At 39.0% G+C, this 288,358-nt stretch overlaps 1 protein-coding gene across 1 annotated transcript; it reads right to left on the bottom strand.

The window, feature by feature from the left end:
• Nucleotides 1–138,004: 138,004 nt before the first annotated feature.
• Nucleotides 138,005–285,960, bottom strand: ARHGAP20 (Rho GTPase activating protein 20; the record flags this gene model as incomplete). The annotated part of the gene is made up of 15 exons (XM_082660470.1): nt 138,005–139,857; nt 140,920–141,034; nt 142,226–142,415; nt 144,819–144,928; nt 149,645–149,806; nt 151,197–151,375; nt 163,677–163,865; nt 166,217–166,283; nt 171,085–171,162; nt 174,216–174,300; nt 175,205–175,246; nt 188,023–188,172; nt 195,971–196,135; nt 268,405–268,487; nt 285,856–285,960. The coding sequence occupies 15 exons, from the start codon at nt 285,958–285,960 to the stop codon at nt 138,005–138,007; spliced, it is 3,573 nt and encodes a 1,190-aa protein (XP_082516596.1).
• Between the last annotated feature and the right edge of the window lie 2,398 nt (nt 285,961–288,358).

The following is a 288,358-nucleotide window of genomic DNA, read 5'->3' as shown; positions in this document are numbered from 1 at the left end:
GCAGCTCTCAGCCAGCCGGCTGGTTACCTTTGTGTAGTCATCATGCGCAGTCTTGGAGCTCTTCCATAGCCCCAGTGAAACCCCATCCCCTGCAGGTGAGAGCCTCATCTTGATGTGGTTAATGTGCACACCTCAAAACATCCATCCTCAAGCTCAGAATTCATGCCAAGCAGCAGGATAACAGAATTTATCACAACGCATTAGATTGTGAAACCACCTGTTGGCACTCATGTGTCTCCATTATTACACAACATTTTTTTTTTTTTTGGCTGCACCTTGCGGCACGTGGGATCTTAGTTCCCCAACTAGGGATTGAACCTGTGCCCCATGCTTTGGGAGAACAGAGTCTTAATCACTGGACCACCAGGGAAGTGCCACACAGGTTATATATATATATATATATATATATATATATATATATATATATATATATATATATACACACACATATATATATATTTATTTAATTTTTGGCTGCCTTGGGTCTTCGTTTCTGCACGTGGACTTTCTCTAGTTGCGGCGAGAAGGGGCTACTCTTCTTTGCGGTGCGCGGGCTTCTCTTTGGGGTGGCTTCTCTTGTTGTGGAGCACGGGCTCTAGGCACGTGGGCTTCCGTAGTTGTGGGGTGCGGGCTCAGTAGTTGTGGCGCACGGGCTTAGTTGCTCTGCAGCATGTGGGATCTTCCAGGACCAGGGCTCGAACCCATGTCCCCTGCATTGGCAGGCGGATTCTTAACCACTGCGCCACCAGGGAAGTCCCCACACAAGATTTTATGCCACAAGTCCAATTTTGTGGACTGACTACAGCCTTCCAAACTAAAAGTTGTTTGGGGAGAGAGCAAAGGAAAAACTGAACAGGAAATAAGAAAGTCAGCAGTCATCAACTAATGCAACTGCACAGAAAAGTTGAAAAATATTTTACGTGTTTTCAAGATGTTTGTAGATATTAAAGAGCCAAACCATCTGGGTGAAACATTCCATTACTCTCATTTTTTGTAGGGGCATTAATTTTGAACTGGAAAAATCTCACCCCTGCCCAAGTTAACATACTTTGTACTTATCACCTCATCCCAAACTCCCAAGCATGTTAAATTCTAATTCATAATAAAACTTAGAAGTACATGGCTATTAATGCTTTTCTTTTAAACATTTGACCATGAGGTTTGAGAAGGAGGGGAATCCCTCCCCATCCCACTCCCACCTCCTGCCAAGATATTAATTCCACACTAGCTCCTTCTCTCCAGCCCGTCCTGCCCCTCCCCACTTCATGTCTTTTTTTTTTTTTTTTTAAATCAGCTCCTTAAAGCCCTCTGATCTGATTCTTTGGGGTGCTCTGCCTACCCCGACTCCTACCTGACCCTACCTTGTCTCTTTCCTCCTCTTTGTTAGTGCCCATTATGTTCTCCTTTACTAAGGTAACTTCCATGTCTAACCCAATATTAGCACCGAGTACTTGGCTGGAGAGAGCTTATTGGTAGGACTCACTAGTCTTGAAAGAATTTTTCAGTTTGATCACCTGATAAACCCAGACTGCAGATGAGGGTCTATGATTTTGACTAAGGTGGAGACATTTAAGAATGTTTAGGGTCAGTTTCTGAAGTCTCAGAAGTTACCTGTAGGCTCCCCTACACATGAGGGCACATGAGGTCATGGCCTGTCTAGGGAGGATGAGGACAGGAGGGTGGCAGCAGCTGCTATTTCACTCCAGCCAGTTGTTGCCCCGTCGGAAGGCAGGCCAGTATTTTCAGATTTCTTTTCTCCAAGAGAAGCTGGGACCCAGATTTTCACGTGAATTCTCCTGACTGTGACATGTTTGCAAGGATTTTAAGTTGTTTTAGCCTTTGTTTTTAATATTATGTGGGATAAATAAAACAGCAATGAGCAGATAAAGTGGGCTGCCACCTTGCAACCTCTGGTGTAAGAATCCCTGGGAAGTGAGTCAGTTGGGTCCTAACTATTAGTACTTACATTATACTCAAAAAGGTCTGAAATGTCAACGTGGGTCTCTTTCAGTGAATCTGATTTTCGAGGAGCCTCAAAGTTGATTCGCTTGCTAAGGGATCTCCAGTGTTAGGAGACTTGCCAGACCTCGGGTGAGCCTGCAGACTGACCGTGGGCTGGAGTGGATCACCCAGCCTCTCTAGGTATTCTGCCTGATTCTAAGAAGGCCTCCAGGCTACGGGGGCTTCTGAAGGGTCTGTATCCTCTCCTGTCATCATATGGAAAGGGCTAGATGTGTCATCCAAGATCTCACCAAGTCTTGCTTTCATAGACCTAAGAAACCTTCCACAAGCCTGGATTAAAACTATCCTCCATTACGATGATCAGTCTGCAAGCAAATCGGATCGTTTCATGTTCCACAGGTGAAGTCCATGCCCCTGCATATAGCATGTAAGAGACTCTGAGCCTCATAGCTTGTGCTCTAGTAGCACAAACTCCCTGGTAGTTCCCTGAATACATCATGCAGTTTCATAACTGCATTTAGACTGATCCCTGGAGCACCCTCCTGCCCCTTCCTGTCCTGGCTAACTCTTGATCCTCTTGTAGATGTCTCTGGGAAGTCTTTTCTGGATTCCCAGCTGGGGTTAAATTCCCCCTTTCTGGGCCCCCCCAGGGTATTTGCCATATTAGAATGTGCTGAGGCCGGCTGTTAGTGTTTGTCTGCCACTAAGCCCCATCCTGTGTATCATAGTGCCCAGAACATGGTGCCTGACTCACACTCATCTGTCAATAGATGCTTTTTCTGAAGTGTTGGACGGCAGGGAGTGGGTGCCTTCATGCTAGGGGGATAAGCCATGTGAACACTAAAGACAAAACCAAAAAGCCATAAAGTCCTAAACATCCCAAACTCAGCAAGGAGTTATAGTATGAATAAAGAAGCCCTGGTAACATGGCTTGTTCCTGGTTTGGACATGTTCTTTGTCTTGGAGCCCTTTAAACGTGTTTCATAGTTACTTATGGTTAAGTTTTGTTCTTGTCTTTTTCATGTTTTGGAAGGGCAGAGACTTTTGATCTAACAAGGTGTGTGACCTTGAAAGAGAAAGGAAGGGAAGGAGAAAGGAAGATAATATCCATTTATTCATTTAGCAAATATTTATTGAGCATCTACTAGGTGCTGGGGATTCAGCAAGGACAAAAACCAAGCAAACGAAAAAAACCAAATTCCTGTCCTCACAGCTTACTTTCCAGGGCAGGGGTAGGATAGAAAATAAGTGAAAATATAGGATATTTTAGATGGCAGTAAGTGCTTTGGGGAACAGCAAAGCAGAGGAGAGATAAAGGCATTGAGGTGGGGAGAGTGAAGAGCTGAATTTTAAGTGAGGTGGTCCCTGAGGTGGAGAGCATGCCAGCGAGGTGGACGGGCCCGAGAGCGGCAGGGGCCGGGGAGGACCAGGATGGGTTAAAAGGTCAGTGAGTGAAGGTGCCTTTCCAGAGGGAGCAGGCCCTGGAGGCTGGCATGGACTCGGCTTTATTGCTGTGGGATGGAAGCCGCAGGAGGGATTTGAGAAAAGAAGTGTGATGTTCTGACTCATCATATGCCCAGCTTTCTGTGCTAGGTGTTCACATAAACGACCCCATTTAATCTTGTAAAGCACCCTGCAAGGTACGTGGTAGTGTCATCATTTTGTAGGCAAGAGCTTGTAGGACATTTTTCAAAGTCAAACATGCAGTAAGTGGGCGAGTCAGGGAGACCTGACCTCTGTGTAAGCCCTGGATTCATCCTCTGCAAATTAGGAATGATTTCTGTAAACCCTATGCAGTTATTGTGAAAATCAAATGCTAATGTATATAAAGGGCCTAGCAAAGTTCTTGAGGAACACAATGAATGCTAATTTCCTTCTTTGTCCCAAGGTCGCACTCAAAATTAAGGACAAAGTCATGCTAGATAAAAGGCCTCCACATTCAGAGAGCCTGAAGCGGGCACATGCATGCACTTCATAGATCTTAGTTTCCTTCTCTCTCCTTTTCCCCTCCTGTCTATGGGTTCAGTTTCCATATCTATCTATGACGCCTGTTGGACTGCTCTCTAAGGCATTTCCAGTTAGAAAGTTCTTTATTGGTTCTACATTGTCTGAGAGGATTATTACACCCCCTCAGCAACCAGTGGAGGCGTGTGCACACTGTGGGAGCTCCATCCGTCTCCATGGGTGATTGGAGATGGGCGATGATGGGATGGGCAGGCTAAATGCCAATGTTGCCCTCAAGTTTGATTGGGTCAGTGGTCTTCCCAGCGGGGCATGTCTGAGTGCCCCCAAGGAAGATCTTAGAGTTTCTGAAAATGAATGCAAAATACAAAATGTCACTGCTTCTCAAACGATGCTGGGGTGATTCTGCCTCTCGTATGTCATCCTTATTACTTTATAATTACCTTCTGCCCTTTACTGACTCTGACAGTTGTGAGTCTTTAAAAAAGATTCCAGAATATTACTGTTATGCAGTTGCTTAGAAACAGGGCCTAAAATACATCTGGCTTTAATAGAAGAGCTAAAATGAGTTTTCATTTTTTGGCATTGTCTCTCTTTTCTCTGTTCTCTCCTCCCCCCACCCTTATTTGGTATCAACCATGAATTGCAGTAGAATTTCTCACTAATCCTTTCTGAACTGTCTGAAGCCAAGATATTTAACATCGAGAGCATTTTTCCATCATGGGAAGCTTTAGCAACACTAACTTGGTATTAGGAAACCTAATCCCGAACCCACTTACGCGCAGCATGTATAAAATCTGTATTGTCAAATCTCTCACCACTCTCTCTCTGAGGAAGCTTTTGCCAGCACTCCTTGAGAATGCTAGAAGGAGGAGGTATTTGTCTCTTCATCAAGGCTTGTTCTATTATAGTTTGCCAGATGGCTACAAACATAGTTTTCTGACCCATAGAAATTTCTATTCACCGCTCCAACCCCTCTTCCAGGATTCATCCTCTCTCCCTTCTACTCCTTTTATGATTGCAATATTCAGTCAGGCTATAGCTAGTGCACATTGCAAACACAAACCCTAATAAAAAGAAAAGAAAAAAACAACAGTGAAAACAAGGAACAATATATTCTATTGCTTCTATATCGGCTGTTTGATTTCTGCCTGTGGGAATATACTGCTCTGCAGTGATGCTGCTGGTGGCAAAGGTCACACACAGCCTCATCAGGTCATGAGGTCTAGAAGTCTGCAGACAGGGTCAGTGTACCAACCCCTGCTTGCCCTGCAGACACTTAGGAAGATTCAAGGGTGTGCACTTCTGCAAGGGGGAGGGGCGGAGGTAGGGAGATGAGGATTCATTTCGTTAAGAACTGGTCTAGAATTAGCTCTCATTGACCAATATCACCTCCAGGCTGTTTCCAAATTTGTCTGGTCATAAGAACCACCTGAGGGCTTGTTAGAAGGCCTCAGTCAGAGCCTCTCCTCTAAGACTCTGATGCAGCAGACCTGTTGTAGAACTTGAAAGGCAGCTTTCAACAAGCACCTGGGTGATTCTTACCGGCACATTTAGGAAACACAGGGGCCAACAAGGTAGAGTCCAGGCACCCTTGACCTGCAGACAAGGCTTTCTGTGGCCTGGCTGCAGATTCCACCGTTTCTCGCACACCCTTTTGACTCCAGCCATACCACCCACGTGTGCCACCCTGTGGCACGACTCCACACCTTTTCTCGTGGCTCTGAATGCTGCCCTGGGGATCGTACACATTCTTCACCAAGCCTCCCGGCATTAGGACTCCTTGCAGGTATCACTTCCTTGTGTTTCTGGAGCATCTAGCTCTCGCTTCTAACACAGGAACAGCACCTACCAACGTTTATTACAGTTGGTGGTTTTCCTGCCACTACCCCATGTCCTGCTTGCTTTAGTTCACCTCTACCTCAGGCTCCTCATTTTGAACACAAGGGACTCAGCATGTTTTATGTTCCCGTGTGCTCCATCCCACACGTCTGCAAGAGGGCCTGGCACATGGTAGACCCTCGATAACTCTGTCCATTAACTTCCATCTGCAGCTCTAGACTGTGAGCTCCCTGAGAGCTGGGCCTTTATCTCTGTTACACCAGCACCTCCTGTAGTGCCAGTTGCTCAAATGTGAGTTGAATGAATCATTGAGAAATTTGACTTTACAACCAGGCTTTGTCCACTCAGGGCTCTGAGTGGAGCGGGGTTTAAGCAACTGTAACTTTGAAAGGGAAGAAAGGAGCCAAACGATGGGAAACGACAGAAACCTGGAGAAGGGTAGAGGAAAGAGACACAGAGGAGAGTGCCTAAGAGCCCAGGATTTCGGATGCAATAGGTGTGGTTTAGAGACCTCGCTCCACTGCCTCCCAGATTTGTGACCTCAGGCAAATTACTTAATTTCTCTGAGCCTCACATCTTCATGTATAAAGTGGGGATAATAGTTACTATTTATTGAGCATTTACTATATGCTGAGCACTTTGCATCCATTAACTTGTATGAGCCAAACAACCATACTATAAGAATACTACCCCCATATACCCATCACCCAGTTTCAACAAGTATCAGCTCTCAGTGATGACTGTTCCATCTATAACCTCACCCCCTCAAACCCCCACCCTCCACGCCCCTGTCAACTGAAATAAAAATGCATAATGTGAGAGCCGTGAGTTTCAGTTTCATTTGGGGACTTACTGAGGACTATAGCCCAGGAGACGCCTCTCAGATAGCTCTGAGGAACTGCTCCAGAGAGACTGGGGGTGGGGAGGTCAGTAGATAGATACGGGGTTTTGGAGAAGGGGTATGTGCAGTCAAGCACACATCTTGGTAGAAGGTTACTGTTAGTCATGAGGAACGGGTCTCTCAGTTAATGATTTTAGTGTTTTTCTAAGTATGGGAAGATGCAAGAATCTGGGTTCCTGGAATTTTCTCCTGAAAATATCTATCTGAGGGCCTGTTCTGCCAGTTTTCCCAGAGCACAGAGGGCCTCATCGCTGATCTTCACCCTGAATTCTTTCCAGGGTGTGTTGTAGGTCAGTGGGTGCAGTGGCTAATGACTTGATTCTTGTAGAACTGGGTGGTGAGTGACATTCCTTAATTGACACCCCTACTCCCAGTCCCATCCCCTAGTTAGTTTCAAGCAGACCCCAGATATAGAATATTGATATGTTTTATAATGTTTTGATAGCTTCACCACATCTGAAGTTATTCTAATCTAAGTAAACAAACTGGGTTCTGGATAAGAAACACATGTCGAACACCTTTCCTGTTTTTGTTGCCATTCTTGTCTTTCAACTTCTGAACCATCCTTCTCAGCCCGCTGATGAGCTGATACCAGTCAGGCTGCAGGTGGCCCTGGAGTTAGAGAAAGAATGAGGCTTAGCACCGCTGCTCACCAAGTGAGAAGGCCGGCTGATGGAGAGCGTAATGGAAAACCATCTCTTTTGCCTTGGCCTTGTGCAGATTAGTTGGATAGGATGGCTGGGATGACTGGTCCAGGCCACAGCTAAGCCAGACTCTCCCTCTATAAACCTGCCTCCAGACCTAAAACTCTGTCCACATGGCACACTGCCATGATTGTCTCAAAGAAACCAGGGTGCTCGCCTGGGGATGGTTCAGAGGCCACTGAGACCTCATGAGAACTGGTCTCCTTTAGGTAGCAGCAATGAGCTGTAGCAGCTCTATAGGCAGACAGCAAAAAGAAAATCTCATTTTGACTAAATTGTCACTTGGTCCTGTCACATCAGCCTATCATTTTGGCTAATTTTTCAAAGCTCTTCGTCCCCAAATCTGAAAGAATTCTAAAGTACCTGAGCTCTATGGTGAGCAGAAAACTGTCTTGAGTATTTTTTCTTCTTTTAGATGTGGAGGTCTTTGCCATTTTGAGACTAATGTGCTGTTTAAAAGTTCCCTTTCTTCTTTTCTCCCAGAGCTCACTTTGCTACTTAAGCAATTAGCTCTAAATAGACTGGTTCACCAGCACTACAAAAAAAAAAAAAGCAATCGTTATATAAAGGACACTACGATCAAGCTGCCACTTCCTAATTCTCTCTGTAGATTAATACCAGTTCCCCTTGAATGAGACTCTAACCCCGATGGAATCTCCTAATGTATTCTTTGTGATCACTATAAGGCAAATCTAAGGTAAGCTTGGAGCCAGAGAGAGAACTTTATTTACTTATTTTTGGTAGTGCTGCCAATATTCCTATTACAATTTAATTTCTGAGGGAGACAGCATTATGTAACCACTGCATCAGATAAAAACCACCCCCAGTCCTTCCAGTGAGGGAGGACTTCTCTTTCCTCTTAATAATGAGCTGGAGATTGTCAGTGGTGAGGAGGCAAGTACCACACTACTTTCCTTTTTTTTTTTTTTTAACATCTTTATTAGAGTATAACTGCTTTACAATGCTGTGTTAGTTTCTGCTTTATAACAAAGTGAATCAGTTATACATATACATATATCGCCGTATCTCTTCCCTCTTGTGTCTCCCTCCCTCCCACCCTCCCTATCCCACCCCTCTAGGTGGTCACAAACCACCGAGCTGATCTCCCTGTGCTACGCAGCTGCTTCCCACTAGCTAGCTACCTTACGTTTGGTAGTGTATATATGTCCATGCCTCTCTCTCACTTTGTCCCATCTTACCCTTCCCCCTCCCCATATCCTCAAGTCCATTCTCTAGTAGGTCTGTGTCTTTATTTCCATCTTACCCCTAGGTTCTTCATGACCTTTTTTTTTTTTCTTAGATTCCATATACATGTGTTAGCATACGGTATTTGTTTTTCTCTTTCTGACTTACTTCACTCTGTATGACAGACTCTAGGTCCATCCACCTCACTACAAATAACTCAATTTCTTTTCTTTTTGTTGCAAGAAAGTTTTGATGTCAGCCCTTGGCATGAATGAGAAACCAGAGGGTCTCTGGAAGGAAGGCCTGCTTATGTGGGTTCTGCCTAAGGGCTAGCAGAGGTTTCTGCACCTCCATGCCTGCAATTCAAAACACAGTAAACAGTAGGTGATGAAGTTCTCATCTAGGGGTTACTGAAATTCCTGTTTCAAGACATCATTAAATATATCCACCAAAAGGCTGCTTCCACCACCTTTGGTCATAGTTCTCTGAACGGTGTCTCTGAGTTAACTTACCCTGCTAGTTCAGAAACCTCTAAGGCAAAAAGGAGGCTCTAGTGACTCCCTCCATTTTAGCTAATAGCACCTGATACCTGAAAGCTCTACTCATCCTGATTCAGAATTAGGCCAAGAGACTGTTTCTCAACCGCATTAATAAGTTTGGCTATATTCACTGACATAATAACAGTAGCTGCCCTAACAGACAAAACGGCAAACCTCAGTGACTTATACAGAAAGGTTTATTTCTCATTTACATGAGGTCCAATGTGGGTCTGGCTGCCTCCCTCTATCTTGAGGCAGGGCCATCTGGAGCACAGGTACCCCAGGGCCTCTGCTGCAGGGGAAGGAAAAGATGGAGGAGGTGCCTGACTCATAGCCCATTGGCCAGAATTAGTCACATGACCCCATCCTACCTTCAAGGGAGGCTGGGAAACATGAAATATCTGGTGAGCACTGATTTTCTGTATTACGTTCACTATCATAATTCCATAATTTTCTGTGTTTTCCAGCAAGTCACTGACAAAAATGTCAAATAAATTAAAGTCAGGACAAGAGCCCTGAACGCACCATGAAGTGCTCTCCCTCATGTGTTTTGGTTCAGAGAGAGCCACTCTTCGCACTCCAAATATCCAGCTCCATTGTGGGGTTCAGGATAGGTTATGGGTCCTGGCAGGAGGACTTTCAGGGAACACCAGGGCCCTAGTCCTGAAGGAATGTTATTCTGCACAAGGCTCAAGGCAAGAAGAATACTGTTCTTTTGTAAGAAACAAAAATCATTCCTAGAAGGAAGGAACTATGAAAATAACACAGTTCTCTGTCTGGTGGCTGAAGTTTACATTCTCATTTAGCTCCTCTGTTGAGGTAGGATTCCAACTCATGCCAGCAGGAGGATGCATTTTATCATCCTGTTGCTCAGTTCCTAATGAACACAAAGAAGGTAGTAGCTTCAGAAAGTGTTTCAGGTAGCAAAGACGCTACTGAAAAATAAAATAGAATCCTTGTCCTATCAGCAATTCCAAACTGTACCCTGGCAGATCCAGAGACTGTGAGAGTGACACTGGCCACATAAAAAAGTACAGACAGGGAAAAATTTAGCACCGGTTAGAAGTCAAAAGTCTTCTACAGCTGGGGAAGCAAGTAGAGATAGGTGAACTTTCCACCTGGTGCATCAACTTCTTGTGAATGATAAATGAGAAGTTAAGTGAGAGGGATGCACCCTTCAAGGGCATATTAGAATCTTGGAGGGAGAATGGTTAGGGACATGTAAGACTTTTTATTTATTAATTTATCAAAAGAGAACTTAAATTTAAGAAGAAGGAAAGAAAAATGAGGGGAGAAAGAAAGGAAAGAAGGAAGAGAGAGAAAGAAAGAGAGACTTCTTTAACTTCTAGTTAGCAACTTTCCAAACCTGAGTAGGATTATAAGGTGGTTGAGTGCACATATATAATTACAATGCTATAGAGCCTCATGTCATATGGAGTAGAGGTGAATAGATTTTCTGAAGTGCTATGGTTGGACTTTTTCTTTTGTCACCCTGGAAAGAGGGGTTGGATCTGAGGTGGCATGGTGAGGGGCGTTTCTTTCTCTTGCAAGCGGTTTTCAGTCTATGACCCAGATGTCACCAGAAGCACTCTGGATCCTAAGATCTAGGTAATATCTTTCCATAACATGTTAACATAACATAATCACATCAGTTTTACTGCCTGTGGAGGTCCACTGCCAAATTTTTATCAATTCTTAGGGACTCACCCTCCTATAGTGCTATGCTCTTGGCTCCACACATGCTGCTTTGGCCCCTACTGTGTTAACAAAACATGAAACTTAGCTCTTTCAACAGTTTTCAAACACACACACGTGCACCCCACAAAATATTTATGAGCATATATTTATAACTTTATGACTTTACTGAAGTCAACAGATAACATTTAAAAAATACATTTTATGGAGAGATATTCCACTTTTGTGAATTGGAAGACTCAATACTATTAAAATGCCAATTCTCCCTAAGTTGATCTATAGATTCAACACACTCCCAGTCAAAATTCCAAGAGGCTTTTATATAGAAATTGACAAGCTGATTCTATCATGCATATGGAAATACAGAGGACCTAGAATAGCCAAAATAATTTGAAGAAGAATAAAGTTTGAGGACTTATGTTACCTTAGTTTAAGATGTATTATAAACCTACAGTAATTAAGATAATGTGATATTAGTGTAAAGATAGATATATATGGATCAATGGAACAGAATAGAGAGTTCAGAGATAGATTCACACATAAATGGTCAATTGATTTTGACAAAGGTACGAAGGCAATTCAGTGGAAGAAGTATAGTTCTTCAATAAATGGTGCTGGAATAATTAATGTCCATATGCAAAATATGATCTGTGATCCATAATTGCTCCATGTCAAAAAATGAACTCAAAATGGATCATGGATCTAAATGTAAAACCTAGAAGTATAAAACTTGTAGAAGAAAAAATAAGAGAATATCTTTGTGACCGTGAGTTAGGCAAAGATTTTTTAGCTATCACACCAAAAGCATGATCCAGGAAAGAAAAAAAATGAACTAATTGGACTTCATTAAAATTGGGAACTTCTGCTTCAAAAGACACTGTTAATAGAATGAAAAGTCAAGACACAGACTGGAAAAAAATATTTGCAAACTACATATCTGATAAAGAACTTGTATCCAAAAATATAAATAACTCTCAAAACTCAATAAAACAGGGCTTCCCTGGTGGTGCAGTGGTTGAGAGTCCGCCTGTCAATGCAGGGGACACGGGTTCGTGCCCTGGTCCGGGAAGATCCCACATGCCGCGGAGCGGCTGGTCCCGTGAGCCATGGCCGCTGAGCCTGCGCGTCCGGAGCCTGTGCTCTGCAACGCGAGAGGCCACAACAGTAAGAGGCCCATGCACCGCAAAAAAAAAAAAAAAAAAAATGGGGAGAGGATATGAATAGATATTCTTCCAAAGCAGCCATACAGATGGCCAATAGGTAGCTGAAAAGATGCTCAATATCATTGATCAAATCAGGAAATGCACAATGAGCTTTCAACTCACACCTCTTAGAGTGGCTATTATCAAAAAGACAAGAAATAACAAGTGTTGGCAAGGATGTGGAGAAGAGAGATGCCTCATACCCTGTTGGTGGGAATGTAAATTGGAGCATCTATTCTGGAAAGTAGTAGTTTTATCTTAATTCAAAAAATTAAAAATAAAACTACCAGATGATCCAGCAATTCCACTTTTGGGTATTTATCTGAGGAAAAGGAAAATAGTAACTCAAAAGGATATATACTCCCACCCCAAAGCTAAATGTCCATTGATGGGTGAATGGTTAGAGATTGTGGTATATATACACAATGGAATACTATTCAGCCATAAAAAAGAAGAAATCTTGCTGTTTGTAACAACATGGATGGACCTGCTAGGTGAAACAATTCAGACAGAGAAAGACAAATAACATATGATCTCACTTACATGTGGAATATAACAATAAACAAAGAAACCAAGCTTATAGATAGAGGACAGATTGGTAGTTGCTAGAGGCAGTGGGTGGGGAGTGGGGGAAGTGTGTAAAGGGGGTCAAAGGTACAAACTTCTAGTTATAAAATAAATAATTCATGGGAATGTAATGTACAGCATGGTTACTATAGTTAATATACTATAATGAATACTTGAAATTTGCTAAAAGAGTGAAACAAACTTTCTCTTAAAATTGTTTTTGAAAACTATGTACAGTGATGGATATTAAATAGACTTATTATGGTAATCATTCCACAATATATACAAATATCAAAAAATTATGTTGAACACCTGAAACTAATAGGTTATATGTCAATTTACCTCAATAATTTTTTTAATGTAAAAAAAGGAATTATGACAATAGAAAAGGAATTAAGTGATTTCTGGCCTATCCACTCAGTGGGATATTTATAAGCACCTGAAAAAAATGATTCTTCCTATGAGTCTATAATAAATGGGGGGAAAACGCTTGTTAAATGAAAATAAAGTAGGCTTCATAATCATCTCAGCTGTACTCAAAAGTCCAAATTAAAATTATGCACAGGGTAAAGAAGGAAGGGAATTATAACAAAATGTTGAGTGTTATCTTTCATAATGGAAAAAAAAGGTTTTTTTTCCACAAAGAATCATCTAATTACTGGTGAATCTCTGTAGGAGCTCTGTGGCCACTATACACTCTTACTAGTTAACCTCTTATCTAGACAAGCCCTTAGCAGGAAACAGCACGATGAAACCCAAGGTGGTGGAATATGTTAGAACGGGAGGGGGGAGGATAAAAGAAGATGTGTGAAAGAGGAAGAGGATACTGTGAGGAAGGTGGGAAATGCTTTCCTGTTGCACCTGGAGCCAGAAGCATTCACTCTCCTGCCTACCCTCACGCGGCAGCCAGCCTATTCCTGAAAATCACTCTGGTGCCATCTTATGCCGAAACCCGTAAGGTAGAGTTAGGGGTGCCGACTTTAAAAAAATGAGCAATGTGAGAGTTGTGAGTTGTGTTTTATTTGGGGCAAAATGAGGACTGTAGCCCTGGAGACAGCATTTCAGATAGCTCTGAGAAACTGCTCCAAAGTGGCAGGGGGGAAGGTCAGGATGTATGTGATTTTGGTGAAAGGGGAGTACATGCAATCAAGCACATATTCTTTTGCTAAAGGTTTTTTCTAGTCTCATGAGGGTTACTGCTAGTCACAAGGAGCAGACGTCACCATGAAGGATTTTAGTGCTTTTCTAGGTATGAGGAGATATAAGAATTGGGCTCACAAAATTGGCTCCTGAAAATATCTAACTATCAATATCTGAAGACCTGTTCTGCCAGTTTTTTTTCCAGAGCACAGAGTGCTTCATTTCTGCTCTCCACCCTGAACTCCTTTCAGGGAGTGTTGAAAGTCGGCTGCTGCAGCAGCACCTGATTTAATCTTTGTAGAGGTAGATGGCAAGTGCCCATGGAAAATGCCAATTTGTAGTTGACATGGGTTATGCTGTGGTGTCCACTCACACATTTCTCTTTGTCTTGAGGCCTTGCCTGTGAGAAAGGGCATTGCTCATTCATGATGATAATTGCAGAGACCATGATTAAATTATTAATATGACACACAAATCATTTCCTGACTTTCCATCCCCAGCAGAAATTCAGTTTTGGTCACACTGACAGAATGTTGATCCTAGTTTATGCTTTAGTTATATGTATTTAGCTGCAGAGAGAAGAAAACCTTCCTCTTTTCTCCTTTCCTGCTCTTCTCTTACCTTGTGATTTCTGCAGTGAGTAATTTGTTTTCCTGGTCACATGAGCTCATGAGGTGAAGCAATGCAAGGCATTTTCTCAGTTCTTGGGTTCTGGGTTTCTGGTCAGCCAACTCTTTGTTGCCTGAAGGAGTTGGTAATTTCAGCTGGACATAAGCCATAAGCACATGAGTTCTGCCCAGGACTCTGGGTATGGAAATTTATCTGCTAACTGCACCTTCAGTGTTAGGAGACTGGAGTCAGCCCTAATGCCTATGGGCACCTTTGCACTTTTTCTCAAGAAATTAAGAAAATGGAACTACTACTATATCGCCTGCAGAGTCAGAAATGTGGCTTTACTCTTCAAGAAAGCCAGCTAATGAAAAAATATTTGGAGAATTTCCATGGGGCAGCTTGGCTGTAAACCATCCAAGGAACCTGGCAGCCAGCCTGGGATGTTCCTACCTGCCCATGGACAGCTCAAGCCCAGCTCAAAGGAGAAGGTCCAGGCTAGGGAGAAGGTGTTCTTGGTCACCACTCTGCCACTACACCAAAGAGAGTTCATCACAGAAGGCAATCTAAAGCTATTACTTTAATTTTGCTTAATTATTAAAACATGAAAGCTCATTGTTGAATTAGAAAATAAAGAAGAAATCACTAATATTTGGATAATTAATAACTAATATTTCACTGTCCTTTTTTACATAGTTAAGCACATAAAATGTATATGAATTTTGTTTCCTGCTTTTTTTACTTTATATGACATGAGTATTTTCCTGTAGTGTAGAAGATACTTTGCATTCATCAGTTTTAATGGCTGCTTAATATTCTTTCCTACTGTAGTTTCTTTAACCATTCTTCAATGGGTGGACATTTAGGTTATTTCCTATTTCCTATTTTTTCAGTATTATAACTAGTACAGCAATAAACATCTTTGATGATAAAACTTTTTCATATATCAGGTTATTTCTTTTAGTATAGAGTACCAAAAGAGGAATCTATGAGTAAAGGTAATAAAAATGTCTACCATTTATTAGGTATTTACTATATGCTAGGCACTCTATATTAATTGCATAATTTAATTCTCATAATCCTGCAGGATTTGTATTATTATTTATATTTTACAGATAAAGGAAGGCTCAGAGAGTCACACACCTATTAAGTGGCAAAACTGGGATTCAAATGCTGGTTGGTCTAATTCTAAAATACATCTGTGATGGTTAATTTAATGACTTAACTTGGCTGGGCCACAGTGCCCAGATATTTGGTCAAACATTATTCTGGATGTTTCTGTGAGGGTGTTTTTGCATGAGATTTAAATTGGTAGACTTTGAGTAAAGCAGATTGTCCTTCATAATGTGGGTAGGACTTATCCAATCAGTTGAAGGCCTGGGGTGGGGGGAAGACTGATCCTCCCCCAAGCAAGAGGTAATTTTGCAACAGATGTCTTCAGACTTGAACTGCAATCCCTGGCTTTTTCCTGAGTCTCCAGCTTAATGACCTTTGAACTTGAACTACAGCATTGGCTCTTTTCTGTGTCTCCAGCCTGCCAGCTCACCCTATAGATTTTGGACTTTTCAGCCTCCATAATTGCATGAGCCAAGTCCTTAAAATATATCTCTTTCTATATATAGATAGATTTGCACATTCTATCAATTGTGTTTCTCTGGAAAACCCTAACTCTCACTAGAATATTTTCAAAGTTTTTGATAGCTATTTTCAAATTGCTTCTCAGAAGATTTAACAATGAATATTCCTCCCAGCAATGTGTGAGAGGACACAAGCTGACATTCAGAAAAGAAGAGAAATACAGTGTGTGGCTGCCTCACCCACACCATTCAGCATTCATCTTTTAAAAATCCTATTTATATACTATATGGAAAAGGACATTTCAGTGTTGCTTGAATTTACATTTCTTTTACTAACTAAAGAAGTTGAGCATTTCTTTATAATTTTTCTAGCAGATAAATATGCACATATATTTTTTCTACTTTTCTTTTTTAAGGATTGAGTTTTTTACATTTAACTTTCTGGAATTAATTTTGCTGTGTTGTGCATGATGAGGATTTCATTTGATTTCTTCCAAAATGGCTCCTATACTGGCCTAATGCCTTTTATTGTCTAATCCACTGGGCCCGTGATTTTCTCATTTACAAAATGAGTGTGTTGGATTAGAAGTGGTTCTCAACCCTTACTGCACATTAGAATCACCTGGGGCACTTTTAAAAAACATAATTGTTTGGGCTTCATTCCAGAGTGTTTGTTTCAGTTGGTCTGGAGTGGGAACTGGGAATTTTTTCCCCTCTTTTCTGTTCTTTTACATTTTACTGTGCAGCCAGGTTTGAGAATGACTGAGCTGTCTGACCTGAGGGCATTCTACCTCTAAGCTCCAGATCTGAAGGGAAACCACCTGTGACATCTGTGAGCCTGCGGCTCTCCAGGTTAAAACGCCCATCCAGGAATTCCCTGGGAGTGCAGTGGTTAAGAATCCACCTGCCAATGCAGGGGACATGGGTTTGAGCCCTGGTCCAGGAAGATCCCACATGCCGTGGAGCAACTAAGCCCGTGCGCCACAACTACTGAGCTCACGTGCTGCAACTACTGAAGTCCTCGTGCCTAGAGCCCGTGCTCCGCAACCTGAGAAGCCACCGCAATGAGAAGCCTGCGGCCACAACAAAAAGTAGCACCCACTCGCCACAACTAGAAAAATCCTGCGTGCAGCGACAAAGACCCAACACAGCCAAAAAAACAAAACAAAACAAAAAAACCCATCCAGCTGGTGGAGTTTGAGGACTGTGGGGGAGGGATGGAGAGATTCCCTTTCCCTCTTCCCTGCTCCTATGGACACCTTCTGGAGCTTCCTGTCTCGCAGGAACACTGGTCCAGCTCTGCTCCCTGTGAGGACTTCAAGGTGTAGAAATCAATCATCCCTCATCAGACCTGGATCTCTACAAAAATGATGCCGAAAGTTCAGCTTCTCTGTACACTGGTGCTGAATCAAATCATGGAGACAGAGTTTTGGATGAGGTAGAAAAGAATATTGCTTTTCCAGGCAAAGGGGGCCACAGTGGGCTAATGCACTCAAAACTGTGTGTCAACGGGCTCCTGCCTTGAAAAACTGTGTTCCCCCTTGGAGACGGTAGTGAGAAGTTTTATAGTAATGTTTCAAAGAGGGCGTGATCAGCTCGTGGGAGATGGTGGTTGGATTCAAGTTGCATTTAGAGAGAGAAATATTCTTGGGAATGAAAATCCTAGTCAAGATATTTTTTTTATTTTTATTTTTTTTGGATGACCAAAGGAAAAGGAAAATGAAATAGATGGTCCAGTCTTGATAAAGCATATTCAAGCGCCAGAACTATTTTAATGTAAGCTCAAGCAGGCAGCATCCTGGGGCGTGAACTTCATCATAGCTCCAGAGAAAATGGTGGGATGGACGTGGGAGACACTGGCTTAGTTCACACAGCAAGCAGGGAGCCAAGGGGCTTGGAATCTTCGAAGAGAATCCGGCTAGTATTGGCACTCAGGGAGGCACAGTGAATGGAGAGGCTGGAGGCGAGTGATACAGGCAGTGTTCAGGCACTTGAGGATCAGGTTACCACACCCACAAAGTCAGTCAGAGAAGAGTATTATGTGGTGGCGCCGTGTGCGGGAGGAGCGGGGTTGAGGAGAGGTGTGGGTGTAAGATCATTCATTCCTGGGGAACTTTTTCTTCTCCCGTCCCTCTTCTGGAATGCAAGCTCCATGAGAGCAGACACGCATAATTTTGTCAACCGCTCTATCTCAGCACATAGCACAAAATCTGTTGCATAAAAATAGGTTCTCTGAGACTTCTCTGGTGGCGCAGTGGATAAAACTCCGCACTTTCAATGCAGGGGACCCGGGTTCGATCCCTGGTTAAGGAACTAGATCCCACATGCATACCACAACTAAGAGTTCACGTGCCCCAGCTAAGGAGCCGGTGAGCCGCAACTAAGACCCCACACAACCAAATAAATAAATAAATATTTTAAAAAAAATAGGTTCTGTGGTGCTGGTCTGTTTTAGCACATCCTAAGTCTACAAACCATGAGGCTCCTGTCCCCTGTTGATGGTAAGGGCCATCTTATCTGTTTTGGGATACAGTGGGTAGGGCCAGGCTGACAGGTAGGGCCTGTTGATCCATATATACGTACATGGGAGGGAGTAGGGTCTGGAAGTGGAAGATGGCAGGACTATTTCGGCCAGGTTCCTGCTGCCCCTAATCCTTGGGGTGGTCAGACTGCTTCCTTCGCTTCTCACTCCCCTCAGCCCCCGAGTGTCTGTCCGTTAGGGAGGCCTCAGAATAGAGTTAAAAAAAAATCAGCAAATCTTCAAAGGGGCAGGTTTTTCCTTCAAACACACATTAAAAGCTTTCCCAGGGCCTTGGTAATAGCCTGCAGTTTAGCCAAACACTTCAAGGATTGCTTTTCCAACTTGGAAGAAGATTTCCTCCACTTCGAGAAAAATGGAATGAGCCAAGGCAACCGATAGGACCCCTAATATTTGGCCTCACCGACATCTACTGTGCCCACATCCACTGGAGGGGTCGCAGGGAGCAGGGAATAAGCCCTTAAGAAGCTAATCTCTGCTTCCATCCAGCCACTTCCTTTGTGCTCTTCAGGTAAATGCAATGTATTCCATCTGACACCAGGCTCTGCAGCTGTGGTGCACACAGGCCATTTCTTCTTTCATCTCATGTTCTGCGACGGCTCTCTTATTAAATACACGTACTGATTCAGAGAAATGGAGTTTTAAAACAGGCTTTCAGGGAAGTTCAGAGAAATCAGTCTTTCCCATCAGCTCTTCCTGGATTAAGGCAGTAGCCTCTTAACCTGCTTCCATTTTTACTCTCCTACAAGCCAGGCTCTTCACAGCTCAGCCAGATTGATCTTTTAGACAATAATCATGTCATGTCACTCCCCTGCTTAATTTCCATTAGTGGGTTTAAAAATCTTGATCAGAATAAAATCCAGGCTCCTTCTAAGGGAGGCCCAGGGCCCCTGTTGACATCAGGCCTTGTTGGCCCCCAGCCCCAGATCGCAGCATCCCCTCACCAGCCCACCCCTGCGTTCTTCTCTGTTCCTGTGTGCTCTGGGTTTGACAATTTCACCCAGTCCTTCCCAGCTCCATCAGTCTGAGTTCTGGTGATGCTGCTACAAGCTCATACTTTTCTCTAAAGAGATAAATTCTTGAGCAAATTCTCAGTTACTTCATGAAAAAAACCCAACATTAATCGATATGCTCAAGTCTGTAAGATGCGTCTAAAGTCTGTCCTTACTGTTAGATCATTGGGTTCTGGGAAAGGTGGGAAAAGAGAATGGGGAGAGAAAATGGGAGGCTTGGTGGAAAGAAAACTGCAGAAACTGGCTACACAAAAGATGAGAGGGGAGTTCCTGAAGCAGCAGTGCTGTAAGCTTCATTCATTATATGTGAAAAGGTATAATATTAATTATGTGATAAGAAGCCATAGAGCAACCACTTAAATATACATACACAACCAAGAAATATAGATAAAAAACCAACAGGGGAAATAAAATGGAATACTGAATATTACTAAATTACTATTTTAATTAAAAATAAAAAAGATAGGAAAGAAAGAAAAAGAAAGAAAAGATGGGAAATATAAAAACCAAAAAGAAGATAGTAGGTACAAACTCAACCATGTCAATAACTACCATAAATGTTGTATTAGTTTCCTAGGACTGCCGTTAACAAATTACCACAAATTAGGTGGTTTAAAACAAGAGAAAGTTATTCTCTCACAGTTCAGGTGACCAGAAATACAAAATCAAAGTGCCATGCAGCACTGGTTTCTTCTAGGGGCCCTGAGGTAGAATCTGTTCCATACCTCTCTCCTAGCTTCTAGTGATTGCTAGCAATTCTTTCTTCCTTGGCTTGTAACTGCATCAGATTTAGGCTCTTTCCTAATTCAGAATAACCTCTGCAAATTACCATCTGTAAAGACCCAATTTCCAGATAATGTCACATTCTGAAGTTTTGGGTGGACATGAATTTTGTGGGTATACTATCATATTAAAATATTAAATAATAAAATATTAATAGATGAAACTGATTAAAAGGCAGACATTATCAGGATTTTTAAAAAATCAAGAATCTGTTATATGCTGTTTATGAGAGAGACACTTTTTGTCCCAGTTTTATTGAAATATAATTACACACAGCACTGTATGATTTTACGATGTACAGCATAATGACTTAATCTACATATATTGTGAAATGATTACAACAGTAAGTTTAGTTAACATTCATCATCTCATATAGATACAAAAAAAAAGAGAGAAAAGCTTTTTTTTCCTTGTGATGAGAACTCTTAGGATTTTCTTAACTTTCAAATATACCATACAGCAGTGTTAACTGTAGTCATTATGTTGTACATTACATTCCCACTACTTACTTCTCTTATAACTGGAAGTTTGTGCCTTTTGGACACCTTCATCCAATTCCCCACCCTCACACCTCTGGTAACAACAAATCTGATCTCTTTTCTATGCATTTGGTTCCCTTCCTTCCTTCCTTCCTTCCTTCCTTCCTCCCTCCCTTCCTTCCTTCTTTCCCTCTTTCCTCCCTCTCTTTCTCTCTTTCTTTCTGATTCTACATACAAATGAAATCATACAATATTTGCCTTTCTCTTTCTGACTTATTCCACTTAGCATAAGGTCCTCAAGGGCCTGCCATAAGGCCCTCAAGGGCCTGACAACCATGTTGTCACAAATGGCAGGATTTTCTTCTTTTTTATGGCTGAATAATATTCCATTGTATATAAAACCACAACTTCTTTAACCATTCATCCATTAATAGACACGTAGGATGCTTCCATGTCTTAGCTATTGTAGATAATCCTTCTATGAACATGTGGGTGCAGATCTCTTCAACACAGTGGGCACCTTTTTAGTGATTTTTTTAAAAAATTGAGGTATAGTTGATGTACAATATTATGTGTTTCAGGTGTACGACAATAGTGATTGACAATTTTTAAAATTATATTCTAGGGTCTTCCCTGGTGGCACAGTGGATAAGACTCTGCACTCCCAATGCAGAGGGCCCGAGTTTGATCCCTGGTCAGGGAACTAGATCCCACACGCATACTGCAACTAAGAGTTCGCATGCCACAACTAAGGAGCCCTCAGACCACAACTAAGGCTCAGCGCAACCAAATAAATATTTTTTTAAAAAGTTATATTCTATTTATAGTTATTAAAAATTGGCTATATTTCCTGTTATACTACATATCCTTGTAGCTTATTTATTTTATACATAATAGTTTGTATCTCTTAATCCCCTACACTATCTTGCCCCTCCCCCTTCCCTTTCTCCACTGGTAACCACTAGTTTGTTCTCTGTATCTGTGAATCTGTTTCTTTTTTGTTATATTCACTAGTTTGTTGTATTTTTTTAGATTCCACATATACATGATATCATACAGTGTTTAACTCCAAGTCCATCCATGTTGTTACAAATGGCAAAATTGCATTCTTTTTTTAATGGCTGAGTAGTATCTTATTGTATATATATACGCTGCATCTTCTCTATCCATTCATCTGTTGATGGGCACTTGGTTTGCTTTCATATCTTGGCAATTGTTAATAATGCTGCTATGAATGTTAAGGTACCTATATCTTTTCAAATTAGTGTTTTCAGACTTTTTGGGTAAATACGCAGGAGTGGAATTGCTGGGTTATATGGTAGTACTTTTTAAATTTTTTGAGGAACCTCTATACTGTTTTCCATAGTGGCTGCACCAATTTACATTCCTACCAACAGTGTACAAGGGTTCCCTTTTCTCTACAACCTCTCCAACATTTGTTATTTGTGATCTTTTTTGATAACCATTCTGACAGGTGTGAGATGATATCTCATTGTGGTTTTAATTTGCCTTTCTCTGATAATTAATGATATTGAGCATCTTTTCATGTGCCTGTTGGACATCTGTATGTCTTCTTTGGAAAAGTGTCCATTCAGGTCTTCTGCCCATTTCTTGATTGGGTCGTTTGGTATTTTTTGATGTTGATCAACATAGTGTTTTGATTTCCTTCAGATATAGTCCCAAAAGTAGAATTGCTGGATCATATGTAGTTCTATTTTTAATTTTTTGAGAAACCTTTATACTGTTTTCCATAGTGGCTGCACCAATTTACAATCTCACCAACTGTGCACAAAGGTTCCCTTTAGATATATACTTTTAACAAAAAGACACAGACAGATTGAAAGTGAAAGAGTGGAAAAAATGTCTACCATGAAATTGGTGTGACTATAAAAAAGTAGACTTCAAGATAAGGAATATAACTAGAGATAAAAAGGGACATTCCATAATGATAAAAGGGTCAATTCATCAAGAAGACATAAAAATACTAAACGTGTATGCATCTACCAAAATATGTAATATAAAAACATATGGAACTGGAGAAAACAAAAACATCCATAATTATAGTTGCAGACTTCTTAGTAAATAATAGAGGTAGATTTTAAAAATTAGTAATGAAATGGAAGATTTGGACAACAGTATCAATCAACTTGTCCCAACTGTTATTTACAGAACACTATTTCAACAGAAAAACACAAATTATTTTCAACTGCACATGAAACGTTTACCAAAATAGACCTGAGTCATAAAATGTCTCTGTTTTTAATATGAATTTTCTGATGACTAATACTGCTGACTGTATTCTCTGGAAAATTGTATTTTTGTGTACTTTTCCAAGATTTTTCCTGGGTTCTAATTGTATTAGCCTTTTGACTTTGAACTCATCACTTTGTGATGAGTCTGAACCTCAATTTTATTTTTATAAAATTTATGATCATTCATTCATTCATTCATTCCTGCAACTGGCAAATATTCAATGAGTATCAGTATGTGTCAAGCACTGTCTAGATGCTGGAAATACAACAGTGAGCAAAATGTAAAATTCCTTTTCTCCTGGAGCTGACATTCTGATGGGAAGTATAACTACCTACCTCACAAGGTGATGTCATGTATTTGAAAGCACTTTTACACTGTTGAGCAAGAACATGAGTGGTTATAATTGTTATTATTTTACCTTTTCAACAATGGTGTGATTAGGAGAACACTAAAATATTCTCTCTGTCTCTAAATAGCAAACCCCATGTCCCTGCCTTGGACTTTATAATACTGATTGCTTTGGGCTAAATAATTTTTTCTAAGAAGAATGACAAGCAAAATTTAGTAAAATTTTGAGTTTACCAATTGAGCCAGCCACCTAACAGGGAACTGAAGGTACTAGGTTCTTGTCATGTTTAATTTTTATGTCATGAGAAGGGACAAAAAAGACAAGAGTATGGGGGAATTGCCATTAAGGACCAAGATGAGCATTGTGGCAACACCAAGCTCCTGTTCTGGGAACTGAATAGAGAAGAGAAGACAGCAGTCTTTATCCTCAAAACCAGAAAACCTCCACTGGGAGTCTCCAATTAGGCAGCAAGCTTGATGAAGGTGGGGAACGAGACATTATCAAGTATGTCACTATATTCCTAGCACCAGCCACACAGAGCAGTCACTCAATAAATATTTGAGGCATGACGTGAAATCCTCCATTTCAGATTTAGCAGAAATCCTCATGGGACATTTATGAGGGTACATCAGATAGGATTTTTTTTTTTTAATTAGGCTAAAGAAACTGCACATCTGAACCAGATAACATTCTTTCTGGAAAATTCAGAACCTACAAACTATCTTTAAAAGGTCATTCTTTTTTATGGTCAAGGCTTTGAAGAGGAAATAAATTCCCAGTCACATCAAAGATAGAATTAATTAGGTCCTCAAGACACAGGAATTAAGTTTAAGGGGGGGGATGTCAGAGGATTATAGTTTTGTTTTGTTTTTTGGTTCAATTTAGTTAGGTTCCTTCACCATTATAACACATGCATCAAGAATACTCAGGATTTTAATTTTAGAATACTTTTGATATCCCACAAAGAAACTCATGCCCGTTAGCAATCACTCCTCATTCTCCCTTGCCCGAGCACCAGGCAACCACTCATCTATTTTCTGTCTCTATAGATTTGCCTATTCTGAACATTTCATATAAAAGGAATCATACAAGTATGACCTTTTGTTTTACAGCTTTTTTCAATTAGTTTTGTTTCAAGTTTCATTCATGTGGTAGCATGAATCAGAACTTCATTTCTTTTTTTAAATAATAATAATTTCTTTAATTCATAGTTTTATCAACTAAGTATGATAGGGACTAAGTTTTCTCATTGATATTGTTTTACCTTGCCTATTTTTAAAAAACTGTGGTAAAATATACATAACATACAATTTACAACCTTAACCATTTTAAGTGTATAGTTCAGTGGCATTAGGTACGTTCACATTATTATGTAAACCATCACCACTATTCTTTTCCAGAACTTGTTCATCATCCCATGCTGAAACTCTGTGCCCATTTAGTATATTTAACTATTCTAGGTAATTTGTATAATTGGAATCATACAATATTTGTCCTTTCATGTTTGGCTTACTTAATTTAGCATAGTGTCTTCAAGGTTCATCCATGTTGCAGCATATATCAGAACTTCCTTCCTTTTTAAAGCAGAATAATATTCCATTACATAAATATATCACATTTTGTTTATCTATTCACCTGTTGATGGGTATTTGGATTGCACCCACCTTTTGCCTATTGTGTATAATGTTTCTATGAATGTTGGTGTACTAGTATCTGTTTGAGTACTTGCTTTCAATTCTTTGGGGTATATATCTATGAGTGGAATTGCTGGATAGTATGGCAATTTTATGCTTATTTTTTCGAGGAGCCATCATACTGTTTTCCACAACTGCTGTACCATTTTACATTTCCACCAGCAATGCACCAGTGTTCCAATTTCTCCACATCCTAACCAACACTTATTATTTTCTGATTTTTTGATATATAGCCATCCTAATGCGTATGAAGTGGTATCTCAAAATTACTCATGTAATTTTGATTTGTATTTTCCTAATGCTTATTGATGTTGAGCATATTTTCATGTGCTTATTGGCCATTTGCATATCTTCTTTGGAGAAATGTCTATTCAAGTCCTTAGCCTATTTTTGAATGAGTTGGTTTTTTTGTTGTTGAATTGTGGGAGTTCTTTATATATTCTGGATAGTAATCCCTTATCAGATATGTGATTTACAAATATTTTCTTTCTTAACCTACATTCTGTAGGTTACCTGTTTGCTCTGTTGATAGTGTCCTTTGATGCACAAAAGTTTTTAATTTTGTTGAAATCCAAATTGTCAATTTTTTCTTTTGTTATATAATGCCTTTGATGTCATATTCACGAAACCTTTGCCAAATCCAGTGTCATGAAGATTTCCTCTATGTTTTCTTCTAGGAGTTTTATAATTTTAGCTCTTACTTTTAGGTCTTTGATCTGTTTTGAATTAATTTTTGTATATGGTACTAGGTAAAGGTCTATTGGACAAGAAAATTTTTTCCTCTACCATTCTTGGGTTCTTCAGCTGGTCTAATAATTAGATTGACATAAGAGATTAATAGGAGAAAACGACAAGCTTAATTAGACATGTATGGGGGTCACACAAGGACAGTGAGACCTAAGGACAAGTCGGGCAGTTGAGATTTACAGGCTATTTTGAGTTAAGGAATGAGATAGGGGCCTAGGGCTTCAGTGGGAAGGTGGGTAATTCACAGGATGATAAGAAGAGCAGATGTTTAGTAGTCAGGTGTTCTGCCATACAGATAGGTCATTCAGATAAAAAGTTATCTCTCTTTCTGGACCAGACTCCCTATCTAAATTCTTTTAGGTAATTAAGGGAGGAGTAAAAGTTTTTCTTGAGCTTCTGGGTCTTGATTGCCCTCAGCTCAAAATAATCTATATGCCAAGTGACACATTTTGGGGAGGCTTGTTCTGAACACCTTCAGGTCCATTTTTATTATTTTGAATGTGGATGTCCAGTTTTTCTATTACCATTTGTTGAAAAGACCGTTCTTTCTTCATTTAATGATCTTGGTGCTCCTGTCAAAACTAATTTTACCATATATGTGAAGATTTATTTCTGTGCATTTAGTTCTATTCCATTGGTCTATATGTTTGCCCTGATCCGCACTGAGTCCAGTACCACACTGTTTTGATTACTGTACATTTGTAGTAAAATTTGAAATCAGGAAGTGTGAGTCCTTCAACTTTGTTCTTCTTTTTCAAGACTGTTTTGACTCTTTGAGGTCCCTCGAGATTCCGTATAGGTTTTAGGATGGAGTTTTCTTTTCTATTTCTGCAAAAAAAAAAAAAAAAAGAAAGAAAGAAAAAAAGAAAAAGAAGACCTAATTTTGGTAGGGATTGCACTGAATTGTAGATCACTTTGGATTGTGTTGACTCAACAATATTAAGTCATGAACATGGATAGCTTTTCATTTATTTATGTCTTCTTTAATTTCTTTCAGCAGTATTTTATAGTTTTCAGTGTTCAAGTTTTTCACCTCCTTGGTTATGTGAATTCCTACATATTGTCTTCTTTTTAATGTTACTATAAGTGGAATTAGTTTTATAATTTGTTTTCCAGATTGTTCATTATTAGTGTGTAGAAATGAAACCGCCCTTTGTGTGTTGAATTTTTTATCCTGCAACTTTGCTGAATTTGTTTATTAGTAATAATGTAACCAAAAGTGGGGGTCTGGCTGCTTGTGCTCAAAAGCCAATAAAGAGGCAAGGTTGGTAGAAAGGAAAGTTTGCTTTGTTTTGGATGCTGGCAATGGGGGTGGGGAGTGGGATATGGGCAGACTCTTGTCCAAAGGCCAACTCCCCACCACTGACAATCAGTGGGCAAGAGCTTTTATAGACGGTAGGAGGGGGTTATATGTAGAAACAGCACAATCAACTCTGATAGTCATCTTGAAACAGGTCACGCAGTGGTCTGACCAGCGTCATCTTGTTTGTTTTAAGTACAGTTAATCTTCAGTTCCAGGGTCAGCTTGTTCTCCTTTCCATGAGGCCAATTCTCAGAATTGTGGCAGCTTATGTCATGGCTACAGTCTGGTCATCATGCAGTTCACTTCTTCCACCTGGTGGGGGTTTCAGTATATACAAGACAGCTCACAGGATATGGCTCAGAATATTATCTATAGCCCTTGAGAAGGAACTAAAGGTCCTTGACTATGCTTAGTGACTAAAGTATTATTATTTAGTCTTTTTGGACTGTTTTCCTTTGTTTCTGCATTTTCTCACTTCTCTAATTAAACTTATTCTTTGGCTAAGGTTTTTTCACAGACAGAAGGCAGGCGGAGGACATGGGGAGGAAGGACAATAGGGTCCTGCTACCTTTCAATAACAGGGCTTCTTTTTTTTTTTTTTCGTTAAATTTTTAGGGTTTTCTACGTATAAGATCATATCATCTGTGAAAAGAGACAGTTTTATTTTTCCTTTTCATCATGGATATTTTTTATTTCTCTTTCTTGTGTAATTTCTCTATCTAGAACTTCCAATACTCTGTTAAATAGACCTGGTGAAAACAGCCATCCTTGTCCCATTCCTCATCTTAGAGGAAAACTTTCACTATTGAGTACTATGTTAGCTGTGGGTTATTCCCATGTGACCTTTATTATATTGAAGGCATCTCCTTCTATTGTTGAGTATTTTTTTAATCATAAACGTGTTGACTTTTGTCAAATGCTTTTGCTGCACAATTGAGATGATCATGTGATTTTTCCCCCTTAATACTGTTAATGTGGTGTATTATATCAATTAATTTTTGTATGTTGTAACTATATTTGCATCCCAGGAATAAATCCCATTTGGTCATGGTGTATAATCCTTTTAATATGCTGTTAAATCCAGTTTACTAGTATTTTTTGAGGATTTCTGTATCAATATTCATAGAGATATTGGCCCACGGTTTTCTTTTAATGTAATATCATGTCTGGCTTTGGTATCAGGCAATGCTGGGCCTCGCCTTGTAGAATGAGTTAGAAAGTATTCCCACCTCTTCAATTTTTTGTAAAAGTTTGAAAAGGATTGGTGTTAATTCTTCTTCAAATGTTTGGTAGAGTTTACTAGTGAAGCAATTTGGTCCAGGGCTTTTCTGTGTTGGGATATTTTTATATTAATTAAATCTCCTTACTGGTTACAGGTCTATTAGATTTTTCTATTTCTTCATGATTCATCACAGAGCACAACCAGGTATGTATGTGTTTAGTTATTTGTTGAAAGAGTGAATAAATAAATGAAGAAGTATGTTAGGGATGGAGGCAAGCTAAAGGGCCAGGCCTGGAGGTTGAGACACTGCTTACATAAGGAGAAACTACAGTAATGATAATGATGATGGTGACCGTTTATTGAGTCTTTACTATTTGTGATGTGTTATACACATCACATGCATTAATTCCTTTAATCCTTGTGACAACCTGTAAGGTGGATGTTGTATCTCTCATTTCCCCACTGAGGAAGCTGAAACTCAGAAAGAGCACGTAATTGCCCATGATTACACAGCCAGTAAGACACAGAGTAAGCACTTTTAAGGCAGATTTTCCAACTTCATATTCCAGCCTCTTGTAGTAGGAAGATGCAACCAACAGATTTTTCCTTTTACCACAGCTGCTCAGGGTCAGCTTTACTGCCTTAGGCACTATGTGCTCAAGTTCAAAGCATAGAATCCTGACTGTCCTCCCAGTGTAGGAGATGCGAAGGATTTGGGGGATGATCAAGAAAAAGATATGACCATGAGGTGGCAGTAGCACACACAGTCTTTATTTGGGTGATATTTTAACAGGTTTGCCTGTGGGGGAAATTTCGCACAATATGAGACCGTTCAGGGCTATAGTGTGGGGACCTCCACTCAGGCAGAGAAACCCCCAGGGGAGAGGGGGTCAGAGAAGAGGTTTACACATCGAGGTGATGTCACTCAGGGGTCTCTCGGTCAGAGAACTTGGAAGGACAGCAATAGCTTGGGGGCTTTATAGCCACAGGATCTATCTTATCCATGGCTGGTTAATGTTGGGCAAGTTTCACAGGCTATGCAAAGCAGACAGGTTCTAAATGGCTAAAAATCTGCTTATTTGAGCTATGTTTAAGACAATTGGAAGTGTACAAATTTGAGTTATGAGTTATTAAGATTTTGAGTTAATGGGTCCCAGCCTTCTTTACAGAAATAAACAACCTAAGGGCCAATATACAGAGGTCATCTTTGGCTCATTTACATATCCTTCACAGAGCTTTTAAGCACTAAGAGAGAATCAAGCCAACATAATAGGCCCTTAGAAACCCACCCATAGCTGAATCAGCCCTGTTATCCAGGGATCCTCAGGAAAGAAAATGAATCTCTTAAGAAGACTACTAAAAATGTAGAAATTAAATACACAATTCTAAACAAAAAGTCCAATAAATTTAAACAACAAATTTTAGTCAGAGCCCTCCCAGCAAAAAATAAATAAATAAACAAATAATAATCTTACTTAGAAGACAATTTTTCTCTCTCCCAGTGCATTTGCTTGATGAGACTGTACAAATTCCAGAAGTCTCTCTAGAGTTGACCAGCGCTGTGTGTGTGCAATGGTGGACCTGAGCCTTGGGCATGTAGGAGGGGACTCACAATCATAGCAGCTAACACTTGCTCACCCTTACTCTGTGCCAGACTCTGCTTTTCAGAGTATGATCTGTGGATTAGTGTTCGTCCATGATCCTTTTGTTAATGGTTTACGACAATGAGTATAGAAATGGAAAATTAGCTTTTAAACATTTTTACAGCAATTGGACATTGCTGCAACTTCTAACCATGTGATCGTTGTTCTAGCATTTTATTGTCCTTGTATTTTACAAAAGCATCAGTCCAAGTTTGAAAAAAAACCCAGAAACAAAAAACGGGTCCTTTACTTCAGGTAGTTTGAGAGATGAATTACTTGCCCCAGGTTATACAATTAGCAAGTAGGTGCTGGGATTTGAATTCAGGTGACCTGACTTCAAGTCTAAGCTCTCAGGGACTGTGCTGTGAGCCCTAAGATGCTGCACCTCACCCCATCGACAATCATTTGGACTCTGGTTGTGGCTGCAGCAACTTTGGGCAGAGTCCTTCCATTTAATGACTACAAAGCCCATTGTAGAACTTGAGCTGAATTGTTACTGGGCAGAAGGTGGGCAGAGAGCTGCTGGTGGGGCTTGGCCACTAAGGTTTGGAAGTCTGGGGCAGAGAGAGGTATTTGTGGTATTAATCACTTGTGGCCAGGAAGCCAGGGGTTCCAGCCTCAGAAACGAGGGTTTCAGCACTTCACACTAATTAGCATGGTTTCACAGCTGTGATCAATTCATGTTTTCTCACTTTGTGCTCAAGCCTGGTCTATAGGGACTGATGTGAAGAGGTGTAAAAATAAGTTCTGTTTCCAGCCAGATTAATTACGGGATCTGCCGAGGCCCCCGTGAGACAGCCTGGACTGCAAGATTGATTGGCTCAGGCCGCAGGTCCAGCTGCAGGAAGCCCACACTGACCAGCACAGGGCTGCCCGAGGGGGCCCAACTGAAGCTGAGAAGCGGCCGGCCCCGCCTAGTGCCCCGTCTCGGCTCTATCTGCAACCCTCACTTGAAGGCCCTTCCTCCCTCCTTTCTCAGTGATGTGCCGGAAAAATGAGAATGAGACAATGTCTGTAAAATGCCCAGGACAGGAAGCAGGATGTCGGGGATGCCCAACAAAGGTAGTCGTTATTATCATTAGTGTTATTTATTTTTATTATTAATTTTTGTAAACATCTCTCTCCTCCTACTAAACTCTGAGCTCCTTGGAGGTGGGGACTGTTTCCTATTTTTTTTTGTCCCTGGGACCTAGTGTGGTCCAGGGCACACTGTGGATGCTCTGTAAATGTTTGTTGAGCCAACAAATCAGATGATTCAATTGACTCCAATTCCCATTATTTCGTCCTTATAACTCATTCATTTCACTTCACTGGCTTCCTTCCCCATAATATCCATCGCCTGTCAATAACTAATTAATTCCTAGGTGGGCTTGCCTCACTATTCCAGAGAAACTGGCCTCGAAGTCCTTTTGTTAAACAAGACAGCTTTCAGTTGAGTGATGCCCCCTGACCCTTTGTATTCATTCACACACACTAATTCAATCCATCATTATTGAGAGCCTATTTGGATCAGGCACTGAGTTAACAGCTGGAGGAACAGCTAAGAAGGACACAGTCCCTGAGCAGAGGATGGCGTGGCTGAGTGCTGCTGGGTGCACTGGAGGAGGCGAGAGAGGGTCTGGGGAGGTGAGCAGGACCAGATAGCAAAGCCGTTTGTAAGGCCTGACGGGGAAGCTGAACTTCATTCTGGGACAATGTGGAAGCTGGGGTGTGTGGGGGGGAAGGGTGGGGTGGGGGTAACATATATGGGAAAGAGTTGGGAGGTTGACACTACTGGATTTGCAGTGTAGACAGCTGACTTTTACTGCAAAATGGGGGAATGGACCGGAAGAGAGAAAGTCTGGAGGACAGAGACAAGTTTTGTGGGTCAGATTTTGGTAGACCGGGTTTGCTTATATGGAGAGCCTGAAAATCCAGCTCCTTCTTTGCTGCCGTGGCCAGAATCCTAACAGGCTTTTTAAAATTTTAACTGAACAAACAGCTGCACAAATCTGATCTAATCCACAAACTGCTTAAATAAATTATGTATGTCAATACTCCAAAGGCAAGCAATCTGGCACTGCATATTGCACTGGGAGGTGAGTGAGGGGGACCGTGGGTGTCACACATTGTGTACATGTATGTGCGTGTGTGTCGGGGCAGAGCACAAGTCAATCTGTACTCCTCGGATGAATGATTTTCAAGCTGCTGAGTTATGAAGTTAAGAAACAACACCTCTGAGGAACAGCTAAGAAGATTTGTTCACTCTGACTAGGATCAGCAGAAGCCACAGGTGGTGGGGCAGAGGTGAGGTTGGGGGACACTTGCAATCTCATGTGTGAGAAGAGACAGATTGTGGGTGACAGATGTAAATCATGTTTTTTATTCCAGCTGACAACAGGGGATCAATACACTTATAATTCAGTTATTGAGGTGAAATGTTTTTGCAGACAGAAAGTTTTCCTAGGAATTTGTGAGGTGTCCTTTGGGGTGTCCTGAGGGAAAGGACAGGGATGGTGAGAGTGGCTTCCTGAGAGCAGGAGTCCCTGCCCCTGCTGGGAAGGCACCTGGTGGTATGGTGGTGGCCACAGGTCCTGAGAGTAGTCAGAATGATCCAGGTCACCTGGCAACAACCCCACCCTTTCAGAGCCTGCAGGGAAACAGCCACCCTGGCCGGACAAAGGAGGTGGCACCTTGGAACAAAGGTTTGGGTCATCCACGAATGACAGCTATGATGGCTGAGGCGTATTGAGTACCAATTACCTGCTAGGCACTGGCCAAATCATCTGTCCTCCCTGATTTTACTGATTCCTCAGAACTACCTCTTGTGGTAAAACTACTGGCATTCCCAGTTTACACACGAGCAAACTGAGGCTGAGATAAGGTAAGTAGCTATTCTATGTCACCAAAGTAAGTACGTTCTGGGATTTTGGAGCCCGAAGCCCCAGTCTCCTCTTCCTCACAGTGTCGCGAGAAACACACCGATGGGGGATGGGGGGACTGGATCCTCTCCAGCAGCAGCTCTGGGACAAGAGGGCATAGATGTCAGGGGCCATCCTTGCTCCTGTCCTGGTTCTCTAGCCACTATCCAACACCCATCTAATTCATTTCCTTTGGGCTAAAGTTAACAATTCTGTCATTTGTAGCTGTTGAGTGCTGGCTGATAACCACAGATTGGTCAGCAGAAGCACTGGGAATTTGGATCCAGGTGGCCTGGCTCCAGAGCTTGCCCTCTCGATGGCTCCAGACTGTGCCCAGGGACAGCACAGCACAGAGCTGCCTCTGTGCAAGCCTCACATGGAAAGGAGGGACTGTGCAAAAGCCAAGGAGGCCCACAGAGAGTTGACCAAGAGCCACTGCTGCTCTGCCCATCAGTGTGCATTGAGAGCTAAGATTCCAGGTTTCCAAGTTTTGTGCTCACCATCCCGTTTACATCTTCTGAGTGAAGCACAGAGGTGGTGACCTTGGTCCCATCTCCTGATGACCGTGGCCCTGCTCAGGCCAGGAGTTAGGCCCTTAGGTTGGCCCCCAGAAGCCACAGCCACAGTCCACCTTCTCCCCAACTCTCGACTCTGACTTGCCTTCCCTACAGCTTCTTTGCTCCCTCCCTCCAGCTGCTAAGGTGTGCTGTGGTGGTGCCCTCTGTGGTCAGCAATTTCCTCTCTGCACTTTGCCCTGGACGGAAGGCTTAGTTCCCAGGTAAAGGAATGTGAAGTTTCAGGAAGCAGGTGAGAGGAGACCCGCATGGTTGGTGCTGCACTTACACTTGTCCGTGAGAGGCTGGTCATGGTCCTCCCAGGATGGCGGCTGCCACGCAGTTGTTCTCCACTTGTGTTGGCTTCTCTGATTCCCCTAAATATTGTTCTGCCCAACTGGCTGGAACTGCTCACAGGCAAGCCTACTTGGTCAGGAAAATGCCAGACTGATCGTTTTCCAGTCTGGTGTGTTTTCTTGCCCAACCTGAGTTTCTCCCATCTAACTCTGGATTTTGTCCTATTTTTCCTGGCTTGTTACATGGTTCTCTGGCCCATCCCTTGGGTATTAGGCTTCCTGGAGTCCTGCATGCAGTGTCCTGGGAAGCCAGCAAAGAGGCCCAGTATAGAAAATGGGACTTTTAAAAAACCCTACTTACTTCAAGAGAAAAAAAGGCATAGGATTTGTGATTCAGCGAACTCATGCAGCAATGTGGAAGAGATTAGTTCTCAATTACTTTAAACTTGAAAAGGAAAATAAATACTAATAGGCTGAAGCAATCAATTCATTAATCTCATGATGCCATTTCTTTTCATTTGATACACTGTATAATTGATTATATTCATTTATTTTTATTTACTTTTTGAATATCCACGTGGTTTACAAACCTATAAGTATAAAAACTTATGCAGAGATGTTTCCCTCCCAAACTTGTTCCTCATCTGCCCTGCCCCATAAATAACGAATTTTAATGTTTTTAAATGACTAAAATCTGTCTTTCAAACCAATATTTTTTCTCCCTTAGGCTTAGTTTTAACTTAATTTTATCTGACAGATTAAAAAAAGAAACCGTTTTCTCACATTATCTTCTAAGATGATCATTGCTTTAAAAATAATAAAATGTGCGTGTTACATAACCGAGACTTGTGTTGCCATCTTTGAAATTCTTGTCTCTGGTGTTTTTACAAGTGAGAGTCTCCACTGACTTCAGATGACCTGATAGGAAGTTTTGTGTCTCAAAATCTCAGAAAGATTTGTTGAGTGTTGAATCTTAAGAACATGTAGTCAATGACCAATACCATGGAAAATTTATCCACAGTGGCACTCAAATGTTAAAAGCCCTAAGAAGAATCTCTGGCCAGTCATGCCCTTTGTCCACTCAGGGTCTCAAAGTGTGTGACCAGAGAGATGTCAGGGGCAATGGGCTCCTTGGGAAATGCCTTCAGTTGAGATCAATAAAAGTGGCCCGAGCACCACCACGTAGCAGGTGCTGTCTGGGTTCTGTGAAGGGGATAACAGTGGTTTCAAGGTAGTTCTAAAGTTGGATGTTTTGGCTGGAAGTGGGTGTGTTGTGAGGGTGAGGTGTGGAGATAGAGAGAGTGAGGGAGACAGAGAAAGTAAAAGACAGGAAAAGAAAGAGAGAAAGAGCAATAGGAAGGACAGTCTTCAACTCTGGCCACACACTAGGATCAGCCAGGGGAGCTTTGAAAAACTATCAGTCCCCAAGCATCACATCCTAGAATTCTGACTTAGTTGATTTGGAGTGGAGCCCAGGTATGACTGTGTTTTTAAAGCTTCATTCTCACAGTGATTCTACTGTGTAGCCAGGTGTCAAAGCACTACGCTGGGGCCATTAGAGACCAAAATATTTACCTTGAATCACACTGAGATACAAGTGTGTGATTACAACTTGTGTAGCGTAGGTCTCACATTATAGAGATTGATTTACTTTGCTATCAGAGAGTAAAGTGAAAAACAAAAATGTTTTTTCCCCTCATGTATCTCAATAAAGCCATCTACTATCTATTTGAATTTAACTACGTACCCTAGAGCCAAGGTCAAAACTAAAACACACAGTGAGAATCCACCCCCTAGCAGTTTGGCATAATGTGGATTGTCCCAACTTTCAAGACTTGGTGTCTTGCCATTCTCCTCTGGATTTCCCTCCCCGCCCTGCTCTGTAAAATGATCATTACCTTCTTCTCTTTCTACCTGAAAACAAATCTTCTGTTAAGAGCTCCCAGCTGCACAGGGGGGACATCACCTCCCAAACTGGTCTCAAGGTCCTATTACTCTACTCTTGGAGAATCACAGTTTACGGCTCTGAGGAGATAAATATAGCGTGTAACTTTATTAAATCTAGTGGTTCCCAAGCTTATTTGACCACAGAACACTGTTCTGTGTTCATGGGAGAGAAGTGAGGTGTTCCACAGACCCGAGCTTGCATCTTGAATGAAGCGCTTACTAGTATGTTACCCAGTCTCTAAGATGGCCCACAATGATTCTCACCCTTGGTGTTTATGCCCTTGTGTAGTCCCCTCCCAGTCCCAGGGCTGACCTGTGTGACCAGTGTAACACTGTATGAGCGATGGTGTGTGACTTCTGCCTTATCTTCTTGGGTAGCTCACTCTGGATGAAGCCAGCCACTATGATGTGAGGATACTCAAGCAGCTCTGTGAATAGGTCTACACTGGAGGGAACTGAGGCCTCCCATCAACAGCAGCACCAACTTGTGGGTGAGCCACTTTGGAAGTGGATCTTCCAGTCCCAGCCAAGCCTCCAGCACACTGTAGCCCTGACTGACATCTTAACTGCCACCTCATGAGGCACTCTGAGCCAGAAGTGCCAGCTAAGCTGACTCACAAAAACTGTGAGAGATAGTAAATGTTTATTGTTGTTCTAATCCATGATGTTTTGAAATAGTCTGTTATTCTGCAATATATATATATCCAGTATACAGGGAGGTTTTACCTTTGGGTCTCAGTTTCCTCACCTGCAAACTGGGCACTACAGTATCTTTTTCTTAAGGTTATTGTGCCAATTTTTAAAGGAGAAAATGATTGACCTATAGCGTATTATCAATAATTGGGAGCTGTTTTTATCAACTCTTTTCCATTCTGAACATTCTTTTTAGTTTCCATCTCCTTAAAACTTCTTGTATCATTTTCACTATTTATGATTATATTTGTTGTTCCAAGTAGATGGAAATCTCCTTGTGCTTCATTTCTTCTGTTTCATCTGACAACACCTAGAGAACAATCTTCTAGATTCATAGTATAGAGGATAATAGGTGGGTTCTCTAAAGGCTTGTTTTGTTGTGTCCTGGAAGAGTCTCCTTTGGGGAGCTTGATGATAGCCACTGCCCTGCTACATTCATCCTACAGCCACGTGTGGGCACTGGTCACCTTACATGGCCGTGCTTCAGAGTCACAGATGCCATCTTGTCAGGTAAGAGTAGGTGGAGATCACAGGTGACAGTGACGACCTAGAGTTTTAGGGGGCTTAATACTCAATTACTATAGCTCCCACTTCCTGAAAAACTCTCAGATCTCTCCACTGTGTCTGTGTCCTCACAGCTCCCACCACAGACCGGGCCATCATCATCTCTCAACTGAACTATCGCAATGCCTTCTTCCTCTCTTCCAGGATTGCTCCCACCTCCCTGCAAACATGCCTTACTATTGCAGTTAGAACAATATTTTTAAAGTTTAAATTTGATTATGTCACCTCCCTCCCTGCTCTTTAACATGATTTGTAAGACCCTGAAAGATCTGGTTCCTACCCATCCTTCTGGTCTCACCTCCCCACATGTATCTATTTGTAGCTCTGAATATGATAATTTTTTTCTAGTCTCCTGAGCTTTGCATACAATTTTCTCTCTGCTTTAGATTGTGTAACATACAAAATTCCAAAATGTCCTCCCAAAACACCACCACCATCAAAACCCCACAGCTCTCTCATCCCAGATTTGCTGTGGCTGCATAAAATCCTACCATTCACTGGAGGAGACTCTCCAAAGTTTAATAGGAATTTCCTTCAGTTAGATGACAAATAACTGACGTGGGGTGAGTGGGTGGGGATTGGAGAGTTACACACCAGTTTGATTTCTAGGTATTAAAGACCATATTGTCCCCATGAGTCCCAAAACCAATCCAACTGACTGAGAACTATGGCACATTGGAGTTGTTGGGTGAGAGAAGTTAGACGTGAACACAAAGAAGACCAGGGTAGAATTCTAGGACCAAGGGGCCCACACACAGACCACCACGTGGCCTATACCCTTCTTCTGAACTCCAGGCTGGAAAGCCAACTGCCAATTGGGCATTTCCACTTGCCTGTCCTCTAGGCACCTTAAACTCCACACGTCCATACCCGAATTCATCATGGGCTCTTCCAAACCTTCTCCTCCTCTAGCATTTCCTATCTCAGTGAATTAATGGGGTCATTAACCACCCAGTCCCTGAGCCAGAAACTTGGGTGTTACCCTGTAGCCAACCTCTAAACTTCAGTCATTTAAAACATCCAGTACATTCTATACATTAAATATCTCTTCTAGGTTGGTCTTCCCATTTCTACCCACACTCCTCCTGCCTTGGTTCTGAGTTTCTCTCCATATGTTCCCCATAAAAATCTTTGGAAAATGAAAATCTCTCCTGACTAAAATTCCTCAATGACTCCTTTAGTCTATAAGATTGAGTCCCAGATCCTTGCCATTGCACACAGGGAACTTGATGAGGGGCCCCAGCATTCCTCCGTAGCCTCATCTTTGACCTGCACCCAACTCACATCCTACAATTTGACCATGATGAACACCACACTATTCTACTGTTTCTGGATCAGGTTGTGAGATTTCATCCCCACCCAGGGCTTTTCGCCCACCATCGTCTCTGCCTAGAAAGTTCTTCCTTAATGTTCCACCCACCACACAAACGCTCCCTCAAAAGCACCTTAAAGTCTTAAAAGAAAGTTTTGGAAGATCTTTTAAGATGCAATGCAGGCACCAGAGGCTTTCTGAAGCTTTCCCCGACCACCACCCTGCCCTCTCCCTGTTGGATGAGTGTTTACATGGTGGGTGTTCCCCATTTCAGCAGCAACTGGCTGACTGGGGGAGGGTACATGGGGGATGGAGTTTGAGTCTGTTAGGCAATGGTATGAAAAATTTGCTCAGTGGAAACCATCAGTGGGAGGGAGGGTGGCCCAGGATTAACTCTTCTGGATTTGGCACTAGCACTTTGGCCCTCGGCCAACATGAAACTGGAGTGTGCTTGGAGGGGATGAGGCTGCTGGCTGGAAGAACTCAGTCTGTGGGACAGCAAAGGCTGGCAGACACCCTCTTTGGCCCCTGAGAACTTCCATGCTTCTGGCTTTGGAGTTCGTGGAAATCTCAATGAGAATGTGTGTGCCTGTGGGAGAAGCAGGGGGCAGCCAACAGAAAAGGAGGAAGGAGACAGATTCTTGAGCAAATGCAACCAGAGGCTGGAGCAGGCAGTCCTCAGGGGGTAGCGTAGGACCAGGTCTCTGGGTGGGAAAGGGGAGGGAAAGGGTCGCCCCATTTAAAAACTCTTTACCAGGCTACTCGACATTAAGATCTGCCCTCCTTGCACCACCAGTCCAGAAATCTACTCCAGTTTCCTCAGAAAACCAAAGATGTTCATGTGTGTGTGTGTGTGTGTGTGTATGTCGGGGGTGGGGGTGGCACACCCACCCTCTTTCCTCCAGCCACGTGCGCAAGACACCGACCACAGAGACCTATTTCTCTGCAGCAGACACACCTATCTTGCTAACGGGAGAAAACTGGGCATAAAAATAGAAACCTACAGCATGCACTCTGCTGCTGGCTTGGGGGAAATCCAGTGCAGGCCACTGGCCCGGCCTCCCTTGCTCCCCTGTGCTGGGACCCGCTCGTGCAGCGACCGAGGTGCTTCCCAAACACCGCAGTTTTATTTAACTAATTCAAGAAGTGAACTTCTCCCAGAGAGTTTCACATAATTGGAAACATGCATTCTGGCAAGGAGGGATGGAGAAATTCTTGGTACAACTCCAGCGAGAAGGCCAATCTATCAACCGCTGGGCCTGACAGAGGCTGGCCCACTGAAGCCTGGTGAGCTTGGAGGGAGATGAAGCACGGGCCTGGGGCCTGGGGCTGGGGCCTGGCCCGCCCCCCCCTCCCCCCTCCCCGGGCAGCCAAGGGGGTGGAACCACAGAGCCGCGCAGAAAAGGCAGCAGGGAGAGCTTTATAAAGAAAGAGGGGGAGGGTGGAATCGGTTTCCCTACAGCGATAATAAACTCTTTTCCTATGAGATGTGGAACTCAGATTGGTGACATGTCAACAACTAACAGAGCCCTTAATGTTATGTTCAGGCCCGAAGATGAGAAGTATTTTGTCCATATCGTGTGGTGTAGGGGAAAGCAGGCTGGTTCTCTGCTACTTACTAACAAGTGTCTCAGCTCTCCAAGCCTGTTTCCTCAGATACCATTGGGGCACTGATGGCCACCAAGATAGCTGCCACTGGGTTAAAAAAATTACTTATAAAATATCCTAGTACAGTTCCTGGCATTCCATATTAATGATAGTCTTGCAAGTTGATGACTTGACTTCCTGCTAGTTATAAGATCTCATCATCCAGCTAATTGGGGAGAGGACACACAGCACCAGACCAAGCCCTGAAGGCCCCTGGGCCATTTTGGTGCCTTGTGGCTCTCGGCTGCTCACGTGCTCTCCAGGCATCTGGGCTTCCTCCTGTGAGGCCCCTGAGATGCTCAGCTCTGCGCTGCCTCTGCCCTGTCTCAGAGCTCTGGCTCAGCCTCGCCCAGATTCTGATGGCCGCACCTCTGCCGTCTGTGCTTCTCACCCGACCCTCACCAGGCTGCTCCCACCTCCCAAAGACGTGGGTGTCTCCACTCACCTCTTCTCTGACTGCTTCCTTCTCACATTTTGTAAGCTTCTAGGAATGGTTACAATGACCAAATTCCTATCGAAATAGAAAACTCTCCTGTGGCAGCCTGCCATTTTCAAAGAGACCTTATTCCTGAATTTGAGTTTCTCGGTGGTGAAGAGCCAGTCTTGGGGACACGCAGGCCTGGATTGCAATTCTGCTCACTTACTGACCAGCTGTGTGACTTTGGGCAGGTCATGTCTCTGGACTTTGGTGCCTTCAATTGTAAAATAGGAATAATAACAACAAACTCTTGGTGCTATTGTGATGATTTAACTGGGATGGAGCAATTGAGAAATGTTCAGTCAATGGCAGTGGGTTCTCTGGGCGCCCCGTGAGGCCTAGGTGTGTAGCAGGCAGGGAACGGGGGTGCTGGGGCTGTGCACCATCCAGAAAGAGCTGTGGGAGAGGGTGGGGAGGGCCCCGTGCTCTGAGCTTAACTCCCCTCTGGCTTCTTCTCCAGGCCCTGCTTTGACCATGGCACCACATGGACGTTGGGAGAGGGGCCTCTGTGGCTGCCACAGCCTTCTCCTCTCTGAGCCCGAGGCTTCTGCCAAACCCAGGCTTCTTGTTTCCTCAGAGCCCCTGAGTTCCTGGTCATGTGGCAGCAACTTCCCTGGTAACAGCAGATCCTCTGAGGGCCTGGCGCCCACTGTGTGCTGGGAAGGAGCTTTTACCACTTGGATCGGGCCCTGGGGCCTGTGGTAACCCTGGTGTCTAAGTTAGATATTGGGACCCTAGTTCTGACACATGGACAGAATGCTTGGAAATCCAGGCCCTGGGAAACCAGCAGTAAGATAAAGTTGAGGTGCAGGGAGTGGATCCAGAAGAACATGGACTACGAGAGACGGAAAGGGCTCCTGTATATGAAATTGTATACAAATCCCAGTATCCCTGTCCTTTGAAGTAAAGGCTTTTGCTTTAGTCTCCCAGGCCTCCCCTGCGTCTCAAAAGGCTGGCTCAAGAGTTAATGATTAGGAAATTGAAGACACAGAAACAAAGATTAGCTGTTGGGCTGGGAAACTGGTAACAATTTATAAATCCTCCACACAGCAGAACCACTGAACTCCCAGTTCCCTGAAAGATATAGATAAAGGCCTGACACACGTTCCTAAGCTGTTTGTACAGGAAGCTGACCCCACCAGATGAAGACTGCTGACTGCAAGCATGTAGACCCTAGACTGGTTGAAACCAGAAGATTGATGATGCTTGAAACTTCACCTGGATCCAACCAATCCGGTAATTGTGCATGAGCTGATCATGCACCCTACAGCCCCCTCCCTCACACTGCCTTTAAAACCCCTTTGCTGAAAGCCATTGGGAAGTTCGAGTCTTTTGAGCATGAGCTGTATGTTCTCCTTGCTTGGTGCCTTGCAATAAACACTGTACTTTCCTTCACTACAACCCAGTGTCAGTAGATTGTCTTTATTGCACTCAGGTGAGTGGACCCAAGTTATGTTTGGTAACATATATAAGGCCTCCCATGTGCCTGGCATTGCTTTAGCATTTTACATGTATTTGCACCTCATTTATAACCCTATGAAGTAAGCGCTATTACTAGCCCATTTTAGAGATGAATTTAAGGCTGAGAGCTTGTGTGACTTGCCCAAGGTCCTCCAACCCAGAAGTCCTAGTGTCAGGATTTGAATCTAGGTCTTTCTAATTTCACAGCTTAAGCACAAAACCACTAAGCCATAAGAGTCGTCAGTTTTCTCAATAGCCTTGTGAGGTGTAGGCATCATCATCCAATTTTTACTCCTGTGAGACTAAGACCCAGACTTTCCCAACGATTTCCAGCAGGAATCTGAGCCCAGATCTCTCATGTCAGAGCCTGTGTGAAAGCAGTACCCTGCTCCTTCTCTGCAACAGACAAGGAGAGGACGGTCTTAGGTTCTCTCAGGACAGGCATGCACAAGTGGAATTTTATGGTCCCTGATTACTGAAGACTTTTAATCATTTTTAATAACACTGACAACTTCTGTCCATTTAGTAAAATAAATTTAAATCAAGCAGAAGCATAAAAATTATGAGGGATTTGTTTGATCTGGTACTGTATTACAAGAGCAATTTCAGCTCACTGAAGCTATGTAAAGCATTTTGCATTTAAGAAAATAAAAGTCTTATGAGTCCACTGATAATTATGCAACCCCAAATTTATGGTTCCTAAGTCTCATTGGATGAAATGTGAAGTAAACAACAAACTTGTAAGATCATGACACATTAAAAGAGGAATGTAAAATATTTATTAGAGCAACAAGCACTGATGAAATAGCTTGGGGCCTAATACTTGAGGATGAGAATGAAGATTTTGAGCAAACACGAGCATTACTTTTTGCATTTTTATTTTGCAATATTCTTTAACATCTGTCACAAAAGGTCAAGGGACGCAGAAAATTTGCATAAAAATATAATTAACGACCAGGAGGAGGTAAGCTGGGGAACCAGGCCCAGGAGAAGTGTGAAATACCTTCAGAATGTCGAGAAGTCTTCCTTTTCATATGTGTAGGCCAGGAGCTTGGAGTCAGTCTGGGCTATTTCTCAGGTAAATTTTACAATATGCCTCTAGAAAGCCCTGAAAAGAAGGGTTTTCACCTATGCTCCCTTTTGATGGTGGTGGTGAATGAAATCATTTACAACCTTGTATGGTTGCCACCATTGTATCCCCTTCCCATTTAAGACACACAATTTTGGATCTTTTCTTAAATGAATATGATCTTTCAATAGGTACATTTAAAATAAACTGGGACTCATCTAGACTAATCCTAGGAATGCAGATGATAGGATTACTTTGAGCAGCACCCCTCAGCTCTTCAAGTCACTCCAGCTGTTTGAGTTTTCCCTGTTGAGGTCTCAGACATCAGGGTTCAGAGCCCAGCCCCCACCCCCCACCCCCTGTCTTGAGCCGTGCCCTGTGCAAATTCCTGACTTGCATGATAATGACCAGTGGTTGTGTTTTATGCCACTAAGTTGGGTGGCTTGTTATGGAGCAATAGATAACCAGAACCTGGTAGAGTCTCCTAAATTTTAAATGTCACAGCTAACTAAAAACTTAAAAACAACAACAGCAATGCAACTCTGCTGGCCAGTACCATGCAGGCCAAATGCAATCGCTCATTCTGTCTCATAGGACACTAGTGTGAGACTGCAATGTAGAGGAATTATAAGTGGTAGGCAGTCGATGACAAATGAGACTGAAAGAGAACCAGCAGGGAATGCAGAGATGTCTTGCAGAGAGGTGGCAGTCACAGTGCTTAGTGGGGTACCCAGAATTACTGCAGGTTTTTAAAAAGTGAATGCTAAATAAATGAGGACTCTTATTGAGAGGCCAGAGAACCCTGACCAATCTGGAATACGTTGGCTTCTTGTGCACCACATACTTAGGCTGTTTGGAATCCACTCTAGCAAACCACTAATAGCTATTTTTAATTCACAAATACCAAGTAGTTGCTCCCTGCAGGAAACTTGTCTGGAGGGTCTAATTTGTGTCTCCTTTGCCTGGGAGCAGCCAACTGCTGAGTTTTCCCAGGTTTAGTTGTGCAAAAACAATAAGTTGAACAAGATAGAGGCCAAAGTCCTAAAGATACTGAGCCATCACAATAGAATCCACGTAAATAAGGCTGAGTGGACTCAGGGTGATATGTAACAAACTCCTGCCTGGGCAGGCCCAGTTCATCCTATGAATGGCTTGTTTCCAGTCATTCTTAGGATGGTGAAATCTGTTTATATGAAATTGCCCAACAGTTATAGATAACAAAGAGTGAGGGCCATTCATAAACACACTGTGAGGGTCATTCATAAACACACTAGGTCTTGGAACAAGGAGAGAGCTTATCATTCAGCCTCTTTGTTTTATAGGTTGGGAAATCAAGGTCCACCGAGGGAGAAGGACCTGCCCAAGGTCACATTGCCAGTCAGCGAACAATTGAGACTGGAGCTCAGCTTGCCTGACTACTATTGTGCAACCAATTCATTCTTCTATGCTATCAGCTTCCTGTTTGACTTCTCATAAAGGTCTTCAGAGTATAGTTTATATCCTTCTTCAAGATTTCAATAGTATGTGAAGATAGCATAGTTTTCTAAGAGTCCTGAATTTTTCTAAACCACAACTTTCTGCTCATTTTCTTATTATATTATCTGTGTAGGACTGTCATGGAAATATTTTACGTTGCCTTCCCAGCTCTGATGGCCACTGCTGAAGGGTATGGGCCTATGTGGCCACATTTGGGCCTGTTTCCTACTCCCCTCCGATTCATAATGTATTTGACCCAGGAGAGCTAGTCCATCAACTGAACAGAAACCAATGATTCTCTCCCTAAAAACATGTTACCCCCACTCAGAAACCATGGAGAGATGACAATGAGCACTTGAATGAAAAGGTTATATGGAGTAATATACACTTTTTTTTTTTTTTTTTTTTGGCCAACTGACAGCGGCAGGATAAGCAGTAAGAGCTACAAAAGTCTTCATTGAAAAGTAGAGTTGGGAGGGGTGACAAACCAAGATGGCAGAGTAGAAGGACGTGCTCTCACCCGCCCTTGCAAGAACACCAGAATCATAACTAGCTGCTAGACAATCATTGACAGGAAGACACTAGAACTCACCAAAAAAGATACCCCACATCCAAAGACAAAGGAGAAGCCACAATGAGATGGTAGGAGGGGCACAATCACAGTAAAAACAAATCCCATAACTGCTGGATGGGTGACTCAGAGACTGGAGAGCACTTATACCACAGAAGTCCACTCAATGGAGTGAAGGTTCTGAGCCCCACAACAGGTTTCCCAACCTGGGGGTCCGGCAATGGGAGGAGGAATTCCTAGAGAATCAGACTTTGAAGGCTAGTAGGAATGGATTGCAGGACTTCGACAGGACTGGGGGAAACAGAGACTCCACTCTTGGAGGGCACACACAAAGTAATGTGCACATTGGAACCAGGGGAAGGAGCAGTGACCAAGGGGAGACTGAACCAGACCTACCTGCTAGTGTTGGAGGGTCTCCTGCAGAGGCGGGGCGGGGGTGGCTATGGCTCACTGTGGGGACAAGGAAACTGGCACCAGAAGTTCTGGGAAGTACTCCTTGGCATGAGCCCTCCCAGAGTCTGTCATTAGCCCCACCAAAGAGCCCAGGTAGGCCCCAGTGTTGGGTTGCCTCAGGCCAAACAACCAACAAGGAGGGAACCCAGTCCCACCCATCAACAGTCAAGTGCATTAAAGTTTTACTGAGCTCTGCCCACCAGAGCAACAGTCAGCTTTACCCACCACCAGTCCCTCCAATCAGAAAACTTACAAAAGCCTCTTAGATAGCCTCATCCACCAGAGGGCAGACAGCAGAAGCAAGAAGAACTACAATCCTGCAGCCTGTGGAACAAAAACCACATTCACAGAAAGATAGACAAGATGAAAAGGCAGAAGGCTATGTACCAGATGAAGGAACAAGATAAAACCCCAGAAAAACAATTAAATGAAGTGGAGATAAGCAACCTTCCAGAAAAAGAATTCAGAATAATGATAGTGATGATGATCCAGGACCTCGGAAAAAGATTGGAGGCAAAGATCAAGAAGATGCAAGAAATGTTTAACAAGGACCTAGAAGAATTAAAGGACAAACAGAGATGACTAATACCTGAAAAGAAAACTACACTAGAAGGAATCAATAGCAGAATAACTGAGGCAGAAGAATGGATAAGTGACCTGGAAGACAGAATGGTGGAATTCACTGCTGTGGAAGAGAATAAAGAAAAAAGAATGAAAAGAAATGAAGACAGATGAAAGGATAAAGAAGATGTGGCACATATATACAATGGAATATTACTCAGCCATAAAAAGAAACGAAATTGAGTTATTTGTAATGAGGTGGATAGACCTAGAGTCTGTCATACAGAGTGAAGTAAGTCAGAAAGAGAGAGACAAATACCGTATTCTAATACATATATATGGAATTTAAGAAAAAAAATGTCCTGAATAACCTAGGGATAAAACAGGAATAAAGACACAGACCTACTAGAGAATGGACTTGAGGATATGAGGAGGGGGAAGGGTGAGCTGTGACAAAGTGAGAGAGAGGCATGGACATATATACACTACCAAACATAAGGTAGATAGCTAGTGGGAAGCAGTCGCATAGCACAGGGAGATCAGCTCGGTGCTTTGTGACCGCCTGGAAGGGTGGGATAGGGAGGGTGGGAGGGAGGGAGATGCAAGAGGGAAGAGATATGGGAACATATGTAAATGTATAACTGATTCATTTTGTTGTAAAGCAGAAACTAACACACGAATATAAAGCAGTTATACTCCAATAAAGATGTTAAAAAAAGGAAAAAAGAAAAAAAAAGAAATGAAGACAGCCTAAGAGACTTCTGGGACAACATTATATGCAACAACATTCACATTATAGGCATCCCAGAAGGAGAAGAGAGAGAGAAAGGACCAGAGAAAATATTTGAAGAGATTATACTAAAAACTTCCCTAACATAGGAAAGGAAATAGCCACCCAAGTCCAGGAAGTACAGTGAGTCCCATACAGGATAAACCAAAGGAGAAACATGCCGAGACACATAGTAATCAAATAGGCAAAAATTAAAGACAAAGAAAAATTATTGAAAGCAGCAAGGGAAAAATGACAAATAACATACAAGGGAACTCCCATAAGGTTAACAGCTGATTTCTCAGCAGAAACTCCACAAGCCAGAAGGGAGTGGCATGATATACTTAAAGTGATGAAAGGGAAGAACCTACAACCAATATTATTCTACCCGGCAAGGATCTCATTCAGATTCAAAGGAGAAATCAATAGCTTTACAGACAAGCAAAAGCTAAGAGAATTTAGAACCACCAAACCAGCTCTACAACAAATGCTAAAGGAAATTCTCTAAGTGGGAAATACAAGAGAAGGACCTACCAAAAAAACCCCAAAACAATTAAGAAAATGGTCATAGGAACACACATATTGATAATTACCTTAAATGTGAATGAATTAAATGCTCCAACCAAAAGACACAGGCTGCTGAATGGATACAGAAACAAGACCCATTTATATGCTGTCTATAAGAGACCCACTTCAGACCTAGGGACACATACAGACAGAAAGTGAGGGGATGGAAAAAGATATTCCATGCAAATGGAAATCAAAAGAAAGCTGGAGTAGCTATACTCATATCAGATAAAATAGACTTTAAAATAAAGAATGTTACAAGAGACAAGGAAGGCCACTACAAAATGATTAAGGTATCAATCCAAGAAGAAGAGAAAACAATTATAAATATATATGCACCCAACATAGGAGCACCTCAATACATAGGGCAACTGCTAACAGCTATAAAATAGGAAATCGACAGTAACACAATAATAGTGGGGGACTTTAACACCTCACTTACACCAATGGGCAGATGATTCAAAATGAAAATAAATAAGGAAACAGAAACTTTAAATGATACAATAGACCAGATAGATTTAACTGATATTTACTGGACATTCCATCCAAAAACAGCAGATTAAACTTTCTTCTCACGTGTACACGGAACATTCTCCAGGATAGATCACATCTTGGGTTACAAATCAAGCCTCAGTAAATTTAAGAAAATTGAAATCCTATCAAGCATCTTTTCTGACCACAACGCTATGAGATTAGAAATGAATTACAGGGAAAAAAACGTAAAAAACACAAACACATGGAGGATAAACAATATGTTACTAAATAACCAAGAGATCACTGAAGAAATCAAAGAGGAAATAAAAAAATACTTAGAAACAAATGACGATGAAAACATGATGATCCAAAACCTATGGGATACAGCAAAAGCTGTTCTAAGAGGGAAGTTTATAGCTATACAAGCCTACCTCAAAAAACAAGAAAAATCTCAAATAAACAATCTAACCTTACACCTAAAGGAACTAGAGAAAGAAGAACAAGCAAAATCGAAAGTTACTAGAAGGAAAGGAATCATAAATCTCAGAGCAGAAATAAATGAGATAGAAACAAAACAATAACAAAGATCAATAAAACTAAAAGCTGGTTCTTCGAGAAGATAAACAAAATTGATAAACCCTTAGCCAAATTCATCAAGAAAAAGAGGGAGAGGACTCAAATCAATAAAATTAGAAATGAAAAAGGAGAAGTTACAACAGACACCGCAGAAATACAAAACATCCTAAGAGACTACCACAAGCAACTCTATGTCAATAAAATGGACAAACTGGAAGAAATGGACAAATTCTTAGAAAGGTATAACCTTCCAAGACTGAACCAGGAAGAAATAGAAAATATGAACAGAGGAATCACAAATAATGAAATTGAAACTGTGATTAAAAATCTTCCAAGAAACAAAAGTCCAGGACCAGATGGCTTCACAGGTGAATTCTATCAAACATTCAGAGATGAGCTAACACCCATCCTTCTCAAACTCTTCCAAAAAATTGCAGAGGAAGGAACACTCCCAAAGTTATTCTATGAGGCCACCATCACCCTGATCCCCAAACCAGAAAAAGATACTACAAAAAAAGAAAATTACAGACCAATATCACTGATGAATATAGATGCAAAAATCCTCGAAAAAATACTAGCAAACAGAATCGAACAGCACATTAAAAGGATTATACACCATGATCAAGAGGGATTTATCTCAGGGATGCAAGGATTCTTCAATATACGCAACTCAATTAATGTGATACACCATATTAACAAATTGAAGAAGACAAAACATATGATCATCTCAATAGATGCAGAAAAAGCTTTTGACAAAATTCAACACCAATTTATGATAAAAACTCTCCAGAAAGTGGGCATAGAGGGAAACTACCTCAACATAATAAAGGCCATATACGACAAACACACAGCAAACATCATTCTGAATGGTGAAAAACTGAAAGCATTTCCTCTAAGATCAGGAACAAGACAAGGATATCCACTCTCACCACTATTATTCAACATAGTTTTGGAAGTCCTAGATGCAGCAATCAGAGAAGAAAAAGAAATACAAATTGGAAAAGAAGAAGTAAAACTGTCACTGTTTGCAGATGACATGACACTGTACATAGAGAATCCTAAAAATGCCACCAGAAAACTACTAAAGCTAATCAATGAATCTGGTAAATTTGCAGGATACAAAATTAATGCACAGCAATCTCTTGCCTTCTTATCCACTAATGATGAAAAATCTGAAAGAGAAATTAAGGAAACACTCCTATTTACCATTGCAACAAAAAAAATAAAATACCTAGGAATAAATCTACCAAGGGAGACAAAAGACCTGTATGCAGAAAACTATGACACTGATGAAAAAAATTAAAGATGATACCAACTGATGAAGAGAGTTACCATGATCTTGGATTCGTAAAATCAATATTGTGAAAATGACTATACTACCCAAAGCAATCTACAGATTCACTGCAATCCCTACCAACTTACCAATATCATTTTTTATGGAACTAGAATAAATCATCTTAAAGTTTGTATGGAGACACAAAAGACCCTGAATAGCCAAAGCAGTCTTGAGGGAAAGAAATGGAGCTGGAGGAATCAGAGTCCCTGACCTCAGACTATGCTACAAAGCTACAGTAATCAAGACAATATGGTACTGGCACAAAAACAGAAACATAGAACAATGGAACAAGATAGAAAGCCCAGAGATAAACCCATGCACCTATGGTCAACTAATCTATGACAAAGGAGGCAAGGATATACAATGGAGAAAAGACAGTCTCTTCAGTAAGTGGTGCTGGGAGAACTGGAAAGCTACATGTAAAAGAATGAAATTAGAACACTCCCTAACACCATACACAAAAATAAACTCCAAATGGATTCAAGATCTAAATGTAAGACTGGACACAATAAAACTCTTAGCAGAAAACATAGGAAGAACACTCTTTAACATAAATCACAGCAAGATCTTTTTTGATCCACCTCCTAGAGTGATGGAAATAAAAACAAAAATAAACAAATGGGACCTAATGAAACTTCAAAGCTTTTGCACAACAAAGGAAACCATAAAGAAGATGAAAAGACAACCCTCAGAATGGGAGAAAATATTTGCAAACCAATCAACAGACAAAGGATTAATCTCCAAAATATATAAACAGCTTATGCAGCTCAATATTAAAGAAACAAACAACCCAATCCAAAAATGGACAGAAGACCTAAGTAGACATTTCTCCAAAGAAGACATACAGATGGCCAAGAAGCACGTGAAAAGCTGCTCAACATCACTAATTATTAGAGAAATGCAAATCAAAACTACAATGAGGTATCACCTCACACCAGTTAGAACGGGCATCATCAGAAAATCTACAAACAATGGATGTTGGAGAGGGTGTGGAAAAAAGGGAACCCTCTTGCACTGTTGGTGGGAATGTAAATTGATACAGCCACTATGGAGAACAGTATGGAGGTTCCTTAAAAAACTAAAAATAGAATTACCATATGATCCAGCAATCCCACTACTGGGTATATACACAGAGAAAACCATAATTCAAAAAGACACATGCACCCCAATGTTCATTGCAGCACTATTTACAATAGCCAGGTCATGGAAGCAACCTAAATGCCCATCGACAGAGAAATGGATAAAGAAGAAGTAGTACATATATACAGTGGAATATTACTCAGCCATAAAAAGGAACGAAATTGAGTCATTTGTTGAGAGACATGGATGGATCTAGAGACTGTCATATAGAGTGAAGTAAGTCAGAAAGAAAAATAAATATCGTATATTAACGTATATATGTGGAACCTAGAAAAATGGTACAGATGAACCGGTTTGCAGGGCAGAAGTTGAGACACAGATGTAGAGAACAAACATATGGACACCAAGGGAGGAAAACCACGGTGGGAGGGGATGGTGGTGTGCTGAATTGGGTGATTGGGATTGACATGTATACACTGATGTGTATAAAATTGATGACTAATAAGAACCTGCAGTGTAAACAAACAAACAAACAAAAAAACAACGAATACTAAACTTTCTTTGGGTTATTTGTATGGAAATATGTTGATATAGATGTGTCAGACATTACATGAAATTTCTAAAAATCTTATATGTCCTTGTATAATGTTATAAGTCATAATTCTAGTTATTACTTTAAAATGTATATCTCAGAAATAACTAAAAAATAAAAGAAGAGTTGGGAAAGCAGGAGGGCCAACCTATAGAAGGAAGCAGCAGCAGAGATCTTATGGCTCAGATTACGTGAAGGAGAGCACAGCTGTCTGGGGCCTGGATGATCCCTCTCTACTTGAACCAGCTGTTTCTCATAACCAACTGACCCATCTGGCATAGCGCCTTCCCTGAATAGGCTCATAACCTAACAGTGGAGATAAAATATGTAATTGAATACCTGTGGATTCTAATTTGGCAAGTCTGGAAAGGAACTGAATGGTGTGGTGGTTTTTTTTGGCCATGCCACGTGGCTTGTGGGATCTTAGTTCACCAACCAGGGATCGAACCCAGGTCCCGACAATGAAAGCGCCGAGTCCTAACCACTGGACTGCCAGGGAATTTCCAGAATGATGTATTTTAAAAGACTCCCCTTCACAATTCTGAAGACCAGCCAAGAAAATTGTCCCAAGTTATAAAGTCCCAGCACCTTGCAGGTCCATATCACCTTCATTATCCTTCTCTTTCCCCAAGTCCTGCCTCAGAATTCATGGTTTTGAAACCCAGATATTGTTGTCAAAACTTTACCCTTTTAGAGAGAGACTGTCTCTGAAATACAGGGGTAGCAGCATGGTGTCCCCCCAGGGGTGTCCTCAGGGGAGACTCTATCTCTTGTTGCCAGCTACACATGCCCCCTCCCCTCCTGATACCACCACTCAGCACAGTTTCTCTTCCAGGCCACAGTCCCTCCACTTCCCATTGACAACTTGTCCTTTCTCTGCCCCAAGACTAACTCTGTTAGAATCAATATATACAGGAGTTTTTCTTGAGGAGCTGAGACAAAACAGAAGGCATCCTAGCACAGAGGGGGAAGAAGTAATGGTCTGGTTTTTACAACTTGGACTTTCCTTGGGACTCAAAGGGACAACAGGAAGAATTCAGCCTTTCTCAGGAGCCATGTCATGTCCTCCCCTGCCCCTGTCCCTGTGTTTCCTTCCTCGAGCTCTTTCCGTGAGAAGCTCCACCCACCCCTAAAGTCCAGTTTTTCCAGTAGGGAGGACCTCACTCCCCTCCTCTCCACCTGTCTCTCCCACTCTGAGTCATTTAGACTAGAAGAGCATCCTGGGCCTCTGCTGAAGGATGGAGGACTCTGTTGACAGGAGTTCCAGGGAAACTGGGGTTCCTGGATGCATTCATTTTGTCCAATTTTCCTTGTAGCTGTAGGCTCACTTTTTTTTTTTTTTTTGAGCCCAATAACTAATGAAAACACCTATTTCAAGAATGGGCACTTTTCAGGGAAGCTGGCTGGTATCATCTCAAGCCTAAATGAGAAAGAAAAGATTCCTTAATTAGCAAGACACCTCCTATTTCCTCAGAGCCGTGAGCACAGAAACCACTCAGCCTGTGATTTCTGTCTTATTAACCCGTGGCTTCTGTAACAAGGAGGAAGCTACAGTATCCTTTTGAGTTGCTCTCTGTGACACACATTTCTGATTCTTGGATTATTCCACTTTTTCCACTCACTTCGTGCTGCTGCTTCCTTCTGTCTTGCCTCTAGTCTAGTTGTCCCTGCTACCTGGAACGCCCTTGTCCTTGAAACTTTTTACTTTGCTGATTCCTGTCTATTCTCCTGGACGTGACTAAATGCTTTATTTTCCATACAGAACTCTGCTAGTCACTTAGTAAAAGAAAATTCTAATGTCTGAGCTAGCACCTCCCCCTGGAAGCATTCCCTGCCATCCCCCTCCTCCACGTGCTTCCCCTCTGCTCTCATAGACTCCACAGCCACCCCCATGGTACACTGATCAGAAGCAAGTTCAAGGGCTTGATAATAGAGGAGTCATGCCTTAGCAGAAGCGTAGAGTGAAAAGTATCAGGGCCTAGGGTATGATGCTGGGGAGATTACCGCCTGATTCTAGATGGCCTAGAAGGAGCATGTGGGAAGGGGTGGAGTGATGGAGAAGCAGAGGAATGAATGGAGTGAGAGCAGAGGGAAAGGACCTATAGCCTGCAGGGGGCCAGCCTGGGAAGGAAAAGTACTCCCTCTAGAGATGGAGCTGTACCCTGACACAAAAGCACTGAACAGAAGGGAAGGTGCAAGAGGGGTGCCAATGGATATCTTTGGTTCTATAGGATCATGAGTTGCATATGTTTTTGAACCATAACTCATAATAAGACAGACATTTTACTTTACAACCCAACAAACACACATCATGCCTCTCTGAAAACAAGTTTCACAAAATATGCATATGAAGCAATGATATTTTCCTTTGTAATCCAACCTACTCTTCTCCACTCCACTCCACTCCATTTTCATTCATTAAAAAGATGCTGACTGGGCTCTCTAAGTTGATCTTACCATTAATATGCCACCAGCCACAGTTTGTGTATATATGTTATTTTCCAACGTTTTTTGAAAAAGCTAAATCCACAGAAAAATAAAGGACTGTACTCTTCATCTAGATTCACCAGTTGTTAATATTTTACTGCATTAGTGCACACCCTCTGTGTGTGAATATAACACACGCATATATGTACACACACACATCATCCATTCCCATTAACCACAGTAGCTGTGTGCTATAAAGGTGCAGCGAACACTGAATTAACAAGTGCTAAACCATTGTTTCTAGGGGAAATACAGGGTTAGGTTCCTGTGAGCTTTTGATCACATTTTCATTAACCTTGTTTTATGCATGTTTCTGTCTAAAGATACCATATTTACTATATGTTGTTGATTTATTAACATTGAACTCACAGCCAACAGCACTGTAACTTATGCCTGAACAAAGCTTATCCAACACATGTATTTTCTCTGTAAGGCACATCACAGCCTTCTTGCACTTAGGAGCAATAGATAGCACTGTGCTTGGGGCCATTTTAAAAAGCAAAATTTCCAAAAAAACTGAAAAAAGTAGCAGTAAATAGACCATGAAAGGGACACTTGTTTACAGTCTGAAATAATGAAATAAGAAGGCAGAGTGTCGCCTTGTTTGACCTCAGCTGGGGATGTGCATGCAGAGTGATTCAAATTTTTCACCACTTCACATACGTCTGTAAGTAGCCATGAAAGCACCAGAAGTGTTGACTCTGGAGTTACAAATACATTTTAGCAAGTAGGCAAATACAGAATCTGCAAATATTGAGAATTGACTGTATACATTTTTGAAAATTGCCGACACTGTTATCTCTTCACCTCTGAATGCATCTCCTTAGAGTAAGGACATTCTCCAACAGAACTACATTACCATTATGCCACCTAGGAAACTAACTTTCATCCAATAATATCATCTGATATTCAAACTTCACTAATTTTCCTTGAGAATTTTAAGGCAATTTTAGGGGACCAGAATCCAATCGAGGTTTGTCCACACATTGCATTTAGTTATGTCTCTCTCTTCAGTTTCCTTTAATCTAAAATAGTCTCCCACCTTTTTTGAAAAAAATGACATTGATACCTTTGTAGATGCCAAGCCAATTGTCTCCTAGAAAGTTCCACATTCTAGGTTTGTCTAATTGCTTCCTTGTGATTTGAGCTGGTGAAATCTTTTTGCAGGATTGCCCCACAGGGTGATTTGAGTACTTCTTTTGCTTACCAAGAGAAGGCTCATGTCAGCTTGTCCCTCTACTGGTGAGGCTGAATTGGATTTCTTGGTTACGATGATGACCCACCATCTGAAAAGCACAGCTCTAGTTGAAGTAGAAGGTAGTGCCATCAGCTGCCAGAGGGGGTAGACTGAGGGCCTCAGGAGAGGAGGCAGGGCCCGGAGTTACTATTGTGATCAATGGGACAGGGAGGTGTTGTGGGGCCGGCATGCGGGGGGCCTGAGTCCCAGCCCTGAAGATCCACCGTCTCCCTCGAGGGCAGAGGGCCTGCATTTGTCATGGAGGCGTCTGCTTCTCAAGATCATGAAGAAACACATTGTCAGTGTCCGGGGGCTGAGTTTTAATTTCCAGTGAAACTGGGACAAAATTCCTTTAGGCTAGATATAATTTATTTTTAAGCCTTGGACTTGAAGTTGGAGCATTCTAAATGCTTAGGAAATTGTTATGGATAGTAACAAAAGACAGAATAGCTGACGCCTGACATAGTGCTTTTCTATGCCAGTGCCACTAGATGATTTAATATTTAATATGATTATGGTCAAACAAAGTCCGAACAGAGCAAGCCTGAAGCACTTCTAGCACTGCAGCCAAATGGCCAGAAGCCCAAAGTGATATAACAGTGGTTTACTCACCAGCCTTGAGAGTAACCTCTGGGGATGGTTGAACTCTCAGACACCGCCTGGTATTTCCCAGCAATAATCTATAATGCATTTGAGAAGCCCGTTGGAATCATCCAATTAGATCATGTTTTCCAAGGGGCCTTGATTCAGAAATACTGTCAAGAGCTTTGGCAGAGCTGAGCAGAGCCCCCTTCCCCCTCTACAAGGCAGTGTCATTCATCGGATTCTCACAACAGCTCTGTGCAGTATCCCAGGTCAGTGTCACTATTCCCACTGACAGATGAAGAAACTGAAGCTCACAGAGGTTAAGTGATTTGGGCAAAGTAACGAAAAGCATTGAATGGCTGCCACAAACCCAGCCTTAACTTTTCAGTCAGGTGCCCTCCCTCCTTTGGTTCTGGGTGCTGAGCAGGAGTGACAGGTCATTAACTGGTTGTGAGATGCCCCCACGAGCCACTGTCAGCTTTTGTCTCTGTGCTGGACTCCAGCAGTGCTCGTCTGACCAGAGAAGAGGGCTGTGCGGTCAGGACTTGTCAGAAGGTGCCCACTAATACTCTCTAATGACTGCACAAAAGTCACGTGGGCTCACTCCACTGCTCCCACCTAAAGTGATTCCAGCAGGTTATTTAACCTTTCCTAGCATTAAGTCTTCTCATCTGGAAAATGTGGCTCTAAGCCCTATTACTGATGAAGACTGAGTCATTTAGTGTAAAGTGCTTACATCAGTACTAAGCACTCTATAGTTATTAATTGCTATTATATCATGTGTTTAGTGAACACTCAGTAAAGAGCCATTGTGGGGATGCTGGGATATTTTCATAAACAGTGGGTGCTATTTGAGGGTGCTACTGAGCACTGCATGTACTTGTGACCATGCTTGAAGAGGCTAAAGAAGCTTCCCTAAGTATAGAAGCTGGTGATTTGTACTTACTTATGATGTGATCCATGAGATAATTTTCCATCTTGACACTGAAGTGCATTGAGGTAAGTGCTGGATGAACAGAGGTAAGAGACGTATTTCTTGCCTTCAGGGTACCTGCAATCTGGCTGGGGGTGGCAGGTGGGGAAGAATGCAAAAATCTATGCATAAAAGATAAAAACCAGATGAGATCATGTTGGCCACATGGGTACCCTTGGTGTATGAAGAATGGGGGAGACAAAAACCAGGGCAGCAGAGCAAGGCCTGACAGAGGAGATGGATGGAACAGTGATCCTGGGTTTGTATTAAGCCATTCCTAACCCTCCTTACCGACCAGGTATAAGAGGGTCAACTCTTAGTGGCAGGTGCCAAATTGATATGACTCCAGAGGACCTCCCAGGCCTCTCTGCCCTCAGGGTGATGTTCCTTGTGGTCAGCTGTCATTCTCAGAGAGCCCAGGCAGCTGGTGTGGGTGTCAGTCAGAGTCAGTCTATACATGGGTCAGGGCAGTTCTATTTCCCTGTTTGTCCATCTGTCTATTTTATTTGTTTATCTGTCCACTCAATTATCCATCTGCGTGTCCATCTGTCCACATGTTTGTTATTTATCTGTCCATCTCTTCATCCATCTATCTGTGTACATCCATCCACCCATCTATCGGTCCAGCCATCTGTCTCCCATCTATCTGTGCGTCCACCTGAACTTCTTTCCATTTTTCTATTTCCCATCTCATTCTACAAAAGATTTGCAGAAAACACCCACCATAATAAAAACAAGCAAACACACACAGGATTAGGAAAGTGTAGGAAGCCAAGAGGTTGAGAATGGGTGTAGGGAAATAAAACTCAGAATATGTTGGAAAAACATGGCTGGTTGCTGTTACAGTGGAGCCATAAATTTGTCTTCCAATTATTTTTAGAGTTCTCTTCACTGAAGTACAGGCAATCTACCATGTATTCAGAGAATAAATTTTTCTTGTTCTCATTTCAAAAAAGACTTTATCTCATGAGGTTTCCTTCAGTTTCTGGGGAGAGGCAGCACTCTGGTGGTTCCAAATAGTGGCTTCTAAATCAGGCCTGAGCTCAAATCCTGTGTCTGTCACTCAACAACTGTGTGACCTTGGGCAAGTCACTGAGTCTCTCTGAGCCTTACTTTCCTCATCTGCAAAATGGGATAAGCATGGTGCCCAGCATCAAAAGGCTGCAGGCAGTATTAAATAAGACTGTGTGTATAGGTTAACAAGGGACAGGACACAATAGCAGCAATTGTCACTATTGAACAATCTGGAGAATGTGGTTGGGTGCTGGCATTCACTCAGCTTCTGCAGGTAGAAACCATGGGGAGAGTCAAGGCCAGAGTACCTGTGCCCGGGACAGGGCCTGCTGGCCCTGGAAGGGCAGTCCCCACAGTCCCACCTGGCCGATGACAATCTGCTTTTTCCCTGTCCCCCAAGGTCCAGACCAGGCGGAGGTCTTGGTCAAACTGCTCTGATCGTGTGGCCCAGCTGGAGAGCAGAGATGAGCAAGCTGCAGAGTCTCACCTGATCCTCCCAGCGGCCATCCCTTTGCACTGACAGATGATTAACTGCATAGGAGAGCAAGTCTGCATCCCTCTCCTTGGCCAGGTTTCCCTCTATCCCTTGAGCCCCTTATAGCTGACAGTAATTCATTCTTAAACTTGCAATCTGCCTGGGCCTGATTTGCATCACAAAATCTCTCTATCCCAAATATGAGTTGAAACATCTCTCCTTAGATATCAAGGGATGGGAGGCAGGGGCAAACAGGAGGTGGTGGGCTTATTCTGTCTGAGAGCAAGAGCCCATGACTTGGTTTGTGTGTGAGGGAGGGCAGGGGGAGAGTAGAACCATTTCATTTTATTTTTACTTTAAGTATCATACACACGGTCTCTGGAATCCTCCGGCAGCTGGTGGACTTTGATTCAGCAAGCAATGAATTATATCCTCCAGTTGAGAGTAAAATTACAAATATCTTCAAGATGTTCAGTGCTCTGGGAAAGGGCAGCCAATTCATGTTGGCTATGTGGGCTGCTTCCTGTCCAGAGCAGAATGCAACACCTCTCTCTCCTAAGAGGGGAGATGGAAAGTGGGGAGCAGGCACCCACAACAGGGAGATGAGAGAAGCGTATGATTTAGGGACACAGTCTGGGCCAAATCTGAGGTAGGCAGGAAAGGGAAGGCAGAGTGAAGCACCATCTGCCCCTTTCAGGCTCTGCAGGTGAAATGCACAAAATTAGAGTCCAGGGAACAGCTGTGTGGTCACCAGCACTCGGTAGAATGGATGCTACTTGACAAAGCCACCTTCACTCAGGAGCAAATATTTACCAAGCCCCTCCATGTGGGAATAGATAGCCCAGAATTTGTAGTCACCTGAGCAAGACCAAGATGTATAGAGGCTCCCAAAGATCAATTATTTATTCAACAAAGATTTGCTTAAAAAAGGTACTTAATGATACATGCTGATATTGAACAATGCTTTCAAGTTCTATTATTTTTAAAACAAATACAGTCAAGGCATATGTCACCTGGGCCCCCAGAGCACCCCTTCATGCCCCTCTGTTGAGCACCCACTGTGTTATTTTGAGACTGTTTGTGGTCTTTCCTGCTAGCCTGTGAACAACACAAGGAAAAAGATTGGATTTTGTTCATTTGGCATCATAACGGTCTCTCCGCTCTTCAGTGCTTTTCCTGGCTTGGTAACTACTAACATTTAGTATAGTTTGCCAAATGAGTGAGATGAAGATAACCTTTCCTTGTCTTTGTTGATGGGGTCAAACAAAGGCAAAGATAAAGTGAATAAGGCCCAGGCATTTGTGATTGACTTTGTTACCTAGAGTTCTAATGAGCAACAGCCTCTGACCCCCAGTTAGCTGGACTCTACCTCTGGCCTCTTAGCACCTTCTTGGGCAGAGAGGAGAAGAGGTCATGAATATGCAGTTGATGATAAGGTAGATTCAGTGAGCATTTATTAAATGAAACCATGGGCCCAACACTGTGCTGGGCTGTTGGGGAATGGAAAGGAGAGGCTGATTTTTTATTTTTTATTTTTATTGAAGTATAGTTGATTTATAATGTGTTAGTTTCAGGTGTACAGCAAGGTGATTATACATATATAAATATATATATATTCTTTTTTACATTTTCTTCCATTATAGGTTATTATAATATAGTGAATATAGTTCCCTGTGCTATACAGTAGGTCCTTGTTGGTTATCTATTTTATATATAGTAGTGTGTATATTTTAATCTCAAACTCCTACTTTATCCCTCCCTACCCCCTTTCCCCTTTGGTAACCATAAATTTGTTTTCTATGTCTGTGAGGCTATTTCTGGTTTGTAAATAAGTTCATTTGTATCCTTTTTTTAGATTCCACATGTAAGTAAAATCATATGGTATTGGTCTTTGTCTGACTTATTTCACTTAGTATGATAATCTCTAGGTCCATCCATGTTGCTGCAAATGGCATTATTTCATTCTTTTTTATGGTTGAATAGTATTCCATCGTGTGTGTGTGTGCGTGTGTGTGTGTGTGTGTACGCACGCGCGCATGTGTGTGTATACTACATCTTCTTTATCCATTCATCTGTCGATGAACACTTAGGTTACTTGCCTCTCTGACTGTTGTAAATAGTGCTGCTATGAACACTGGGGTGCATGTATCTTTTCGAATTATGTTTTTCTCTGGATCTATGTCAGGAGTGGGATTGCAGGATCATATGGTAGCTCTATTTTTAGTTTTTTAAGGAACATCCATACTGTTCTCCATAGTGGCTGTACCAATTTACATTCCCACCAACAGTGCAAGAGGGTTCCCTTTTCTCCATGTTCTCTCCAGCATTTGTTATTTGTACGTTTTTGATGTTGGCCATTCTGACTGGTCCATTCTCAGGTGTTGAACTTGGGAGCTGGGCCTGGTATCCTGATAAGTGCTTTACATGTATCACCTCATTTGATCCTCTCAGTGGTTTTGAAGTACATTCATTCAGTATTTTCAAAAAGATTGCATCTTGGTACAATCAAGGGTATTGGAAAAGGGGGTTAAGGCAAAATGTTTGGTTGGGGAAGGCAAGCAAAGGGAAATGCTGGTGACGATGCATTCAGGTTTTATATGTTTCAAAATTCTCCTCTCTGTGGAGATGGAAACTTACTTTTATTAACAAAACAAATATAAACAAAATTGTCAGTTCTGTATAAACTAGCATTTTGCCCTCTCAGGGAACAGAGTGAAGATGAGTCATTTTTATTTTTGGCTATGCTAATTACTTTTATATCACCTTAGTATTGAGTAGCACCTTGTGTAGAGCAACGTTTCTTAAATGGGGGCCTTTAAGCTCACGGTCTTACTGGCTTTATTGTTTGATAGGAAATGTGGTAGGTTGGAATAATGGTTCCAGTTCTTCATTCCCTGGTAACAGGATTATACATTCACACCTGCTGTCCTGCAGCTCGGTGCCTCTGGCTCGGAGCAGTTTCCTTCCCTCCCCATCCCTGTTGAGCTTGGTCCCCTGACAGGACACAGCAAAGGCTTGAAAAGCGCTTGTGTCCTTTGGCTTGGCCTAATTTCCTTACCTGAAAATTATGTTCCAATTCTGTCCTGAGGAATAAAGGTGATGTTTGTAAAGCACCTAACACAGTGCCTGCTACATAATGAACTCTCAGGAAAATACGGTTTTAATCATCATTATTTTTGTCATCATAGGCCTACGTTAATTAAGAGCAGTATTTGGCAAGGCTTTTGCCTCGGGAACATCCATCCCTGGGACCACTGTGTTGTGCCTGGTTTGCCAGGTACCTCTTCCCATGTTGGCACCATTTCTAGGTCAGTTCTTGGGGTTCTCAGCTCCTCTTACCACCTTGCTTCATGGCATGAGCAAGGCTTTAAATGTACCCCTTAGATCTGATGATGGGAATTCCTCTTGTGCTGTGGTCATACCTTTTAGACTACTCTGTCGGAATGGAGATTTGGCCCCTTCCCAGCTCACCATTGTGGCCAGGGTCTCAGCTGCAAGGCCGCCGGTTCAGTGCCTGGGAGTCGACCACTGGGAGATGTCATCTTAAAAACTATAGCTGCTGAGTACCTATGAAGAACAGATATTAAGAGGTTTGTCAGAGGACTTCATAAAACAACCTTTTGACTAAATGATTTCCAAAAACAATGTAATTTCATCACATTTTTTAAACATCTTTATTGGAGTATAATTGCTTTACAATGGTGTGTTAGTTTCTGCTTTATAACAAAATGAATCAGTTATACATATACATATGTTCCCATATCTCTTTCCTCTTGCGTCTCCCTCCCTCCCACCCTCCCTATCCCACGCCTCTAGGTGGTCACAAAGCACCGAGCTGATCTCCCTGTGCTATGTGGCTGCTTCCCACTAACTATCTATTTTACGTTTGGTAGTGTATATATGCACATGCCACTATCTTGATTGGTCACAGCTTACCCTTACCCCTCCCCATACACTCAAGTCCATTCACTAGTAGGTTTGTGTCTTTATTCCGGTCTTACACATAGGTTCTTCATGACATTTTTTTTTCTTAGATGCCATATATATGTGTTAGCATACGGTATTTGTCTTTCTCTTTCTGAATTACTTAACTCTGTATAACAGACTGTAGGTCCATCCACCTCATTACAAATAGCTCAATTTCGTTTCTTTTTATGGCTGAGTAATATTCCATTGTATATATGTGCCACATCTTTTTTATTCATTCATCTGATGATGGACACATAGGTTGTTTCCATATGTGGGCTATTGTAAATAGAGCTGCAATGAACATTTTGGTACATGACTCTTTTTGAATTATGGTTTTCTCGGGGTATATGCCCAGTAGAGGGATTGCTGGGTCATATGGTAGTTCTATTTGTAGTTTTTTAAGGAACCTCCATACTGTTCCCCATAGTGGCTGTACCAATTCACATTCCCACCAGCAGTGCAAGAGTGTTCCCTTTTCTCCACACCCTCTCCAGCATTTATTGTTTCTAGATTTTTTGATGATGGCCATTCTGACTGGTGTGAGATGATATCTCATGGTAGTTTTGATTTGCATTTCTCTAATGATTTATGATGTTGAGCATTCTTTAATGTGTTTGTTGGCAGTCTGTATATCTTCTTTGGAGAAATGTCTATTTAGCTTTTCTGCCCATTTTTGGATTGGGTTGTTTGTTTTTTTCTTATTGAGCTGCATGAGCTGCTTGTAAATTTTGGAGATTAATCTTTTGTCAGTTGCTTCATTTGCAAATATTTTCTCCCATTCTGAGGGTTGTCTTTTGGTCTTGTTTATGGTTTCCTTTGCTGTGCAAAAGCTTTTAAGTTTCATTAGGTTCCATTTGTTTATTTTTGTTTTTATTTCTATTTCTCTAGGAGGTGGGTCAAAAAGGATCTTGCTCTGATTTATGTCATACAGTGTTCTGCCTATGTTTTCCTCTAAGAGTTTGATAGTTTCTGGCCTTACATTTAGATCTTTAATCCATTTTGAGCTTATTTTTGTGTATGGTGTTAGGGAGTGATCTAATCTCATACTTTTACATGTACCTGTCGGTGTTTTCCCAGCACCACTTATTGAAGAGGCTGTCCTTTCTCCACTGTACATTCCTGCCTCCTTTATCAAAGATAAGGTCACCATATGTGTGTGGGTTTATCTCTGGGTTTTCTATACTGTTCCATTGATCTATATTTCTGTTTTTGTGCCAGTACCATACTGTCTTGATTACTGTAGCTTTGTAGTATAGTCTGAAGTCAGGGAGCCTGATTCCTCCAGCTCCATTTCTCGTTCTCAAGATTGCTTTGGCTATTCGGGGTATTTTGTGTTTCCATACAAATTGTGAAATTTTTTCTTCTAGTTCTGTGAAAAATCCCGGTGGTAGTTTGATAGGGATTGCATTGAATCTGTAGATTGCTTTGGGTAGTAGAGTCATTTTCACAATGTTGATTCTTCCAATCCAAGAACATGGTATATCTCTCCATCTATTTGTATCATCTTTAATTTCTTTCATCAGTGTCTTATAATTTTCTGCATACAGGTCTTTTGGCTCCTTAGGTAGGTTTTTTCCTAGATATTTTATGCTTTTTGTTGCAATGGTAAATGGGAGTGTTTTCTTGATTTCACTTTCAGATTTTTCATCATTAGTGTATAGGAATGCCAGAAATTTCTGTGCATTAATTTTGTATCCTGCTACTTTACCAAATTCATCGATTAGCTCTAGTAGTTACCTGGTAGCATTTTTAGGATTCTCTATGTATAGTATCATGTCATCTACAAACAGTGACAGCTTTACTTATTCTTTTCTGATTTGGATTCCTTTTATTTCCTTTTCTTCTCTGTTTCCTGTGGCTAAAACTTCCAAAACTATGTTGAATAAGAGTGGTGAGAGTGGGTAACCTTATCTTGTTCCTGATCTTAGTGGAAATGCTTTCAGTTTTTCACCATTGAGGATGATGTTGGCTGTGTGTTTGTCATATATGGCCTTTATTATGTTGAGGAAAGTTCCCTCTATGCCTACTTTCTGCAGGGTTTTCATCATAAATGGGTGTTGAATTTTGTTGAAAGCTTTCTCTGCATCTATTGAGATGACCATATGTTTTTTCTCCTTCAATTTGTTAATATGGTGTATCACATTGATTGATTTGCATATATTGAAGAGTCCTTGCATTCCTGGAATAAACCCCACTTGATCATAGTGTATGATCCTTTTAATGTGCTGTTGGATTCTGTTTGCTAGTATTTTGTTGAGGATTTTTGCATCTATGTTCATCAGTGATATTGGCCTGCAGTTTCCTTTCTTTGTGACATCCTTGTCTGGTTTTGGTATCAGGGTCATGGTGGCCTCGTAGAATGAGTTTGGGAGTGTTCCTCCCTCTGCTATATTTTGGAAGAGTTTGAGAAGGGCAGGTGTTAGCTCTTCTCTAAATGTTTGATAGAATTCGCCTGTGAAGCCATCTGGTTCTCGGCTTTTGTTTGTTGGAAGATTTTTAATCACAGTTTCAATTGTGATTGGTCTGTTCATATTTTCTATTTCTTCCTGATTCAGTCTTGGCAGGTGGTGCAATTTTAAGAATTTGTCCATTTCTTCCAGGTTGTCCATTTTATTGGCATAGGGTTGGTTGTAGTAATCTCTCATGATCCTTTGTATTTCTGCAGTGTCAGTTGTTACTTTTACTTTTTCATTTCTAATTCTATTGATTTGATTCTTCTCCCTCTTTTTTCTTGATGAGTCTGGCTAATGGTTTATCAATTTTATTTATCTTCTCAAAGAACCAGCTTTTAGTTTTATGGATCTTTGCTATCGTTTCCTTCATTTCTTTTTCATTTATTTCTGATCTGATCTTTATGATTTCTTTCCTTCTGCTAACTTTGGGGGTTTTTTGTTCTTCTTTCTCTAATTGCTTTAGGTGCAAGGTTAGGTTTTTTATTTGAGATGTTTCCTGTTTCTTAAGGTAGGATTGTATTGCTATAAACTTCCCTCTTGGAGCTGCCTTTTCTGCATTCCATAGGTTTTGGGTCGTCGTGTCTCCATTGTCATTTGTTTCTTGGTATTTTTTGATTTCCTCTTTGATTTCTTCAGTGGTCACTTCATTATTAAGTAGTGTATTGTTTAGCCTTCACGTGTTTGTAATTTTTACAGATCTTTTCCTGTAATTGATATCTAGTCTCATAGTGTTGTGGTCAGAAAAGATACTTGATACAATTTCAATTTTCTTAAATTTAACAAGGCTTGATTTGTGACCCAAGATATGATCTATCCTGGAGAATGTTCCATGAACATTTGAGAAAAATGTGTATTCTGTTGTTTTTGGATGGAATGTCCCATAAATAGCAATTAAGTCCATCTTGTTTAAAGTATCATTTAAAGCTTGTGTTTCCTTATTTATTTTCCTTTTGGATGATCTTTCCATTGGTGAAAGTGGGGTGTTAAAGTCCCCTACTATGATTGTGTTACTGTTGATTTCCCCTTTTTTGGCTGTTAGTGTTGGCCTTATGTATTGAGGTGCTCCTATGTTGGGTGCATAAATATTTACAATTGTTATATCTTCTTCTTGGATCGATCCCTTGATCATTATGTAGTGTCCTTCCTTGTGTCTTCTAATAGTCTATTTTGTCTGATATGAGAATTTTAAAGTCTATTTTGTCTGATATGAGACAAAATTTTAAAGTCTATTTTGTCTGATATGAGAATTGCTAGTCCAGCTTTCTTTTGGTTCCCATTTGCATGGAATATCTTTTTCCATCCCCTCACTTTCAGTCTGTATGTTTCTCTAGGTCTGAAGTGAGTCTCTTGTAACTGCATATATATGGGTCTTGTTTTTGTATCCATTCAGCCAGTCTGTGTCTTTTGGTGGGAGCATTTAATCCATTTACATTTAAGGTAATTATCGATATGTATGTTCCTATTCCCGTTTTCTTAATTGTTTTGGGTTTGTTTTTGCAGGTCTTTTCCTTCTCTTATGTTTCTTGCCTAGAGAAGATCCTTTAGCATTTGTTGTAAAGATGGCTTTGTGGTGCTGAACTCTCTCAGCTTTTGCCTGTCTGTAAAGCTTTTAATTTCTCCATCAAATCTGAATGAGATCCTTGCTGGGTAGAGTAATCTTGGTTGTAAGTTTTTCTCCTTCATCACTTTAAATATGTCCTGCCAGTCTCTTCTGGCTTGCAGATTTTCTACTGAAAGATCAGCTGTTAACTTTATGGGATTTCCTTGTGCGTTATTTGTTGTTTTTCCCTTGCTGCTTTTAATATGTTTCCTTTGTATTTAATTTTTGACAGTTTGATCAATATGTGTCTTGGCATGCTTCTCCTTGGATTTATCCTGTATGGGACTCTCTGTGCTTCCTGGACTTGAATAACTATTTCCTTTCCCATATTAGGGAAGTTTTCAACTATAATCTCTTCAAATATTTTCTCAGTCCCTTTCTTTTTCTCTTCTTCTTCTGGAACCCCTATAATTCAAATGTTGGTGCGTTTAATATTGTCCCAGAGATCTCTGAGACTGTCCTCAGTTCTTTTCATTCTTTTTTCTTTATTCTGCTCTGCAGTAGTTATTTCCACTATTTTATCTCTCCAAGTCACTTATTCATTCTTCTGCCTCAGTTATTCTGCTATTGTTCCCTTCTAGAGTATTTTTAATTTCATTTATTGTGTTGTTCATCGTTGCTTGTTTCATCTTTAGTTCTTCAAGGTCCTTGTTAACTGTTTCTTGCATTTTGTCTATTCCATTTCCAAGATTTTGGATCATCTTTACCATCATTATTCTGAATTCTTTTTCAGGTAGACTGCCTATTGCATCTTCATTTGTTAGGTCTGGTGGGTTTTTATCTTGCTCCTTCATCTGCTGTGTTTTTCTGTCTTCTCATTTTTGTTATCTTACTGTGTTTGCGGTCCCCTTTTTTAGGCTGCAAGTTTGTAGTTCCCGTTGTTTTTGGTGTCTGTCCCCAGTGGCTAAAGTTGGTTAAGTGGGTTGTGTAGGCTTCCTGGTGGAGGGGACTAATGCCTGTGTTCTGGTGGATGAGGCTGGATCTTGTCTTTCTGGTGGGCAGGTCCACGTCTGGTGGTGTGTTTGGGGTGTCTGTGGACTTATTTTGATTTTAGGCAGCCTCTCTGCTAATGGGTGGGGTTGTGTTCCTGTCTTGCTAGTTGTTTGCCATAGGGTGTTCAGCACTAGCTTGCTGGTCATTGAGTGAAGCTGGGTGTTGGTGTTTAGGTGGAGATCTCTGGGAGATTTTCGCTGTTTGATATTACATGTAGCTGGGAGGTCCGTTGTGGACCAGGGTCCTTAAGTTGCGTCTCCCAACTCAGAGGCACAGCACTGACTCGTGGCTGCAGCACCAAGAGCCTTTCATCCACACAGCTCAGAATAAAAGGGAGCAAAGGTAGAAAGAAAGAAAGAAAGAGGATAAAATAAAATAAAGTTACTAAAATAAAAAATAATTATTAAGAAAAAAAAATTTTTTCTAAAAAGTAAAAAGAACCGGACGGACAGAACCCTGGGACAAATGGTGAAAGCAAAGTTATAGAGACAAAATCTCACACAGAAGCATAGACATACACACTCACAAAAAGAGGAAAAGGGGAAAAAATAATAAATCTTGCTCTCAAAGTCCACTTCCTCAGTTTGGGATGATTCATTGTGTATTCATGTATTCCATAGATGCAGGGTACATCAAGTTGATTGTGGAGATTTAATCCGCTGCTCCTGAGGCTGTTGGGAGAGATTTCCCTTTCTCTTCTTTGTTCACACAGCTTCCTGGTTTCAACTTTGGATTTGGCCCCACCTCTGCGTGTAGGTCACCGGAGGGTGTCTGTTCTTTGCTCAGACAGGACGGGGTTAAAGGAGCCGCTGATTGGGGGGCTCTGGGTCACTCAGGCTGGGGGGAGGGAGGGGTGCGGATGCAGGGTGAGCCTGAGGCGGCAGAGGCTGGCGGGACGTTGCATCAGCCTGAGGCGCGCCGTGCATTCTCCTGGGGAAGTTGTCCCTGGATCCCGGGTCCCTGGCAGTGGCAAGCTGCACAGATTCCCCAGAAGGGAGGTGTGGAGAGTGATCTTTGCTCGCACACAGGCTTCTTGGTGGCGGCAGCAGCAGCCTTAGCGTCTCCTGCCCGTCTCTGGGATCCGTGCTGTTAGCCGCGGCTCGCGCCCATCTCTGGAGCTCCTTTAAACGGTGCTCTTGATCCTCTTTCCTCCCGCACCAGGAAACAAAGAGGCAAGCAAAAGTCTCTTGCCTCTTCGGCACCTCCAGACTTTTTCCCGGACTCCCTCCCAGCTAGCCGTGGTGTACTAACCCCCTGCAGGCTGTGTTCACGCCGCCAACCCCAGTCCTCTCCCTGCGCTCCGACCGAAGCCCAAGCCTCAGCTCCCAGCCCTGCCCGCCCCGGCGGGTAAGCAGACAAGTGTCTCGGGCTGATGAGTGCTGGTCGGCACCGATCCTCTGTGCGGGAGTCTCCCCGCTTTGCCCTCTGCACCCCTGTTGCTGTGCTCTCCTCCGTGGCACCGAAGCTCCCCCCCTCCGTCACCCGCAGTTTCCGCCTGCGAAGGGGCTTCCTAGTGTGTGGAAACATTTTCTCCTTCACAGCTCCCTTCCACTGGTGCAGGTCCCGTCCCTATTCTTTTGTCTCTGTTTATTCTTTTCTTTTTTGCCCTACCTAGGTACTTGGGGCGTTTCTTGCCTTTTGGATGGTCTGAGGTCTTCTGTCAGCGTTCAATAGGTGTTCTGTAGGAGTTGTTCCACGTGTAGATATATTTCTGATGTATCAGTCAGGTGACTAAGCCATCTCAGCAGGGAATCCTCCAGCCGCAGTGGTGACTGCAGCCCTGGCCAACATGTTAACTGTGGTCTCATGAGGGAACCTTTATCTTACAGGCCAGAGATTTTCAAACTGTCCCCTGCAGAGCCCAAGGGCTTCACACTTGCCAGGCCACTCGATGCCTTCCAGCCTCCACTGTTTTACATAATGGGCTTCTGATTAGTCCTTCTTTTGAAGGCTTCAATTCCGCCACCAGACTTTGAAAACCATCTCTTTAGGAGTCCGCGCAGTCTGAGGGTCTAAGTTTTGATTATCAGTCCTTACTATATATTTGCGTTTCCTATACAGTCTTACTTTTTTTCCACTTAGGGAAGACCATTTAACATTTATTTTTAGGATAGGCTTGGTATTGATGAATTCTGTTAGTTTTTGCTTGTCTGAGAAATTTATTTCCTTCTATTCTAAATGATAATCTTGCTGGATAGACTAACCTATGTTGCAGGTTTTTCCCTTTCACCCACTTACTTCTGGCCTGCAAAGTTTCTGCAGAAAAATCAGCTGATAGTCTCATGGGAATTCCCTTGTATATGATTCTTTGTTTTTCTCTTGCTACCTTTAGAATTCTGTCTTTAAGTTTTGCCATTTTAATTATGGTATGACTTGGTGTGGGTCTGTTTGAGTTCATCTTGTTTGGGACCCTCTGAGCTTCCTGTACTTGGATATATATCCTTCTTCAGGTTTGAGACGTGTTCAGCCATAATTTCATCACATGCATTTTTGATCCCCTTCTCTGTCTTGCTTCCTCTTTGGGACCCCTATAATCTAATGTTGGTATGCTTAATATTATTCCAGAGATCTCTTAAATTGCTCTCACTTTTTAAAATTTTGTTTTTCTTTCTGCTGTTCTGATTGTTTGATTTCCATTACTTTATCTTATGAGTTCTTATCTTATGAGTTCTTCTGATCACTTAGTCTGCTATTCATTCCATCTTGTGTATTTTTTATTTCAGTTATTTGTTTCTGATTGGGTCTGTTTATATTTTCTAGTTCCTTGTTGAAATGTTCACTGTTTACATCAATTCTTTTCCCTAATTCAGTTAACATGTTTCTTACCAATATTTTGAATTCTTTATCTGGTAAATTGTTTATTTCTGTTCCATTATTTTTTCAGGGTTTTTCTCTTGCTCTTTCAATTGAAAGTGGTTCCTCTGTCTTTTCATTTTGCTTAAGTTTTTCTGCCTCTATGAATTTAGGTGAAACAATTACTTCCTACAGTCTTGAGGCAGTGTTCTTATGTGGGAGCATCCCTATACAGTCTGCATGTGCCCAGTGCCTTTGCTGGGAGAGCTGGATTTGACGTGGACACGTCATGTCTTTCCTCAGGGTGTACTAGCAGCTATCACCTTGGTAGGGGGTGTGGCTGGAGATGAATGGGCTAGAGCTGACCCAGGTGTGAGGTGAGACTTTCTCTCTGCTCAGTGGCTGTCATCACCTTATTGGTGGGAGAGTCTGCTCCCAAGTGGCTTGAGCAAAAGCCCTGAGGGTCAGGCCTAGCTGGCTCTGCTCCCTTTAAGTGTGTTTTTCCCCTCTCCCTACACCAGGCTCTTGTCCCAGAGAAGGGGGTTGCTGAAGAGTGTGGGGTTCATGCACAGACAGTGATCCAAAGCATTGACTGTGTAGGTGCCCATGTCTCCACTCAGATGCAACCTTGGGTGCAAGTCCCCTTTGTCCCTTACCCCTGATGACTGCCCTCAGTCTCAACCATCCCTATGCTGTGTGGAACATTCAGCAGGGCTGTCAGTGGATGCATGAACTCTTAGTGTTTACTGGGAGGCGAGCCATTGTTGAGTGACTGGTGTCAGAGATCTGGGCCACTTCTGTGGTGCCACATGAGTAAATACCAACAATGGCCACTGCTGCCCCACCTGGGCTCCTACCTGGGACCAGGTTGCATCTCTTTGCCTTACCTCAGGGGCAAGTCCTCTTTGTGTCTCACAGCTGATCACTGTCTCCAGCCTCTGCCACTCCTGCCGTCTTGTGGGACCACTGTGCAGGGCAGGTAGGGCCTATGTGGGCTCTCTGTGTGTATCAGAGCAATGGTGGAGGGGCCACCCTCAGAGAACTGGGTGGCTTCTGGGGAGCTGCCAACAGTGGCCAATTCCACCCACCTTGGGCTCCATCCCTGGACCAGTTCACCTCTGCATTCCACAGTAGAGTCCCCCAGCCCCACCCCCCATTGTGTCCACCCCAGATCCAGTGCTGTACTGTGGTATGGAGTGAGTGTTGAGCATTTACTCAGCGTGGACTAGGGCATGAGAAACCTGGTGGTGGCTAGAGCAGACCTCTCTCTGCCCTCCCTTGGGGACTAGCTGGCACGTGTGCACTTCTCATGAGTGGAGTCCATGCTTCCCACAACCCTCTGTCTGTCCCAGTGGTCCTCCAACCAGCTAAGGGAGCTTGTCTCCTTTGCATAGGATCCCAGGACTTGGGCGTACATTCTAGCTCAAACCAGTCTCTCCCCAGGGCAGGTGTCCACCTATGCAATCTCCCTTTTCCTCTGAGTCCAATCCCAGGGGCACAGGTCCAGACCCAGTTCTTCTTCTTCCCTTGTCACCTAACCACACATGTATCTTTCTTACTGCCTTAGTTGTGCAGGAATCCTTCTGCCAATTTCTAGTTAGTTTTCAGTGAAAATTATTCCACATCTAGATATAGTTTTGATGTGTTCATAGGGGGAGGAGAGCTCCATGTCCTCCTACTCTGCAATCTTCATCTCCTTCTCTAAGTTTAGCTTTAGATGCATATAACAGAAAAAGCAAGTAAGTGACTTAAACAAGAGTATCTCTTTCCAACCAAAAAAGTGTCCAGAGATAAAAGTGGTCCAGGGCTGGTGACTCCATGGCCATCAGGGACCCAGGCTCTGACTATCTTTTGGCTCTTACTGGCACACATTTCTAACTCAAGGTCACCTCAAGACCCAGGAGGACTACAAAAACATCTTAGAGTCCACATTCCAGGCAAGAAGAAGGAAGAAGAGAGGAAAGAGCAAAAAGGTGACCCTCCCAGCCAGGTAAATCCTCTAAAATGCTTTCCCTGCAGCCCCATTCAATGACTTTAGCTTATATATCACTGGACACAAGGAAGACTGGGAAATGTAATCCTTTAGATTAACATATTGTTACTCAGAATAAAATTAGGTTTCTATTAGCGTGGAAGGAGGGGAGAATAATTGTTGAGGAGGCAAATAGCCATCTCTGCCATGGTGAGTTTTTGCTTATGAGTTGACTTCAAAATTCAACCTCCATGTAAGGTAGATCTCCAAAGTTAACTCACAGCCCTTTAGGTCCTCCTGGGTGTTTCTGACTTGCTAATTCCTGGAGGGCATATGTGCTGACCTGGGCTAACCCAGATGGCACCAAGCCCCAGCCTGACATGGTGTGAGTTTTCTCTGCTCTTTGGATAGAGAGACAAACTGGACTTGAGGGCAGAAAGCAGGTTTCTTTATTCACATTTCACAGAAGAAAAAAGCATGTGTAACAGTGACAGGTTCTCAGAGGGAAGGAAGGGCTAGAAACAGGGTAGGGCAGGATTGAGGGAGGGAAAGGCAGAGCTTTGTTAGGGTTAGGGGTGGGAGGCGGGAATACCTCTAGCAGTCTGGACAACCAGTGGTGAGTTTTGTAAGTCTTCTGCTGGGACTATGTCAGAGAACATTTTATGGGTGGCTATTGTGCAGTCAGGGAACTGCTGTTTTTTTTGCCCATACACAAATGTACCCTTTTTACTTCTACTTCAGGAGATAGCCAGCTTTCTCTTATGCAGCTAACAACTTTAATCTGCCTTTGGTTTGTTATTCGCTTAGAATTGTTTGAAGAAAATATAGCCTAAGACAAGCAGACAAATACCTAGAGACAGATGTACAAGGGTGTTCAATGCAGTATTGTTCATAAGAGTAAAAATTGGATACAATCTAAATGTTCAAAATATCCATTAATAGGATATCAATTAAATTATGAAGCAGCCATATAAGGAATGTTATGTGGCCACTTAGAAGACAATATTTATATATTCACTGGCATAAGATGAGCTCTATAGCATAACACAGAGTGATATAGGGTCACAAAAACCCCCCTTTTATGGTAGGATCCCATTTATGTAAAATGTTAAATATGCATATTTATGCATAGGGCAATATCACAAAAGATGTGTTCCAAGATGTTCAACGTTTTAGATAATCTTTTACTTTCTTTTTTATACTTTTCCATATTAATTGAACATACCAACTGTGTCATCTTTACAATCAGAAGAAATTAACTATTTTCATTTTTGAATAATGCACATAAGTAAAAAATTGGAAGAAAACACACAAATGGGACTATAGATGCCTTTTTTCTCTTTTCTTTTTTTTTCCCCCAGAGTTTCTATGGTGTGATTATGCAATTTACAATAGGAAACATGAATAAAAAATTGTTCTAAGTGGATAATACTAATGATCATAGATGATTTTGCATCCATAATATTATGGGGAAGGGATGGGGAATGGCTATAAAGAATGTTCATTTCCAGCAAATAGCTGTAAAAGTCTAGTTTAAAATCACAAATCAAGCAGTTGAGAGGGATCCTAATCTATTTCCTATTAAGACAGGTTTCCCTTTCATATTCTGTCAGAGGGAATTCAGTCTTTCCTTGAAAAATTGCAGTGGCCAGCAAGCTCACCACCATGGAAGTCTGTTAAATCCATTGTTGAATAGCTCTGTTTATTAGAAAGTCCCTGGCCATACAGATCTCAACTCTGTCTCCTTGAAACATTTACTCATTGTTCCTAGTTCTAATCCGTGGGGCAAAAGGAGACAGGTCTACTTTATCACTACTGAGTGCCCTTGGCAGTGGCTTCTAGACTATCTTCTGTGAAAGCCAGGTTTCCCAGAGATGTCTTGTCTTAACATGTTCCATTTTCAACTGTGTATAATGATTTAAAAAGCAAGGAGGGATCTGACCTGGCCAGCTTAGAACCTACTAGGAACAATGTGTCTTTCAGCCTGTACCAAGGCCTCTGTTTACAGAGGGGTTTCAGGTCCTGCCATTCCTGCTGCCACATATCTCCTGTGTTTCCTGCTTCCTAAGTCCTGCAGGTTTCTGCCCATTTCTGAACATGGCTCTGTAGCCTTCCCGTCAATTTCCTGAGCAGAGATGATTTTCTAAAAAATTCCTTTTCTGCATAAGTTAGCCAAAGTTGGTTTCTGTTGTTTGCAACCAAAGAACCCTGACTGGTACAGATGTCACTCACCTCTTTATTAGGAATAGACAACCCATTGATGGCTCACATTTGTTAGGGGAACCACTGACTCAAACTGCCTATCCTGGCCAGGCAAGATAGTAGCCACTTGCATGAGTTATCTTAACAACAGGAGGTCCTGGTAAGGAATGCACTTCCTAGTGTGTGGAAACCTTTCCTCCTTCACAGCTCCCTTCCACTGGTGCAGGTCCCGTCCCTATTCTTTTGTCTTTGTTTTTTCTTTTTTCTATTGCCCTACGCAGGTACATGGGGAGTTTCTTGCCTTTTGAGAGGTCTGAGGTCTTCTGCCAGCATTCAGTAGGTGTTCTGTAGGAGTTGTTCCACGTGTAGATGTATTTCTGGTGTATCTGGTGGGGAGGAAGGTGATCTCCGTGTCTTATTCTTACGCCATCATCCCCCTCTCCAGGTAGATCATTTACCTCTCAAATGCAGAGGAAGAGAAATGCAAATTCCTCTTCTAACTACTTACACAAAACCCAGCCATCTTGTGCTATTTTCAGGGAGTTTTCTTTTTTCCAGTTCCCAAATATTCACCTCACTTTAAAGAAACAAATACAATAATACATATCATTTGTTCACATTTGCATGCCTCTCTTTCAGCAAAACCAGGAAGTGAAAAAGGGATTTGGACTCAGGTACCGAGACACACATTCACCCACACACACATACCCCCAATATAAAAGCAATTGCAAAAGACTCACTTTGATATAATAGCCAATACATCAGGGGCCTTTGCCCTCCAGATCTCAGGGAGTATTGTGGCATTTTTTTCATTTAGGTAGTATAGCTAAAGATCTCTTAGTTTTGCAAAAGTACCCCAGAGGACTATAAGATGGAACAGAGATCTGATCATCCATACTTAATTATCCACGGCTAGTGTTATCAAATATCAAGCAAATAGCAATTCAAATCGGTCTCTAAGGTTCACAGTTCCCTAGCCCCCAAAAAAGGAAGATTCCCATCCAATGTCCCATCTGAGATGAAGCTGAATGAATGACTAAGGCTAGTTCAAAAGGGAAATCCCAACCAACTCTCCTCTGTAGGCAAAACCTATGCAGTAGGAAAGGATACCCTTGTGTCATCACACACAAGCCCCTTTATTCACCAAAGACGTTTCAACTGGCCAATGCAAGTACTAACACACAAACAAACAACAAACACATGGTCCCACAAACAAATAATCAGATGAGGCATAGCTCAGAAAGAATGGACCATGAGTGGCTCACCCCAAAATGATACACACAAAAACACAAACAAGTAAGCTATGGTCACACAGAAAATCAGAGGTGTAGTCTAAAATTCCATTTCCACTCCCAAATGGAGGCCTCCAAACAAATTGGCAAGACTGTCTCTCATAAAGCAAATGAACTGGTTCCCAAATCAGGTAGAGTTCAACAACAATTCCCTTCTCCAACAGGGTACCGCAACCAAATGCAAAACAAATTGCCTTTTCCATAGAGGGAAAGCCCAAATTGAGGGGGGAATATGTTCCCGGTGTGCACACTGGAGTGACTTACCCTAAAGTGGCTCACTTCCCACAAGGGAAGAGGCCCAGACGTAGTGGAGAGAATTCCCTGTCTGTGCAAGCTGGAGCGACTCACCCAGCTCCAGACATTTTTTGGCTCCAACCATTTGGCTCCTGCCATGGGCGGCCGGCGCCGGTCGGGAACAGTCCCTTTGAGATCCCCAGAGTGAAGTGGGCTCTGGAAGCTGCTGGGGACTTGGGGAAGGGGCTGACTCAGGCCAGGGTCAGCCTGCCATGGACATGGACTCCTAGATTGGCTTCGCCAAAATTGTTAACACAAGTTTGTGTGCCCAACACACAGTGAGGCCAAACAAACCGAAACTTCCGAGTTTGGAGCAGAGGAGGCTTATTGCAAGGCCATGCAAGGAGGCGAGGTGGCTCAAGCCCTAAAAACTTCAAGTTCCCCGAAAGTTTTCAGTAAAGCATTTTTAAAAACCAGGTGAGGAGCGGGGTTGTCACAGGGTATGTGATCAGATTGTGCACAATTCTCTGATTGTTCTGATGACAGAACAAGTTGGTGTCACAGGAGTTAACTTTATCAGTCCTTAGGCTCCAGGAGGCCTGGAGCTATGTGCTCATGGTCATCAAGTAGTTAACGTCTTCCCTTTGGTGGGGACAGGGGGGTTCACATCTGCAAAACAACTCAGGAAATTGGCATCAAATACTATTATCTTGGTACTTCAGAGAGGAGTTAAGCAGAGGATATGGCGGGGAGAAAAGGCCCTGTAGGGTCCTACTCGGTTATAGTATGAAATTTTCAGGGGTGTTGTGGTGAAAGATACACTTGGATGACCAGAAACAACATGTTGCAGGAAGGGGGACCCCTGCCAGGGACCGAGAGTGGGCTCTTGTCTAACACTCAGAAATGAATTGTCCAAAGAGACACGTGCTGACAAAGCAAGAGATTTTATTGGGAAGGGGCACTCGGGTGGAGAGCAGCAGGGTAAGGGAACCCAGGAGAACTGCTCTGCCACGCAGCTCACGGTCTCGGGTATTATGGTAATGGGGTTAGTTTCCGGGTTGTCTCTGGCCAATCATTCTGACTCAGGGTCCTTCCTGGTGGCACGTGCATCGCTCAGCCAAGATGGATTCCAGCGAGAAGGATTCTGGGAGGTTGGTAGGAAATATAGGCTGGCATCTCCTGTCTCCTTTTGACCTTTCCCGAATTCTTCCTGTTACCCGAGCCGCGGGTAACAGCGCGGACCACAGAGACGGGCATGAGACGCTAAGGCTGCTGCTGCCGCCACCAAGAAGCCTGTGTACGAGCACAGGTCACTATCTACACCTCCCTTCCTGGGAGCCTGTGCAGCCCACCACTGCCAGGGTCCCATGATCCAGGGCCAACTTCCCTGGGAGAACGCACGGTGCGCCTCAGGCTGGTGCAACGTCCCTCTGGCCTCTGCCACCACAGGTCCGCCTCGCACTCCGTGCCCCTCCCTCCCCCCTGGCTTGAGTGAGCCAGAAGCCCTGAGTCAGCTGCTCCTTTAACCCCGTCCTGTCTGAGCGAAGAACAGATGCCCTCCGGTGACCTACACACAGAGGCGGGGCCAAATCCAAAGCTGAGCCCCGGGAACTGTGTGAACAAAGAAGAGAAAGGGAAATCTCTCCCAGCAGCCTCAGGCGCAGTGGATTAAAGCTCCACAATCAACTTGATGTACCCTGCATCTGTGGAATACCTGAATATACAACGAATCATCCCAAATTGGGGAGGTGGACTTTGAGAGCAAGATTTATTATTTTTTTCCCCTTTTCATCTTTTTGTGTATGCGTATGCTTCTGTGTGAGATTTTGTCTGTATAGCTTTGCTTTCACCATTTGTCCTAGGGTTCTATCCATCCTTTTTTAATTTTTTTTTACTTTTTTGAAAAAAAAATTGTTTTCTTACTAATTATTTTTTATTTTAGTAACTATTTTATTTTTTCTTACTTTATTTTATTTTATTTTATCCTCTTACTTTCTTTCTACTTTTTCTCCCTTTTATTCTGAGCCATGTGGATGAAAGGCTCTTGGTGCTGCAGCCACGAGTCAGTGCTGTGCCTCTGAGGTGGGAGACGTAATTTTAGGAGCCTGGTCCACAAGAGACCTCCCAGCTCCACGTAATATCAAATGGCAAAAATCTCCCACAGATTTCCATCTCAACACCAACACCCAGCTTCACTCAATGACCAGCAAGCTACAGTGCTGAACACCCTATGGCAAACAACTAGCAAGACAGGAACACAACCCCACCCATTAGCAGAGAGGCTGCCTAAAATCATACTAAGTCCACAGACACCCCAAAACACACCAACAGACGTGGACCTGCCCATCAGAAAGACAAGATCCAGCCTCATCCACCAGAACACAGGTACCAGTCCCCTACACCAGGAAGCCTACACAACCCACTTAACCAAATTTAGCCACTGGGGACAGACACCAAAAACAACGGGAACTACGAACCTGCAGCCTGCAAAAAGGAGACCCCCAAACACAGTAAGATAAGCAAAATGAGAAGACAGAAAACCACACAGCAGATGAAGGAGCAAGGTAAAAACCCACCAGACCTAACAAATGAAGATGCAATAGGCAGTCTACCTGAAAAAGAATTCAGAATAATGACAGTAAAGATGATCCAAAATCTTGGAAATAGAATAGACAAAATGCAAGAAACAGTTAACAAGGACCTAGAAGAACTAAAGATGAAAGAGGCAACAATGAACAACACAAAAAATGAAATACAACACAATAACTGAAATTAAAAATACTCTAGAAGGAATCAATAGAAGAATAACTGAGGCAAAAGAACGGATAAGTGAGCTGGAAGATAGAATGGTGGAAATAACTGCCACAGAGCAGAATAAAGAAAAAAGAATGAAAAAGAATTGAGGACAGTCTCAGAGACCTCTGGGACAACATTAAACGTACCAACATTCGAATTATAGGGGTCACAGAAGAAGAAGAGAAAAAGAAAGGGTCTGAGGAAATATTTAAAGAGATTATAGGGAAAAGGAAATAGTTCAAGTTCAGGAAGCACAGAGAGTCTCCATACAGGATAAATCCAAGGAGAAATCATGCCAAGACACATATTAATCAAACTGTCAAAAATTGTAAACAAAGGAAACATACTAAAAGCAACAAGGGAAAAACAACAAATAATGCACAAGGAAATCCCATAAGGTTAACAGCTGATCTTTCAGCAGAAACTCTGCAAGCCAGAAGGGACTGGCAAGACATATTTAAAGTGATGAAGGCGAAAAACCTATAAACAAGATTACTCTACCCAGCAAGGATCTCATTCAGATTTGATGGAGAAATTAAAACCTTTACAGACAAGCAAAAGCTGAGAGAGTTCAGCACCACCAAATCAGCTTTACAACAAATGCTAAAAGAACTTCTCTAGGCAAGAAATACAAGAGACAGAAAAGACCTACAATAACAAACCCAAAACAATTAAGAAAACGGGAATAGGAACATACATATCGATAATTACCTTAAATGTAAATGGATTAAATGCTCCCACCAAAATACACAGACTGACTGAATGGATACAAAAACAAGACCCGTATATATGCTGTCTACAAGAGACCCACTTCAGACCTACAGACACATACAGACTGAAAGTAAGGGGATGGAAAAAGATATTCCATGCAAATGGAAACCAAAAGAAAGCTGGAGTAGCAATTCTCATATGAGAAAAAATAGGCTTTATTTATTTATTTATTTATTGTTTTTGTTTCTTTGTTTGTTTGTGGTATGTGGGCCTCTAACTGTTATGGACTCTCCCGTTGCAGTGCCCAGGCTGTGGATGCACAGGGTCAGCAGCCGTGGCTCACGGGCCCAGCAGCTCCGTGGTATGTGGGATCCTCCTGGACCAGGGCATGAACCTGTGTCCCCCGCATCAGCAGGTGGACTGTCAACCACTGAGCCACCAGGGGAGCCCCAAAATAGACTTTAAAACGAAGAATATTAGAAGAGACAAAGAAGGACACTACATAATGATCAAGGGATCAATTCAAGGAGAAGATATAACTATTGTAAATATTTATGCACCTAACATAGGAGCACCTCAATACATAAGGCAAATTCTAACAGCCATAAAAGGGGAAATTGATGGTAACACAATCATAGTAGGGGACTTTAACACCCCACTTTCACCAATGGAAAGATCATCCAAAAGGAAAATAAATAAGGAAACACAAGCTTTAAATGATACTTTAAACAAGATGGACTTAATTGCTATTTATGGGACATTCCATCCAAAAACAACAGAATACACATTTTTCTAAAATGTTCATGGAACATTCTCCAGGATAGATCATATCTTGGGTCACAAATCAAGCCTTGGTAAATTTAAGAAAATTGAAACTGTATCAAGTATCTTTTCCAACCACAATACTAGAAGACTAGATATCAATTACAGGAAAGGATCTGTAAAAAATACAAACACATGGAGGCTAAACAATACACTACTTAATATCAAAGTGATCACTGAAGTAATCAAAGAAGAAATCAAAAAATACCAAGAAACAAATGACAATGGAGACACGATGATCCAAAACCTATGGTATGCAGCAAAAGCAGTTCTAAGAGGGAAGTTTATAGTAATAAAATCCTACCTTAAGAAACAGGAAACATCTCGAATAAACGACCTAACCTTGCACCTAAAGCAATTAGAGAAAGAAGAACAAAAAAACCCCAAAGTTAGCAGAAGGAAAGAAATCATAAAGATCAGATCAGAAATAAATGAAAAAGGAATGAAGGAAATGATAGCAAAGATCAATAAAACTAAAAGCTGGTTCTTTGAGAAAATAAACACAATTGATAAACCATTAGCCAGACATATCAAGAAAAAAAGGGAGAAGACTCAAATCAATAGAATTAGAAATGAAAAAGAAGTAACAACTGACACTACAGAACTACAAAAGATCATGAGAGATTACTAAAAGCAACCCTATGCCAATAAAATGGACAACCTGGAAGAAATGGACTAATTGTTACAAAGGCACAACCTACCGAGACTGAATCAGGAAGAAATAGAAAATATGAACAGACCAATCACAAGCACTGAAATTGAAACTGTGATTAAAAATCTTCCAAGAAACAAAAGCCCAGGAGCAGATGGCTTCACAGGCGAATGCTATCAAACATTTAGAGAAGAGCTAACACCCATCCTTCTTAAACTCTTCCAAAATATGTCCGAGGGAGGAACACTCCCAAACTCATTCTACGAGGCCACCATCAATCATCTTGATACCAAAACCAGACAAGGATGTCACAAAGAAAGGAAACTAGAGACCAATATCACTGAGGAATATAGATGCAAAAATCCTCAACAAAATACTAGCAAACAGAATCCAACAGCACATTAAAAGGATCATACACCATGATCAAGTGGGGTTTATTCCAGGAATGCAAGGATTCTTCAATATATGCAAATCAATCAATGTGATACACCATATTAACAAATTGAAGGAGAAAAACCTTATGTTCATTTCAAGAGATGCAGAGAAAGCTTTCAACAAAATTAAACACCCATTTATGATAAATACCCTGCAGAAAGTAGGCATATAGGGAACTTTCCTCAACATAGTAAAGGCCATATATGACAAACTCACAGCCAACATCATCCTCAATGGTGAAAAACTGAAAGCATTTCCACTAAGATCAGGAAAAATGTTGCCCACTCTCACCACTCTTATTCAACATAGTTTTGGAAGTTTTAGCCACAGCAATCAGAGATGAAAAGGAAATAAAAGGAATCCAAATCAGAAAAGAAGAAGTAAAGCTGTCACTGTTTGCAGATGACATGATAGTACACATAGAGAATCCTAAAGATGCTACCAGAAAACTACTAGAGCTAATCAATGAATTTGGTAAAGTAGCAGCATACAAAATTAATGCACAGAAATCTCTTGCTTTCCTATACACTAATGATGGAACATACGAAAGTGAAATTAAGAAAACACAACCATTTACCATTGCAACAAAAAGAATAAAATACCTAGGAATAAACCTACCTAAGGAGACAAAAGACCTGTATGCAGAAAATTATAAGACACTGATGAAAGAAATTAAAGTTGATACAAATAGATGGAGAGATATGCCATGTTCTTGTATTGGAAGAATCAACATTGTGAAAATGACTCTACTACCCAAAGCAAACTACAGAATCAATGCAGTCCCTATCAAACAACCACTGGCATTTTTCACAGAACTAGAACAAAATATTTCACAATTTGTATGGAAACAAAAGACCCCAAATAGTCAAAGCAATCTTGAGGACGAAAATTGGAGGTGGAGGAATCAGGCTCCCTGCCCTCAGACTATACTACAAAGCTACAGTAATCGAGACAGTATGGTACTGGCACAAAAACAGAAATATAGATCAATGGAACAGGATAGAAAGCCCAGAGATGAATCCATGCATATATGTTGACCTTATCTTTATAAAGGAGGCAGGAATGTACAGTTCAGAAAGGACAGCCTCTTCAATAAGTGGTGCTGGGAGAACTGGACAGGTACACGTAAAAGTATGATATTAGAACACTCCCTAACAACATACACAAAAATAAACTCAAACTGGATTAAAGACCTAAATGTAAGGCCAGAAACTATCAAACTCTTAGAGGAAAACATAGGCAGAACACTGTATGACATAAATCACAGCAAGATCCTATTTGACCCACCTCCTAGAGAAATGGAAATAAAAACAAAAATAAACAAATGGAACCTAATGAAACTTCAAAGCTTTTGCACAGCAAAGGAAACCATAAAGAAGACCAAAAGACAACCCTCAAAATGGGAGAAAATATTTGCAAACAAATCAATGGACAAAGGATTAATCTCCAAAATATATAAACAGCTCATGCAGCTCAATATTAAAGAAACAAAGAGTCCAATCCAAAAATGGGCAGAAGACCTAAATAGACATTTCTCCAAATAAGATATACAGATTGCCAACAAACACATGAAAGAATGCTCAACATCATTAATCATTAGAGAAATGCAAATCAAAACTACAATGAGATATCATCTCATACCAGTCAGAATGGACATCATCAAAAATCTAGAAACAATAAATGCTGGAGAGGGTGTGGAGAAAAGGGAACACTTTTGCACTGCAGGTGGTAATGTAAATTGATACAGCCACTATGGAGAACAGTGTGGAGGTTCCTTAAAAAACTACAATTAGAACTACCATATGACCCAGCAATCCCACTACTGGGCATATACCCTGAGAAAACAGGGGCAGGCACTTATGGCTATGCTGACTCTGATGAACAATTTGTTCCATTGGCTTATTCAGTTTTCAATTATAGGGATATGACTGAAAAGGCTGAACGCACCTGGAGAAATATGCAAAAGGATGCTCTTGCAACCTTTTTGGTCTTAACCCCAAAGATTGGAAACCTTAGCAACCACAAAGAGTATGTAATGGGGGTGTCAGGGAAAAGGCAGGGGCACACTTTCTTGGAATGCCTTTTGTGCAAGATCAATGGCCAACTGTTTTTACATTTTTTTCTGTTTGTGCCTGATTGTTCCATCCCTTCAATGGGAAGAGATTTCTTAACTAAGGGACCAATTCGTTTCTCGACGGGCAAGGGAACCATCCTCATCACCAAATGGTTCTAACAGAAAGCGGAATGGAACAGATAAAATCTGAAGCTAAAATAGAAGGCTTAGTACACCCTGGAATGTGGAACATTGAGGTTCTGGGCTTGGCTGAATATATCCATACAATGATTATTAAATAAAAAATGTTATAGAGTGTCTAAATATAAGGTATAAATTTCTTAAACGTAGGGAAGTTCCCCAAAAGTGTTTGTAAGTAGGTTACCAAAATGGGAGGCCACTGGTCTAAGTAATTAACTATAGCTGATATCGGGAGCCTGATAGGAATTTTGGGAGGAGGGCTTCTCCCTTAAGCTAAGTGAGGAGCCACCCAATTCTTTGGAAAAAAAAGAAAAAAAGAAAAACCAAACTGTCCTTGTTTTACAAATCTAGTCTTTTTTTAAACATTATTAGAGTATAATTGCTTTACAATGGTGTGTCATTTTCTGCTTTATAACAAAGTGAATCAGTTATACATATACATATGTCCCCATACCCCTTCCCTCTTGCATCTCCCTCCCTCCCACCCTCCCTATCCCACCCCTCTATGTGGGATAGCACCGAGCTGATCTCCCTGTGCTATACGGCTGCTTCCCACTAGCTATCTATTTTACGTTTGGTAGTGTATATATGTCCATGCCACTCTCTCACTTTGTCACAGCTTACCCTTCCCCCTCCCCATATCCTCAAGTCCATTCTCTAGTAGGTCTGCATCTTTATTCCCGTCTTGCCCCTAGGTTCTTCTGATCATTTTCTTTTTCTTTCTTTCTTTTTTTTTTTTTTTTTTAGATTCCATATATATGTGTTAGCATACGGTATTTGCTTTTCTCTTTCTGACTTACTTCACTCTGTATGACAGTCTCTAGGTCCATCCACCAAACTACAAATAACTCAGTTTCGTTCCTTTTAACGGCTGAGTAATATTCCATTGTATATATGTGCCACATCTTCTTTATCCATTCATCTTTTGATGGACACTTAGGTTGCTTCCATGTCCTGGCTATTGTAAATAGAGCTGCAATGAACATTTTGGTACATGACTCTTTTTTAATTATGGTTTTCTCAGGGTATATGCCCCGTAGTGGGATTGCTGCATCATATGTTAACTCTATTTTTAGTTTTTTAAGGAACCTCCATACTGTTCTCCATAGTGACTGTATCAATTTACATTCCCACCAACAGTGCAAGAGGGTTCCCTTTTCTCCACATTCTCTCCAGCATTTATTGTTTGTAGATTTTTTGATGATGGCCATTCTGACCAGTGCGAGATTATATCTAATTGTAGTTTTGATTTGCATTTCTCTAATGATTAATAATGTTGAGCATTCTTTCATGTGTTTGTTGGCAATCTGTATATCTTCTTTGGAGAAATGTCTATTTAGGTCTTCTGCCCATTTTTGGATGGGGCTGTTTGTTCTTTTGATATTGAGCTGCATGTGTTGCTTGTATGTTTTGAAGTTTAATCCTTTGTCAGTTTCTTCATTTGCAAATATTTTCTCCCATTCTGAGGGTTGTCTTTTGGTCTTCATTATGGTTTCCTTTGCTGTGCAAAAGCTTTGAAGTTTCATTAGGTCCCATTTGTTTATTTTTGTTTTTATTTCCATTTCTCTAGGAGGTGGGTCAAAAAAGGATCTTGCTGTGATTTATGTCATAGAGTGTTCTGCGTATGTTTTCCTATAAGAGTTTGATGGTGTCTCGCCTTACATTTAGGTCTTTAATCCAATTTGAGTTTATTTTTGTGTATGGTGTTAGGGAGTGTCCTAATTTCATTCCTTTACATGTTGCTGTCCAGTTTTCCCAGCACCCCTTATTGAAGAGGCTGCCTTTTCTCCACTGTATATTCTTGCCTCTTTTATCAAAGATAAGGTGACCATATGTGCGTGGGTTTATCTCTGGGCTTTCTATACTGTTGCATTGATCTATATTTCTGTTTTTGTGCCATTACCATACTGTCTTGATTACTGTAGCTTTGTAATATATTCTGATGTCCAGGAGCCCGATTCCTCCAGCTCTGTATTTCTTTATCAATATTGCTTTGGCTATTCAGGGTCTTTTGTGTTTTTATACAAATTGTGAATTTTTTTTGTTCTAGTTCTGTGAAAAATGCCAGTGGTAGTTTGATAGGGATTGCATTTAATCTGTAGATTGCATTGGGTAGTAGAGTCATTTTCACAATGTTGATTATTCCAATCCAAGAACATGGTATATCTCTCCATCTATTTGTATCATCTTTAATATCTTTCATCAGTGTCTTATAATTTTCTGCATACAGGTCCTTTGTCTCCTTCGGTAGGTTTATTGCTAGATATTTTATTCTTTTTGTTGCAATGGTAAATGGGAGTGTTTCCTTAATTTCACTTTCGGATTTTTCATCATTAGTGTATAGGAAAGCAAGAGATTTCTGTGCATTAATTTTGTATGCTGCTACTTTACCAAATTCATTGATTAGCTCTAGTAGTTTTCTGGTAGCATCTTTAGGATTCTCTATGTGTACTATCATGTCATCTGCAAACAGTGACAGCTTTACTTCTTTTCCAATTTGGATTCCTTTTATTTCTTTTTCATAAAAGTTGGCTAAAACTACCAAAACTATGTTGAATAATAGTGGTGAGAGTGGGCAACCTTGACTTGTTCCTGGTCTGAGTGGAAATGGTTTCAGTTTTTCACTATTGAGGACGATGTTGGCTTTGGGTTTTTCATATATGGCCTTTACTATGTTGAGGAAAGTTCCCTTTATGCCTACTTTCTGCAGGGCTTATATCATAAATTGGTGTTGAAATTTGTTGAAAGTTTTTTCTGCATCTATTGGGATGATCATATGGTTTTTCTCCTTCAATTTGTTAATATGGTGTATCATGTTGATTGATTGGCGTATATTGAATAATCCTTGCATTCCTGGGATAAACCCCACTTGATCATAGTGTATGATCCTTTTAATGTGCTGTTGGATTCTGTTTGCTAGTATTTTGTTGAGGATTTTTGCATCTATATTCCTCAGTGATATTGGCCTGTAGGTTTCTTTCTTTGTGACCTCTTTGTCTGGTTTTGGTATCAGGGCGATGGTGGCCTCGTAAAATGCATTTGGGAGTGTTCCTCCCTCTGACATATTTTGGAAGAGTTTGAGAAGGATAGGTGTTAGCTCTTCTCTAAACGTTTGATAGAATTCGCCTGTGAAGCCATCTGGTCCTTGGCTTTTGCTTGTTGGAAGCTTTTTAAACACAGTTTCAATTTCAGTGCTTGTGACTGGTCTGTTTATATTTTCTATTTCTTCCTGGTTCAGTCTCAGAAGGCTGTGCATTTCTAAGAATTTGTCCATTTATTCCAGGTTGTCTATTTTATTGGCATATAGTTGCTTGTAGTAATCTCTCATGATCCTTTGTATTTCTGCAGTGTCAGTTGTTACTTCTCCTTTTTCATTACTAATTCTATTGATTTGAGTCTTCTCCCTTTTTTTCTTGATATGTCTGGCTAATGGTTTATCAATTTTGTTTATTTTCTCAAAGAATCAGCTTTTAGTTTTTTTGACCTTTGCTATTGTTTCCTTCATTTCTTTTTCATTCATTTCTGATCTGTTCTCTTTGATTTCTGTCCTTCTGCTAACTTTGGGGTTTTTTGTTCTTGTTTCTCTAATTGCTTTAGGCATAAAGTTAGGGTGTTTATTTGAGATGTTTCTTGTTTCCTAAGGTAGGCTTGTATAAGTATAAACTTCCCTCTTAGAACTGCTTTTGCTGCCTCCCATAGGTTTTGGGTCACTGTGTTTTCATTGTCATTTGTTTCTAGGTATTTTTTGATTTCCTCTTTGATTTCTTCAGTGATCTCTTGGTTATTAAGTAGTGTGTTGTTTAGCCTCCATGTGTTTGTATTTCTTACAGATTTTTTCCTGTAATTGATATCTAGGCTCATAGCATTGTGTTCGGAAAAGGTACTTGATATGATTTCAATTTTCTTAAATTTACAAAGGTTTGATTTGTGACCCAAGATATGATCTATCCTGGAGAATGTTCCATGAGCACTTGAGAAAATGTGTATTCTGTTGTTTTTGGATGGAATGTCCTGTAAATATGAATTAAGTCCATCTTGTTTAATGTATCATTTAAAGCTTGTGTTTACTTATTTATTTTCATTTTGGATGATCTGTTCATTGCTGAAATTGGGGTGTTAAATTCTCCTACTATGATTGTGTTACTGTCGATTTCCCCTTTTATGGCTGTTAGTATTTGCCTTATGTATTGAGTTGCTCCTATGTTGGGTGTATAAATATTTACAATTGTTATATCTTCTTCTTGGTTTGATCCCTTGAGCATTATGTAGTGTCCCTCTTTGTCTCTTGTTTTATAGTCTTTGTTTTAAAGTCTATTTTGTCTGATATGAGAATTGCTACTCCAGCTTGCTTTTGATTTCCATTTGCATGGAATATCTTTTTCCATCCCCTCACTTTCAGTCTGTACATGTCCATAGGTCTGAAGTGGGTCTCTTTTATAGAGTGTATATACGTGTCTTCTTTTTGTATCCATTCAGCCAGTCTATGTCTTTTGGTTGGAGCATTTAGTCCATTTACATTTAAGGTGTATGTTCCTATTACCATTTTCTTAATTGTTTTGTGTTTATTATTGTAGGTCTTTTCCTTCTCTTGTTTTTCCTGCCTAGAGAAGTTCTTTTAGCATTTGTTGTAAAGCTGGTTTGGTGGTGTTGAATTCTATTAGCTTTTGCTTGTTTGTAAAGCTTTTAATTTCTCCATCAAATCTAAATGAGATCCTTGGTGGGTGGAGTAATCTTTGTTGTAGGTTTTTCTCTTTCTTCATTTTAAATATGTCCTGCCACTCCCTTCTGGCTTGCAGAGTTTCTGCTGAAAGATCAGCTGTTAACCTTATCGGGATTTCCTTATGTGTTACTTGTTGTTTTTCCCTTGCTGCTTTTAATATGTTTCCTTTGTATTTAATTTTTGACAGCTTGATATATATGTGTCTTGGCATGTTTCTCCTTGGATTTATCCCGTATGGGACTCTCTGTGCTTCCTGGACTTGATTAACTATTTCCTTTCCCATATTAGGGAAGTTTTCAACTTTAATCTCTTCTTTTTATAATCCCTCTCTTTTTCTCTTCTTCTTCTGGGACCCGTATAATTCGAATGTTGGTGCATTTAATATTGTCCCAGAGGTCTCTGAGATTGTCCTCAATTCTTTTCATTCTTTTTTCTTTATTCTGTTCTGCAATAGTTATTTCCACTATTTTATCTTCCAGATCACTTATCCGTTCTTCTGCGTCAGTGATTCTTCTTTTGCTCCCTTCTAGAGAATTTTTAATTCCATTTATTGTTTGCTCTTTTGTTCTTCTAGGTCCTTGTTAAACGTTTCTTGTATTTTCTCCATTCTGTTTCCAAGATTTTGGATCATATTTACTAACATTTTTCTGAATTCTTTTTCAGATAGACTGCCTATTTCCTGTTCATTTGTTTGATCTGGTGGGCTTTTGCCTTGCTCCTTCATCTGCTGTGTGTTTTTCTGTCTTCTCATTTTGCTTAACTTACTGTTTGGGGTATCCTTTTTACAGGCTGCAGGTTCGTAGTTTCTGTTATTTTTGGTGTCGCTCCCCAGTGGCTAAAGTTTGTTCAGTGGATTGTGTAGACTTATTTGTGGAGGGGACTTGTGCCTGCGTTCTGGCAGATGAGGCTGGATCTTATCTTTCTGGTGGGAAGGTCCACGTCTAGTGGTGTGTTTTGGGGTGCCTGTGGCCTTATTATAATTTTAGGCAGCCTCTGTGCTAATGGATGTGGTTGTGTTCCTGTCTTGCTAGTTTTTGGCATAGGGTGTCCTTCACTGTAGCTTGCTGGTCATTGAGTGGAGCTGGTTCTTGATGTTGAGATGGAGATCTCTGGGAGATTTTCACTGTTTGATACTACATGGAGCTGGGAGGTCTCTTGTGGACCAGTGTCCTGAATTTGGCTCTCCCACCTCCATGGCACTGCCCTGATGCCTGGCTGGAGCACCAAGAGCCTGTCCTCCATGCAAATTTAGTCTTTACAGGACCAGAGTTGTTGTTTCAGAATGATCCAAAGACCACCAATCCTTTTACCACTCCCAACACCTTCCCTATTTATCTTAAGAGAGACTTGTAAGTATTAAACAAAGGGAAAACAGAGTCATCCTAGAAGAAACTTTCCTGTACCTTTAAGATACAAATGTCCTCTCTGGTCTTCTCAGGAATACTTATCTCTGCCATCTTTTTAAAATGAAAATTTTGTGGACTTCCCTGGTGGTCCATTTAGTAAGACTCCACGCTCCCAATGCAGGCAGCCCAGGTTCGATCCCTGGTCCGGGAAGTAGATCCTGCATGCATGCCACAACTAAAGAGTCCACATGCTGCAACTGAGATCCCACGTGCCACGACTAAGACCTGGCACAGCCAAAATAAATAAATTAATTAATTAAATTAATTTAATGAAAATTTTGAAAGAGGGCAAAATAATTTAGAACTAGACTTGTCAAGGATAAGTAAAAATCCTAAGTGTCTTTTCTGTGAATATTGGTTAAAAGATTTAGCTATCTAGACAAGTTAGCCTGATTTTTTCTATCTGCCACAAACCCAATTCTAACCCAACCTCTTTTGTAAACTGATGGGTTTTGCATTGCTGTACCTGATTCTGGGCTGAAATTTTAAAATGAGAACTGTAAGGTGTCTCTGTTTGTCTGTGTGTTTGTATGTGTCTATGTGTGTTGTAGATGTATGATATTACCAAAATTAATTCATAAAAGAGGTCTACTTAATTGACTTAAAAGAAATTAAGTGCTTATTAAATACTCAGGAATGTAAAACTGGCCAGAATGAGTGTCAGGCTCACGTGAATAGGGAAATACTCTATTAAGTTAATATCTGATGTTAAGGTTAGTTTGTTTGTTGATCTAATTAATATAGACCTGTCTTTAGAGTCATGAACATTAAGTATAGTTATTTTACTGCACCTACGTTTAATAGAATTTAAGTGAAATCTTGTTATATCTGTTGCAAATTTGTCAGCAAGAAAAATAACTTGGTATGATGAAATTTTTATGAGTGAATTAAATGCAAATGAGATACGATCTTTTAGGTAAACTCTATAGGAATAATTGCATTCTGAAAATTATCTAAAATAGTCTCTCCAGATTTTGGTAACTATTACTTGCCTCTTGGTTTTCACGAGAAATTAAAGTTTTTAAGAGTTGGAGAGTCTAATTTGAATATGTAATTAAAGCTACTAAAAGTAATAAAATATTTCACTATACAGTAAGAAAGTGGGATATATGTTTTGAATAAAAAGGAGTTTTGTGTATGGTCAGGGTGAGAGTAGATTAAACTTAATTGGGTAAATGGATTTTGTTATTAATAATAGGCTGGTGAAGGAGTAGACTTTGTTCCTCTCTGCTAAGAAAACATGTTTCCTTAGAGTGCTGCTTTCGATGACAGATTGTGTTAACTTCCTTGCCTTTCAGTGATCTGTATTTGTTTTTAAATATTCACAGTGACCTATGATTCTATCAGACTAAACGTTTTTTAAAAAAACTTTTGATATTTTTGATGAACTTCCTATGAAATTCTAATTAAAGTTATTTTGACTTCAGCTAACTTTGGGATGCTTCAGAGGGCCCCTGAGATACCTCGGGGGGGGGGAATATATATATATATATATATATATGTTAAACTGATTAGAATTGGTTTGTATGCTAAATTATATGGAAAGCATTGTCAAATGAGTGATAAGCCTCCTCAGATTATACAGTATGAATAAATATTATTAATGTAGACATTCTAGAAATTATATAAAGTTTCTGAAATTTGTGTATGTCCTGGTATAATGTTATAATTTTAGTTATCTTAAAATGTTGAATGTAACAACTTGGATAAGCTTCTTTGCCAAGAAGAATTGCAATCAGATCTTTAAACTTGCCTTTTTAAGACCTTTATCATTCACAGACAGCTAAGCTGATCTTTTGCAAAACTGCCATGTCCTCAAGAAGTCATAGAAAGGATGTTTTGACAAAAACAGGTTTCTGGTTACTTTTAAATCATAAACTAGGTAAGAAATTTTAAAATTCTATTAAGGAAACTCCATACTGTTTTCCATAGTGGTTGTATCAATTTACATTCCCACCAACAATGCAGGAAAGTTCCCTTTTCACCACACCTTTTCCAGCATTTATTGTTTCTAGATTTTTTGATGATGGCCATTCTGACTTGCATGAGGTCATACCTCATTGTAGTTTTGATTTGCATTTCTTAGTAAATAGTGATGTTGAGCATCTTTTCATGTGCCTCTTGGCCATCTGTATGTCTTCCTTGGTGAAATGTCAATTTATGTCTTCTGCCTATTTTTTAACTGGATTGTTTGTTTTTTTGTTATTGAGCTCCCTGAGCTGTTTGTATACTTTGGAGATTAATCCTTTGTCTGTTGTTTCATTTGCAAATATTTTCTCCCATTCTGAGGGTTGTATTTTTGTCTTGTTTATGGTTTCCTTTGCTATGCAAAAGCTTTTAAGTTTAATTAAGCCCATTTGTTAACTTTTGGTTTTATTTCTGTTAGTCTAGGAGGTGGGTCATAAAAGATCTTGCTATGGTTTATGTCGGAGTGTTTTTCCTATGTTTTGCTTTAAGTGTTTTATAATGTTTGTTCTTACATTTAAGTCTTTAATCCATTTTGAGTTTATTTTTGTATATGGTGTTAGGTAGAGTTCTAATTTCATTCTCTTACATGTAGTGGTCCAGTTTTCCCAGCACCACTTATTGAAGGGGCTGTCTTTTCTCCCTTGTATGTTCTTGCCTCCTTTGTTGTAAATTAGGTGCCTATATGTGCATGATTTTATCTCTGGGCATTCTATCCTCTACCATTGTCCTATATTTCTGTTTTTGTGCCAGTCCCATACTGTCTTGATTACTGTAGCTTTTTGGTATAGTTTGAAGTCAGGGAGCCTGATTCCTCCAACTCCATTTTTCTTTCTCAAGATTGCTTTGGCTATTCAGGGTCCTTTGTGTTTCCATATGAATTGTAAAATTTTTTGTTCTAATTATGTGAAGAATGCCATTGGTAGTTTGATAGGGATTGCACTGAATCTGTAGATTGTTTTGGGTACTATAGTCATTTTCACAATATTGATTCTTCCAATCCAAGAACATGGAATATTTCTCCATCTGTTTATGTCATCTTTGATTTCTTTCATCAGTGTTTATTTATAGTTTTCTGAGTACAAGTCTTTCGCCTCCTTAGGCAGTTTATTCTTAAGTATTTTATTCTTTTTGTTGCAATGGTAAATGAGAGTGTTTCCTTAATTTCTCTTTCTGATTTTTCATTGTTGGTATATAGGCTCCTTAGAAAACTAAAAATAGAACTACCATATGACCCAGCAAACCCACTACTGGGCCTATACCCTGAGAAAACCATAATTCAAAAAGACATATACCACAATGTTCATTGCAGCACTATTTACAACAGCCAGGACATGGAACCAACCTAAATGTCCATTGACAGATGAATGGATAAAGAAGATGTGGCACATATATACAATGGAATATTAGCCATAAGAAGAAACGAAATTGAGTTATTTGTAGTGAGGTGGTTGGACCTAGAGTCTGTCATACAGAGTGAAGTAAGTCAGAAAGAGAAAAACAAATACCATATGCTAACACATATATATGGAATTTATGAACAAAGAAAACGGTACTGATGAACCTAGTTACAGGGCAGGAATAAAGAGGTAGACATAGAAAACGGACTTGAGGAATTGGGGTGGGAAGGGGAAGCTGGGGCAAAGTGAGAGTATCACCAATATATATACACTACCTAATGTAAAATTGTTGGCTGGTGGGAAGCAGCAGCATAGCACAGGGAGATCAGATTGGTGCTTTGCTATGACCTAGAGGGGTGGGATAGGGAGGATTGGAGGGAAGCTCAAAAGGAAGGGCATATGGGGACATGTGTATGCATATGGCTGATTCGTTTTGTTTTGCAACAGAAACTAACACAGTATTGTGAAGCAATTATAGTCCAATAAAGATTTATTTAAAAAAGCAAAGAGAATGGATAAACAAAAAGTTCCTACTGTATAGCACAGAGAACTATATTCAATATCCTGTGATAAACCACAATGGAAAAGAATATGAAAAATATGTATAACTGAATCACTTTGCTGTACAGTAGAAATTAACACAACATTGTAAATCAGTTATACTTCAATAAAATAAAATTTAACAAAATCAAAAAAAGTCTAATAGAAATTCTGATTTCATAAATCTGTCAGTAAAAAGGATTAATTATATAGGACTGAGTAAACTGATGAATATGATTGCAATTTTTTGGTTTTGCCTGAAATATTAATGGCTTTTAATCTGTGTTTTTCCAGATGTAAGGAAATCTTTTCCCCTAAGTATAGGTATGACAAATTAGATAACAACAGGACTAAGGGGTTCAATATTCCCTGCCCAAGGCTGATCAATCCATTCAACAATCTCCCTTCATTGTCCCTGTACAGCAGGAAGTAGCCAAGAGCGGTCATCACCCCTTTCCCCACAAGATTGTGGAATGGACATTGACAGTCAGGAATTGTAATAGGGAAGAACAAATCTGACTCCATATTAGATCTGTTTCTTTTACTTTCAACTTTGTATTCTATTGCTTTTGCTACACGTTAATCACTAAAGTGATGTTGTCTATAGCTTAAAGTATACATAATGGCCCATCTCAGGGAACCCTGTCCCCATGCTTGAATGTTAAACTGGGATACCTTTGTTCAGCTCACAGGGAACATCCTGACCCAGCCCACCTGTGAATGGCTTCAGGAAAGAAGAAATTAACACATCCCCTCCTGAGTCTGGCTGAAATCAGGAGATATTTGAAATAACTTATAACCTATATTGCCTTTTTTGTTGTTTCTTGCATTAACAAAAGTGTGACTGAGCCTCTGGTAAAATGATAATATGTAGTTCCTTATGAGACCAATGATTATAATAATGTAACTCTAAATATGGGAAGAAGAAAAGGAGGGAATATTTTCCTGGACCATAAGAGACTAGTAAGGTAAGTGGTCCAGAGACTTTTGGCGCTAAGGCCTAGCCCAGTGATAGCACATTGAGTGGCCTACGAATGAAGTCTTTGCCAGACCTGGGAATGAGAATTCCTAGCACCATGGGGTGAAATGGTCATGAAATGCCCCCTAAACCATGGTCAAATTTAGAACCCTGAAGGGGTTGCTGGCTGAGAATTGGCACTTGCCATCTACCTCTCCACTGCAGCTGCTGACCTTCAACACCCCCTGAAAGGAATTCAGGGTAGAGATCAGGAATGAGGCACTCTGTGCTCTGGGAAAAACTGGCAGAACAGGCCTTCAGAGAGTTAGATATTTTCAGAAGATTTTATGACCCCCAATTCTTGCATCTTTTCATATCTAGAAAAGCATTAAAATCACTAATGGTGACTTCTGCTTTGGCCATTGAGAAGAGAAATGCATTTGGAAGTAAAAATGGATTGTCTGTGTCAGACTCAGATGCCACCAACCATTCTCAAAGCAGTGTCTGCTGGACTGTGGACACCTCTGTCAAGTTTATGATTAACCTCCTTATCTGAAGGTTTATTCCTTTTCTTACTCAAAACTTGCTCTCCTCAAGATTGAGGAGTATCAAAATAAAGGGGGAAATTGTACCTGAGCAAGACCCTATGGGGCCTTCCTGGGACAGGCCTTCCCCCCCATATCCTCTGGTTTAGCTCCTCTCTGAAGTACCTAGATAATAGTATTTGATGCTAATTTCCTAGTTATTTCGCAGATGTGAACCCCTCCCTGCCCCCACCAAAGGAAAGATGTTAACTACTTGATGACCATGAGCACATAGACCCAGGCCTCCTGGAGCATAAGGACTGATAAAGTTAAACCATGTTACACCACCCTGTTCTGTCATCATCAGCCATTCAGTGAACTGTGCACGATCTGATCACATACCTTGTGACCCCATCCCCTCACCTGGCTTTTAAAAATGCTTTACCAAACCCCTTTGCAGAGCTCAAGGCTTTTCAGGGCATGAGCCACCTCGTCTCCTTGCATGGCCTTGCAATAAACCTTTCTCTGCTCCAAACCCTGACGTTTCAGTTTGTTTGGACTCACTGTGCGTAGGGGACATGAAATTGTGTTAACAATACCAATGCTGTCACTAAGCTAGATCTCTCTTTCCTGCACTTATGAAAGTGATCTTTTATTTTTAACCATTAATCAATAACCATTTCAAAGGTGTGTGTGTGTAGTGTGTGTGTGTGTGTGTGTGTGTGTGTGTGTGTGTGTGTGTGTGTGTGTGTAGGAGGTGGGGTTTCCCCCCACCAACAAGCAATTCTCAGACACCTTGCTAGTGTCCAAGAATTCAACTCAATTCTGACACTATCTACCAGGAGACAGCATGAGATTCTGCAAGTTAAGGGTTCTGTCTCAAGACTGCCCCCCACCCCACTTTAAGTTACCAGTGCTCTGACCAAGTGCTATAAACCAGAAGTCCAGCAATCCCTTCCTCAGATTCAGTTAATTTGCTAGAAGGACTCACAGAACTCAGAGCAACTTTTTACTTACTAGATTACAAGTTTATTACAAAAGAATATAACTCAAGATCGGCCACATAGAAGAGGTGCACAGGACAAGGCATGAGGAAGGAGTGTGGAGCATCCATGCTCTCTCCCAGCACCTCCATGTGCTCACCAACCTGCAAGCTCTCTGAACCCTGTCCTTTTAGAGTTTTTATGGTGGATTCATCATGAAGGCATGATTATTAAATCATTGGCCAACCTCCAGCCATCTTCCCCTCCAGAGGTCTGGGCGTGTGCCTGGAAGTTCACCCTCTAATCAGAAGGTTGGTTGCCCTGGCAACCAGCCTCCATTCATAGGTGCTTTCTGAATGTCACCTCGTTAACATAACAAGACACCTTTATTGCTCTCATCACAGGAAGTTCCAAGGGTTTTAGGATATCTGTGCCAGGAACAGTAGAAGACCAAATACATATTTATTATAAATCACAATATCACATATCTCTCCTCTAAATTTTGTATTATTCGTAGATGCCATCAGTAAGAATTCTAAGTCTTCACCCAAGCCACTGATAAAATTAGGCAATGATAACTATTTAATTTTAATTATGGAATATTTCAAATATATGGAGGAGTACAGAAAATAAAATAACACAACTCATCCATGTTTCTACCATCCAGATTTTGCCATATTTGCTTTTGAATTTGATAATGTCACTTGAGAATGTGGGAAACTCATGGGAGAATAAACTGATACTGATCTCAGAGAGGCAGCAGTGAGCGGTGGTGTGAAGTGAGATCTGAATTCCCTGCCAAGGATTTGAACTTGCGTAGCCTGGATGATAACCAGGAATCCTAGTCACCAGACCCCCTGGCTCTTGCCGCCAGTGAAAATGCATTTCTCACGGAGGCAAAAACTGTAAAAACAGGTACAAAGTTTATTAGAGACATAGCACAACAACAAGTGGGAGAGCACACAGAGAAACAGTTTGATTAGTTAAGATAGAAGCAAGGTAAAGATGCACACCTGGAGGGAAAGGGTGTGGACATCCTCCCCAATGAGGAGGAGCACAGTAAAGAGGCAGAAGTCATGTATATAGGTCAGTTCTTCTGGGTCTTTGTTTTTCTTCTGGCCAGTCATCTTATTTTGTCCTCCCTGGCTAGTTTGTTTCAGGATTCTCCCCCTAGGTGCGCATACACCTTTCAGCCAAGATGGATCTTGGTGATGCAAAGGCATCTGGGAGAAGCAAGACTCATTATGGCCTGGCGTTGTCCCCTGACTTTTGACCCCCAAGGAGCCTTCCTGCGCATGTGTAGTGTCTCCCTTGTCCCAGGGAAGGGCGGAGTGGGGGGGAAGTGGTATATCTCTTGATCCTTTACTCAAACAAGGTTTTGCCCCTCTTTGTTCTTGCCATGACTGCTATCTTAAGGTGTCCACAGAGACAAAACCTATTTACCCTGCATCTGTTGTTACTTCTATTTTGGAGGGCAAACAGGAGGCTGATTGTAAATGCCTAACCTGGAGCCCACCTACCTTCTGTCTCAGGAAATGCAAACAGAATGCTATTGTAATTGTCCGGCCTGAAGTCCACTTTTTTCCTGCCTCAATTCTACCACTTTGAAGAGGGACCATAGGCAATTCAAATAGAGTTAAAAATGGAGACATCCATACCCTAAAAAACAAAATTCAACTAAGAAAAGTTAAAGATCTAATTGTCTTTACTTAATGGTTCAGCAATCGGCAGCAACCCATCTTAGCAGATAGAAAGGAATGCCAAGGAACTGTATAAAAATGGAAGGTTCTTATAGGCAGAAAGTGGTGGAAGACAGAAATTTCTAGAAAAGAGTGGATTGTTTCAGGCAAGTTCAACTTCCTTTGTGGGAAGGGGTCTATGCATTTATGATTCACTACCCTCAGTTAGGAGGAAGGAATTAAAATTTAATATTTATTCAGCACATATTACAGATCAGGCACTGTGTTAAACAATTTACATACATACTATATAACTCAATCCTCACAGCAAGTCTGTAAAATAGGTATTATTAGTATTGTTCCCACTTACAGGGATAGGTAAGGGCCTATCAAGCAGATAACCTCACTAGGGCTGATCAGGTAATTCCAGACTAACTAGTTAAACGTCACATTCCTGGGAGAGGCTAGACCTGCAAGTAGGTTAGATATTGTCTTGGTTTGCTGATGTGGGACTTAGCACAACTGACTCCATTTTGGAACCCTTATTTTATTTTTTTAACACCTATAACTGAGAGATTTCATTTCTAGGTGTGCACCTGAAATAAAGTCTCTCAGAAGCACATAGACCTAAGTACTAGAATGTACATTGTAGTAACAAAATATTGGGAATGACTTAAACATCCATCAATGTAGTATATTCATAAAATGAAATATTGTTATTAAGATTGATCAAAAGGGATAAATCTCAAATATATAACATTGAATGAAAAAAGCAAGTTGTAAAAAGATATACCCTGATATGAAACTATGTATGTGAGTTTAGAAAAAGAAAAAATAATACAGTTATTAAAGTACTAGATGCTGCAGGTGACTTTGGGGTCCCGCTGACCTGGGTCAAATCCTGGCTTTGAGCTTTACAGCCACAGGCAAGTTGCACAAACTCCCTGAACATCAGTGTCCTCATTTAGTAAATGGAAACAATAACAATGCCTATTTTACAGACTTGCTGTGAGGATTGAATTATAGTATGTACGTAAACTGTTTAGCACAGTGCCTGCCTGATCTGTAATATGTGTTGAATAAATATTAAATTTTAGTTCCTTTCTTCCTGAGGCTAGTGAAACATAAATAGAAATGGGTAGGAGTAGAAAATGATAGGCTGGGAGGGCAGGGAGGAAGCCAAATCAGTGTTGTATTCACAACTGGTCCTGGGAATAGCATAATGGGTGAGAAAAACCCCATGAGTGAGAAAGTGCACACAAGCAGAAGGTAGGGAGTGAAACAGCTGGAAGCATTCAGGGAAAAACAACCCAATGCAGTTGAGCGGGTAACCCAATCCAGTGGAATGAGCTGGGAAGCAGGCAAAATGGAAACCAAGAGAAGAAAACACATTTGTGCTCTTGGAAGTAAATGCAAGTGGAAAAAAAAAAACGCTTAGACATGGAGTGAGCAGGCTTGACCTGCATCCCTGCCTTGCCTTTAAGAGCTTCCCAGCCCCTGGGTCCACCTTTTGTAGGTTACATCTTTCTTAACCCTCTTCAGTTTTACTCAGGTTTCTGTCTGGAAACCAATGGAATATAATGGCTCATGCCTCTCTAGAAATGTTACCAAATCAAACCTGGGTCCACTCGCCCTAAAGTCAATCTACTGACACTGGGTTGTGGTGAAGAAAAGTGCAGCTTTTATTTACAGGACACCAAGCAAGGAGTCCAAGGCAGCTTGTGCCCCAAATACCCCAACTCCCCAGTGGGTTTCAGGAAAGCATTTTTAAAGGCCAGGTGAGGGAGGAGCGTCCCAGTAAATGTGATCAGCTTGTGCACAATTCTCTGATTGGTTGATGGTGAGGTAACAGGGTGGTGTCACTGGGGTTAACATTATCAATCCTTAGGCACCAGTAGGTCTGGGGGCTATGTGCTCATGGTCATCAAGTAGTTAGTCTTCCATTTGGTGGGGGCTTTAGCATCTATAAAACAATTCAAGAAATGTGCATCAGATACTCTTATCTAGGTACATCAGAGAGGAGCTAAAGGAGAAAGGGGGAAGGGGTCCATCTCAGGAAGGCTCCATAGGGTCCTGCTCAGTTACAGAAACATCTAACCTACCTGTGCTTTCAGGGAATGCATAAACTGTGATGACCTTACAAAATCTTATACTGATAAAAATCCTGAAACTATAGTGTGGGGGCATTCAGAGATAACTCATTGCTTCAGGTGGAGAACAAATTCTGGTCAAGGTAACAACGCTTATAACCTTTTAACTTGAAAATTGTTTTCTATTCTCCAAAGTACTTTCCCCATCTTCTATCCCTCCATTAAATAGATCCCCCTTTGTCCTCAAAATTTAAGACCAATTCCTTGGTTCAAGCCTCAAGAAACACCATAATTTTACCTGAACCCATCTTTCTAATCTATCCAACCTATTTTCTCCTGTTTCTATTCACCAGCCATTCCCCAGGTTGATTGCTACATCACCATATCCTGCCATTCCCCCACACTCACTGATTGTTTTCCCATCTTTGCATCTTTCAACATGCTGTTCCCTTCATCTATTTCCTCCCATTACTACGTGTCCAAATTTACCCATTCTTCATGATCTACTTAATGCATTTGTTTTCTAGAATTTTCCTAGATACGCTTCCCTTTCTCCTCTAGCTGGACATAACTATTCAATTCCATTTTACTTAAGAAACTATTGAGCTAAGTAGGCATGAGGGAGACAAAAAGGAATAACATATGGTCTGTCTCCTTCATCAGCTACCATGTATTTAGGAGGGCAGGTACATAAACCAAGTTACAAATGAGACATCAGCAAAGTAATCAAGGACCTGCAGGGCCACCAAGGAGCCCATCATCTCTTGCCTCCTAACTTGTCTGATTCTTTGCTTGCTCACTCCCAACCTTACAATTCCTTCTGCACCTAGAAGTCAGAATGATCATTTAAATATTCATCAGATATGATTTTCCTCTACTTAAAATCCTCCAGAGCTTTGCTATTGTGCTTGGAATAAAATCCAAACTTATCACTCTGACTTAGTCTTTTGAAACAGGACCCTGCCTACCTTTCTGACCTTCTTACCCCATTATCTTCCCCTCTCACTTTGCTCCACAACACTAACCTTTCCGTTCCTTAAGCTGGCCAAATATTTCCCTTCTTAAGACTTGACATCAATATCCCCCCTTTCCTTTATCTACAATAACTCTTCCTGCTCTTTCCTGTTATTTAGGTATCAGTTTAAATACCTGGTTGATGAGAACTTCTCTGACCAAACCAGCCTAAATCAGCTCTTCAGTTACTCTCTTCCAGCTTATTGCTGTCATTTTTCCTTTTTTGGCTAGTTATCATCTATCTCTCCCACTAATATCAGCTGTAAGAGGACAAAGGCTGTGCCATGTTGTCCACAGTGTAGCCCCAAGACCTGGAACAAGGCCTGGTGAAGAGTTGGCACTCAGTAAACATTTGTTGAATGAACAGAAGGGAAGGTTTCATAGAAGAGTTGATAAGAGAAGTTCACTGGTGCAGGGAAGGACATTTTGGGCAAAGGGACTAGCACAAGTGAAAAGAAATGATGAGGAGAATGGTTAGACAGCCTTCTGTACTTCCCAGTTGTGGCACTTGGCCCATTTCATTAGAATTGCTTGCCTACTTGGCTATTTTCCCAAAGATTTTGTTTCTGAGACTAGGGGACTTGTCTATCTAGATCACCACTGCATTTTCAGTGTTCCAGCCCATTGTGAGTTCCCAAGAGTTATGGAATGAATAAAAGGTCTAAAAGGAGGAGAAGCTGGATATAACCCTCATTGTTAAGGCCCTTGGATGTTGAACAAAGGAGTTTATATTTTGTCCTGTAAAAAAGGGGGAGCCATTGAAATTTTATCTTGTGGTGTTTTTAGTTTATTATTTTTTAAGTAATTGTTTAGCTATTTATTTTTTAACTTTTGATTTTGAAATAACTACAGGTTCCCAGGAGGTTAACAAAGAAAGGTACAGGGAAATCCCATGTACAATTCCCCCAGCCTCCTTCTATACAACTATGGTGATATAAGATATTAAACCACAGTACAATATTAAAAATTGTACCAAGAAACTGACATTGGCACAATTCATAGAGCTTATTCAGATTTCATCAGTTTATATGCACTAATCTGTGTGTGTGTTTGTGTAGCTCTAAGAAATTTTATCACGTGTAACCTTGAGTAACTACCATCACAATCAAGATAATTGTGCTATCACCACAAGACTCCCTTGACTCATTCCCAATACTTGGCAACCACCAATCTGTTCTTCATCTCTTTAAATAGAGAGTTATTTCATGATTGTTAAATAAATGGAATCATGCTATCTCATGCCTGTTGAGATTGGCTTTTTTTCATTCAGCATAATCTCCTTGAGTTTCAAACAAGTTGTGGTGTGTATCAAGAGTCCATTTCTCAGCTAACATCATACTCAACAATGAAAAGCTGAAAACATTTCCTCTAAGATCAGGAAGAAGAAAAGGATGTCCACTCTCACCACTTTTATTCAACATAGTTTTGGAAGTCCTAGCCACAGCAATTAAAAAAATAGAAATAAAATAATCCAAATTGGAAAGGAAGAAGTAAACTGTCACTGTTTGCAGGTGATGTGATACTATACATAGAAAAATCCTAAAGACAACACCAGAAAACTACTAGAGCTCGTTAATGAATTTGGTAAAGTTATAGGATACAAAATTAATATACAGAAATCTGTTGCATTTCTTTACACTAACAGTGAAGTATTAGGAAGAGAAATTGAGGAAACAATCCCATTTACCATTGCATCAAAAAACTACAATACCTAGGAATGAACCTACCTAAGGAGGCAAAAGACCTGTACTCTGAAAACTATAAGACACTGATGAAAGAAATTGAAGATGACACAAACAGATGAAAAGATATAACATGTTCTTGGATTGGAAGAATCAATATTGTTAAAATGACCATACTACTCAAGGCAATCTACAGACTCAATGCAGTCCCTATCACAATACGAAGAGAATTTTTCACAGAACTGGAACAAATAATTTAAACATTTGTATGGAAACACAAAAGATCTTGTTTAGTCAAAATAATCTTGAGAAGGAAAAACACAGCTGGAGGAATCATGTTCCCTGACTTCAGACTATCCTACAATACTGTAGTAATCAAAACAATATGATAGTGGCACAAAAATAGACACAGATCAATAAAATAGGAGAGCCCAGAAATAATTAATTATTAATTAATAATTTATTGGTCAATAATAATTTGGTCAATTAATCCATGACAAAGAAGGCAAGACTATACAATGGAGAAAAGACAGTCTCTTCAGTAAGTGGTGCTGGGAAAACTGGACAACTACATGTAAAAGAATGAAATTAGAACACTCTATAATACCATATACAAAAATAAACTCAAAATAGATTAAAGATCTAAATGTAAGGCCAGAAACTATAAAACTCCTAGAGGAAAGCATAGGCAGAACACACTTTGACATAAATCACAGCAATACTTTTTTGGATCAGTCTCCTAAAGTAAAGGAAGTAAAAGCAAAAATAAACAAATGGGACCTAATTAAATTTTAAAAAGCTTAAATTAAAAGCTTTTGCGCAGGAAAGGAAACCACTGAAGAAATGAAAAGACAACCTACTGAATTTGAGAAAATATTTGTAAGTGATATGACCAATAAAGGATTAATATCCAACATGTATAAACAGCTCATACAACTCAATATAAAAAAAAAAAAACTCAGTTAAAAAATGGGCAGAAGACTTGAATAGACATTTTTCCAAAGAGGAAATGCAGATGGCGAACAAGCACACAAAAAGATGCTCAACATCGGTAATCATCAGGGAAATGCAAATCAATACCACAATGAGATATCACCTCACACCTGTCAGAAAGACTATCATCATAAAGAACAAAAATAGGGGCTTCCTTGGTGGTGCAGTGGTTGAGAGTCCGCCTGCCGATGCAGGGGACACGGGTTCGTGCCCTGGTCCGGGAAGATCCCGCATGCCGCGGAGCGGCTGGGCCCGTGAGCCATGGCCACTGAGCCTGCGCGTCCGGAGCCTGTGCTCCGCAACGGGAGTGTCCACAACAGTGAGAGGCCCGCGTACTGCAAAAAAAAAAAAAAAGAACAAAAATAACGTTTGTTGGTGAGGATGTGGAGAAAAGGGAACCCTGTACACTGTTGGTGGGAATGTATATTGGTGCAGCCACTGGGGAAAACAGTATGGAGGTTTCTCAAAAGACTAAAAATAGAAATACCATATGATCCAGCTATTCCACTCCAGGATATATATCCAAAACAAAAACAGAAGCAATAATTCAAAAAGACACACACACCCAATGTTCACAGCAATTGCCAAGACATGGAAGCAACTTGTGTCCATCAGATGAATGGATAAAGATGTGGTATACACACACACACACATACGTATACACATATGAAATAGTGTCATATGCAGCAACAAGTATGGCCTTGGAGGGCATTATGCTAAGTGAAATAAGTCAGACAGAGAAAGGCAAATACTGTATGATATCACTTATATGTGGAATCTAAAAAGTAAAACAAACTAGTGAATATAACAAAAAAGAAGCAGACTCACAGATACGGAGAACAAAATAGTGGTTACCAGTGGGAGGTGAGGGGTGATATAGGGATGGGGGAGTGGGAGGTACAAATTATTGGGTGTAAGATAGGCTGCAAGGATGTGTTGTACAATAGAATATACCCAATATTTAGAATATGGCCAATATAGCCAATATTTTATAATAACTGTAAATAGATTATAATGGTTAATAATTTTTTAAGAAGTTCATTTCTTTTCATTGCTGAGTAGTGTTCCACAGTATGTTTGTTTGACCATTCTGCTTTCATAAGACATTTGCAGTTTCCAGAAGATTTTTCACTAAGGGAGTAGCATGCTGAGGTTTGTCTTCTAAGGAAAGAATTCTAGTGGCAGGAGGAGGAACTGGACTGAAATGAGAGTTAACATAAAGAAGAGAAAGGGGGACAAATAGGAAGTCATTTTCATAGTAGGAGAGAGAGATGAGGGCTGGAATTAAGGAAGTGGCAATGAGTGAAGAGGAGGTAATGGATTCAAGAGATATTGCTGAGGTAGACTTGACAGAAAGGGGTTTGTGATGGATTTGATGTAGAAGGGAAGGGAGAGGAAGACTCAAATATCACTTCAACTATCTGGCTTGGGTGCTTGCAAGATCAGCAATCCTACAAACTATAAAATGGTGTTCAGGAGAAAGAGACATTTGGAGAGGGGATAATGAGTCCTGTTTTGGACACCAAGAGTTTGAGAGGCTTAGCAATAGATCCAAGTAGAGGTGAACAGTGGCTCAGGAGAGCATTCTGGGCAGGAGATCAAATGGAGAAGCTACCAGAATACAAGTTACATTTGAATCTATGGGATGGATGAGATTGTCCAAGAAGTGACAGAAAGTTTAACAGAAGGCTGAAGACATAACCTTGGGAACATTCACATTTAATGCTGCCAAGTTATAAAACATGAGAGGGAAACTTATTGTACCGCAGTAAGGTATTCACTGTGTGATCTTTGCAGGAGTAGGTCAGTAGACAGAAGCTTGGTGGGGCAGGTGAAGTAAGAAAAGAGAGGAGAAGCAGTGAAGGCAAGAAGCATAACATGAGCCTTTGAGAAGTTTGGCAACAAAGGTTGAGAGAGAGTCAGGGTGGGACAGGATCTGCGGTACTCATCAAGAGCCCCAGGACACCTGGCTCTTCCTGTGACCATGGGCACACATACTACCCTTCAGGTATATCTTTTTTGTGCATCCACACACGATCCTGGGAACTCCTCTTGCCACTGTGCTCAAGAAGCTGCTACCAATTTATCCAAATAGCTCTTGACTAACACCTACTTGCCATTTGGGGGTCACCAAGGAATGTTGCTTTAGGACTCTGAAAAATGAACAAGTCTGTGAGTTAAGGACAAGCTAATGAATGAGGAGAGAAAAGGTAGAGAGCATGAGCATTGGCATAGCTGATGGAGCAAGGGCCCTGAGGTGGGGGAGAGCATTAAATGGAGAGGTCAGTCTTGGAGAAAGAATATTCCTTTCCTCTGAATCAGAAAGTAATTGGTTAAGGTGGGGAGAGGCGATAGAGGTTGAGAAGCTCAGGGAGGGGTCTGAGGCCACAATTTTCTCAGTGAGGTAGGCGGTCATTGCAATCAGAAACAAGAAAAGAGGGGCTGTTTGATTGCTTGAAGAGAGTGATAAAGATCCAGAGCAACCCTCTTTCTCTATAGTACCAGCCACCAACTGACCTACTACAGTATCTGTCTGAATTTTGGCTCTCTTTCCTCAATGGGATATAAACTCCATGCAGACAACATGTTGTTCTTATTCACTTTATATCCCCAGAAGTTAGAACAGTGTCTGATACATAGTAGGGCTCAATGACTATTTATTGAATGGATGAAAGAGGAGGAGTAGAATGGTGAGAATCACAGAGGACCCAGCTGAGGCTGGAAGTAATCCTTCCCTCTCCTGAGTGGCCCTCTCACCTGCACTCATCTCTGGCTGCCTTGTGAATGAGTTATTTACAGTCACATCTTGTCTCTGTCCTGCAGTGAACATTCTTCAGGACCAAGTCTGCAACTATCCTGGTGTGTGCACAACACAGGCTGAATGAATGGACATGTGAATAGAATGCTAAGCAGCTTTGGCTGTTGCAAAGGTCCTTTTCACGTTGCATTAAAATCCAGCCTCTTGCGACGTCTATACATTGGTTGAAGTTTTGCAGTTTGGAATAAATAAAGCCTATTTGTTCTTCCTTTAGATAGCCCTTCAAATATTCAAATGGTTGTGGTGTCTTCCACACTCTCGCCTCAGTAAAGGCAAGTGATGATGTTTGTAACTGTCCCTCATATGACTGGTTTCCAAACCCCCTGATACCCTGATCTCCCTGGGATGGGAACTCTTTGACCCTGGGGGTTGTTTAGACAGCATCAGTCTATGCCTCCATGGGGAATCCAGGCATCCTAGGTCTAGAAGAATATAGGTATGGCCTGAGGCCCTGTCTTTATCACCCCTTCCCAAAGTTTTAAAGTCAAGCTCTGTGTGAGGTCAAGTGAATCCTAAAATTAGGAGTGAGTCTGTCATTGGAGCTGACTTCTGTGCCAACAATGAGGCACCTCCCTACCCAGCATGACGGTGACCCTGGGCCTGTTAAACAAGCTGCAGTCTGCAGAGAGTTGTGCTTTATTCCTTTTTGGACAACAGAGGGAGATGACTGGCAGGCACCTCTGGTATTCCCCCTTTGAGTTTTAACAGATGAAGATAATAAATAAGGGGTCAGTATACTCCTGGGGTGTGGGTGAGAGACACAGCCTTCTCAGCACCACTATGCAGAATGGTTGAAGTTGTTTTGCTGAAACTCTCCTTTGTCTTTACCTCTCAGGGCCAGGCTACTTGGGGAGTTCATTACGCAGATCTCACGTTGCAGTCAGAGGGAAAGAAAGTGGCCTCTAAAAAGCAAGGCCGTAACCCTGTAGCTAACCCAATGAGGTCCATTAAAAAAAAAGTTATTGAGATCAAATTAATGTACAATAAAATACATAGGTCTTAAGCATTCAATTAGAAGAGTTTTGATAGTTTTAGACACCTGTGTAACCACTACTCAAAGTAAGAGATAGAACATTTCCATTAGCTCCCAAATTTCCTTTGTGCCACTTTGCAATCAACTCCACCACCCTCCTGCCCACTTTCTGACTTCTATCACTATCAGCTCGTATTTTCTGTTCTTGGACTCCATATAACTGGAATCACAGAATAGGCATGTTTGTGTGTGTCCTCTTGTTCAACATAATGTGTCTGAAATTTTATCATATTGTACATATCAGTAGGTCATTCCTTTTTAATGATGAATAGTATTCCATTTCATGAGTAGGTCATATATATTATCCATTCTCCTATCAATGTGTTGTTTAAAGTTTTTGGCTATTATGAATAAAAGCTGCAATAAAAGTTGCAACTCCTGTTAGGTAGTGAAAAACAGTGAATGTACTTTAACCTTATGAGAAATTGGCTAACAGTTTCAAAGTGAATGAGCCATTTATACATGCCCTAGTAATGTATGTGCATTCAGTTGCTCCACATCCTTTAGTGCTGTCAGTCATTTAAATTTTATCCATTCTAGTGGGTCTGTAGTGTTACCTTGTTGTAGTTTTCATTAGCATTTTCTTATGAATAATGAGGATGAGTGCTTTCTCACATGCGTTTTGGCCATTTTTATATCTCTTTTGGTGAAGTATCTTTTCAAATCTTTTGCCCATTTTATAAATTGAATTACTTGCCTTTTTATTCTTGATTTGTAGGATTTCTTTATATATTCTGGATTTGTAAGATATGTGCTGTATATATTTTTTCACAGTCTATGGACTATCTATTAATTTTCTTGACCATTTCTTTTGACGAGGAGAATGGTTTAATTTTGATGATATCAATTTTTTTCTTTTATTGTTAGTGCAGGGTGGTTTAATTTTCATGTGAGAGGTTGTTTTTAGCCATGAGACATGGTATGTCTAGGAGCCCCAAAAGAGTCTTGGATAATTGGGAGTGGGTGAGAGATATAGACCCTTCACCTACTAAGGGTACAACAGCCCCACAGCTTGCTGCTTTGAAAAGGCACCAAGTTAGTGAGTAATAAGGAGATCTGAGTTCAAGCCCTGGTTCAGCAATTTACTAATTGAGTAACCAATTTATTCATCTGCAAAATGGGGGTAATCATGCTTGCTCATGACATCATAGTGGGCTTTGAATAGTGGAATTTGAATAAACTCTGAAAGCCATAAAGTACTCCACAGATGGTCATGAGTATTATCATGACCACCTGTCGAGTATCAATTAATTAATATCAATATCAATAATTACCACTATTATTATCCTCAGCCCTCCCATCGTCCATTACCCTGCTTGTGTTATCTTATCCTTCCTCTCCACCCAGCCCTCACTCCTGAGCACCTCATTGCTCAAGAGCATCTTTCTTAGGGGACAGGCAGGAAGGAAAGATTGCAAAACTCAAACCCATCTCATCTCTTGTTTGTATTTCCAGTAAAAGTCCTTGAGGTCTGTTAGTCCCATAGGGCTGTGCTGGGCTCTGCAATAGGAGGGCTATGAGAGGGCTTGAGAGGCTGACAGATAATGGAGATTCCCATGGGGCAAACCCCGAGCGGCTGCCATGCCGTCTTGCCTTTTCACCTCTAATGTCTCCTCTCCTTGTTTTCTGCCTGCACATCTCAATTTTTCACATACTTTTCCACCAAAAGAAAATCTCATTTATGTGATTGTAGGTAATTATTTTTTCAGGAGACAGACCTTATTTCCCCCTAAGTTAACATACTAAGTTCATGAATTACAACTAAAAGTAAGGGATGCTGCTGCTGTTGTTGCCATTAGCCTGTACATTTTTATAATTGGCTTTTTAAATGTTGAAACTATGTGGGTATCTACTTTCCTGCCTCTGAGGGGCCCAGGCAGTTGGGGACCCTGACAGGGAGTTCCTGCTTGTTGCAGTTAGTGTCTTTCAGAAAAGCTACATAGAGGGAATTTTTTTTTTTCTTCAAGGCACAGTTTTCCTTCTTAGAAGGAGCAAAGGAAGCAGGCAGGGAATCTCTTTATGAAGTAATCTGTAAATTTGTGATGGTAATGATCTATTTCCAAGCTTGGGATACTTGGAAAACACCCTCATTACATGCCTGCTGAGCTGGTGGCTTAGGGCTCCTTAGACCCAGAAGTGCTGAGCTGGGACATACACACCAGAGCTCCTCAGGTGGCCACCCACTGGCCAAACCTGGGGTCCACCAGACTGTGGTAACCCTGGAATCTTCCCCAAAGATGGAAAATGCTGTCTCTTCTGGTCTGGGCCTGATAGCACAGGGGTCAGTCTTTGTTATCTTCCTCTAGAAGATGCTTAAAGCATAAAGCTGTCTAAGAAAGTCTACAGTCTTGTTTTTCATCTCCTGAATTTATGGAGGAGTGGAAAAACTCCAGACCAAATTTTTGAATCTAGGCCCTTTCCCCACTCCAAGATGGGACCTCCAGGGCTTACCAGGACATGTGACCTGCCTAAGTCATCTGAGACTAAATTGGGAGAGGGAGGAAGTGAAGGCAAGATAAATGGTCCTCACCTGGCTACAGCATCACTAAACAATGAATCCAGCAAACAGAGGGTGTTAAGGGAAGTGGCATGATCCTCAAGGCTTCAAAGCAGGAGTGGTCTCTGTTCTCTGTGTGGATCTGACAGAGGAGAGTTGGAAGGTCAGGGGAGGCAGCAAAGATAAGCCAGCGGCTGGGGGTCACATTACAAAGCTGAAAGGAAGAAGTGGAGAAACCAAGAACAGGCAAAAGAAAGATCAGAGAGAGCTATTATTATGTAATATGCCCATTGCAGACAGACAGGCGGCACTGGCCCTTCATCTTTCTTAACCTTAGATTCCAAGAAAGCCTTTGTTGTAGCCTGATCAGTCACACACAGTCACAGGCTGGGGTGAATGTCAAAGTCCCGGTAAATCCTACTCTGGACAAGAGGGTAAACTTGGGAAACATCTGAAACATTTTCAGGTTAGGGAACTGACACACTCAGCCCTATCCTAGTTATCATCTTCCCAAACTTAGCTCCCTTCTGTTGCCCCCAACTCCAAACCAAGCACCTGAGAGGACAGTGGGAAAATAGGGTTGCTGCCAGCACCACAACAGCAACACGTATGAGGCCGCAACCTGCCCACATACTTGGCAGGCAGCACCCTAGACTCATGCCAACTCGAGCTGGGTGAAAAGTGAAAAACCAGTGCATCAGAGAGCTGCTTTGTCTATGTGACACCAAAACAACCAGTTGTTTACACTGGTACCACATGGGGCCAAGAGCTGTTTTGACTGAAACCAGCTCCTTTGACTTTGTGCATCCCCCATAGCCTGCATTTCACACCACATGGAGGGAAGGTTAGAGCAGTAGGTCAGATCACCTCTCAGACCCAGCCCAACTGAGATGGGCTCTGTTTGTGTGTCCCCCTCTTACAGGACCAAGTGTTGCTTTGTCCACTGCCACAGCTCTGAGTGTACACGTGGTAACAGCAGGTGTCCTTGAATGGAACACATCACAGATGGGAGAGAGGTGAAGGAACAACGCACTGTGCTTGCAACCAAGAGGATGGAAACCAGAGCTGAACAGGGACAGATGCTCAGCTAACAGTTTGGCATTTGAGAAATGTCTTAGGGAAGCTAATCACAACCTGGACTTAGCTTAACCCATTTGTGGGTTCTAAGCAAGTCTTGAATGAGCAGCTTCTCAGGTAGGCAAATGCCAGGGATGAATGTGGACCATGGGAGACACAGAGAAACACCTGCCACTTCCTGCTATGGAACCTGTGCCAGGTGTGGCCTCTCTGGGGGTCATTTGAGGTTGGCCTTTTGATTTCTTGGGCCCCATTAAATGGCTCTGATTTTAGATAATATTCTTAATCTTTTGACAAAATCTAGAGAAAACAAGGAAAAAGACCACAAAATATCTAAGACATCAGATTAATTTTCCCTCTCCTGCACACACACAGTGTTTTAAATTTTCTGACAGTTTTCCCAGTCATCACATTGCCAGGAAAGCTCTTGCCCTAGATACCCACAAACTTACCACCTGCCTCCCCTCAGTTCCTTCAATTCCACTTAAGTGGTCCTTCTCAGAGAGACTTTCCTGGACACCTGGTCTAAACTTCACCATCACCCTCTGCTCCTGCCAATTCCATCTCCCTACCCTGCTTTATTTTTCTCTTGGGCATTTACCATCATCTAACACACTAAATATTTACTTATTTGTCTTATCTGTTTTCTGCCTTCCCCCCACTAGAATGTAAACTCCAGGAGGGCAGGGAGTTTTTCCATGTACCCTGCTGGTTCACTGCTGTATGCAGCCAGGACAGCACCTGGTGCAGAGTGAATGATCAGTATGTATTTGTTGAATGAGTTAGTAATTGCTTTCTGTCCTTCAAGTAGAGCAGATATCTCCATTTTACAATTGAGGACTTTGAGGCAGAGAGCCTCCATGCTCCTGACCTCCAGGGTTTTGAAAAAGAAATATTTCTTGCAAAATAAAGACTATTTTTTTTCTTGGAGTATAATTGCTTTACAATGTTTTGTTAGTTTCTTCTGTAGAGCAAAGTGAATCAGCTATATGTATACATATATCCCTTCCCTCTTGAGCCTCCCTCCCCCCTCCCCCCACATCCCACCCCTCTAGGTCATCACAGAGCACCGAGCTGAGCTCCCTGTGCTGTACAGCAGCTTCCCATTAGTTACCTATTTTATGCATGGTAGTGTGTATATGTTAATGCTATTCTCTCAATTCGTCCCACCCTCTCCTTCCCCCCACTGTGTCCACAAGTTCATTCTCTGTGTCTGTATCTCTTTTCCTGCCCTGAAAATAGGTTCATCAGTAACATTTTTCTAGATTCCATATATATGTGTTAATATATGATATTTGTTTTTCTCTTTCAGACTTACTTCTCTCTGTAAGACACTCTCTAAGTTCATCCACATCACTACAAATGACCCAATTTCATTCCTTTTAATGGCTGAGTAATATTCCATTGTATATATGTACCACATCTTCTTTATCCATTCATCTGTTGATGGACATTTAGGTTGCTTCCATGTCATGGCTATTATAAATAGTGCAGGAATGAACATTGGTGTACATGTATCTTTTTTTTTTTCACACACACACACACACACTGTATTTTATTTTTACAAGAGATAAAAAAAACTGACACCAAGCATTGTAAGTTGATGACCACAACAAAAGCAACAAAGATTGTAATTACCAAACACGAAACACACTCATACTCTGTCATAATATTGACATTCAGTCCAGTAATCCTCCACTGTAACAGCTCCTTTACTTTGCAGTGAAAATTGATTTGTATATTTTTTGTCTCTAAGCCCTTGTGTGATTTTTTTTTATTCAAACAGAAAGTCACAAAAATTATAATCATCCTCATCAGTTCACTAAGTCCCATGTATTTATTTTTTTTTTATCTTGATCTTTTGTTAGCACTTTTATGAATTCATCAGTTTTCCATTAGAGTTCTGAAAATGCTAATTCATTCAGTTCAGCAGTATAGTCAGTTACCAGAAACCTGGACTTGTCAGAGTCTTTTCCATGAATTCCTTAAAGATGAAACCCTTTTATAGGAACATTTTTGCAAAAGCATCAGAGTACACCCAGAACTGTCTGTAAATGACAAAAGACTTAAAAATGACCACGGTTAAAGATCTGATGAAAGTTCATAATAATGCAATTGACAAGGAAATTTAGTAATTTCTGAGATATACATTTTAAAGTAATAACTAGAATTATGACTTATAACATTATACCAGAACATATAAGATTTTTAGAAATTTCATGTAATGTCTGAAACATTTATATTAACATATTTCCATACAAATAACCCAAAGAAAGTTTAGTGTTAGTTGGTTTTTGTTGTTTGTTTTTCTATACTGCAGGTTCTTATTAGTCATCAATTTTATACACATCAGTGTATACACGTCAATCCCAATCGCCCAGTGCAGCACACCATCATCCCCACTCCACGACAGTTTTCCCCCCTTGGTGTCCATACGTTTGTTCTCTACATCTGTGTCTCAACTTCTTCCCTGCAAACCGGTTCATCTGTACCATTTTTCTAGGTTCCACATACAGGTGTTAATATACGATATTTGTTTTTCTCTTTCTGACTTACTTCACTCTGTATGACTGTCTTTAGATCCATCCACGTCTCAACAAATGACTCAATTTCGTTCCTTTTTATGGCTGAGTAATATTCCATTGTATATATGTAGCACTTCTTCTTTATCCATTTGTCTGTTGATGGGTATTTAGGTTGCTTTCATGACCTGGCTATTGTAAATAGTGCTGCAATGAACATTGGGGTGCATGTGTCTTTTTGAATTATGGTTTTCTCTGGGTATATGCCCAGTAGTGGGATTGCTGGGTCATATGGTAATTCTATTTTTAGTTTTTTAAGGAACCTCCATACTGTTCTCCATAGTGGCTGTATCAATTTACATTCCCACCACAGTGCAAGAGGGTTCCCTTTTCTCCACACCCTCTCTAGCATTTGTTGTTTCTAGATTTTCTGATGATGCCCATTCTAACTGGTGTGAGGTGATACCTCATTGTAGTTTTGATTTGCATTTCTCTAATAATTAGTGACGATGAGCAGCTTTCCATGTGCTTGTTGGCCATCTGTATGTCTTCTTTGGAGAAATGTCTATTTAGGTCTTCTGTCCATTTTTGGATTGGGTTGTTTGTTTCTATAATATTGAGCTGCATGAGCTGTTTATATATTTTGGAGATTAATCCTTTGTCCATTGATTTGTTTGCAAATATTTTCTCCCATTCTCAGGGTTGTCTTTTCATCTTGTTTATGGTTTCTATTGCTGTGCAAAAGCTTCGAAATTTCATTCAGTCCCATTTGTTTATTTTTGTTTTTATTTCCATTACTCTAGGAAGGGGATCAAAAAAGATCTTGCTGTGATTTATGTCAAAGAGTGTTCTGCGTATGTTTTCCTCTAAGAGTTTTATAGTGTCCAGTCTTACATTTAGGTCTCTAATCCATTTTGAGTTTATTTTTGTGTATGGTGTTAGGGAGTGTTCTAATTTCATTCTTTTACATGTAGCTGTCCAGTTTTCCCAGCATCACTTATTGAAGAGACTGTTTTTTCTCCATTGTATATCTTTGCTTCTTTTGTAATAGATTAGTTGACCATAGGTGCATGGGTTTATCTCTGGGCTTTCTATCTTGTTCCATTAATCTATGTTTCTGTTTTTGTGCCAGTACCATATTGTCTTGATTACTGTAGCTTTGTAGTATAGTCTGAAGTCAGGAAGTCTGATTCCTCCAGCTCCGTTTTTTTTCTTCAAGACTGCTTTGGCTATTAACGGTCTTCTGTGTCTCCATACAAATTTTAAGATGATTTGTTCTAGTTCCGTAAAAAATGCCATTGAGGGCTTCCCTGGTAGCGCAGTGGTTGAGGGTCCACCTGCCGATGCAGGGGACATAGGTTCGTGCCCCGGTCCGGGAGGATCCCACATTCCGTGGAGCAGCTGGGCCCATGGGCCATGGCCGCTGGGCCTGCATGTCCGGAGCCTGTGCTCCACAATGGGAGAGGCCACAGTGGGGAGAGGCCCGCGTACCGCCAAAATAATTAAAAGAATGCCATTGGTAATTTGATAAGGATTGATTTCAATCTGTAGATTGCTTTGGGTAGTATAGTCATTTTCACAATATTGATTCTTCCAATCCAAGAACATGGTATATTTCTCCATCTGTTGGTATCATCTTAAATTTCTTTCATTAGTGTCTTATAGTTTTCTGTATAGAGATCTTTTGTCTCCCTAGATAGGTTTATTCCTAGGTATTTTATTCTTTTTGTCACAATGGTAAATGGGAGTGTTTGCATAATTTCTCTTTCAGATTTTTCATCATTAGTGTATAGGAAGGCAAGAGACTTCTGTGCATTAATTGTGTATCCTGCAACTTTACCAAATTCACTGATTAGCTCTTGGAGTTTTCTGGTGGTATTTTTAGGATTCTCTATGTACAGTATCATGTCATCTGCAAACAGTGACAGTTTTACTTCTTCTTTTCCAATTTGTATTCCTTTTATTTCTTTTTCTTCTCTGATTGCAATGGCTAGGACTTCCAAAACTATGTTGAATAATAGTGGTGAGAGTGGACATCCTTTTCTCGTTCCTGATCTTAGAGGGAATGTTTTAATTTTTTCACCATTCAGAATGATGTTTGCTGTGGGTTTGTCGTATATGGCCTTTATTATGTTGACGTAGGTTCCCACTATGCCCACTTTCTGGAGAGTTTTTATCATAAATGAGTGTTGATTTTTGTCAAAAGCTTTTTCTACAACTATTGAGATGATCATATGGTTTTTCTCCTTCAATTTGTTAACATGGTGTATCACACTGATTGATTTGCGTATATTGAAAAATCCTTGCATCCCTGGGATAAATCCCTCTTGATCATGGTGTATGATCCTTTTAATGTGTTGTTCAATTCCGTTTGCTAGTATTTTGTTGAGGATTTTTGCATCTATATTCATCAGTGATATTAGTCTGTAATTTTCATTTTTTGTAGTATCTTTGTCTGGTTTTGGGATCAGGGTAATGGTGACCTCATAGAATGAGTTTGGGTGTGTTCCTTCCTCTGCAATTTTTTGGAAGAGTTTGAGAAGGATGGGTGTTAACTCTTCTCTAAATGTTTGATAGAATTCACCTGTGAAGCCATCTGGTCCAGGACTTTTGTTTGTTGGAAAATTTTAATCACAGTTTTAATTTCATTACTTGTGATTGGTCTGTTCATATTTTCTATTTCTTCCTTGTTCCGTCTTAGAAGGTTATATCTTTCTAAGAATTTGTCCATTTCTTCCAGGTTGTCCATTTTATTGGCATAGAGTTGCTGGTCGTAGTCTCTTAGGATACTTTGTATTTCTGCAGTGTCTGTTGTAACTTCTCCTTTTTCATTTCTAATTTTATTGATTTGAGTCCTCTCCCTCTTTTTCTTGATGAATTTGGCTAATGGTTTATCAGTTTTGTTTATCTTCTCAAAGAACCAGCTTTTATTTTTATTGATCGTTGCTATTGTTTTCTTTGTTTCTATTTCATTTATTTCTGTTCTGATCTTTATGATTTCTTTCCATCTGCTAACTTTGGGTTTTGTTTGTTCTTCTTTCTCTAGTTCCTTTAGGTGTAAGGTTAGATTGTTTACTTGAGATTTTTCTTGTTTCTTGAGGTAGGCTTGTATAGCTATAAACTTCCCTCTTAGACCTGCTTTTGCCGCATCCCATAGGTTTTAGATCATCGTGTTTTCATTGTTATTTGTCTTTAGGAATTTTTTGATTTCCTCTGATTTCTTCAGTGATATCCTGGTTATTTAGTGACATACTGTTTAGCCTCCATGTGTTTGTGGTTTTTTCATTTTTTTCCCTGTAATTCATTTCTAATCTCATAGCATTGTGGTCAGAAAAGATGCTTGATATGATTTCAATTTTCTTAAATTTACTGAGGCTTGATTTGTGACCCAAGATGTGATCTATCCTGGAGAATGTTCCATATGCACTTCAGAAGAAAGTGTAATCTGCTTTTTTTGGATGGAATGTCCTATAAATATCAATTAAATCTATCTGGTCCATTGTGTAATTTAAAGCTTCTGTTTCCTTATTTATTTTCATTTTGGATGATCTGTCCATTGGTGTAAGTGAGGTGTTAAAGTTCCCCACTATTATTGTGTTACTGTTGATTTCCTCTTTTATAGCTGTTAGCAGTTGCCTTATGCATTGAGGTACTCCTATGTTGGCTGCATATATATTTATAATTGTTATATCTTCTTCTTGGACTGATCCCTTGATCATTATGTAGTGTCCCTATTTGTCTCTTGTAATAGTCTTTGTTTTAAAGTCTATTTTGTCTGATATGGGAATTGCTACTCCAGCTTTCTTTTGATTTCCTTTTGCATGGAATATCTTTTTCCATCCCCTCACTTTCAGTCTGTATGTGTCCCTAGGTCTGAAGTGGGTCTCTTGTAGACAGCATATATATGGGTCTTGTTTTTGTATCTATTCAGCAAGCCTGTTTCTTTTAGTTGGAGCATTTAATCCATTCACATTTAAGGTAATGTTCCTGTGACCATTTTCTTAATTGTTTTGGGTTTGCTTTTGTAATTCCTTTTCTTCTCTTGTGTTTCCCACTTAGAGAAGTTCCTTTAGCATTTTCTGTAGAGCTGGTTTGGTGGTGCTGAATTCTCTTAGCTTTTGCTCGTCTGTAAAGCTTTTGATTTCTCTGTCGAATCTGAATGAGATTCTTGCTGGTAGAGTAATCTTGGTTGTAGGTTCTTCCCCTCATCACTTTAAGTATGTCTTGCCACTCCCTTGTGACTTGTAGAGTTTCTGCTGAGAAATCAGCTGTTAACCTTATGGAATTTCCCTTGTATGGTGTTTTTCAATTTTCCCTTGCTGCTTTCAATAATTTTTCTTTGTCTTTAATTTTTGCCAATTTGATTACTATGTGTCTCAGCATGTTTCTCCTTTGGATTATCGTTTATGGGACTCACTGTGCTTCCTGGACTTGGGTGTATATTTCCTTTCCCATGTTAGGGAACTTTTTGGCTATAATCTCTTCAAATATTTTCTCTGGTCCTTTGTCTCTCTCTTCTCCTTCTGGGACCCCTATAGTGCGAATGTTGTTTTGTTTAATGTTGTCCCAGAGGTCTCCTAAGCTGTCTTCATTTCTTTTCATTCTTTTTTGTTTATTCTGTTCTGCAGCAGTGAATTCCACCATTCTGCCTTCCAGGTCACTTATCCATTCTTCTGTCTCAGTTATTCTGCTACTGATTCCTTCTAATGTAGTTTTCATTTCAGTTATTGTATTGTTCATCTCTGTTTGTTCTTTAATTCTTTTAGGTCTTTGTTAAACATTTCTTGCATCTTCTTGATCTTTGCCTCCATTCCTCTTCTGAGGTCCTGGATCATCTTCACTATCATTATTCTGAATTATTTTTCTGGGAGGTTGCCTGTCTTCACTTCATTTAGTTGTTTTTCTGGCGTTTTATCTTGTTCCTTCATCTGGTACATAGCCCTCTGCCTTTTCATCTTGTCTATATTTCTGTGACTGTGGTTTTTATTCCACAGGCTGCAGGATTGTAGTTCTTCTTGAATCTGCTGTCTGCCCTCTGGTGGATGAGGCTATCTAAGAGGCTTGATGGGAGGGACTGGTGGTGGGTAGAGCTGACTGTTGCTCTGGTGGGCAGAGCTCAGTAAAACTTTAATCCACTTGACTGTTGATGGGTTAGGCTGTGTTCCCTCCCTGTTGGTTGTTTGGCCTGAGGCAACCCAACACTGGAGCCTCCCTGGGCTCTTTGGTGGGGCTAATGGACGACTCTGGGAGGGCTCATGCCAAGGAGTACTTCCCAGAACTTCTGGTGCCAGTTTCCTTGTCCCCACGGTGAGTCACAGCCATGCCCTGCCTCTGCAGGAGACTCTCCAACACTAGCAGGTAGGTCTGGTTCAGTCTCCTCTGGGGTCACTGCTCCTTGCCCTGGTTCCCAATGCACACAGTACTTTGTGTGTGCCCTCCAAGAGTGGAGTCTCTGTTTCCCCCAGTCCTGTCAAAGTCCTGCAATAAATTCCCACTAGTCTTCCAAGTCTGATTCTCTAGGAATTCCTCCTCCTGTTCCGGACCCCCAGGTTAGGAAGCCTGATGTGGGGCTCAGAACCTTCACTCCAGTGGGTGGACTTCTGTGGTATAAGTGTTCTCCAGTCTGTGAGTCACCCATGCAGCAGTAATGGGATTTGATTTTACTGTGATTGTGCCCCTCCTACCATCTCATTGTGGCTTCTCCTTTGTCTTTGGATGTGGGGTATCTTTTTTGGCGAGTTCCAGTGTCTTCCTGTCGATGGTTGTCCAGCAGCTAGTTGTGATTCTGGTGTTCTCCCAAGAGGGAATGTGAGCACGTCCTTCTACTCCACCATCTTTGTTCCTCTCTATCTTTTTGAATTATGGTTTTCTCAGGGTATATGCCCAATAGTGGGATTGCTGGGTCATATGGTAGTTCTATTTTTAGCTTTTTAAGGAACCTCCATACTGTTCTCCAAAGTGGCTTTATCAATTTACATTCCCACCAACAGTGCAAGAGGGTTCCTTTTTCTACACATCCTCTCCAGCATTTATTGTTTGTAGATTTTTTTTTTTGATGTTGGGGGTAGGAGTTTATTAATTAATTTATTTATTTTTGCTGTGTTGCGTCTTTGTTTCTGTGTGAGGGCTTTCTCTAGTTGTGGCATGCGGGGGCCACTCTTCATCGCTGTGCACAGGCCCCTCACTATCGCAGCCTCTCTTGTTGCAGAGCCCAGGCTCCAGAAGTGCAGGTTCAGTAGTTGTGGTTTATGGGCCTAGTTGCTCCACGGCATGTGGGATCCTTCCAGACCAGGCAAATTCTCAACCACTGTGCCACCAGGGAAGCCCTGTAGATTTTTTGATGATGACCATTCTCACCAGTGTGAGGTGAAAACTCATTATAGTTTTGATTTGCATTTCTCTAATAATTAGTGATGTTGAGCATCTTTTCACGTGTTGTCTGGCCATCTGTATGTCTTCTCTAGAGAAATGTCTATTTTGGCCTTCCATCCATTTTTGGATTGGGTTTTTTGTTTTTTTGGATATTGAGCTTCAGAGCTGCTTGTATATTTTGGAGATTAATCCTTTGTCAGTTGCTGCATTTGCAAATATCTTCTCCCATTCTGAGGGTTGTCTTTTCGTCTTGTTTATGGCTTCCTTTATTGTGCAAAAGCTTTTAAGTTTCATTAGGTCCTATTTATTTACTTTTGTTTTTATTTCCATTACTCTAGGAGGTGGGTCAAGAAGGATCTTGCTGCGATTTATATCAAAGAGTGTTCTGCCTATGTTTTATTCTAAGAGTTGTATAGTGTCTGGACCATGTTCTTGGATTGGAAGAATCAAGATTGTGAATATGACTATACTACCCAAAGCAATCTACAGATTCAATACAATCCCTATAAAACTACCAATGGCATTCTTCACAGAACTAGAACAAAAAATTTCACAATTTGTATGGAAACAGAAAAGACCCAGAATAGCCAAAGCAATATTGAGAAAGAAAAATGGAGCTGGAGGAATCAAGCTCCCAGACTTCAGACTATTCTACAAAGCTACAGTAATCAAGACAGTATGGTACTGGCACAGAAACAGAACTATAGATCAACGGAACAGGATAGAAAGCCCAGAGATAAACCCACACACATATGGTCACTTTATCTTTGACAAAGGAGGCAAAAATATACAATGGAGAAAAGACAGCTTCCTCAATAAGTGGTGCTGGGAAACTGGACAGCTATGTGTAAAGAATGAAATTAGAACACTTCCTAACACTGTACAAAAAATTGAAAAAGAAACATTTCTGATGACTAAGATGCTCAGTTTTTTTTGTTTTTTAATCTCCCTCAGGTGAGACGGGAAGACTATGGGTGCTGAAGTTAGGTATTTCCCTTCCTCCACATGGAAGTCTAGAGTGGGCTGGAGTTGAGTGTAACCTTTCCTCTCTGTTTGTTAGGCTCTGGTAAAATAGTTTTCCTTGAGGACAGGCCTTTAACAGGAAGAGAACAGAATGCTCTGGGCATATTTCAAAATGACTACTTTTCTCCTCTCCTTGATGAGAGCTTTAGGGGATCTTTTCTGATCTTCACTGTGAGAACCTGGTAGGGCTCTTGGAGGTAAAACTGGCAAAAGTCCCTCAAGTCTGGGCACCCTGGAGCTCTTAACTCTCGCTGTTGTCTGCCCTGAGCCCTCAGCAGTCCATCAACTATAGGTTAAGCATTCCTATTCAGGACTGGTTCCCACAGAGGCTTCTGCTCTGGTAAGCTGTGATTCTCTGTATCCACCTGTCTGTCTTTCTAATTTTTGGGCAGCAGTTTTCTCTGTAACCTCCACTCTTTGATGAATCTGAGAAGAGTTCTTGGTTTTGTTTGTTTAGCTTTTTCCTATGGGGATGAGTGATAACTTTCAAGCTCCTTACATGCCAGATTAGACTTAAATTTTTTTTTTCCTGTTGAGTTTTGAGAGTTCTTTTTCTATGTATTCTAGATACCAGTCCTTTGTCAAATATGTAGCTTGCAAATATTTTCTCCCATTCTGTAACACATCCTCTTCATGTGTTGTATGACAGAGGAAAATTTTAAATTCTGATGAGGTCCAAAGTATCTTTTTTTTTTTCTTCTATATATCAGGCTTTTAGTGTCAAATCTAAGCACTGTATACCTAGCTCTAGATCCTGAAGATCTTCAGTTGTCTTTTTCCTGAAGATTTTATAGTTTAAAATCTACATTTAAGGACATGATCCATTTGCAATTAATTTTTAAAAATTATTTATTTTATTTTTGGCCACATTGTGTCTTTGTTGCTGCGTGCAGGCTCTTCTCTGGTTGTGAGCAGGGGCTACTCTTCATTGCACTGCATGGGCTTCTCATAGTGGGAGCTTCTCTTGTTGCAGAGCATGGGCTCTAGGGGCATGGGCTTCAGTAGTTGTTGCACACAGGCTCAGTAGTTGTGGCTCGCGGGCTCTAGAGCACAGGCTCAGTAGTTGTGGTGCATGCATGTAGTTGTTCTGCGGCATGTGGGATCTTCCAGGACCAGGGTTTGAACCTGTGTCCCCTGCATTGGCAGGCAGATTCTTAACCACCGTGCCACCAGGGAAGTCCTCTAATTTTTGTATAAGGTGTGAGGTTTAGGCTGAGGTTCTATTTCTGCCTTAGGACTGTTCAGATTATCAATTACACCTTGATTGAGGTTTGGTACTGTGTGGTTTTTGAGGAATTTTTCCACCTCTTTTAAGCTGTCAAATTTATGAGTGTTAAAAAATATTTGTAGTATTCTCTTACTATCCTTTTAATGGCTGCAGGACCTATGATGATATCCTGTTTTATTCCTGATATTGGTGGTTTATGGGGTTGTTTTCTCATCAGTCTACATAAAGGTTTATCAATTTTATTTTATTTTTATTTATTTATTTATTTTGCGGTACGCGGGCCTCTCACTGTTGTGGCCTCTCCTGTTGTGGAGCATAGGCTCCAGACGCACAGGCTCAGTGGCCATGGCTCGAGGGCCCAGCCGCTCCGTGGCATATGGGATCTTCCCGGACCGGGGCATGAACCCGTGTCCCCTGCATCGGCAGGCAGACTCTCAACCACTGTGCCACCAGGGAAGCCCTATCAATTTTATTAATTTTGTTCAATGAACCAACATTTTGTTTTATGGATAATCTTTATTGTTTTCCTAAATTCAATTTTATAGAGTTCTGCTCTAATCCTTATTGCTTCCTTCCTTCTCCTTGCTTTGGGTTATTTTGCTCTTCTTATTATAGTTTCTTGAGGTAGGAAGTTAGTTTATTGATTTGAGATCTTTCCTCTTTTTAAATTTTTTTAAATTAATTTTTATTGTTGTATAGTTGCTTTACAATGTTGTGTTAGCTTCTACTGTACAGCAAAATGAATTAGCCATACGTATATCCCCTCCCTTTTGGCTTCCCCTCCCATTTAGGACATGACAGGGCATTAAGTAGAGTTCTGTGTGCTATACAGTATGTTCCCATCAGCTGTCTTTTTTATACATAGTATCAGTAGTGTATATGTGTCAATCTCAATCTCCCAATTCTTCTCACCCCACCACTGTCCCCCTTGGTATTCATACATTTTTTCCTCTATGTCTGTATCTCTATTTCTGCCTGGCAAATAAGGTCATTTATACCATTTTTCTAGATTCTCCATATATGCATTAATATATGATATTTGTTTTTCTCTTTCTTACTTCACTCTGTATGATACTCTCTAGGTCCACCCACATCTCTAAAAATGACCCAATTTTGTTTCTTTTTATGGCTGAGTAATATTCCATTCTACATATATACCATACCTTCCTTATCCACTCCTCTGTTGATGGACATTTAGGTTGCTTCCATGTCCTGGCTATTGTAAATAGTGCTGCTATGAACACTGGGGTGCATGAGTCTTTTTGAATTATGGCTTTCTCAGGGTACATGCCCAGTATTGGGATTGCTGGTTCATATGATTGTTCTATTTATAGATTTTTAAGGAACCTCCATATTGTTTTCCATAGTGGTTGTATCAATTTACAGTCCCACCAACAGTAAGAGGGCTCACACCCTCTCCAGCATTTCTTATTTTTAGATTTTTTGATGATGGCCATTCTGACCAGTGTGAGGTGATACCTTATTGTAGTTTTGATTTGCATTTCTCTACTAATTAGTGATGTTGAGCATCTTTTCATGTACATCTTGACCATCTGTATGTCTTCTTTGGAGAAATGTCTATTTAGGTCTTCCACCCACTTTTTGATTGGATTGTTTGTTTCTTTGATATTGAGCTGCATGAGCTGCTTATATAATTTGGAGATTAATCCTTTGTCAGTTGCTTTATTTACAAGTATTTTCTCCTATTCTGAGGGTTGTCTTTTCATCTTGTTTATGGTTTCCTTTGCTGTACAAGAGCTTTTAAGTTTAATTAGGTCCCATGTGTTTATTTTAATTTTTATTTTCATTACTGTAGGAGGTGGGTCAAAAAGATCCTGCTATGATTTATATCAAAGAGTGTTCTGCCTATGTGTTCCTCAAAGAGTTTTATAGTGTCTGGCCTTAGATTTAGGTCTTTAATCCATTTTGAGTTTATTTTTGTGTATGGTGTTAGGGAGTGTTCCAATATCATTCTTCTACTTGTAGCTGTCCAGTTTTTCCAGCACCACTTATTGAAGAGACTGTCTTTTCTCCATTGTATATTTTTACCTCCTTTGTCATAGATTAGGTGACCAAAGGTGTTTGCGGTTACCTCTGGGGTTTCTATCCTGTTCCATTGATCTATATTTCTGTTTCTGTGCTAGTACCATACTGTCTTGATTACTGTAGCTTTGTAATATATTCTGAAGTCAGGGAGCCTGATTCACCAAGCTCTGGTTCTTTATCTGAAGATTGCTTTGGCTATTCGGGGTCTGTTGTGTTTCCATACAAATTGTAAAATTTTCTGTTCTAGTTCTGTGAAAATTTCCATTGGTAATTTGATAGGGATTGTATTGAATCTGTAGATTGCTTCAGGTAGTATAGTCGTTTTCACAAATTGATTCTTTCAATCTAAGAACATGGTATATCTCTCCATCTCTTTGGGTCATCTTTGATTTCTTTCATCAATATTTTATAGTTTTTTGTGTACAGGTCTTTTGCCTCCTTAGGTAGGTTTATTCCTAAATACTTGGATATATTCTTTTTGTTGCAATGGTAAATGGGATTGTTTCCTTAATTTCTCTTTCTGATCTTTTGTTGTTAGTGTATATGAAAGAGATTTCTATGCATTAATTTTGTGTCCTGCAACGTTACTAAAATCATTGATTAGCTCTAGTAGTTTTCTGGTGGCATCTGTAGGAATTTTTATGTATAGGATCCCATCATCTGCAAACATTGAGACTTTTACTTCTTCTTTTCCAATTTGAAGTCCTCTTATTTCTTTTTCTTCTCTGACTGCTGTGGCTAGAACTTCCAAAACTATGTTGAATAAGAGTGGTGAGACAAGGGGTGAGACACCCTTGTCTTTTTCCTGATGTTAGAGGAAATGCTTTCAGTTTTTCAGCATTGAGGATAATGTTTGCTGTGGGTTTGTCATATATGGCCTCTATTATATTGAGGTAGGTTCCTGCTATGCCCACTTTGTGGAGAGTTTTTATCATAAATGGGTGTTGAATTTTGTCCAAAGCTTTTTCTGCATCTACTGAGATCATATAGTTTTTATTCTTCAATTTGTTAATATGGTATATCACATTGATTGATTTGCATATATTGAAGAATCCTTGCATTCCTGGGATAAACCCCACTTGGTCATGGTGTATTATCCTTTTAATGTGTTGTTGGATTCAGTTTGCTAGTATTATGTTGAGGATTTTTGCATCTATATTCATCAGTGATATTGGCCTGTAGTTTTATTTATTTGTGGTATCTTTGTCTGATTTTGGTATCAGGGTGATGGTGGCCTCATAGAATGAGTTTGGTTGTGTTCTATCCTCTGCAATTTATTGGAAGAGTTTGAGAAGGATAGGTGTTATCTCTTCTCTAAATGTTTGATGAATTGACCTGTGAAGCCATCTGGTCCTGGACTTTTGTTTGTTGGACGATTTTTAATCACAGTTTCAGCTTCATTCCTTATGATTGGTCTGTTCATATTTTCTATTTCTTCCTGGTTCAGTTTTCGAAGGTTGTATTTTTCTAAGAATTTGTCCTTTTCTTCCAGGTGGTCCATTTTATTAGCATATAGTTTATGCTTGTAGTACTCTCTTATGATGTTTTGTATTTCTGTGTTGTCAGTTGTAACTTCTCCTTTTTCACTCCTAATTTTATTGATTTGAGTCCTCTTCTTTTTTTTCTTGATGAGTCTGGCTAAAAGTTTATCAATTTTGTTTATCTTCTCAAAGAACTAGCTTTTGGTCTTACTGATCTTTGCTATTCTTTTCTTCATTTGTATTTTGTTTATTTCTGCTCTTATATTTATGATTTCTTTCCTTCTACTAACTTTGGGTTTTGTTTGTTCTTCTTTCTCTAGTTGCTTTAGGTGTAAGTTTAGGTTGTTTATTTGAGGTTTTTCTTGTTTCTTGAGGTAGGATTGTATTGCTATAAACTTCCCTCTTAGAACTGCTTTGGCTGCATCCCATAGGTTTTGGGCCGTGGTGTTTTCATTGTCATTTTTTTCTAGATATTTTTTGATTTCCCCTTTGATTTCTTCAGCAATCTCTTTGTTCTTTAGTAACGTGTTGTTTAGCCTCCATGTGTTTGTATTTTTACAGTTATTTTCCTGTAATTGATTTATGATCTCCTAGCATTGTGGTTGGAAAAGATTCTTGACATGACTTCAATTTTCTTAAATTTACCAAGGCTTTATTTGTGAGCCAAGATGTGATCTATTCTGAGAATATTCCATGAGCACTTGGGAAGAAAGTGTAATCTTCCGCTTTCAGGTGGAATGTCCTATAAATATCATTTAAGTCTATTTGGTCTCTTGTGTCATTTAAAGCTTGTGTTTTGGTCTGGATTATCTGTCCACTGGTGTAAGTGGGATGTTAAAATCCCTCACTATTATTGTGTTACTGTCGATTTCTCCTTTTATGGCTGTTAGCATTTGCCTTATATATTGAGGTGCTCCTATATTGGGTGTATAGATATTTATAATTGGTATATCTTCTTCTTGGATTGATCCCTTTACCATTATGTAGTGTCCTTCCTTGTCTCTTGTAACAGTCTTTATTTTAAAGTCCAATCTTGTCTGGTATGAGTATTGCTACTCCAGCTTTCTTTTGATTCCCATTTGCATGGAATATCTTTTTCCTTCCCCTCACTTTCAGTCTGCATGTGCCCTTAGGCCTGAAGTGGGTCTATTGTAGACAGTGTATACACGGGCCTTGTTTTTTTAATCCATTCAGTTAGTTGTGTCTTTTGGTTGGAACATTTAATCCATTTACATTTATGGTAATTATATATATGTATGTTCCTATTACCATTTTCTTAATTGTTTTGCGTGTGTTCTTGTAGGTCCTTTTTTATGTTCTTGTGTTTCTCGCCTAGAGAAGTTCCTTTAGCATTTGTTGTAAAGCTGATCTGGTGGTGCTGAATTCTCTTGGCTTTTGCTTAAAGGTTTTGTTTTCTCTGTCAAATCTGAATGAGATCCTCTCTGGGTAGAGTAGTCTTGTTTGTAGCCTTTGCCCTTTCATAACTTTAAATGTCTTGCCACTCCCTTCTGACCTGCAGAGTTTCTGCTGAAAAATTAACTGATAACATTATGGGGATTCCCTTGTAGGTTATTTTTTTCCCCTTGCTGCTTTTAACTTTTCTTTGTATTTAATTTTTGTTACTTTGATTAATATTTGTCTTGGCATGTTTCTCCTTGGGATTATCCTGTATGGAACTCTCTGCACTTCTTGGACTTGACCGACTGTTTCCTTTCCCATGTTAGGGAAGTTTTCGACTATAATCTCTTCAAATATTTTCTCAGGTCGTTTTCCTTTCTCTTCTTTTCTGGGACCCCTATAATTTGAATGTTGGTGCATTTAATGTTTTCCAAGAGGTTTCTGAGACTGTCCTTATTCTTTTCATTCTTTTTCTTTATTCTGCTTCTTGGCAGTTATTTCCACCATTCTATCTTCCAGCTCACTTATTTGTCCTTCTGCCTCAATTATTCTGCTGTTGATTTCCCCTAGTGTATTCTTCATTTCAGTTATTGTGTGGTTCTTCACTGATTGTTTGTTCTTTAGTTCTTCTAAGTCCTTTTTTTTTTTTTTTTTTTTGCGGTACGTGGGCCTCTCACTGCTGCGGCCTCTCCCGTTGTGGAGCACAGGCTCCGGACGCGCAGGCCCAGCAGCCATGGCTCACGGACCCAGCCACTCCGTGGCATGTGGGATCCTCCCAGACCGGGGCACTAACCCGCGTCCCCTGCATCTGCAGGCGGACCCTCAACCACTGCGCCACCAGGGAAGCCCTTCTAGGTCCTTTTTAATCTTCTTGATCTATGCCTCCATTCTATTTCCAAGATCTTGGATCATCTTTACTGTCATTACTCTGAATTCTTTTTCAGGTAGATTGCCTATTTCCCTATTTCCTCTTCATTTATATGGTCTTGTGGGATTTTATGTTCTTCCTTCATCTGCAACATACTTCTCTGTCATCTCATTTTGTCTAACCTACCGTTTTTATGTTCTTCTTTCTGAAGGTTGCAGGGTCTTAGTTCCTCTTGCTTCTGTTGTCTGCCCCCTGGTGAGTGAGGTTGGTCCAGGGGCTTGTGCAGGTTTCTTGGTGGGAAGGCCTGGTGCCTGCGTTATGGTGGATGGAGTGAGTCTTTTCCCTCTGAAGTCCAGGTCTTCACCAGGTGGTGTGTCTTAGGGTGTCTGTGAGCTTAGTACAACTTTAGGCAGCCTGCCTACTGATGGGTCGGGCTGTGTTCCTGTCTTGCTGGTTGTTTGGAGTGAGGTGTCTAGCACTGGAGCCTGCAGGCAGTCCTGTGGGGCTTGGTCTTGGTGTTGATATGGATACTTTTAGGAGGACATACACTGATTAATATTCCCTGACCTGGGAATTCTCTGGTGGTCTCGCATCCTGGAGCCTATGCTCCCACCCCAGAGGCCCAGGCCTGACCTCTGGCTGGGGAACCAAGAGCCCACAAGCCACACAGTGTGACCTGAGAGAAAAGGAAAGAAAAAAAAATGAAAAGAAAACAAACAGATGAACAAAACCCAAGACAAAGAGCAAAAACTGCATCAAACAAACAGCAGCAACAACACAGCACACAAACACACACACACACACACTCAGAAAAAAAGAGAAAAAATAAAAAAAAATGTAAGAAAATTTAAAAAACAAGGGAACAGACCAACAAACAAAAGAATACTAATATGAGAACAGTCAATAAGGGCTAAACTAACAAAAACAAAGAATGAAAAATAAAGCAAAACAGAAAGCAAACAGACAACATAAAAAGTGAAGAAAACATAAAATATACACATAAAAACAATGTAAAGAAGAAAAATAAAATAAAAAATAGATAAGGAAGAAGAAACACAAGGAAATAAACCACAAAGAAAAAAAAGTAAATTAAAAATAGAGAAATAAAAAAATTCATATATTGGAAAAAGATTAAAAAGAATAAATACCAAAAATAAAAGGCAAAAAAATAATAAAAGTAACAATGCCAACAACTGAGCAACATAAAACAAACAAAATAAGAATAATAGTAAGAAGAATATTTTCCTGGGGCCTCCTCTGTCAGTGTCCTTGCTCCCACAGTGAGCCAGAGCCAATCCCGCCTCCCCAGGAAGCCCCCAATACCTCTAGGTAGTTCTCTGGACCTGCTGTGGGCACTGTGGAGCCAGCACAGACTCTGACCTGGCCCGATTCCCACATGCATTTGTCCCCAGAGTCCAGTGCTGCAAAGGCTAGACTGGTTTCAAATGTTGAAACACTTGCTGTCTATTCAGGAATTCCAGAGATGCAGGATTTGTCCAGCTGATCTCAGGGATTTAATCCACAGCTTGTGCAGCTGCATGGAAAGATTTCTGTTCTTCTTCCTTAGGCGCACCACCCCTGGGGCTCAGCTTTGGTTTTTACCCTACCTCTGCGTGTGTGCTGCCCTCAGGCTCTTTTCCTTGCCCAGGTGGGAGGGAGCAAAAGCAGAGGCTGCTTGGGGCACACTTACTCACTCATGCCGGGGCCTGAGTACTGCAGCCACAATTGGAGTGTTTGCAGTTTGCCTGAGGTAGTGGGTCCAGCAGGTAGTTGGAACAGACTGTGGCTCTGGTGAATGGGAGTGGTGGCGGCCCTGCCCCTCATGCACCTCTCAACAATAGTGACTCCCTTTCTAGGCAGACTAAGCTTCCTCTACAGGCATTCCCGGCCACGTGCCACCTCATTCCCATCTCCTCTGCTGTATCCACACAGCCCACAGTGTTCCTCTCCCTGGATCCTTTCCCCCAGCCCCATGCTTTAGAATGCAGCCCCCAGCAGCATCGGCAGATTCTTGTCCCAGGCAGGGGTGTCCAGGGCTGATTCCCAAGGAGGCTTTGGGATGGGTGGTACTCAGGTCCCCAGAGCCCACATGGGCAGAGGAGACCCTGATCAGAGCGGGGGAGTGGGCTTGCTCAGGTGGGAGCTCCTCCCAGTGCCTGTGGAGGCTGAAGAAGCAGGTGGTTGGGAAAAGGGGTTATAATGGCTCTGCCCCTTGCGTGCCACTCAACACTGATGTCTTATTCTTATTTTATGGTATCTCAGGCTTTTTCTGAAGACTTTCCCAGTTGTGGGGCTTCTTACTCCTGTCCCTTCAGTCTGTATTTTCACAGCCAACAGTTGTCCCTTCCCTGGGTCCGTGCTCCAAAGCCTACTTTCCAGTGCCCAGCTCCTTTTCACAACTGGCAACTCAATTCGGGAAGGTGCAGAGCTGCAGTGTAGACCCTGCCTGCAGTTCTTAACTTTGTCTTGCCTTCCACAGACCGTGTACTGCATTCTCCTTTGATCCTCATTAAGGTCCTTTTCTGTCCCAGCTGATTTTCCTACTGTGAGTGAGTTTTTCTGAGTCTGGGGACCTCCACTCACCTTCAGCTTCCTGCTGGGGTTGCTGGTCCCTTTTCTGATTCTTTTTTTTTTTTTTCATTCTTTCATTTTTTTAGGTGTCCAGAGTCTTCCACTAATGGTCAGCAGGTGCTCTGTGGGAATTGTTCCATCCATAGGTGAATTCCTTCTGTATCCATGAGGAATGATGAATTCCGTGTCTTCCTATTCCACCACCTTGACTCCTCTCCTTTCCTCTTTTTTAGTGTAAGCACTTAGTATTATGACTTTTCCTCTTGACATTGCTTTAGCAGTATACCACATATTTTGATATGTTGTATTTTCATTTACTTCTATCATCTAAAAAAATTTCCTTTGAAACTTCCTCTTTGACCAATGGATTATTTAGCAGTATGTTGTTTGGTTTCCATGTGTTTGAATATTTTCCTGTTATCTTTCTGTTATTGATTTCTAGTTAGATTGCATTGTGGTCAGAAAACATTCTGCATGATTTTGACTTTTAAAAAATGTTGATGTTTGTTTTGTGGCCCAGGATATGGTCTGTTTTGGTTTATGTTCCATGGTCAATTGAAGAGAATGTGTATTTTGTTGTTGGGTGAAGTGTTCTATAAATGCCTATTATAACCTTTTGGTTCATGGTGCTGGTGAGGTCTATATACTTGCTGGTTTTCTGTCTAGTTGTTCTATCAATTGTTGAGAGAGGAGTGTTGAAATCTTCAACTGTAATTGTGGTTTTATCTCTCCTTTCAGTTATGTCATTATTTGCTTTACATATTTTGATGATTTGTTGTTTGTTCATAAAAATTTAGGATTGTTATATCTTCTTGATGGATTGAGGCTTTTATTGTTATATGATATCTCTTTCTGTCTCTGGTTATATTCCTTGATCTGAAGTTCACCTTATCCAATTTTAATATAGCCACTCCTCCTTTCTTTTGATTAATGATTGCATGGTATATCTTTTTCATTCTTTTACTTTCAACTTATCTATGTCATTGAATTTGAAGTGAGTTTCCTGTAGATAGGATGTAGTTAGGTAAGGTTCTTTTTGTTTGTTTTTTTAATCCACTCTGTCAATCTTTGCCTCTTGATTGATACAGGCAGATCATTTATATTTAAGGTAATATATGTTGGAGCTTAAGCGTGCCATTTTATTGTCTGTTTTCTATTTTTTCCTCTACTTTTTGTTCTTCTGTCTCTATTCTTTCTCTATTCTGTGGCTTAAACATTTTTTTAAGGATTCCATCCTGATTTACTTATGGTGTTTTGGAAAGAAATGTTCTCCAAATATATAGTTTCTGTAGTTGCCCTAATTATTACAGTATACATATATAGCATATTACATTCTACGGTTATCAACCTTTTACCCCTTCTAGTGAAGTATGGAGACCTCATTTCTATTAGGTCCCTTTATTTTTTCCACTTTTAAATATCATTGTCTTGAGTATCAAATGGTGTTATAATTTTAGTTTCAAGCATCAAATATGACTTCTAAAACTCATGTGAAGAGTCAACCATTATATACTATTATTTCTCCCTTCCATTGTCCTTTCTTCCTGATGCTCCAAATTCCCTTACTCTAGCATTTACTTTCTGTTTAAAGAAATTCCTTTGGCCAGTCTTTAAGAGTCTGTCTGTTAGTGACAAATTCTTTAAAGTTTTCCTTCATCTGAGAAGGTCTTTCTTTCTCCTTCATTTACAAAGGACAGTTTCACTGTATATGGGATTCTGGGTTGACAGTTCTTTTCTTTCAGCACTTGCAAAATGTGCCACTTTCTCCTGGCCTCCATAGTTTCAGATGATAATTTAATTTGGTGTTCCCCTATAGGTAAGGTGTTTTTTACTGCTTTCAACACTTTTTTCATCATTAGTCTTCAAACATTTAATTGTGATGTGTCTTTCTTTGCATTTATCCAGTTTGGGTTTCACTCAGCTTCTTGAATGTGTAGGTTTGTATATTTTATCAAATTTGGGAAGCTTTTAGATATCATTTCTCTGAATACTGTTTCAGCCCTACCCTCTCTCCTTCTGAAACGCTGATGATACAAATGTTGGATCTTTTGTTACTGTTCCACAGGTCTCTGAGGCTCTGTTCATTCTTATTTATTTATTTTAGTCTATTTTCTCTGTTGTTCAGATTGTGTAAATTCTATCTGTCCTCAAGTCCACTGATTCTATCCTCTGTCATCTCCACTCTGTTACTGAGTTTTAAAAATATGTTATTGTATTTTTCAGTTCTACAATTTTCATTTGGCCCTTTTGTACAACTTCTATTTCTTTGGTAGGATTTTCTTTCTTTTTTTTTTCATTTGTTTCAAGATAATTTGTATTTATTTGCCCATTGACACATTTTTAAGATGGCTGCTTTTAAATCACCTTGATATTGGTGTCAGTTGTCTTTTCTCATTGAAGTTGTGATTTTCCTGGTTCTTGGTATGACAGGTGATTTCAAATTGTATCCCGGACATTTTGTCTATTATGCTAGGAGACTCTGGGCCCTATTTAAATCTTTTATTTTAGTAGGCAGTCACCTTGTTTAGCTTTAGCACATAGGCCCTGGCCTACCAGGCATTGTAGGTCCATTGATAGTTTTTCAGAACCTTTGTGGTGCTACTTTGATCTGTTCTCAGCCAGAGAAGCCTATTTGTTCTTTGCCCTGAGACACCCCAGGCTGAGTGCTTTTTGTGGTATAGAATCCCTCCCTTCCATGGCTTCTGGCCATCCTAGTGTCTTTGGGTGGTTGGGTGGGGGGGAGTCTTATGCCTGCTGGGGCAAAGATGCTTCCCAGGCTGAACTGCTTGTTGTGACTGAATCCTTTCTGTTATTGCTGGCCATTCCAGTATCTCCCAGTGGGGGAGGGAAGTCTCAGGCCTGGCCACTTAGTGTGGCTCAACTCTCCCTTTTGCTGGTGGTGCCTGGCTTACCCAATGGTGTCAGAAGGACTCCCTCTGATCTGGGAAAGGAATGCACATATCTCTGCTGCCTTCGTTTGCTAGGTTGGAAAACGCCGGGCCTGGCTCTCCTTCTTCTGTTGGCTGAGGGGATGTAAGATGCTCTGTTACTGTGGTTTTTTCCAGTCCTAGGGTTCTGAACCAATTCCCCCATCTTTTAGGGTTCTCCTTTGGTTGTCCTTTGCATTGTTTCCAGGATATATAGATATACTTAGAGAGAAGGAGCAGGGAGACACAAGTCTATACAACTTTGTTTGGACCACCTTTCAGCCCAACTATTTTTACATTTATTATAGGTTTCTGAATTATTTCTGATACTGAATGATTCTCTTAGAGATATCTAGCTGAGACACAGTAACTTAGCAAAGTTTGTATTGGTCCTCATACATAACTTGTATCTGCTTTATTATGGAAGAGGTATTATCATCATCCCTATTTTAAGATGAAGGTGAAAAAAAAGAGCCTGTGGTCAGAATGAGCTTCTAGCTGAATGTACCTAGAACATAGGGCTATTGTGAGCACTAAATGAAATAAAACTAATAATGCTCTGGTTGCCAGTGCATGCAGGCAACAGTGAGTGCCCAATGTTACTGCTCCCCTTCTACACAGCCTAAATTTTCCCTTAGTTCTTTAAGGTCCCTGAGGACAGGAACAATCTATCTTTTTTTACCTTTATCCTGGGGTCTAGAATAGTACCTGGCAATAAAAATTAAACTGCCTGACTAGCGTACATATCACTTGTAATATCTCTATCTCTCCCTAGCCATACTCTTTCCCTTTTCTTAATTTTCCTTGAACTCTTTGTGACTCAGTGAATTAGCTCATCTACAGCTTTCCTCCCCCTCTGTTCATTTGCTGTAAGCTTCAAGCAGTAAGCTTCTCTGTGTTCATGTATTTTGATGATTCTCTGCTTCTCAGTCATCTCATTCTTGGGGCAAAGATGTAAAACGTCTTTTTTCTTCTGAAAATTTTAGGCAGTAACCATCAGTCCCTATGACCTGGTAGAGACAGAGTATTTCTTTACAGCAACCATTTTACTGGTCCAGAGTAATGGGCCTACCTCACAAGTACAGGTTTTTAGCTAATTTATTCACTCCTCATAGCAGATCAAGAGGCTGTAAGAAGTTCTAAATTTAATTCCAAGTTACTGTAATCTAAAAATTAAACCTAGATGAGTGAAAACAACTAGCATTTAAATCTTAATGTCTCCCAAACCTGCATCTTCTATAGTCATATAAAATCAAACTCCTGAAAACATATTTACTTTGCCTTAAGAAATTAAATAGGTTAGAAAAACACTCTGAACTATCTACAGATGCACATGCCCTCTGACATTGCACAATGAGAACACACATTGTACAAATTAAGAAACAATATACATCTATTACCACCCTGTGCATATTTCTTTGGGACTTGGAAACAAAATTTTCCAAATTACACCTCAGAGCCTTCTGCCAATTCTACCACATATCTGACATTATACAGAACTAAAGTTTACTTAGTTCCCCTTTTTAAAAATAATACAAATGAAGGATTTATACTCACAGGTGGCTTAGGAACAGAGTAGACTCATACTTGGGGTAGAAAGCACAGAACTCAAGAGTACTCTTCTTTTCAGCAGGAAACTTAGCTTATGAGATATCCTTGTAACCAGACTAGATATTAAAGAAGTTAACATTTTACCCAGCTTTATTATTCATTTTTTTCTTTGTATTGAAATAAACAGTTTGCAAAGACTTCCTCTCAAGTCATTAAAACATGGCCAGGTAGGAAAAGATCAGTTAAACACTTACTACCATAATTTGGATTAAGATACATAATATTCTTATTTTCAAAGACAAAATATGCCATTGGTTCAAGGATACATTAGATCCTTTCAATTTGATGCCATGCCATGAAAAGTAGAAAAACACAAAGTGAGATAATTTATTGAATCCAATGTTTTTAGTAGATTAAGCCTCTTCTTTAAAAGCAAAAATCATCTTTATATTTTGCTCAGAGCAAACCATTTTTTTTCTGGACTAAGGTAGTATATTTTTTTGAATCTTCTTGAAATGGTGCTTAAACTTATATAGAGTGAACTTCCATGAACTTTGAGAAGGCAAAGATGCAGCAGTCATGGGAAATAAGAATATTTGATAAGTTTACCTGACTTCATAAGTACTGATGCCTTGTAGTATTTGGATCCAGACATCTTGGGATGTCTGGACGTGTCTCGAGTCAACTGGATACTCTGGTCAGAATGGTTCAAATTTAGACAAGAAAATCTCATACAGTCAATTAAACTGAGTTGATGGTTCTCTGATATGAGAATATAGACTTAATACGTATCTGATTCTAGGAGCGCAGTGTAAATATAATATCTAAGAAAAATGAAGACTTTGTGTATGAAGCATAACTTGTTTGGTAAACAGTAAGATTAGAAAACTATAAAAGAAAAAAACCTCTTTTTCTAGAGAGACTGACCATGGCCTATGACTAAAAGCTCAAAGTTCCAATTCAACATTAATTACATTTTATGAAATTTCCAATGTTAAGCAGAAATTGGGCTCATTAGCTAAAACGAGTCTACAAAGGGCAATATTGCTCTGGTGGGACTGTTAACTCTGAAGAATGGTGTTTTATTTAATAGACAAAATGGACTTCATACATATCCATTATCAGTGCCTTTAAAACCAAACAACTTTAAAATTTAGCAGCAGTTTCTGCAAGTACAAAAATACACATTTATTACATAACATATGGTAGTAAAATTTGTCAAGATATATTATACAAACTCAAAAGCATTTTAGATAAAGCATTGGTCTAATATATTATAGATTGACAGAGTATGATAAAATGACATGTAGTCTGTCTTCAAATCATACAATATAATACTTTACAGCAATATTAACTATTCACATTAAATGTTACAGGAGTATCTAAGGGAACACAGAGAGTAGGAATGGTTATTGAAGAACCTCAGCATCTATTTTCTTCCATGCTTCAAACTGAGTGGATGATTTCCTATCCATCAATATGAAAGCAAAAAGGATAGAACTATTATTTTGTTAAGTAGAGAAGAATTTCTTCTAGAAAGACACTCCAAGCCATAAGAGCTTCATTCACATCTTGTGGTTCTGCAGTAGTATGCCCTAAGGGTGAGGGGAATCCCTGTTGCCTTTATATATTATACCACAAAAGATGCCTATGGACACTTAGGAGTCTAAATATAGGAGTGGTTAGTTATAAGGTAAAATCTACTTCACATCTGTGACTGAGATGGCCAGTGTCATAAAGGAGCTCTTTGGAGAGAGTTCTAAAAGTTAATTATAATGCTTAGGACAAACAGGGCCATGTCCCCTAGAGGTAGGTAGCACCTAGAGCTAATACTGAAAGGACTTCTTCTATCTTACAGAAAACATTATTTTTTTTTTTCTATAACTGCAAAATGCAACCTTTAGGACAACAGTGAAAGAACATTTTGACATGAAAGTTTCTGGGTGGCTGAGAAAAATAATTTGGAATTAAGCAAATCTGTGGGAGGAAGGTCCATCTGAAACTGAACTAAAGAAACCAAATGGGCTCTAAGCAACTTCTTATAAGTATTTAAAATGAAGGAAGATGCACATCCATTTCTGATTCTACCCCTTCACACTGGCTGGCAAGGCCAAATAATCCATGGAAATAATCCAGGAGAGGTACTGGTATAAACTTTAAGGCAAGAGAGGAGAAATGTCCATGGATATGAAATGAACCAATGGGGTATAAACCATGAATCATTTGGAACAAAGAATATGTAAAAACTTCTGGAGGTAAGAAAATCCAAAGCCGATGACTGAAAAGAGGCCTGACAGCCACTCTTATGGCTCCTCTATTCTGTGACTCTTTATAACCTGCCAACCTCAAAACTGTTCTCAACTGCTAAGTGACAATCAGAAAAGGGATGATTTACCAGTGATTTTTTCTGGCTGACTAATCTAAGAGGCAAGGAGCAGAAAAACATTTCAACAAAGAGGAGCCATGCTTTGATCACATGTTGGCAATAGCAATCGTGTAATAGAGAAAGGACTGCTGTGGCAGTTTTCTCCTCCACACTAAGACAGCAAACACAGTCAGAAGGTCACCTTGTAACAGGAAAAATGCATTTCTGGAGAATGTTTCTAGCTCAGGCACCTTGCAAGGACATTGAAATGAGCAACCATCTCCTTCTTTCTCCTCACAGTTCTGTGTCCTGGAACCTCTGCAGAGCAATGAAACACTAATGGAAAAGCACAACCAACACAACCAAAGAAACAAAACAAACAAAAACTATTATATCATGGTACTCATGGCTTTTGAATCACTGTAGTTTTCTTCCTCTCTAGTTGCATCAATGGGCTAATACCTGAAATGATGTTGTGAGGGCATGTGACTGACTATAAGATGTCACAGAAATGGCCACTGGTTCAGATTTGGGGAAAAGTTTCAAATAATTTCCTTTATTATTGAACATGTTTTCCTTCTGTAGCTTTGATTAGTGGCATTTTTCTTGCCTACTTATTAAACACATTCCATGGAATGTGGATGGTTTCTCTGCACCCTTCCCTCTCTCTCTACAGTTTCTATTCTTCACTTTTGACTTCCTGGCTTTCTCAGGTTACTAATTTCATCATACATGGCATGTTTCCTCTACAGAAGATGCTTTCTCTAGCCCTCTGCTTGTAGCTCTTAAAACGCATGACAGGATCAAACCATGCTCTAATAAGGAAAAGCCTCCCAAACACTTAGGTGACAAAAGTTTTGTCTAAACTTTTTGCCAAATAGTCTCAATAAAGAGAATTCTTTTGTTGTCCTAAGTATTAGCAATGATTATCCTTATGCTACCCATCCCAGGTATTTTACACAAAGAGGTCATAATAATTATCTTTATATCATGATTAGCCCAGTTTCTGCTCTTGTAGACATCAGATTCTTATTGTGGTTAAATGTCTTTGGTCAAATGTCTGTCCTCAACGTCACAAACCACTGTAGGCCCTGAGTCTGGGCTGCACACATGATCCACAGTCAAAGAGCTGGGTGAGGATCTTCCGTGAGGCAGAGTACCAGGAGAACACTGCCCACTAATCTCTCCTTCCTCGGGTGACTTCATACAAAGCCCGAGTCTGTCTTCCACTAGGCTGACTGGAGAGCTACAGTGTTTCTCTGAGTCCTGGCTGGGGTAAGAACTATACCAGCGGGCTGTTTGCACAGCTCCAAGTCCTTCAGCCACCCCTTGGGGCATGTCTTTCTGTCTCTCATGCAGTGCGTTGGCTTCTGGAACACCAGAAGCCTGTGGAGGAGGCTCTGTGTGTCCTTTTAGAGAACCTATTTTATTTTCCTCTGGTCTGGGTGCCCTTGCCTTCTTTTTGAGGGACCAGTTTTTCAAACTGGCTACTCCATTTCTCAACCATGTGCTGGGGTGAAGAGTTACAGAATGCATTTGTGAATGCCACTCTACACTGTCCTTTTTTGTATAAGCCAGGTGGCCGCTGGCCTGCCCTGATGAGGGACCAGGAATTCCAGAAATGAGGCTGGAACTGCTAAAGTCAGAAGAAAGCTCTGCCTGCTTTCTTTGAGCCTGAAAAGTGCAATCTATTGGAGAGGAAGTTTCAGTGGGTGTAAACACGGAGTGTTCAGAAATCTGAGAAAAAACACTGTCTTGGGAGCTCACTGATGAGCCAGATGGAGAAGTGCCTGGGGAGGACAAGCTGGAATAGCTAGTCCTTGAGCAAATGTTTAATCTTGGGGGTAAAACCTTCTCAGTGTTTTGGTTTGTGGCACTAGTCTTGCCCACCTCAATCCCCATGACCAAACTCTGATTAATAAGCTTTTGCCCCTCCATTTGCAAAGACTTGTGCCGCTTGAGATAATCTTCCTCTCCATGCAAGAGACTGGCTTCATAGCTGGCTTTATGTTGTTTCTTTGAATGAATCCCCCTGAGATAGGTCAGTTTGCAGTGTTGGTCATCAATGTTGGGCTCTGAGCATCGCCGGTGCCTCCTTGAACTCTTGAGGGCATCTGTTGTGTGTGGTGGGGAGTATCCAGATGTATCTGTATCAAAGGTCTGGTTCCTGGGATGATCACATGAGGACATGTGACTATAAGATGCCATGGAAATAGCTACTGGCTTGGATTTAGGAAAAAGTTTTACATGATTTCCTTCATTATCAGACAAGCTTTTCTTCTTAACATTTTTATTAGTGGCATTTTTCTTGATATCAGTGCCTATGACTAAACTCTTTTTAAAACATGTCTTACCCTCTTCCTGGAGGGGTTGATTCTGATTCAGATGGCTCTCATCTTTTTTTGAGAGAACTGCATCACAGCTGGACTTGCGTAGCTTTTTCTGATAAAACTCCCTGAGATAGGAAAGCTTTGAATCTAGATAGTCGTAGCTGGGCTCTGAGCAGCGCCGGTGTCGCCTCAAGCTTTTTGGAGCATCTGCTGCAGTTGTGGACAGGTGGCTGGGCGTGCTCATGCCAGAGGGGCCCCTGGCATGATCCTGCAGGGGTTCCTTTGTGTACACTGCAATGTTCACTGGCTTGGATTCAAGAGGCTGCTCCATTTGAATGTCTTCATCTTTAGAATGGTCTAAGTCAAAGTCGCTCAGGGTTAAAAGACCTTCTACCTCAGGCTGGTCGAGGTCATAGTCACTGAGGGTTAACACGGAGTCCATGCTTCTGCTACCCTGACCAAGTTTCTTTACCAAGTCACTACACGGGGCATCAACATCCTCATTCAGCTCATTCTCCAAGCTGTCATAGGAGGAGTCATTCAGTTGGAAGCAAGAGATATCTGTTGAAAAAGCGAATCATGATTATTGTTTTTACTTACCCAACTGTGATGATGTTTAGCTTAATTCTGTTTTCATGCAGATTGTTCAAATTCCTACTCTAAAGAAAGAAAGGATCTTTCACAGTCTTCCCAGTAGTAAGTGCAGAATTAAAAATAAACTGTTGGGGTATAATAGATTTACCTCAGTTCCTGAAGAAATGGGCTTTCCTTAAGTAAGATTTCCTCAAAGCAATGAGGAGATACCAAGAAACAGTTAAAAATATAAAGGAATTAATGCCAGATATACCCAGGTTCTGAATAAGACTCTTGTCTTTTAAATGGATTAGCTGCTGGATATACATAATTAACTCTAGTCTCAGAGATACCATTTACTAACCCTAACAACTCTATTTCACAAAGATTTTTTACTATCCTTTATTTAATCTTTAATACAACCATCGCAGTTAGATATTATGGTTTATCCATATTTATAAACGAAGATAATGATTTTCAGTGGCATAGAATAATTGGCCAAAGGTAACATAACTAATGATTGGTGGTACAGGAATTCATAATCTGGAACGTTGAATGTCTTTACCCCTAACACACCCTGGCTTGCCCCATGATGCTAGTTGTTTTTAAAGTGTTTTTGCAGTGCACTAGAATTCTGAGAAGTCTCAGGGACCTCTAGGAGGAAGGTGAGGAGCAAAAAAACCAGGGCTGCCTCTACTGCCTCTGGGCCTTCTACTCCAGTTTCAACCACAGCAACTGTGTTATTCATATTGGGGTTCCTTGTAAAGTTTTATTTAAAGAAAGGTTAAAAACATCACACCATATAATGCTGCCACTAACAACTTCTTGGAGTTTGGAACCTTGTCTTATACATTTCTTAACCACAGTGTTAACATACTCTGACCTATTAGCAGGCCTTCTAAGGAAGGAGCAGAAGTCCTAGGCCCACTAACCCAGGTGAGAGGCCCCTTCACCTGAGCTGCTGTGGGCTCCAGGATAACCACTGTCCCAGCTGATCTTCACAGATGTGTGTTTGTTTCCCACAAAAAACAATCCAATTATTCACAATACCTGAGGCATTCTCTCTAGTATCACATCTCACTGAAACCTCTCCCAAGAGGGAAGTGATTTCTTCTCCAAATATCCGACAGCAATTTTCAATCAGAAATTGTATAAGAAGAGAAACCTGTACAAAAAAGGGACAAAAATGAACTGCTACTTCTCATATAGCATGTCTATAAATCACATTTCATATATGAATCCTGATTCTAACAAAAGATGCAAAAGAATCCTGAGAAAAATTCATGTCTGCTTTAAAAGTATACAATACAGTTTCCTCTAACAAACTATAATACTTTCAAGAGTAGTTTGAGCATAGAAATTAACTTTAATCAGTGGACTAAAGTTATTATTTGTTATTATGTGTGGCCTTGGCTTAATGCTAACATTTTTATGCCAATAGTTCTGTCTTTAAAATTAGAGTAATTTTAAGTATTCTCTATAGGGCATTTGGGGTGAAGAAATAAATCTTCTCATTAAAATTCATGAAGCATCATTAGATGAACATTTATAAAATGCATTTCTTATGTAAAAGGCAGGTGTCATAAGCGTGGGAAGCAGGTAGGTATCCTCTGTGGATTTATTGTGAAGGAGAGAGACAGCTGGAGAGAAAACTTGCATTTTGCCTGACTAGTCTCTTCCCTTAGGCTCCCTAACTGGAGGTGCTTGGGGGAAGAGGTAAGATTTTACTAGGGAGCTTTGTGCTCCTTACACAGAACTCCTTAGGCTCCTTACACGGAACCTTTACATAGTTTTCTTGCCCCAACAGCTGAGGCAAAGGAGCAGGTAGAATGTTGGGAGCAAGGGGAACCGATACCCCCACCCCTGTACTAACCACCAGGCCCTACACCAGTGTGATTTCAAGTAACTACCGTATGAACTATGTCGATATTATCAACACCTCCATGTTTTAGATGAGGAAACTGTGGATCAATGTAACTAATTTTGCCCAAGATTGTACATCTGAAAGTGGTAGGGCTGAGAATCCAACCCTGACCTGTCAAATTCCAAAGTCCTTATTTCTTTTTAAAATCATATCAACTGCTTTCTTATCACTCTATGGTTTAAGTCAGTCAGTCATAGTTGGTTTTCCTCCTGAAAGGGAAAAGGGAAGTAATCCAACTGCTATCACTTTTTTGCTCAAGAAATCACCTTTCTACAGTCTACCAGGATAGGATAAAACACTCAATGAACTCAAATTTATAAGGGTATGTACTGAAGTTATTTAAGAAAATATCTTTCAGAATTAATACCCTGAATGTTAGGTTCAAAATGGGGACTTGGTCCCTCACAGCATAAAAATGAAAAACTTCATTACCTTTTTTGTAAATTCGTTTTCTAGTTCTGGACTGGAGGAAGTAGGAGGCCAAAGAATGCTTGGAGCGATGCACACTGCTAAATTAAATGCAGTCATCTGATTGGATGAGGAATGTTGCTCAATGTTGTATAATACCCCAAAAAGATACCTTAGGAGAATAACATTGGCTCTTGGAAGCTGGTCTAATAGCCTAAAGACAGAAAAATGCACTCTTTAAGCAAACATTTCATAGAAAACTTGTATAGCCAGGCAGCCCTTGCTTTTCACAGTTGAGATGTACAGGAAAGTGTGTTAACATGGTACATGCAAAGTGAGGACTGCCTGTACATAGGAGAGAAAGTGAGCACTGGAGATTTATTTATTTATTTTGTACACTGCCTTCACAATCCAATGAAAATGTGAAAGAATGCAGAAAAATGGTTCATAAAAAAATGCTGCCTGAAATATTTACCTGAAACTGGTACAATGTGTCTTATGCAAATCCTGTAACATTCCAGAATATTCTCAACCAATACCCCAAAAAACTTTCTGATGAAATTAAACAGTTATACTTAATATGCTCCTTTACTTCCAAGTGGCAACACAAGGATTCTGTCTCTTGGTAAAAACCCAAACTTCAGCTACGAAGACTCCTGGGTCCATTCTGAGAGCTTATGCTCTGCTCCCACAGCTTCCGAGATCAGTTTTGTCCCACATCTCTTTATCTCACTGGTGTTACTTTCACACATAAGTCAAGCTTACGATAGTATTTTTCCTACTGTTCCTATTTTGTAATTGATAAGGAATTTTAAATGAACATTCACTAAAAATGATTTTTACTACCATACAGAAAACATATGTTGATAGTCATGCTTGTTGCTTTTTTCCAGCAAGAATCTGTAACCTGGGGTTACACTGGGTAATCTGACTCCTGTTGCATAAACAGCAGAGAGGTGTTTTTTCGGCACTATGGACTGACAATGAGTACAGTTTTGTAGGGACAAATTATGAAAGATACTTAAATGGACCAAAAGATTACTGAATGTATTCAATGGAAAGTGAGGCACTGTCTACCATACTCTAGGGCAGTGGTCCCCAACCTTTTTGGCACCGGGGACCGGTTTCATGGACAACAATTTTTTCATGGACAGTGGGGTTGGGGGGATGGTCCAGGCGGTAATGTGAGCGATGGGGTGCTATGCGGAGAAGCAGAAGAAGCTTCGCTCGCTTACCCGCCGCGCACTTACCTCCTGCTGTGCGGCCTGGTTCCTCACAGGCTGCAGACTGGTACTGGTCCATGGCCCAGGGGTTGGGGACCCCTGCTCTAGGGTATCTGATTCTATGGGGGCCCTAAACCTTTGAGTTATTTTACAACTCTGAAAACTGTAGATTACTGACAGCAGTGCACTTAACACTTGTCCATAGACTGGAAAATTCTGTCTGGTGGAGAGATAAATGGTTTATTTGTACATACACCCCCGTGCCCCAGTAGTAAAAGTCAGTTTTGCATCTACTTGTAAATTCATTTCAGCATTTCTGAGTTAACTATGTAAGTTGTGGTATTGATAGTTTGAAATCTCCTTTGAACTGGCAGTAATATCTTACTAGTTCTCTCATTAATTAATGTTTTAAATAAAATCTTTCACATGTGTTAATTCTGTATTTGTATGAAAGCCATAAGTCTACCCTCTTTAAAAAAAAATCACCCATTTAACAGTTTGTAGAATATAAAGTTTTAGACAATGAGCAACAAAATACAAAATCTGATGTTCACTACCTCTGAATGGTTTCCACCAAACCTTAATGGATGCAGAGATAGAATTTTGTTACATGGCTTTGATTCTGGTGTCTACAACAGTTATACTATTTTCTTCTACTGATAAAAGGTGTCTATCAATAGCAGTGTGTAGATAATAATTTGTATTTGAAAGCTGCTCAAGAAAAACCTGTACTAAACAAGCATAGGCAAATAAATGATATTGGGATTCTTGGGTTTTCAGAGAGCTGGAAGTATTGCTTTTCTTATAATGCAGGAAATATTCAGGAATCAGGATGGTGAGTCCTGCCAGCAACTTACCTTTGCATGAGTACAGACAATGCATTCTTTGCATGAATACAGACAATACACTTTTCTCTCTGTAGTATTCCCACATACACTTCTCCATATATCTCTTTCACTGATTATACTACACTGTTATTCTTTGTTTCATCTATTCTATCTATTCGACTAGACTTAGTTCCTTGAGGGGAAGGAATTTTCTCTATGTGAATTCAGTTGCTAAGTGAAGTATATAAGGAATTGTCTGGTTAGTTAAATATTTACCAAAACTAAGATCATAAATTGTAGATTGGGTCTACTGTGTTAGCTATTGGTCTAATGGGTTTCAGCTCCTATCAGATTCAGATATACAGAAGGTGTACAATGGTAGAGTATTCCACGTTAATAAGGTTAGGGGAAAAAAACAATAACAATGACAGTAGCTAGCATAAATCTATTTTTAAACTGGTCCTCATGGATTTGACTTTGATAGTCATATTACATTAATAGACAAACTTATAAAATATAAGTTTTTTAAAAAGTATTTTTGAGAAATGACCAAATTAGAATAATTACCTTTGAACTGCATTTATTTTCTCTTCATCATTTCCTTGATCCATTACACAGACCCAATGATCATAGAGATCTGACGAAAAAGTACTTCCTGGAATATTTCGTAGAAAATCCTTATATAGAGGGAAAAATAAATATTTTAAATTGTTATTCTCATGCTAATTATATATGAGAGATATTACAAAGAAGACACGTTATTGGAAAGTACAGTTAAGGTGTCCCTTCTTTGGAATACACAGAGCTCTGTGCTAGCCCTTCAATGATGTGCACACATAGAAATGCATGCTTTGATATTTTTCTAACAAAAACCAGAGGGAAATTGGATTCTGGACTATAGTGGTAAAGATAATGGACAACCCGTTTGGGATGAAACCTCCTGTGTGTGTACATTTTAGCAAATTAGTATAACACGGCAGGGTCTGGCAAACCATCCTAAATCCTTTTTATTTCACTAGTTAAAAGAAATGCATGAAGATATTTGTGAGATTCATAATGTGGTAATCAGTCATCCAATCATTCTATACATATTTATTCATATATTCCAGGCATTGTTTAAGGTGCTAGGGATAGAGTAGTAAATAAAACCAAGTCCCTGTTATTTTAGAACTTTATATTCCAGTGGCATTGGTGAATAATTCCATCCAGAGGTACTTAGAATTTCTCCTTATATTCCCCATAGAAGGGCTCTCATGTATCATGGGGAGAAAGCACTCCAGGCTATGACTGGGCTCTGGGAGCCTAGGACAGCACCCCATGCCTAATGCACATTAAATAATATGTCCCTGGGGGCTTCCCTTCCCTGGTGGCGCTGTGGTTGGGAGTCCGCCTGCCAATGCAGGGGACACGGGTTCGTGCCCGGGTCCGGGAGGATCCCATATGCCACGGGGCGGCTGGGTCCGTGAGCCATGGCCGCTGAGCCTGCGCGTCTGGAGCCTGTGCTCCGCAACAGGAGAGGCCACAACAGTGAGAGGCCCGTGTACCGCAAAAAAAAAAAAAAAAAAAAAAAAAAAAGAAAAATGTCCCTGGTACATTATCCTGTCTGGCCTTTGAGAGCCTTTTATTTTGAGGCCACTGGCAGGGCTAGGTGTGGTGAAACCAGACTATGACACAAGTAGAATATAATCAATGGAGTTTGTTGTTTGACATATGTTAATAAAAAGCTTAAAAATGAACTAATTTTGGTCCTCGTCCTATGTTCCTTTCTGATCTAGGCCAACTCTCTCTGCTGCTTTTGGCATGGTTCTAACAAGCCAAGCTTGCAAAGTCTGATCTCCACCTTAGTAAACTTCAGGCAGACAAAACTCAATTTCATATCTAAGCACTGTACCCATGGTTGACTATCCTCTTGCAAGTTCCTGCCTACAACATGGAGATAGGTGAAAGTCTGCAATTGAATAATTTTAATCCTTGCTGGAAAATCGAATCAGTAACTTCATCTATGTGCTTTAAAACAGCAATGCACAACTTGTTGCTTATATGTCATGTTTTTATTACTAAGATGGAAGCTGTGATACCTAAGTGTTGCAGTTAGCTAATTAGGTGAGCATGTCCCCCGCTAGCTTATTAGCTCCTCAGGGCAGGATCAGACCCTCACCTTCTACATCATACACCTTAATGCCAAGCACAGTCCCAGACATAGTCGAGGTCATTACTGAAGTGTTGCTATTTGTCATATGGTCAAATATTAGTGAAGGACAAGGGAAGGTCAACTAACTATAACTGAGATTCTAAAATAATTTTTATAAACCTCTTTGTAGTTATGTTACCTATTATTATACATTTGTTTTAGAGTAGTTAACAAGTAGGAAGATGACTGATACAAAGTCTTTCTCTGTTCTATTATATTTTTCAGCAGAAATGTACCTGGATACTTGTGATTCAGATGTGTCATCACAAAAGTTACCTCTTTCTTTTGGGTAAAGCTACCGAATTTTCACAATTTCAGACTAATTTTAGTTGCTGCACCTACTTTAAAAGTCAGAGTCAGAAGAGCCAAAATCTGTTATTTCAAATTGGGGCAGTGACAATGCCTCTCTTTTTAAATCTAAGTGGAAAAAATACTTATGATCTGTTTTGAAGAAAAACATCATTAAATCTTAAAACTTACACTTGAAAGATAATAACTTGTAACATCTCAATGAACTCTCCACAGCTGGAATAACAAGTTGCGAAATAACAACCACCATCGGTCTGAGAAAGGATGTGAGAGCTGGTTCTGAATTACAATCACCAACTCTTAGCACTCAACGGAAAGCCTCCTCCCCTCCAAAACCAGAACCCAAGCCATCAGCAGAATGCCCATATTAATTTGAGACGAGATTCCTAGGATTAAAAATGAACTTTTCCTCAAAGGTCTGATGGATCAAAATTACAGTATCTCAAGCAATTTTCTTCCAATTATAGTTTGAAGGTTAAGCTTATATTTAAACAAAACCAGTATAAGCAAAACATTTAAAGGAAAACTTAAGTATCACTTCCAAATAGTCTTAAAAACAAGAAACAAAACAAAACAAAAGCTCAAAAACTTTCGGCAAAAAGTTTCCCTTTCCTGCAACCACTTGGAAGAAATGAGAGTAAAACACAGTTATATGATTATGAAACTTTAATTAGTTGGAACCCATCTAACCAGACTTTTCAATCATTTGGATTACTTTCTGTCTTTTGTTTATTCCTCTATAAGTACAATTTCTTCAATCTGAAATACAGTTTAACTCTTCTAGAACCACACTTCTTTGTAATAGCCTCTACAATTTAGTACAAAGTTTTAAGAAGCATAGTGCTGTGATGAATAGCATAGTAAGGAAAATTTTCTAAAACATAGGCTTTAACTTCTTAAATTAAGAGATGGGAGAAAGCCTAATTATATGAAAAAAAAATTCATCATGCATATATCTGCATGTATGTGGCTAAGCACACCATACATACTTTTATTATACTCCAGGATTGAAGGGTAATCACAAATCCTGTGTAAAATAAATTAGATGACTCTAGCTCCAATTCTCCAGTTCTTTTGAGTGATACTTTATTGTGAAAGTCCATGGCAGGGATTGTTTAAGAGCAGACATGGCTCTTTTACCAAGAGACATCTGATTGTTCATTAAGTCATGAAGTATGATTCTGTAAGCAACTGACCAGCAGTAGGGATATGGAAGAGTCTTCTTCACCATGTTTTCCTTAATTTGGTTTTTATGCTCCAGGCCCTGGGATGCAGGCTGGGGCACTGTCTCCACCCCTAGCTCTGGTGCATTCCAACCCTGCTGGGAGATGGGAGCCTGATGCTGGTCTGCAGAAGCTATTGCTGAGGCCAAAACCTCTGCTAAAAGCTGGTTTTGACTCTAGGTTTTCCAAAAATGTGAGGCATTTTCAAGAATGTGAGGAGGAAAACATTTTAGAAGTCTAACTCAACTGTGGATGTGAGTTAAGTAACCACAGGGGTGGGTTCTAGGGTTTTTTTTGCCATAAGTAAGCTTATCTGCCACAAGCATTTTTGCTGCAAAAACTTCTACCAAATAATGAATTGGCTGTAAGGCAATTCTACCATAAAAGGTAAAATAACAAAAAAATAAATGAGGAACATTAAAAAGGATATAACGAAACACGAGAATAACAAAATTAAACACTTTATTGTGAAATGCAAAATATCTGAACGCATTTAAAATGTGTGTAGATTCATGGCAATACTGCGCAATTAACTGACATTATTTTGTGGGTTGTACTTAAGCACTTGTCTTCCAAGTCTTTCGTTCATAGTATTTTATACATTTTTTTTGCTTGTTGATTCGTCTCTTGTTCAGCATCACACTTTTTCTTTTTTTGCTAAAATTTCTTCCTTCATTAAGAGAGGCACCAGGTTTCAAATACTACGTACTAGGATGCATATTTGTGCCTGAGTGCTTGTGAAAGCCTTCCACACCATTGTATGTTTTTGGCATACTGTCATTTGTCCATTGATAAATGTTCCTAAGTTCTAGGGGAAATGTGCGTTCATGCTATGCCTTCAAGGCCCTTGGCCTCCTTCACCTCCAATGTAGTGTGTTTCAAAATATGAAACCAACTCTTGGGACCAATCATCATCATCTGTCATGATTTTTATATTGTGTATGTCAAAACAAACTGTCAACCAGTTATTTTATTTTTTATGGTAAAGTTGACCTGTGGCCAATGAGTTATGTGGCAAAAATATTTGCAGCAAAGAAGCTTACTGTGAAATACCGGACACACATGGGATGAAGGGTGAGAATCTTTAAGAATGCCAAATGTGGTAAGGATTTCATAAAAGAAGGACTGGATGTTGGAGTCATTCCTACTCCAACTTTACTTTTAAAAGGCATTAGGGGGAGACTGTATAAATGAATGGAATTTTCAGTGGTCTCAGTGAGCAATTTTTTGTTTCAGTTGTTAGGCAAATGTTTGTTTACTCTGGTAAACTCTGTTTCAAAGTTTAACAAAAGTTTACTTTTGAAAATTTCGCCTTTATTAGGAAGATAGTGAGATTGTGAGAAAGTCATCAGGATGTTTACTTTGGTAAACATGCTGTGTGTTATGATTATTTTAAATTTTTATTTAATTTTTTTGCATGGGATTGGCAGATGTGAAGATGAGGAGAGTGCTGTGGGATGAAAAAATTTTAAAAAGCCTATCTGACATACCATAACATTAGCAGTGGCTTTTAAATGCCCATGTGACATTGTGAAGTGTTATTTAACACTTTTTAAGATTCTAATTCTATTATGGTCCTTTGCAGATGGGGATAATGTTATAGTGAGAGAAACCAGTTGTCTTTCTCCAGAGCTATGCTGTGGGGCGGATGAAGGGAGAACTTTCCCTACCTTTAAGACAGATGCTATCACGAAAATAGATTCACAGTCTAGTTGTACTTCAGCTCCAGAATTCAGTTTCTCTTTCAGCTCTCTGCAGGATTTCACATTGGCCGACTGTCTGAAGATGCCTTTTGTGAGGGGTCCTTTTTGGTTAAGAAAGAAAAGCATATCCTATGGGGAACAAGGGAAAAAAAATCAAAATGGCACCTCATGCATAACAAGCAAGGGAACATATATTTGCCCTCTCCAGCTGCCAGAGACTAGGGTATAACAGGGGGAAGCCCTGAAGGATTGGGGCTAGATGGCCTCCTAGAGATTTAAAGTCAATTTGTTTTCTGCTATCTTTAAATCTCTTTCTCCTATTTATTCTTGCTATATTCAACATCTAAAACACTTTACTTTAAACGCTTGCTTTAATGAGACTGTCTTTTTTCAGTGAACCAACAGTCACTTCAAGGTACCTGTTAACTTGTCTCTCTCCTCCCTAACTACTCTTTCCCCATTATTCTCTAATACGGACTCTTTTCCCCTAATATGGAAATGCTCTTGCCAAATTCACTCTCCACTTGCTTGTCTTTCTTTTCATATGACTTTACATTTTATTCTACTTCCTGTATTTACTTCCTTCTTTTAAAATCAGCCTCCAAAATCATCTCTTCCAGGAAGTTTTCTTCATTCCATTCCATTCCATTCTGTTCAACCTTTTATTTTGCTTTCTTTCTTTCTGTGTGTCCTCTGCTTGCCATGTAGGAAGAGAATAGGTGTTGGAGACGAGCAACCCATGGGATCTGGAACCTAGCTATGACACGTATTTATTGTGTGACCTTTGGTAAACTCGAGGGTTTTTTTTCCTTTAATTTGTAAAGTAGGAATGATGGTGATGATGATGATGATGAAGATGGTAACTACCCTCTAAATCTGTTGTGACGGATAAGCAATAAAGTGGCTAGACTAGTACAATAGATGCACAATACAGGAAAAAAGTGCCAGGCATCTAGCATAGTGCTTGGAGGATAGTGGACACTCAATAAATGTTGCTTAACAGTGATCATTTACTATATTAACCAGAGACAATAATACTCAGTGGCTTTCATTTGATCTCTTCTACATACAAAAGATAATTAAATGCCAGCAGATGTATCTTTATGCTTAAACACCTGGAATACAAATATAAGATTTAGTATAGAAATATAAGATTTGGTCTCTGTTGCTAAAGTGATTAAATGAGACTTTCTGAACAATGTAGGGTTCAAGAAAGGCTATGGGAGAAATGTGAGGGCTAATGTGGATTCTCTTTCTACAAAGCAGATTCTGATTTATCTGAGCAGGTTTATGTGGCTTTTCCCTGAAACCAGTAGACTAGATCATCTCTCCCCATTATGTCTGCCTTATGACTCTGCAATAGCTTAATCAGATTTTTATTCTTTGAAGTAATAATAAAGATTCTCAGCCAGAGCCATGGGTGTCTATAATTTTCCATCTGGGGATAGATTTACCTCCCTGACCTCTCCTTTCCTAAACCTACTTTCCTGTTAGTGTTACAGGCCAAAATGAGACTTACCAAGACAGCTTTGGGCAGATTGTCGTTCTCACAGATATTTGGCAGAGAAACCCCAAAGAGCTGTCCTGGCACAGGAGATGTTGGTGACATGGGCAAGTTATCCAGGTGAGTGCTAGAGCCCCGCCAGAAGGCCCAGTTTATGATGGATCTTCTCCTTTTAAATGTCTTCTGACCTGAATCTAAGCAAGAAGTGAGATTATTAGGGAAAATAATTTAATTCACTTAATCTTATTTCTACAGTTCTCATTTTACAGTTCGTTCATTACTATGGCACAGTAGTTTATAAATTAAGGAAGAATTAAACATTTGGGTTATTCGCCTAACTATCTTGGAGACATCACTGTGCTATTTAGTTAAGTTCTGGCACTAAATTTTCATAGGTAAAAGAAGGGATCCCTTACTGAACTATAACAAATTAAAGCAAAAGGGTTTTATACCAACACATATCCCATTTTGAAGTGGAGACTAAGCATACAAAGAAAGTTGAAGATTAAATTAGATCACAATTAAATAGTGAGAAAAAGAAAGGAAGAAGGAGAAAAGGAGAGAGGAGAGGAGAAGGGGAAGGAGGAAGAGGAGGAGGTAAACAAAGAGGAAGGAGAAGAAGAATTAGGGGAAGAAGAGTTGTCTCTATTAAGTTGCTCTCTAGAAACAAGAATGCTTTATTATCTGATGTTCCACTCTACTACTGAGGATAGAGATATAGGAAACTAGTGTTCTATATTCCCCCGCCTTTTTTCCAACTGCAAAGACTTTCATGTATCTTTTCGGTTCCTGACTTTGAAAAGCATGTTTAAGGAAGCATGGATGGATACAAACATGAGTGAGACTTGCCCTTGCCATGGTAAAGTTTACAATCTAATGGGGGAACAAGGCTGGTGATGGGGGGGTGAGGGAAAAGCAAGTATATTAATAAATAAAATGTCATAAGGGGGGAACAAAGCATCAAAGGTATTCAGAAGAACAATAAAGCACATCTATCTACCGATTAGGAGTGAGGGAGTGATCCTGGAGTCATGTGCATTTGATGTGAATTTTGAATGAACACGATTTCAATAGGTAGAGGATCTAGCACCACGACTTGCGTGAAGTTAACTACTCAATAAATCATTCTCAAACAGTAATTGAACTGAGGAGACATTTAGGTGGTAAAGATAGTATGAACAAAACAGGCAGAAGTAAGAAAGGTCAACAGTGAATCATGATTTTGTGAGATCATAATTCTAAGACATTTTTGATGTCAGCTGTATCTAATTTTAACATGAAAACTGATTGATTTGCACAGAATTTGATACTTAAAAAGACAGCTCATTAAGGTTCCTTTTGGACCTTTCTGCCGTGTGTGTCCTCTGGCCCTCAACACATACGCACAGGTAACAACTATAAACTCTGGACAAAATTAAAGAAAAATATAAAGGCCTACCTGAAGGCACTAAAGAGTAACCAAAAGAAGATAGACAGTGGAGGTAAAAGTCTAATGCTTGGAAGAAGGGAATGGCATGGCACTGGGTAAGTTTCCTATTTTTACAGCTTTCAGCCAGAGGACGGGCCCCAGGGTGTAGGGGTGACTAAAATTGGGAGAGAAATCTGCACTCTTACTGGCTTGAAAAAACTAGAGAATAGAGATGGAGGTAACCAGAGCAGCTGGGAAGTGAGGGGTGGGGAGCGAATCCCAGAAAGGAGAAAACTGAATAGTGGGAGCCCCAAACATTGTGTATAAATCCTGCCCAAATCTCTGGCTGATGCCCGAAGCATGCACCTGTGTGGGGCAGATTCAAAACAACTTGCAGTTAAGGCTAACAGCGCTGAGATTTGAAAGGCCATAACTCCCAGGTGGTGACCACACAGGGTTAGACTCCATTTTCTCTAGGGACAGTGCATGGGATTAGTCAATACACTTCAGCTGTGTGGTCCTGACATGCAACCAAGATGCCAGAGATGACGTTCAGCTACTCAGCACTCCCTGACAATGGAACAATGAAGGAGATGATCTTTTCAGGGAGGACACGATCGGCAGTATCAAATGCTCATTTCAAACAAGTGTTTTATACTGTTTATTTCCTTAGCGTAACCAACTTAAACCAAATACTAAAAAAGCCAAATCGTGGGAGGATAATCAAATAAGTAACATTTTACTGAAAAGCCTTCAGACCATCATCCACCCTTGGCTTCCTCAGGATACAGTCAGTGCATCATTAACGTGCATACATCCAGGTGTAAAGGTCTTTGGTTCTGGAGTCAGGAGCCCACTTAGACTCCTGGCTCAAACACTAATTTGTGCACGTTACTTACCCTTTTTCTTCAATTTTAAAATGAGAACATTATCTACACCTCAAAGCCTTATTGAGAGGATTAAATAGGATAGTGTATGAAAAGTGCTACTTTGCTCAGGGCGTATAGGTCATAGCAATCTTGATTAAAGCTGCTAAGACACCAATCTCCTCTCCACAAAGAGGACCTCCTCCCCACACCCTTTCTCCATCTGTGTAACAGCCTTCAGGAAGTATGCAGACAGGAAGGAATACCAGACTCTGCTTAACTAAAGCACTTCCTTTCTGCCCTGACACTCCCAATCTCCACCATTTTAAAAAACAGAAAAGGAAACTGAACCTTATTCTTAAACCCAGAAGGGGGTTCCTGTAGGCCAGCAATGTCAATCTGTGCAAATGTTTGTTTAATATGTATCTTTATATATGTTGAGTAGTTGTACTCAGTCTGGTTTCCTCACATTTAATCTGGTTTCACTATTTCAAAACCAGATTTATTTGATTTTTTTAGCTTTCACACACTTCTTAGGAAGAATGCTCTATCATAAAGTTATATACCCAGCTATCTGATGAATGTAGACAGAGGATAAAGTAGAAATTGAGTTCTGTACTTTATTATAAATGCTTTCAGCTGCAGCCATGCCTTTTATTATATACAACAGTCAATTTTAGAGTTCATGTTCCCTTTGGGACTGAGAGAAAAAAAATTTCATTAAAGTTTACTTTCTTGCAGAGGTTTTAATGCATAGCTCTTACTTTCTAAATGTCAAAGGCTGATGAAAAAACATGCAATTGTTATAAAAAAGATTAGGATGATGTAAATGCAGAGCAAATGAAATTCATGTACATCCAGCTTTCCTAAACAATTCTGGCAAGATTCAAGCTAGAGTTTCTTCATGCTTAAATTATGGAACTGAATATTAAAAATTGTAATTCTTAAAAGTTTGTGCTTATAGATTATTAAAGAGTAATAAATAACCACAGCAAAAACCCCTTAATTAGAAATTTTAGCAAGATGGTGATGTAGGAAGATCTTGAACTCACCTCCTTCCATGGATACACTGTATCTACAGCTATATATGGAACAATTTCCTCTGAATAACCCCTCAAAACTGGCGGAGAGACCCTGTTACATTGGGCAAATGAGAAGGAAACTACATCCTGTTACATTGGGCAAATGAGAAGGAAACTACATCCAAGTGGGTAGAAAAGGCTGAGACACTATCTCACCATAAACCCCACCCCTCGTGCAATGGCCCATAGTCAGGAAGAAACTCAAAACCCAGAGCTTCCCCAGAAGGAGTGAAGGGTTCATACCCCACATAGGTCACCCCAACTTTTAAGATCTGGCATCTGAGGGATGAGCTCCCAAAACGTCTCACTTTGAAGACCAACATGTCTCATGCCATGAGACATGTGGGGCTTTGTGGAACTGAGGGAGGGTTCCTTTTTTTAAATTTTTAAAATTTATTTTATTTTTGACTGCACTGGGTCTTTGTTGCTGTGTGCAGGCTTTTCTCTAGCTGTGGAGAGTGGGGGCTACTGCTGTGCACGGGCTTCTCACTGCAGTGGCTTCTCTTGTTGCGGAGCATGGGCTCTAGGTGCACGGGCTCAGTAGTTGTGGCGCGTGGGCTCTAGAGCACAGGCTCAGTAGTTGTGGTGCATGGGCTTAGTTGCTCCGTGGCATGTGGGATCTTCCTGGTCTAGGGCTTGAACCTGTGTCCCCTGCACTGGCAGGTGGATTCTTAACCACTGCGCCACCAGCGAAACCCTGAGGGAGGGTTCTTAAAGGGCTTACGCCCAGGCTCACCCACCCCAGAGCTCAGTCCACAAGCAGCCCTTTGAAAAGCACCCAGACTTCATGTGAAAGAGTTTCATTTACTAATTTTAAAGCATTGATCTAAGGGGCAGGGGTCTGCTGGGACACTCCCCAGGACAGAGGCTGGTGGACACTATCTTCCTACTCTCCTCTGTACTGCTAAAGCCTGCAGGCACCATCTTTTACCCCCCCTTTCTGGTGGGTGTCATCTTTTACTTTTTCTTCTTTCTTTCCTTTTCCTCCCGTCCTCTTTTTCTTTCTCTTCTTTTCCTTTTTTCAGTGGATGCCACCTTTGTACTCCCCCTCTGCCCCGCTTCAGCTAGTGGGCACCATTTTTGTGCTTTCCCTCTGCTGTGCTCCAGAGTGTCTCTATCTCCTGGAGGGGAGGCTCTACACACCTCTGGTGCACTGGTTTTTACATTTGGTGACACAGTTTTTGCAGCTGTCACCCAGGGAATGCCCCTTGATCACCTGACCAGGGGGGCTTGCATTCCTGGGTCCCACAGGACTGTAACAATTATAGAGACAGTTCTTAGAAGACTACCATCCCTAGGATATTGCACAGACAGCAGACTGAAACACACCCCCAGTCTTTTTGTAAAAGTGGCCAATTTGCTCATTCAGGAACTTCAGCCCTGGGGGCAGGCTTCAGGTTTGGCACACACCTAGAGGTTATGGAGGTGCTCTCAAAGAAGGTACCCAGGGGACACCATCTTTTCACTCCCCTATGCATGACTACAGAACAGTGGTATCTCCCAGAAAGGAGTTTATACATCCACTTGGAGTCCCAATTTTTGTGACTGCTGCCAGGGGACACCTCCAGATGGCTTGGCTCTGGGGGCCAGCATGCTTATGCTTGCAGTCCTAGAAGACTGCATATATTTTCATTCTTGAAAAGCTGCTGCCTGAGGACCTGGTTTCCAATCAGCCTGAATAAAAGGTACTGACTGAGCTCTCTCCCCTTTGGGACACTGACTAATCTTGGTACATCCTCAACTACTGGGAGCTATTAAAAATAAAATAGGCTGCTTGGACAATTACAAAGGGTTGAGAGAAAACCAAGAGCTAGGGCAGGGTTGAATGAAAAGGTTCATCTCTTACACAAGGACAATGGTTCAAGACTGGAAGAGGTGGTTGTTTCATGTAATGCATAGAAACCAATATAGAATCAAGCAAAATGAAGAAATAGAGAAATATGTTCTAAATGAAAGAACAAGATAAAAGCTCAGGAAAAAAGTTAACGAAGTGGAGATAAGTAATTTACCTGATAAAAATTTCCAGCAATGGTCATAAAAATGCTCACTGAACTTGGGAGAAGAATGGATGAACACAGTGAGAACTTCAACAGAGACAGAAAATATAAGAAAGTTCCAAACAGAAGTCACAGAACTAAAGAATACCTGAATTGAAAAATACCCAGGGGGAGGGGTCAACAACAGATTGATGAGGCAGAGGAAATGATCAGTGAACCTGAGACAGGGCAAAGAAACTCACCCAATCAGAGAAGCAAAAAGAATGAAAAAAAGTGAAGATAGCTTAAATGGGACAACATCAAATGTATTAAACATCACATTATAGGGGTCCCAGTAAAAGAAAAAAGAGAAAGGGGAAGAAAACTTATTTGAAGAAATAATGGCTGAAAAGTGTTCTAACTTGGGGAAACAGAAATTCAGATCTAGGAAGCCCAGACAGTTCGAAATAGATGAACCCAGAGATCTATACTAAGACACATTATAATTAAAATGTCAAAAGGTAAAGACAAGGAGAGAATCTTAAAAGCTACAAGAGAAAAACAACTTATTACGTATAAGGGAAACCCCATTAGACTATCAGCAGATTTTTCAGCAGAAATGTTAAAGGTCAGAAGGAAATGGCACAATATATTCCAAGTGCTGAAAGACAAAAATTTCCAACCAAGAATACTCTATCTAGCAAAGTTATCATTCAGAATTGAAGGAGAGATAGAGGTTTCCAGACCAGCAAAAGCTAAAGGAGTTCATCACCACTAAACCGGCCTTATAAGAGAAGTTAAAGGCACTTTTTTAAGCTGAAAAGAAAGGGTGCTAATTAATAATATATAAAAGTATAAATCTCACTGGTAAAGATAAATATATGGTAAAGGTAGTGAATTAATTACTTATAAAGCTAATATGAAGGTTAAAAGACAGAAATAGTAAAAAAATAACTGTAACTACAATATTTAAGTAAGGGTAGACAAGATAAAAAGATGTAAAATGTGACATCAGAAAACAAAATGTTGAGGGGGGAGAATAAATATGTAGAGCTTTACAATGTGTTCAAACTTAAGTTGGTATCAACATAAAAATAATGTTACAAATATAAGTTGTTACATGTAAGCCTCATGGTAACCAACAAGCAAAAACCTAAAGTAGATACACAAAAGAGAATAACAAAGGAACCTAAGCATATCACTAAAGTTATCAAACCACAAAGGAAGAAAGCAAGAGGAGAAGAAGTGAACAGAGGAACCACAAAACAGCCAGAAAACAACAGAAATGGCAATAACATATCTATCAATAATTACTTTAAATATAAGTGGAGTAATTTCGCCAATCAAAAGACAGAGAGGGACTGAAAGGATAAAAAAACAAGACTCATCTACATGCTGCCTACAAGAGACTCACTTCAGACCTAAGAACATTCACAGACTGAAAATGAAAGGATGGGAAAAGATATTTCATGAAAATGGAAACCAAAAGAAAGCTGGAGTAGCTATATTTATATCAGACAAAATAAACTTTAAAACAAAGACTGTAATAACAGACAAAGAAGGGTATTACATAATGATGTCAATCCAACAACAGGATATAACATTTGAAAATATTTATGCACCCAATGTAGGAGCACCTAAACATATAAAGCAAATGTTAACAGACCTAAAGGTAGAAATAAACAGCAATAAATAATAGTAGGGGACTTTGATAACCCATTTACATAAATGGATAGATCATTCAGACAGAAAACAGTAAGAAAACATCGGCCTTAAATGACAAGTTAAATCAGATGAACTTAAGGTATACATACACACATGCAAAACATTCCATCCAAAAGCAATAGAACATACATTTTTCTCAAATGCACATGGAACATTCTCCAGGATAGATCATATGTTAGGCCACAAAACAAGTCTTAACAAATTTAAGAAGGCTGAAATCATATCAAACATTTCTTCTAACCACAATGGTATGAAACTAGAAATCAATTACACGAGAAAACTGGAATATTCACAAATATGTGGAGATTAAACAACATGCTACCGTTAACAACCTATGGGTCAATGAAAGAATCAAAAGTGAAATAGAAAAATACCTTGAGACAAATGAAAATATTATATACAAAACTTATGGATGCAGCAGAAGTTCTAAGAGAGAAGTTCATATCAATAAATGCCTACTTCAAGAAACAAAAAAACTCAAGTACACAACTTAACTTTACATCTCAAGGAACTAAAAGAACAAACTAAGCCAAAGTTACTAGAAGGAAGGAAATAACAAATATTAGAGCACCAGTAAATGAAATAGAGACTAAAAGACAGTAGAAGAGATCAATGAAACTAAGAGCTGGTTCTTTGAAAAAATGAACAAAATTGATAAACCTTTAGCCAGACTCAATAAGAAAGAGCTAAAATAAATAAAATCAGAAATAAAAGAGATGTTACAACTGATACCACAGAAATATACAGGATCATAAGAGACTACTACGAACAATTATATGCCAACAAATTGGACAACCTAGAAGAAATGGATAAATTCTTAGAAACATACAAACTTCCAAGACTGAATATGAAGCCACAGAAAATCTGAACAGATTGATTATTGATAGGGAGACTGAATCAGTAATTTATAAACTCCCTATAAACAAAAGTCCAGGACCTGACAGCTTCACTGGTAAATTCTACCAAACATTCAAAGAAGAATTAATACCAATGCTTCTCGAAGTCTTCCAAAAAACAGATTCCAAAGTCATTTTACAAGGTCAGCATTACTCTGATACCAAACCAGACAAGGAAACCACAAGAAAAGAAAATTATAGGCCAGTATCTCTGATGAACATATAGGCAAAAATTCTCAACAGAACATCATCAAACTGAATTCAACAATACATTAAAAGAATCATATGTCATGATCAAGTTGGATTTATTCTAGAGATACAAGGATGGTTCATATTCTGCAAATCAATCAACATGATACACTGCAATGACAAAAAAGAAGATAAAAATCATATGATCATTTCAATAGATAAAGAAAACACTTAACAAAATTCAACATTCATTTATGATTAAAAACTCTCAAGACAGTGGGAATAGAGGAAATGTAACCCAACATAATAAAGGTCATATATGACAGCTAACATCATACTCAATGGTGAAAAGTCAAAAGCTTTTCCTCTAAGATCAGAAACAAGACAAGGATGCCCACTCTCACCATTTTTATTCAACATAGTATTGGAAGTCCTAGCCAAAACAAGTAGGCAAGAAAAAGAAATAAAATGTATCCAAATTGGAAAGGAAAAAGTAAAACTGTCACTATTTGCAGATGACATAATACTATATACAGAAAACTCTAAAGACTTCACCAAAAAAACTTTTAGAACTGCTAAATGAATTCAGTCAATTTGCAAGATATAGGATCAATATATAGATATCTGTTGTGTTTCTATACACTGATAACAAACTATCAGAAAGAGAATTTAAGAAAATAAGCCCATTTATAATTACACCAAAAAGAATAAAATACCTAGGAATAAATTTAACCAAGAAGCTGAAAGACCTGTTCACTGAAAACTATAAGGCACTGATGAAAGAAATTGAAGAAGACACAAATAAATGGAAAGACATTCCATGCTCATGGATTGGGAGAATTAATATTGTTAAGATCTCCATACTATCCAAAGCAGTCGACAGACTCAGTGCAATCCCTATCAAAATTCCAATGGCAGTTTTCACAGTAATAGAACAATTCTAAAATTTGTATAGAACCACAAAAGACCCCAAACAGACAAAGTGATCTTGAGAAGGAAGAACAAAGCTGGAGGCATCATACTTCCTAATTTCAAACTATATTATAAAGCTATAGTGATCAAAACAGTATGATATTGGCATAAAAACAGATACACAGATCAATGGAACAGAATAGAGAGCCCAGAAATAAACACATGCACTTATGGTCAATTAATTTATGACAAAGGAGCCAAGAACATACAATGAGGAGAGTATAGTTTCTTCAATAAGTGGTATTGGGAAAACTGGACAGCAACATGCAAAACATGTAACTGGACCACACATACAAAAAAATTAACTCAAAATGGATCAAGACTTGAATGTAAGAACTGAAATTATAAAACTCCTAGAAGGAAACATGAGAGTAAGCTACTTGCCACTGGTCTTGGCAATGATTTTTTGGATTTTACACCAAAAACAAAGGCAACAAAAGCAAAAATAAACAAAAGACTACATCAAACTAAAAAGCCCCTGCATAGCAAAGGAACCCATCAACAAAATAGAAAATCAATTTACTGAATGGGGGAAAATATTTGCAAATCATGTATCTGATAAGGGGTTAACATCCAAAATATATAAAGAACTCATACAACTCAATAGCCAAAAACCAAACAACCTGATTAAAAAAATGGGCAGAGGACCTGAAAAGACATTTTTCCAAAGAGGAAATGCAGATGGCCAATAGGCATTTGAAAAGATTCTCAACATCACTAATCATTAGGGAAATGCAAATCAAAACCACAATGAGATATCAACTCACACCTGTTAGAATGGCTATTATCAAAATGACAAAAAATGACAAGTGTTGGTGAAGATGTGGAGAAAGGGAAACCTCATGTGCACTGTTGATGGGAATGTAATTTGGTGCAGCCACTATGGAAAACAGTATGGAGGTTCCTCAAAAAACTAAAAATAGTACAACCATAGGATGCAGCATTTCCATTTCTGGGTAATTATCTGAAGAAAACGAAAACACTAATCTGACATTTAAGACATTTAATGGACAAGTAATGTCAAGCTACTTTTACCCTTCTCCTCCTGTCTAAAGTTAAAACAAGAAGCGAGATCTCCATTTCCATAAAAACTTATAGCAGATGTATTTCCTGGGCTCAAACTACAGTTCCAGCAGTATTTACCAACCTTAATGCAAGTGAAAGGAATTTTCTATGTTTCAAAATCATTTGTGCAACTGAACTGTGCAAAAAGAAATTTCCATATTCCAAAATCCTTTAACTTCCACCTAACCTTCAATTGGAAGTGATTAATTTGCAATGAAACGACATGCCAAAAGGTAAATATCAAAGGAGGAATCTAACAAAATTCTACAAATGCCTCCAAAGAGAGGAATATGCTCAATTAAAATTATATGCTTGTAGAATGATATATTAGTATTTGGCAGTACCTATCTGTGTGAAAAGACATTTTCAAAGATCATGAAATATATAAAATCTCATTACAGATCAGAACATTTTGCATTCAATTATTATCATAGGAATACTAATTTTGAACCCCAATTAAGCAAAATGTTATTTCCGAAAAAGAATTCAATTCTTCTCATTAGTATATCTGTATTACATAAAACGGTACTCAATTACTACTACATATTGAACATCATCGGTGAAAAATTTGTGGAAATTTGTTTTCTCTCGTTATGTAAGTACCTAGGTAATAGCCTCAATTTTGTCTGCTGACTTGCAAATTTTACTACCTGGTCCCTTACAGAGAAAGTCTGTTGATCCCTGATTTAAGTCAGTGGTTTCCAAAGCAGTTGTTCACCAAAATCCCCTGTATTAAAAAAATACAAAACTGCTTCATCTGTTAATTTTTTAGCTACACAGGTAGGTTGTCACCATTGGTCTATAGTTACTCCATCCCTGATCCCATTTATCATGAATCATCTTACAGCTGCAACCATTACTATCTTAACTTTTAACAGGGAAAAACAGAGGATTAATATGTAGAGGATGCCTACAATTTAATAAGCAGGTCGTTGACAAAATTGGGTAAAACCCTTAGGATTTTTGATCTCTGATTATTTTGGTCCAATTAATTAAAATATATTTATTTTATTTTATTGACAAGGGACACAGAGAAACAATTTTGAAAAACAGGAGTATAAAGGTAGAAGAGTAAAATATTATTCTCCTTAGCTTAATTATAAAGGCAACATTCCCTTTATATCTTTAATGAATACTAACAACAGACCTATTAATAAATTAATTCAACAAATATTTATTGGATGCTTTTTTATATATATTCAGACACTGTTCCAGGTGCTGGGAATATAGCAGTAAACAAAATAGACCAAACTCTCTGCCTCACATTTTAGTGGATGGAAAACTATAACATCTCTATAATACCCCTCCCGAATGGTCCAAAGATGTGAGTAAATAGCCTTAGGGTTCAAAACCTCAATTTACCACTATAGGAGAGAGGAGGACTAGTGCAAATGTAAGATAAGTTTTTATAGCTGGTGTTAGCAAGATTAGGGAGTCTTGATCAATGACTTCAATAAAGGACAAAGTGTGAGGCTAGGTCATCAACAGAAAGTGACAGGGTTGGACATGCATGTGTGGGGCGATGAGTATAAAACAATGGCCACTGTTCAGTGGGTCCCCCAGTTTGTTCAAATTGACATAAGCAGCTACAAAAATTCAGCATCAATTTTCTACTACCCCACTCACACTTTTTGGTGTGATATATTTTCTTCTATTTTCTACACAATCTATTCTCAGACTGAGGGCATAAAGCTCAAACGGGTTAGGGTAATTAATGATGGTCCTCCTATGTTGAATATCACTTTTATCATTCTGGAGTCTTTATTATGGTGTGGGTAAGGGATGGTTACATTCACAGGGATCAGAATAGATTAGTAGACAAAGGAGAGATTTCTGTGGAAATCGTCTTAATCTTAACATACTTACCAGTACCAGGATCCAGGTAGGGCATCAGTCTCCTGACACCCATCACTGACAGCCTCCTTTTTACAATGTGATCATTTAGGGGGAACACACAATGCAATGTATTACAGTACAAAGAAATCATTGAAGCACCTGCAGCACTGCCTGGTGCCTTTGACTCTGCAGTGGGCATAGGTTAAAGGGGAAAGAATAGTGAAGAAAGAAGGAACAGACTCTACTGCAGTCAGTAACTGCTGATTATAAGTCAGTCACTCCTACTGCTGATTTATAAAACCATCTTCTAAAACTCCATCTTTCCTTTCAAAACACTTAGCAAATTCAAAAGAAAAAATACTTCATCTGGCTGGAAGTTTGGGTCTTTGTCTGTACAAAGGCAAAGAACTTTGAAAACTTTGCTTTCAGGAATGAAAAGTTTTGCTAAAAAAAGGCTCTATGAGAGAGGAGAAAACTCACCACTCAGCTGCTGGGCCACAGCCAGGCGGCTGGGCTTCAGGATGAACTGGCATTGCATCTCTCGGGGCAGCTGTTCCATGAGGAAGGGCTCTTGGAAGTTGGAAGGTGTGGGGGAATCCTTTGATCCCTGCGTCAGGAGTGTAGTGTCTCGAAGATGGCTCATTTTAATTCCATAGGGATATTCATGCCCTACACAGAGAAAAAATCTAAACATAGACTTTAGGCTGACTGACACCAAGAGCGTGTGTGCTACATACTGGAATGTACTGCAATTTGCTCCTGGGACTTTTGGTATAAAGAATCCTTTTTTTGACTTAATGATCACCATGCACACTCTTACAGTTGGAGACCAGTGCATAATGCAGCAGCCCAACCAGAGTAGTCTCTTTTTTCTTGGAGAGGGGAGAAAAAAAAATCAAAGAGGAAAAAAAATCTTTAAAGAATATCTTGTTTGGGAATGCACAGATTGTCTTTAAGTTGCATAATGTTGACTTTTCCTATATTCACATCTGAGAGTATTTAAAGGTATTCTAGTTTCTCCTTTGACACTAACTATATCTGCAAATCTTCAGCCAATCCTTGACCTCTGATTTAAAATATTTACCCTACCTATCACACAGCATTATAAGGCTCAAATAAGTAAACATTAGTAGTTAATATTATTTAAATAATAAGGGCAGAAAACTACATATTTCAAGCATCACTATTATTACTATTATTCAACACAAGATATCTTTCTGAAAAAGACATTTTATACTGTTTACTAGTTATATAATTAGAGTTACTCAAGACTCATTAGGACTGGTTTGTTTGATTTACGCTTCCCTCCCACTACTGTCCTCTGAGGTTGTTATTCATAAGCAATAATTAGAAGGAAGACTGCAGGGTATCAGAAAAAGAGACAAGATTCAAAAAGGAATTTTCAAACTAGAAAAACTAAACCCTGGACATCTGACTGCAACATGATGTTTTGCTCTTTAGTACTCTTAAGTAATTCTATTTTTTAAATTAATTCTCACGTACCATTATGCCATAGACTTAGTTTACATTTTAAAGAGGGTAAATTCTCTTCTATTCCTGATTTATCACTGAATGTAATTCAGTGAACTCTTCCATTTCCTTTCCATCTGGCATAGGCATACAATGTCAATGTTCCATTAACATCAAGTACTACAGCAACTTTCAGGGATTAAGGCAAAAAAAGGACTTCTACGACAGCAATAAAGCAAAATCAATTTATCAAAATAGCCAATAGCTAATCTACAACTGAAGTTTACAAGGCATGTTAAAATATGCAATGGAGAATTGTTGCTAAGTAACAATCATGTCCCGTGTCCCATGTATTTTTTTAGTGAGAGTTAGAAAAGAGCTTGAAGCTGTTTAAGTCTGAGAGTTACCATCTATATAGTTTTAATTAAATTAATATATTTTATTAAAACAATTATTTTATGTACTCATTCGGTTTTTAAACACAGCTTTAATTGTTGCTCATTGACTTTTACAAAAATGACAACATTAAGAAACCGGAAATGCAGTGAATTTTGTCCCCAGCCATGTGCACAATGACTTGCTTTACTTTCAGTCTGAGAATATACATTTCATAGAACAGTTTGGTTTTAGATTATTCAGATTATTTGAAACCTGAATTACACAGTAGTGATCTCACAGGTAAATGAAAGGATTCCATGAGATAACTCATATGATATGCTTTGCCCAATTCTGGCAGGATAGTAAGCATTTAAAAATTATTAACAGAAATCATCATCATCACCATCAATCATCAATGTCATCATCTCAAGATCTCCTACAGATACTGTCCCTTATTGTAATTGGCTTATTTCTGTTAACCACACTGAAGGGCCTCACTGATCAAGAATATTTTTTAGCTAAATGATTTAAATAAGGTGAAGATGTAACCTATTTACCAATAATTCTTCAAAACAAATGCTGGAAAATTTGGCTACAGAAGTAGCAAAGTAGTTAGTAAAGTAGTAGTTATTGTTAAGTTAGTCAGTGATGACTAAGAATCTAAATGGTTTAATTTCATTGTCTTTATGATGGCTAGGAAAGTGCTGGGCACAGGGCAGGTGTTAAATACTCACTGATATTGATAGATTGAGGCATGATTGGATTATAGATAGTCTTCCATAGAGACAAGTAGTAGGTAGGAAAGGGAACAGGGAATTCAAAAACTAAATATGAAAAATAAATATATAGGGAAAAAGGAATACCAATACATATTGCTTTATTTTAGAAAAAAAATTAAAAAGGTTGACAAGATAGTGCTTCTGTAAAGTGAAAAAAAAAGAAGAAAATTTACATTTCTCTTCCCAACTATACCATTAGCTTCTTGAATGAAGAGATATTATTTGTCTGGCACACAGGAAATATTTGATATTTATTAAATTAATATATGAATATTATAGAAGATTAATATTTAATAGTATTGAAATTTAGGACCATATGACCAATTCTCTGAGACATTTAGAATTATAATTAAAACACAATCAATCCTATCTTATATTTTCATAGAAACTTACCAATAAGTGGGTATGGTGCCTCTTCTTTGCCAGAATTGACCCATAACTGGTACTCTCTCTCAGAGCCCTTGGAGATAAAAGAATTAACAATAATTCTTTCACATTTGGTAAATGAATGAGGATACTTATTTTTTTGGCAATTTTATGTTTTGCAAAAAAGAAAGAACAGAGACAATATAAATGCTTTTCAGGTTCATGGGGGTGGATATGGCCTTTGAAGATGGCAGTGCTGATTCCTACAAACCATCTCTCCCTCTCTAATCCCCAACAGAGGACTAAGGAACCCTGCCCTTTTTCCCTAGGGATGACTAGGGATCCATGAACTGCAATAGAATCAGGCCCTCACTATTATGGGTAGCCCACAGAATATGAAATCATATATATGCCTTTTTACAAGTAAGCAGAAACTTCCTGGTTTTCTAAAAGGTAAATCTATCTTCTTCAGAGTCCTGCCTTCTGCTATCTCTAAACTTCTCAGAGAATATTGGACTTAATCTCCAACATGTCTCTGCGAAGACAACCTTGTTATCCAGAAAGCCACTACACTGCTGTGTCTGTGATGAAAAAGTAAAGTCTCAAAGGCTGATTATTAGCTTAGCTGCTTCTGAGCGGAAGAAGAATGACCAACGGGCTTTGAGGAGAGGAGACAGGTAGCTGGCACAATCCACACTGGCTTTATTTTGGGCAAGTCCAGGCCTAGGGACAGAAAGGACAAGAATTCTGTCTAGAGAATAGGCCCAGTTATGGGGAACAATGAAACTGTTCACTAGCAGAACTACAACCCAGCAATACTGAAACTCCCACTTGAAAGAAATAATACTAAATTATACAGACTTTGCTGTATCCTCTAGAAGATAAAGCAAAAATGTTTTAAATGAAATTACAACAGACTGATAATATTTAATATTCTTGCCTTTATCTTCTGATTAAAAATCAGGACCCTGACCTTATAATGGAGGGTCCTGGCTAGGAGATTACCCCTCCCAATACCCTCCCCTACTCTGTCACTTCCTTCACTATCCCCTAGTCAGAAAATTTGTATTGCAAACAGGAAGAGCAATCTAACAATGATCATTTTTTTTTTTTGGTAGTGTCTGAAAACACCTTAATAATCCCTTAGAACAGTACAACCAAACAGCCTCAATTCCTAACTATATTGAACAGAAATATTTGTGGTATGATGAGATTGATCACTTTATCCAAAAGGAAAGCATAAATAAGAAAATGAGTCATGTCATTAATTAATCTCTCTTCCTTCCCTTAAACTACTCATTCTCTTCCAATGTATAATTATATAAGCTTAGAAATCAATGCAGAGGTGCCTGCTTTATTCAGTGCATATATATTTATTTACATCTTAAATATATTATTAAATTTCACTAAAATAAATCAGATCTATTATTCTAAATTGTGGTTGCCCTGAGTTCTTAGGGCTTATAATAGCAATGTGTAAAAGCAATCTGAAATACAGTTAAGACTATGGCATATCTTACATATATGTTATGTCACATCTTAGTAACACCATGTTTTCATACTTAAAGAGAATTTCACTCAAGAAATGGTGTTGTTCAAGTTCTTCCTTTAGTTCCATCCTTCTGAAAGTCATTCCCTTTAATACAAGTACCTACTGTGTGGTTTTTATATACTGGTAGGGAGGACATGAGAACTTTCTGATCCTTTTTCCCTACCTCATCCTCAAACATTCCAATCTTCCCTATTAATAAAATTTCGAAAACTCATCATTGCCCCATGAAACAGAAAGAAGCAGAAGCTAAAAGCAAAACTGGGGAAAATGAGGTGTCCATACTAAAAATCTTTAAATCCATGATCTAATTCAAAGCTTACTTTTAAATTTACAGATTCAATAGGAGGTACCATCTACCTTATCCTCTGGACCTGCAGCTAGTGAATATGGTTATTAGCTATATGTTTTTTATGTAAAAATTCTACTGTAGAGCAGATCCTTCAGAATTCATCACCCTAAGACTGATTGACTCTTGGGATAAGTGAATAATTAGGTAAGGAGGAAGAACCAGGAGAGGAGATAGGGAAAGAATAGTCATATAGTGACAAGTGAGAAGGGGGGAAGGAGGTTGAAAGAAGAATTTTATGCCAAAAAACTCCCTAACTGTATATGCATAGCATATAAAATTAAAATGCATATTATTATCTCTCTAAAATTATAGTCTAATCTTATTATGCTTTTCAGTTCACACAGGTTATAAAATGGGAGTGGAAGAAGAACACTCAATATTAAGCTAATATTAAGACTTTACTGTCCTAGGCAAAAGACCTGTACTCTGAAAATTATAAAACATTAATAAAAGAAACCAAACACAAGGCAAATAAATGGAAAGATAACTCATGTTCACTGATTGGAAGGATTAATATTGTTAAAATGTCCATACTACCTAAAGCAACTGACATTTAATACAATCCCTATCAAAATACCCATGACATTTTTCACAGAACTAGAACAAATTATCCTAAAATTTGTATGGAACCATGAAAGACCCCAAATAGCCAAAGCATTCTTGAGAAAAAAGAACAAAGCTGGAGGTATCATGCTCCCTAGCTTCAAATGATACTACAAAGCTACAGTAATCAAAACAGTATGATACTGGCACAAAAACAGACACAATGTAACAGAATAGAGAACCCAGAAGTAAACCCACATGAATATGGTCAATTAATCTACAACAAAGTAGGAAAAAATATACAATGGAGAAAATAAAGTCTCTTCAATAGTGGTATTGGGAAAACCAGACAGCTGCACATAAAAACTGAAATTAGAATATTTCCCCTACCATGTACAAAAATAAAGTCAAAATGGATTAAAGCCCTAAATGTTAAGACTGGAAACCATAAAACTCCTAGAAGAGAACACAGGCAGAACACTTTTTTTTTATTTAACATCTTTATAGAACACTTTTTGACATAAACAGTAACAATATTTTTTTTGCATCTATCTTCCAAGGCAAATCAAATAAAAGCAAAAATAAAGAAATGAGACCTAATTAAAGTAAAAGATTTTACATAGCAAAGGAGACCACTGACAAAACAAGAAGACAACCTACAGAATGGGAGAAGATATTTGCAAATGATATGACCGACAAGGGGTTAATATTCAAAATGTTTAAACAGCTCATACAACTCAATATCAAAAAAACAAATCCCAATCTCCCAAAATGGCAGAAGACATGGATAGATATTTTTCCAAAGATGACTTATAGATGGCTAGCTAATAGGCACATGAAAAGGTGCTCAACATCGCTAATTATCAGAGAAATGCAAATCAAAACAATGAGATATTACCTCACACCTTTAAGAATGGCTATCATCAAAACAACCACAAGTAACAAATATTTTCAAGAATGTAGATAAAAGGGAACCTTTGTACACTGTTGGTGAGAATGTAAATTGGTACAGCCCCTGTGGAAAATAGTATGGAGGTTCCTCAAAAAACTAAAAATAGAATTACCATAAGATCCAGCCATTCCACTCCTGGGAATATATCCAAAGAAAACAAAAACACTAATTTGAAAAGACACACACACCCCAATGTTCACAGTGGCATTATTTATAATATCCAAGATATTGAAGCAACCCAAGTGTCGGTCAACAGATAAATGGATGAAGAATATGTGGTGTGTGTGTGTGTGTATTTGTGTGTGTGTGTGTGTGTGTGTGTGTGTATAGTGGAATACTACTCAGCCATAAATAAGAATGAAAATTCTGTCATTTGCAACAACATGGATAGATTAGAGAAAGACAAATACTGTATATATTCATTTATATGTAGATTCTAAAAAATAAAACAAACAAACAGATATAACAAAACAGAAACAGACATACAGAGAACTAGTGTTACCAATGAGTTGTAGGGTAGGAGGAAGGGCAAGATAGGTGAAGGGGATTATGAGGTATAAACTACTAGGTATAAAATAAATAAGATACATGGATGTATCTTATGATACATACATACATACATACATACATACATATGTATGTATGTATCTTATGATACATACATCTTATGATACATACATGGATGTATTCCCTGTATGGCTATACAGGGAATATAGCCAATATATATATATATTTTTTGGCGGTACGCGGGCCTCTCACTGTTGTGGCTTCTCCCGTTGCGGAGTACGGGCTCCGGCCATGCAGGCCCAGCGGCCATGGCTCACAGGCCCAGCCGCTCCGCGGCATGTGGGATCTTCCCGGACCGGGCACGAACCCGTGTCCCCTGCATCGGCAGGCGGACCCTCAACCACTGCGTCACCAGGGAAGTCCCGTAGCCAATATTTTATAGTAACTTTATATGCAGTATAATCTATAAAAACATCAAATCACTATGTTGTACACCTGAAACTATTAGGTTGGCCAAAAAGTTAGTTTGGGTTTTACCATACGATGTTACTTAAAAAAACCAAACACACTTTTTGGCCAACCCAACAATGTTGTAATTCAACTACACTTCAATTAAAAACAAAACAAAACAGGGCTTCCCTGGTAGCGCAGTGGTTGAGAGTCCGCCTGCCGATGCAGGGGACACGGGTTCGTGCCCCGGTCCGGGAAGATCCCACATGCCGTGGAGCGGCTACGCCCGTGAGCCATGGCCGCTGAGCCTGCGCGTCCAGAGCCTGTGCTCCGCAACGCGAGAGGCCAACAAACAAACAAAACAAAACAAAACAAAACCCTCAAAAAGAATAAAAAACTACTGTCCTTATTTTCTACATTTCTGGGGACAAAATATGACTGGTATCTCTAATAATCAGCTGTCTTATGATGGAAGGGATAATATTTATAAGAATCGAAGTATCAAAGTTTGTTTTTAATTAATATCTAGCAGAGTAACTTACAGTTATCCCTAGCATTGGCAGTGACATGTTGATAACTTCATTTGCTGTATCTGAATTCGTTACTGTTATAGTTTTAGACTGTGGAAAAAAAAGAAATAAGAAATATAGCTATAAATAAAGAATTTTAAAACAGGTGAACAAATAATTATTGTCAAGTGATTATCCACAGGCAAATCCTGATTTCAAGTGTTGACAGAGTAAAGCACAACTTAAGTAGAACACAAACCCTTGATAATTTACTTTCATTCCATATTATGCCTTTTAATAAAACATCTCTTCCTCTTAAAATAAAGAATATATGACTCAAAAATATAAGAACTTAAGCCAGAAATTAAAAGAACAAATATATTTCAGAGAGACAGGACCACCCTCCCAATCAAACAAACAAAAATAATCAGTGAGGTTGGTCCTCTGCATCATGTCCATGACTATATCCATTAAGCATTGTGCAGTAAAAAAAGGGAGAGCATTAGATTACTTTCTATTTCTTTCTGAGTACTGTTTTCACAGTGTGGGTTTTCATTTCTTTGTATGGTAAAGTCAGTTCAGGTAAAATCAGAGTAAGAAATGGTTACAAAAGACATCTTTAAAAAAACCCCACTATTTATTGAGCACTTTCTGTACGTCAGGCACTGTGGCTGCTGAGATTTTCGTTGTTGAAATCTTTAGAGGCCTTAAAACCAATGGGCCTAGCAAACAAATTGAAAATTTTAGAAAGCTCAATTCTGTTACCAACTCTGCCACTGAATAGGGTATCTATAATAGCCCTATGCTAAATGCTAAACCACATTGAGAAATTACTCTCTAAAAATAAAGAGTTCACAAGAAAGAGAAATGGAATTAACGAGATTCCAAGATATCTATAGAGTTCACTGAACTCTAAATAGACATTATTTAAATATAAGACAATGCTATGCTATCAAAAAAGAAATATTAGGAGTTTAGGATTGACATGTACACACTGCTCTATTTAAAATAGATAACCAACAAGGACCTACTGTATAGCACAAGGAACTCTGTTCAATACTCTGTAATAACCTGAATGAGAAAAGAATTTGAAAAAGTATAGATACATGTATATGTACTGTGTAACTGAATCACTTTGCTGTACATCTGAAACTAACACAACATTGTTAATCAACTATACTCCAATATAAAATAAAAATTAAAAAAAGAAATATTTACTATGCACATAGGGTAGATTTTACATAGTATAATTATTGGATAAATAAGCAATTAGTGCTGTGTCCCTGATAAGGCTTAAATGGCACAAATAAGTAACATAAACGGAAACAAAATGATCTAAAAATAAAGCTAAGTGAAATCTACTGATAACGCATCACTTATCTCTCCATTACAGTATTTATTCTCTGTAAGCCTACTACTTAACATGACAAATTGCCTCAAGTTTGTTAACTGATTTCAAATGGTGTTCCTTATAGCTCCAAGGATTAAGCAAAAGTATCTCAGAAATGAACAGGGAAGGCTCAGTGTTTGTCTTCTACCAGAATGGCAGAGATGTTTTACATACTGGGCTTTAAGTTGAGATAGAATACAATGAAAGGCTTCTGCTTTTTTCTTTTGAGTCTGAAAACCCTTTCATTTAATTTAAAGACACACTCTATAAAGTCTTTTGTAAAGTGAAGGATCTATCCTGTGATACTAATAATCACTCCCAATGTACCTGGTTTCAAAGATAATGATTTTTCTTAATATTAGGTATATATGTTCAAAATAATAATTATAGGATGTGTTTTTTTTTTCCTGCATGTCTCTCGGGTAGACAAAACGAATGAATTTTAGCAGATAAGTGTTCTTTGCCTAGTAAACAAATAAAATAAAGAGACAAAACTGAGAATGTGGCTATTTGTTTTCCCATATTAGCAGAATTCACTAACAGGTTGTGCATAATCAGAGGCCAAGGATAAAGAATGCTTCTCATACATGCACTGCTATTTGGGGGGAATCACTCTGCAAGCAGGGCTCCCTGAAAGGAGACTCTTGCCACAAAACAACTTCAGAGAGCAAAGGACAGTGTGTCATATCATCATGGACTTTAACCAGGGTACTAGTGATAAAACAGAGCACCCAATTCAACCAAATCTCATCTTCTTTTCCAAAACCAGTCCTTTCTCAAGCACACACTTCCCATACACTGAAAGTGTTGGAAAAAATTCAAGGGTTTTTCCATGAAAATCCTGAATGTAACCAACTGCCATAACAACTGAATCAAAGCTGGCAGAAAAACAGTGGTGCTTTTTTCCTCTTTACTTTGCTACAGAAGATGTCTGTAGTCTCATAGCATACACATTTGAGCATTTCCCTCAGGCAATGACATCTAGCACTCATGTCAGAACATTTGTATGACTTTTGCCCAAAACATAACTGTTTTGTACTACATATTTTTCCACACACAAAACTATCCTGTGTGATCTAGGGCTGCTATGAAGTGTGGCAAACCACAGTATCATAAAAATATTCATTTCCATTTTGTGTATCATTAATAACACCTTGGCATGATATTTCAGCCATAAAATTCCGCACAATAACTAGTGCTAAACAAACTTAATTTTTATTGACCAAAATGATAAAAACCATGAGGTAGAATATGCTGATCCATTAAAAATGTTATATTTCCCAGCTCATCCATTTATTAACCTGAGGAATTCAATACTTAAAAACTCAAAGAATGAAGAACTTTCCAAAACCCACTCTCTACTTAAGAAGTGACAAGTTGGAAAAACTTGCTTAATACTAATAGGAAATATCTCCTTGTGGAAATGTCTTTACTACAAGCCTCTGCAGCTGCTACTGAAAGGATCCAGAGAAACATTAATGCCAGAGGGAGGAAAGAGACATCTGACAGGCAATATTCTTTCCAAGTGTAAATGTTAAATACTGTAATTAATATGAATTTCTCTTGCTTCATTTTCTCTAGGGTTACTTTTCATATGAACAAAGATACACAGATACCCCAGGAAATGCACTTTCTCATAATGGTGTTTCTAAATGCCTACCTTCCACAGCACATACACAGACTGTCTGTCTGCCTGCCTGTCTCTCTTTTTATCCACGGTGTTCTGCCTTATGCAGGGACTTGGAATTTAATTTTCTGGCTTAGAAACACTTACATAGGCACAATTCCCAATGTCCTTGGCGAAGATTTTGAGGGGAATGCTCTTCGGGTAGTCCTTCTCTTTCTCTAGATTGATGTATCTAATCAAATGCAACAACAACCCAAAACAACACTGAGTCAGATGGATTTTGCCAATGGCTTATTTTTAAATCAATCTATTTTGCTAATATTTTCAATATACTTATATGCTATTTTTAAAAAGACAGATGGAGAGACTCAGCAAAGTCAGATTACATTATGGGTTGGAAGAGAATTTTAAAAGATTCTCAGGACATTAGGCATGGGCACAAAAAAGAAGAGGAGATCCATTTCAACTGAGGCTTGAGAAGTACAGTCAGGTTAAGGCACCTCTGCATGGTGTTTTATCCTCAAAGCTTCCCTACCTTCTCTGGACAGTCCCAGAAACTTAGTGATAAGTACAGGAGCATACATAATACTTTACTAGACCAAACCAAAACAATGGCCTTTTATTTCTCATTGAGCTCTCCAGTGCAGTATATATCTTGGTCGTCTCCATGCTTGGGAAGGGAGAGCAGGGAAGGACTATGGGAATAAGAGATGAATCTCAATTGACCATTTTAGTCTTAATGCTCAAAGGTAGGGAAAATAATTGAATTTTGAGGTCCTCAGCAGAAAACCTCCATGTATGGAAACTTAATACATGCTTTGAGGAAACTGTTAGCTCCACATGGTAGGTTGGAGACACCGAAAGAGATGGGAGATATTACTGACTAATTTCTGTCTAGAATGATCTAACCAGACCTCAGTGTTCTCCTTCCTAGTAAGAAAGAAATACACGTAATAACAGAACATTATTTACAGTAAGTAGTTGCTAGTGTACAGTCTAAGCAGTTTATTTTGAGGCAAATGAACAATTTCTACTAAGGCAAAGGGGGATAGTTTGGGGCACATCCCTGCAGAGAAAAATTTAATTCATTCAGCTACAACTTAAAGATTTATATATATATATACTGGAAAAAATACCTCTGAAGGAGAGAGAGCCATCTGTCCTTCTGTTCTGGAGAACTACAATCAAAGAAAATGGGAGACAAAATTAAACCACATAAAATACTTATTTCTAACAAATTAAGATTGTCAGTCCAAACGAAATATCAACAACCTGTTGTTACTGATGTGGGTGCACACAAGTGCAACCCTGGCATGACTGTGTTCTGAAGAACCCTGAAGTGAAAATGCCCATTAGGCAGAACTACACAGTTAAGCATAGTTTTATTAAAACCTCTTGGACAGATCCAAGACAGACCCACTTTCTTACTTTATGGCTCTTTTACAAGTGGTATCCTGATAGTGGAAAGAGTACTTGATTTGGAATCCAAACACCTTGTTTCAAAAATATATGCAAGATATATCATCATGGGCAAATCACTTAACATCGCTAAGCTTTGATTTCCACATCTGTAAAACTGGGCTAATTATCTCAGAGTGTTTTTGTAGTTTTAAGTGCCATGCAAATAGAAAATATGCTTCATCTGAGATTAAAGAGGTTAAGGAGAAATCTGGCACATCGATGGAAATATCTTGGCCCAGAAACCAGTTGGTTGTCAGGAAAAGAAACACTTATTTCTCTATACATATGGCAGAACTATAATTTAGCCAATGAGTTCATAGAACTTATTCTTAATTACTATAATCCTCTAATTAAGATCAATTCATTAACAACTAAATAACTATTAATTATTAATTTTACTGCTGAAGTCACTGCTGCATTTAATTCTTAAAGTTAAAAATAAAGTTTATTTCTATATGGCCTTATTGCTCATTAGCTTTTAAAATCATGTTTCTAATCTTCTCAAAGAAGTTGGAAACCCTAGTTATTTTCTTGTTCCAGAAAAATATACTTAACAAATATCTGTAATTTGTTTCTTTGTAGCCTAGCAATTTTCTCCATAAGCAATTTCCCAGAATTGGTAATCAGAAAGTGCATTATATCTCTTCTGCCACTGACAAATTTTCATCTTTCACAACTCCTTACAATCTTTGATGTCTTCTCCTTTCATAAACAGAAGATTTTTTAGGTTCATTTATGTCAAATATTACACTTATTTAGCAAATATCTGTGTTGAAAAATAGATGAGTTTTCTTTAGACCTTAAAACATTTTTCAAAGCAACTAAAGAAAATTACCCCTTTAAACACTTAGTATTTTTTGAACTTTTAATTGACTTGTAAGACACAAACTGTACAATGCTTAAATGTAGTTTGAACAATTTTCACAAATTGAACACACCCATGTGACTAGCAGACAGATTATGAAACAGAAAACCACCATGGAAGGTCTCCCTGTGTTCCTTTTCAGGCACTAGTTCCCACTATACTGACTTCTAACAAAATAGAATAGTTTTGTTTGTTTGGATACTTTATATAAATGTAACCATATAGTATGTACTATTTTGTATCTGGCTTCTTTCATTCAACATTATATTTGTGAGACATCCATATTACTGCATGTGGTTTTAGCTTGTTCATTCTCATTGCTGTATAGTGTTCCATTGTTTGAATATGTAGCGCACAATTACTTTAAAATAAGCAAATTATGAAGTGCATCAGGTTAATTCATTGACATTGATTTGGTAATCTTCTTGTATTTTCCCTATCTCCTGCTCTATGCAAGAATCCAGGACTTCTCTTTCCTTGGTAATTATTCATCTCAGGCATTTTTACAGAACTAAAAATGGAAGTACTCCAAAATCAAGGTTAGCTCTGAGTTTAATAAACACCTATGATAAGAGCCAGGAGAGAAGAAAGCCACATATCTTAGAGAAAGAAAAAGGGTAAGACAGATTGGAAAGATTCCCTCTAACTTGGGAGGAGATAGGGTCTGTTACCCCTAAGAGTTAGCTGGGAACCATATGTCATTCAGTTGAGGTGCCTAAAGAAACAGAAAGTCCCCAGAGGAAATGGTTATAAGGAGCAAGTGGGGAGGCTTGTTCCTAGGTACCAAGGTTTTTACATCAGCTAAGATACCTGCAGCCCACAAGTGGCAAGGAATCAGAGTATCTCGAGGGTCAAAGAACAACTCTGAGCATAGCAGAGATAATGTCAGCAGTGGCCACAAAGAGACTGAAGGTCAGACTTTTCATCTGTTTTGAAGATATCACAGAAGTCTCCCATATCCTGGTTCTACCCTAAGAAAACAGGGGCTCCAGTAAAGAAGAAAATTTAATTTCCTAAAAGCCTGGCAAAATGGGTGCTCAAGATAGGTTTTTTTTGTTTTTTTTGTTTTTTCGGTACGTGGGCCTCTCACTGCTGTGGCCTCTCCCGCTGCAGAGCACAGGCTCCGGACGTGCAGGCTCAAGGGCCATGGCTCACGGGCCCAGCCACTCCACGGCACATGGGATCTTCCCGGACCGGGGCACGAACCTGTGTCCCCTACATCGGCAGGCGGACTCTCAACCACTGTGCCACCAGGGAAGCCCTAGATTTTCTTAATATTTCCTGATATATAAATGATTTCTGATATTATTTACTCCTTGGTAAAGATATGAGCCACTCTCATATCATTTCACTTCAGGCTGAAAAATTTCTGTCAGCATTTACTTTTTTGTACAGTTCTGCTGGTGATAAATTCTTAGAGTTTAAAACATTTTTTGAAGGATATTTTTGCTAGATATAGTATTCTAGGTTGAAAGCTTTTTCTTTAAATATTTAATTTTTAAACTGAAGTATAGTTGAATTACAGTATTATATTTGAGGTATACAGTATAGTGATTCAGTATTTTTATAGATTATATTACATTAAGAGTTATTATAAAATAATAATTATAATTCCCTGTGCTGTTCAATGTATCCTTGTTGCTTATTTATTTTATACAGGGTAGTTTGTATCTCTTAATCCCATGCCCCTAACGTGCCCCTCCCCCTTCCTTCTCCCCACTGGTAACCACTACTTTGTTTTCTGTATCTTTGAGTCTGTTACTGTTTTTCTATATCCATTCATTTGATTTACTTTCTAGATTCCACATATAAGTGATATTATACAGTATTTGTCTTTTGTTGACATACATCACTAAGCATAATATTCTCAAGGTCCATTCACATTGCTGCAGATGGCAGAATTTCATCCTTTTTTATGTCTGAGTAATACTCCATTGTGTGTGTGTGTGTGTGTGTGTGTGTAAATATACACCACATCTTTATCCATTCATCTGTTGATGGACACAGGTTGCTTCCATATCTTGGCTATTGTAAATAATGCCATTATGAACATTGGGTACATGTATCTTTTTGAATTAGTGTTTTCGGTTTTTTTCTGTATATACATCCAGGAGTGAAACTGCTGGATCCTGTGGTAGTTTTTAGTTTTTTTTGAAGACCCTCCATACTGTTTTCCACAGTGGCTGCACCAATTTACATTCTCACCAACAGTGTACAAGGGTTCCCTTTTATCCACATCCTCGAAAACATTTGCTATTTGTGTTCTTGTTGATGACAACCATTCTGAAAGGTGTGAGGTGATATCTCATTATTGTTTTGATTTGCATTTCTCAAACAATTAGCAATGTTGAGCATCTTTTCATGTGCCTGCTGTAAATCATCTTTGGAAAAATGTCTATTCAGGTCTTCTGCCTATTTTGGGATTGGGTGTTTGTTTTCTTTTGATAGTGGGTTGCACGAGCTGTTTAAATACTTTAGATATTATCCCCTTGTTGATCATATTTTCAAATATCTTCTCTCATTCTGTAGGTTGTCTTTTTGTTTTGTCAGTGGTCTCCTTTGCTATGCAAAAGCTCTTTGTTTAATTAGAGCTCATTTCTTTATTTTTGCTTTTATTTATTTTACCATAGGAAATAGATTAAAAAAATATTGTCACTGTTTATGTCAGAGTGTTCTGCCTATGTTTTCTTCTATGAGTTTTATGGTTTCTGGTCTTACACTTAGGCCTTTAATCCATTTTGACTTTATTTTTGTATACAGTATGAGGGGATGTTCCGATCTCATTGTTTTACATGTAGATGTCCAGTTTTCCTAGTACCACTTATTGAAGAGACTTTATTTTCTCCATTGTATACTCTTGCCTACTTTGTTGTAGATTAACTGACTGTAGGTGTGTGAGTTTATTTCTGGGCTCTCTATTCTATTCCATTGATCTACGTATCTGTTTTCGTGCCAGTATCATGCTGTTTTGATTATTGTAGCTTTGTAGTACAGTTTGAAGTCTGTGAGGGTGATACCTCCAGCTTTGTCCTTTTTTGCTTCAGCAAAAAGGTTGCTTCAGCAATTCAGGGTCTTTTGTATTTCCATATGAATATTAGGATTATTTGTTCAGTTCTGTGAAAAATGTCACGGGTATTTTCATACAGATTGCAATACATCTGTAGATTGTTTTGGGTAGTATGGTCACTTTAACAATATTAATTCTTCAAATCTAAGAGCATGGGATATCTTTCCATTTCTCTGTATCATCTTCAATTTCCTTCACTGTTTCATAGTTTTCAGTGTATATGTCTTTCACCTCCCTGGTTAAGTTTATTCCTAGGCATTTTATTCTTTTTGATGTGATTTTAAACGGGATTGTTTTCTTGCTTTCTCTTTCTGATAGTTCAGTATTAGTGTATAGAAAAGCAACAGATTTATGTATATTAAGCTCATATCTTGCAACTTTGCTGAATTCATTTATTAGTTCTAATAGTTTTGGGTGGAGACTTTAGGGTTTTCTATCCATAGTACCAGGCCATCAGCATAGTGACAGTTTTACTTCTTCTCTTCCACTTTGGATGTCTTTCATATCTTTTTCTTGTCTGACTGCTGTGGCACAGACTTCCAATACTATGTTAAATAAAAGTGGTGAGAGTGAGCACCCTTGTCTTGTTCCTAAATTTAGAGGAACAGCAGTTTTTCACCATTGGATATGATGTTAACTCTGGGTTTATCATAATGCTCTTTATTATGTTGAGATATGTTCCTCTAATCCAACTTTGATGAGGGTTTTTATCATGAATGGATGTTGAATTTTTTCAAATGCTTTTTCTGCATCTATTGAGATGATGATGTGATTTTTATCCTTCCATCTGTTAATGTGGTATATCATACTGATTGATTTGCAAATGCTGAAGCATCCTTGTGTCCCTGGAATAAATCCCACTTCATCATGGTGTATGATTCTATATACTGTTGGATTCCATTTGCTAATATTTTGTTACGGATTTTTGCATGTATATTCATCAAAAATATTGGCCTGTAATTTTCTTTTTTTGTAGTGTCTTTGCCTGGTTTTGGTATCAGGGTAATGGTGGCCTCATAGAATGAGTCTGGGAGTGCCCCCTCCTCTTCAATTTTTTGGGATAGTTTGAGAAGGATAGGAATTAGCTCTTCTTTATATATTTGGTAGAATTTTCCTGTGAAGCCATCTGGTCCTGGACTTTTGTTTGCTAGTAGGTTTTTTTTAAATTACAAATTCAATTTCAGTACTAGTGATCAGTCTGTTCAAATTGTCTGTTTCCTCTTGATACACTGTTAGCAGGTTGTATATTTTTAGACATCTGTCTATTTCTTCTATTTCTTCTATTTGTTGGCCAATTTGTTGGACAACTGTTCACAGAGTTCTTTTATGATTTTTGTATCTCTGTAGTATTAGTTGTTATTTCTTCTCTTTCATTTCTTATTTGTTTCTTTGGGTCCTCTCCCTTTTCTTGGTGAGCCTAACTAAAGGTTTATCGATTTTGTTTATCTTTTCAAAAAACCAGCTCTTGGTTTCGTTGGTGTTTTCTATTTTTTTTTTTTGGTCTCTATTTTATTTGTTTCCTTTCTGTTCCTTACTATTTCCTTCCTTCTGCTGACTTTTAGCTTTCTTTGTTCTTTTCTTTCTCTTCCTTTAAATGGTAGGTTAGGTTTTTGAGATTTTTCTTGTTACTTGAGAAAGGCCTGTATTGCTATAAGCTTCCCTCTTAGAACTGCTTTTGCTGCATCCTATAGATTTTGGAGTGTTGTGTTTCCATTTTCATTTTTCTCAAGGTATTTTCTTATTTCTTCTTTGATTTTAGCATTGTCCCATTGGCTCTTCAGTAGCATGTTGTTTAGTCTCCAAGTATTTGTGTTTTTCACATTTTTCTTTCTGTAATTGTTTTCTAGTTGTTATTGGAAAAGATGCTTGATATAATTTCTATCCTGTTAAATTTGCTGACACATGTTTTCTGGCCTAGTATGTGATCTATCCTGGAGAATGTTCCATGTACACTTGAAAAGAATGTGTATTCTGCTCGTTTTGGTTGGAGTGTGCTGTAGCTATCTATTAAGTCCATCTGGTATATTATGCCATTTAAGACCACTGTTGCCTTAATTATTTTCTATCTGGATGATCTGTCCATTGATGTAAGTGTGGTGTTGACATTCCCTACTATTATTGTATTACTGTCAGTTTCTCCCTTTATGTCTTTTAATATTTGCTTTACATGTTTAGGTGCTCCTGTATTGGATGCATATATGTTAATGAGTATATATCCTCTTCTTTTATTGATCCCTTTATCATAAAATAATGCCCTTTTTTGTCTATTGTTATACACTTTTAAAAAATCTATTTTGTCTGCTATGAGTATTGAGATTCCAGCTTTCTTGTCTTTTCCACTTGTATGAAATATATTTTCCCATGCCTTCACTTTCAGTCTGTGTGTGTCTTTAGTTGAGAAGTGAGTCTCTTGTAGGCAGCATATAGGTGGGTCTTGCTTTTTTTTTTTAAATCCAATCAGCCAGATATGTCTATTGATTGGAGCATTTAGTCCATTGACATTTAAGGTAATTATTAATAGGTATGTACTTATTGCCATTTTATTACTTGTTTTCTGGTTGTTTTTTGTAGTTTTTGTAGTTCTTCTCTTGTCGTTTCTTCTCTTTCTGTTTCTTCCCTTGTGGTTTTATGATTTTCTTTAGTAGTATGCTTGTGTTCCTTTTAGTTTTTGAGTATCTATGGTAGGTTTTTGATTTGTGGTGACCATTGGGTTCATATATGTTGACCTACAACTACATCTACTTATTTTAAATTGTAGTCATTTAAGTTCAAATACAACCTAAAAGATCTATATTTTTTACTCCCCCTCCTACATTTTGTGTTTTTGATGTCATATTTTACATTTTCATGTTTATCCCTTAACTGTTTATTGTGGTTATAGCTACTTTTACAAATTTTTCTTTTTATTTTCATACTAGCTTACTTAAGCGGTTGATCCTCAGTTCTTAGTATTATTTGCCTTTCGTAGTGGAATTTTCCCTTTCCTATAGATTCTTACTTATTTTCCACTTAGAGAAAACCCTTTAACATTTATTTTAGGGTAGGTTTAGTACTGATGAATTCTTTCAGTTTTTGCCTTCTGTGAAGTCCTTTATCGCTCCTAAGACTCCAGATGATAATCTTGCTGGGTAGAGTATCATAGGTTGAAAGATTTTCCCTTTCAGCGCTTTGAATACATCACGTCATTCCTTCCTGTCCTGTTTGGGATCCTCTGTGCTTCCTGTACCTGGGTATCTGTTGCTCTCTTCAGGTTTGGGAAGTTTTCAGCCATAATTTCATGAAATATATTTTCAATCCCTTTCTTCCTCTCTTTTCCTTCTGGGACTCCTATAATGTGAATGTTGGTAAGCTTAATGTTATCCCAGAGATCTTTTAAACTTTTCTCATTAAAATTTTTTTCTGTTCTTATCTGGTAATTTTTATTATTCTATCTTCCAGGTCACATAGTCTGCTATTCCTTTTAGTGTGTTTTTTATTTTGGTTATTGAATTCTTCATTTCTAACTGGGTCTTTTCATATTTTCTAGATTCTTGTTAAAATTTTTCAGTGTTCATTTATTTTTCCCTAATCCAGCTAATACTTTTATTATAAACGTTTTGAATTCTTTGTCTGATACATTGTTTGCTTCATTATTTATTTCTCTCAGGGGTTTTCTCTTATTTCAGTTGAAACCAGTTCCTCTGCCTTTTCATTTTGCTTAACAGTCTCTGCCTCTATGAATTTTGGTGAAACACTTACGTATGATATTCTTGAACTGGTGTACTTATGTGGGAGCATCTCTATACAGACTGTGTGTGCCCGGTGCCTTTGGTGGGAGAGCTGGATTTGATGTGGATACAAGTTACATTTTTCCTCAGTGTGTGTTGGCAGCTATAGCCTTGGTAGTGGGTGTGGCTGGAGATGGATAGGCTAGAGCTGAAGCTACATGTGAGGCAGGACTTCCTCTCTGCTCAGTGGGTCTCAAGTTGCTGCAGCAGAAGCCCTGAGATTCAGTCCTGAGCTGGCTCTGTTCCCGTTAAGTGTGTGCTTTCAATTCTTCAAGCACTGCAACCCTTGCTCCAGAGGTGGCAGTGCTGATGCAAGGGGGTCCTGTGTTGGCTCTTGGCTAATGTTGGCCTCAGACAGATATCTGAGCTGTCTCTAATCTGCTGCCTGTGCAGGAATCTGCAATTGTTTTCCTTAATCTGCTCATAGGCAGCCTTGGGTCCAAGTTCCCTTTGTCCTTCTCCCTCCTCTCCACCTCACCGGGGAGCTGTACTGCAGGGCAAGTGGGGTCCATGTGAACTCTCTCCATATATTGGGGCATGAGCAGTGGTGGACTGGCTGTTATATAGAGTTCTGGGCTGCTTCTGATGCACTACTTAAGTAAGTACCAACAATAGACACTGCCACCCCACCCAGATGCCACCCCAGGACCAAGTTGCCTTTGGTGGTCCAAGCTCTGTCTTTAGTCATAGCAGCCCTCGCTCCAGTGGGGAGTTGCAACATGGAGTAAGCGGGGCTTGAGCATTCACTCTGCCAGAGCCGAGGAGCACACTGAGATGGTCACAGGAAACTGGCAGGCACTAGAGTTATCCTTTATCGGCCCTCTCCAACCTGCCTCAGGGGCAAGCCAGCTTGTGTGTTTGTGTATGTGTGTGTGTGTGTGTGTGTGTGTGTGTTTCTGGGTATGGGTGTGCAAGCAGAGTCTAAGTTTTCCACAGCCATCCTGTTAATTCCAGCAGTCCTCCAACCAGCCAAGGGGGTTGGCCTCCCCTGTGTAGGACGCCAGGAGTGGAATGCCCAATCTGTGGCTTGAACTGCTCACTCCCCAGGGCAGGTCTCTGCCTGTGTAATCTCCCTTTTCCTCTGAGTCCCCTCCCAGTGGCAAGGTCCCAGCCTGATCACTTTTCTTCCCTTCCTATCTGATTACGTGTGGATCTTTCTTACAGCCTTGGTTGTACAGAAGTCTTTCTGCCAGTTTCCAGTTAGTTTTCAGTGAGAATTATTCCACACACAGATGTATTTTTGATGTGTTCGTGGGGAGAGGTAAGTTCCACATCCTCCTACTCTGCCATCTTGATCAATCTAATGAGTCTTCTTTAAACACTTTAAAGATGTCATTTCACTGACCTCTGAAACAGCCATAATTTCTGATGAAAAAAACCACAGTGAGGCAAATTGTTGTTCCACTATATGTAATGTGTTGTTTTTTTCTGGCTGCTTTCATGATTTTCTCTTATCTTTGGTTTATAGCAGTTTGTCTATAACATGAATAGGTGAAGTTTTCTTCACATTACTCCTATTTAGGGTTCACAGAGCTTACATTTATGTCTTTCACCAAATCTGGGAGGTTTTCAAACCATTATTTATTCTGCCACATTCCCAGTCTCTCCTCTTTCTGGAATTCCCGTTACATGTATGTTATACATTGTGGTTTTCCTACAAGTCTGTGATGTATTTTTCATTAAAAAAATCTTTTTTTTCCTCTCTTCCTCAGAGTGGACAATTTCTGTTGATATACCTTCAATTTCACTGACCCATTTCTCTTTCATTTCCATTTTGCAACTAAAGCCACAGAGGGAATTTTTAAAAATTTAAGATACAATTTTTAGTCCTAGAATTTTCATTTGGCTTTTAAAAAATATTTCCTATTTCTCTGCTGAGATTTCCTATCTTTTCATTCATTTCAATTGGCTTTTCCTTTTACCTACTGAGCATAGTTATAAGAGCTGCTTTAAAGTTCTTTTACAGTAATTCCAACAAATAGATCATCACAGGATTGGCTTCTATTTGTTATATTTTTCCTTTTCAGGTTCTTCATATGTCAAAAAATTTTAGATTACATTCTACACATTATAAATGTTGTGTTTTAGAGACTGAGTTTTGTTATATTTGCAAAATAATGATGTTTTTGTTTTAACAGACAATTAACTTTATTAGATTCAAGCTGCAAACTCTATTTCACCTGTGTTGAGCAGCACCTCAGTTCAATTCTTTTAGCCTTAGCTTCAAGCTCCTTTAAAGTCTGTTCCATGCATGTGTGGTTCAGCATTCAGCCAGAGACTTAGGCAGAGTCTAAACAAAAAATCTGGAGCTTCCTTTTTCTGATACTCCTCTTTTTGAGATTTCCTCCCTCACGTTCCTGTAGCTGTGGCTGACCCAGACTCTGTACTTTGGTGTTTCAGCCCAGAAAGACTGGGTTTTCGTCAGTTTAGTTGCTCTGCACCATGATTTGACTGCAGCCTTTCCTCAGGCTAATAATGCCTTACAAACAGAAAACTTGCTCAGTGCTGGTGCTTCCCTGATGGCACAGTGGTTAAGAATCCACCCCCCAATGCAAGGGACACGGGTTAGAGCCCTGGTCCAGGAAGATCTTACTTGCCATGGAGCAACTAAGCTCGTGTGCCACAACTACTGAGCCTGTGCTCTAGAGCCCGTGAGCCACAATTACTGGGCAAGCCCATGCACCTAGAGCCTGCGCTCTGCAACAAGAGTAGTCCCCACTTGCTGCAACTAGAGAAAGTCCATGTGCAGCAATGAAGACCCAACACAGCCAAATATAAATAAATAATAAAATTTTAAAAAGTTTCAATTCTTCTCCAAAATCTGCCAACTTTTGTTCACTTTCCAGAACCTTCAGGGAGTTGCTGTTTGTGTTTTGTTCAGAGTTTACAGTTGTTATCTATAGAGTGGTCAGTCTGTTAATACGTCACTCTGCCATACCAGAGTCCGAACTCTTCAACACTACTTTTTTTAAGAGTAATCTTTAATTTTGAAATAATTTTAGATTTTCAGAAAAGTTACAAAGATTGAGTACAGAGAATCCCTGTATACCTCACACCCAGTTTTAGTTTCCTCTAATGTTATCCTCTTACATTATCATGGCACATTTGTCAAACTAAGAAACCAATATTGGTGCATTACCATTAACTAAACTATTGATTATTCAGATTTCACCAGTTTTTCCACTAATGTCCTTTTTCTATTCTAGGATGCATTCGAGGATTCCACATAGCATTTAGTTATTATGTCTCCTTAGTGACCTTTTTTGTGTCTTTTCCTGGTTGTTTTTTTTTTCTGACCTTGACAATTTTGAGGCTTACTGGTCAGGTAACCCCACAGAACATCCCTCAATTTGGGCTTGTCTGATATTTTTCTCAGGATTAGACTGGGGTTATGGGTTTGGGGGAGAAATACCACAGAAGTGAATTGCTCCTCATTACATTCTATCAAAGCATAGATGATATTCACACAACATCACTAGTGATGTTAATCATTCAGTTAAAGTACTATACTTTTTGAGGAATTACAGTGTATGCAAAACTTGTTTCTACATTTTCCCTTCTTCTTAAAAAAGTTTTATGGAAACTCCTTGATTAAAGACATCATGTAGTCCCACCCCTCACTTGAAATCGCTTCCTTTCAGCTGTAAACTCTAAGATTAAATAATTGGAATTGATAATATCTAGAGAAGTCTGTCATGGAAAAGAAGATATGCAGAGAATGATACAAATACATGTTTCTTCCAAATAAGTTCTTAATATCTTGTGGTAGGCCAATAGTGCATAATAGAATTTAATGGCATGCCTTTCCTTTATTAGAAGATTAACAGCTTAAAACATTTAGTTATCTGGCTTTAGGATGGTGCCTGAGGAGTTTGATGGTAGTGAGAAGAGAAGTAGAAAGAAAAACGTGTGCATGAAATAAAGACCAGCTATTTTAAGTGTAAAACAAATATTGGACTTGAGGGCACAATCGTTCAAAATCATAAGTTTGAGTTTTGGTATGCTCACTCTGAACTAAAAAGTACCAATCAGCATGTTCAGATAAGAGCACAAAGATTCTCTATTTGTACATTCTCCAACTCCATCCCAGCCAAGGAGTGAGTCTTAGGAAACTGACTTTCACTCCTTGAGTCATAAATTTGCTTTTGATTGTCACATCTCTATAGAAAGCAATTTAGGAAACACATTATTTCATGACATTAAATTTATTTCTATAATTAAAAACTAGTTTTTAAGAAATTTGGGAGTGTAAACCAGTTATTCAAGCTTAATTGGGGTATTTTATAAAATTGTTTTCAGTAAAAGGTCTGTTTCAGTGGTTTAAAAAGCCAACTTGAAAGCTCAATATACAAAGAAAATACCTAAACATGAGGGAAGGGGATGTTGGAGAGGGGGGCTCCTAGAGCTCTGACCACTCTATTCCTCTTCTATGGTCTTTGAGGTGTTTCAGTAGCCCCTTTAAAAATCACAGCTCAAACCAAGGTAAATGATTCCAAGAGTTCTCAATATTTACCATTACATTTCACATATTTTAATAAAAAACTCTTTGGGAGAAACATAAGGCATACAGGTGTCTTTATTGGGGATGTGCCAAAAGATGAGTTATTGGCTTCAGAATACAAGTGAACTTATTGACAAAATAGAACAGGTCAATCAGAATAAAATATTTTTCTTTAAAAAATTAGGGGAACAAAACTGCATTAACCTTTTTTCTCTCCATCCTAGAAATTACATAGCTGACTGTATTTCACAGTAGCTAACCCATGTGAATACAGGACAAGCTATGGTTCTCACCTGAAAGTGGCCACGAAGTTCACTGTGGGCCAGCCTAAGACAAAGGATTTCAGGGCATTGGTGTTGCCTTCTCCCACTTCATCCACACAGCTTGCTGTCCACATGTCACTTAATTTTATTTTATTTTTTATCTTAAAGTTGTTGTTATATCTAGAAAGATAAGAACCAGACAGGATTTTTTGTTATTCTGTTTCTTAAATTTTATGAGAACTTCTATACTTGTGATAAGAGGACAGTTTCCACTAATCATGGGCAAAGAATGTCTTATTCATTTTTCTTACCTTCAGTGCCTACCACAGTAAACTGTAACATTTGGCTACCTTAGCCCAAAAAGGCCGTTGAAACATTTGGTGTATTGGTCCTCATGCCTGCATTTATGGCAGCAAATAGCCATAAACTGGCAGCTTTATTTTTCTATACGTTGAGCATTGCATTTGGATCAAAAACCTAATTTTAAACTTACTGCTGTTATACAAAAAGAATTCTTTTATTATTTACAACTTGCTTATTTCCAAAATTATTTGAGTGGCTGAATAAAAGATTAAACATAAACATTATTTATTAAAATATTTATAAAATTTTCACTTTATATGCACTAAAAATATAAACTGGAATTAATTAGAGAAATTTACAATGCATTTCCAACTGAGTGGTTATGATTTTCTAGTCTTTAGAAGCAAAGATTATTTTAAATTTCCTTTTTAAACCATTTCCCCTTATATTTTGGCTAAAATTGAAAAAACTGTAGCCTAAGAATAGACCTTAAACTAAGCTGAAAAAAAAAAAAGATGCCAGGAAGTATTATATTTAAGTAGAGTTGATGCAATTAATATTTATCTCTGGGTACAGAGAAGGTGATTTACTTTTAAGCTGGCAATGAAATTGCTTTTTGACAATTTCTATCTAATCCCCCTTACAACCCTGATAATGACACTATCATATTTCTTGACCTAGTTTACAGTTTTACAGCATTAAGCTCATAATGAACCTGAGACTTAAATAGTTAGAAGGCACTGGTAAGGATAAAAAGAATGCCCAGGGACACGTCGGTACTTCCTATCATTCAGAGCCATTTATGGAAACATTAAAAGCTAAAATGAAATCAAAGATGCTTCATATGGAAGTATCCCTAAAACTCGTCATGGAATATTTAAAGCTAAAATTCTTCAGTAGGATTTATAAAATGTAAAGGGATTTTTCAGGAACTATACATGAAGACTAATCTAGATTCAAAGCCTCATCTATGCTTCCTGTAGCGCACACAAGGTAAGTACAATAGAAAAGTGCCTTGAGGCACAATGCCTTCATTCTATATTTCATTTCAGTATTTTCACCCTATTGCTATAAATCATTCAATTTTTTAAAAAGTAAAATCCTACTTCTTTTGTTTTTTCCTTTTAAAAATCTTATTTCTTGATGGCAGCTATCTAGGTAATATAAAACTGAAACTATGAATCTTTTCCAAGGAAAACTATGTTTCCATATCTGTTTTCATACATTTTGAGTTTTTTAATACAGGCCTCTCTTTATATTAGATACTTCAAATACCATGTGGGAACTTGTATACCTATTGACTTGGAAAAAGCCATTCCAACGATTCCTTCCCTAGATCAATAAAGTACCAAGATTTCCACCTCATTATACAAAAAACAAGGAACTGTCCAAAAGTGTAAACAATACTTCCATTCTAATGGTCAATATTTATTGAGAACTTACCATTTGCCAGTCACTGTTAACACTTTACACATATTAAGTTTAATCCTCAAACATTTTAGAGATGAGGAAATGTTGTCACAGGGAGGTTAAGTAATTTGCCAAAAGTCAAACAGCTTAACTAGCAGAGCTAGAATCCGAACCTGAGCAGGGTTGATTCTTGAGCTTGTTTATGCTCATAACCATTAAGTATCTATAAAAAGCCCTGGATATAGTCATTCTTACAAAGCACCTGGAGGTGACTTTGTATCCATGAAGTTTCCTTCAGCTTTACTATCTTAAGACTTACTTTTTCAAATCTCCTCACCTACAAGGCTTTCTGATGGGACTGTTTATTATGGAAGTAGGGGAGAAATCTCATGAACATTTATGTCCATAAAGCTAGAGGTACTAGTTTAAAAATATTTAAAACAAGTATTCCAATAAAGCTTTATATTAAGATGGATAGTATTAGGGTCACAGTGTGTATCTTCAGATTTTTCACTCTCAATTTCCAACAGTATTAGACTATTCCAATGGAAATTTAAAAGTATGAATTCCAGTGAACCGTTGAAATACATAGGATTCTAGAGAGATTTCCTTCCATTCTAAGATGGAGATGGTCTATTAAATACGTTTTGGGGTAGAGAATATGGTATATTCCACAAGTATCTGATGGTAATTCTACTGGTAATGAATTAATAATCAGAACTTTTTTTCTCCTCATCTTTTTGACTTACACAGAATTCATCATTACTTCCCTATTTGTTTAGGAAATAAAATATGAGAATAGAGATGGCTTAAGAGGGTATGAAATAACTACTTTCATTTCCTTTTAGTAAATTCCAAATAGGTGCTCTATGGCTATTAACAGAGATAATATCAGCTTCTTTCTAAATACTCTGATGCTCATAAACATTGTTTTTAAAAAAATGTAAAGCCCTACTTCTATAGGAAAAATAATTTTTTTTTTGGAAAAATAATTTTTAATTCAGCTTTCTAATGAATATCAAAAGTGGTCCCTAAGGTCGCATCCAGCTTTAATACTTGTTCTAATTCAGTATGGAAAAGAATGACAATAAACTCAAAATAATTTTAGGCAAACATTGTCAACATTCAGCATAAAATGGAGCAAATAAAATACCTTAGCCAAAGAAAGAAAGACTTTGGGCTTTCGTTGTTCTTCTTTATCTAACTCCTTTAGATGGTAGGTTAGGTTGTTTATTTGAGATTTTCCTTGTTTCCTGAGGAAGGCCTGTATTGCTATAAACTTCCCTCTCAGAACCACTCTAGCTGCATATCATAAACTCTGAAGTGTTGTTTCCACTTTCATCTGTCTCAAGGTATTTTCTGATTTCTTCTTTGATTTTTTTCATTGACCCATTGTTTATTTTGTAGCATGTTGTTTAGTCTCCACATGTTTGTGACTTTCCCATTTTTCTTTTTGTAATTGATTTCCAGTTTCATACAGTTGTGATTGGAAGATGCTTGATATAATTTCTATCCTGTTAAATTTGGTGACACTTGTTTTCTGGCCTAGTATGTGATCCATCCTGGAGAATGTTCCATGTACACTTGAAAAGGATGTGTATTCTGCTGGGTTTGGTTGGAGTGTGCTGTAGCTATCTATTAAGTCCACCTGGTCTATTATGCCATTTAAGACCACTGTTGCCTTAATGATTTTCTGTCTGGATGATCTGTTCATTGATGTAAGTGGGGTGCTCACATCCCCTACTATAATTGTATTATTGTCAGTTTCTCCCTTTTAACATTTTCTCTCTTTTAACATTTGCTTGATATATTTAGATGCTCCTGTACTGGGTGCATGTATGTCAATGAGTATAATACCTCTTCTTGTATTGATCCCTTTATCCTTACCTAATGCCCATCTTTGTCTTTTCTTATAGCCTTTGTTTTAAAGTCTACTTTATCTGATATGAGTATTGCTACTCCAGCTTTCTTGTCTTTTCCATTTGCATGAAATATCTTTTTCCATCCCCTCACTTTCAGGCTGTATGTGTCTTTAGCTGTGAAGTAAGTCTCCTGTAGGTAGTATATAGATGGATCTTGGATTTTTTAATACAATCAATGTTTTTTGATGTATTTTTTCCAATGACATTTAAAGTGATTATTGATAGGTACTCTTATTGCCATTTTGTTATTGGTTTTCTGGTGTTTTTGTTTTCCTCTCTGTTCCTTTTTTCTTGTGGTTTGATGATTTTCTTTAGTGGAATATTTGTGTTCCTTTCTTTTTAGTTTTTGTGTATCTATTGTAGGTTTTTTTATTTGTGATTACCATGGGGTTCATATATGTTGACGTATATCTACTTGTTTTAACCTGATAGTCATTTAAGTTCAAACACATTCTAAAAAAATCTACATTTTTTCTTCTTTCCCCCACATTTTGTGTTTTTGATGTCCTATTTCACAAGTTCATATTTATCCCTTAACTGTTTATTTTATTTATAGCTGATTTTTACAATTTTTGTCCTTTAGACTTCATACTGTCTTATTTAAGTCATTGATCCACAGCCTTTACTGTATATTTTCCTTTATTAGTTGTATGTTTCCTTTTCTGTAATTTGTTACTTCTTGTTGTAGCCTTTCCTTTTCTACTAAGAGAAGGCTCTTTAACATGTTTTAGGGTCAAGTTAGTATTGATGAGCTCTTTTAGTTCTTGCTTGTCTGAGAAGTTCTTTATCTCTCCTTCAATTCTGAATGAAAACCTTGCTAAGTAGAGTAACTTAGGTTGTAGGTTTTTCCCTCTCAGCACTTTTAATATATCATGCCATTCTGTTCTGGCCTGCAAAGTTTCTGTAGAAAAATCAGCTGATCGCCTTATGGGGGTTTCCTTGTACGTGACACTTTGTTTTTTCCTTGCTGCCTTTAGAAGTCTCTCTATCTTTAACTTTTGCCATTTTAATGTGGTATGTTTTGGTGTGGGTCTCTTTTGTTTCATCTTGTTTGGGACTCTCTATGGTTCCTGCACCTAGTTATCTGTTTCCTTCTTCAGGTTTGGGAAGTTTTCAGTCATAATGTCCACAAATACCTTTTTGGCCCGTTTCCCTCTCTCTTCTCCTCTGGAACCAGTATAATACAAATGTTAGTATGCTTGATGTTGTCCTACAGTTTCTTTTTGATTAGTGATTTTCATTATTCTATCTTCTAGAACACTTATGCATTCTTTTGTATTATCTAGTCTGTTAACTCCTTCTAGAGTGTTTTTCATTTCAGTTATTGTATTCTTAAGCTCTGACTGGTACTTTTTATATTTTCTAGTTCCTTGTCAAAATTCTCACTGTGCTCATCTATTCTTTTCCCAAGTTCAGTTAGCTTTTTTATTACTACTACTTTGAACTCTTTATCTGGTAAGTTATTTATCTGTTTCATTGGTTGTTTTTTTCAGTTTTTTTTCTTGTTCTTTTGTTTGAAACAAATTCCTCTTTCTTCTCATTTTGTTTAACTTTCTCTGTCTCTATGAAATTAGGTGAATACTTACCTATCCCAGTCTTGAAGCAGTGTCCTTGTGTGGGAGTATTCCTATTCAAGTATGTGTGTTCTCAGTGGCTTTGGTGGGAGAGCTGGATCTGAACTGAGCATGCGTCATATCTTCCCCCAGGGTGTGTTGGCAGCTATCACCTTGGTGAGAGGTAGGGCTCGAGGCAGAGGCCTAGAGCCAGAGCCAGGTGTAAACTAAGCTTCTCCTATGTTCAGTAGCTATCACCACCCTATTTGTGGTAGGGTCAGGTCCATACTGATGGAGCAGAAGCCCTGAGGGTCAGATATGAGCTGGTTCTGTTCCTCTAAGTATGCACTCTCCCCTCTCCCAGCCATGGTACCTTCACCCCAGAGGGGAGTAGTGATGCAGCAAGAGGGATTTGGAGCAGGCACCTGGTGCAGCTAGGGCACACACTGGGATGGCTCCAGCATGTCAGTCAGAGCTTCAGACAGCTCCTGATCTGTTGCCCTCTGTGAGTGCCAGCAATAAACATCCTTGCCGCATTTAACTGCAGTGCTGGGTCTGAGCTGGCTCCATCCCCTGCAAGTGCACACTTGCCTCGGCAACATTAGCCTTCATCCTAGTTGGTAATTGCACCAGAGTTAGAGGCGAGGCTGGGGTGTTCATTATTGTCAGAGCCCTGGGCAGTTTGAATCTGCTTCCTCTGCCTTGTTTTGGGAGTAAGCAAGAGTGTGTCCATTTCTTCATGGGTGGAGTCTCGGTTTCTTACAGCCCTCCTGTCAGTCAGTGGTTTTCAAACCAACTAAGAGGACTTGTCTTCCCAGTGCTGGCTGGGGTGCCCAATATGTGGTTCAAACCCCTCACTCCCCAGGGAGGATCTGCAAGCCCATGATACCTCCTTCCTCTTCTCTTCCCTTCCTAGGGATGTGAGTCCTGACCTGATTGCTTCTCCTCCCTTCCTTCCTGACTCCCTGTGGATCTTTCTTTACAGCCTTGGTTGCCGAAGAGTCTTTCTGTCAGTCTCCAGTTTGTTTTCAGTGATAATTTATTTTCATGTAGATGCACTTTTGATGTGTTTTTGGGGGGAGGTGAGCTCAGCATCCGTCCTCCTACTCCACAATCTTGATCTCTTCCCCACCCACATCTTATTTGTGACATGGCATAACTTAGGTGTGAGGGTACGGATAGTAGAAAAAAGTTTACTATTCTCTAGTGACAAAAAATCTCTTTGATGAGACTGGATTTGTTAAACTACTCTTTCATGATGTTTCATAAATAGTGAGAATGGGGGAGGGAGCAAGTTGTAACTATCGTGTTCTAGGTTGGATGATAATTGCGCTGGCATTTAGTGTTGAGCGAAAAGTGAATTCTTTTGGTTACCTCTAAAGTATATTCCAAATATGTCTGCATCCTTCCTTTAACTGCCATTTCCCCAGATAAAGCCTTCATTATATCTCATCAGGACTACTACAATAACCTCCTGTCCAGTCTCCTTGCTTCTACTCTTTTCTGTCCTCTAATCCATTACCTATCATAGCCAGAATGATATTTTAAAAATATGTACATTATTCTACTCCCCTAATTAAAACCATTTGGAATGAAATCCAAACTCCTATCATAGCCTTTGTGGTACCCATCCTCCAAGATGGCCCCCAATGATCCCGGCTTCCTAATACACTTGTGTAGTTCCCTTCCAATTATACCAAGGTTGATCTGTGTGGCCAATAGCCCCTACATCAGAAATGATGGTATACTACTTTCAAAATTAGGTTATAAAAGACTGCAGCTTCTATTTTAGGTGTTCTCTCCCTTTAATACTCTCTTCCTCACTCTCTTGGATCTTTCACTTTGAAGGAAACAATACCACGTTACAAGCAGCCCTGTGGAGAAACTTACATGGAGAAGAACTCTGGAAAGCAGCCATTGTGGAACTGAGGCCTGCCAGGATCCACATAAGTGATCTGGGAAGTTTCAAGATTCTCTCCAGTTAAGCTCTGAGATGACTATAACCCTGGTTCAACACCTTGACTGCAACCTCATGAGGGCCCCTGAGCCAGAACCACTAGCTAAGCCATTCCCAGATTCCTGACTCAGAGAAAATGTATAAGATGTTTGTAGTCATAAACTGTTATGTTTTGGGGTAATTTGTTATACAGCAATAGATAATTAATAGATAATTAATGCAGCCCATAAAGGTCCTGATAACTTGATCCTTGTCTATTTCTCCAATCTCAATTTATATTACTCTCTTCCTGCTTATTATGCTGGCCTTCTTTTAACTCCTCCAAAGGGCCAAACTTTCCCTACCACCCTTGTACCTGCTGTTCCCTCTGCCTAGAATACCCATCTCCCTAATATCTGCATGGCTAGTTGTTTTTCATTCTTCATTGATTTATTTCCCCCCGACTATACTTACCTAACATATATCCCATATTTCACTTCACCGTATTTTATTCACAGCATTAAGCACAATTTGTCATCTCTCCCTACACACATTAGAATGAAAGCATCAAAAAGCAGGGACTGTACCCATCATATTCTTCACTGTATCCCCTTTATTTATTCAGAGAATGGCACAGAGTGGGACTTAAATGAACACTTGTTGAATGAATAAATAATTAAAACATCTTTTCAAAACCAAATCAAAACAAAACAAACATAAGACTCACTTCAGATATTAGTTATGGTAACAGAGGCCAGATATTCTTACAGTGAACATTGAATATAAAGGTTACCTTTGTTGGTGGAAATGCAATTTTATAATGATAACCAGGAGAGAGCGTCCAGAATACCTACTTGATTTTGGCCACGATAAACAGATCATTGAACAGGAAAAGATGTCGCTCCTGCCTCTGCAGACCTCTTTTCAGTTCTACCCGGCCATCAATTAGCAGAGTTCTATTGGAGCACAAAAATGATGACAGAAATGCACATGTGTCCACGCTAGCAGAAGGACTTTCCCTGTAACAGATCAAACAACACAGATCTTTAGTCAAATGATAAAATATAGGATTGAGTTTCTACAAAAAATTATAGGTTAAATTTGGTCAAGAAATATAAAGCTCTATAATTTTTTTAATGCAATGGCATAGTTTTCTAACAGGTCCCTCAGTCTGTCTCCACATGATGGTCCTTAATATTTTATTATAAAATTTTTTAAACAAAAAGCAAAATTAAAAGTTTTATAATAAACATATGTATATCCCAAACTAGATTCTACCATTAAAATTTTACTGTACTTGCTTTATCAGATACCTATCTAACTCTCTCTCAATTAACCCATTCTATTTTTGACATTTCAGTAAAATCTGCATACATTTCCCCCTAAATACTTCAGCATGCATATCATGTACAGTGAAATGCACAATTCTTAGGTGTATATTTTCTGAGTTTTGACAAACGTATTCACTTGTGTAATTTAAACCCTTATCAAGATATAGAACATTATCATCACTCCAAAAAATTTCCTTTTATCCCTTTTCAGTTGTTATAGTAATTAGATGAAGACAGCCTCTATGTATTGGCTCAAGTTGTTTATCTCTTTGTTGCAGGCTGAGATCCATTAGCTCCAAAGTCTGCTGGAACTAAACTAACATTTTTATATATACCCAATTATTTAAAAAATAACCCAAAACAAGCAGATTTTTAACCATTTTATAGCTTGCCTGCTTTGTATATTCCACAAAACTACATCCAACACCTGCTAGCCATTGATAAGACAGAGGCTTGTGGTTATAAGACCCAAGTCACTACTACCTTTGGAGTTCTCTGACCCAGACTCCCCACCATGCTACTGAGCAACATCATTTAGACATGTAATCTCCAGAGCCACCCACTCCAATCTCCTTCACCTCAGGAATTCCTTTGCCCTCCTCCTTTTTTGGATAGTGGTCCTTTGGCCATAAACCTCTAGATTGTCTCATGCTGTAAGGGACTTCCTTTCTTATGCAAACCTGTCCAAGGGTCATATTTTTTCATTGATCAGCCCCCAAGTCCCTCAAATTCCTTACAACAGTCAATCCCTACTCCATCAACCCCAAGGCAACCATTATTATGATTTTTCTTCCCACTGAAGATTAGTTTTGCCTATTCTAGAATTTCATATTAACAAAACCTTAGTATGTACTCTTTTTGTGTAAGATATTTCTTACTCAGCATGTTTTTGTTACGTTTATTAGTAACCCATTCCTTTATATTGATGAACAGTATTCCACTGTATAAATATATCAGTTTTCTTATTCATTCTCCTACTGATGGATACGTGGGCTATCTCCAGTTTTTAGCTATTATGAATAAAACTGCTATTAAACTTCTATTGATCTTTTTTATGACCTATGTTTACATTTTTCTTTGAGAAATATCTCACAGTGGAACTGCTGGGTCACAGAATAGGTGTTATGTTTATTATTAGAAAAAAAATACCAGTAAGTTTTCCAAAGTGGTTGTACCAATTTATATTTTCAACAATACTGCAGGATAATTCTAGTTACTTCACAACCGTGTCAACATTTGCATTATCAATCTTCTAAATTTTGGCCATTCTAGTGTATATATAGTAGCGTCTCATTAAGATTTTAATGTGCATTTCTCTGATGACTAATAATGTTGAACACTCATGTTCTTATTGATTATTTGTATATATTAATTTGTGAACTGTCTCCAAATATTTTGCCTACTTAAAAATATTGTGTTATGTATCTTTTTATTATTGAGTTGTAGGAATTTTTTATATATCCTGTATCTATCTATCTCCTGATATACATATATATACACACATATGCACATACATACCTATACAATATACATATATATACACATATATATATCCTCTGTCAAATGTTTTGCAAATATTTTCTCCCAGTCTGTGATTTGCCTGTACATTTTCTTAAAACTTAAAAAGTTTTTAATTTTGATGCAGTCTAATTTATCATTTTTAAAATGGTATTTGTTTTCTGTGTCCTTTCTAAGAAATCTTTGCCTACCCCCAAGTCATGAAGATACTCTCCTATGTTTTCCACTAAAACCTGTATGATTTTAGTTTTTACATCTAAGTCTATGATCTATCTTAAATTAATTTTGGTTTATGGTATAAGGTAGGTGCTAAGCTTCATTTTGTTTTTCTGTACGAATACCATATTGTTCCAGCACCATATGCACAAAAGGTTTTCCTTTCCTCAGTGGATTTCTTTGGTACCTTTGTTGAAAATCACATGACTGTAAGACCATGGGTCTATTTCTAGGCTGTCTATTCTGTTTCACTGATCTTTTTAAGAATTAATCTATGCCAGAACCACATTGCCTTATTATTCTATCTTTACAGTAAATCATGAAATTAGGTAGTATAAATCTACCAACTTTTCTTTTTTTTAAATTGCTTTGGATAATCTAAGTCTCCTGTATTCACATACACATTTTTGAGATTAATGAAGATGAAGAACACAGTAGAGAAAACACATTGTGGCTGGGGAAGAAGAGATGAGTGCAGCTTCAAATATACTGAGTGTGGAATTACCAGGGGACTAGGTGACATGGGGAGATAAGGCAGGCAGCCAGCACTTAAAAGAGATGTCATATTTGTTATCATACAAAGACAGTTGCATAAATAATACTATGGGAATGACTAGAACTGCCCAAAGGGGCAAAGAATAAGAAAAAAGGCAGAAACACATCCCTGAAAAAAATGTAATCTGAAGGGGTGAAGAAAGGAGGAGAATCTGTGAACAAGATGGAGAGTAGTGAATAAAGCAGCAGAAAAAGAAGAATAAAAAGCAGTGGTGGTCTGTAGTACTGAAACTGGTGAAGGGGATAACAAGTTGAAGACTGAGAAGATGTCTGGGAAAAAAGTCATCAGTTGTTCATTAAGACCTTCAACTAAACAGTTCCAGGAAAATGGTGAGGGCAGAACTCAAATGGTCTAGGGTTTGAAGTGAGGAGTGAAAAGAATAGTGAAGAATTAAAGGCAGTAAATCTGGTTATTTTTCAACAGCTTAACACTAGAAAGTGACTTTAAGAGGAAAGGAAGGAAGAAGAGAGAAACAATACCTAAGCCCTGAAGGTAGGTACCATCTCTCATTTTACAGATTTGGAAACTGATGTTCATAGCAATTAAAACACACTGCTGTTAAGTGAAGCGGACTTACAAGTTAAGTATGTTCAAAACACTTACTTTAAAAAATTCCATGTAGCCTTTCAAAAGGAAAAGAACTTCATTCATACCGACTCAGATTCCTCCTCCACCCATGGCAGTTGAGCTCAGTAGTTTAGGACTTGATGGGGGTAGGGGAGGGTGTGGGCTAATCTAAGACTTTTTCCTAAGTAGTGTGACATGGTGAGTTATTTTGGGTGCCTCAGTTTCCTCATTGTAAAGTAAGGCAGTTGGAGTAGAAGGTCTTTAAATTCCTTTTATAATTTGTATACGTGACTAACTATACTAACATGTACTCAAAAGGTGGAATTAAGATTACTGATGAGAGAGGTTGGGCCAAGACAGCAGAGGAGAAAGACCTTGAGCTCACCTCCTCTCACAAACATACCAAAATCACAACTATATGCAGAATAACCCTCACTGAAAAAGACCAGAACCTATCAGAAAAGATCTTCTACAACTAAGGACATAAAGAAGGAACCACAATGAGATAGGTAGGAGGGGTGGACTCGTGATATAGTCAAGTCCCATACCCTAGGGTGGGTGACCCACAAATGGAAGAATAATTACATTGCAGAGGTCCTCCCACTGGAGTGAGAGCTCTGAGCCCCACATCAGGTTCCCCAGCCCAGGGGTCTTGTACCAGGAAGACAAGCCCCCAGAGCATTTGACTCTGAAGGCAGCAGAGCTTAATTTCAGGAGCCCCACAGGACTGGAGGGAAATAGAGACTTCGCTCTTAAAGGGTGCACCCAAAATCTCACATGTACCAGGACCCAGGGCAAAAGCAGTAATTTGATAGAAGCCTGGGACAGACCTATCTGCTGGTCTTGGAGAGTCCCCCAGACAGGCAGGGGTTGGGTGGCTGTGGCTCACCCTGGGGAAATAAGACACTGGCGGCAACCATTCTTGGAAGCTTCTTCTACTACGTGGAAGCTGGTGCTTGCAGGTGACATTGTGGGATGCTCCCTCTGGCTCATTAGTGCCAAGACATAGCCCCAACAGCCTGTAGGTGCCAGTGCTGGGATGCCTCATGCCAAGCAACTAACTGGGTGGGGACAAAGTTCCACCCATTAGCAGACAGGCTGCCTGAAGACCTCCTGAGTCCACACCCACCTCTAGACATGCCTCTAGACATGGCCCTGCCCACCAGAAGGCCCTGGACACAGCTCCATTCACCATTGGGCAGGCACCATCTCTGGAAGCCCCTGGGTCCCCCACTGCCCTACAGGAAGCCTGCACTAGCCTCTAGACCAGTCTTATCCACCAGGGGGCAGACAAGTAAACCACTATCCTGCAGCCTACGGTACCCGGCCTGCTCACAGCAGGCCAGACCTTGCTGTGAGACCAGCTGGGCCTCAGCCCTGCCCAAGAGCAGGCTGACACAAGCTCTGAGACACCCTGGACCCCATACCCAACTGTATCAGGAAACCCTCCCCCAACCAGTGACCTGACACGAACTCTGGGATCCCTGGGCTCTGCAACCAGCTTCCAGGACCCAGCTCTGCCTGGCAATAGTCCAACATGAACCCCAGGACCTGGCTTCACCCAGTGGGTGAGCAATAGCCCTGGAGTCCTCTGGACCCTGACTCTGCAAACCAGTGAGATAGCATAAGCCCCGGGGCCCCCTGGGGTTCCACAGTCAGCCACGTTGTGACCCAGTCCCAACAACCAGTGGCTGGCAGCCTCTGCACAAGGTAAGACCCTGGGCCATCCAAGCCTCCAGACCATCTACATAGTCAGCCTGCCACAACAGAAGGATACATGCAGCCCTCATAGGGGAACTTCTAGAGCATATAGATTGGGTGATGAGAGGGGACTGTGCTACTGGAACACGTAGGACATACCCTACAACAGGCAACTTCTCCAAGGTTAGGAATCATAACCAATCTACCAGATACATAAAAATAGAGCAACTTAGGCAAAATGAGGCGACAGAGGAAAATGTTCCAGACAAAGGAACAAGATAAAAACCGCAGGAGAAGAATTAAGTGAAGTGAAGATAGGAAATCTACATGAGAAGAAGTTTAGGGTAGTGACTGTAAAGGTGATCAAAGAACTTGGGAATAGAATGGATGCACAGAGTGAGAAGTCAGAAGTTTTTAACAAAGAGTTAGAAAATTTAAAGAACACCCAAACAGAAATGAAGAATACAATAACTGAAATGAAAAATACATTAGAAGGAATCAACAGTAGACTGAATGATACAGAAGAATGAATCAGCAAGCTAGTAGCCAGGGTAGTGGAAATCACTGATGCTGAACAGCAAAAAGAATGAAAAGGAATAAGGACAGTTTGAGAGCTCTAGGACAACATCTAGTGCACCAATATTCCCAATACAGGGATCCCAGAAGGACAAGAGAGAGTGAAAGGGGCAGAGAACATATTTGAAGACACGAAAACTGAAAACTTCCCTAAGTTGAGAAAAGAAACAGTCTCATACAGAATCAACCCAAAGAGGACAACCCCAAAACACACTGTGATTAAAATGCCTAAAAATAAAGATAGAATACTTATGAAAAGCAGCAAGGGAAAAGCAACAACTTACCTACAAAGGAACTCTCAGAAGGCAATCAGCTGACTTTTCAGCAGAAAAATCTGCAGGCCAGAAGGAAGTGACATGATATATTTTCAATGATGAAAGAGAAAAACCTACAACCACGAAATCTCTACCCAGCAAGGCTTTCCTTCAGATTTGGAGGAGAGATCAAAAGTTTTACAGAGAAGGAAGAGGTAAGAGTTCAGCACCACAAAACCAACATAATAAAAAATGTTAAAGTGATTTCTCTAAACAGAAAAGGCCACAACTAGAAATATGAAAATTATGAAAGGAAAAATTTCATTGGTAATGGCAAATATACAGTAAAGGTAGTAGGCCAACCACATATAAAGCTAGTAGGAAGGTTAAAGGACAAAAGTAGTAAAATCATCTATATACACAGCAAGTAGTTAAGGGATACACAAAAGGATGTAAAATATGATGTCACAAACAGTAAACACGGGGGGCAGGTAAAAATGCAGGGTTGTTAAACTGCTTTCAAACTTAAGAGATCAGCAACTTTAAACAATTGTGTATACACACACACGGCTACATAAAAGCCTCATGGTAACAATAAACCAACAACCTATAATAGATATACACAAAAAAAGAAAAAGGAATCCAAACATAACACTAAAGACAGTCATCAAATCACAAGAGAATAAAAGAAGAAAGAAAAAAAAGACCTACAATAACAACCCCAAAACAAGTAACAAAATGGCAATAAGAACATACATATCAATAATTACCTTAAATGTACATGGACTACATTCTACCATCAAAACACAGAGTAACTGAATGGACACAAAAAACAGACCTAAATATGTTCTGCCTACTAGAGACTTGCTTCAGATCTGAAGACACACACAGACTGAAAGTGAGGGTGTGAAAAAAGATATTCCATGCAAATCAAAAGAAACTAATATAAGCATTTCTATCTTATATCAGACAAAAGAGATTATATAGTAAAGACTGTTAAAGAAGGACACTACATAATGATGAAAGGATCAATCCAAGAAGATAGAACAATTATAAATATATATGCACCCAACATTGGAGCACCTAAGTACATAAAACAAATGTTAATGGGCATAAAGGGAGAAATCCACAGTAACATAATAATAATAGGGGGCTTTGACACACCACTTATATCAATGGACAAATCATCCAGAAAGAAAATCAATAAGGAAACACTAGCCTTAAATGACACATTAGAGCAGAAGAACTTAATTGATGCATGTAAAGCATTCTATCTGAAAGCAGCAGAATACATGTTCTTTTCAAGTGCACACAGAATGTTCTCCAGGATAAATCACATGCTAGGCTACAAAACAACGCTTGGTAAATTTAAGAAAATTGAAATCAGATCAAGCATCTTTTCTGATCACAATGCTATGAGACTGAAACCAACTACAAGAAAAAAAATGCAAAAATCATAAACATGTGGAGGCTAAACAATACACTACTAAACAACCAATGGATCACTGAAGAAATCAAAGAGGAAATCAAAAAACACCTAGAGACAAATGAAAACAAAAGCACAATGATCCAAAAACTGATGGTACTCAGCAAAAGCAGTTATAAAAGGGAATTTTATAGCAATACAAGCTTACCTCAGGAAACAAGAAAAACCTCAAATAAACCATCTAACCTTACACCTAAAGGAACTAGAGCAAGAACAAACAAAGCCCAAAGTTAGTAGAAGGAAAGAAATTATAAAGATCAGAGCAGAAATAAATAAAATAGAGATTAAAAAAATAGAAAAGTTCAAGGAAGCTAAAAGCTGGTTCTTGGAAAACATAAACAAAATTGATAAACATTTAGTCAGACACTCAAGAAAAAAAGGGAGAGGGCCCAAATCACTAAAATCAGAAATGAAAAAGGAGAAGTTACAACTGACACCACAAAAATTCAAAGGATCACAAAAGACTACTACAAACAACTATATGCCAAAAATGCACAACCTGGAAGAAATGGACAAATTCTTAGAAAGGTAAATCTCCCAAGACTGAACTAAGAAGAAACAGAAAATTTGAACACACCAGCTACCAGTAATTAAATTAAATCAATAACTTAAAAACTCCCAACAAACAAAAGTCCAGTACCATATGGCTTCACAGGTGAATTCTACCAAACATTTAGAGAAAAGTTGACACCTATTGTTCTCAAAATATTCCAAAAAATTGCAGGAGAAGGAATATTCCTGGGCTCATTCTATGAGGTCAGCATCACCTTGATACCAAAACCAGACAAAGATGTCACACAAAAAAGGAAAATTACAGACCACTATCACTGATGAATACAGATGCAAAAACTCTCAACAAAATATTAGCAAAATAAATCCAACAACATATTAAAAGTATCATACACCAGGAACAAATGGGATTTATCCCAGGGATGCAAGTAATTTTCATTATCTGTAAATCAATCAATGTGATAGACCACATTAACAAACTGAAGAATAAAAACCATATGATCATCTCAATAGATGCTTTTGACAAAAAGCGTCTGACAAAATTCAGCATCCATTTATGACAAAAACTCCCCAGAAAGTGGGCATAGAGGGAATAAACCTCAACATAAGAAAGCTCACATATGACAAACCCACAGCTAACCCCATACTGGATGGTGAAAAGCTGAAAGCATTTCCTCTAAGATCAGGAATGAGTCAGGGATGCCCACTCTTGCCACTTTTATTCAACACAGTATTGGAAGTCCTGGCCACAGCAATCAGAGAAGAAAAAGAAATAAAAGGAAGTCAAATTGGAAAGGAAGAAGTAAAACTCTCATTGTTTGCAGATGACATGATACTATACATAGAAAATCCTAAAGATGCCACCAGAAAACTACTAGAACTAATCAATGAATTTGGTAAGATTGCAGGATACAAAATTAATGCACAGAAATCTCTGGCATTCCTATACACTAACCATGAAAAATCAGAAAAAGAAATTAAGGAAACAATCCCATTTACCATCATAGCAAAAAGAATAAAATACCTAGGAATAAACCTACCTCAGGAGGCAAAAGACCTGTACTCTGAAAACTGTAAGACACTGATGAAAGAAATTAAAGATGACACAGATGGAAAGATATATCATGTTCTTAGATTGAAAGAATCAATATTGTTAAAATGACCATGCTTCCCAAGGCAATCTATAGATTCAATGCAATCCCCATCAAAACACCAAGGACATTTTCCACAGAACTAGAAAAAATAATTTTAAAATTTGTATGGAAACACAAAAGGCTTTGTATAGCCAAAACAATCGAGAAAAAAGAAGAAAGCTGGAGGAATCATGATCCCTGACTTCAGATTATCCTACAAAGCCACAGTAATCAAAACAGTATGATACTGGCACAAAAAGATACACATAGGTGAATGGAACTGGAGAGACCAGATTAATTAATTATTAATTAATAATATATTGGTCAATAACAATGTATTTGGTCAATTAATCCATTACAAAGGAAGCAAGAATATACAATGAAGAAAAGACAGTCTCTTCAATAAGTTGTGCTGGGAAAACTGGACAGCTACATGTAGAAGAATGAAATTAGAACATTCTCTAACACCAATATACAAAATAAATTTAAAATGGATTAAAGACCTAAATGTAAGATTGGAAACCATAAAACTCCTAGAAGAAAACATAAGCAGAACTCTTTTTGACATAAATTGTAGCAATAATTTTTTGAATCCATCTCCTAAAGCAAACAAAATAGAAGCAAAAATAAGCAAATGGGACCTAATTGAACCTAAAATCTTTTGCACAGCAAAGGACACCACTGACAAAACAAAAAGCCTACTGAATGAGAGAGAATATTTGCAAATGATATGACTGATAAGAGGTTTAATATCCAATATATATAAACAGCTCATACATCAGAAAACAAATAACCTGATTTAAAAATGGTCAGAAGACCTGAACAGACATTTCTCCAAAGAGGACACACAAATGGCCAAAAGGCACATGAAAAGATGCTCAACATTGCTAATCATCAGGTAAATGCAAATCAAAACCACAATGAGATATCACTTCACACCTGTCAGAATGGCTATCATCAATAAGAACACAAGTAACAAATGTTGGTGAGGACGTGGAGAAAAGGGAATCCTCATATACCGTTGGTAGGAATGTAAATTGGTGCGGCCACTGTAGAAAACATTATGGAGGTTTCTCAAAAAGCTAAAAATAGAACTACCATTTGACCAAGGAATTCTGCTCCTGGGTATATATCCCAAAACAAAGAAAAACACTAATTCAAAAGATACATGCACCCCAATGTTCACAGCAGCATTATTTACAATAGCCAAGATATGAAAGCAAACTAAGTGTCCATCAACAGATGAATGGAGAAAGAAGAAGTGGTATATATATATATATATATATATATATATATATATATATATATATATATACATACATACATATATATATATACACATACATACATACAATAGAATACTATTCAGCCATAAAAAAGAATGAAATTTTGCCATCTGCAACAACATTGACTTGAAGGGTATTATGTAAATTGAAATAAATCAGACAGAGAAAGACAAATACTGTATGATATCACTTCTATGCAGAATCTAAAAAATACAGGAAACTAGTGAATATAATTAAAAAGAAGCATACTCGCAGATACAAAGAACAAACTAGTGGTTACCAGTGGGGAGAGGGAAGGTGAGAATGGCAACATAGGGGTAGGGAATTAAGAGGTACATGATATTACGTATAAAATATGATATAAGGATATACTGTAAAACAAAGGAATATAGCCAATATTTTATAATAACTGTAAGTGGAAAATAACCTTTAAAAATTATGAATCACTATATTGTACACCTGTAACTTACATAATATTATACATCAACTATGCATCAATAGAAAATTAAAAAGAAAATGATAAGATTACTGATGAGAGGGAAATTCTGTGAAAACAACCCTATCCTAAAGTATAGTTTATAAAGGCAAGGATAAGCATACATGAAAGTGGCCTCAGGGAAACAAGCCAGTGTAAAATCCAAGCAACAGTAATAACAATAATGACAAGAACTATGAGATATTTCTTGTATTAGTCTAATTTTTAAAGGAGCTCAAAGAAAAAGAATTTGTCAGGGTCTCCATCAAAGTATAGGGTATAAGAGACCATGCTCTGTCATCCCAAGTATCCGGTTCACATGGCAGCTGCAATAAATGGAGATTCTGGCTTATCTATGTTTCTTGGATTTGAATAGTATGGGTCTCAGTGTCTGATCTCTCCTGGGTATACTAAAGGGCTGAGAACCACACACTATCTTGATAACTCTCTGAGGTAATATCCGAGTAATCAGCCATCCTTTCCTCTATTACAGTTGTTCTTAAAGTGTGGTTTCCCCACAAGTGGCATCAGCAACAACTAGGAACTTCTTAAAAATGCAGAGTCTCAGGGCCACCTCAGACTTACTGAATCAGAAACTTTGGAGGGTTGCCTGAGCATTTTGTATTTTAACAAGCCACTCAGATGATTCTAATGCATGCTGAAGTTTGAAAACTACTGTTCTCTTCCAACTCTCTAAGACTGGTTCTAACATTCTAAAATTCTACAACTGTGTTTTTAAACTAAGTATAAATAGCATTTATTTCTACTTAAGGTAAAGTGAAATTTTAAGATCTGTTCCATCATTTCCTGTGTTTTTTGAGGTATAGTTACCATTCCAAATAAGTGAATTCTGTTATGCTCACTAATTACTAATTAAGCACATACTATACATAATTTGCAGCGATGAAGAAGTGAATAACAAGGCAAATAAATCAACTGAAGTCCTTTGAAATAAAAGGGAAATGGAGTTACTATGTTTAATATTATAGATTGGAATTAAACAGAAAGACCCAGATTCACCATCACACAGAAAAATCCTTCCTATTTCAAAATCTTCTGGGGTGGGGGAATAGGAGGAGGCATAATAGCATCTTGTATTACGTAGTGATTTTCAAATTTATAGAAAACAAGAATAAAATTTAACTTACTCTTGTGAAAACGGAGCAAGGACAAGGCTAGCAAGCAATGAATGAATGAAGAAATGGCTTACAGCATTTTACATAGCTCTAGTTTCTTAATTGCCTGGCAGGAAATTTTTGCAAGGGGAAAATCATTTTTTGCATTTTGGCTTTACATATTCAATGAATAACTGCTTTCTGATGACAATGATAAACCATTAGATAGTAGTATCATTTAAACCAGGGATCCTCAAACTATTACTCAGAGGGTCTGAGAGTAAGTAGTTTAGGTTTTGTTGATCTCTGTTGTCAAATATTCAACTAGCCATTGTATGGCAAAATTAGCCATAGATAATACCTAAAGAAACAGGTGTGGCTATGATCCAAAAAAACCTTATTTATAAAAACCGGCAGCCACTCTGGGCCATAGTTTGCTGACCCTAGTTGAAACAATATTACTTCTAAAACATTTAAATGCTTATAAATAAAGACTAATCTGAAGTAATTAGGGAGTTAAAAAGAATTTTGTTTGTTTGGGGTTAGCATAGACTAAAGGTTAATTAGGTTATATCAAAAATGGTTTGTGTTTTGAAGCAATTCCAAAGGATTTTAGTACATAATAATTCATTTTCCATCTCACAATAACACTTTCAAATAAATAGATTTGATGATGGTGTGGGGGATAACTCACAATGAAGTTAAAAATCTTGCTTTTTCAGTGTAGATTTATCAATGTACATGTCTACAGTCTTATCATTTTAAAGGTCTACATATAAGTAAGGCAAGAGACGCCTCGTGATTTTAGCAAGCTAAGCATTGGTTAAAAAAAAAAACCAACATTCTGACAGCACCCTACAGAAAAATAAACATCTCAGTACTCACATAATTTAAAAAGAAAAAAATCTTTTGTAGAAGGAAACAAAAACACAAACAACCTTTGTTTTTTTAAAACTACAATCTTAATCAGTGTTTCCTACTTAAAAATGTATTTCTCAATTATGTGACTCTGAATTGTTTATTTTTATCCCGAGTGCAATGTAGATGTGTTTATTTTAGTCTCTTTGAGTATGGAAATGGGAAGGAGGGCAAGATGTAACCTTCTATTTAGCCTCTTAATATAGCTTGATTAGGTTTTACAAGTTATAATTAACAAAGCTCTAAAATGATCTAACAAATACAATCAGAGTCTAAGAATTAACCTGCTGCCTGCATCTTATGTATTAACATTCCATTTTCAAATAGGTTTGTGAAGCCACTTCAGAAAGGCAAAAAGGAGTTTTAGGACCTTAATCATTTTTCACTAAAACTAGATAATAACTTTCATGAAACTGGGCCACAGTAGTATCTCTTAATATTTATTACTAAGGAGATTTGTTAAAGATGGCGGAGTAGAAGGACATGTGCTCACTCCCTCTTGCAAGACCACTGGAATCACAACTAACTGCTGAACGATCATCAACAGAAAGACACTGGAACTCACCAAAAAAGATACCCAGATCCAAAGACAAAGGAGAAGTTGCAGTGAGACAGTAGGAGGGGTGCAATCACAATAAAATCAAATCTCATAACCGCTGGGTGGGTGACTCATAAACTGGAGAACAATTATACCACAGAAGTCCACCCACTGGAGTGAAGGTTCTGAGCCTCACATCAGGCTTCCCAACCTGGAGGTCTGGCAACGGGAGGAGGAATTCCTAGAGAATCAGACTTTGAAGGCTAGCGGGATTTGATTGCAGGACTTTGACAGCACTGGGGGAAACAGAGACTCTACTCTCGGAGGGCACACAAAGTAGTGTGCACATCAGGACCCCGGGGAAGGAGCAGTGATGCCACAGGAGACTGAACCAGACCTACCTGCTAGTGTTGGAGGGTTTTCTTCACTGGAGGGGGTGGCTGTGGCTCACTGTGGGGACAAAGACACAAGCAGCAGAAGTTCTGGGAAGTACTCCTTGGCTTGAGCCCTCCCAGAGTCCATCATTAGCCCCACCAAAGAGCCTGTAGCCTCCAGTGCTGGGTCACCTCAGGCCAAACAACCAACAGGGAGGGAACTCAGCCCCACCCATCAGCAGACAAGCAGATTAAAGTTTTACAGAGCTCTGCCTACCAGAGTAACACCCAGCTCTACCCACCACCAGTCCCTCCCATCAGGAAGCATGCAAAGCCTCTTAGATAGCCTCATCCACGAGAGGGAAGACAGCAGAAGCAAGAATAACTACAATCCTGCAGCCTGTGGAACGAAAACAACATTCACAGAAAGAGAGGCAAAATGAAAAGGCAGGGGGCTACGTACCGTATGAAGGAACAAAACACCAGAAAAACAATTAAATGAAGTGGAGATAGGCAACCTTCCAGAAAAAGGATTCAGAATACTGATAGTGAAGATGATCCAGGACCTCGGAAAAAGAATGGAGGCAAAGATTGAGAAGATGTGAGAAATGTTTAACAAAGGCCTAGAACAATTAAAGAAAAAACACCTAGAATAATTAAAGAGCAAACAAACAGAGATGAACAATACAATAAATGAAATCAAAAATACACTAGAAGGAATCAATACCAGAATAACTGAGGCAGAAGAACGGATGAGTGAACTGGAAGACAGAATGGAGGAATTCACTGCCGCCGAATGGAATAAAGAAAAAAAGAATGAAAAGAAATGAAGACAGCCTACGAGACCTCTGGGACAACATTAAACGCACCAACATTTGCATTACAGGGGTCCCAGAAGGAGAAGAGAGAGAGAAAGGACCTGAGAAAATATTTGAAGAGATTATAGTCGAAAACTTCCCTAACATGGGAAAGGGAATAGCCACTGAAGCCCAGGAAGTGCAGAGAGTCCCAGGCAGGATAAATCCAAGGAGAAACAGGTCGAGACATATAGTAATCAAACTGACAAAAATTAAAGACAGAGAAAAATTACTAAAAGAAACAAGGGAAAAATGACAAATAACATACAAGGGAACTCCCATAAAGTTAATAGCTGATTTCTCAGCAGAAACTCTACAAGCCAAAATAGAGTGGCACGATATATTTAAAGTGATGAAAGGGAAGAACCTACAACAAAATTACTCTACCCAGCAAGGATCTCATTCAGATTCGATGGAGACATCAAAAGCTTTACAGACAAGTAAAAGCTAAGAGAATTCAGCACCACCAAACCAGCTCTACAACAAATGCTAAAGGAACTTTTCTAAGTGGGAAACACAAGAGAAGAAAAGGACCTACAAAAACAAACCCAAAACAACTAATAAAATGGTCATAGGAACATACATATCAATAATTACCTTAAATGCAAATGGACCAAATGCTCCAACCAGAAGAAACAGGCTTGCTGAATGGATACAAAAACATGACCCATATATATGCTGTCTACAAGAGACCCACTTCAGACCTAGGGACACATACAGACTGAAGGTGAGGGGATGGAAAAAGGTATTCCATGCAAATGGAAATCAAAAGAAAGCTGGAATAGCAATACTCATATCAGATAAAATAGACTTTAAAATAAAGAATGTTACAAGAGATAAGGAAGGAAACTTACATAATGATCAAGGAATCGATCCAAGAAGAAGATATAACAATTATAAATATATAGGCACCCAACAAAGGAGCACCTGAATACATAAGGCAAACACTAACAGCTATAAAAAAGGAAATCGACAGTAATACAATAATAGTGGGGAACTTTGACACCTCACTTTCACCAATGGACAGATCATCCAGACAGAAAATTAATAAGGAAACACAAGCTTTAAATGACACAACAGACCAGATAGATTTAATTGATATTTATAGGACATTCTAACCGAAAACAGCAGATTACACTTTCTTCTCAAGTGCACACCGAGCACTCTCCAGGATAGATCACATCTTGGGTCACAAATAAAGCCTCAGTGAATTACAGAAAACTGAAATCATATCAAGCATCTTTTCCAACCATGCTGAAATTAGAAATAAATTACAGGGAAAAAACACAAACCATGGAGGCTAAACAACACATTACTAAATAACCAAGAGATCACTGAAGAAATCAAAGAGAAAATCAAAAAATACCTAGAGACAAATGACAAGAAAAACACGATGAACCAAAACCTATGGGATGCAGCAAAAGCAGTTCTAAGAGGGAAGTGTATAGCAATACAATCCTATCTCAAGAAACAAGAAAAATCTCAAATAAACAATCTAACCTTACACCTAAAGGAAGTAGAGAAAGAAAAACAAAATCCAAGGTTAGTAGAAGGAAAGAAATCATAACCAGAGCAGAAATAAATGAAATAGAAAAAAGTAAACAATAGCAATGATCAATAAAACTAAAAGCTGGTTCTTTGAAAAGATAAACAAAATTGATAAACCTGTAGCCACTCACCAAGAAAAAGAGGGAGAGGACTCAAATCAAGAAACTTAGAAGTGAAAAAGGAGAAGTTACAATGGACACTGCAGAAATACAAAGCATCCTAAGAGACTACTACACGCAACTCTAGGCCAATAAAATGGACAACCTGGAAGAAATGGACAAGTTCTTAGAAAGGTATAATCTTCCAAGACTAAACCAGGAAGAAATAGAAAATATGAACAGAACAATCACAAGTAATGAAATTGAAACTGTGATTAAAAATCTTCAAACAAACAAAAGTCCAGGACTGGACGGCTTCACAGGTGAATTTTATCAAACATTCAGAGAAGAGTTAACACCTATCCTTCTCAAACTCTTCCAAAAAATTGCAGAGGAAGGAACACTCCTAAACTCATTCTACGAGGCCATCATCACTCTGATACCAAAACCAGACAAAGATATCACACAAAAAAGAAAATTACAGACCAATATCACTGATGTATGTATATGCAAAAATCCTCAACAAAATACTAGCAATCAGAATCCAGCAACACATTAAAAGGATCATACACCATTATCAAGTGGGATTTATCCCAGGGATGCAAGGATTCTTCAATATATGCAAATAAAACAATGTGATAAGCCATATTAACAAACTGAAGAATAAAAAACATATGATCATCTCAATAGATGCAGAAAAAGCTTTTGACAAAATTCAACACCCATTTATGATAAAAACTCTCCAGAAAGTGGGCATAGAGGGAACCTCCCTCAAATAATAAAGGCCATATATAACAAACCCACAGCAAACATCATTCTCAATGGTGAAAACTTGAAAGCATTTCCTCTAAGATCAGAAACAAGACAAGGATGTCCTCTCTCACCACTCTACTTCAACATGGTTTTGGAAGTCCTAGCCACGGCAATCAGAGAAGAGAAAGAAATAAAAGGAATACAAATTGGAAAAGAAGAAGTAAAACTGTCACTGTTTGCAGATGACATACTATACATATAGAATGCTAAGATGACACCAGAAAACTACTAGAGGTAATCAATGAATTTGGTAAAGTTGCAGGATACAAAATTAATACACAGAAATCTCTTGCATTCCTATACACTAGCAACGAAAGATCAGAAACAGAAATTAAGGAAACAATCCCATTCACCATTGCAACAAAAAGAATAAAATACCTAGGAAAAAACCTACCTAAGGAGGCAAAAGACCTGTACTTAGAAAACTATAAGACACTGATGAAAGAAATCAAAGATGACACAAACAGATGGAGAGATATACCATGCTCTTAGACTGGAAGAATCAATATTGTGAAAATGACTATACTACCCAAAGCAATCTACAGATTCAATGCAATCCCTATCAAATTACCAATGGCATTTTTTACAGAACTAGAACAAAAAATCTTAAAATTTGTATGGAGACACAAAAGACCCTGAATAGCCAAAACAATCTTGAGGGAAAAAAATGGAGCTGGAGGAATCAGACACCCTGACTTTAGACTATACTACAAAGCTACAGTAATCAAGACAATATGGTACTGGCATAAAAACAGAAATATACATCAATGGAACAGGATAGAAAGCCTAGAGATAAACCCATGCACCTGTGGCCAACTAATCTATGACGAAGGAGGCAAGGATATACAATGGAGAAAAGACAGTCTCTTCAATAAATGGTGCTGGGAAAACTGGACAACTACATGTAAAAGAATGAAAATAGAACATTCCCTAACACCATACACAAAAATAAACTCAAAATGGATTAAAGACATAAATGTGAGGCCAAACAATATAAAACTCTTAGAGGAAAACATAGGAAGAACACTCTTTGACATAAATCACAGCAAGATCTTTTTTGACCCACCTCCTAGAGTAATGCAAATTCAAACAGAAGTAAACAAATGGGGCCTAATTAAACTTAAAAGCTTTTGCACAGCAGAGGAAACTATAAACAAGGGGAAAAGACAACCCTCAGAATAGGAGAAAATATTTGCAAATGAATCAACAGACAAAGGATTAATCTCCAAAATATATAAACAGCTCATGTAGCTAAATATAAAAAAAAAAAAACAACCCAATCAAAAAAATGGGCAGAAGACCTAAACAGACATTTCTCCAAAGAAGACATACAGATGGCCAAGAGGCACATGAAAAGCTGCTCAACATCACTAATCATTAGAGAAATGCAAATCAAAACTACAATGAGGTATCACCTCACACCAGTTAGAATGGGTATCATCAGAAAATCTAGAAACAACAAATGCTGGAGAGAGTGTGGAGAAAAGGGAACCGTCTTGCACTGTTGATGGGAATGTAAATTGATACAGCCACTATGGAGAACAGTATGGAGGTTCCTTAAAAAACTAAAAATAGAACTACCATATGACTCAGCAATCCTACTACTGGGCATATACCCAGAGAAAACCATAATTCAAAAAGACACATGCACCCCAATGTTCACTTCAGCACTCTTTACAATAGCCAGGTCATGGAAGCAACCTAAATGCCCATCAACAGAGCAATGTATAAGGAAGATGTGGTACATATATACAGTGGACTATTACTCAGCCATAAAAAGGAACAAAATTGGGTCATTTGTAGAGACGTGGATGGACCTATAGAGTGTCATACAGAGTGAAGTAAGTCAGAAAGAGAAAAACAAATATCATATATTAACGCATATGTGGAATCCAGAAAAACGGTACAGATGAACCAGTTTGCAAGACAGAAATAGAGACACAGATGTAGAGAACAAACATATGGACATGAAGGGGGACCCAGGGTGTGGTGGTGGTGGTGGTTGGAGGAATTGGGAGATTGGGATTGACATATATACACTAATATGTATAAGATAGATAACTAATAAGAACCTGCTGCATAGAAAAATAAAATAAAATAAAGAGTCTTAAAAAATATTTATTACTAAGGCTCATTGTAAAAGTGAGTCAACTTTTAGGTACAGTTTTAGAGGTAGTGTTGCTTGATCTTAAATTACAAAAGAAAATAAACTAAAATTCAGAATGATTCTTGGAAATGTCTATGTTTATAAGTGGTAATCAATTAGTGATTATCATCACAAGTACTAGATTGGATCTTGATAACCTCAAAGCCTAGCACGTGGTCACTGCTCATTCCAAATACCATCTCTTCCATGAAAATTTTCTCTCAATTGAATCCTTGATTGGTATCTCATATATCTGGCACTTACATCCTACCTCGTACCTCTTAAATATCTTCATTTGACATATATTGAGTATATGATCACCATATAATAAATTAGTTATTTGTAGTAGTGATAAGGGTTGCCTTTGCTGGGTGGTTGCCACGCACCAGGCATTGGAGATAGATGTGGTCCCTAGCCTCAAGGAGCTAGCAATGTGATAGGGGAATCAGACAGTAAACACAGTGATAAACCAGTGAGGCAAGTGCAATAAAAAAATGTAGCATATTGAGGGCACAGGGAGGAACATAAATAGGAGGTCCTATCTGAGACTGAATTGGTTAGGAAAGTTTCTTGGAGGAATTGAAGTCTTAAAGGATGGACAGAACAATGAAGGCTGAAGGGCATTCTCTACAGAAAGAAGGGCATGCCAAACATAATATGCATGGTGTGCTTCAGGAACCGTGGAAGTTCAGAAATGCTGGAGTGACGAAGGCCTGAAGAAGAGCAGAAGCGGACGAGGAAGGGGCCATATTAGATATGTTTTTCCTAGCACATTTAGCCTTTATCTGAAAGCACTAAAAGATTTTAAGCGGGACACTGTGTTTTGCAATATGTTGAAGAGACTAGAGGAGGACAAGCTTAGAGGAAGGGAGATCTTTAGGAATTTATTGCAGTAATCTAAGTCAAGAAGTGTCATGGACCTGAGCTGGCAGTAAGAAAAGGATAGAAAATATAGGAAAAAACATATTCAAGAGATATTAAAAATAAAGATTGTTAAAATTTGCAAATTGATTAGCTGTGGGGGTGGGTAGATGGCGATAGAATTGACTAAGAAAAGGAATACAGATGTACTGCCCAGCCTTTATTTACTTACTTATTTTTAATTTATTTTTCATTCAACAAATGCCTGGTGAGCCTCTATATGTGTTGGTTTGGCATCGTGCTAAATAGTGAACTTATGAGATAAACAATTTAGATTTATCCTCTTCCTAACCTTTATGGAATCATGAGTCTAGTTCTACTGTCAGCTATCTGCTTGACATCACCCATCATTGTTGCTCTGTTCAATCTGTAACAGAGGTTGAAAACCATAGCCCACAGTCATGTTTTATTTGGCCCACAAAGAGGTTTCAAAAACATGATTTTGATTGTTCAGTTCACCACATTCCCTCTCTTGCTAATTCATTACTGTTTTCTGCACCTCCCAGGGACCTGAAAGCATTTAAGTTGGTGATTCTTGTCCTAGTGTTACTCTTTTTTTAAATAAAAAAAGCTTAATTTTAAGTTATTTTTTTTAATTATGGTAAAATACACATAAAATTTTATCATTTTAACCATTTTAAAATGCATAATTCTGTGGCATTTAGTATATTCACAATGTTGTACAACTATCACGACGACCTAGTTCCTGAATATTTTCATCATCCCAAAGGAAAAGCTGTACTTATTAAACAGTCACTCCACACTCCACACTCCATCCAGTCTCTGGCAACTAGTAACCTCTTCCTGTTTCTATGGATTTGCCTATTCTGAATATTTTATACCATATAATATGTGGCCTTTCATGTCTGGTTTCTTTCACTTAGCATAATGTTTTCAAGGTTCATCAATATTGTAGTATGAATTAGTACTTCATTCCTTTTTATTGATGAATAATATTCCATTGTATGAATATACCACATTTGTTTATCCATTCATTAGTTGATGGACATTTGGGCTGTTTCCACTTTATGGCTATAGTGAATAGTGCTATTATAAAACTTCATGTGCATATTTTTGTTTGAACATCTGTTGTTTTTCTTTTGAGTATATACCCAGGAGTGGAATTGTTGGATCATATGGTAATTCTATGTTTAAGTTATTGAGGAACCACCGAACAGTTTTCCACAGTGGCTGTATTATTTTACAATCCCACCAGCAATGTATAAAGGTCCTATTGTTACTTTTGATTCCTCCTTCTTTTGTTCCCCACATATAATCACATCTTATATTTAAGGGCATTCTAACTAAAAAAGATAATCTCCTTAGTCTAGATCCTCATAAACTCTCCTATAGTTTGTAATAAATTCCTTAACTGGATTTGCTACTTCCTTGCTCTCATTTCTTCAATCTATACTACTTACTTCCTTCTTCTATCATATTAATCTTCCTGATGTATATTATCAATGCATGCCATGTACACTGTCTAAAGAGTAAGCCCAACTCATTAACCTAGCATTCAAGTTCCAGCATCTATTGTACCCTACCTGGTTATGATGCTATATCGGGTTAGAAATCTCTATATTGCCTGTGTAAAGGTAACCCTGGTGAGTCTTAGAGAATAAATTTGTCCAGAAGTAATTTAGAACAAAAAGAAATAACTACTGAAATGAAGCTACAAAATCCACTACCAAGGAAATTCCCTGGTGGTTCAGTGGTTAGGACTCTGCACTTGCACTGCTGGGGGCACAGGTTTGATCCCTGGTCATGGAACTAAGAGCCCACAAGCTGTGTGACCAGAAACACAAAACAAAACACTACCAACATCAAAATTCTATCTTATTCAACAATACCAATCTGTCCATTAAATATTCATGACTATCTCAAACATCCCAGACATTAAAAGCACATTTTCAGGAAATCTAGTCTAAACCAAGTATCTGTCTTACTGATGGGATAAAACATGAAAAAGTACTATTACATTTCAATAGTCATCATCTAGGTAAAATCACATCCAAATTACCAAAAAAAAATTGTATATGATGTGGCTGTACACAATATGTGCTATTATTTCCACTTCCAAATTAACATCGACGATTAAATGACACATCACATAGTTCATATTATACACTCTGAATTCTGACTTGCTATTAAAACAGAATTTAGTGATAGTGATAATACCAGGATCAAAATGAACTAAGCTAGGATAAGGGCTTATAGGATACATCAATGAATGGTTGGATAAACAAAGTGAGTGAGGCTAAGAAATATACAAAGAAGAACTTTTAAACTATCATCAAAATTAGAACAGGCAGCATAAGTGATACAGTGAGAACAACAATTTTATATCAATGATGCTAATACTTAAAGAGCAAGGAAAACGTAAACATTAAATAAGCAAACACAGAATAGCTATATGGAAGGGAAGAGTGAAACACAGAGGACACTACCATAAGTCCCCTACATATGAACCTTCAAGTTGCAAACTTTCAAAGACGCAAAAGTGTATTCGCATGTCCAATCACGTAAGTTAATTCACACGTCCAGCGCATACTGTCACATGTGAAGTGGTTGTGCTTTTGTGTACTTTGTACAGTACTGGATAGAGTACAGCATCTTTATTTCAAGCCCAGGATGTCCAGAAGCAAGCATAAAAGCAGTGGTGATGTAGGTGGTACTGCTAATAAGCGCCAAGTGATAACAATGGAAACAAAAGTGAAAACAGTTGAGAAAGTGGAGTGAGGTGAAAAGATGGTAGATGTCATTCTTTCTTATAACATGCATCGTTCAACCACTGGCATGATTCTACAGAACAAGGACAAGATCGTGGAACATGTGAAGTCTGCTTTGCTGATGATGTCGACAATAATATTGAAGAAGCATGGAAAAGTCATGGAGGAAATGGAGAAACTTCTCAGTGTGCGGATGCAGGATCAACATCAGTGTCGAGTCCCACTCAACTTAATGCTGATTCAAAAGAAAGCTAAAAGCCTTTATTAAGACTTGAAGAAGAAACATGGCTAAGAATCGGATGGCACATATTTTAATGCCAGCCATGGCTGGTTTCATCAGTTCAAGGCTAGAGCCAAACTGCAAAATGTAAAAGTAAGTGACGAGGCAGCAAGTGCAGATATGGTAGCTGCCCCAAAATTTCCTGAAACGCTTCGAGAAATTATTGATGAAGGCGTGTATTTACGACCTAGTTTTTAACGTGGATGAGACAGGACTGTACTGGAAGAGGATGCCACACCAAAGTTACATCAGTAAGGAGAAAAAGTTGATGCCAGGCTATAAAGCAGCAAAGGATAGGCTAACTCTGTTGTTTGGTGGCAATGCTTCCAGCGATACGAAGCTGAAGTCTCTCTTAGTTTATCATTCATGGAACCCAAGAACCCTTAAAAACATAGGCAAGACTCTCTTCCTGTTGTGTGGAGCAGTACCCCAAAGCCTGGGTTACACAGGCCATTTTCCAGGACTGGTTTCTCCACCACTTTATCCCTGAGGTAGAGAAATACTGCTTGGAGAAGGACATCCCATTCAACATTCTTTTGCTGCTCGACAATGCTCCGGGCCACCCCCCATTCATGGGCGACTTTCAACCCAACGTCAAAGTAGTACATCTGCCACCAAATACTATGTCGCTCATCCAACCTATGGACCAGGGAGTTATAGCAACTTTCAAGAAATATTATTTATGTCACACTTTTCGTCAGGCACTAAAGGCAAGTGACGAGTCAGGAATAATCTTGCAACAATTTTGGAAAGACTGTGACATCTATAAGGCCATAAAAAACACTGACTTTGCTTGGCGTGAGGTTACGGCCATCACCATGAATGGGGTTTGGAAGAACCTTTGCCAGCAGTTTGTTCATGATTTTCGTGGATTTGAGAAGGTGGATGAGGAGTCCAAAGAAGTCTTCACTAACTTAGTGACCCTCAGTGAGAAGCTGGAGCTAGATCTGCAAGAGGACAACTTCACTGAACTCCTTGCTGTGTAACACAAGGAGCTTACTAATGAAGACTTGATGGAATTGGAGGCCCAGAGAAAGGATGAAGAGAGACATGAGGAAGAAGAAGTAACTGAAGAACCGAAGAGATTCATGACACAGGAAATGGCAAGGGGATTTTCTTTATTTAAGGAGGCACTATTAGTTTTTGAAGCACAGGACCTGAACGTAGAACAGTACACAAAGGCTGCAGCAGCTGTTCAGAACACAATCCAGTGCTACTGTATCATCTATGATATGATGAGAAAAAAAGAGCTACTACCCAGACATCACTGGATCGTTTTTTCAAGACGGTAGATAGAACTGAATCCAGCAAGGAACCAGAACCTGTGCCATCAACGTCAGGCATGAGTGAAACTGCAGCTTGCACCCTGTCTCCTATTGCTGACGATCCTTCAGCTCTAACATCTCCCACCTCCTCTCCCTCCTCCAGTCAGTAACTCTTCTTGCCTGTTCACTCCATACCAGCCCCTGGATGCCAGTTGTTGTACTATACTACTGTACTTTTCAAGGTACTGTACTGTAAGATTAAAAGTATTTTTTGTGTTTGTTTTTTATGTACTGTTTGTGTAAAAAGTATTATAAACCTATTACAGTACCGTCATGTATAGCAGATTGTGTTAGCTGGGTACTTAGGCTAACTTTGTTGGACTTACGTACAAATTGGACTTATAAACACGCTGTCGGAATGGAACTTGTTCGTATGTGGGAGACTTACTGTAATGAACAGTTACAGTAACAGAGCAAGATCCATACACAAAGGGATATTATCGCCGAAGAAGTGAGTAAACTACATAACTTCTTCATAGCCCCGACACAGAAGTTGCTCAACAACATCTATTAGGAATTCACTTAGTACAAAACACTTGTTGAGACATTGTAAGAAAGGAGAGAACAAGGTCTTATGAGCACTGTCTCTGAGAACTTAAAAAAATACATACAAATTATATACAATAAGGTAATTCACTTAGAGAAAAACCTGAGCTTTAGAACTTGAAACGTTCCAGTGAAAATGACACCTCCTCAAGAATAGCTCTATTTCATTATGAAAGAATGAGTAGGAACAGACAGATCCCAACTAAGCATGGAGAAGCCTCCAAACCAATTTAGTCACTTGTGCAGCTTGTTGACTTAAAAATATTGTTTATCTTAATTATCAACTAAGTAAAATTGGTTTGGTTCATCTTCTTGAATCAGATAAGGATGCCAAATATATTTAACCTACTCAAGGAAACTTATGTGTAGTGATTACAATGTGATATGGTTATATGTTAGTTTGTTTACTGATTCAACAGTGAACCAGGTCACCAATATGCCAACTTGGTACTCCTGTAGTTTGAGTAGTTTGGTTCAGGTAATAATTATATAATGGTATACTGGAAGGAACAAAAGGAGCATACCTGATTAAAGGTAGTTCTATCTATAGTTTTTGGATCTGCTGAAGTTAAAAAATATTATTTCATAACTTCTAATTAAGAAATATACTTATGAATTATAAAGTCCTCAAGGCCGTATACTCAAGGTAGTGACTTAAGTTATCCACTACCTACAGCTCACTTACAACAAAATGTCAATATTAAAGCTGATGCATAAATGAGTTGACTCAATTAGTTGATTCATAAGTAATAGAGAAGACTTAGCATTGATGGGAAACTTTATAGCTGACCCTTGAACAACATGGGTTTGAACTGTGGTGGTCCACTAATACACTGATTTTTCTCAATAGTAAACACTACAGTACTACACGACCCATGGTTGAATCCTTTAATGCAGAGGAACCACCAATATGGAGGGCCAACCATAAATTATATGTAGATTTTCAACTGCATGGAAGGTCAGTGCCCTTTAAGCCCCCTACCTTGTTCAAGGGTCAACTGTGCAATTTTACCAAACTACCTACATAATACATTTCAGAGCAAGGAAGAACAACATAATACTTACTTTAAGACATTAAAAAAATAATAATCATAGCGATGAGTTGGTTGAAGTCTCAAAAAACTCAGAGGCTTTGAAATACATTCTTAAGCACCTTCTTGGTTTTGATAAATTTACTTCAATTTAAATCATTTGGGAAATAAAAGAGAAAATAAACTTTTTAGTGGATGATAAATATAAAGTTGAATACTAAAGGAGTATTTTAATCCAATGTGTTGTTTTCCTATATTGAGATGGATAAAATATTTGAAGAAGTTTAACTTTTATTTTTTAAATCCCAATCATAGTCCATATTTACAAATAATTTGCTCAGTCACGTACATACAAATGATTGCCAACAATGCATTAAGCACTATTCAAGGCACTGGGGATATAGCAGTCAATGAAGTAGCCAGGGGCCATGCAAAGAATTTCACCTTTTTTATTCTGAGTGAGATAAGAAGAGGCGGTGGTGGTTTGGACAGAGAAGTGACAGGATCTATATGGTGAACAGAATGGAAGGAGGCAAAAGTTGAAGCATGTAATAAATACTTGCTTAAAGAAAATTTTAAGGAAAATCACAGTACTGAGTTGACTAAAATTCCTTAAGTAAAAGCTTTTTGAAATATACTAAGGAGAGAAATAATGGTGGTTTGGTAGCAGTGGAGGTAGTAAGAAATAGTTCTATTCTGGATATATTTCAAGGTAGAACTTAATAGGATTTGATGATAGACTGATTTCTGGCATGAGTAATGGGGGTAGGGGTGGAGATAAGAAAATCTGTTTTAGACATACAAATTTCAAATAACAATTAGACAAAAAATGGAGATGTTAAAGCTATGAATGAGATTGGGTCATGTAGGGAGTTAGTATAGAGAACAGGTTCAAACACTGTGCCCCGGGACACCTCAACATTTAGAAGTTGGGAAAGGAGAAACCTAGCTGTCAGTAAATAGAGCTAAGAAGCCCTGGGAAGAATGGAGAGATAGGGGCTATCCAACATCACAAAGGTCAAGGAAGATGATTTGACCATTGGGCTTGGCATTACGGCAGTCGCCAGCGACCCTGTTAAGAACAATTCTGGTGGGTATTCATGAAGAAATGATTCCAATTTGGTTTACATCAAATTTTAGGTAATTGATGATTCTGCAAGAATCATCATATAACTTGTCTAAAACCATATACAATTTTTGGGAAAAAACTATTAAAAAGATACCAAATAAAATTGGAAACATATCCAAAGAAGTGCTAATAAAATGGTCTTAGCCATTATTTGGCAGAGGTATTACAAAGTTCTAACAGTATTCACTCACTATAACAGATAAAAACTAGACTGAGTAGAACATAAAAGCTATCATAATTAGAGCAGATATTTTCATATATTCCAGAAAATTCTCCCCACAGTGCTAATAAAGTACCTTCCCTCTGAGGATGCAAAGTATGTTTTCTTATGCTAAGCAGCAGTATTTTTTATCGAACACTGGCAGCTTTTCATAAAATGAACGTTGAAGTCAAGAATCGGTTAATATGTTACAGGGAAAAGATGTCGGAACACTTTCTTTGACAGCCAGTCTATTTCAGTTTTCAAAAAGAGTATGTTTTAAATGGAAAATATGAACAGACCAATCACAAGCACTGAAATTGACACTGTGACTAAAAATCTTCCAACAAACAGAAGCCCAGGACCAGATGGCTTCACAGGCGAATTCTATCAAATGTTTAGAGAAGGGCTAACATCTATCCTTCTCAAACTCTTCCAAAATAGAGCAGAGGGAGGAACACTCCCAAATTCCTTCTACGAGGCCACCATCACCTTGATGCCAAAACCAGACAAGGACGTCACAAAGAAACAAAACTACAGGCCAATATCACTGATGAACATAGATGCAAAAATCCTCAACAAAATACTAGCAAACAGAATCCAACAGCACATTAAAAGGATCATACACCATGATCAAATGGGGTTTATTCCAGGAATGCAAGGATTCTTCAATATACCCAAATCTAACAATGTGATACACCATATTAACAAATTGAAGGAGAAAAAACATATGATCTTCTCAATAGATGCAGAGAAAGCTTTTGACAAAATTCAACACCCATTTATGATAAAAACCCTGCAGAAAGTAGGCATAGAGGTAAATTTCCTCAACATAATAAAGGCCATATATGACAAGCCCACAGCCAACATCATCCTCAATGGTGAAAAACTGAAAGCATTTCCACTAAGATCAGGAACAAGACAAGGTTGCCCACTCTCACCACTGTTATTCAACATAGTTTTGGAAATCTTAGCCACAGCAATCAGAGATGAAAAGGAAATAAAAGGAATCCAAATCGGAAAAGAAGAAGTAAAGCTGTCACTGTTTGCAGATGACATGATACTATACATAGAGAATCCTAAAGATGCTACCAGAAAACTACTAGAGCTAATCAATGAATTTGGTAAAGTAGCAGGATACAAAATTAATGCACAGAAATCTCTGGCATTCATATATACTAATGATGAAAAATCGGAAATGGAAATCAAGAAAATACTCCCATTTACCATTGCAACAAAAAGCATAAAATATCTAGGAATAAACGTACCTAAGGAGCCAAAAGACCTGTATGCAGAAAATTATAAGACACTGATGAAAGAAATTAAAGATGATACAAATAGATGGAGAGATATACCATGTTCTTGGATTGGAAGAATCAACATTGTGAAAATGAGTCTACTACCCAAAGCAATCTATAAATTCAATGCAATCCCTATCAAACTACCACTGGCATTTTTCACAGAACTAGAACAAAAAATTTTGCAGTTTGTATGGAAACACAAAAGACCCTGAATACCCAAAGCAATCTTGAGAACAAAAAAAGGAGCTGGAGGAATCAGGCTCCCTGACTTCAGACTATAATACAAAGCTACAGTAATCAAGACAGTATGGTACTGGCACAAAAACAGAAAGATAGATCAATGGAACTGGATAGAAAGCCCAGAAATAAACCCACGCACATATGGTCACCTTATCTTTGATAAAGGTGGCAGGAATGTACAGTGGAGAAAGGACAGCCTCTTCAATAAGTGGTGCTGAGAAAACTGGACAGATACATGTAAAAGTATGAGATTAGATCACTCCCTAACACCATACACAAAAATAAGCTCAAAATGGATTAAAGACCTAAATGTAAGGCCAGAAACTATCAAACTCTTAGAGGAAAACATAGGCAGAGCACTCTATGACATAAATCACAGCAAGATCCTTTTTGACCCACCTCCTAGAGAAATGGAAATAAAAAGTAAAATAAACAAATGGGACCTAATGAAACTTCAAAGCTTTTGCACAGCAAAGGAAACCATCAACAAGACCAAAAGACAACCCTCAGAATGGGAGAAAATATTTGCAAATGAAGCAACTGACAAAGGATTAATCTCCAGAATTTACAAGCAGCTCATGCAGCTCAATAACAAAAAAACAAAAAATCCAATCCAAAAATGGGCAGAAGACCTGAATAGACATTTCTCCAAAGAAGATATACAGACTGCCAACAAACACATGAAAGAATGCTCAACATCAGTAATCATTAGAGAAATGCAAATCAAAACTACAATGAGGTATCATCTCACACCAGTCAGAATGGCCATCATCAAAAAATCTAGAAACAATAAATGCTGGAGAGGATGTGGAGAAAAGCGAACACTCTTGCACTGCTGGTGGGAATGTGAATTGGTTCAGCCACTATGGAGAACAGTATGGAGCTTCCTTAAAAAACTACAAATAGAACTACCATATGACCCAGCAATCCCACTACTGGGCATATACCCTGAGAAAACAAAAATCCAAGAAGAGTTATGTACCAAAATGTTCATTGCAGCTCTATTTACAATAGCCCGGAGATGGAAACAACCTAAGTGTCCATCATTGGATGAATGGATAAAGAAGATGTGGCATATATATACAATGGAATATTACTCAGCCATAAAAAGAAACGAAACTGAGCTATTTGTAATGAGGTGGATAGACCTAGAGTCTGTCATACAGAGTAAAGTAAGTCAGAAAGAAAAAGACAAATACCGTATGCTAACACATATATATGGAATTTAAGAAGAAAAAAAAAGTGTCATGAAGAACCCAGGGGTAAGACAGGAATAAAGACACAGACCTACTGGAGAACGGACTTGAGGATATGGGGAGGGGGAAGGGTGAGCTGTGACAGGGCGAGAGAGAGTCATGGACATATACACACTAACAAACGTAAGGTAGCGAGCTAGTGGGAAGCAGCCGCATGGCACAGGGATATCGGCTCGGTGCTTTGTGACCGCCTGGAGGGGTGGGATAGGGAGGGTGGGAGGGAGGGAGACGCAAGAGGGAAGAGATATGGGAACATATGTATATGTATAGCTGATTCACTTTGTTATAAAGCAGAAACTAACACACCATTGTAAAGCAATTATACCCCAATAAAGATGTTAAAAAAAAAAAAAGACTATGAAAAAAAATTTTTTAAGTACATTGTAGGGCTTCCCTGGTGGCACAGTGGTTGAGAGTCCACCTGCCGATGCAGGGGACACGGGTTCGTGCCCTGGTGAAGATCCCACATGCCGCGGAGCGGCTAGGCCCGTGAGCCATGGCCGCTGAGCCTGCGCGTCCGGAGCCTGTGCTCCGCAATGGGAGAGGCCACAACAGTGAGAGGCCCGCAAACCGCAAAAAAGAAAAAAAAGAAAGTACATTGTACATGAAAGCCTTGAATAAACTACCAAAAAGCCCAACATGCTTTTTGTTCCAATCTCTGTGACTGAACAACCATCTTGTCTACCAAACTCAGTCATATATGTACATATATATGACTAAATCCTTGATAATAGGATCTAGCAGTTGTAATGGACACCAGTAATTAAGATTACACACAAAGGAATATGCTCTTAGGTCCCATACCACAACACAAAATGCTTTATAAATAAGTAAATCTCTGCTGTCAATCGCAATATTCTCATTTGTCTCTTTTTGATAAAAGTGCCCCAAATTCACTTTTTGATAAAAGTGCCACAAATTCTGAGCTTTCCAGATAACCTGGTTGTTTGTCTTACTGTGCTAAAATGTACTAATTGTAGGTAGAATAAAAACAATAACACTTAAAAATGCTGCAGTTTGTTTTAGATAGGGCTGACTTAATATACCTCAAGTGCTTCAAGAAAGCCTATGCTGGGATATTTAATCCTGACATTAACTTTTTTTTTTTCAATTTTATTTTTATTTTTGGCTGTGTTGGGTCTTTGTTGCTGTGCGTGGGCTTTCTCTAGTTGTGGTGAGCGGAGGCTACTCTTCATTGGAGTGCGTGGGCTTCTCACTGTGGTGGCTTCTCTTATGGAGCATGGGCTCTGGGCACACGGGCTTCAGTAGTTGCGGCACATGGCTTAGTAGTTGTGGCTTGCGGGCTTCAGAGCGTAGGCTCAGCAGTTGTGGTGCACGGGGCTGAGTTGCTCCGTGGCATGTGGGATCTTCCCAGACCAGGGATCGAACCCACATCCCCTGCACTGGCAGGAGGATTCTTAAGCACTGTGCCACCAGGGAAGTCCCCTGACGTTAACTCTTGAAAGCATGAAAATCTAATACACTTTCCAATTTCAAACAAAAGTTAACCCAAGCCTTAAAATACAAGCTTTATACGGAACATATACAATACATACTGTCAACAAATGTTGTGATACAGATTTTTAAGTTGTTAAGAGAAACAATTTTTATAGTTACTGCTGTATAAGAAACTGTCTAATTTCCAACTATTAATACTTTTAACCTGGGACTGTCATCACTGGTGCAAATACCTGAATGAAATATAACACTCTTTTTACCCTGTAAAACTTTGGCATCTGTCACTGAAACAAAAAACAAACAAAACAAACACAAAAAATCCTTTAAGTTGACCAGGCACCATTGGTTGGCATCTAGATGTATTGAAAGTAGTGAAATTGGATGTAAAAATGATACACTATAAGGCCCCAAGTGGTATGTATCATAGAAAAGAGGTATAACTCAAATGTTAAGGGAATTTAGGAGTCAGAAAGTGTCCTTCAAAACAAGTAGGTGGTGAAGTGGGAAGAAGAGGGTGGACAAGGAGGAAGAGAGGAGATCTGAAAAACCTTCACAGAGGAGTCAGCATTTGATTTGAGTTTTTCAGAGAGTTAGGGTTAGGACAAAAGAGAAAAACTTCAGCATAAAAAGATCAGGTGATTTGCTAAAGGTCACAAAATTACTTATTAAAAGTCAGGCCTGGAACAATGGTTTCCTGATGCAAAAAAGCAAGTAGGCTTTGGATTAGGCATTAAATTTTGGACAGAAGTGGCAGTTTTGCAGTGCTTTTCATCTAGTTTTTCTCATAGTACATGATCTTTGTCTATTTTTTCTGGTTGAAATTGGTCACAATGAAAACACTATTTACTAAAAGGTCACAGAGAACAGGAAAAATTTTAGTTTATGTTTAAATTACCTACATTACTTGATCCTTCTCCTCTCTAAACAGAAATTATGTGAAACTTAAAAAAAAATCTGTGTCTTGGTATATTAACAGTATCTGACTCATAACAGGTGTTATTATTATTTGTTGACTGAAGTACTACAAATGTGCTACTTAACACTTAAGTATATATTATCCTTCATGTTCTCTACTTATTTTCTACCTGTATGCCATGTTTCCCCAACTGGATGGAGCACCCAGTGAGCACTTTACACTGTATAGCAAGGTAGGATCCATGTCTTATTTCCTCTTTTTTATATATATATATATGTATATATATACATTTAACATCTTTATTGGAGTATAATTGCCTTACAATGGTGTGTTAGCTTCTGATTCATAACAAAGTGAATCAGTTACACATATACATATGTTCCCATATCTCTTCCCTCTTGCATCTCCCTCCCTCCCACCCTCCCTATCCCACCCCTCTATGTGGTCACAAAGCACCGAGCTGATCTCCCTGTGCTATGCGGCTGCTTCCCACTAGCTATCTATTTTACGTTTGGTAGTGTATATATGTCCATGCCACTCTCTCACTTTGTCACAGCTTACCCTTCCCCCTCCCCATATCCTCAACTCCATTCTCTAGTAGGTCTGTGTCTTTATTCCCGTCTTAGCCCTAGGTTCTTCATGAACTTATTTTTTTTCCTTAGATTCCTTATATATGTGTTAGCATATTTGCAGTATATATATAGCAGTATTTGGTTTACTCTTTCTGACTTACTTCACTCTGTATGACAGACTCTAGGTCCAACCACCTCACTAGAAATAACTCAATTTCATTTCTTTTTATGGCTGAATAATATTTCATTGAATATATGTGCCACATCTTCTTTATCCGTTCATCTGTTGATGGATACTTAGGTTGCTTCCATCTCCTGGCTATTGTAAATTGAGCTGCAATGAACATTCTGGTACATGACTCTTTTTGAATTATGGTTTTCTCAGGGTATATGCCCAGTAGTGGGATTGCTGGGTCATATGGTAGTTCTTATTGTCGTTTGTTAAGGAACCTCCATACTGTTCTCCATAGTGGCTGTATCAATTTACATTCCCACCAGCAGTGTAAGAGTGTTCCCTTTTCTCCACATCCTCTCCAGCATTTATTGTTTCTAGATTTTTTGATGATGGCCATTCTGACCAGTGGGAGATGATATCTCATTGTAGTTTTGATTTGCATTTCTCTAATGATTAATGATGTTGAGCATTCTTTCATGTGTTTGTTGGCAGTCTGTATATCTTCTTTGGAGAAATGTCTATTTAGGTTTTCTGCCCATTTTTGGATTGGATTGCTTGCTTTTTTGTTATTGAGCTGCATGAGCTGCTTGTAACTTTTGGAGATTAATCCTTTGTCAGTTGCTTCACTTGCAAATATTTTCTCCCACTCTTAGGGTTGTCTTTTGGTCTTGTTTATGGTTTCCTTTGCTGTGCAAAAGCTTTGAAGTTTCATTAGGTCCCATTTGTTTATTTTACTTTTTATTTCCATTTCTCTAGGAGGTGGGTCAAAAAGGATCTTGCTGTGATTTATGTCATAGAGTGCTCTGCCTATGTTTTCTTCTAAGAGTTTGATAGTTTCTCCCTTACATTTAGGTCTTTAATCCATTTTGAGCTTATTTTTGTGTATGGTGCTAGGGAGTGTTCTAATCTCATACTTTTACATGTACCTGTCCAGTTTCCCAGCACCACTTATTGAAGAGGCTGCCTTTTCTCCACTGTATATTCTTGTCTCCTTTATCAAAGATAAGGTGACCATATGTGCATGGGTTTATCTCTGGGCTTTCTATCCTGTTCCATTGATATATATTTGATTTTGTGCCAGTACCATACTGTCTTGATTACTGTAGCTTTGTAGTGTAGTCTGAAGTCAGGGAGCCTGATTCCTCAAGCTCCATAATTCGCTCTCAAGATTGCTTTGGCTATACAGGGTCTTTTGTGTTTCCATACAAATTGTGAACATTTTTGTTCTAGTTCTGTGAAAAATGCCAGTGGTAGTTTGACAGGGATTGCATTGAATCTGTAGATTGCTTTGGGTAATAGAGTCATTTTCACAATTAGATTCTTCCAATCCAAGAACATGATATATCTCTCCATCCATTTGTATCATCTTTAATTTCTTTCATCAGTGTCTTATAATTTTCTGCATACAGGTCATTGTCTCCTTAGGTAGGTTTATTACTAGATATATTATTCTTCTTGTTGCAATGGTAAATGGGAGTGTTTTCTTAATTTCACTTTCAGATATTTCATCATTAGTGTATAGGAATGCCAGAGATTTCTGTGCATTAATTTTGTATCCTGCTACTTTACCAAATTCATTGACTAGTTCTAATAGTTTTCTGGTAGCATCTTTGGGATTCTCTATGTATAGTATCATGTCATCTGCAAACAGTGACAGCTTTACTTCTTCTTTTCCAATTTGGATTCCTTTTATTTCTTTTTCTTCTCTGATTTCTGTGGCTAAAACTTCCAAAACTATGTTGAATAAGAGTGGTGAGAGTGGGCAACTTGTCTTGTTCCTGATCTTAGTGGAAATGCTTTCAGTTTTTCACCATTGAGGATGATATTGGCTGTGGTTTGTCATACATAGCCTTTATTATGTTAAGGAAAGTTCCCTCTATGCCTACTTTCTGCAGGGTTTTTATCATAAATGGGTGTTGAATTTTGTTGACAGCTTTCTCTGCGTCTATTGAGATGATCATATGGTTTTTCTCCTTCAATTTGTTAATATGGTGTATCACGTTGATTGATTTGCATATATTGAAGAATCCTTGCATTCCTGGAATAAACCCCACTTGATCATGGTGTATGATGCTTTTAATGTGCTGTTGGATTCTGTTTGCTAGTATTTTGTTGAGGATATTTGCATCTATGTTCATCAGTGATATTAGCCTGTAATTTTCTTTGTGACATCTTTGTCTGGTTCTGGTATCAGGGTGATGGTGGCCTCGTAGAATGAGTTTGGGAGTATTCCTCCCTCTGCTATATTTTGGAAGATTTTGAGAAGGATAGGTGTTAGCTCTTCTCTAAATATTTGATAGAATTCGCCTGTGAAGCCATCTGGTTCTCGGCTTTTGTTTGTTGGAAGATTTTTAATCACAGTCTCAATTTCAGTGCTTGTGATTGGTCTGTTCATATTTTCTATTTCTCCCTGGTTCAGTCTTGGCAGGTGGTGTATTTTTAAGAATTTGTCCATTTCTTCCAGGTTCTCCATTTTATTGTCATAGAGTTGCTTGTAGTAATCTCTCATGATCTTTTGTATTATTGCAGTGTCAGTTGTTACTTTTCCTTTTTCATTTCTAATTCTATTGATTTGAGTCTTCTCCCTTTTTTTCTTGATGAGTCTGGCTAATGGTTTATCAATTTTCCTTATCTTCTCTAAGAACCAGCTTTTAGTTTTATTGATCTTTGCTCTCGTTTCCTTCATTTCTTTTTCATTTATTTCTGATCTGATCTTTATGATTTCTTTCCTTGTGCGAACTTTGGGGTTTTTTTGTTCTTCTTTCTCTAATTGCTTTAGGTGCAAGTCTAGGTTGTTTATTTGAGATGTTTCCTGTTTGTTAAGGTACGATTGTATTGCTATAAACTTCCCTCTTAGAACTGCTTTTGCTGCATCGCATAGGTTTTGGGTCATCGTGTCTCCATTGTCATTTGTTTCTAGGTATTTTTTGATTTCCTCTTTGATTTCTTCAGTGATCACTTCGCTATTAAGTAGTGTATTGTTTAGCCTCCATGTGTTTGTATTTTTTACAGTTCTATTCCTGTAATTGATATCTAGTCTCATAGCATTGTGGTCGGAAAAGATACTTGATACAATATCAATTTTCTTAAATTTAACAAGGCTTGATTTGTGACCCAAGATATGATCTATCCTGGAGAATGTTCCATGACCACTTGAGATGAATGTGTATTCTGTTGTTTTTGGATGGAATGTCCTATAAACATCAATTAAGTCCATCTTGTTTAATGTATCATTTAAAGCTTGTGTTTCCGTATTTATTTTCACTTTGGATGATCTGTCCATTGCTGAAAGTGGGGTGTTAAAGTCCCCTACTATGAATGTGTTACTGTCAATTTCCCATTTTATGGCTGTTAGTATTTGCCTTATGTATTGAGTTGCTCCTATGTTGGGTGCATAAATATTTACAATTGTTATATCTTCTTCTTGGATCGATCCCTTGATCATTATGTAGTGTCCTTCTTTGTCTGTTGTAATAGTGTTAATTTTAAAGTCTATTTTACCTGATATGACAATTGCTATTCCAGCTTTCTTTTGATTTCCATTTGCATGGAATATCTTTTTCCATTCCCTCACTTTCAGTCTGTATGTGTCCCTAGGTCTGAAGTGGGTTTCTTGTAGACAGCATATATATGTGTCTTGTTTTTGTGTCCATTCAGCCAGTCTGTGTCTTTTGGTGGGAGCATTTAATCCATTTACATTTAAGGTAATTATCGATATGTATGTTCCTATCCCCATTTTCTTAATTGTTTTGGGTTCGTTATTGTAGGTCTTTTCCTTCTCTTGTGTTTCTTGCCTAGAGAAGTTCCTTTAGCATTTGTTGTAAAGCTGGTTTGGTGGTGCTGAACTCTCTCAGCTTTTGCTTGTCTGTAAAGGTTTTAATTTCTCCATCAAATCTGAATGAGATCCTTGCTGGGTAGAGTAATCTTGGTTGTAGGTTTTTCCCCTTCATCACTTTAAATATATCCTGCCACTCCCTTCTGGCTTGCAGAGTTTCTGCTGAAAGATCAGCTGTTAACCTTATGGGGATTCCCATGTGTGTTATTTGTTCTTCTTCCCTTGCTGCTTTTAATGTGTTCTTTGTATTTAATTTTTGATAGTTTGATTAATATGTGTCTTGGCATGTTTCTCCTTGGATTTATCCCGTATGGGACTCTCTGTGCTTCCTGGACTTGATTAACTATTTCCTTTCCCATATTAGGGAAGTTTTCAACTATAATCTCTTCAAATATTTTCTCAGTCCCTTTCTTTTTCTCTTCTTCTTCTGGCACCCCTATAATTCGAATGTTGGTGCATTTAATGTTGTCCCAGAGGTCTCTGAGACTGTCCTCAGTTCTTTTCATTCTTTTTTCTTTATTCTGCTCTTCAGTAGTTATTGCCACTATTTTATCTTTCAGGTCACTTATCCGTTCTTCTGCTATTGATCCCTTCTAGAGTATTTTTAATTTCATTTATTGTGTTGCTCATTGTTGCTTGCTTCATGTTTAGTTCTTCTAGGTCCTTGTTAAATGTTTCTTGCATTTTCTCTATTCTATTTCCAAGATTTTGGATCATGTTTACTATCATTATTCTGAATCCTTTTTCAGGTAGACTGCCTATTTCTTCTTCATTTGTTAGGTCTGGTGGGTTTTTACCTTGCTCCTTCATCTGCTATGTGTTTTTCTGTCTTCTGATTTTGTTTATCTTACTGTGTTTGGGGCCTCCTTTTTGCAGGCTGCAGGTTCGTAGTCCCTGTTGTTTTTGGTGTCTATCCCCAGGGCTAAAGCTGTTTCAGTGGGTTGTGTAGCCTTCCTGATGGAGGGGACTAGTGCCTGTGTTCTGGTGGGTGAGGCTGGATCTTGTCTTTCTGGTGGGCAGGTCCACATCTGGTGTTGTGTTTTGGGCTCTCTGTGGCCTTATGATTTTAGGCAGCCTCTCCGCTAATGGGTGGGGTTGTGTTGCTGTTCTGCTGGTTGTTTGGCATAGGGTGTCCAGCACTGTAGCTTGCTGGTCATTGAGTGAAGTTGGGTGTTGGTGTTGAGATGGAGATCTCTGGGAGTTTTTCGCCATTTGATATTACATGGAGCTGGGAGGTCTCTTGTGGACCAGGGTCCTGAAGTTGGGTCTCCCACCTCAGATGCACAGCACTGACTCCTGGCTGGAGCACCAAGAGCCTTTCATCCACACGGCTCAGAATAAAAGGGAGAAAAAGAAAGAAAAGAAAAGAAAAGAAAGAAAGAAAGGAAGGAAGGAAGGAAGGAAGGAAGGAAGGAAGGAAGGAAGGAAGAAAGAAAGAAAGAAAAGGAAGAAAGAAAGAAGGGTGAGAGAGAGAGAGGAAGGAAGAAAGAGGATAAAATAAAATAAAGTAAGATAAAATAAAATAACATTATTAAGATAAAAAGTAAAGAATAATTATTAAGAAAACAATTTTTTGTAATTAAAAAAAAAAAACAGACAGATAGAACCTTAGGACAAATGGTGAAAATAAAGCTATACAGACAAAATCTCACACAGAAGCATACACATACCCACTCACAAAAAGAGGAAAAGGGGAAAAAAATAAAATATCTTGCTCTGAAAGTCCACCTCCTCAATTTGGGATGATTGGTTGTCTATTCATGTATTCCACAGATGCAGGGTACATCAAGTTGATTGAGGAGCTTTAATCTGCTGCTCCTGAGGCTGCTGGGAGCGATTTCCCTTTCTCTTCTTTGTTCGCACAGCTCCCGGGGCTCAGCTTTGGATTTGGCTCCGCCTCTGCGAGTAGGTCGCCTGAGGGCATCTGTTCTTCGCTCAGACAGCACGGGGTTAAAGGAGCAGCTGATTGGGGGCCTCTGGCTCACTCAGGCCTGGGGAAGGTAGGGGCACGGAGTGCGGGGCGAGCCTGTTGCGGCAGAGGCTGGCGGGACGTTGCACTAGCCTGAGGCACGCCATGCATTCTCCAGGGGAAGTTATCCCGGGACCCTGGCAGTGGCGGGCTGCAAAGGCTCCCAGGAAGGGAGGTGTGGAGAGTGACCTGTGCTCACACACAGGCTTCTTGGTGGCTGCAGAAGCAGCCTTAGCATCTCATGCCCGTCTCTGGGGTCTGCACTGTTAGCCCCAGCTCGCGCCCGTCTCTGGAGCTCCTTTAAGCAGCGCTCTTAATCCCCTCTCCTCGCGCACCAGGAAACAAAGAGGGAAGAAAAAGTCTCTTGCCTCTTTGGCAGGTCCAGACCTCTTCCCGGACTCTCTCCCGGCTAGCTGTGGTGCACTAATCCCTTCAGGCTGTGTTCACGCGAGAGGCCCGGAGGGTGAGCAGACAAGCCTCTTGGGTTGGTGAGTGTTCGCCGGCACCGATCCTCTGTGCAGGAATCTCTCCGCTTTGCCCTCTGCAACCCTGTTGCTGCGCTCTCCTCCGCGGCTTTGAATCTTCCCCCCTCCGCCACCTGCAGACTCCACCCGGGAAGGGGCTTCTACTGTGTGGAAACCTTTCCTCCGTCACAGCTCCCTCCCAGTGGTGCAGGTCCCGTCCCTACTCTTTTGTCTCTGTTTTTTCTTTTTTCTTTTGCCCTACCCAGGTACGTGGGGAGTTTCTTGCCTTTTGGGAGGTCTGAGGTCTTCTGCCAGCATTCAGTAGGTGTTCTATAGGAGCAGTTCCCCGTGTAGATGTATTTCTGATGTATCTGTGGGGAGGAAGGTAGTCTCCGCGTCTTACTCTTCCGTCATCTTCCCGGCCCGCTCTCCATGTCTTATTTCTAATCCCGTTTCTAGAACTGTGCCTGGTACAGAGGACTCAAATGCTTGTGGAATGAACAGCTAAACAAACAAGAGTGTCTTTAGTTTCTTCTCCACAAACAAAAGTAAAGTGGAGAAATCACTCAATTTACCTGGATCATTCAGAAACCAAAACCAAATCCTAAAGCCACTTTTCTCTGAATCTATGTTGATACTAATACTCTTTAGCTGGAATAGGGTAGGAGTGGGAAAGACAGTTCTCCTCTCCTCTGGCGGATGATTACCACAGTTCCAGTAACCCAGTGGAGCACTGCATAAAGTAACTTAACTCTCCTGAGGGAAGGCAGACCCATCTGCTTATTTGTTCTTGTTCCCTACTTTATGTTCTTGTTCCCTACCTACTATATGATTGTAGTCTCACTTTTATAGCCACATCACTCTATTTCTGGAATGCTTTTCCATCAATGCTCCTAAATAAAAATAAAAGACGAAGGGAGGAGAATTCCAGAAAGATGAATATTTGACTTCACGCAATTTCAGTCATAGGGGCTTCTAGTGATCAAAGCATTCCAAAAAGTGAGAAGAAGCTAAAAGATATTAGAAAAAGCTTTAACCAACTGTTTTTCTTGCCCAAATTAACAGACTCTAATTCAGACTCCAAGACTTTGTCTGTGTGCACATGTACAAAAGCATGTGTTAAGATGCCCAGCGTGGTTTCGGAATTCTAATCCCCCATGCAAGGGCAAATCTTTCAGTTTTGCTCCTTACAAAATACCAAGCCTAGCATACACTCCACAAATGTTTACTGAATTGAAATCCAAACTGGACTAAAGAAAAACAAGAAGCATTAAAGTACTCACCAACTGGACACTAATAGGAACCATCATATTGAACTCATATTAAAAATCCTTTCATCATTCTCAATTTTTTTTCTCATGATCAAATCATCAAGAGATTAATCACAATGATCATAAATTAATGCTAAGTAACAAATGTCTTAATTTATATTTTATTCAAGGTCTTTTAAAATGTTAGTAATAAACGGAATACTTATAAATAACTGCTGGTGCATGTTCAAGTGTGAAACCCACAAACTAAAAGCCAGACAAAATAAAATTCGACAGCTCAACTAAAACCAAACCACATTTTAAAGTCATTTTTCACACAGCTAAAATGACATCATTGCCTTAACAAAGCAGAAAGCACGCATTGCATCTGTGTTGGTAGAGCTGAGCAAGCACACATGTGGCCTGATTTATTTCCAGACTGTGAAAATTTTAGCGCACTGCTAAAGGTGCTTTCTCTGACCATACAGAACAAGTGCTAAAACAATGTTCCCTGTCATAGAGGCCTCAACTGAAAAAGAGGTTACTGGGAAAGTGCTCTACTGTTTCTATCATTCCCAATAAAATTATATTGGGAATAAATTCCAGAGGTTTCTGTCTATAGGGGTTCAGAGAAGGTTTGAGAATAAAGCTTTAAGCAGAACACAAATTCCAATGGAAGTTTCACCTTTCTCATTCTTCAGAAAAAGCTCCCCCAGTGACCTCAACTCTGGAGATCTATAGGGAGTGTCAATATCCCATAAAAAACAGAGTCGAACTAACTACATTTGAGCTATCTATACTCTGTTCTTTTTATAACCAGGAAGCTAAGTAGACAGACTTTGGAAAGAGAAGAAAACAAAAGGAGAGGTGGGGAGCAAGCCTTCTTCTCTTCTAGAACCAGAGCTTAAAGTGCCCCAAATATTAAGAACAAAATCAGGGTCCCACCCTCCATGAGGACAATGGGTTTTGTCTGCTTTATTCACTGCTGTGTTCCTAGCAGTGCCTGGCCACAGGAAACTCAATGCAAATTTGCTGAATGAATTATGATGATGAATGTTTATTTTGTTATGGTCTTGTAAAGCCCCTCATAGACAGTCATGGGTCTTCTCTGAAGGTGGCAGATACTGTCAAGGCTAGTGACATGGGAAGAGGCAGGTCTCTGAAGTGGATGATAATTCCTGACTCTGACTTCTCACTCTTTGATCTGGTGCCTTATAAAAACACGGAGCTCCTAGGGGTTGGCACTGAGATGACCAGGAGAAAGAGAGGAAAGAAAAAGTTCTAATTTAGAAATGATATTTTCTAATGCTATGTTACTCCCTTAGGGCCCAGCATTTCTCTGATTATCTTCCATGGGACGTTAACAGGTGTCCAGCTCAGGGAGGCCTGCCCTGCTATCCTACCTAGTCACTCTCTAATTGCCCTGTTTTTTTTCCCCCCACACTAGGTATTAATTTCCAATACCCTCATTTGTTTGTGTGTTTTGCTATCCACGTCTCCCCACTAGAATGTAAACTCCATGAAAGCAAGGATAACTATATAACCAAATGCCTAGAAAAGTGCCTGACACATAGTTGTCACTTAAATATTTCTGGAATATATTAACAGTTACCAGGCATGGTTCTAAGAGGTGAATGAGACAAACAAAATACCTATCCCTACTAGAGCTGATGTTCTGTGAGGATCAAGAAAAAGGAACCTAAGGGAAATATGAGATTGAAGAGGTTTCTTTACTTCCCTATTTTCCAGAGCTTTTACTATGCTGTATGTACAGTGAAAACTGATGAAGAACATTTCTTCCCCTCAGTTGAACATCTGACAGCAGAAATGTTTCCCATTTACATTGAACACAGATTGAGAAATGAATTCCTGTGTCTTGCTTAGGTAATCCCATTTAGTCTGCTCTTGCTGTTGATGCTGGCACTAAAGGAAGACTTCTACATGTACAAATGGCTCAGAATCTTAAACTGCCAATGTGATGATAGCAGTGATAACTAGAGAAAGATCCTCAATGGCTTTTGCAAGTAAAGGGTTAAGACACTGAATTGAGAGTTCTAGCCATCCCTCCCTGCCTGGATATTCTCCTTTGACTACCAATGTAGAAGGATTTGGGTTTAGTTATTCAGCTTAAGAGTTTCCGAGCTTCTTTATTAATTTTGTGAAACTCTTGGCCATTTGTATCTTCAAGTATTTTTTCTGTCCCATTTTCCTCTCTCTTCTTATGGGACCAGTTACATGTATGTTAGGCTGTTTGGTATTATTCCTCAGCTCCTGGATGCTTCACATGTGTTTTCTTTGTGTTTCACTTTGGAAAATTTCTATTAATCCATCTTCAGGTTTACTGATTCTTTCTTCAGCTATGTCAAGTCTGTGGATAACCTTGTTGAAGAATTTCTCACTTTTGATATCACATGTTTATATTCAAGATTTCCTCTTGACTCTTTTTCAGTTTCCATCTCCTTGCTAAAATTTCCCATCTGTTCATGAATGTTGTCCACCTTTTCCACTAGATCCTTTACATATTAATCATAGTTGTTTTAAATGTCCCTATCTGACAGTTCCAACATCTGGTTCATCTCTAAGTCCAGTTGACTGCTTTATCTTTCAACAGTGGCTTTTTTTCTTGCTACTTAACGTGTTGTAAAATTTTTGATTGAATACTGGACATTTTAATAGAAGAACAATAGAGACTGAGGAATCTAGAGTTTTCTCATGGAAATAAATGGATATGCCTCTTCTTTTGTTAGGCCATTAGCATGGGAGCTTGGGTCAATTTAGTCAGTCATTGAGCTGGGTTTGGGTTTTGTTGTTGCTATCTTTAAACTCAGTGTACCACAGGCTTCAGATTCTTCCAGTGATGGACTGCTATTGCCTTGTGCTTAGTGTGAGGCCTGGAATACTGGAGAGTTTTTCTCAGTGTTCCTGCTCCATTGTCATCTTTTAGCAGTCCCTGAATGCCTGCAGTTTGTGGCGGGGGGTGGGGGGCGGTTCTTGCCAGCTCTTGTTCTTGTCCTAGCAGTAGACTCCTACTGTTTGTTACTCAGCATCAGGCTCTTGGTAAGAGCATGCGGGATTCTCAGTCCTTCTGATTTGTCTCAATTTTAGGCAAAGTCTATGCACCCGGGCCTCTGAGGTAGGATCTTCTGCCCCTCCTCAATCCCTATAGCAGCCAAATTCTGCCTTGAATCTGTGATAGCTCTTGAACAAGTTTCCAGCTTCTCCCTCAGTGACAGCAGACCTTTGGTTTGTATTGGTGCAGAATCCTGGGACCAAGAGGTTTTTCTTGGTCCTTTTCCTTTCCTTTTCCATATGGGTAGATGATCCAGAAGCAGTGGATATCTGCTTGAGTCCCATAGGTGAGGGAGAAGTTCAATTCTAAGAGGCAGATGGGTTTTGCTTATATCCCTCCCCAGGAACCAATGGAATTTCACCTGGTCCCTGAGGGTGAGAGGATTTTCTATCTTTCCCTCGGTGGCTTAAGGCTTTTGCTTAATATGAAAAGAGGTTCTGAGGAAGAAGGCAGTATTTCATACCTGTCTCCTAGGGGCAACCAATCAACTTTTGTATGCCTGTGCTACTAAGGTGGGCTCTTTTCCATCTTCTGACCTACCTCTAATCTTTCCTGTGAGGAAACTAGTGGGGGCTCAAGAAAAAGAGCCTAGAAGTGAATGTTAACTCCCTCTGTGCTCTTTAAACTGATACTTTAGCCCAAACTTGGCCTTTAAGAAATGCATTAAACTTTTAGTAGATTTCTTCTTACCCACTTTGATGATGGTCAATATCTTCATCTTATGCTCTTTTAAAAGTGAAACAATTTGTGAGTCCTATCTCTTTTCAGAGGGACTTGTCACTCTTTGGAGTTTAGTTCACTTGGTTGTCTTACAAACTCAGTTCACTAATGGGTTCAAGAAAAGTTATAATTATGAAGATTATATGGCTTTTACTCATTGTTATAATGGGAATGATAGTCTCCTCAGGATTTATTTTATTAAGGAAAGCAGCAGTTACCAGCCATGTAATAGTTTTTCAAGTTTTGGTCCTCAAAGATGTGAGTTAAATCTTCTTCTTTTTTTGTGTTAAGTCCATCACAGTTCTAAATTTCTAAGATTTTTAGAATATCATAGAAGGGAACTATAAATGTAGGCTGGAGCAATGGGAAAAAGAATAACAAATTAAATTTGGCTGTGAGGTAGTCACCGGCCATTGAGAGAGATGATAAGATATGATTATATTACAATGTATGGTGAGAGAGATATAACATAGCTTAAATGAAAAATGATGGGAATTTAGCGTGAGGAGTCAGGGGAGCTTGGGGAAGGAAGACAGGAAAATCTGGCCAGGAAAGGTGTCAAAAAGCACAAATTCAACTGAGCCCTGAAGTAGTTCTCTAAGTGGAGAAGCAGAAGGGAAATATATTTAAGGCAAAGAGAGGTAAATAAACCATAGAAGTGTTTAGGGCTGAAGGTGTGGGGAAGGAGCGCTAAGAGGTGAGGGTTAAGAACATAAACTCTGGAGTCAGACAGACCTGAGTTTGAAACCTGGTCTGCTTGCTTCAAGACTATGTGGCTTTGGCCAGTTAGTTAAGCCCTTTAAACTGTATTTTACCAGTCTGTCAAATAGAAGTATTAATGCTTACCTCTCAGAGTAGTTGTGAAGATTAAATGAGATAATCCACCTAAGGCACTAGCTAAGCACAACTGGAATACATGTGCTCAATACATAATGGCTATTACTACTAGTAGCAGTGGTTCCCCGTCACAGCAGAGGCACCAACATCCTCTGCAGCAATACTCATTTGGGACTTCTGTAGAAACATTAACAAGCCTAAACAGTCACTTGCTTTAGGAAAACAACTGTCTCACTGTAGCCTTTGTATAATCCTCTTCTTCCTTAAGGCACTACAGTTCCTATCTCCTCCTTGGCATAAAAACTAGAAATCATATTTAAAAGTAGCTGAAGCAGAGAGTCCCTCCTACTGGAGACAGCTAGTAACAATTTATACCTGGCAATAGGAAGAATTACTAACTTCGTCTGTCTCACAGTTCCTATGTGGGAGGAAAAGCAGATTTAAAAAAAAGTATGTGCTGAAAAAACATTCTTACTTACAGGGCAGAGTTCAACTCTGGTTCACGTAATGCAATACAGTGAAACATGGATATTGCTCAGTAATGACTCCATTTCTGCCGGAGGACTCAGGTTTGGCCCATGTCTACAACATTCTACGCTCAGGTTGTTGCTATTTATTGTTTGTTTTTGTTTTGGGCTACCAGAGTCTGCAGAAGCTCTCTCCAGACATTCAGTTAACCTGAAGAGGCCTGGAAACTGCCCTTCTAGTATTGCTTAAGGATTAACTATGTTACCTGAATTTCACTCCTTGGGCTATGCTACTTGGCTATGGCTTAATTACTTCTGAGAGTAAGACTTCATCTAGAGAATAACCTCAAATTTTAGCCTGTATCTGAATCACATTTAGGACTTGTTAAAATGTAGTATGCCGGCTCTAGTCCTGGAATTTTTGATTCAGTAAGGGGTAGGACCTTTTTTTCAGAATTTCTAACATATTCCCAGGTGATTCCCTGGAGCAGACTTTGTGGACCACTGTCCTCAGAGGTTTTTGTTTTCACAGAGCAGTATACCTTCTAGTTACCTGAGGTATGTGTTAGAAGACAGCACTGTTGCCGGCTTATAGAGAGAACTGTGAGAATGAGAGAAAAGTGAATAAGTAATAACAGGGAGTGGGAAGGGCTAAAAAGAATGAGCGATGAACTATTCTGCCATAAGTTTTCGCAAGGGGTTGAATCCTGAGGCTTAACTTGGGGGCAAGTGGAGAGTGCCGGCAGGTCAGCCTGTTTTCATATTATAATATCTTCATTAGCTTGTGGGAGCACAGAGCCAATTTATCCACACCCATCAACAGTAGCTCTACCCTACTTCTCTACTTCCTACACCAGTGGGGAGTAGATATTCTCAGGAACACAATCTCTAAGAACAATTATCCTGATCTTTCCCTCTCAGAATTAAAAGAGGTTATCCACATTTCTAGGTGCCTATTTTCAACACCTTAGAAAACAAGCAGCACTTCTGCTATTCTCTTTATGAATATCCCGTGCTTGATTATAATGGCCTCTTTTTTATCCACTCTCTTATTTTTAAGGTCAGATATGAGAGAAAAATTGAGGCTAGAGTGGGGACCGTGAACGCCTGGGCCCTAGCCCTAGCCCTAGTTCTAACCCTCCCTTGCTTTGTAACCTTAGGCATTCAATCTCTGTTACCTTAAGGTTCCTTGTTCATAAAATAAAAAGACTGGTGGAAAGATCTATTGATTATTTTAGAAAAGTCTTTCCAATTCTCCATGATTTTTAAGATTCCACATTTCTTTACTAGTACAAAAAGAGGAATATCTGTATCTGAAATAAAGATATACAATAAAGGAACTTTAAATTCTACTTGAATTTACAATTACCCTTTAAAGTTGCATAACTCAATACAGTAGCTTCTGTCCACAGATAGAACACCACCACTACTATTTATCTGCATTGCTTTAGAGGTCTAACCATAAAAGAGTAAACGATTCTCTTTCCTTTTCCACTGAAGCTTGTTTTTTTCCCTCCCCCCTCTACTACCTCACCCCCACCAATAAAACTCTGTCTGGAATCATTTAAATATTTGCCTTAACCTTAATTTTACGTTATAGTTGTTAACAACAACTATGCATCAGATATATGACAATATATATAACAAAATTCTATTTCTAGAATAGAAAATGATTTTTGCCAAGGAATGAGTTCTTGAGTAGTATAATAGCCTCTAGAAATCTTTAAAATAGTATAGCTTCTCATTTGCTTAGAATACTTTAAGTACGATTCTGTTTTCAAGCTATGGAGTTCTGTCTAAAATGTCATGTAGTTGAAGCATAGCTACCAAACTCGATAGCTTATCCCTTGTATTCCTGGGTTCCTACCTATGTTTTCAAGAGACCTCCTTTTTACACTATGTATAAGTGCTCCCATTCTTTCTATAAGCAGTACTGTCAACAACATGGGCTCTGGAGTCAGACATACCTGAACTGAAATACCAGCTTTGTCATTTACTAGTTGTGTACCTTAACGTTTGAACTCTAGGAGCTTAAACTTTTCTCACCTATTAAAATGGGGATAATTAAGAGCACTTATTTCATGTCACTGTGAAAGTTAAAATGAATAAATGTATTTAAAAGCACTTAGCAGATAACAAACGCACAAAAAAGTTAGCTACTAATGTTAAAGATCACAGGAAGTTCAAATTCTTGCCCCCAAAACAGGGTATCTGGTAAGTGTCAAAGTATCAACTCACATATTACTTTCTAATTGCAAAGGGAAAAAACACCTTTATAAAGGATATCAGATCACCTTAGCCAAGTATGACAACTTGACATTATGTACATCCTGAAGTGATGCAATATGAAATACACTGTATTATCTAAGAAGCATTCTTGCACACAATGATTACTTGAATATAGTCAAGCAATTAGACACAACTCCCAATTTATAGGAAATATGGGAGAAATAAAGGAACACATTAAATGACAAACAAAGAAACCAGACAAATCCAGAATGTGGGCTGTAGTGGCCAGCCCCTAAGTTGGTGCACCATGATATCTGCCTATTGTTATTCATACCCTGTATCCCCCCACACTATATTAGTGCTAGTCCTTATGACCAAGAGAATATGGCAGAAGTGACAGCATGTCACTTCCAAGATTAGATTATAAAAATACTCTAGCTTTCATCTTGGTCAGTTTCTCTGTGTGTGTCCTTCTCTTGGATGGGGCAAGTTAGCTGCTATGTTGTTAGTAACCCTATAGAGAGATCCACATGCCGAAAAACTGAGGCCTCCTGCTAAGAGCCACATGAGTGAGTGTTACTGTTAGTGGATCCTCCAGCATCAGTCAAGACATCAGATGACTGCAGCACCAGTTGACATCTTGACTGCAACGTTATGAGAATATCTGTGCCAGACCCATCCAGCTAAATTGCTTCTAAATTTTTCATTTTCAGAAACTGTGTGAAATAATAAATGTTAGTTGTTTTAAGCTTCTAAGTTTGGGATAATTTGTTATATAGACACAGATAACTAATATGTCAGCTCTTCTACAGACATATCCAGAATTTAGGACTAGTTTCTTAAAAAATTAAGGGCTAAGGATTAAAAACAAAAGTTGTAGGGACTGTTCTATATCTGTTCTTAGTCTGTCTCCAAGAGACTAAGGAGACATAACAACCAAATGAAATTGTAAACCTTCATTTAAATCCTGGTTTTAAAAATGATAGCTATTAAAAAATGTAGGGACTATTAGGACAATTTGAATATAAATGTGTGTTAGATGATATTAAGAAAATTTTAAATTTCTTAGATGTGATAATGGTTTTCTTGTCTAGAGGAATGCTCTGTTTTTAGGAGTTTTATATGAAGTATTCTGTGAAAGCACTATGTCTGTACTTTAATTTCAAATGTTTCAGAAAAATTATAGATATGGAAAGACCTAGATGAATACAGATGAAACAAATAGGGCAAATGTCAACAATTACATATAAAGTATAGGTAGTGAATATGTGTACGATTCTATAACTTTATGTTAAAAGTTTTCCTAATTAAAATGTTAGAAGACAATTTAATGTTACCCCCAGCAGATTAGCGCAATCTCTAATTGTCATTAGATTAAAAAATTTCAGCCCAGTGAATACTGAGTCCAACTTTCTACACTACAGATTGCTGATATTCAGTTCAGAAGTTTGCACAATTCTGAAACAAATATATCAGAGGGCCATTGTTAAACCAGTAGTTCCACTTAAAAGTTACCCTATTTATCCAGTGTTTGTGGGAGGTTAAAAAAAAAAGTTGATACTGATTCCTTTGTCTTCTTTTCCTGTTTTCATCTTATTTTCTTCTTCATAAAAAGCAGACAATTACTAAGTCCAAGAGGAATGAGTCCACTTCAGTATCCAGGTGCACAAACATAACGATAAGCTCATTTTTATGTAATAAATAAAAAACGTGTTTATCCAAAACACTGGGGGAAAAACGCAGTGGGGGAAAAACAACAGCAGGAGGACAAGGAATTCAAGTCCAGAAGTTAATTGAAAAAAACTTTAAAATCAGTGAGTTAATGTGAAAGTCTAGTAAAATGTTACTTCTTACTGTAATACTGATATTGAAATATTGTCTGGGTGTAAGTTCTCAGTTTAAGAAAAATTCAGTGACACTCTCATCATCAACACATCCAAATTATGCTTTTAAAAAACTGACATAGCTGAAACAATAATTCAGCATTTATTTTTATGTAAAGAACATTTTATATTTCTACATTGCACTGATGAGTTTTTGTTTTGTCATTCATTTCTGATTATGTTTTCAGAGCCTAGTAAATATTTCAAAATTTAGTTTACATTTATTTAGAATGGTATATAATTTAAAATATAAGTTTTACTTCACACCAATAGAAATTTACATTAAAAGTACCCTGATACATCTTATCAACATAATCTGTTAGTGAGGCTATGGCAGAGACAGGAATTCTTCTACATCAGTGGTGAAAATGGAAATGGCACAACTTTACGATGGGAAAATGTGTCAATATCTAGCAAAATTATATACAGTAACCCCGCTTCTGATAAGTACAAGTTTATCACTGGAGTATCAATTACAGCAAAGAGTAAAAACAAAGTAATCATACATTTATCAGTAAGGGACTGTCTGAATAAACCGTGGCACATGTAAGCAATGGATTACCAGGAAACTGTAGAAAGGGAAGAAAAATATCTCTATATACTAGTATAAAGCAACCACACAGATACAGTGTTATATAAAAAAAAGTGGGGTGGAAAGTATATATTATTGCTTAATAAAGAGGATATATACATATATATTCATATCTGCTTATATAAAAATTTGAATGTTTTAAAAGTTACCAATGGTAAAGGGAAGAAAAAACCAAGGTTGAGGAGACAGAAACAGAAACTAAGCTTCTTTCAATATATCTTGTTTTAAAAGAGATTCAACTTGTACTACGTAAATATTTACATAACTGTACAAATTTTATTAAAGAATTTTACAAAACTATAAACTATAAAATTATAAAGTATAAACTATAAAACTTTTATAAAACTGTATAGTTTTTAAATACTATAAAACTATAAAAGGAAAATCAAAACAAATTAGCCAAAATAATCACATAGAGAAAAACTATTCCAAGTGACTTTAAAAAACAGTAATATTACTGTACATCACTACTGGGATATGCCATAGAGATAAAGATAATTGCTTAAAAACTCCAACTATTTCCAGTAATCATATTGAGGGTAGTAGTGTTGATGTTATTCTGAAACAGTTGTGTATATATTGTAAGATAATATAATTATATGATATTCCATTTCATATTCCCAGAGTCACTGAAAGTGGTATTCTCAGCATGAAAGGAAACATAGCTATCAACATAGACTAGGTTAAGTAAAACACCTGTAGTCCTGAATCTGAGTTGGAAATAAATTTATATTCAGTTATGACATATTTTGTCTCTAAAGAAGGTATATTCTCTTTATGATATCCACTAGAAAAGACCCAGAAATGATGACCAACCTACTAGCAGTGAATGCCCTTAGTGCTTAGATTATAGTCTTGGAGAAATACCTGGTTCCAGTTCTGAGGAAGGAAGTACTTAAGTCGAACCAAGAACATCTTGTCATAACTAAAAATTAAACATTTAAGCCACCCATATATCAAATAATAAATCAAAATGGAAATTAGAAAGTGTTTTCAAACGAAAAGAAAAACACTACATACCAGAATTCGTGGGTTGCCACTAAAGTAGCACTTGAGAGATTTATGCTATTCAATGCCTATATTAGAAAAAGAAGGAAGACCTTAACACAGCTACTTAAGAAACTTGAGAAAAACAAGAGCAAATTAAATCCAAAATAAGCAGAAGAAAGGTAATACTCAAGACCAAAGTAGGTATCATTGAAACAGAAAACAGAAAAGCAATAGGAGAAATTAATGAAACCAAAAGCTGGTTCTTTGAGAATACTGATAAAAATTGTTAAACCTTTGTTACACTGACCAAGAATAAAAAAGAAAAGACACTAATATTCCTATTATATAGTGCACTAGTAATAGAATTACTAGTATAAGAAATTCAAGAGGAAATATCACTACAGACTCTACAAGATCATAAGGGAATACTATGAAAAATAATATGGCTATACATCTGACAACTTAGTTGAAATGGAAAAAATCCTTGAACTACATAATCTACCACAGTTTACTAAAAATAAATAAATAAATGAATAGTCCTATTAAAGAAACTGAATATGTAGTTAAAGCCTTCCCATAAAACAAACAAACAAACAAAACAAAACAAAACTCCAGGCCCAGACAGCTTCAGAGGTGAATTCTACCAAAATTTAAGAAAGAAAGAATTCTAATCCTACACAAACTCTTCCAGAAAACTGAAGGGGAGAAACTTCCCAACTCATTCACAGAGACTAGCATTACCCTGATACCTGAGCCACATAAAGACATTACAAGTAAAGAAAACTACAGACCAGTAGTTTTAGGATATTATATTATGCAAAGGTTATTATATCACGACAAAGTGGGGTTTATTCTAACAATGCAGAGTTACTTTAACATTTTAAAATCATTCAATACAATTCACATATTAACAAACTAAAAACAAAAAAATCATACGATCATTGCAATAGATGGTGAAAAGGCATTTGACAAAATTCAATACTCATTCACAATAAAAAGTCAGCAATCTAGGAACAGAAGATAATTTCCTCTCTCCTCTTATTATCAGGAATAAGACAAAGATGTTCACCATCACTACTTGTCTTCAACATTGTACTGCAGGTTTTGGCCAGAGAAATCATGCAAGAAAAGGAAATAAAAAGCATCTAGATTGGAAGGAAGAAGTACAACTATCTTGTTCATAGACAACATGATAGCCTTTGTAGAAAGTTCAACAAAATCAACAAAAATCTACTAAAACTAATAAATGAGTTTAGCAAGGTTGCAGGATAGACAATGTACAATCTACAAAAATCAGTTGTATTTCAAAACACAGACAACAAACACTTGAAAAAATAAATAAAAAATACTGTTTACAAATAGCATTGAAATATTTAGGGGTGAATATGACAAAATATGTAAAATACTAGTACACTGAAAACTATAAAACACTGCTGATAGATATTACAGAAAGTGTAAATAAATGAAGAAATATATCTGGCTCATGTATTGGAAGATTCAATATTGTTAAGGTATCAATTCCATTCTAATTGATCTCTATAGACCCAGTACAATACCATTTAAAATCCTAATAGATAAGTTGCAGAAATCATACAGAGTACGTTTTCTAATTACCACAGAATTAAATTAGGATCAATAACAGAAAGACATCAGGAAAGTCCTGAAATATTTGGAAATTAAACAACACGAAACAATAACCATGGACATAAGAAGAAATCATAGGGAAATTAGAAAAACATTCTGAACTAAATGAGAATGAAAACACGACATATCTAAATTTGTGGAATGCAGCTAAAACCAGTGCTTAGAAAAAATTTCTCATTTTAGAAAAGACGAAAGGTTTAAAATCAATAATCCGAGCTTCCATTTTAAGAAGTTAGGAAAAGAACAAATAAAATCAAAAATAAGTGAAAGGAAGAAAATAATAAAGATAAGAGCAGAAGTCATCAAAACAGAGATTTCTGTTCCCAATCAGCCTAGAATAATTTAAACAAACAAACAAACAAAAAAAGAGAGAGAAGAGAAGGGAAGAGAAGAGAAAAGATTAAAAAAAAAGGAATCAACCATTTCAGACACTGGACAACAGGAACACAGAACAGTGATTCCCTAAGAGAAGAGAAACAAATGAGGTGAGCCCTGAGATTGTCCCAGATTGCTGCCTAGAGAGAGATTCCACTCCACAATGCAGAGAAGAGGAAGCCAAATACAGCCCACCTTGAGGAGACGGAGTTGAGAATTCGAAGAGGCCAGAGTAGCTACAATTCAGAGTACCAGTGAGGAAAGAGCTGTCCATAGACAGAGCTTAGTGATCTGCAAAGGGTTTCATCTGAGAACTGATCAGTGTATATGTGTGAGGAAATGACCCGGGGCTGGGGAAATAATCACCAGGAAAAGGCAGGTAGAACAATACCTGAATTCACAGGGGTGCAAAACGTTCATGTTTCCAACAGCCAAAATGGAAAAACCTCATTGAACATAAGGGGCATTGAGTGAAAAATGATATGATTATTTATGTAGAAAATCCTAATCAATCTACCAAAAAATACTACTAGAACTAATAGTGAATTTAATAAGGTTGCCAGATACAATCTCTCTCTCATATATGTATATATATATATATATGATTTTTTTTATATATTAGCAACGACAATTGGAAGTTGAAATTTTAAAAACTGTACCACTTACAATACCATCAAACAATATAAAATACCTAGGGATAAATTTGACAAAATATGTGCAAGATACTGAAAATTGTAAAATATTGTTGAGGAAAATAAAAGCTGATGAAATAAATGAACAGATACCATGTTCACAGATGGGGAGAGTCAATATTGCTAAAACATCTATCTTACCCACACTGATGTCAATGAAATACAATCATCATTAAATTCCCAGCAGTGTTACTGAAGAAATTGTTAAGCTGTTTTAAAAATTTATACGGAAGCTTATAGGACCTAATACCAAAACAATTTTGAAAAATAAGAAAAACAGTTAAAGGGTTTGCACAACCTGATTTAAAAACATATTTTAAAGCTACAATAAGACAGTGTGATACTATCATGAGAACAGAATAGAATCCAGAAGTAGGCACACATTTACATAACCAAATGATTATTTGACACTGATGCAAAGACTGTAAGTGAGGAAAGGATAATCTTTTCAAAAATGGTGCTGGAACAACTGGTTGGCCATATGCAATAAAAATGAACATCAACCTGATCTCATCTGACATAACAAAAATTAACTCAAAATGGATCACAGCCCTAAATGTAAAATCTAAAACTATAAAAATTCTAAAATAATACATAGGAGGAAATCTTGACCTTGGATCTAAAAAGAAAATATTTTAATAGAACACAGAATGCACAAATGTATAAAAGGAAAAAAATGATAATTTCATTAAAATTTAAAACTTGGCTCTTTGAAAGACAGTGTTATTATAATGAAAAGGCAAGCTACATGCCAGGAGAAGATATTCACAAAACATATGCTCAAAAAGGAACTTATATCTAGAACTGCACTGCCAAGAGGATTTTCTGAGATTATGGAACTGTCTTATATCTGTACTGTCCAACAGGTAGCTACCATTCATATATGACTAAATGAGCACTTGAAATGTGGCTAGTGTGACTAGGGAACCGAATTTATAGTATTGAATATTTAATTTTAATTAATTTAAATGTAAATTCCCACTGGTTACTGACTAACATACTAAGCAGTACAGATCTGGAATTTATAAAGAATACATAAAACTCAACAATGAGGACAAACAACCCAATACAAAATGAACAAGAGATTTGAACTGACACTTTACCAAAGATAATATATGGATGCCAAATAAGCCCATGCAAAGACACTCAAATTTATTAGTAACCAGAGAAATACAAATTAAAACTACAGAGATATGACACACATACAAAAACAGCTGAACATTTAAAAAATGACCATACTAAATGTTAGTGAAAATGTGGAGCAATGATAACTTTCATAACCTAGTGGGAATATAAAATGGTACAACCACTTTGGAAAACAATTCAGCAGTTTCTTAATACGCCTACCATACAATCAAGCTATTCTACTTCTTGATACTTACCAAGAAATAAAAAAAACTATGAAATACAAGTACACGTAAATATTTGTACATCAATGTATAAAGCAGCTTTATTTTTCATCACAAGACTGGAAAAAACCCTACCAGCAGGTAAAAGGAATATATAAATTGTGGTATACCCACATACCACAATACTAGTGCAATACTAGTCAGCAATAAAAATGGAATATAGTATTTATATAAAATTCTAAGAAATGCCAACTAACCTAATAGTGACATCAAGTATTGATAGATCACTGATTGCCTGAGGACAGGTTGGTAGGGTAGCAGGAAAGAATGAATTACAAAGGCACACGAGGAAACTTTTGAAGAGTATGGAACTGTTCATTATCTTGATTGTAGTGATGGTTTAATGGGTGAACTGCACACTTTAAATTTGGGTACCTTACTGTACATAATTTTACTCCAATAAATCTTTAAAAACAAAAACAGAAGCAAAAAAATCAGTGAAATAGAAAGTGAACATACAACAGAGAAAAGCAATAAAACCAAAAGCTGATTTTTTGAAAAGATAATAAAATTGATGTGCTTCTAGCTAGATTAATCTAAGAAAAAAAAGAATCTAGAAATTACAAATACCAAGAATGAAAGAAAGAATATCATTACAGTACTTACAGACATTAAAAACATAAAAGAATATTACGTATAACTTTGTTGTGATTAAGTTGACAACTAGGATGAAACGGGCACATTCCTTGAAAGAAACAGATCATCAAAACTGACTCAAGAAGGAATAAAATGCCCAAATAGTTCTACATCTATTTAAAAAATTAAAATCATAATTTAAAACCTAGAAAGAAAACTAAAATGCTAGGTAACTTTACTAGTAAATTCTACTCTAAGCATTCTAGAAAGAAATAATGACATTCCTTTACATGCCCTTTCAAAGAAGGAGGTAACACTTCTCAACTCATTTTATGAGGTCACCATCACCTTGATGCCCAAACTAGACAGGAAAACTGCAGACCCTATCCCTCATGCATATGGACTGAAAATATTTTATAAACCAATAACCCCTTTCTAACTACAAGAAAATATCAGACAAACCCAAATTGAAGAACATTCTACAAAACACCTCAAAATCGTCTACCAATACTCCTCAAAATTGTCAAGGTCATCAAAATCAAGAAAAGTCTGAGAAACTGTCACAGTCTAGAGGAGCCTAAGGAAGATATAATGACTAAATCTAATATGGTATCTGGGATGAAATCCTAGAATAGAAAAAGGACATTAATTAAAAACTAAGTAAATCTGATTATGTATGGCCTTTAGTTAATAACAATGTATTAATGGTGACTCATTATTTGTGACAAATGCACTGTAGTACTGTAAGATGTTAACAATAGGGTATACTGGTTGGAGGATATGACGAAATGCTGTAATGTTTTTATAACTTTTCTGTAAATCTAAAGATATTCTAAAATTAAAAGTTCATTTAAAAAAATCAATGTAGTCCACCTTATTAAGACTAAAAGAAGGAAATCATAATATATGATCATTTCAAAGTTGCAGAAAAAGCATTTGACAAAATTCAACACTCATTTATGAAAAAACACTCAAAAACTGGGAATTAAAGGGACCTTCCTCCATTTAAGGTCTACAAAAAGACCCTGTAGCTAGCTAATATCAAACTTAATGATGAAAGACTTAGTATTCTCCTAACTAAGAGGAACAAAAAAGTAAGTCTGCTCTCACCACTTCTGTTCAACAATATACCAGAGGTTTTAGCCAGTACATTAGGTCAAGAAAAGGAAATTTTTTTTAAAAATTGAACAGATTGGAATGGAAGAAGTAAAAATGTCTTTATTCACATAGGAAATGAGTGTGTATGCAGAATATCCTGAGATATCTACATTAAAGCTGATAGAATCTTTTTAAAAAGCTAATAGAACTAATAAGTAAATTTATAAGATCAAGGGATTAAAGGTCAATAAACAAAAACTCAACTGTATTTCTATATACTATCAATGACCAAATGGAACATATAATAAAAAGAGTTAAAATATCAATAAAAAAACATAAAAGACCTGTTAGAAAGCTCAGGAATCAAGATACTATAATACTGGTAAGGACAGACATATAGATTGATGGAAGAAAATTAAGTCTAAGTAGACTTACACATATATGGCAAATTGATTTTTGACAAAGGTTCCAGAATGAAAACATGTCCTTTTCCCCAATCCAACTGGCAAAAGAAACTCTCTTCAATCATTGGTATGGCAACAACTGGATATCCATTAGGAAAAATAATAAACCTCTACCCTTATATACTATATACAAAAATTAAATCCAACTTGATCACAGGCCTAAGAGAAGAGAACATAGGATACTACCTTTGAGACTTTCAAGTATTCAAATATTTCTTAGATAAGACACACAGTGTATAAACCAAGAAAAAACTTGATATAAAATTAGACTTCATCATAAAAAACTTCTTGCTCCTCAAAAAGCAATGTTAAGAAAATGAAAAGACAGATTTAGAGGAAATATTTTCACCATATATATTTGACAAAACACTTAACCAGAATATATAAAGAACTCCTTCAACTCCCTAGGTTTGTAAATAAAGAAATGAGCAAAAGATTTAAACAGATCAGTTCACAAAGAAAAATATATGAATAGGCAATAATTACATGAAATGATACATGATATTATTAGTCTTCAGGAAAATGCAAATGTAAACCATAATGAGATACCAACAACACACCCACTAGAAAGACCAAAGATATTTTTAACTGTCCTTTACTAAGTTTTGGGAAAGATGTGAGCAACTCAAACTCTCATACATTACTGACAGGTATATAAAATGGTATAACCACTATAGAAAACAGTCTGGCAATTTAAAGTTAGACAAACACCATATGATTCAGTAATTCAACTCTTAGGTATTTACCCAACAGAGTGAAAACATATGCCCACATAAAGACCTGCACACAAACGTTCGTAGAAGCTTTCTTCATAATAGCTCCAAACTGCAAACAACTCAAATGTCCATTAACACATGAGTGAATAAGCTAACTGTGGTATATCCATACAATGGAATACTACTTGACAAGAAAATGGAACAAATTTCTAATAAATGTAACAATGATGAATCTCAAAAACATTTCACTTAGCTAAAGAATACAGACCCAGGGCTTCCCTGGTGGTGCAGTGGTTGGGAGTCCGCCTGCCGATGCAGGGGACACGGGTTCGTGCCCCGGTACGGGAAGATCCCACATGCCGCGGAGCAGCTGGGCCTGTGAGCCATGGCCGCTGAGCCTGCGCGTCCAGAGCCTGTGCTCCGCAATGGGAGAGGCCACAACAGTGAGAGGCCTGCGTACCACAAAAAAAAAAAAAAAAAAAGAATACAAACCCAAAAGAAATAAATAGGACAAAACAGAGATATTTCCACTTGATAAAAGGTACAATATACCAAAAAGATATAACTACCCTGAGCTTTATGGACCTCATAATACAGGTTCAAAATACATAAAGCAATAAACTAATAGAATAACAAGAAGAAGTTTATAAGTTCACAACTGAAGTGAGAAACATTTCACCCCTCTTTTAGCAAGTGACAGAAGATGAGGACAAAATATTAGAAAGGTATTGATGATTTATATAACTGGTAACATACTTTTCAACATACATGTAAAACTCCTAAAAATCTATGTGTCAAATCATAAAGAAAATTTAAAAATCAAACACCACACAACCATATTCTCTGGTACAAGCCATAAACAAGTTAACATTAAAAATTAGAGTCCAAATAAAAACAAAAACAAGTAATACAAAATAAAATATATAGCATTTCAACTTCCTGCTTTACACTAGAAAATATCCAACATTAAGTAAAAAGAGAATAACATAATTTATAATTTTTACAAATTTATAAATTTGTAATTTATAGGAATTTTTAGCCTCTGTGAGTTAGATAAAAATCAATGTTTGCTAAGTGGCAGAATAATTTCAGAACCATTCTATCATTTTCATTTAAAGTGATAATCTCTGATCTGCCACACCAGACAGAACCTAATGGTTACAATGAGATTATAATAGTTACAATGAAGTTTATAAACTTAGCTTCTAGAAATGTTCTTTATATATCTTATGAGATAGGAAATTCTCAAAATTGAATCGCTTTTATTGAGGCAGTATAATATATTGGGTAAGGTCATGAATTTTAAAGTCAGAGAGAAGTAGATTTAAATTTAAACTCCATTACTTAATAGTAGTGAGATCTAAAGTAAATTATTGTAAAGTTCTAAGATTAAATATCCTTATTTGTAAAATGAAAAAATTACCCCAAAATGTATGCATAAACTACTTAACTAAGAACTTGGTACCTGGTAAGCACTCAGTTTAAGTTATACCTTTTATCAGTATTTCTAATACTAACACTTTTTCATACACCTCAAAATTTACCATGTTCGAAACCATTTATCCAGTATTCAAAAGCTAGAAACTTCATTCTTGACTCCTTTCACTTCCTTACATCCAAATCTTATTGATTCTCATTCCTAAATGTCTCTAAAAATTTCCCCTTCACTGTATAAGTACTTCATTATCATTTACCTGAATTATTTTCAACTGTCTCTTAAATAGTCTCTCTACCTGCCTTGCCCATCTCTCTCTTCCAGTCAATTTTTTGATAGCGCTTTCTTTCAAAAACACAAGTTAAATCACATAATTGACTGATTTTTTTATATTATTTCCCTACTACCCAGAAATCTAAAGTCTTCAGCCTGACAATGGCTGTTCCCAGTCTGATCCTTATTTACTGTACTAGCCCCATCTCCACTCCCTTCTAGAAACTTTGAGCTCTAATTCTCATTGCTAGAATATTATGTCACCCATTTCCTATGCTAAAGAACTCCTACTCATCCATTAAAACTCAGCATATACTGTATCACTTCTTTGAAGTCTTCTTTCATGCCTTAAGGCAGCTGCTTTGTTTTCCTCTTTCTACTTCAATGTTTACATATATAAGACAAATATGGTAAGTACAGAATGTTTCTACCTATAAAGCATTATTTATGATCATGTTGATGATTCAGTCAGAAAATACATAAAATGTGAAGTCAAATGACAGAAAAAGGTGTCAAGGCTGATATCTAGGGATGCAGACCAAAATTTTGTTTGTACCTCTCTGCATTTTCCAAATTTTCTAAAATACACGTATATTAACTTTATAATTATTAAAAAATGTGCTTGTAGAAAATAATCAAAAAAGCAGCTATTCTAGAAAACCATAATTATCAAAAAAGTTAGGATTATTAAATGTCCTAAATTAATGTTAATTTATAGAGTATGCATCACAGAAACCTGCCACAGAACCATTTTGGATTCACCTCGCAGAAATTATTTTTTTCCAAAAACTGAAGGGTTAGTCTCAATGGAAAAAAAAAAAAAAAAGACCAAGCCAAAGTTATATAGATACAAAATGAAGTAGACAACTGAAACTTGGTTGATCTTCCAGATGTTTCAGGCTCAAGTGCTTTGGGAGCCTTGGAAGCTACAAATTAATGCTACAATCCTGTATTTTGCTTTGCATATGCACACATAATATTAAGAATACTGAACTCTTACAACTCATTAATAAAGAGACAAATAACCCAATTAAAAATGTTCTAAGTTTTAAATGGAAAATTCCCACCCAAAAGATATGCAAATGGAAAATAAACACATGAAAGATGCTCAATGTCATAAGGGAAATGAAAATGAAAACCACAAGCGATACCTCTTCACACTCACCAAGATGGCTATAGGTAAAAAGATGGAAAATAACAAGGATTGGTAAGGATGTGGAGAAGTCAGAACCATCATATATTGCTGGTAGGAATGGTGCAGCTGCCTTGGAAAATATTTGGCTCCTCCAAAAGCTAAACACAGAGTTACCATATGATGCAACAATTCCACTCCTGAATATATGCAAGAGAAATGAAACATAAAAACTTGCACATGAATGTTCACAGCAGCATTATTCATAATGGCTAACAGGTGAGAATAACCCAAATGTCCATCGACTGATGACCAAATAAACAAAACTGTTGTATCTATCCATATAATGAAATATTAACAACAAAGAAAAGTAATGAAGTATTGATACAAACTACAACATAGATGAACCCTGAAAATATCATGCTAACTGAAAGAAACCAATTACAAAAGACCACATAGTGCATAACTGCATTTATATGAAATGTCCAGAAGAGGCAAAGCTATAGAGACAGAAAGGAAGTCAGTGGCTGCTTAAAGCTAGAGATAGGGAAAGAAGGGACATGGGAGAGAATGAAGAAGGACAGCTAATGGCTATGGGGTTTCTTTTAGGAGGGATGAAAATGCTTTAAAAGTTGTGATGGCTGCACAACTCTGTGAATATACTAAAACCCACTGAACTGTACACTTTAAATGGGTGAATTAAATGTTATGAACTGTATCTCAATAAAGCTGTTTAAAGAAAGAATGTCAACTGGCCCCTTTTCCAACAAATTACATGATCTGGGGAATGAGCATTTTCATTTATAAATGGGAACAGTATCTGTTTCCATCTTTCCACTTCTAGCAGTAAGAATACATAAAAGATATATAGGAGAAGTGTTCTAGAAAGCTAGTTTCATGACTTGAAGACAACTGTATTGGTTATCACTTGCTACATAACAAATTACCCCAAAGCATAGCCACTTAAAACAACAAACATGTATCATCCCACACAGTTTCTAAGGGTCAGGAACCAGGGAGTAGCTTAGCTGGGTGAGTCTGGCTCAGGTTTCTTACGAGGTTTCAGTCAAGATAGGGCTGCAATCTCTGAAAACTTGACTGGGGTTTGAAAATCTACTTGCAAGGTTATTCACGTGGCTGTCGGTTGGAGGCTTCAGTTCCTCCCATTATAGGCCTCTCTGTAGACGGCTACTTAGGACATTGCTTCCCCCAGAGAAAATGATTACAGAGATGGAGAAAGTGTGAGAGCAATCGAGACAGAAGCTTGGTCTATTATAACCTAATCTCAGAAGTGATAAATCACCATTTTTGCAATATCCTATTGGTTACAGAGATCAATTCAGATACAATGCATGTGGGAGGACTGGACAAGTATGTGAATTCCAGGAGGTAGGAATCATTGGGGCCATTATGGAGACTGGCTACCAAAATGACATTATGACAATAAACTGACCAAAGATCCCACATAAGCAAATGCTTGACCTCTGCACTAAAAGAGGATAAGGAGGATACTCATTTCTTAGTAGGGTGACAGATACACACTTGGAGATGTTTTAAGAGTTGTGATAAAAGGGTTTGTAAGAAGCATTCATACCATTTTCCATTCTCCTTGTGACTGAGTTATGGTTAGCCTAAAGAAATACAAAATTGTACAGTTGGGGGCTGGTGGAGAAAATATATGAAGGATTTAGTCAACTGCACCCTCCCCCTCCTCCCACCACTGACAGGTAAGGAAAGAGTCCTGGTTGAAGAAAGGCTAGATGACTCCACCAGGGTCATTAGTGATAGAGCAGAAACTAGAATCCATTCCCTGTGTCTTCTCATTACACCAGGAGCTATGCATCAGAGAATCAATGGCAGTGACTCATTATACAGCTGAGACATTAAACATGTGAGCATTAAATCAACAAACATTAAACTGCTGGTCATTCCAGAATTAGCATTTCTTTGTGTAGCTTTTTGACGCTGGCTGTGTCACTTTCTCAGGCAGCAGCGGACTCTTATCCTTCTTTCTACTCCAACTGAGAGTTGACTTACTTAGCTAGGGGAAGAATCACTCATTCAGCTCAGCTAATATTTATAGAATATCTGTTCTATACCTAGCACTAAATATGCAGATATAAGAGCAGAAACCATGGTCCGTTCACTCAAAATGCAGGTAGTCAAGTAGAAGAAAAACCTATACCTGGAACACTAAGAGAATTAGACATTATGTGACATGGCAGCACAAGGATTTATATATTTTTGATCATTTTATTTAACAAAAAACTTATATAATGCTTAAAATGTGCCAGATATATTACAATTTCAACTCCTTTAATCCCCTATGAGGTTATCCCCATTTTACAGATGAGAAAAGTGAGGCCTGAAGAGGTTATGAAACTTGCCAAAGTTCTCATGCTTGGTAATAAGGAGGGCCAGATTCAAACCCAAGAAGAATGGCTCCATAGTCCATACTTTCCTAACCATAATAGTATGGAGGTTCTCAATAATACTAACAATTATTCTTCTGCTTTTTTAAAGGTTTTGAAGGAAAGTCAATCATGAAATTCCAAAGCTCCTCTGAGAAATCTTTCAAGATGTACAGGGTAAGGCAGTATTTAGCCCAATATAGTAAGGATGTCTTAGGACAGCCTGCTAACCCCGTGGCGAGGGATGAGGAAAAGTGAATAAACATTCACTAATGAGACAGTGCTTTTCTGGTGCCACAATGAAAGATAAAACTGAATCATAACTGCAATTAACAAATTAGGTTATAGTTGGAATAAAGAAATTAAATGGATGTACTGTTCTGCAAGTGCAGAAATAAATTAATTTGACCCTGTCAAAGCTCACTAGAATGTAGAGAGACTTACATCTTCTAAAGATTTCCTCCCAGAATCATACGATAGGAAAATAGCATACTACACCAGGAACAGATGTATTTGATCATGTTTAAAGAATACGAAAAGTAGTTTGAAGAGAATAAAGTGATATGTGGGCCTAGGAAACCTTTTGCTTAACAAAGCAATGAATTCCATTTTGGTAAAAATTTGCCAACTTCGCCACTTTACAAAGCAATTGCTGCCATCTTTTTCCTTTACATCTGATTTTTTTATTTTTTATTTTTATTATTTTTTTTTTTTTGGTACGCGGGCCTCTTACTGTTGTGGCCTCTCCCATTGCAGAGCACAGGCTCCGGATGCGCAGGCTCAGCGGCCATGGCTCACGGGCCTAGCCGCTCCGCGGCATGTGGGATCTTCCCGGACCGGAACACGAACCCGCGTCCCCTGCATCGGCAGGCGGACTCTCAACCATTGCGCCACCAGGGAAGCCCTACATCTGATTTTTACTTTGGAAAATGTTCCTTGCAAGGAAAGACAGGACCCTGTAGACTGCTGGTAATCTTCGTGTATTAAATTTCTACTTGGTGTTCTGTTCATCACATACCTTGAATCATCTACAGGTCCTAAAACCTCAGAACACATTGTCCAAAACTGTAGGAAAAGGGCTTATTTACAGCCAACTGGCATGTAATGCAAGGCAGCACAATGAGTAGTGTTTTTTTCTTTTAAAAAAACCTGAATACAGGTTTTTATCTAAGGTAATATAACAGTATATTGTAATTTTGAAAAGGTCTTAAAGATTTTTTAAAAATTCCTCTAAAATTTAAAATTTTATTTAAGAGTCTTGTATCAAAAAATTGTATCTAGGTACAGAAGGTTTATAAAATTCCAAAGGAAAGTCTAGTAACTTCCCTTTTAAATTGACTTTTCCTTTAAATTCTATCAAACAGTTACCATAACTAGAGTCTCAGCCTGAGGATGGCCTTTATGAGATCATTCAGTTCATTTCAATGACCATATCTGTCAAGTTTACACTTATCACAGGTAGAAGCAGTTTTTCATTCTCTTATGAAAGTAGACTTGACCACAATTCTCAGTAAACTACTCCAGAGCATAAATGTTCTCCTTGCATTTGAAAGTATGGCAAGTTATCATCCACTTTAGACTAATTAGATGTTAGATGCTAACATGACAGAGAAAAAGGAGATGGAATGATGAGGAATTTGCAGAACACAATGTGGGACATTCTGAGTAGGACGATGTTAGCGAGTGTATGAGTGAGCGAGTGTCCCTGTGTGTGTGTGTGTGTGTGTGTGTGTGTGTGTGTGTGTGTGTGTGTGTGTGTGTGTGTGTGTGTGTGTGTGTGTGTGTGTAGAGTCATACATAACAGGAGTGAACTGACCAAAAGGAAGAAGTCAGTTAGCAAACAGCTGCTTTCCTAGTCTCGAATGGCTTCTGCTTTGGCTCTCTCACCCTAGTATCCTTACCCCAAACTAGCTAATTCTATATGTGTCTAATCTTGATTCATAGCTTTGGCACATATGACGTTCCTGGAGCCCCTTCATCTCAAGTGGCCAAGCAAAGCAGGTCAATCCTCCATGTCTCAAGCCCTTATTTCCCAGAATCATCCTAGGTGTACTTTGAATTTTTGCCTAGGGAGACCTCAAGAATTGTCAGGGTCTACCAGGAATAAATCCCAAATATTCTGAGCTAATCTTGCTTCAGGCCAGGCCTAGATATATAATTATCTTGCTAAAATGAATTTAATACTAGAGTCTAGCTGGCTTCCAGATTGCATCTTTCATCTTTTAAAATTTTCCATCTATTATGGTCCTCAAAGAGTCTCTTTACCAGGATAATATGAACTTCTATTTCTTTATTAATGCTTCCACTACTACTACTACTACGACTACTACTACTATTACCACTACAACGACAACATAGCCTTCAAATATAAAAGCATTGATTATGCACTAGAGACTACATTAAAAGCTTTACATATACAATACCCATTTAGTCTTTCTTACAACATTATGAGGTAGGGTTTATTATTATCCCTGGTTTAAAAACCTACCCAAGATCACATGACTGGTAAGGGGCAGTATTGGGATTCAAACCTGGCAGTTTGGCTCCAGAATCCATGCTCTTAGATACTATATCATATTCCTTTTGTTTGTGTAATGCAAAGAATATTCCATCAAGATCAGAGACCTGGATTTCCATTCCTATCTCTAATGTTAATCAGTTGTGTGACCTAGGGCAAGTCTTTGACTCCATTTCTACTATATAATGATCCAGGCTCAATGATTTGTTTCTAGTCATACAATGCTGTGATAATAAAGTAGGTGCTTTTCATTAACAAATGGTACTGGATAATTCAGGAGGTTTAAAGCTTGAAAATGAAATATATCTAAGGGAAGGAAAGAGGCAACTAAAAATAACTAAGTCAATCTTTTAAACATCTTCACTTATTTTCTCATTTCATATTCTATGAAAGCATTAGATTCATATTTTACAGAGGAAGACCCTGAGACTCAGAGATTAGGTAATTTATCTGAGGTCACACAGAAAATCAGGATGGAGAGCCAGCATTTGAATGCAGCCAAAGCCCAAGCACTTCCTGCTGCACCACAACACTTCCTTGGCATTGCCTTTCTCTCCTCTCAGCAGCAATAAGCAGAGATTTAAAACGTAATATACGTAAAGTACCTACTACAAAGTCTTTCAAGCAGCACACACACAATAAAGTGATTTGGAAGTAAGGATGGAGATGCGTGAATACTAACTTGAAAGTGCTAACATTGTAACTTAAAACAAAAATGGGTATATTTTTGTGTATTTTTCTACAAGGTGGGCTGAATACCACATCAAAACAAGTGAATTTCTGGAAGAAAAGTTTTTATGACTTGAATTTATCCCTAAGTAAACGATGAAGAAGTACCACAAGAATGCCACTATATGTGGTATTTACAGACCACATACATGAGTTCTTGTGGTATTCTGCTGCATGAAATAACTTCCTCACAATAAGTCAGAATCATTTCGTTAAAAGTAATCTTCCTTTTTCCCTAGCCAGAATTTCACAAATAATACCAATGAACAAGGAAGGTCTTTTACGTATTGGCTACTCAAAGGAGGGCAGGAGAGTCAGGAACTACTGTGCTAACTTATTAAATTCCTATTGTAGTTTGGAACTGGAGTCACTTGCTCATTCACCGATTCATCCAACAAATAATAATTGAACACCAGATATTATTTATAAGGCATTATTTTATTAACAAATGTCAGGGACATTAAAGGGAACATGACATAAACTGTAATGCCAGTGCAGTGGGATGAGTGCTGTGGTTCAAGATAATACAAGGTGCTATAGGGGCACGAATGTTATTTACAAAGGCTTAGGAGTTCCTGAAGAAAGTGACATTTGAGACAATGCTAAACAGTATACTGTGTTTAGGAAACTGCAAGTAATTAAGAATGATTTAGAATTCAGAGTAAGTGTAGGAAGTATTGAATTTCAACAAATCATAATTATATAGCAATAGAACTAGAAGTAGAAGGGTTTAACAGATAATAACTTCAATACTCTCATTTTACTTTTAAGGAAACTAAGCCCTCTAATATAGGTGCCCAGAGTCTTACCAGGAGGATGGCTATTACATGAGGTGAGGTCATCCTTAAACACAGTACTGAACACTATTGTGTTTGAGAGTAAAAACAGCTGAGTGCAGCCATGTTGGAAAACCACTAACCTTCTTAGTGTGAAAGATACGTGTCATCTGCTATACCAGCTAATACAATAATTACTTAGAGGAATCACCTCCAGCTGATCAATGGTGTCCAGATAACCCCCCAAAAAGTTAAAATCTCTAAATTGCCCCTTCCTTACGAACTCGATGGGTTAAACAAAGAATTTTGGAGATAAAACTGTGTTTAACACACAAACACATTTAAGTCACCACTTAACCTATTTCCTCCTCTTTTAAACCTAACTCTTGTTAATTAAATTCAATAATAATTGAGATGCAACAGCTGTTAAGTGAAAGGATTCCATTAAATCCTCTGTGGATGTTTGCTAAACTTTGGACAAAAGCTTTATCACCTACAAGTCATTAATTACTAAATTACACCTTAACTAGGGGACAACAGTAGAAATAACGTTCTACTGCAAAGCCAAAATCAAATATAGGTTTAACTCAAGAAATATGAAATGCTATGATGGCTTTATTTAACTCAAGGAATATGCAATGCTAATAAATAAAACACTCAATTCCTTTGCTGTCTGTCCACACACTGTGTACAAATCTTTTATAGGTTAGCTCCCATGATATGACGTGCAAAGAGATAGTAAGATTCTTTTTAGGTACTTGAATTTTGTTGCATAAAGCTCTACTTCAGATAGGTGTGCTCAGCTTAGACTTCAGAAATTTTCCTTGTTTCCTGGGTATAAATTATGGAAAAGCAAAATTCAAATTATGAAAATTTGAGTTATTTTTAACAACTTTGAAAAAAGAAGTGATTTACTTTATAAAACAATTCACTACAAAGTTTCTTTAAAATAGCAAGTTCATTAACTGGTTGATATAACTTTTCAGGAGTGTACAGTATATAAAGATGGTCAAAATTCAAAGACTTTCTTGAATGGTTGTTGTAATAGGATTTGATCTCTACTGTTTTAAAAAAACTGCAAGACTTGAAAATGCAAAGAACTAATTTATCTATATTAAAGTGAGAATTTAAACATTACAGAAAGCAAATAAAAATTCTAATCACACTTGCATAGACAAGGTTTAGAAGGACATACAAATGATTAATCATGGTTACCCTTGGGGATGGAGAGGGGACTTTGCTTTTGGTTTTATAATGTCCACACTGTTATATAAGAAATACATATTATAATCCTGTACTTCCTTAAAATTTTGGTTCAGTATTCCCTTTTTAAAAGCATTCTTTTATAAAAGGATTCTTTTGTAGCAGCCTGTCATAGTGGTTCTCTACCAAGAGTGTATCAGAATCAACTATGAAGAGTTTTTGAAAAATATGTAGATGCCTGGGTCCCTCTGCAGAATACTGACTTTAAAAGCTTCGGAAACCACCAGACTAGATGACCTTTAAGGTTCATTCCAATCCTGAGATTACACTGCTTACAACTATTTTGTACACATTCAACACCCAATAGCTTTTTGGGTTTTTTGGTACACACGTTAACCACCCAATACTACATAGCATAAAAGCATTATTTCTAAAAGATAGGTGAAGGTCCTGTTCCCCTGCACTATGCACTCACACTACTGACCTGGAGAAACTCACAGGAAATAAACTGAAGATTAAAACATATCCATCTTCAACTTAAATATCCTTTTTTATTTTGCCAAAAAACCATCATATTTCCCTATTTCTGAGGCAGGAATTTGGGAACTGACTCTAATGTAAGCACCAATTATTGCAGAGGTGATGGGGAGGCAGGAGTGGGGAAGGACATGGTTGTATATTATCATATTGGTTCTCTAACTCAAAACAACCCCAGTAAGTCAGGTAAGTGTTAGCTTTTCCCTAACCTGGCACTTAATCTCTATCAGTCATTCTCAATCCTAGATCCAATGTCCCTTTGTTATATAAAGGACAAATGCATATACATTTATTCCAATTCCTCCTTTTCTATCTTGAAACAAAATTCACAGATATTTAACAGAATTTCAAAAGTGTCAATAAAATACCCTGATAGTAACATAAAGGGAAATGAAAGTAATTAATAATAAATTATGTATTTCAATATGTATATGCTCATTCATGACTATATTAAAAGACAATGAAGTAGTCAGATATGTTTACACCTACTTATAATGAATATATTTAGATTTAAGATAAGTAGGATGATAAGAAACTATTCCATGCAACAAGTACGAGAAAGTGAAGTAAAGCCAAGTGATTTTCTGAAATGATTCCAAACAATACAAAGTGCAATTATCTCTTGGTATGCAAGGTACCTACATTTCTGGAAACTTTAGTGTTTATTATATCTACATAAAAGGATATAAAATACTTTGTATATAAAACATAGTTATAGGCATAGATAATTATATAAATTTTTTTTCCCCCTCTTCACAAGTATTCCATACATGGTACATTCAAAAACTATGCAGGGGCCACAAAACTGTTGTGTTGGATGTCCTGTGCATTATGTGATGTCTAGTATCTCTGGAGACTGCTCCCTAAATCATTTTGCTTCACAAAATTCCAGAATGCCCCCTGGAGGTTAGTACCACCCTGTTGAGAACCAATGGTCTATATGAACTTTCAGTACCTACATGCATACTGTTGTAAATCCTCACCCTGGGTTAGCGGGTAAGTGGGCCACTATTTGACCCCTGATTTGGGGCTAAAGCTTCTCTGATACGAATAAGGGCTAAGTTTTTGTTTTGTTTTTTTTTTACATCTTTATTGGAGTATAATTGCTTTACAATGGTGTGTTACTTTCTGCTTTATAACAAAGTTATACATATACATATGTTCCCATATCTCTTCCCTCTTGCGTCTCCCTCCCTCCCTATCCCACCCATCTAGGAGGTCACAAAGCACCGAGCTGATCTCCCTGTGTTATGCAGCTGCTTCCCACTAGCTATCTATTTTACGTTTGGTAGTGTATATATGTCCATGCCACTCTCTCACTTTGTCACAGCTTACCCTTCCCCCTCCCCAAGGGCTACTTTTAATTAAAAAGCTTAACACATGTTCATCCCAGGAACTTCCAATAAAAAATTTTACCTAAAACTGTTTACCTGTTTTTAAAAAAGTGAATAATAAAGCTATTTTTACATATACAGTAGAATTAAAGACAATTCTGCCTCCTCTGTCTATCTCCCCTAAAAAATAATTTCTCCTGAGTTTTCTAGGTAAGCAAGGTCAAACTGTGAAGATATAACCATTCTTTTCTCATCCACATGAATGCAAAGATATACTAATGTAAACAATCTAAAATTTATATATGGCACTGAAGTATATTACTGTATTATTCATTTGGCAGAAGAATATCTTCCTAATTAAATTTTGATTAGGCATCTATTAAAAGTAATTTACATTTTCTGATCAACCCAATGACTAAAGCGTGTGTCATTTGTGGGCAGCTGGGGGAGCTACTTGAGTCTGAGAACTTGCTGAGTACTAAGAGGGGAGGGACTTAAGTATTTTGAAAGTTTCACTCTTTGGGATTTGGCTATATAATTTATTTTGGACACTGAAAAAAAATTCCATGCCTTCACATAGATTTTATGTTAAATTAGCACACCATTCATAGAAATATCAGATATACCCTCACTTTTTAAAAAGTGATAAGGACTTCACTTTACATGAAAGGATTCACATATTAGAGGAAAATCATCACAGGTTTCCTTTGAACATAAAATGCCTCTGAGTTAAAATGCCATTAAAAATTATTGAATAAATTAGTGATTGAATAGCCATTCAATTTCTAAGTATTATGAAAGACTCTCTTAAGATGTCCACAGCCTGTTTTTCCACTTTAAATTTCACTAATTAATCACTAATTAATCTAACCAGTAATGCCTAAAAGAAATCAACACTCATTTTTTTTTTTTTCTTTTCCCGCTACACGGGCCTCTCACTGTCGTGGCCTCTCCCATTGCGGAGCGCAGGCTCCGGACGCGCAGGCTCAGCGGCCATGGCTCACGGGCCCAGCCGCTCCACGGCATGTGGGATCTTCCCGGATCAGGGCACGAACTCGTGACCCCTGCATCGGCAGGTGGACTCTCAACCACTGCGCCACCAGGGAAGCCCAACACTCAATTTTTTAATAATCTTAATCTGGCTATCTTTCTTCATACCTAAAATTGGTAAAAACTTGCCTTTTCCCCATACACAGGCATCACCTTATGATAAAAAGTAAGCAAAAGTTTGTGCATAACCAAACATGTATAGTGGTTAAAATAACTTATCTTTAGTATACTGATTTCTAATTGTTTCCATAAATAAACTTTAACAATGTGTGGAACATGCATGTTTGTGTACCATGTGATGTAAGATTCACTTCTGAATCAGTTTTAAAGCAATTGATCACCAGCTCTTAAAAGGCTTTAAGTGTCACATAAAGAATAGGCCTTATTAAATAAACTCAGAAGTCATATTTTCTATTATTTAACAGAGAATTCTGGTCTTGATAAAAAGCAAACAAACCCTACAGGTTAAAGAAATGAAGCACATACCAAATGTTTAACACAAAGCTTTTCACTTACTTGGTACTAGGTCGTTTTTGCAGAGCTTTATCCAGGATAAGAGATGGAGCACTCCTCCTCCTTTCTGCTAGTGTTTTCATTTTCTGTAGAGGAAAAAAGATCACAATGAAGACCACATGGCTTGTAAAGCAAGTAAATGCCTATTTTCAATCCAACTCAGCAAGTTTTGTATTGCCTATCCTTACCTATCAAGGAGTTTGCAATCTTATTCTGGAAATAAATAATAACATCTAAACTAAAAAGTGGTACAGGCAGTAAGTATTTTTTATGGTCAGAGAACAAGGTGGTTAAATGGTGACTAGAGTATTTGGGAAAACAGCTCATAACCATTATCATCAACTGCAGCTTTACTGCTTATTATGTGCCAGGCCCTATGCCAAAGGCAGGACTGGATTATCTAATTTATACTCTAAAACGTCATCAGAGTAGGTTCTACTAGATCTATTTCACTGGTAGGGTAGGCCCCAAACTGGGCTTCAGGGACAGACAGAATTTGAAGAGATCAAGTAAATGGAGAAGATAAGTAGTTAAAGCACAAGATGGAGACTAGATTTCTTACACATTTAATAGACATTTAAATTTAAATATTTACACATTGGGGAATCTGGTTTTCAAAGGAGGTTTTTTTTTTTGCTGTAACTTTAAAGAAAAAAAAGATTTTTTTTTCTTTTCTAAGTGGTATATAAATATAGAATTAATTGGATAATTCAGGTACTTTGTTCTACAGGACCTAAAATTTGTGGTGAGGTTTTATTCAACTTGAATTAACCCGACAATTACTCTCTAAATTTTCAATCTTACAGATTTAACACCTCTAGATAGAGTCAGAGGAACTGCCACTGGATATAAATGTGAAAATTTACAATACAGTCACAAATAGCCATGAGTGAAGTTCAGGTTGTGTCACCAAAGCATTCTTCCTGCTCTACTCTCTCACCCTTTCCTGGCCAGAAGTCTCACCCACTGCCTGAGGGCCTAAGCCAGCCATGCTTGGGACTGGATGCTCTAAAAAAACCCCACATAAAACCAAGTGGCTCAGTATCAGTTTCTCATTACATGATTCATAAAGGAATTGCTTCTTAATAAAACCTAGATCATCCTAAGGAAGAGAAGAAAAATCATCTAGTGAGAAGGGGATACTAGACTTTGGCACAATTCTTTTCCCCCAGTTTCACCATGCCCCCATGGATCTCTCCCATTATTGTTGGCAGATGTGTGAGAAGTCAAATGCTGAGTGTATCTATGTCATCTAGTAGACTCATATTCAGTGCCATGGCCTCAGTGTTGCTGTTCCCTCCATTAATCTTTTGGCTCACACATGAAAACTAAATGCCCAAACCTCCTCAGTATACCTCAGACAGCAACAGAAACAATTACGTAAAACATTAATAAAGAACAGGAAACAAATGGGTAAGAAATATAGAACACCATACTTCTCAATCAGGAGTTATTAACCATGAATCAGTTTCAGGGCAGGTTAAATTGTATAAAATTTTTTACATGATAGTATTTGGTGCCTTCCTTCTGAAGAGAAAGCCCACAGTTTTCATCAGATTCCCAGAAGAATCTCTAATCCCTCCGAACCCCAGTGATTTTGATAAACTACTTTATATATTATAGCTCGTAAGCCCTATCCTACTGTTTTCCATTAGTCACAACTCCTGGGAACCCAACTCTCAGGAATCTAACATCCTGAGGCCAGTGTGAATGTAGAGGTTGCAGGGTGAAGGGAAATCTAGGAGACAAGTATTTGTATTGCAAAGTCCAGCGGCCTGTCCCCATATGAAGAGTCTCAATTCTGAAAGATTAGGTTGATTTTACTTAGAAAGGTGGCAGTTTGTTCCTATGCAGATTTTCTGCAGGATTCTGTTTCACCTTCAGGTCTAGGTTTGATTCCTACTCCTTATCCTGAATCCCTTTACTCAGGATCTATTTACTACGCTTTGAACTTTGAAATGCTCCCAATCCTTTAAGCTTGACCTGGGCCCCTTACCCTCGATCTGTTTTGACCTTGAGGGTCTGCCTAGCCTACCTGAGCAGGGGCCACATTGCTGGACCTGTCTCAGCAGTCTTACTTCTGCTGCTCCTAATCCTCTGACACCACTCTCAGCAGATCCAAGTGCCTAAACAAGATCTTCATTAACATATGATTTCTAATTCTGAGCTCCCTGGTTTTCGGGTTTACAAAGAATTTGGAAAGGGCTCAAAAGACAGCCATAAAAATGATTTTAAAATGTGAAAAAAAGAAAGAACCCTAAGACAAGTTAAAATGATCTTAAATTCTTCATTTGGAAACAGTAAATCTCCAAAGTAATGCAGTTATTATACAGAGGATAGCAAGGGTCTTCCAAAGAAGATAAGGCGAAAAGAAATGCAGCTATACTATAGACTGAGAATCCAGGTTAATCCTTCAAGATATTTATAAAAGCTGTGAATGAAATTATGAACATAATTTCAAGGGGTTCAGAAACACCCAACAAGGATTCTTGAGGGATCCATGGACTCCAAATTTGAAACCTTCCCATACAAGGAAATCTTTCTGAGACTGACGGCTGTTAAACATGAGAATGGATAATTAAAGAAGAGTGACAAATTTTCTTCTGTAAAGGTTCTTTTAAAATAGGAGTTTTTCAGGGAGACCTAATGTAGTGTACCATTTATATATATTTGTATATAGTAATTAGATTGTGTTTTCTTAGTTATAAAATTGGCAGATGTGTGAGAAGTCAAATGCTGAGTGTATCTACATCATCTAGTAGACTCATATTCAGAGAATGCAATCAAACTACAGGCAAAATATTATTTTTATTTGAGGTCCTATTGTTTGTACTGAGACTTACACCACTACTAATGAGACATGCAGCCTAAGGCAATTCAGACACCCCTCTGGGCCTCCATTTCTGTATCTAGAAAATGAGAAAATTTGGACTACATAGTCTCTTAGGTTCCTTCTACTTCTGATATTCTCATGTTAAGTGTCTACCAAAGATTCACCCTGGATATGCTAGAAAATAAACATTATATACAAAATGAATTTAGAATTTGTAGGATTCATTTCTCTTGTAAGTAATAAAAAGTCTTAAGAGTTGTCAATATAATGGGAGCCTAGGTATTAATTCATTCAAAATACATATCTCTTTCTTTTGCTCAAAAGTATAGCAAAACAAAGAACCAATGGTGACTTCAAAAAACTTCACGTATCTATCAAAGAATCTGTTTTAAGGCAATAAAGACTTGGATTTTCTTTTTGTTTATAACAACTGTGTGAAATACAATACATGGAAATAGAAGGAGACTATCGATTCCTTTCTAAATGTACAATACTACAAACTTGTCAGGACAGACTGAGGCTATACTTATATTGTACCAGCACCAACAAATTTCCCAGTTGTTCAGTGACAGGGAAAACTATGATCGTTTGCCTCACAGGAAACAGAAAATAGGTTTAAAACAGTGTAGGTTTCTTTGTTAGCTTAAAAATTGTAATCCACAGTGGTTTTTCAGAATGCCCAAGTGCTTGATGTCTATATTGAGATTACCTCATAAACATTGGATGCCATTCTGAAACTGAGCAATTTTTAAAAGGTAATCTTCTAAATTGACAAACTAAACATTAGGGAAAAAATCAACTGCATTAATCTTTTAGAAATGATTTTCTTGATTTTGTACCATTTGCCAAGGTTTAAGCACTAGAGAGCAATTAGATCTTTGGTTTTCTAAGCTGTCTCCTCTGCAGCTATATTCAGTATCAGAGGCAAAAAAACTATTCTGCCAAAGAGTAAATGAATGGAGATCATAAGTGAAGATGAGACCCAAATGCCTACACTTCATTTTTCTTTAATGTTTCAATAATAACACAAAACTGTAGCAACTTTACCTGCTAACGTGCAAGGTGCTTTCCACTTCAATTCTTTTTTTAATCAGTTGGATGAACTAAATGTTGAATTCTCTGTGTTCCTAACTTGCTTCACAGCTATGCCTCAGTTACAGCATTTCAGATTATATTATAATTATCTTTCTGCCCCTTTCTAGAGAGCAAGGACTACATCTTATTTCCAAACTTTCTCCCGTCCTTCAACAACTACTGAAATTCTACTCTGTAGCAGACCTATCTTTGCATTCCTAGAGCCTAGTACAATACCTGATACAAACTATATACTCAATAGATGAAGGTTTTAAGTGAATTTAAAAATCCACTCATTGTCCCCATCTACACTACTGCGCCCAAACACACACACAGAAACATAAACAAACTTTCTTAAAGGGGTTCTGCTGGAATGCTGTCACTAAGGAAATATAAGCATTTGCTATGGAACTGGATGGTAGAATCATCCTTGTACATTGCAAACTACATCTTTTGACATAGTGTTGACATTTACATTACCATTGAGTTTCATGGTAAACATTTGTCTGATGATTCTTTTAACTTGTTGGCAACTTAATTCCTTGCCAACAAATGGTGCTGGGAGTGGATATCCACATGCAAAAGAATGAAGTTGGACTCCTATCTCACACCATATACAAAAATTAACTCAAAATGGATCAACGATCTAAAAGAGCTGAAACTATAAAAATTTTAGAAGAAAATATAGGCATAAATATCTGTGACCGTGGATTAGGCAATGGTTTCTTAGATATGACCAAAAGCACAAACAACAACAAAAAAACACAGATAAATTGGACATCATCAAGGTTAAAACTTCTGTGCTTCAATGGACACTATTAAGGAAGTGAAAAGAAAACCTACAGAATGGGAGAACATTTTTGCAAATCATGTATCTGATAAGGGATTTGTATCCAGCATATTTAAATTTAAGGAACTGTTACAATTCAATAAAGACAAGTAAGCTAGTTTAAAAATGGGCAAAGGATATGAATAGACAGTTTTCCTAAGGAGATATATAAATGGCCAATAAGCACATGAAAAGGTGCTCAACATCATTAGCCATCAGGGAAATGCAAATCAAAACTCTGAAATACCACTTTATACTCATCAGGATGGGTACAATAAAAAAGACAAATAAATAACAAGTGTGAGAATGTGGATAAATTGAACTGTTATTCACTGCTAGTGGGAATATAAAATGGCGCTGTCACTTTGCAAAACAGTTTGTAAGTTCTGCAAATGGCTAAACATAGAGTTACCATATGATCCTGAAATTCCTCTTGGGTATATAACCAAGAGAAAGGAAAATATATGTCCACAAAAAAAACATGTACGTGAATGTTCACAGAAACATTATTCATAATAGTCAAAAAGTGGAAACAACCCCAATGTCCATCAACTGATGAATGCATAAACAAAATGTGGTACATCCATAAAATAGAATATTACTTGCCAATAAAAGAAAAGAAGCCATGAAATGTACAACAACATGGATGAATCTTGAAAACATCATGCTAATTAAAAGAAGTCAGTCCCAAAGGACCACATACTATATGACTCCACTTAAATGAAATATCCAGAATAAACAAATCTATAGGAACTTAGATTAGTGCTTGCCTGGGGCTTGGGGGATGAGGGAATTGGGATGTAATGGCTAACGGGTGCAGTGTTTCTTTTTGTGGTAATGAAAATGTTCTAAAATTGTGGAAATGAATGCACAATTCTAGGAATATACTAAAAACCACTGAATCCACTTTTAAGTGGATAAATAGTATATAAATTATATCTCAACAAGGCTGTTAAAATGAAAAAAACAAAAATAACAGCAACAAAAATTAACTACCAAACTACTAAACTACTGGGCTCCAGCCCAGCAAACTGGTTCATAGCCAGAAGCTATCATTTTCCTTACTCATATAATAATCACCTGAAGTATAGTTACATTAAAATGGAAATTACTTATTTGTTTTTTGTCCAACATGTTTTTGTACAAAATATCTGAGTGGCTCTCCATTTGAATTCCTCAGAGATCTGAGGAATATGCCCACCTGCTTATTGTGGTTTGCCACTATTTCTTCCCTATTCCTCCAGTGCCCTACTCAGTATTTCCACATAGTAAATTCTCAATAGCTGTGTGTTAAATCAATGAATTAATGCTACCAATACCTGAGGGTTTAAGGTGGTAATGCAAGTGTGCCTATGTAGGAAAATAAGATTGTAAGCAGGTTATCGAAGAAAAAAGTTTTGTTCTTTTATTTTCAACAACGCATACAACACTGTTTATATTAAAAACCTATATGTAGGACTTCTCTGGTGGTGCAGTGGTTAAGAATCCGCCTGCCAATGCAGGGGACACGGGTTCCAGCCCTGGTCTGGGAAGATCCCACATGCCGCGGAGCAACTAAGCCTGTGCGCCACAACTACTGAGCCTGTGCTCTAGAGCCCGCGTGCCACAACTACTGAAGCCCATGCACCTAGAGCCCGTGCTCTGCAACAAGAGAAGCCACCACAGTGAGAAGCCCGCAGACCACAACAAAGAGTAGCCCCCGCTCGCCACAACTAGAAAAAGCCCGCGTGCAGCAACGAAGACCCAACACAGCCAAAAATAAACTAGTTAATTAAAAAAATTTTTAAAAAAGAAACCTGTATGTAGTCTCTCACTGGAATTTTAACTTCGTGTCAACCAGGAGATACAGAGCTATTTTTGGAACCTCTAGATCACTCTGAATCTGGTCATTCTCAGTTCTCATAGAGATTTAAAGGAAAAAAAGTCTAGCAAAAGAAAGGACCAGGATGAAAGAGTTAAGTCAGATGGACTACAATTTTTCATACTTTGCTTTGTTCCAGTCACTTTATGAAGAAAAAAATTCAAGCATTTCAGTTGAATTTAAGTCAAATGTACTAAAGTCACTTTCAAACATTTAAAATTAGCATAACGTTAAAATAAGGACTTTGAGGAAAGCTTTTAAGAACTCTAAACTTTCAAAGATAGAAAAAAATGTTTAATCAAATTTACAAATTACCTTACTCAAATTTGACTCTTAATCCTTTGTGGCTAATCTGTACAATTTAGTGAGCAATGAACTATTTCTTTCTTGTCTTCCGTACATGTCTGCTGCACTTATTTGCAGAGACATATCTCAAAGACATCGGCCCTGCAAGGGAACAAGGAATTTATTTTTACCCCTGCCCCTTGCTTCTATGTCCTATTACCACAAGGTTTTGACCACTGGATGAGCTGAAGCTTCCCACTATTGTCACTTTTGTCTGTGATGAGTATGATCTTCTATTTACTCATAATCATCCCAGCCAAAATCAGTTTGAGCATTTAATTAAAACAAATGTCATCCCAGCCCTGACTATCATAAAGGGATATAATTTCTTTCTGAAATTAAGAAAGAAATGTTTCTACTTTGGGCTATCTTTCCTCTTTCTGTGAGACAAGAACTTTGAAATAAAATAACAAACCTAAGAATCTATGTAAAGTAGAAGAATCGGCACTGGGCTAGAAGACATTGGACCTAAATGCTGGATCCTGCTTCTATCACTTCTCAGAGTCTTCTCTGTAAAATGACATGACTGTTTGACCTACCACAAAGAATCAAAAAGATTATATATGTGGAAGTCCTTTGACAGGGAAAGCACCATGATAGTATAACATACAGAGTAACGCTTTGGAGTGCATAAGTACTGTATGTAATAAATATGAGAATAGTAGAACTCCCCTTCTACATTATTATTTGTTCCTCTGTCTCTACCCTACCCATGCAGACTTCTGGAGTACCACTATGTGCCTTCAAGTTGGCTGGACTTTCTTCTTTGGCAAAGCTACCAGTTTCAACCTCCTGTCATGATTCCCTTTAGTAACACCCTGGAGTAGGCAAGGTTGATCACCAATGGTCTATCCCTAATATTCCCTTACAGGGCAGGGCTTCACTAAATTTTTCACATCACAGTCCATACGAAGTGCTATTATTTCTACATCCATGGCACACTGTGACAAAGGGGTTCTCTGGTTCCCCAGTGCCCATCCACCTGCATGAAGGCTAAGAGGCTTGAATGTATCAGACATTGTTGGAAAACTCGGCAACCTCTCACTTCCTCCTGCAGAGGGGAAGAGTACAGTGATCAAATCCAAAAACCATAATGGTAAAAACCAGAGTGTATCAAATAACAATAAAAAACAGGCCAAGGGCTTCCCTGGTGGCGCAGTGGTTGAGAGTCCGCCTGCCGATGCAGGGGACATGGGTTCGTGCCCCGGTCCGGGAAGATCCTACGTGCCGTGGAGTGGCTGGGCCCGTGAGCCATGGCCGCTGAGCCTGGGCATCCGGAGCCTGTGCTCCGCAAAGGGAGAGGCCACAACAGTGAGAGGCCCGCGTACCGCAAAAAACAAAAAAGAAAACAAACAAAAAACAGGCCAAGATCCGATCAGATTCAGATATACTGTAACCTCATAATGCCTCCTGTGGAAGCTGAGGTTCCAGATGGTGAATGTAGGGGTAGAAGAGGAAATACAGACACTCTCCTAGCTATAAATTAGGATGAAGGTAAACAGGGAAAGCAAAAGGCCACAAAGCAGTTGGGTTTTCCAGATCTTTGAAATATGAGCTGATGTGGGCACACATACATTCCATTTTCAGAGTCCACACACAAGTGACAAGACATCCAGAAACAGGCCTTACCTTTCAGTTGTGTCATGTGACAGCTGTCTGTCAAAATTAGGTCAAGGCTGTTCAGCACAGCAGTGACATACTGATAGAGCTATTTCTGCTGTCAGTTGGATGTTTCTAATCTAAACTTGTCCTGGATAAAGAAAATCAGACTGAAACAAAATTATAAAATAAACTGGCTATGTTGCCTTCAAGCCCCATTACTGGTGGCTGACAAAAGGCAGTTTCCTCTGATCCCTTTCCAGTCTCCCACATTGTGGCTAAGTCTTCCATAAGCAAACAAAAGATAAACATCACCCCATCCTAGGCTGCTTCAAAAAACTGCTGCTGTGGCTACTAACGAATTGAGCATTCACCTTGAAGGCTTTCTGCACACATTAGAACCTTAGAGTCCCTGTGATCTAGAAAACTTGCTATACCAACAGAACAGGAAAGCAAACTTTCACCTCAATGAAAGTTTATTTTAAAGGTAGTCTGGGGACTTCCCTGGTGGCCAGTGGTAAGGAATCCACCTTACAGTGCAGGGGCCATGGGGTCCATCCCTGGTCAGGGAACAAAGATCCCACATGCCACAGGGCAACTAAGCCCATATGCCTCAACTAGAGCCCACATGCCGCAAACTACAGAGCCCATGTGCTCTGGAGTCCGCATGTCACAACTAGAGAGAAGACCGCACGCTGCAACAAAAGATCCTGCATGTCTCAACGAAGATCCCGTGTGCCGCAACTAAGACCCGACGCAGCAAAAAGTAAATAAATAAATAAATAATAAATAAATCTTAAAAAATAATAATAAAGGTAGTCAGCAAGCTCAGGCTACTTACTATACCAAAATAACACAGACTGGATGATTTAAATGACACAAACTTATTTCTCATGGTTCTGGAGGCTAGGAAGTCCAAGGTCAAGGTGTCAGCAGATTTAGTTCTTGGTGATGGCCCTCTTCCTGCTTTGCAGACAGCTGCCTTTTTGTTGTACCCTCACATGGGGTACACAGAGAGCAAGCTTTCTGGTCTCTTATAAGGGCCGTAATCCCATCATGGGGATTCTGCCTTCATGACCTCTTATAAGCTAATTATTTCCCCTATCTCCAAATACAGTTGACCCTTGAAGGACACAGATCTGAACTGTGCAGGTCCACTTACATATGAAATTTTTTTCAATAAATACATACTATAGTACTAAACCATATGAGGTTGGTTGAACATGTGGATGCAGAACCATGGATAAAGAGTGCCCACTATAAAGTTCTAAGTGGATTTTTGACTGTGTGGAGGGTCAGCACCCCTAACTCCCACATTGTTCAAGGGTCAATTGTATTATCATACTGGGGGTTACAGCCTCAAAATCCGAGTTTCGGGAGGACACAAACATTCAGCCTGTAACAGAGGTTTTTGCCAAATACCCTGGAGACTGAGGGGTATGAGTCATGAAACTCCATCAAATCACAATAATAAAATGTACATATATGTCCTCAAAGCACTGTTTATATGAGTGTATGTATATATAAGTTTGTAAACACACACATATCTAACCTTGATATTATATACCTATTTATTTTTGTGACACTGTATAGTTTATAACATGTTTTAGCAGCAATTTAAATTGAAGTCCAGTGTATTTTCAGCTACTGATACCTTCTAAGAAGGCAAGTTTTATAATCACAGATGTTTGTTAAGTTGTATGTGGTCCTATAAGGCACAAGACATCTTTACTTTGAAAAGAAGAACCACCAAGTCCTGGATGGCAGGATAAGAACAGTGACAGAATTCAGACACCCAAATTATTGAAGTTCAAGTTTTCACTTTCTGAAGATGCTATCAGCTGTCTCACTTCTCCCAGTCTACTGAATATGTTCCACCTCTTATCCCGCAGACCTTTCACCAAACCCTAAATCAGAAGAATGGTGAAGGGAAAGAGTTATAAATTGCTTCACAACAAACTTCATTTCAGAACCAAAAAGCAACTGCACCATTTAGATATCTGTGACTTGTGAATTTTCAGTCTATAAGTTACAACTCTCTGTTTAACTTTGAGGACTCAATATTCAAAATTAATTACTTTTTACACAAATGTGTAAAGAATGTGTAAAAATAAAGTATCTTTAACTTTCATTTCATAAAAAACAACATATTCTGTTCTAATATATGAATGTCAAAGTCATGAAAATTAATTTTTCTTTTTGCTATGTTAAAATGCACTGCTGTGTTCACATTTTAAGTGAAGATGACTATGGAAGCAAGTTTTTTCCTACACTCAAGATTCATGATATCAAAATGCTTACTGAATTGAGAGTTTCAGCTGGGTTTCCCACACACAATTTTCCACGGTGGAAACAACTGAGGCATAGGATTCTGTGCATCCACACATAACTTTGAAATATATTTCTATGAGTTTGGAGAATATGCCAAGTTTTCCAACAGCATTAATGTGGAAAGCAGGCCTGGCTAAAGAGCTCCTGAAATATGAGTGCCTTATATAAAACATCTGAAAATGACAGATGACAGATACCAAGGGATAAAGATCACAAACTTCCAAAGAAATTATAGCAATGATTGTGTCACTGATTGTCACTATTAGTCAATATTTACTATGATGGTTAATTTTATGTGTCAGCTTGACTGTCCATGGCATGCTCAGATTACACATTATTTCTGGATGTGTCTGTGAAGGCATTTCCAGATGAAATCAGCATTTGAATTGGTGGACTCAGTAAAGTAGGTTGTCCTCCCCAATGCGGGTGGGCATCATTCAATCCCTTGAGGACTTTTACAGAACAAAAAGTGGAGGAAGGAGGAATTTGCCCCTTTTTCCTCCCTCACTGTCCAGCTGGAACATTTCATTTCTTCCTGTCCGCAGGAAAAGATGGTGGTGAATTACACCACCGACTTTTCCGCAGATGGCAATCATGGGACTCCTACTGGTCTGTTTTTCTGGAGAACCCTGACTAATACATTTACCTAACATTTACCTAATGGCAGCAGTGAACATAATATTCTGTGGTACACGGAGAATGTAGAGACTCTCCTCCCTAAAGAACGAAATTATCTCTCAGGAGAAAAACTTCTCAAATATGGCTTGTTCAACTGCTTATATAAAATTCACATCTACTCTCCCCTACATCTTATGTTATAAACAATAAAAAATGCATCTATAATCTAGTTGGAAAGAGAAATAGAGTTAGAAGATCTGGGTTCAAATTCCAGCTCTGTTGCTTACTACATGCAGCCTTGGCAGGGCTCAGTTCCTTCCTCTCTAAGAGTACATTAATAATGCCTACTCCATATATTATAATCAATGTGTATTATGTATAGTTAGGCATTTAGTTAAAGAAGTTTTTTGAAAAATTTCCTTTACTTTTCCGTATATTATAAACAGTAAACTCTTATCTTTTTCCTCCAGTTTCTACCTTACAATATTTGATATTTATGACATTCAAGGGTGACTGCTTTGATGGTTAGTGTTATGGGCCAAATACTTGTTCGCCCCCCCCCCCCAAATTCATATGTTGAAGCCCTAACCTCCAATGTAATGGTATTAAGAGGTGGGGTCTATGGGAGGTGATTAGGCTTAGATGAGGTCATGAGAATGGGGCCCCTATGACAAGGTTAGTGCCTTTATGAGAAGAAACCAAAGATATCTAACTCCACCTCCATCTCTCTCACTACCTCTCCCTCCCCTTCTTCCCCCTCACCTTCCTCACTCTTTCTTCTCACTCTGTCTCCCATGTGAGGACACAGAAAGAACTGGAAGCCAAGAAGAGGGTTCTCAGCAGGAACTGAATTGGCTGGCACCCGGATCATGGGAATTCATAGCCTCTACAACTGCAGGAAATAAATGTCCTTTGTTTAAGCCACCAGGTTATGGTATTTTGTTACAGCAACCCGAGCTGAATAAGACAAATAGCATTCACTCATTTGCATGTAAATGTTCTTGTATTAAATCCAATGAAATAAAACTTTTTTTATTGCTTTACAGATATCACCTGGTAAAAATTACTAATGGCCTCTGCACTTTTTTCGAAAGTGTTTTTATATTCTTTCTTCTTTTGACCCATAAAAAACAACTTTGTGAGATATACAGGATATGGATTATTACCCCTATTTTACAAACAAAGAAACGAAGTACAGCCAGAAGTTCAGAGGTCACACCGGTGATAACAGGCTCTTTCTGATCTAATTCAGTTTTTGATAATTCCAGACTGCTCCCAGCCAAAACAATCTCATGGACCTGATTTTATGCCACTCATTTTGTGAATAACATCAGAAAAGTATTCGGTAGGATACTGGCTTAACCATGAGCATAATATTTTTCTCAGTATTAAAGAATAAAACCAAGTCTTACACAGAAAGTTGCTTCATTCAAACCCCAATTGCAAGACACACACATGGCTTAAAGTTGGCTCTCAGGGGTGTTGTACCATAAACTGCTATAAACAGATTTGGACCCAGAGAATGTAGAAAGAAAAGCCAGAATGAAGTGTATAATAGTAGCTGTTACATTTTTAAATGTTGGAGCTATTTTAAAATCCTTTTGCTTTGACTGATTTTCTGTGCTTGTAAGTCTCTCTTCCCTCCCCAAAACCTACCTTATTTAAAGACTTTTCAATTAGTATGTGAAACCAAAGGGTCAGGGGCTTGAAAATGACACAAATCATCCCTAACTGAAATTATTCTAATATGTGCTGCCATTTCATTTCACAAAAACTGTTCTGCCCAAACGTGGATATGCTCAAGGATATGTTATCCAGAAGAATTATCCAGAATTCTATCCATAATGCATTATCCAAAGAAACAAATTGTACACTGTAAATAAAGAGCAGTTCTCGGGCTTCCCTGGTGGCACAGTGGTTGAGAGTCCACTTGCCGATGCAGGGGACACGGGTTCGTGCCCCGGTCTGGGAAGATCCCACATGCTGCGGAGCCACTGGGCCCATGAGCCATGGCCGCTGAGCCAGAGCCTGTGCTCCGCAGCAGGAGAGGCCACAACAGTGAGAGGCCCGCGTACTGCAAAAAAACACAAAAAATCAAGCAAAAAAAAGAGCAGTTCTCTCACTGCAGAAAGTTCTAGTCAACAGTCATGCTCTAGAGGTCAGCAAACAACACCAGGGATTCACCTCCTGTTTTTCTAAATAAAGTTTTATTGGAACACAGCTGTGCCCATTCATTTACATATTGTCTATGGCTGCTTTAGTACTATAATTGCATAGTGGGTAGCTGCAACAGACACACCTTACAGTCTACAAACCTAAATTATTCACTAGCTGGCTCTCTAAGAAAAGGTTTGCTGATCTTGCTCTAAATCATAAACTCTGAACACAGGGGCATATCTGTCCCTGTTCACTGCCGTATGTAACCCAGCTTATATTTAATGAGTATCTAACATGTAGCACTGTCCTTGGCACTGAGGCAGCTGCCTTGAACAATACAGATAATGTCCCTATTCTCATGGTTTTCACAATCTGGTGAGAAGTTCAGGTAACACAACAAGGAAGTAAATAATAATATGTAAGGCAAGGCTGAATGTTAAAATGAGAATAAAACAGAAGGTACAGAACATGACTGAGAGGCAACTTCCATTTAGGTAGTCAGGACAGGCCTCTGGGAGAACCTAAGATCAGAACAATTAGAAAGAATCAACACTGCAAAGATGTGTGGCAAAAAAAAAAGACAAAAAGGGAATAGCAACACCAAAGCCTCAGAACAGAATGAATGTGATGACTCAATGTGTGAAAAGGAAGGCCCATGTGGCTGGAGAATACACAAGCAAAGCAGAAAAGGCAGATGAGGGGAATGAAGTAGGGAGGGCTAAGTACAGGAGTCTGAATTTTATTCTAAATATGATGGAAAGCCACCACAAGATTTTAAGCAGTGAGGAACGCGATCAATTTAAATTTTTAAAGATCATTCTAGTGCTTCTAAATGGAGACTAGGTCAGGGAAAAGCAAAAAATGTGTTAGACAAGTTAGGGAACTTCTGCAAATGTTCAAGTGAGAGATGGTGGTGGTTTGGCTTCGACTACAATGGCAGCAGTAGAGATGAAAGTGGAGAAATTCAAGATATGTTTTGAAGTGATATTCGACTGGCCTTTCTGATGGTTGTTGTAGACTGAGGAAATAAATGCCAGTAGTTGAAAACAAATTCTAGATTTTTAGCTTGAACAATTGGGACATAGTAGTGTGAATTACAGACATGATAGGGAAGTACAAATAAGAGCCATCACTTATTGAGTGCTATTATATATTAATATTCACTCTCCTTCACATTTAATTTTCCTAACTATCTTGAGGACTTAGGTACTATTGTTATTTTTCATTTCACAAATAGGAAACTGTAAAAATTCTGGGGTGGGATAGGGAGGGTGGGAGGGAGACACAAGAGGGAGGAGATATGGAGATATATGTATATGTATAGCTGATTCACTTTGTTATAAAGCAGAAACTAACACACCATTGTAAAGCAATTATGCTCCAATAAAGATGTTAAAAAAAAATTCTGACTGTTCAGTAAGAAACACATTTTACATCGCTGCCCAAAATGCACATATATATAAATGAAACAGAGAAAAAAGTTACACAAAGCAATCTTTACCCTTACCACTGTGCCAATATTTTCTGTTCTATTTCATTTTTTAAAATGTTGATTGTAACTGGCAGTTTAAACAACACTGATCCAAATCTTAGTAATTAACAGTACAACCATATAGTAGACTTTTTAAGAAATAAGTCTCATGAATCACTAGGACTACCAAACACTAAAAAGGCAAGATGAAACATAAAAGATCAATCTGTTGAGTATTGGGGATACAAAAAGATTGTGGTCCATGAGAGTGTAATGGCAATGATTCTGTGAGCTACAATTTGGAAATATTCTTTTATTATTATTATTTTCTATTGCTATGGAGGTCTGAAATCAAACAGATATGCCTACTAACATTTAAAACAGGCAGAGATGCACTTTTCTGGAAAAAAATATTAAAAGCAAAATAAAATAATTCTTCAACCTCACTCTCGCCCTAAAGGGAGTAAAAAGCTGTAGAAAGACCAGACTGGCAAAATTTTAAAAGGAAAAGACTAGATTGGTAATGTGACAAATCATTACGTTTTATAATGAAGGACAGCATCTTAAGGACAATGGCTTAAGATACCCAGCAACCCTTCATTTGTTGGACAAGTACTTTGCGGTACTCGGGCCTCTCACTGTTGTGGCCTCTCCCATTGCAGAGCACAGGCTCCGGACGCGCAGGCTCACGGGCCCAGCCGCTCCGCGACACGTGGAATCTTCCCGGACCGGGGCACGAACCCGTGTCCCCCGCATCGGCAGGCGGACTCTCAACCACTGCGCCACCAGGGAAGCCCAGGACAAATACTTCTTGATTGATCAAGCTACTCTCATGCTTTCTCGCTTAATTACCGTCAGTAAAAAAAGGATGAGATCTGTTCTGGAATACAAATACTTTACTTCCCCCAATTCCTTAAGTTTACAGGAATAAAAACTGCTTTAAAACCTATGTTAATTACTGAAAATTCATATAGCACTAACCTAGTAAATTCTCTCCCTTCCTCCCTGCATCTCTGAAGGGGAAAAGCGACAAGGACAAACCGCAGCCTCCATACATCAAAGGCTTGAACCAGCACTACAGCCGATACAACATCAAGTTCACTGACACTCCTACATGGCTCCGCGACACGGTCAAGGTCCTTGGGAGCTCACACACACTTTTACTCTGCACCGATCTCACCACTCTTCCACTGACCTCTAGCCAACCCAGGATCCTGTTGGGAAGAGTCATGAAAGGCAGTAAGATCCGGACAATCAGGGGAGCCTGCGTAGCCCCTTAAGGTTCCAATGATGCAAATGCAATGCCTCAAGACATTTCTTAAGGATGAGTTAGGTTATCCCTCTAATCCCAATTTTTCTCCACAGAAGCTGGAAGGGAACCACCGGGACACAGAGAAAAAAAGCCAAATATCAGGTTTTGGGGGAGGGGAGGAGCGAGGGCAGACACGGCTAAAAACACCCGAATCAATTCCTCCGACAGCCAAGCAGCAGAGGCCGGCAGCTCGCGGCCACGTGCACTTGCTGAGGGAACCGTTCCAAAGAAACCTGACCCCATCGGAATCGGCACGCCGCTCGGCGACCGTGTTTATCCGAAAGGAACGCTACAAGTTGTTGCCCGCATCCCTCCTCCCAGCTTTGTCAGGGGCCACGCGCGCCGCCCGCACGCCCACACCGACAGCCAACCCCTCTCCAGCCCCGCCAAGCCCCGAGGGCCAGGGGACAAGCGTAGGGTGAAGGCCCCTAAGCCGCAGCCCACCCGCCCCACCCAGCCCAATTCCAAGCCGAACCGGCCCTCCGCGTCCCCGGGCGTCGACCGGGAGTCGTTCTGTGGGGCGCAGGCACCTCTTCCCGGCCACCCCCAGCAAAATATCGCGGAGAGGCCGCGTCCAGGTGAGGGGCTGAGCCCCGCAGGCGCCGCAGCCCGGCCGCCTACCTTCCTCAGCGCGGTAGCCGCACACGGGCGGACGCCGCTGCCCTGACGACCTCAGAGCTGACCCCGTCAAGGGACGGTGAGCTCCCGGGGTACCTCAGGGAACCCCGGGGCTGGGCACCCAGAGGGGCCGGGAAGGGCGATGCCCCAAACCCGGGCCGCGCGCCCCGCCTGAGGGAGGGGGGGCGGGTCCCGCGGCGGATGGAGACGGGGAGGGAGGCTGCCGGGTCCGCTCCGAGAGCGACTGAGACTCTAGACGCGAAAAACCCGGGGGTGACGGGGTAACTTGGGAGACGGGAAGGCGAGAATGGCCTCAGACGAATGACGCGGGCCTCGAGCGTTAAATCCCTGCGGCGTTCGGCCCGCGCGGCGGCGGCGGGCGCCGGGCCCCGCTCGGCGTCCTCACCTTCTTGGTTCCGGGGGCGCCCGCGATCCGAGACACTCCTGTCAGGGAAGAGGAGCGCGCCGGCTGCCCCCCTAGAGTCTCCTGCTGAGGGGACATCGCTTCCATGAAGAGGACTTTCAAGCAAATCCCAGCCCAGGAGGAGGCTACGCGGGCATGTCCGTGGGACGTTGGCCGGACGGGCGAGGACGCGCGAGGCCGAGGCGGGCGCCGAGCTCAAGCAGCGAGCCGGGCTCCGAGTGCGAGCCGCGCGCCTCCCGTCGGGGCCATGTACAGCCGCCCGCGCTCGGCACCGCAGCTGCAGGCGATTGCGGCGGCGACCGCCCGTCAGCGCCGCGGCCGCCCCGCCTCGGGCCCGCCCCTCGGCGCCAGGCGCCCCGCGCTGGGCCCTCCCCAGGCCGCCCTCCTCCGGCCGCGGCCCTCCCCGCGCCGGTCCGGCCTGAGGCGCGCCCTTCTAGATATATATTAGGGCACGGGCGCCCGACCGACCTTCTCAGTCTGCGCCTCCGAGTGGGGCCAGCCCGAAGGAGCTCACCGGCCGGTGTCACGAACGCAGGCCTCTAGCGTGGATGCGCGCCTCTCCAGCTGCCCAGCCCACTCGCACGCGACCCCATCCCTTCCCGCGCCGCGCCCGTGGGGAAGGCGCCCCGTTAGCGCGTGGAGCGGCGCAGCTGTGGCGACCTCAGCCTGAACAGAGGAGTGGCAGCGATTCCTGCCTAGCTCTCGGCCGACCGCCGAGGGGTCCCCCGCCCCCGCCCCTTCCCCGCCCGGGAGGCCGGGGACGGAGTCGCACGTTGCAGAGGGCCGCGGCCGCGCACATGGGAAGCCCGCGGCGCCGCCTGACCTGTCGTGCGGTTCCGCACGTTAGCCTGCCCGCGGTGGCTCTGCAGCCGCCCGGCAGCAATCCCTGCGCAATTTGCACCGGCGGTTTCTCTGCGAGCTGCAGAGACCCGGGCATTCCAGACGTGCAAGCGCAATTAAGGAAAATGCGGCAGAGAGAGGACTCTGAAATTTGGCTTAGCTATTGAGAAGGCTACAATATGTGGAAGTGTTTATCAGATATCTGCGCTGAGAGCATAACTTCCTGTCAGCCCAAATAGTGGCAAATTTTTTAAAGGCTAAAGAATAATCAGAGGGAGAGGATTTGGAGCCGACCTGGGCTGAGTTGAGTATTGCCTCACTTTGCAGGACTGGCTGACTGGGGCGGATGATTCGGTAGGTGGCATTCTTCCCTTGGAGTCAGGACTCCATAGGGCTGATTAGTGATGAAGGACACCGCTCTATGATACTAGCTTGTGGAAGAGGTTTGTTTGTTTTTCTGTAAGAAATAACAGATTGAGGCCCCTGCTGGGTTGGGCTGTTATCAGGTCAGGTTGTAGAAGAATAGGGTTCTGGCCAGCTCTGTTCCAAGCAGAAGTTGCTGTCCAAAACCTACCCACACACTACCACCACCACCAAACCCCGGAATTGTTTATTGTGGAAGTAGTGGGGAGAAAATATTCCAGCCCAATTTAAGCCTCGTCCATATCACATTGTTTAAAGTAGGCTTACACAGGCTTTGTAAATCATGCATGCACATATATATATATATAATTTTATAAATCATATACACACACACACACACGTTTTCAGGTTGACTCTCTGTGCTTAGATCCATGTCCAGAGACAGGACTTTGCACTCACCCTAGAGTTTTTCATGAATTTTACACTGCAGAGGGCTTTGCAGCTCTTTTCATTCCTTGTTGAAATCATGCTATTGTGATTCCTATCATGAATGGATGATTTCAGTTCTCTTGCTCTGCTTCATTTTTTAATTTCAATAATTTTTTAAGAATATTTCATGTAATTTACTTATTATGATTAAGGTTTATTATCTTTGTCTTCCAGAGAGCAAGACTCCTTATTGTTGTTCATCCCAAGTGCCTAGACCAGTGTCTGGCACAATAAATATTTGTTGACTCAATGAATGAATGACACGCAAAAAGGATATGAGATAGATCCAGAAGGGCCAGGCTGGAGTTGGTTATTTCAGAGCCTCGTGTATTAACAGCTGTTTCTTTTTGAGATAAATACCTCGTGCTCCAAATCAAAGTATTACTTAGACTGCATATATGGAAAACCCACTTTCACTTCTTAATTTCTAAGCACTTTTATTTCAAAATCCGTTAGTTCTGATTTGCTTAGAAAACTGTCCTACCCCTCTCCTATAAGGAGTTTTGAGGGAGGTCTCACTTCCTAAATAAAACTGAGTTTGCTCAGATTAATATGATTACCAGTGTAATGATTTAAGAGCACAAATCAGATCACATCACTCCTCTGCTTAAAACCTTCTTTGGCTCCTTATGTCTATGGAATAAATTTCAAATGCTATAGTACAAATGTCAGTACAATCTGATACCCTTGCCATCACTTCTTTCTTTTCTCATTTCTTACCCCTTTTCACCTCTCACCCTTTTCTCCCTCTCATTGAACTATTTGCACTTCAAGAACTTGTCTTGACCTCTCA

This window comes from Grampus griseus (assembly GCF_964374135.1).
Source record: "Grampus griseus genome assembly, chromosome: 8".
In the NCBI taxonomy this organism is placed as follows: domain Eukaryota; kingdom Metazoa; phylum Chordata; class Mammalia; order Artiodactyla; family Delphinidae; genus Grampus; species Grampus griseus.
Note: the sequence above shows the minus strand (reverse complement) of the source record. Positions and strands in the feature narration are given on the sequence as shown.